The 288,358-nt window shown below is 39.7% G+C and overlaps 1 protein-coding gene across 2 annotated transcripts; it reads left to right on the top strand.

Annotated features, from left to right (window-relative positions):
- The first annotated feature begins 58,602 nt into the window (after nucleotides 1-58,602).
- Nucleotides 58,603-248,663, top strand: LOC132994606 (cadherin-18). Of its 2 annotated transcripts, none has more exons than XM_061065085.1 (12): nucleotides 58,603-58,896; nucleotides 172,202-172,771; nucleotides 191,335-191,629; nucleotides 198,489-198,608; nucleotides 210,360-210,527; nucleotides 211,434-211,621; nucleotides 212,252-212,505; nucleotides 218,438-218,574; nucleotides 223,059-223,180; nucleotides 226,579-226,696; nucleotides 240,843-241,094; nucleotides 247,839-248,663. In XM_061065085.1, exons 2-12 carry the CDS (start codon nucleotides 172,541-172,543, stop codon nucleotides 248,342-248,344), a joined length of 2,391 nt encoding a protein of 796 aa, XP_060921068.1. In that variant the 5' UTR covers nucleotides 58,603-58,896; nucleotides 172,202-172,540; the 3' UTR covers nucleotides 248,345-248,663. The 2 variants fall into 2 exon arrangements, with proteins under 2 accessions (XP_060921068.1, XP_060921067.1); XM_061065084.1 differs by lacking the exon at nucleotides 58,603-58,896 and adding an exon at nucleotides 148,122-148,387.
- Nucleotides 248,664-288,358: the final 39,695 nt, after the last annotated feature.

The raw sequence follows: 288,358 nt of genomic DNA, 5'->3' as shown, positions 1-288,358 counted from the left end.
AAGAGAAAACGAGGAAACTCATTACCCATGTCAGTTTTGTTCACTGATGAGAAGCACACTCCTCTATAACTCAACAAATGCCAGGGGGGGAAGAAGGAATGAGGAAAAGAATATAGTTTCCCTGAAATTGGCCACTTCATTCAGGTGTAAGTGCAGACGTTTACAGTGTAATTGTGTTCTGCATAATGAAACTCTCATTATCACTCCAACAAAAAAAAAAGGACTAAACTAATTCTTGATGCAAACAGTCTGAGTAAAGACACTCAAATGGAAAGGAAAATGTTTATGCAGCTATTGTGGTTTCATTGCAGAGCTATTTTTAAGAATATCAAGCAGGGCCACTGCACACACTTATTGGCCCCAAACGTAGGCATTCTCTTTGGGTTCTAACCAACAGACATTCATTATTTGAACTTTTCTTGAGCCAATAGCTCCAGAGCTGGTAGCGCCCTCTCTAGTCACTGCTCGTGCCCAGTCCATCTCTGACCAAGCATCGCTCCAAACGGCTTTGATTCTAATCCTGATGTGGCCCGTTGAACGCATGCATCAAGCTTGACAGAGTAGATCAACCCAGTAAGGAAGTCAGACAAGGGAATGCATAGCACATCAAGTCAATTTCAAAATAAAACACTTTACTACTCTGCTTGTATAACTGTATTATTGAAGCAATAAGACACTCAAGGTTGCAATGTTGAACTGAAGATCAGCACTCTGCGATTATCTTTGACTGAAATAAAACTGCGTTGATATTCAGTATAACTTTACTCACTCGTGTGTGATATTGCTTGTTTGTTAGTTTACCTTGAGAAAGTTCAAGTGTAAAATGACAAATCCTAAGCCGTTTTCACATATGCACTCCGGAAAATGTCTAGATCAATTCAGGAGGACTTCTCCGGAGAAAAGGCATATGCACTTTGATAAATTAAGTAGGAAAATCGAAGCCGGAGAAGCACCCATCAAAGTGCAATCTGTTGTAACTGCAGTCATGGTATCGACGCTTGTGAAAAATGTAATAAACATGCCAATATGTGTTTTCATGTTAAACGCTTCAGGGTTTTATGCAACTTGTTTTGTGCGATGTCATCCATGAAAACCGGTGGACCTTGAGCACTTCAATTTGTTTACATTTTATTAGAATTGTAAAATGTTTCTTTTATTGCAGAGGAAAGTGGTGCAGTGCTTGTCTAATGCAGGTCAAGTCTGCTTACTGAGGGCTTTAACAAATGGTGACACTTTGAAGGCAGGTTGGACTTTAACTGGCTATCTCTTGGGCTGCGTTTGTCCATTTTACTTCGTTTTATTTTTAGAGGTTTGCTTTGACATCAATTTTTGCAAGGACAAAATATAGAAACTATGCTTGTATGTGGAAGCATGTTGAGCAATAACTTCCCTGCTCTCATTGTGTCCATTGGATGTTCAGGTCTATTATAAAGCTGGATTTACTTCAACTGTCATATTTTTTCCTCTTAATGCAGACAAGCTTAAACATTTTTATCGTCAGATATGGTGTCATAAATACTTGATGACACAAATTAACACATGACAGTGAATATAGTCAACAACATTTTCTTAATATTTTATGCACCCAAGGGACATTTTCCTCTGCATCATTCTGTTGTAAAAATACCAATTGGATACAAAAACAGTTTTATCCCCTGGGGGGAAAACACAAACCAGCTACAAAGGGCTAAATGAATCTGATTTGATCATTACCAAGTAAACATCAGAATAACAGAATCTCATTGACGTGAAAACTGAGTAGACAAAAATATAAATTCTGTTCTATTCTTATAAAGGACAATAAAATGACTTTTGATTCTCTGTCGTTGATTGTGGACAAACTGTAGTGAAAGAAAACACAAAAAGGGGAAAAAAATAAAAGGTTTAGCAACATGCCTGTATACTTGAAATGCAGAATCTTTAAAATCCACAATCTGAAGAATATACACTCTCTATACACTATACAAGATCTCATATATGCAAAATAATACGCTTTACTACATTTTTCTAACAATATTATGTGTCTCTAGCCTGTCTACAAACCTCCCAGTTATGAGAAAAGTCCATCCCCTCCATCTTTTGCTTGGTGCAAATTTCAGAAAATGGCTGTTTTTGAGATTTTCCCTTCGTGACATCATCAAGGGCAGTAACCCCTCCCCCAGGTCAGTGACACTCCCACAGCATCTGCCTTCTCACCGTAAACAGAAGGGCATGGAGCGAGAAAGCACGAGCTTCAGCCCCTTCCAGAGAGGAGTGAGCTCATTTACATATTTAAAGGTACAGACACAGAAACAGCCTGTTCTGAGCAGGGCTGAAATAGAGGAGATTATAGACATGATCAAATACAGGATCAGAGTGGATTTTTAACAAGAAACTTCACACGCATGTTTTATGGAGCTCTGAGACTTATTTACACTTGTCGAAAAGAAGAATAATATGTGACCTTTAAAGTTGTGGATGATTTTAAGTCCAAAAAAAAGAATTGTAGGGACAGTTTAAAATGAGTTAGGTTGCACTGTAACTCTTCTTCTTTTGACAGGCTGTAAGTAAGGCACATTGCTCTAAGGCATTCTGAACCATAGCTGTAGTTAAACATTTGGGAATTTGTGTCTTATATAGTGTCTTCTTTAAAAAGTCTGCATACCTCTCAGACAAAATAGATTACCTTCTTTCAAATTGACCCATATCGCTGTTCCAGAAATAGTTCATTTGAGCACTTCTTTGTTCAAGGTCTTTCTTATTCATGGCAGACAAAACTACTTCCTTCAAGAGGCATGCTATTCATCAAAGTGTGTTTACAGGTCAACTACATGTGACCTAAAAACACAAAGCCTGGTTGTGCATCAGAAGTGTCTGCTGTGGTCTAAAGGATTGCTCAAAGTGATGTCAATTGAGTCAGCAATTGTAATGGCTGAGGACTAAAAGGCGACAACATAATCTAGATAGAGTACATCTGTCAGACTTTGGGAGCCATCTCCTGAACTCTGCTGAAAGCAAGTCGCTGCAAGGGATGCAGCCGTTACTTCTAGTACAACAAAGCAAAAGCTCAGATTGAAGTTATGGGCAATATCCGAGACCGCTTTCATATTATTGTTATCATTATTATTATTATTATTATTATTATTATTATTATTATTCAAATTAATTCTAACCAGTTTTGTGTCTGCCAGCTATGCTCTGATCGAAACAAGATTTGCCAATATTATTTTAGTATGTTACAGGAGCTCACTAGTAATACTGCCCCACAATGCACTGTGGCTCTACAGATTACCCAGTGGCAGTGCTCGCCAGCCAAAGATGGGACATAAAGGATGAGCGAACCACCAACCCCTTTTAAGGTGACAGTCACTTTTATTTCTCTCTTTGACCTTCATGAGGACCGTTATTAATTGTAGAAAAGCACATTTTCTTTCAAGTGTTTAACAATTGACTAATGCTTGAATGAAGGGAAATTCTGATTAACTACAGGAATGTGTGAATCCTGTCAAGGTTATTTGAAGAGAATGATGCTTTGGACAGTGCTTACTTGAACTAGACCTCAAGGTTAAAGAGGGTAATTAAACAATAACCATTGTAAAATAAGTCACTGTCAAATAAAATACCTCATTCATTAATTCATTCCTTAATTGTTCCATTGATTCTGGAACGCATTCTGGGTTAAGGAAGCATTGTCATTGACAAAGCTGCACATAAGAAAAGCATGCATGTGTGGTTTTCTCAGTTTTTCTTGGCTGGTTGAGCGCCGGGCCAATTCTGAGTCTAGCAAAACTGACAGGAAAAGATAAAACATATCTGATGTTATTTGAACTTGCATTAGACTGGCTGTCTGCCTTCATACAGCGGTGTGTATTGTGTGTGTGTGTGGGCTTTAAATTCTTTATCTCTTCAATTCACAGTTCCTCCTTCTTCCAAACCAACACTGACAGACTGATTGACTTTATAGTCAAGTCTGGCAAACAGGTAAGGAAAGAGTCTGGAGCTGCTTTGATTCCTGAGTTTTACATGTGTTATTAAAAGCTGCAAAGGCAATACTTCTCCCTTAATTTGAACAATAGGAGGATTATAAAGGCCTTCTTTCAAAGGTTCAAATACATTTTATTGTATTACCATTTTTAAAGGTTTTGGAGCTTTTAAAGTCTTTTTTTAGAGACAGGACAGTGGATAGAGCCAGACATCAGAGAGAGAGCAGCCAATTAAATGTAATTGAAAAATAAAAGCAAATGTGAAGTATACAGAGTAAGTTAAAACAGACCTTACAGTCTCTACCAAAGTAAGTGGAAGTGCTATGAGCCAATTTTTCTAACCTAGCAACAGTAAACACCTGTGAAATTAAGAAACTCTGCGCTGCCGGCGCAAAAAATCAAACAAACACACAAACAAACAAAACAGTTGGATTCAAGCCCTTTAGGACCAAAGTGGCTGAAACAATCAACGGTCCACGAGACCCTGGAGGAGTCTGGACCCCTCTAATAACAGCTGAGACTCGTCACTATAGGTCAAATGTCAACCTAGGATTCCTGATCAAGTATAAATTGTCTGGAACAACAAATCAAACTTATTTTGAACCAGTTCCCCCAAGTGTTCAGATATTAAACAGGATATGTGAAATTTAGGAAAGGATTCAATATAAAGATTCATCATCTGGGGACCATGAATGTCTCTTTCTTATCTCTGTAACTTAAGTGCTTGTTCATGATGGAACTTGTGACAAGTTATAAATGTAAAGTAATATGAGAACATTTTTTTGGGGATCTTAAATTCTATAAATAAAAATGGTTATACCTATGGTTTGACTGCCATTTCCATATTTAGCTGGAAGCTCCTAACATAGCTTAAAACAGTCTTTATCAAATTAACAATACTGACAGAAATGGAGAATAAACACAAGAAATGCTTTACAAAATAAGAGTTAACTTATCAGCCAGTTGAAGACCAGGATAAATTTAAACCTCAACAAACATCAAAGATAACTAACTAAAGTTTTGGTACATGACTTTGAATCTGTATCAAAGAACTCTGTGTTTGTTCCCTTTAGCTACAAGTTTGAAAGAGTCCTGAGAGAATAATGACTAATCACCACGTTCTCCCATGGTAATACTCATGCCTTCTGGAGTGTCTCTTTTAGACAAAAATATCCTGTTTTCATGATGAAGTTTTGGGGTGTTTGTGCAACAGCACTACTGCTCCAATAAAGTAAGAGGTAATTATGTGAAATGCTTAGCTGGTTATTAAAGTACTTCATACAAAGGAAACAATTTAATTAAAAGGAAATTGGTTGTGTAGGAGGATTTTATAGGCTAGCTAATCTTCCAAAAAGTACATGATGCCAACATTGTTCCAGCATACTAACTCGTGTTCTGAGCTTCTGCAATCTGTTTACCTGTAATACAAACTAATTCAGCAGAGCTCATTCTGGGAGGATTTGTGCAAGTTTTTTGCAAAACCCTTTTGTTACACAAAAAAAGGCACAATTTACACAAAATTATGATCTGTATTGTTTGATTCTCTCTACTCCAAAGCTTCATGCAAATCATTTCATGTAAGACAACAAGCATTTCCAGTTTTATCTGCGTGGATCCCCCATGCATTCAGCTTTGCCACCTGGGTGCTTTAGGTGAGGATCAGCGCAGGAACACAAGCTTTGTTGGCAGAACTTGAGCTTTGTGCGTCTGTAAGCTTGCGTTTTTAGAGTAAGTGGCAGATTATGCATGAAGCGCCTTGCAGCAAAGCAGTCAGACAAGGTGACCCGAGAGAACAAGGCTGTGTTTGGAAGATATGGAGATCAGTGTGGTCATCCATGACCACCAGTCTCTTACTTTACACACCACGTTTTTTTCCCCTCTTCCAATCGAGCTGCTCTGTTCGAGATAGGCTGTGCTGCATTTGAACAATGCATTCATACAGTTACAACTTTATCTCCATAATTGCAAGATGGCATTTTTTTCATGCACAGATGGGTCGTTTGGCCAATAATCGGAGACAAATTCAAAATTACAATCATGGTTTATATCCCATGGAGAATAAATATTCAAGACTGAGAAGCACATAGGAAATGACCACATGATAGGAAAAAAGTCTGAACTGACAGGGTGTTGAAAAGTGCAAAAGAAAAATGCAGTTCATCCAGTGTCCACTAGAGGCTGGCTGCAGCAGCCCCGGAAGTCACATACACACCCATTCAAAAGTGACTGTTTTTACAGCAGAAATAAACATGTTTAAAGCCTGTTTCAAAAAACAAAATTGGTCTAAATAACCCACATCTTTTTTGAACACACTGTACATGCAGTGCATTTTTTTTTTACAACTCATCCATTTTGGTTTTATGAAGGAAATAAGTTTTGCACTAACTGGGGTGTGACTGATGTGACTGCAGGTGGGGGTGGTGTAGATTTTTGTCAGGAGGCTTAAAACCTGCTTCAGCTCCAAATTAAATTTGTGTGCGTTGAGCTAAGGGCCTTTCATTAAAAAAAAGTTGCAAAAAATGTAGATGGACATTTTGAGAGTGAAACAAATGCACCCTCTATTTTAACAAAATATTTGGATTAAAAAATACAAATAACAGTTTGACAAAATTAGGGTTAATGGATGGTTCAAAGGGAAATGGAATAAGAACAATGTTGTCCCAAAACTACATTTTGAAATATGTTTAATATAAATGTAAGAAGGAGTTCGGAAAAATCATGTGTTTTTGTGGTCGCTGTAAATGTTAGAGGCACCATGTTTCATAAATTTGATCATGTCATGTTTATGCTTTTGGGCAGGTCTGTATATCTCAGCTAACTATTCACAACAGTCAACTGCTGTGCAGCTGAAAATAGTCACGCATTGACTCCAGAGCAATAAACTTTCAACAGTCCTCAACTTTTTTGCCTTTGTTCCGACACCTTTGAGACATCATCTCTTATATTTCTGTTCCCTTAAGATGCCTCCTAAAATCGTGTCAGTACTTTCAAAGCAACTCAGGCTGACGTTGCCCTATTTCAGTGACAAGACAGGCGAGGGAGCGGTATTCTTCTCAAAAACAATGATCCGCAGTGGAGATACTCTAAAATACTCTCTTTTCGTGGGTTGTGAGTGTGTGAGGTAGCGAATTCATTCAAAGTGCTACAAAGCTGAGCCTCAATAAAGTTCCGACTTCAAGAAGGGATCCCCTCATTCAACCGTCTCTTTGAAAGTGAGCCTCTTATCCTGCTCTGACGGAGGCTACTTAAACTGTGATATCACTCAGTCACACTCCGACAAACACTCACACATCCGGATAGAAACTTTGGAGCTATTTGAAAGCCAACAAAGCTGACTTGGCCTACTGTAAAGTCATTTTCTGATGTGTCATCATAGTCCTCTCCTCCTTCACCCGACTCGACCCCAAATCAGTCTTGTCTGAAAAGCACCTTATAGCTGTGAAATTCACCACAAGCCCCCTGCTGACACACTCTTCATGCCGGACACAATTAACAACACTACACTCAGGTTGCTCTCCAAAAAAGAAGTCTAAAAAAGTCATTATTGATGGGGGTGTGAGCCAAGGGCAGCAGGCTCACTGTGACGTCTGCGCAGGCTACAAGGCTTGGTGACCTGAGAAGGTTCTGCTTATGAAACACATGGACTGTAATTTTTCATTTTTTTTCACATTAAGGCAAAATAATGAGATTAAGAGTCAAAATTATAGTAGATAAAAAAATTGAGATTATGAGATAAAAAGCATACATGCTAATATCTGGCCGTTTTTGATACCAGGATGTTCTAAGACTCTCAAACAAGATGCATTACAAATAGGCTGATGACTATTTATCTAATTGTATCAAAGCAGCAATAAAACGTTTCTGTTCACAACGATTTATACCGGCACCAGCACAACCTTCACCACAGATCTTTCAATGTCATCCATCTGTTTAATGTAGAATATCACAAGGCTATGTATCTATGAAATACTTTGAACTGCAGCACAAACTCCCATGATGCTAGCATGTTCTGGTGCAGACCCTTGATGTTGTATATAAATTGCAAGGTATTTAAGAGATGTCCGACCAGTCAGCTTTGCAGGCATACATATATGTAACAGGGATGTGGTATGTCTGACCCGCCATTACTGGCAGAAATAATTAATTATCAGTAACTACAAGCGGAACGGTCTATAAACAATCAAAGGCGAATTCATGTTCTATAACACAGAAATGATTGTATCTGTTTGAAAATGGGAAAACAAACTCAGGATGCAAGCAATAACCACCACATACCTAAATGTAGCTCCAATGGGAATTGGCGGTCTACGCTAGCAAGTTTGCGAGGTTGAGCTGTCATCTGCAATGCTAACATCCTTCCAATTAAAATGCTTCTATTTGACATTAGAATTTTGACCATAATAAATATTCAAGCTACTTGTAAAAAAGGAACAAACAAGTACAGCTGTGGGGGATGGGCTTCTCAGTTAACCTTACTTCACTGAGCTTTTTTATATGGAGGAAATATCAACAGCAACCTCTAAAGCCCCAACTTTCCTTTCAATCCCTGTCCTGGGAGGATGCGAGGAAAAGACAATCTCAGTTAAGCGCCGTGGTTCACCTCAATGGACAAACTGCAGAACTTTATTGCAAACAATGAATAATTAAAATGAAACTTTGTGAGCAGGCATCATTTTATTTTAGTGCCAACATGCAGCGCTGTGGCTAACAAGATTTTGGTAATGGGCCGGTTTCTCCCCCACAGGTCCTGTAAAAGCTGTGTCTTAAGACAGTTTTGGTGGAGCCGGGAAATTGCTTTGCCGTGAGCCTTTATTGCTTGATGAGCTTTGGTATCTTCAAAGGAATGCTGCACCTTAATGTTCTACGTTCCTCTGAAGGATTGTTGCATGTTGCAGGAATGCAAAACTTGTCACTTGCTTTGTGTGCTGCACAAGACCGATTAAGCTATTTTAGTGTCTGAGTAATAAAAAAAAAACTGTATTTGTTTGGAAGTATTTGAGCTCAAAGTGTTGTTTCATGTCAGTTTTTACTGCAAGGGATGTCATATATAACTCTCACATCATAAAGATACTGCAAGCACTGTTGTGTGTGTGTGAGATATTCTGGTGTGTCTGCATGTTGCACCTGTCATTCCTCATTTTCTCCCTCCTTTTCGTGATACTTGAAATGCATTTTGAGATACTCTTTAAACACCATGTGAGGTTTTCTTCTAAAGACTCCTTTTAAAATATTTTTTCCTGATTTGATGTCTTATTGCTCTTCTGAAGAAGACAAATTGTGATGTGAAATATCAAGATTAAGTTTTTCCTGCTCTAAATAGAAATGTATGATGTCTTTTATGTCTTCTTAGGAGCATTTCACAGACCTGAGTAACATGACAAAATAGAAACAATTGGAAAATTACAGCTTCAAATGACTGTCAATTCCATTACCATTATGCAATTATAGCTGCAAAATATTAGGCAAAATAATGAGTTGGGAACTGTTTCTAAGAGCTCCACAAACTAAAAAAAATGGGTTTCTTTCTCTCTTTCAACTCAAGTACTTTCAACAGGAAACCCTCATTCATCAAATATAAAGAAACAGAAAAATGTTCTTAAACGTTTCTTTTGAAATTCAGGCAGCTCCTTGTTTCTAAAACCCTCTGCTTTTCTTTGGGATGTGTGAAATATCTAAGTGTTAGTCTCTGCAGAGCAGTTTTTTGCAAAGCGAACAAAATTAAAATTCGCCTCACTAAGGACAGTAATTATTCACTGAGGGGGTTTCTATGAATACCAGCTGCTACACATGGGGCTTGAATTCAAGTTTATTCAAATAAAAATACCAAAATGAAACCACTATGTGCCCAACCATTTGTGAGATATGCATGAGGACATTTTATTCTAAGCATCAGCAGCAGGCTTAAGGCTTTGTGTGTGATAGCTTTATTTTAATTTATTCAAGCACATTAAAAAGCACATACAGTGTGTTGACAGGAACACATGCATGGATTATTATACACATTATCTCAGCAAATCAGCTGCTTATTACAACTTTCCGTTGATGTTGAAACCATGTCACAAATATATTGATGTCCTTGACCACACTTTGTAGTGTTCCTCCATTAAAATGCATTATGCTAATTGTGTCCTTTTGTATAACACTGCTTTGAGCTCCAACAGAACAGAGAGGAAAATGGTTTCAAGTCTTTAAAGATCAAGAAAACATTTGCTGGATTAGCAAATTCCCTGACATTAGCATTGGAAGCTGGTCTAATCGCCGAACACTTAAAACTTTACAGCATAGTGCAAATATTGATTTTCTTCATTTAAATGAAAATCATTAAAAGTGAAAGACAAATACAGACTTGGACGCGTCCCCAGCACAGAGCTGGTTCCAACAACCTCTTCATCCACATGTCAAGAAGCTTAATTGTCATGCAGACAGAATAGCCTGCACTGGAGCATATGGGTCCGGCAGAATTTTGTGCAGAAGGTGCCAAACACATGGCCACTTAATGAGCCTAACGAACAGTAAATCTCAGAGGATATTCTGAAATCTGAGTGGCACTAAAGCCAGCGTGGTAATACACAAGTGTGTGAATCTGCATGACCAAAGATGGCATAGTGTAAACCTCTCCTACTTCATACATCAGGAAGCATCATCATTTCCATTGCATTGAGCAAAGTCCACAATTTGCAGTTTTTGGGTTATATTTTGGACCGTTTTTTGCATTTTCTTGGAAGGGACAGCTGAAGAGAGACAGATAATATTGGGAGGAGAGAGTGTGGGATAACGTGCAGCAAATAGCTGATGTTAGATTTGAACCCACAGTCATTGTGACAAGAGCTAGCCTCTGTACATGGGAATTGCAACATGGCAGCTAGGCTTTGTTAGTGTCTGGTTGTGTAGCTCTTTTAGTAGGATCTGTTTTCACCATGCCAATTTGCACTATGGCTCGCTGCTGGTACAGTTTATGAGCACTCAGGCAATGATGATAATTGTTCTGTTCAAATTAACAGCCTTGCCCACTTCTGCTGGTCCCTTGTTGTCTTTAATTGGAGAGTGTTTTTAATCAATCAGCATTCCACAAGCTTTATTTACTTAATAGTACATCACCATTTTCTTTAAAAGCATGATGATGACCTGATGTGGGAGAAAAGCTGTCTTAAAGTGGTGCTGTCAGCCCAGTCTGCATAGTATCCCAACACAATTTGAGATGTTATGAGGCCACTTGCAATACACAATGAATGGGGGTGAATTTCCAACAGTGCCAGGCAGTATGTAATGGTGTGGCTGCACTTATGGTCATGGCATACTTGTATTGGTCACACCATTACATACTGTAGGACACAGCTAACATTTTAGAAAAGAAAAAAATTGACCTTTGGTTCTCTTGTATCAAGTTCCCGTGTTTGTTTGACCCATACATTGCACCCAATAAGCTTCCAGGAATGACACTAGATGAGTAGAAAAAAAGGTGTCACATTTTGACCAGTTGGGATTTTCTACAAATCTGCCATTTTTGGATACTTGGGGTTGAGAAAAAACTGGTAGTTTTGTTGTGTCACCCTTCGAAGCGCACTAGCCAACTGATTAAGAAGGAATGGGAAAGTATATTGTTCCTAATTTAACTGGTATGTGAGGGTATTTAGGGCTGAACATATTTAATGCCTGATTGATTTCAGTTTTAAACTGCCTTTTAAGATCCATCAATTTCATGAAAATGAGAAAAAAGGGGACTGATTATTTTTGAAATATGGTTTCCCATACTTTTTAAAATCAGTAATGAGTTGTCAGCATCAAACTTTTGTTTATGTGCTTTTCACTGCAGTACATATTTCATGTGGATATTTTTGTCACAACTAATGAGATCTTACCTGCATTGCCTTATGCGCTGCAGCTCTATGAGCTTCTCTCAATTACATCTCTGAATTATGTGTGTTTGCACATACATACCATAACAGAACACTTGAATATGCATTCTAATGAACCCATATGTTGGTCATCGTAATTAGAGTTTTTTAATTAGAGCTGCAGCATGTTGCAGCAGGGATCCATGAGGTCCAGCAGTAGATTCTAATTAACTCCATAAATCATATTTTCTCTTGGAATGAATCTCCAAATGCTCCTAACTGAGTGTTCTAATAGTAATTAGTAGTCACACATAGCAAGACAGATTTAACTAAATACATAACACATCCTAAAAAAAGGCAAAGATGTAGAGTATATATTTGGAACAAGTAATATTCAATGCTGTAAAGTTGGTTCCATTTATAGTCTCTTGTGCCTCCTTTGTTGTTTTCGGTAAAAGTGGTGGAGACCGCCTTGTTTATATGGGGGAGGTTACATATTCTGATATTTCATATAATTAAAACCTTTTTTCCCCTAAGACACTAAAAGTTTTGTGAAAAACATCATGCCTGCATTGGGAAGGAAGGTAAGTTTTCTTCCTTTCCTACAGTATTAAAATCAGAGGAGAGCACCTACTTGGTTGAGCACATTTGTTTGTCAGTATTCGGAAAATAACTATTTGTCCTTTGTCTCATATGTGTGATGAGGCACTCCTTTTGTTGTATGGACTCGGCCAGGTGATCGTTAACTTTTAGCTGACACACCCACACACAATTGTAAATTCATGTTATCTGTGCATTAGTTTGGCTAATTCTTTTCTAAAGTGTTCCAAGTTGTGAATTATTTTATTTCATTAGCTTTTGGCTATGAAGGGTCTACACACACCACCATTCTGTTAAGTGTTTTAATCCAATGGGCATCATATCACAGTAAAATCATTTTACAATAACACACCTATATAATGAAAAGTGTTGGAGGTAAATACAAAAAATGCTTGGCAGAAATGCCTTGAACCTGTTACATAAAAAACTGCTCAGAAGAGGAAAGAGGAAGTACAACTTGGACTAACATGCATCCATTCAGCATCCACAAACGTGGAAAGAAAAGAGTTATTTCAGGAGAAATGTCGACGCAAATTTTAAACATGTGGACATTAAAGCATTCGATGTCTTATTGGAGCATGTTTCCCAATGTCACGGCAAAACGTCCTTTAACAAATGAGATTTTTGTTCGACTAGACGGGGACATGACTGCACGTGTCCCTCACTTAGACTCTGTAATTCTTAATTTCAAAGAGCAAAACCACCAGAGATCTTTAATAATGAAGGATCTCTCACTATTTCAAAGAAGCATCTCACGGTTCATTTGGCTGAGAAGTGTGTCTGTCAGGAAAGCGGCTCAGTGTCAAAGACTTACATTTTTCATGAACTTTCATTAATTTGATTGAATAATTCATCAATGGCTTTGATGAAAGCGACATCCTTCTTGTTGCTCTTGTGATTGTCAGTTTCTACACTTTGTCTAAACAAGATTACCCAAGTGCATTATGTGACCCATATGTGCTGCATGTGACAAACCAGGTTTCTCATTAAGACTTGTTTGTCCTATTTTATGTTCCTTTATTTTTCATGAAGGCCAATATTTGATTTGTCCATCAAATTTAGAAAGGATTCAATAAATGATGCGGGGCGTAGCAATGAATCGCGTGTAATAATGATTCCATCTGATGTTATGTGTTATTTCTAGCCTGGAGTTCAGTAAAGAAGATCCCTCGGAATAGCTGTGTGCGGAGAAATGAACTTTTCCGGTTAATTTTTCACACTTTCAGTCCTTGAGCTGGTCATTATAATTTCACAGCAACCTCCTGATTGAGTCATAAAGCCTTGCTCTGCATTCATCTGTCCAGGCAGTCTCTTTAAAACATCTAACTTTAAAGTTTTCACCTCATTACTGTCCCCTAATTTTTCTCAGGAATATAGCAACCGTGCGTCCTTCTTTTAAACTTTAGTAAGAAGGCACCAGTGTCCTAGCATTTAGTTTTAGCGCCCCATGTAGAAAGGCCATAGTCCTCAAGCGGGGAGTCTGGGTTCAAAATCCGATCTGTGGTTCTTTTACCGCATGTTTTTTTAGATGATAATATAATTTTAGATTCCCTTCTCCCAATACATTCTGTCATTGGCCATTCTTGACAAATAAAAAAATCTGCTTGTTTTGCAGCATTATGTTGCAGTATGAACATAATTTGCACCTTCATTTATCTGCTGTAACAAGCAAAGAATCCAGATCTGAAGTTTCCCCTGTTTCAGTCAAATTGGCGGGCTGTGAAGTGCAGCAGATTGCATTGGAATAATTGAGAACTTGCTCTGTCCAGTCCAATAAACAAACCAAAGGGGCCATCTCTTTTTTTTCTCCTCAAACTTGCAGCCAATCCAATTGTCGCCTTGTGCTCCACACAGCCCACCTATATTCAGCAGCCCCCTAACTTGATTTTCTCCAGACCCCTTGGAACGAGCCGTTGTTGTGGCAGCGTCAGTTTCCTGCTGCTGTGATAGATGGCTTAGCTGCTGATTGAACTGATTCAGAAGTGTGTTTTTGAAGGGGACAAATGTTTAGGCTTTGACCACTGGAGTAAGTTAAACATTTTTCCAAACCCTTCACTTGGCCTTTCATTTGATATTTTTGAATACAAATTTAGTGCACTGGACTTTTTGTGGTTATAAGATTATGCTCAGGAGAAGTGTTTTATCAGTTAATGTATTTGTCTCTCCTTCTCAGGGCTGGCTCTAGATATTTTGGCGCCCATAGGCAGGATTATGATTTGGTGCCCCTCCTCCACACCACAGCATCTTATCATCAGCTCTTGAGAAAGGTTAAGAAATGATCCTCACTATTGGTAGAATGGGAGTTTGTTTTCTGCAACAAAGTATAATTTTTCATAAATGGCCAGGTAGAATTCGGTAGACACCTGACTATTTGATTTGAGCTCAAAGATATGAGGACATCAATGGATTTTTTTAGAGCGCAGCCTATTATTGTCTCAGAAATGTTTGACATTTGTTTTAGAGTCTTACGAACATATTCCATGCATAAATAGTATTCATAAAAAGAAGAACAAACTTGTTAGCATTTTAGCAGACCTTTTTACAAATAAACCTACGGCAGATGGGCAATTATACAAAGGCTGTGCGCTCAAGTGTGCACAGGGGCCCCAGCAGAGGTCGCTCATGTTGAGCAAAGTATCAGTCTCAGTGGAATTTATCAAAATACATTATAAACGGTATTTAGCTTAGCTTTAGCTTTATCTGCACAAGTGCACAAGTTAACCTATTTTGCTAATTCCCTTAAAAAACTTAAGGGATATATAAAGTGTTTACAACCCTGGATGCTCATACTAATGTGGACAAAGTTTCAGATGAAGTAGACATATGTGAGGCTGCAGAGCGCTCTAAACAACTTTTCCTGCAAATTATACAATAGGCTTCAAGCCTCAATGTCATCTGTTGAGACCTCTTAGACTGGCTCTCTTCTACCAGCACTGGAGAGATGAGCAGCCTTACCCTGGCAGCCTGGCAGCCCTGTAGCGTTCTGCCCCCCAGAAGGCTTCCAGAGAGCTGGCCAATCAGAAGAAAATGGGCACATGGGGAGGGGGGTCTTAAAGTGACAGCAGCTGAAACTAACTGTTTCAGGCAGAGGCTGAAATTTTTTTTTTTTTTTGCTGACGCCAGTGTAAGAAAAATAAGGAGTTTTTTGAGTTGCAAATCATGCAAAGCCCCACCGACAGGTTTCACAGACTGACACCATGAAAGGTGAAAATTAATACAATAATGGATGTCTAAGCGCATTATCGTGAGTGAAGCCATGTTTGCAGGTTTAAAAAGCTGTCTGTTGATAAAAAATATGGACGCTAACTTGCAATTGAATCTGTTGCTAATTTAGGAATGTGAAGGGTGCTAGCTAAGCTTTGCGAACAGAAACAGCCATTGTTTTGATCTTATGTGGGAGGTGAATAAAATGAGATTTACATAGTTGATAAAAGCAGCAATCATCTGCTCAGAGTAAGCTTCATGTTTAATATTCTGATTTAGAAATCCTTTCATTTTGCGACAGCAGGAAGTCCGCAGTCATAAAGCACAAGACAGTCGGCAAAGCACTACTGGAAGCTGTTTTGAAAAAAAAAAAGACTGTTTTTCTGTTATGGTTGAACATGCAGTGACTTTGTAAAAAGTAACTGATCATAAATGTGTGTATCACATTCTGAAAACATTCTCAAACTGGCATTTTACTGCCATTAAACTGTATCACAAACAAACTTCTCCCTTCAACAGTACACCCACTTCAAGCTAGACTGTATTAGCTAATCGTATTACCTGAGTGCATAATGAAAAGAGAGGGTGAGGCTGAGAAATGAAATCCACTTTTAATTATTTCGCTGAATAACGGCTGAATGGAGCTAACGCGCCGTTCTCTTTATCAAACGGAGTGATGCACGGCGCGGAGAGAGGGAGGATCGACTGCAGTCAGTCACAGGCCGACACTCTGCTCGCCGCTCTCCGAGCTGTCTGCTAAATGAAGTACCTGCCTGCTCCAAGGAAAGATGCAGAGACATGCTTCTATTTTAATGGGTCTTTAATTCACAAGCTGCAGCCTTTTCCCATCACCTCCTCTCCCCCTGAAAACTTTCTACATCACACTTTGGCGGTTTCTTTTTTTTCAGTGTTGGATAGAAATGTTTGATATTTAGGAGATTGACCACAATGAGTTATTATTTCTGGAATCTTAAAAAGATGTAATAACAAGCAGTAAAGTTTATTTTGATCAATTCACATGGGTCCCTTTGGTAAAAGGTCTTTTTTAGTTTTGGACCGTGATGATTAAAGTTGAAATTTGTTTGTCGAGAAGACAGAAGTTATAGTGAAAGTGCAGACAGCTTCTACCCATTCCTTCAACTTCTAATGGGGAACAAAAACCTACAAAATGGGTTTTTATGTGTGTCATTGTTGTCAAAATGACCCATAAGAGTTGTTCTTCATGTCAGAGCGACATTTTTGGTCACATTTTGGACATTTTGGAGCACATTTTTCTGCTCTTCCACTGCTATGTTTTATGTTTTTGTTTCAGTACACAATTACTTGATTATGGGCAGGCAAATGTTGTTGTCACTGTTATATGAACCAATGAAGCACAATGGTGAAAGTAGGGGGCTTCTTAGGCCTAACCAGCAAGCTTTACTGCATGTCATCAGTAATCTAAGTTTTAGGCTCAAACCAACCCCAAAACCCCGGCTGCAGTCAACTACCCCTAAAACATAATCATTACACAAACTGTCACCTCTCACACCACAACATTGATCAACATCAACATATTCAACACATACCATACACACTGCTCAACTCCTCAACTCTCTTCTACCTCTTAAGTCCCCCTTACAAAGCACCTTCTCTCCCTCCTATTCTCTCTTTCTCTCTATTGCTTCTTTCACTTCTTTTATCCTTTTTTAGGTATTTCGTATAATTTTGTAATGTCTTTGCTGGTTGTAGTCAGATGTGTGTCTATTGATGTCTTAGTATTTTGCTGTCTTTATTTTTTTTACTGTATTTTGGAGTTGTTGTCCTGACCTTGTCTGTTTGTTTTTTTGTGCCTCATTTGTGATGTATATGTCACCAGTTTGTCACGCTATTGCACCTAATAAAGATAAATAAACACAAATATATAAGTTTTTGCAACATGCAGTAGATAATTCCAGCTGGTTAGTAGTAGAAGTAATAACGCCAATGGTGAATCAATATCAGTATCAATTATATCTTTTTTTAATTCTGACGAACTAAAATTTATCAATTGGTCATAATTATTGAAACAGCTGGACCGTTTCCTATAACCAGTATTTGTTAAAACCTCTCCAAAATCTCTGGATGTATTGAAACCTAACCAGTATACCACTTGATCTCAAGTATAGTAGCAGAGGGGTTGCTATGAGATTCGTAAATGCAAATCCTCTATAGGCAGAAAATGAACATGCCTCCTGTATGCAGAGCCTATATATGGGATATATATATTAATGAGAATTCAGGAGGTCAGTAAAACCCGAACAGTGAACATCAGATCTGAACTTTAAGCACTGCCTACATCCATGTAACACCTTACATCTTAAAATACAATAGCCAGGGCTTTTTAAAATGTGAAAACAGGTTCAATAATTGATTCATGAATCTCTGAAGAGAAACCAGGTGCCCTGTGTTATGACTTAAGGACAATCACATTTAAATAGCAGGATGAAAAGATGTGTGTGAATGATATTTTGGTGCCCAGAAGCAGCCGAATGAATCAGAAACATGCACACAACATCTAAAATGAAGGCTCAGTCATCGCTCATTAAAAAGCACATCAATAGAATGAAGAAGAGAATTGGGGAAGACACTGACCGTGGGCTGAACTTTTACCTTGGCGTGACATCATCTGTGAGCATCCTCACCTGCCTGAAGATGTTTATATCCCTCGGAGCCTCAGGAAACGCTGCTGTTTCTTATTTGTACATGTGGGTGTTTCCCCGAACACATGCTGTTATTCTTGTTATTTCATTATTTTATTTTCTGATTCCCATCCCAGCACACAAAACATCTATTTAATCTCAAGTCGGGCCTGCCCAATTTCTTGTGTAGCAGTTCTTTTAAAACAACATTTATGGACAATATTCCTGCAGCAAATAACATTCCCAATACAAATCCCTATAAACGTAGTTAAGAAGGTTATTTTTATTACCTCGGGCAAATTTGGTTTGAGAAAAAAATCAATTGAGTTCAATGAACAAAGGTGCACATGTTTACTATAATCAATTTATTGGATTTTCTCTTCAGTTGGGGTGTAAGGATGTCTTCTGCAGTTTTTTTTTATTACCGTACAAACATGTAACGGTTAGAAATATTTAAGCGAGCATAGGGCCTCAAATGCAGTCAGTTAATGGCTTTTTCCCCAGAGTCAGAACCAAACACGGAGAAGCAGCGTTCAGTTTCTACGCTCCTTATATCTGGAACAAACTCCCAGAAAACTGCAGGTCTGCTGAAACTCTCAACTCTTTTAAATCGAGGTTGAAGACACACCTGTTTACAGCTGCCTTTAATTAAACAGCTTTAATAAGACTTTAAACTTTTACTCTGCACTGTAATTATTATTATTTTCTTTTAATCTTTTAATTATTTTACTTTTTATTTTAATTTTTTAATTTAAATTAATTTAATTTAAATTATTTTATTTGAACATATTTTCAGAATTTCAGTGATTTTCTTTCTTTCCTCTGTCATGATGCTTTTGATGTCTTGTGTGAAGCACTTTGAATTGCCTTGTTGTTGAAATGTGCTATACAAATAAACTTGCCTTGCCTTATTTCCAAGGAACATACTGTACAGATGTGATGTCATAATTACAATGCTTCTCTTGTCCTCTGACCACTCTAAGTGCCTTAAACTACATCTCAGCACTACTCCTTTTACACAGCCGTACCCAACATACATTCATGACGGAGACTGCAACTCAAAGCGGCATCACTCACAGCTACCCTGTATTATTAATCCAATGCAATACTCTTTGACCTGGACTCAAAACAGATACAGTAGTTATTGTTCTTGTTACTGGAGGCCCTATCATGTGTTGAGTCATATTTATGTTGGTGAAAAAAAACAGTTTGGCTCCTCTGCGTTCTCATTTAAATAAAACTAGTTGTTGATAAAGGCTAAATGATTATTTAAAGGTGTTTTCACACCTGGATTGTTAGGAGAAGTTTTTTTTCTGAAACAGGGAGCGTTTCCCTCTTGGCCCGTTTCATTATGATGAATGTGAACACAGAAATCTCACACTGATGCAGAAGAAAAACAAGCAAGCTGAGATCGCCTATAGAAGAGGCAGGCGTCGCTTCCAACTAAACCCTGGAGCGGTTCCTTTGCAGTGAGAACGAAATCAACCCAGCAACCAGAACAAACACGTAACTGGTTGACTCATCAGTTGTAGTGGCAGTATGAACAGCAGCAGAAGCAGAAGCAGTATTGGTTATACTCAGTTATAGGACATTTCGATTATAGCTGATAATCGGCATAAAAATAGCGTTAAGCAAACGTCTCCATCTAATTCATCAGCAGCGCATCGACATCTTTTTAGTTCAACAACTCATCTAGTTCCCAGAGTTTTGTCAGGCTCATCAAACCAGGGGGAATTTGTGCTTCTCATCCCTAGGACCTCCACTTTGAAGAAGCTGGTCTCGTACCTTTACATATTGCTGTCTGTGTTTTTCTCAGTTGACACTACTAACAGGTGTTACAGACACACAGGCAGGCAAAAAAATAGAAGCCTTGCATATCTGCTGCAGAGGGCACTGGACTGCCGGGGCCAGTGGAAGCACACACATTGAATAAAAGCAGTCATTTCTGAGCAGAAACTTTTTTTTTTTTTTTTTTTTTTAAACTAGTCATGCAATGTAGTCTTTTGACCGAGACAACTTGAGCACTAAAGCTCTCATGGTTGAGGAGGCCAGCTCTGTGCGCCCTGGGATGAACCCTTGACACAGGACACTCTTGATGGGCACGGAGCAGCTCCCTCAGTGACAGACTGCTTCTCCCCACAGTGTGTGAAGGAGCGAAAAACCTCAGGTCCTTCCTTCCTGCCGCTGTCAGACTTTACAAACAACACAGCTCCCCTGTGGACCGTGCACCACTAGTGACATTTCACTTGTGTGCAATACAAGACCTTTCTGCATTCAATTATCGGAATTCAATCTCTGTAGCACATTTACTATTTTATCATCTGTTACCTAACTAATCCTTACTCTTTTTGTCTCTGATGGTGGAAGTGGTAGAGAGGGAGTGGCATATTATCATATTCTCCTGTGTCAGTGCTGTACTATAAACTTGTCTAATTTAACACTATACATTTCCCTACTGTGGGAATTATAAAGGTTATTTTTTCAGAATAAAACACAGTGGACTTAGATATATTTGCATGATCTGAGTGGACACAACTCAGATCTATAAATGTATTATCTTAAGTTGATTTCAATGACATTTTATTAGGAGCTACCTTTTTTTAATAGGAATGAAAAACACTGTCCACGGGCTGTGCATTCTCCTTCTTGGTTTTTTTTCCCACACATTAAGAATCATTACCGCTTTGCCATAACAACTATTGACAGGCGGCTATCCACACACATCACAACACATCTAGCTGAAAATACACAACACACAGCAGTGTATAGGCTTGTGTATGTACTCAGTGACAAGGTCAGCAGCCTTGACTTTCATCATTTGATTAAGAGAACCCTGCTCGTCTCTGCAGTTCAGGCCGCGCTACACGCACTTGACTATACGCAGGGACATGTTTCCTGTGGTCTAAGTGGGACAGATGTTGTTTTGTTGGCTTTCCCCAGGCCGCCTGCACTGTACCGGCTCTGTCCTTGCCCACATGAGACAAGGTGGGAGAGGTCACATCCAGTCCCAGGTGAGACCATCAGTGGCAGGATGCATTTGTGCAATGGAGTGATGAAGCGAGAGGGAAGCAGAAGAAAGGCTGGAGGAATTGAAGACGTACCTGGGAAGGAAGGATGGAGGGGAGAGGAAGGAGGGAGGTAGGGAGGGAGGCAGGCAGGCAGGAGTGGGGGTTGGGGATTGCCTAGGTGACCTCTCCTGTCCCTGTAAAGCTGTAGTTTACTTTTGTAATCCCCCACAGAACAGCTAAGGGGGATAGTCACACTGTGCTCCCCTCAGGGGAATAAAGGTGACAGTGGAAATGCTACATTTTGTGCTCTGTGGGTTAAATGTGAGATTGCTGCTCATATCTGATTCCTGTGACAAGTAGGGGTGGGGAGATTGTCCGACCAATTGGCTTTCATGTTGGAAATGACAGATTTTATTGAAGTAAAAACTCTACAATAAAAGCGTCAAATTCATCCATGTGAGCTAAAAGAAGCATTTAAAGAAGTACAGCGTGCTTAATTCGCATTTATACCAAGGCATACTTGGTAATTGTGTTTCGATTTGTTCACTGTGTCTGTTATTATTCTTCTTTAGCAGGACTTTTAGCGGTGAGGCGGCAGCTAATGAAAATCTCCTCCAGCTTGCCTGTAGCCAATTCTCTGGGCCTGTATTTATGCAGCCGGTTTATTAATGTAAGAGATTATCATCCACATAATTGCATAGAATCAGCATCGCTCTGGACCTGTGTTTCAACCCTGTGTGTGCTTGTTCCTAAATGGCACGGTATCTCCTCCTAAAAGCCCGTTTGAAATTGGAATTCACCTGAGTTCAGCGCCCGCACGCTTTAATCACTGTCATCCTCTAAAATGAACCATAACGAGGTTTAGTTCGCAATCTCTCCTGCACTCATAGGTAGTCATCTATTCTCTGCCCCATTCTTGTTGACCTGGCGAAGGGGATGCGGCAAACAATTTTCGCAGACAACTGCCGGGGGAAGGCAGCGGAGTTCAGCAACATCAAGGTGTTGCGATGAGATATGAGAGAACTCGGCGAGGTTGATATGCTTTAGCAGGGAGAAATAAGAGGAATCTTTGGGAGCAGATCAGATCGGTCTCAAGCTGCATAACCCCGAGAATCAGCTTAAAGAAAAAAAAAAAAAAAAAAAAAAGAGAGAATGTCAGAGCTGGCAACTTGACATCAAAGAAGAATCTCCCCCCTTAGATGTTTTTCTCCTTTTTACCTGAAAGGCCACAAAATGTTCCAGCTGTAGAGAAAGAAAAGAAAGTTCTCTGAAGCTTGCTCAACTATTGCAAAAAAAAAAAAAGAAACAGAATGCACACAGTGAAATTAAAGCTGATCACTCTCCATGAGATTAGATATTGATCCGTCTTCTAAATGACTATGAAGAGATCTCTCTCTAGATGATTAGGTATTTAAACTTCATACCGTGATTTCCTATCCCCCTGTGCCAGCCATGGATTGAAGATTCTGAAATGATTGCAGAGCTTATGGCGTGGAAATGTGCATCAATAATAATAATAAAAAAGACTCATTTTTATTTAATCTCTTTTTAGTTTCGATCATGCATCATGAGCTCTTAAGCAATGTATGTTTAGTTACTGAATTAAAGCCACTGGCAACCCGAGCCATTTAAAAACAATTGAAATGTACTTTCCATGTTATACTTTCACTTTCTTCTCTGTATCTGATTTAAATGACTTATTCATGGTGTATAGACATGATAGTGATTTTCCCGTCACTGTGGGCAGAGCTTAGGCAGTACAAAATATGGACGTAGTCTCAGTGACGTCATCCACTGGAATTTTGAAGCCCCCAGCGGTCTCTACATTGTAAATGCTGATTAGCAACAGGCAAACAGGAGTTCCTGAGGAGGTCCTAATCATGCCTTCATGTACTCCTCAATATGTCGTACATCCCAGCTGTGCAGCTGTAAAGACTACAAACACACATTCAAGTGCACTGGTTGAGAAAAAGCAAGAAACATGGACACTGAAAGTAAGGATGTTTTTTCATGGCTGATAGCTTCTTTGTGTTTCAGCGGCAGAATGAAAAACACAGAATGTGCTTCAGGAATGTAGTTGACATTTTAATTTGTTTACAAGCTTAATTCACACATTTTTGCTTAGCTAGCTAGCTCTCTTGCTAAAATTAGGCTTGTTAGCATACTGTGGGTGTTCCCCTGTTCCAATTGTTGACACTGTTTCTAAGCTTACCGCCAGTTTTCCTGTCCTGAACAACACGGAAACAAAGCAGCTCGGTGTTGGGTCGGGGTTGTTGCTGCTGTATAAATTCAATGATGAAATCGTGAAAGAGACTGTGGATTACAACGCGGTTTAATCGGCCGAGGTCAGACAGTTACAACAGAACACAAATTGTTAACAATCACAAACCGACAAAGTACTGACAAAGTTTCTATGTTCACAGACTTGCTTATATTCTGCTAGAAGGTACATCCTACAAATTATTGGCTACTTTGTTACATCTCTACAAGGCAAGAAAGAAGACATCAGCTTGACTTGTAAATGTTCAGACATATACATTTCCTTCTTAGCAAACCTTTGCTTACAACAGACAGTTGTCTCCAAACCAAATATAACCCTGAAGCTATGAGATGTCTTACATAGATATGGTTGCAGCTTCAACCAAAGAGAAGAGTTACTCTTAGATGGTAGACAGATTTAAATGGGTCATTCACAAAGTTACCAAAATGTATGAATTCATGAAAATTCGTACTATCACTCGGGTATCAATGGAATTTCCCAATTTCCCACTCGTAATTACAGCTTTGGAGGGCAGTTCATGTACTCATGACCCTTAAAATACGGTAATATTTTCGAGGACCATGAAGGCAGCATTAAGCCTCCTGGCAAACAGTTACAACATGCCCTCTTGTCAGCCAGCCAGTGATTAAGCAACACTCTTTGCATTAACATAATTAAAGCAGATGAGTCACCCCCATCCGCACAGTGTGTACCTATCAAGACGCAACCTAATCAGACCATTAACTGTAAACATGTTTATTTCTGCTGGGGGAAAAATAGGCATTTTAACTTTGGTGTTAATTGGACTTACGGGAGCTGCAGTTTTTTGGTGCAAAAACAGGGAGATGTCGATCAAAATGTGGTTGGCCGCACCCACAGAGTCTTGAGAAATATTCTAATAAGTCACATAAGCTCATTTTTGAAGTAGTTTTTTTTTTTTACAGTTACGGTTTATTTTCACATAGACTTTTCTAGATGCTTAATGAGAGTCTGTACTTGAATTTTATATATAAATTGCTTCCATCAGCTACATTTTCAGAAGCTTTAAGCTACAAACCTTCCTCTAGATCCCCCCCTCTGTACTGCAGCTACTTTCCCTGTGACAGAGTCTGATGGAGGAGTTCAGCACTGCACCGTGACCCTGAAGCTCTCTGCTGTTTAAATCTCATTTCTCCAGCCTGAAAGAGAAGGGCTTACTCCGGAGAAAGTAGAAATAAGCGCAGAATACGGTGAGTTACGCAGGCTGAGCACTTCATTGACAGATGCATGGGCACGTGTACATCGTACTGAAGATCTGAAACTCCCAGACTGGATGGCTCTACAGCAGGTTAAGAAGAATACTGATGAGAAACGGTTCAGAGACAAAGGTGTAGAGGAGGTGAGAAGACTTTGTGAAAGAGAAAACACTTCATGACTTCTCCATGGTGACTGATGGATTGACTGACAGACTGGTGAACAAATATTTGTTTTCATGCATTCGTTTGGATCTATGCAAAGAAGCGTCCATATGCTGAATATACCTCCCCTTTAGCTGTTTGCATATAATGAGTCATGAAACATTTTGGCAGGTAATTCTAAGAGACCTAAGGACCATACATTTTTCATATGATTCATATTTCCTGCAGCACATGGTGTCTAAACAAAACAAATTACCCTCCTTCAGAAGGATTTGTCTTTTTTCTTTTACACACCTCAGTTCATAAAAACAAAGTAGACCCTTTAGTCTGGTTTCTTATGTCCCCTGTTTAAAATGGGAAAATTACAAACACAGTACTTCTCTTTTTACATTCATGAAAACAGTTTAATTGGCCAGCGGCGTTACGGTTTGGACTTCATATTACTGACCAGAAATATACCCTTCTATCTATTTTTTTTTTCCAAAGAAGAAATCACAGATCTTAACTCTGCAGCCAGATTTGGCTTTTTAAAATTTTGATTGGTAGAAACAAACTGGAGCCAATTTTCTTCTAGGCACATTTTTTATTCAATAACAACCTTTATTTTAAATTCAGGCACACAAACTTCCCCTTTGTCTGCAGGTTTGTACTTTCCCCTTACACAAACAGTAAATGACAAAAACAATGAAAACATTTTGAATCCAAGAAAAGAGTGAGAGTTTTACCTTTTGATTCATGGTTTGCGGAACGATTCTTTCTAAATAACTGGTTGTAAATAGAGTTTAACAGGAGTAACAGTTCAGCGACAACAAATAAAAGGACATCTCTGGGTTGCTAGATCTCACCAGAATGTGCTGCTAAGAGAGAGGTCTTAAAGAAAGCTCCTTTGTCCTGATTCGTCCATCTGAAATATGCAGATTTAGCCTCACTACAGAAACACGGGTACAATATTAATGTTAGAGACAACTGAGCACAGGAATCATTCCTAAAATGGGTTCACTTTAAACGTTTCTATCGGTTGAAGGGACCAAGAACCTTCTGCTATTGTCCTCTTTGTCACTGTGAGTCATACATATTATAAGTTAATATCATGTATCCATGTGAATTTTGGTTCTATAGGGTTGGTGCTTGTGTTGTTTGTGTCTGTCTCTGTGTTGTATTGTAGTTGATTGGGGGGAGAGCCAAAGAAGGCTTTTCTCAGCTGTCTTTATCCACTTCCACCTCGACTGTGTTGTGTAGTGCATCTTCGTATGGGGTTGATGTTGTCATGAGTAAGGGTATGTTAATCGTTTTTAAAAAATGTAGATATAATTTTTTTACAAAATCAAAAAAGCCGTCATGAAAAATTCCAGGTAAAGTCCAAGCGAAAGATTTGTCTGTTTGCGTTTACAAAGGAGTTTTGTGCAATGGTGAAAGCACTATAAGTCTCTGCTATTGTCCTATAGAAAATTAATGTGACAGTTTCTTTTCAGGTAAGACATAAACAAGGAGTTCTATGGCGCCATGTACGTTGGTTAGACCTCTAACCCCTGTCAAGGTTTATTCAATCTATTACTTTATTTGCCTTAAGGGGCAGAGGAATTGTCCTTCACAGGAGCCTGATCTCATTTCATAGTCACTGTCAATCTTACTCCAAGTACCATGTGTCTCTGCACAGTCTACAAAGTCAGAAGTGTAAATTTGCAGTTCAGTAATAGAAAAAAAAAAACATGTATTTTTTTTAAGCGTTAATCAGCAGTGTGACATCCTGTCTGTTCATTCTGTATTCCCCAAAGTGGCTGAATTATGAAGGACGTGTTTCATTGAGGTGAGTGTAGCCGCTCGAGTGGAGCGACAGGGTTTGGAAATAAACACCCACTGCTGAGTGACTGCCTCCCAATTAACCTGTAACGTTAATGGAAGGAAAAGTCTTGATTTTGACATTATTACAGCTATTTAGGAAAAAAACAACGTGTCACAGAAGTCTACAAATGTCAACACCTCTGGTGGCTGAGGCTTATTTGTTCCTCTTTGCTGTATTTAATTATGTCAAGAAATGTACTGCCTCTACCCACAGATTCATCGCACACCAACCTTGATGAATATCCTCAAGCTATTTTTCTTTCTGTTTTTGTTTGCTTATTTATTGTTGTAAAAAGAAAAAGAACGTGGGGATACGTTGCGTGGATTTTGAAAGGCAGATGATGAAGTGTTCCATGAATAATAATAATTTATACTTCATTAATCGCGCAAGGGGAAATTCAGTTTTGTCTGTTTAATGAACATGAACACACACATAATCATGTCCTAGGCTATCAACACTTGGAGAACAATTTCCTCATAGCTTGTGTAGTATTTTAGACATTTTGATTGTTTGGAAGTGTAATACAGAACTTTTATCAAGATGTATTTATCTGAAGAAAAAAAGAAATACAGTAAAAATAATACAGTGTTTGGTCACTAGAGCGATTATTAAAACAATTGATAATAGGTATTCTCTAACTGGCAGATTCCACAGGATCTGTGTGTGCTGCAGCATTCCGTCCACATCGTGCCCTCTCTAGTCAGTGTTCTTGTTTCCACTGCACACGCTATGGTCCGTCTCTGCTGCATGCAAGAAGCTTCTGCACTCCAAAAAACGAAAATAAAAAGTCTACTTTCAACAAAGCTAGCTGCAAGCACAAGTTTAGCTTAATAGAGCAGATTGAACCGGGCAGGAAGTCAGACAAGGGGATGCACAGAGCATCAGGTCATGTGTCAACAATACAACAAAATATCAAATCAACCTTGGAAAGACGAAGTAACCTGTTGTTTTCATTGTTGTTCTGTCTTATTACTGCGTGAATTTGTAGTTTGCATGTCAGCCTGCGAGTCCGACTTCACATGGCTGTGCTTACGCTTCAGAAATGGACCCATTGGGTTTAGGATGCACCGTCAAGGCGGAGCAAAACCACAGGGGAGATGGAACACTGCACTGCAAGGATTTAACAAAAGAACAGTGTGTTACTTAACAAACTGAGTCTTGGAGTGGAGGGGGAACAGGCTGTAATGTACACCAAGGGCGACTATATTCAAACAGAAAATCAGAGGGAATGAATTTCATTGCTATGGAAATATATGACAAGACATGAGTCATTTAACAGATGTCTGCTTGTCGTGAATAAGCGGTTTTCTCTAAATTTTCATCATCTCAGCATTAAAAAGGAAAATGTGTTCCTGTGGTTCCTGTTGGGTCAATTATTAGCTGACTGTGCAAGGTTATTCTGGAGGAAGGTAAAGGCGATGAGGTGTAGAATATCCATGGCAAGCAGTGGCCCTGACATGGACTTACTCCCTGATATGACCCATGACCCCTGCTGCAAGAAGCTTACCATGGAAGCTCATTCCCCTTAGCTTATCATGATTTAGTTTTGTACCATATACCCTTATAGATATCTGGGATATCCAGAGAAAAAACAGTTTAGAGAGAGAAACCTGAGCCTGGGATATCATATGAAACCCTGAATAGAACTATATCAGATAGCAGTGATGAATAAATATAGACCAGGCACAGTATTCACTTCGGTGCGTTATCTTATACCGTGGACGGGCAGTGCAGAGCATGGATTTGCGGCGTTATTGGGCTGCCTCAGAGGACATCCCAGTCACACAGCAATCTGAGCAGGGATCCCAGGGAATATCCTCCAAGAAGAATGTGGATTTGAAGCAAGGAGCCAGGAGATGAATGTGTGACATTCCAGCTGTATCTGATAGCCCTGATGAATAAATATGGACTGGGTGTTCTACTGTAAAAGTGCAGTTTGCAGAGATGGGGTTTGGTTGTGTACAAACCATAGGGACACTAGTTGTATGCAAAAAAAAATATATATATATTTAAACTAAAAATATGTGCAATTCTCGTAGACATTTTCTTACCTACTATTTACAGTGGCTGTCCATTATATCACAGTATTTTGTATGGCCAAGGCTACCCTAAAGGACACTGAGTTTATGTTTTCTATCTTTTATTTTTGCATATTAAAGGGTTAAGAGAGAGCATTAACAGTGTACATTTACAACCGTTCACATGTTTGGGATTAAATGAGCATATAGTAATGTAGAAATTACTATATGCATATAGAAATGCTCAAATAGACCAATTGATGGCCAAATGATTTGCATATTTTATGACAGTGAGATGCAAAAATGTGGTATGTCCTTAGTGCAGCAGCATTATGCTATTAGTTCAACAGCTTGTACAGGGGCCAATGGCATGCCACAAGGGGGCCAGCACTATTTACCATTAGTCTGTCATAACAGTACTGTCATGTTCCACCACCATGATTCATCTTTTAATTCATAGTATTTAACTGCCGTAACTGTCTATATATTTTTTTTCTTTATTGACAATGAAAGAGCAAAAAAAAAAAAGATGTTAACAAGTGATTATATAAGTTTCTCTCATTTGGTTTCCATGTGTATTCAAAGTATGATTGTTTGGTATCTCCCTGATGACAGTTAAGTAAATTCATAAACATACTAATACTGATGATACCAGCAAGATTGTGGCAAAGCATATCTTGGCTCACAAGGTTAGCCTAGCCACAGTGGCCAGTCAGAATAATCAATAGCAGAGTGTGCAATCCAAATTGCATCAGATAAATCTCCATATAGTTTTGGAAAAAAGGTTTTACTTTTGAACCAGTTTTGACCCTCTTTTCAGTCTTCTTTCTAATGTATTTTCAATGGAAAAATTATCTTTGTGGTAGGTCTTCAATAGGATTGAGACCTGTTAGACCATAGGATAGAAGTGCTTCATCATAGGATAAGGTGATCACTTATCAAAACTATGTATTGATTTGTGCTATAAGGGGACAAGTTGACCGAAACCATGCCATTGCCCCCCATAGCATAACAGAGCCACAAGACATTGTAGCGGTCAAGCGATTAGGCTTCTCCTTTCATTCGTCACTCATGGGTAATTGTTCCTCTTGATTTTAAACCGGGCATTGTCAAGCGAAGAGCCAATTCCTCTCCATTCTTTAAGATGAGAAAAAGTCAGCTGAGGCCTTGTCTGCCCAAAGCATATTGATCAGTTGAAAAGTGATCTTCTGGAACAAAATCAGACCTCAGTCCTTGGTGGAATTCATTGGTCTTGATGTCAATGGGGGAAAAAAAAGAGTTAGGGTTGAAAAATCATCTTTTTAAAGTCTGTAAGTTTGGGGTCATGTTGGGTTTTACAGCATCAGTTAACACAATTTAAGATGGGGCCATCACTGTGTCATCCATTTTTTTATAATAAGGTTTTGAACAGCCTGCAATATGTTCTACTTTCATTTTATGACTTGCTAACTGTACCAATTTAGCAGCATTTAATGGCAATCTACCCACTTCTTTTGAATCACTTCTTTCCAAAATTGCACCTGCAGCCCAGTAGACCAATAAACAGGACTTTCTTTGCTTTTTTACCACACAGCAGGCTTAGTGATAGAGTCTTGCACCATATAATATTTTTCCTAAAGTGTCTGCAGTGCATCTTGCTCACCTCGAGTCTCATTTGGGATTAAGACTTGGAGCGTGATATGAGTTACAGTTGCTGAGCAACAGTTTGTGGAAGATGTCCAGCAACATTTCTACAGAATATATTTTGTTGCATAATCAGCTGTGACTGGCATAAAGACGTATATCCCCACAATAGATCCAGATGACCTGATATGCTCCATGCTAATCATGTTATAGGCTATAGTAAAGAAAAAGAGAAACCTTTTCTCTTGGGAGGGCTGGATGTTGATTAATTTATATTCTCAACATACACAGTCCAATATTAATACATGTTTTCTACAAGTTCTTAAATTAATTTAACAGCACATATTGTGAAAAATCCACTTAAACAGTGTTTTTGAACATTGTGTAACCTGAGTGTCCACCGATCCACAAAATGTGAAATAAACCCATCCAGTCCTTTGTTTGTGGTCTGCATAAGTCTTACAACACAGAGAAAAATGCTCTGTTTCAAATTTGCTCTCCTTGTGATGTCACAGTGGGATTCTGGTAAAAAAAAAAAAAAAAAATCCCCTCCCCTCCCCTGGTATCTCCACCCATGGACTCCACCCCCAGCCTAGAGCGAAACTTTTGCACACGTCCACCATTTTTGTTCTCGCTAGCGAAGGAGTGATGTGTACCAGGAAAACTCAGATGTCTATCTGTTAAACTGCTTGGAAAATCTCAAAGACTCTTTTCATATATAAACAAATACATATTTGCTTCCTCATTGGTTAATCTGAGAAATATTACCTGAAATGTTGCTTAATGAAGAGGCAGGAACACAATTTTACCAACACATAATTTTTTGCAAGTGTATTTCTTAGTGTGGAAGTCAAAAGGTCAGAAAACATTAAAATCATCTCTTACATAAACACAGAGATTTAAACAGAACAGCCATAAAATAAGACAGAGATAATGAACCCTTTCATGCATGAATTATAAAATCATAGAGAATTAATGTTATTTTTCTCTTCTTAGGATGTGCAAAGTGATTCTGTGCAAATTATTTTATTTTTCTAATATTCCTAATTTTGAGGAAGTTACAGACTTAGATATCATGCAATGCTGGAATGCATAACATTGCTTTTAAAATGAGTTAAAAATAAATGATTTAACTTTTAACTTTAATAATCACATTTGTACTCTGTCACATGTGCACTAGGGGTGTAGAGAAACATTTTGAGTTCATTAATTTGAGTTTTGAAGATTTCCTGTCTTATACAGGAGAAGAAAGAAAAGCTTGAATGGATTTAATTACCTCCAGAGTTTCTGTCTGGAGGCTGCCTGAACAGCAGACAGCAAAGCTGCTAACCATGAGACGACGATGACACTGATAATGATACTGCCTGATGTTACGTCGCAGTCTGTTATGAATAATATCTGTAGGGATGTACACTCTTGCTCAGTCACTTTCTCTTTTTCTCTTGTTAGCTTCATCCGTCATCGTTCTCTTCCGTCTCTTAGCCTCAGCCATTGAATCAAACAGTACAGAGACAGGCTAACGTTCCAGAAATGGTTCCAGTGGGGCAGGGCGCAAGCCGTCCGATGGAGCAAAACCGCGGCGCACACGGAGTATGTGGGGATTGGGGGTAACTGGCGTCTTTTTATAAATGAAGACTGGCATGTGAACTGGTGTACCACATGCACTTCTCGTGAGGTCACCATGGCCTACTGCCAAAGACTGCAACTTTTTCTCTCATCAAAAAGTACTTGATGATTGTGAAGTTGGTACATTTTGTTGGTTGCTGATATATTTTTGTGCTATTGGATTTTATCTGGGCATTTAGTTGATCCCTTTTATTTTTTCTATAGGTACATTTTGTCCAAGGACTTCCAACTGAAATCATGGATTTTGAAGTTTGTATTTGCTTTCTTATAACCAAACAACTACTCTTGATTTTCAGATCACACAATGTTTTTCCCCAAGCTGTGCCAAATATGACTCTTCTCAATTGTAAGTTTACCAAATTTAACTGCCAAACAAATTCCACAAAGGAGTTTTCAGTGTGCCAAGCTTAAATAAACCTGTCAGTAGCATCACCTGCGACTGACAAAGTGACTCTTCGGGGCTTCCAGGTATCTGCAGAAAATGTGAATTCCATCACCATCCCCTCCATTCTCTCCTCTCTGCAGTATACCATCACATGGTTAGCCCCATGCAACTGAACTGTCAAATGCTGCAAACACTATTTGTTGCATAATAAAGTGGGAGCAGAATGGATGCTGACATACTGTATACAGATGTTGCATCTGTTCCTGGCAGAGGAAGCTCAGCTCGTGGCCTGTTCTGCTGTGATAAAGGAGATAAAGATACACACTGGCTTCACAAAGACTCACTGTTCTGGCTTGTGCACAAAGATTAACACACACAGCCGCACCAACAGTGCAGCCCGGAATCCAGATTCACACATCTCAACAGTCTCCTCTGCTAGTATGGAGAAATGCAGAAACTTAAATTCATGGGTGTCAACATTTGATGTATTTTTTTGCATCACACTGATGCTGTTGAGCTTTTTTTCTTCTTCTTCCTAGCAGCAAATGTGCACTTTATCCACAACCTCATCAGGCCTGAATGGGTTTCACTTTCGGTAAAAGATGTCATTGCTAAGATGAGAGGGGTGATTTAAAATGTTAATGATGGTTTTGATGGTGGAAAAGAATGAGTGGGACCAAAAGAAGCCAGAGGTCCTTTGTTCTCCAGGGACAACTTGACAGGTTAATGTTTATTTGATGAAGCGGAACGGAAATAGAGGGTAAGAGGCTCTGAAATCGAGCTGGACATTCAGAATGGGTTAGATATGATCCACCCCATTCTGAATAGGACATCCAAATCCACCCTGTTTGTAGTGTTAATAGAATGGAATCAAAAGTGTGCATATTCTCTATTATTTCAAATGATGGAATGCAATATCTTGTCTTGAAAATGTTTGACCCAAAGTAAATAATACAGAGTTGATGCAGACAGTGTGAAAACTTTCCTTTTAGCAACATAAATTAGAAATTAGATAACACACCGTCGATGTTACCTCACGAAGATTCAGCCCTCTGGCTTTACATTTTCAAAAGTAAGAGATCTCAAGGTTTTTTCCTAAAGCTTTTAAACTATAACTTTGCAAAACTCTTTATCAAAACTATCTTTAAAAAAACCTAAGGTCAGGTTGCACAAGTTTAAAACATAATTTTATTCATCAGTTTTGGCTTGAAGAAGTTTAGTTCAACCTAAGAATCACGACTTCAGCGTTATTACTTTGAATCTGAATTTTTTATTACCGTGAAAAAAACAAAGAGTTAATAGTTCAATTTAATTAAACTTTAGGAAACAAAGACATTGACTGATCTACATGTGAATATTACAAAATTGAAGGTCTGCTGATGTTTCGTGCTGCCAACATTAAAGGTAATTTTCCCCAAATACACTTTTTTAAGATTTTGGTTGAAATTGTCTTTAGATCCTGACAGAAATGTATAACTCCTGTGCTCTGGAAAAGGAACAAAGAAAGTCCATCATATGTAGCATTTTTAAGCCTGTAAAAACTTTGACCAATGTCTGCCGTGAGGTACCAATTTGATGAACCAATCACACGCCTCCCTGTCTCCCTGCTTGTTCTCTACCCCATGAATGCACAAGCCCACACTCAAAGCATGAGGTGAAGTCTGCTACTGGACCAATGGCGCTCGTGCATGTAAATGAGGGGGCGTGGCTTTTGAGGGAGCACAGAGGGGAGGGGGTGAGTGCAGACAGTGCACTAAAGGAATGCTACTTTCAAAATCATGCTAGTTTTTGAAAATTACCAACCATGCCTTTAATATCTACATTGGCAATTGTAAATTGTTCTGAGCACATAAATCCCAATTCTCAGTCATCGCCTCTCAACCGAAAGGTCAAGGGTTCAATGCCCAGCTGAGCAACATGTCCTTGGACAAGACACCCAACCCCGCATTGCTCCCGCTGCCTCGGTGGCGGTTCATGAATGGATCAGTGTTGTACTTACTCTCTGAAGTACGTCGCTTTGGATAAAAGCGTCTGCTAAGTGAATTGTAACATTGTAACATCAACCACCATGCCCCCTCCTACCTCACGACTGTCCTTGACCCTCACACTCCTGCACGCAGCCTCCGTTCTTCAAAAGCTACCTCCTATCTCCCCCTGTTAGAACCAAGCACTGAACCTGGCACAGCTAAGGAGAAGGATTGCATTCAACACTGCACTGACCCTTCTACATTCAAAACTCACCTCTTCAAACAAGCTTTTAATGTATGATTGTGATGTGTGTTCTGTTTTCTGTTGCTGTATCTTTATGTTGTTGTCGTTACGATTTGTGTGTAATGTTGCAATGTCTGTCCTTACTGCCAAATTCCTTCTGTCTTTTTAACAAATGTACAGTGTTTTTGAGTTTCTGAAAAGCGCTTATAAATAAAATGTATTATTATTATTATTATTATTATTATTAATAATAATAATAATAAAAGTAAACCTTAATGGCAAATGATTCTTTGGTGAGCTTTTTCCAAACCCCGAACTATGTTTTCACATTAGTATCCAACACAGAAAGAGGCACACTGGTGAGGATACTAAGCAACACAAAAAAAACTACTTGAAATTAGTGCGACCATCCTTCACCTAGGAGACCCAGATTCAAGCACCCATGACAGCATAGTCCCTGCTGGAGTGTCCTTGAGTTGCCCTGGACCAATGGCGTTGAATCGGTGAGAGGAGCGATCAATGAGTTTGGTGCTGTGGGGTCTCATTTCTCTGAGATCAAAATGACCTTTTAGAAAGGTTAATTTCTCCCACGGGACACCACGGTATCAAAGTCACAATGTCACATTTGTAAGGTAAAAGACGCAATTTTGCAACTTTATTGCAGTGATTGAAAACTTCCAGCTTTAAATAAAAGTTTGATTTGACTTCAGGAAAATTTGAATTTTAGCCCCATGTTGTCTTGAAAACCTGTATCATGTGATGTTTTCTTGTTATTTATCCACTCCCTTTAGACTTTCAGGCCATCAATCTTTTTTTTCTTTCGCCATAAGTGTCACAACATCTTCTCAAATTGGTTGCTTTGTCTTGTGCAGGTGAAAATTCTTGATGTGTTTTATTGACAAGAGAAAGCACTACCTGGCTATTTCATTGTCACCCTGTCATTCAACTGGAAAAACATGTTCCCAGTGAAAGTATGACCTGCTGCCGTCTCTGTCACTCACAGTTAGTGTCCACCAGGAGCCACAGAGCTCTTATTGTTATTTTCAAAGGAAGAGATGCACTCTAGCTGGCTCCCTGCAACGCTCACAGACCTCTGAGTAGCACTCATAGAGCCAATATTTTGTATTTCCCCCCACAAAAACAACCCTCAATTCTCTTATACATTGGCTTAGGGCTGCTATCTCGGCTACACAGGCGTATATTGCATTGCACTGACAGTTTGAAGTCAGACATGCACAGATGGTAGGTTCTATTTACAGCTTCTGTGCATTACAGCGGTCCAACTTGGAGAAACCGTGAGGAAAGCGGGAATCCCCTGGAGTTTTCACCTCCCACAAATGCAATCCACTTTTTCCAAAAGCAGTGGTGAGTATTCATGCAGTTGCTTCACTCAGCTGAAACTAAATCCCCACGGGGAAAACCCTGCAACATTCACATTGTTCACAGCAACTCCTGCTTTTTACTTTGCCTACAGATTTTAATTCATCTTTTATTCCCACAGTTAATACCTACTGTAAGGTGCAATCTAAAATTAGATACAATTCATAAAAGACTATCCAAAACAATTAGGAAAGAAACAAGCAAGAAAGTGATATGTTTTCTTTTCACATGCCAGAAAATGTCTTGCCTCCCTAGAAATCTGATTGGCCAACCCAGTGGCTACCCTTGAATCCTAAACAAGGATTGGCTAATAGCCTTAACAGAGGCGGGGCTTATGTGTAAATCAACATATAGGGGCAGTGTTATGACGGGCTTCTAGTAGCTTTCTGTCATTTTGTAGGTACTTTACTCTAAGGACAAACATATCAATCTCAATCAGATGAACCTCAAGTTGGAGATTCTATTTGATTTTGTTCGGTATACATTTTATTGATAGATGTAAATATTTAAAGGTCAAACCCCACACAAACAGATGGGAGAATGAACTCAAGCTTTTTGCAAACTCTACCAATACACTATGCATGATGGGGAAAAAAAACGCACAGACTCTTGCTGCCCTACTGGATTAGTATATGTTACTAGATTGAGACTCAGGTATGTTTGTTCCATTGGTTTGTATGTTTTTTTATTGTGTTTCATAGTGTATCAGCACCAGCACCAATGTGTATTGTAATTGTGGAAAATGTGCCTTAATGTTTGTATCTGAATATTGTACAATAAAGAACCAAAATATGGATTCTGAACAATAAGCTCGTCAAGTAAATTGCTAGCTATGTCTTTATTAAAATGGTTCATATTTTAGTTTCTAGATCTTTGTGCTGATTGTTTCTGTGAGACATCATGTAAGCAATCATTACGATTGAGTTTTGAATTTAAGTTTCTGACTTTGAATGCTGAACTTAAAGTATTTTCCAAAGATTATGTCCTAAGTTTGAATATTTAACATACCCATTGTCCTTGCAATAAAAACAGAAATAAACAGTAAAAAGCTTTTGTGTATCAATAAGAGAGGGGTTGTGCTGCTCACAGCCAAACCTAGTTTTTAGGTATCATAAGAATTTCATTCTTGATAGCAGCATACGTTAAAACATTTAACAACAAATCCTGAGGTCAATTGATGAAACTTAACGCAGAAAAATAAAGTATATCCCTGGTTAAACAGAGTTTGTTGACCCTGTGGACAGCAGAATAACTGAGTGTAGAGTTTGGTAGTAGTAGAGCAGTAGTACAGCTCAGTATTCAGCTGCAGCACAGGAAATGTGCTGGTTTCTTTCCCTGCAGGAATGATTGATTTACATGGCCAGCATTGTATTCAGAGCATGTCTCTCCCAGTAGCCAGATTTATGTTGGTGCAAATACCCGTAGAGGTCAAAAATCTTACAAAAAAAAAACTGAATACTGCAAAGTGAGGTGCAGACAGTCGTTTGGAGAAGTGCAAACATCTCTTCAAACGTAGAACCATTACAGAGCAGAGTAATTATGTCTGCCTGCTAAATGTCTGTGCAGAGATATCTATGTAGTTTTAGCTGCTTGTGAGCCTGCAACTGTGTGCATTTATATTTCAGACACCCGGCTCACTGCTTGGGCCAAAATATGGAATTATTGAGCAGGAAGCTGTTGGTGCCCCTCTTAAAGGGAATGTGCTTGATGAAAAATGTGAAAATATTGGACAGTTTTGAAAGCTAGTGAACCACAACAAGTGTCTGAAGTGTCCTGGCAACAGACACTTTATTAAAAATATCCCAGTGTTTACACTCAACGTCATAACTGATTAACTCTAATACTTTGCAAAGTTAATATTCCAATGGTTAACATCTACAGAGACTACATGTTTTTTGTGCACTGAAACATTTTTTTCAACTACTCTAGCTCAGTTCTTACCAGAGCTGTTTATACTGTAGTACAAAATAATGGTGTAGAGGTCTGGTAGTCACTAACTTTAGAACCTTTGTTGACCTATCTGGAAGCATCAGTCATCTTTGGCATGCACTTTAGTTCCTGTGTCCATTAAGTCTGTTTGTTTTGGGGCTGGCAGTGCTCATTTACAATACTAAACCAATACAATTCAGTGTTTTCAGAGTTCAGCGACCCTAAAAAGGCCTCTGTGTCAGTTGTTTTTTGATGCTGCACTCAAAGCACTCTCAGTTGAAAACAGTTCAACTTATGGAACATCCCAATGCTTGTCACTTTCCCCTAACTGACCAATCCAGATAAAGATGGGGAGGGATTGACATTAGCTTTGTTGACAACAACAATGGAGGATTTAATCCAACTTGATTTTTTTATTTTTTTATTTTTAAGATTTAAGATTTATTTTGGGTCTTTTTTGTGTGTTTATTGGAGGTATAGAACAGTGGATAGAGTCTGAAATCAGGGCGAGAAAGAGAGAGAGAGTGGGGGCTGACATGATGGAAAGGGTGGACCGCTTGGAGGACTACAGCCTTCATACATTGGCTGTGCGCACCAACCACTGCGCCACCAGCACCCCCCAAACTTGACTTTTTGATGGTACAGTTTCCAGGTCTAGAGCTGCTGCTCATGCCAGCACAGGATTCCTTTACATTGTTTTATGTTTTCTTGGTGAAATTTCCTTAAGTATTAATAATAAAACATATTTAGCATGCAGAGCTATTTGAAAAAGACTCAACTGTCACCAATGTGCGAAGCAGAATTTGACTTTCGTAACCTAGCAACAGTTAATGCCATTTAGAAACACTCTGAGGGTTGTTGGCGCAGCATAATTCCATAAGAAAGGGGAAAAATTGTGTATTAAGCACATAGAAGGGGGAAAAAACATGTTAAACTAGTTTAGTGTATTATTTTACATAAAAAATAGCCTGGTGCAAGCTTTAAATATGTTAAAGTCAGTTTGATTTATGTAGAACATCTCAAAATATGCTGATCAAACTGCTCTAGAACAACAGCAGAGTGATTTATGTAGAGTAGAAGCTAGCCAACTTTACTTTTGCACACGGCTAAATTAATTATCCTCTCCTGATTGTACAATAAAGAGAAAATTGAAAGCAGCACCAGAAAAGCGCGGGATGATTCATCACCCCAAATGTCCATTTTCCTAGTCCTGCTAGATATGCATTAGCTTTGGTGCTGCAGGACAAAATCCCCTTAAATGTATTGAAATATCAGGCTGCAGAAACTGTACGGCTAAGCGCAATACTTGCACTGATGTGACAGTTCATTCATATGCCTTATATATTAAACGCTGGCTCTCATTATGCTTTAGATGTATAATAGTGGGAAGCCTGTGTTCTGCTCTTTGATATTAACAAGTACAAGGAAAGCGGAGGTTGACTTAACCTGCTTTTTTTTCAAATTTGGGACCAAATTGCACGCACAGTACTGACTAAACAGAGTTCATGGTTGCTTATTTATATCCTCAGTGCTCTCATACACATCAAACACAAACACGAAAATCTCGGAGGAGCTTGCGATGCATTTATTCCGTTTCTTCTTCTCATCCCTTGTTTTAATACCCATTATTTTTTTTATTCTTTTTTTAAACATTCCAGCCTTTTGTTTCCTCTAAAACACTTCTTGACAAATCTGTTTAAAGTGCTCTGGGAATGGGTTTGACCTAATTTGACTTGACTGCTGGGTATGTAGCTCCGCAGGGCTGCATTTAGCTCGGCAAATTAGAGTGAGACAGTTCATTGAAGGATATTAGGATAGTGCATGAGAATAAACTGGGTTGTGAAATTAAATTCCATATTGAGCTTAAATTGTCTCTCAGCAACAACACCATGTGGAAATTGACGCATTCTGATGAGAAAGATTCAACACGGATACAAAAAAAAAAAATCCAGGAGTAGAGTTTTGAGTTCATTCAGCTGAAGAGCCAGTGTGTTGTGCATGGATGACCTGAGGCTTGTAACACCTGTAAGCAGCTTTTCAAAAAAGAAATGATACTGAGAGGAAGTGAAAAATATAGAGGATGAATTTGGTCTACTTTGTGATAGATTTGTCACACTTGAAGTGGGATCCTTTTCCCTTGAGGCCAAGTTTAAGAAGATACCTCTTTTAAACATGAAGGCTGGACTTTTGTTGGGTTGTAAATGCTGCTCACTTGTACTGAATAAACCGTCTAGTTATGATATATAACCAATATTTTATATCACGGAGGACAGTGAGAAAAGAGGAGCTTTCATCTTTTATAACAGATTTGACATAGAACTGTAGAATCTGTACTTGGGGGTCTGGAGTTTCAACATAAGAAGGGTTCTGGTTTTCATAAGAAGAACATTTGTAGTCCAAGCCCAATTGACCAATTACATATCAGCAGGCTTTGACGAATGCAGACCAAACAGTCAGTGTGGCGGGCAAAAAAATATCCGCCTTAATGACAAACCGGCTCTCATCAACAGTATTCTAACAATGATTTATTTATCTCTGTGAACAGATAACTCCATACAAGTGTTGCTGACAATCCATTAAAGACGAAGCATTTCTTACTGTTCCACAATCTGTTTGACGCCAAAGCCAATCAGCGTTTCGATTCCCTGGAAATAAATCAGAAACGATTGATTCAACAAAGAAACATTTTAAAAGTTGTTTTTTCTCCTCTTGATGACGGATCTCACAAACCTTGACTTTTTAATTCTTACAAATCTGAATCACAATGTTGTTATTTTGGTAAAACTTAATTACTGTTAAATGCAAGGAAATCACAAAACCATTGGTTTATATTCCCGGCCTTATACCGCTGAAGTAAGCCATGTTTAACTTTTTTTCTACTGTCCAGCTGAGACTCAACACTCCGGGAAGTTATGGACAACTAAATGGCGAACAGAATAACAAGTCTTGGCTGGAATTTCGATTCATGCTAACAGGTAGCTTCACCAGAATTACTCAAAAATTCACATCCATTTCCAAAGCCATGTTTCATCTATCTAATGATGATAGATGACTTTTGCAGATGCGATACGAGATTGGAAAAGCTTTGGCTCTTTGTTGGTCCCTTCAGGCTTATCAGTGACTATTTATCACCAGATCTCAGGATCAAACTTGTTTCTTTTGTTATGAAGGATTTAAGGTGTACAACTTTTGGAAATCCTACTCATAGACTTGAATGCACAAAATGTAGGGGTAAGGCTAAGTGGTAGGGGCAATTGGTATATTTGGAACTTAGTCTTGGATTCAGCCATTGACATAAACATCACAACTGAATTGGTATACATACAATAAATATCTATGTAAGTATCACTACTATTGGCACTTTGGTGATTAAGGATTCTGATGCCCCCTGACCTTCCTTGTATTACTACAATGGGGTCATCTGTTTCTTTATAGTATTCACAAAAATACCCACTTCTTTGTGCGGAACAAGAATATCAGGGTATTGTGAAAAAGAGACCAAAAACTTTTTTTAAAGAGGTTAAATCAGCTCATGAGCAGAAATCATTGAGCTTTGATCTCAGAGGATTTAAGAATATATCTAATTCAAGACACCAAACTGTTCCTGTCAGGTGGGCACACCGAGCGTATCTGTGAACAATTATGAGTCCAATTATACATCCCATTCAATTCCATCTTTGTCATCACTAATAAGTCATAAGCAGCTGGCTCACAAAGTCCCATCTAATTTTCTTTTCCTGAAAAGTAGCCCGCTGTGCAGAAAAATTGCTTTTTAAGGTGGATATGGATTCTGCAGTGTGGCTCTAAAAATGTCAGCCCGCGCGAAACCAAAAGCTTATTCCTCTCTTGACACTTTAATGCTGGGCTCAAACAAGACTGCCATAAACCCGCTCTGTGAAATAAAATGAGAAGCAACTGAAATCACAATGTAAACACCAAAGAGTTATACAGCGGATGCAAGTTTCACCACTTACATCCCTCAGGGAAGGAAAAAGGGGAAGGGACGCCCTGCTGTTCCAAGACTGTAAATGTAATATCGGCGAATGAAGAAAGTGTAGCAAAGTCAGAAAGCTGGGACTTTTTGTTCTTGTGACGGTGAAGTGTAGAGTTTAAAGTCAATATCAGCTCTACCCTTACAGCCATAAATGTTATTAAAGAAGACACACAGATCCCATCTGTACTAAAATGACCTTTTTTGGGGGTTGAGGTGTTCATCCTTCACAAAGATAGTTGGTTTATAAAAGGATAAAACCATCTTTACTTCTTTCTATGATAGTGCAACGGGAAAATGAATCTGAATGGTTAACTGACATGGATGAACTTTGTAATTAAATGCATTGGAAGTTGAAATACGATGTAAGCATGAATAGGCAACTCCCTCAAGAAGCACTCCTTTTTATCATTTTTAGATTTAATCGACAACAATCTTTGAAGAAATGCTCTAAAACCAACATCGTTCCCATCATGAAAATAAATGCAGTTATAAACTTTGAAATTAACAAAATATTTGTAGTTCAACCAAGTGGCAACGTCTGGCGTTGAAAAATGAAGCCATTGTGGAAATGCACAAACCTGCAGTTTGTTGAGTGTCCACTTGAGGCTAGCTGCAGATGCACCGAATTACCATACACACCCCATTCAAAAAAGCCAGTTTGAACAGCAGAAATTAACATGTTTAAAGCCTGGTTCACAAAAAAAGCTCTGATTAGCTCAGGTCTAAAGCGACACTGTACAAGGGGGGAATCTTTGGATAATTCATCCATTTTCATTTTATGAAAGATGATGGTTATTCACTACAGGGTAGCTGACCTGATTGACCCACAGGCTCATTGTACAGTTTGTCAGTAGGCTCAAAACCCGCCTCAGCTCCAGCTCTGAGCCTGTCGATAGGTTGACTGAAAGTTAAGTTGAGACAGCATTTCCAGCATGGCGAAAACCATTTGAAGGACTCCAAAGCCCCCTGCACTAACAGATGGATGACATATCTCCTGATTGAAATGCTTGTATGGCTTTCATGGCTCCTAGTTTGCAACATTGCCTTAATATATTGACAGACAAAAGGAATTAAAATGGTGAATGTAAGGGTCTTTTTTTTATTTTTTTATCTTGTTATCTTATACAGTACGTGGTTTGACATCTGTGCTTTGCTAAACAAAAGCTACAATTCAAAAATTCTGAGATATTCTGTGCAGGCCAGTTCTCGACAGAAGTAATTTCAAAACTTGGTATCAAATCAAATTACCACTCCAGTTAGGTTATAAAGTTTTTATGCCCAAGTTTGGAGCTGACTTGGCCTGCAATCAACCATTCCTCGGTTTCTCAACACTGCCAAAAAAAATAATATTGTATCTCATTTATTGAAATTGTTTCTCCAGTGGTCTCCAAATGTTCACTGTTATTGTTGGGTTTGTCACTTCCGAGTTTAAGGAGAAATTAATGCCTTAAATGTTGAAAAGGTAATTAAAACTTGTGTTCAACTTAACTTTTAATTTCCCCTGAGGAACCACTTACAGTAAACAACTATGAAAAAAATAAATGAAAGTATAAAAAGTAGCCCCTTCATAAATCAAATATTGTTTGTCTCATTTCAACCAAGGTACTTCCGATGTATGAGAACTATAATTGCCTGAACAATTAACTGTCATTTCTTTGTGTAGAAAAGTAAAGGCACTTGTTCTCCATTGTGAAACTTCCAAGCCGTAAACACAACAACTAAACTGATTGGAATCAATAAACATATAAGTTAACAAATGGCAGCACTTTCAGAATAAAATAAATAACGAGAAGTGAGCATTAGGGTTAGGGGTTAGGGGGGTTGGGGTTTAAAGGGCACACTGGTTTCATTGTGTATGTTTTCCATATCCAGACCCTGGGCCTCCTTCTCTCACTCTTGAATAGTACGTACATGCTGTATAAAATGATTGTGATTACCTGTGGGAGGAAGTAGACACACTGTGGAATTAACCACCCAGCCGAGCACGCCGGAGAAAAACTGTGAGCCAATAGAGCTCACACTGCACAGGAAAGCGTGGAAGGAGATAATAGATGATACAAGATGATATTAAAATCAAGTATTTGTCACCTTTGTTGAAACTAACCAGTGGATAATCTCTCTCTACACCTTTTGAATACATGATATAATGCTGCATTGAAACTCGTATTCAACAGTTTCACTAAACACTGTAGATAAATGAAAGAGAAGCTCATTACAGTCGTCAGGTTTGGGAAACCAAATCCATGCCTGCTAATTGTTGTGTGCTGGGAGAGTAAAAAAAAAAAAAAGAATGCCATCTTTCAATTTTGGCTGCTCACGTAATGAAATAAAAGCAAACACGGCAGCATGTAAATGAGAAAAACATAATATTCATTATGAAAGTAATTATGGAAATGCAAATCAATCAGCTGCTTCTCACAGATGGGCTTGTTTTGATGAGACTGAAGTATGTCGCGCACACTGCAACAGAGGACTTACAAAATGCTGCATATTATGGTAGAAGAATAAAAATAAGTGTCATTCAGTGACTTGAAGCTTGTGTTGTCCTATGTAACCCCTTTGACCTTATCTTTATCCAACACACAGTATCAGGAAATATAGTCAAGTTTTCTAAATTGTCTTTTCAATCACATACAATTACATAAAGAAATTAATGTGGTTCCTCTGGGACAGTGTTATGCAGTACGCAGTTTGCGCTCCAAATGCAGCTCGCCAAGCTTTATCTAGGCTTGCATGGTAGCTGTGGGACAGTGGTAGAGTCGGTCGTCTCTCAACCGAAAGGTAGACGGTTAGATCCCTATTATTTTAATTTGACATGCTTTATCAATCCCTGAGGGAAATTCTGGTTTAGACTCTGTTATTGAGAGACATGCTTCTCAAACCATGATTCTCGCAAATTATTATTTTTTCAGGAGAAGAAAAAACAATACAATATGCTGAAGCATTAGAGACGAAAACACCTGACAGGAAAAGTAATGATTCATGAGCCTGTGATTCTAACTCTGGGTCCATATGGATCTAAAGGGCCCGCTGGTTTTTATTCCCGCCCTCTAATCAGGGGCTGATTTACACCAGGGGTGCAGGTTGAATATAATTATCTATAATCAGCTACCCTGTAGGATGCAAAATTAGCCAAAAGTACTGCTCATGGTGTGCTCAATTACATTTACAGTTATTGTGCTTCTAGTGGATTATACCAGGTACATTTTTATGAATATTATATCTGATCTATGTTCTGGTTGCAATTACCTTATTTGTGGGCACCATATTGCTTAAAGCAGCAATACAGTTTGCAAATTCTCCACCTTAAATGATAGTTTCAAAATCCACCTGATAGTACAATCACTTTCAACAGGGAGAATTGGGTCTATTCCATTTACGCAGAGCGTCCCTGTCTCCTTTCAACTACACTTTGTAACTGTGGCAGCAGGCGGTCATCATTCTGTTATGAGAAGTGCATACAGCTTTACGGCACTAGTTCACACAGCAGCCTTCAGCTGAAAAGAAGCCAGTTAGTTAGCTTCTCTGTGTTTGTGGGAAGAGTGTTATAAGTGTGTGTGTGTGTGTGTGGGGGGGGGGGAAAGAGGGTGGAAAGAAGGTTTTAACAAAGGGTTGATCAGACTCCACTTTTGTTTGAGGCCAATTTCTTTAGTTCGTCTACTGTCTTTTAGCAGAATTAGTGGGTGGCTGTGGAGCCTGAAAACTCCACTCCACCTTTTAGAACCCCAAAGGCCTTTTTTTTGTTGTTTTATGAAGGTGCAATTTTCTTTTTGTTAGTTTCCCTGTCCGTGACCGCTGTCCTTCAGAAACGTAACAGTTGTGTGACACTTATTCCTGATGTGGTGCTTTCCAATCGGGACAAAAAGAGACCAAAATCACCGGCACCACCCAGATCCAAACGTCAGAACTTTACAGAGCAGCAGAAAAGAAAGCAGTCTTCATCACTGAGGACCCTTCACATCCCCTTCACCACTCATTTCAACTGCTCCCCTCAGTCAGCCGTTTCAGAGTACAATTAGCTAAACATAAAACTTAAAGAAATGATTTAACTCCCACTGCAATACGCATTTTAAACAAGGCTAGATAAACAATATCTTTAACATGCCTTTTTATCTATTTATGGAACTTTTTGTTTGATTACTTTTTGAGAGTCTTAGTGTGAATGTTTGTATGTTTTTACATTACTGAGCCTCAACCAAAGGTCATTTTTCTGTCCCTATGTGATAGATAATAATAAGTGGCAAAAAAATAAGAGGAAAAATGATTCATGAGTCAGAACTGATTAATACGTTGGACAGAATGAGTCATAGTTCATTCACACCCAAACTGTTTCAAGAGTCGTGGGATTAGAGAAATGATCGAAAAGAGCAGTCTTTTAAAAGTTCACAGGCTGATGGAAAACAACGGGATATGAAGTTGAAAAGTAAATGTAAGTAAACTTAGAAGGTAAATAAGTTTGACAGTAAAGAATAGCCTGGACTCATTTTTACTCATTTTACTATCCATTTAAAAAAAAAAAAGATTTATGTTACTTTGGGCCTGTACTTCTTTCAAATAAATCTGTAATACAGGTAATGGCGTTTTCACATTAGGCACGATGCGTACCATGCCCGATCACAATTCCCCTTTTTCGCTCCTGACGTGCAACGGTGCGTGCAGTTGATAAAAAGTCTGATATTTTACATGCCACCAACCAAAACTTGACACATGAATTGGGATGCAAAATAATGCAACAGGAAACAATTTGCTGCATTATTGGGTCCATCCTGTGAAGTGGAAATTAAGCAAATATCTGGGAGTTAATAATCAAATATTGTCGGTTGAAATTTGTTATCTTGCAGGCTCGATAAATCTAAACATTAGTTGGTTAACTTATTAATAATAATTAATTAACTGTTTAATCTATACCACTTGTTTCAATTCATATTAGCCATATTTCTTTAAAAGTATTTTATTCTGGTGTTAATCATGGTACTCTCTTTTGCAAAGCATTGTTAAAGCCATTATTCATTATTTCATAGAGCTGATGTTTGATAAGAATTGAGTTGATATAAATAGGAACACCTGTGTGTAGTCCAGCTGTAACTCAGAGGGGAGATAGGCAGGGTTGGTAGGTCAAACCATTGGTTCCTCCTTTCCATGTGTTGAGAGAGAAAACACATAGCTCTGTACTTATACATGCAAGGCAATAGTTGCAACACTGACCGTTTGAAATAAAGCTTCTTCTTCACGTTTCCGGCTGTTGACAGGTCTAAAGCCCACAGGTACTGTATATGCAAACACAGGAATAAAAGTGTGTTTATTTCCTTTTATTGCTCATTTGGGGAGGTGAAATCATTTGCATGCGTCTTTTTGTTTTGTTTAGCATAACAACTGTGTTTGCATAGAGTGCTTTGATTAGGCCTTTCGGAGTTCTGTAAAGCTTTCATTTTACTTTATGTAAGCTGTCACACACAGCCTGTGTTTTAAAAAAAAAAGCTACAACAAATGACTAATTTTAGTCAGGGTGCACCACATTGACTGTTTGTGGTGAATTGAAATTGCAGGAGTCATATTTGGAAAAAGGACAAATAATTATAGAAACCTTAAAAGCATTTTTGTCGTTTTGCCATGAGCACTTTTGGCATTAAAACAACCTGACTTAATTTCTCCTCTCTCCAGTTGAGATCCCATTTGCTTTTGCGCAGCAGGTCATAGATCAACAACTCCATCAAATACCTTCCACGTACATAGCAGCCATTTTTTTGGGGGGGGGAAATGGACGGTAAAAACTTCTCTCCAAGAGGGGCAGAGAGCAGGTGAGGTTCACGAGCTGCCGGTTGCTCATTCCTGTAGAAACACCGGGGTCACAGGTGAAGCAGGAAATGTCCAACGAGCTCGCCCCTTGCAATCATTAGAGCCAGATGAGTCTCCACAGGCCAATGTGAGGCAGACAGCCGAAGACACAGCCTTTACCCTTCTCTGTGGTGACTAATGGTTCCAACATTGCTCACCATATCTCCAGGGCAGAAGTGTCTCACCCAATTGAAAACGACCTCAGGGTGTGCAGGCTGGAGGGTGCCCATTTCATGTTACCCCACAGTGTTAGTCTACGTGGTGACACACAGTAAATAATACTCACTATGCCGTCATTTAGATCAACTTTATCCTCTTTTCATGCAAGGAACGATTGGTTCCTTGGCTTCATCTCCTGTCTTTATTTGTTCAACCACAGTGGTATTAATTACAACTCTTGACAGCCCTGTTCACTTCTGTAGCTGCAGGTAAAAGAGGTCATTCCCATCCCGACTCCTATCCAAAAGTAGACCACTGAAATGGAGTGAGAGGCGGATGGGAGTAAAGGAAAATGCCAAAATATTCAGGACACTTGTGTGTGCAAATGTAAAGAATGTCTTTGCATTTATGTTGATTTCTTTTGGCTGGACGATTATGAAAAACTTGAGTCGTGTTTTAAAAAAGGAACCTTTGTTAGAGCAGATTTTGTTTGTAAAGCCTGGGAAAAAAAGACACAACACGTTGTTTAAGACTGAACTGTGACAGGAGCCGGCAACTTTGTAATGTTATGATTTGTAAATGGGAACCACTGCAACTGAATCCTTTGGTGTCTTCTAAGCCCATGAGGGTTGGGCACTGACACGAAAATAAATTAATAATCAAAAAAAAAAATGTACACAGCCGAACAAAAACATATTAGTGCTGCATACTAATTGCCCTCATTCTATTTTGACCAGAAACTCACATGTACATATAATAAAGTCCCCATGAAAGTCTGAATCCAGCTTTCCCATTGAATGTCCATTTAGCTGCCAAAAATATCATCTTTCTTTTAAGTAATGCTAATTGCCTTTACAGGCTTCTTGCCCTGGCATTTCTACCCAATCTAACATCATAAAAAACAACTCTCTTATCTTGTGAGGGTGGGGGAGTGAGGAGGAGGTAGAGCGTGCAGCCTAACCCACCAGGGGGTTGAGCTCTAGTCTAAACAGGCTCCTCGCCCTGGCTCGGCCATCCCTGTTCTCCTTTTAACATCTTTCTGCAGACTGTGGGGTGGGGTGCTGGGTTTCTTAACTGTGCACTTATCCTTTGATTGGGCACAGGCAGTTAGTTTTCGAAGATTACCACCCTTGCCTTTAAATGTAAGATCTCATGTCTGCCTAGCGTTGAGCGCCAGCGTCTTTTTTCAATTGTTTGCAGAAGCAGGCGGAAAAAAAAGTGCATTACAGGAGTCTTTTTTTCTGAGCGCTACACCTTTTTTTGTGGGTCCACTCCAAGCACTTTGAGTTGAAAATCTTTCAACTTTTCAGAAAGGTGCGGCTGGAGTCTCCAACGCTCTTTCCCAGCTGTATGTTCTTCCCCTTATTGTTGCTACCTACAGATCTTGACTTGTCACACATCCTCTTTGCTCAATGTCTGCTGGAGTAAAAACTACATCAAATAAAAAGCATACAGTAAAAAGCAACGGAGCAGTGTCAGTCATATAGCGGCTGTTGTCAACAGACTGCCATGGAGACAGGATGGACGTGCAGTGCTTCTCTTCTCAGTGCACAAACGCTTCATGCAAGAACTCCCGAGCTTGCAGCCAGCACTTTTTTTTTGCCCCGAAAAAACGCTTGGTGGACACAGGGCCTAACTTAAGCTGACCTAACGTGGACCTTTCAGACCCTGAGCTCAAAGCTGTGCATGTTTGCTATTTGTAAATGGAAATCACTCTTCGTCTAGAGAGTCTAAATTCAGTTAATATCATATTTCTTTGTAGCCTCCTCTGCAAGAGCCTGTTAGTTGATGTTGTCAGCTGCTGTGTTGATAAGCAACACAACATGTACATCGGTATCTGGGTCAAAGTGTTAAGAACAGAAAGCTTAAATAGAACATACTTCCACCCATTCTGGAAAGTCATTTTTCTTTTTTTACATAAACATGGTGATAAGAGTGAAATACATAGAATGAAAGTTTATTTCAATGCAAATGTCAAGAAATCAATTAACCACAGAGCTTCAAGTTCAGGTGCTACATGCTCTGTTTTCCCTGTTCAAATCTAGCTGTTATCTCAGCAGACTGACAAACGTTTTCACCTGGCAAAGGGGCAAATTCCTGAGGGCACACACTCATATTCCATTTCAGATACACACAAACCACACAAAAGCCACAGTGTTTATAGATGATACAATCCTGGCATGATTGAACTGCAGGTAAGAAGGAGGGGGGGTTTAGAGAACCTCAATTAAGTACGGTTAGCAGTGTGGGATGATTCTGCGGCGTAGAATTGCATTTGCAGTGGAAGGCTAATGTTTTCCACAATGGGTCACAAATGGAGGAGGGGGGGGGGGGGAGGAGGAAAGAGGTGGTGCCCTGATGCCACTGATTGGCCTCAATCATTGAAGGTGATTGGGAGGAAGGATGATGGAGGGCTTGCAGGAGAGAGTACTGCTCCTTCCTCGCTCGTTGTTTCTCTGCCTCGTATAGATTCATTTATTTGTGTCGGGGACGTTCAGCGCACTGAGTGGATGTATGGAAGCAGGCATAGAAAAAGCATTTTGCTTTGCTTTTTGCAGCATTAGCGCAGTGTCAAGAGCTGCCAATACCCCAAGGAAGAATGAAGCTAAACATTTACTGTGCATTGCAACATCAATAACCCCCCTTAAAAAAAGGTGTGCAGCGATTTAGTTATTATGTTTGAACTGTTTTGGTAATGACCGGCTAATTTTGCAGAACAAGGTGGTTGCATGCCTGATGGAGTAGAAGCAGTACACAACAACACAACATGTTGCTAATAGAGCAGATCTGCTGCAGACGGTGACCTTGATATTGTCCATGGAGAGAAACTGGTGGCAAGCAGGATACACAACACACCCAGACACTCTGCGGGCTAATGAGCGAGTACATTGCTCAGCTTTATCTTCTTAATTAATGATGGAGACGTGACTCAGTGAGCTCCTCCTGGATATACACGCGTCAGCTCAGCGGGGATTGTTAACAGTAGCGACTCGCAGGGGATTGGGATTTGGAAACAGAAAAGCAATTATCAGGTGAGGCTGTGAAGAGTAAAAATAAAAAAAGTGTGTTTTTCCCCATTGAAGTGTAAATCCGGGACTTGATTAATTTTTGCTTGTGCTCAAACAGAATTTCCATCGTTGTATTTAGCTCATTGAGCTGCACATATTCCAGTTACAAGACCGGCAGGGCTTGTAAACAAAAGCCACATGGACTCACGAGGATCGTATCTTTTGAAACTATCCAGTTCTTGTTATTGCTTACAGATTATTAAAAGTACTCTTTGGATGACATTCACACAAGTTCAATTGTGAAGAAATAAGATGAATGACTGATCTTTCCGGCTGACCAAAGCTTCCCAGAGTTCTCTTTATGCCCGGGATGCACCCATCAATCTGTTGAGCATTAGTATCAGCCGATACCAGTCCTGCTATAAGTATACAAAGTGTATCTCTTGTGTTGCATTAATCTAATGCCTGCAGGCTATTATATCTAACTGCTGATTCAGAGAAGATATTTTCCTATTAGGCAGAAGCAGGACAGAAACGTAGGCAGTGGGGAGTCCTGTCTCAGGGGAAGCTCAGAGACATGCAGCTTGTAAAAGATGTTCCAGTGACATTCAGGAGGAGGGGGAATGCAAGTAATAATTTATACATGTTCATTTACATAGCTCGTTTGAGAAAACAACAACATTAGAATCAAATCTGCTGGGAGCACCAGTAGCGTAGTGGTAATACGTGTGCCCCATGTAAGAGGGCTGTAGTCCCTCAAGTGGGCCGCCCGGGTTTAAACCCAATTCACGTCTCCTTTCCCGCATGTCATTCCCCAATCACTTGCTCCCAGATTTCCAACTCTATCCATTGTCCTGTCTCTACAGTAAAGGCACAAAAAGCTCAAAAATCAAATCTTAGAGAATCAAATCTGCTAAATTGTCGTTTTAAAAATCGACATCAGTAACGACCCTTACCTCTGCAATCTGTGCAGCTCTACTTTGTACCCGAATAACAGATGAATAATTGGTTCTTTCTCATCATGACTGACTCTCCAGTTCACCTCAAACAAAGACGGATTGAGATATTCTAACTGAACTGTAAATTCAACAAAGAGGTTGTTAATGATGCAGATTCTAAAAAACAGTTGTATCAAATAGGAAAGCGGAGCCGGAATGTCCTCTACATGTTGTGTAGATTAACCATATGTGAAATCAAAGCTAAATTCTCACTGGTTTCGTTTCAGTGACTCCAGCACATATGGCTGAGGGGAGATGCCATGGAGTGAAATAGTTGAGCAGAAGTCGGTTTGATGTTCTACTTCCTTTAGCCTGGAAGTGTTTCTTTGCTCTTGATAGCAGGTACGCTACATTTTAGGTGTCTTAGATTATTAGGCCTTATCAGGTAATTGAAAAAGGACACTGAGTAATAGGGGTAATTGAACATGATCCACAAACACTTACATGGTATGAAGTAAAGTTAAGGCATTTGTGTTCAATATCTGCTGTACAACAAGTCCTTAAACCAAAAGACCAGCTGTTTCTTTCTAGGTTTCTGATTGATGTTATACCCAAGAGAGGAAAGTAAAGTAAACTCTCCTATGTTGCTCTACAAGCAGCAGATCAAAAGCTGTACAGATGCAGACCAGACTTACAGGTATTGACACACATCCTTCTGCTGCAGCGTTTACTCACTTGATAGAAATCAACAACAGGCTCAATGTCTTGAGCTCTAACTGTTCTCTTTGAAAGTCCAAACTCTCTTCTTGTTTGAACTTCCATGATATGGACTGATTCATATCAGCCCGAGATTGTATTTCCTACTGAAGTGTACCATACTAAATATCATACTTCAGACTTAATTTAGTTGGTCTTTGAGCGCGAGTTTAATGGGGAGTCAAGGTAAGAGGGGTCAAAGTTGAGATGATTCCTGACGACTTATGGAAGCATAAAAAGAAACGCTTTGTTAAAGACAACAAAAGTAAGACTTTGTATGTTAGCTTACAATACGTACTAACCCAGTTCAGAATAGAGAACCACATAAACACATCATATTCTAAATACCAAATCAAGTACACTAAACACAGTGCAGCTTGGCGAGTTTGATGGTTTGTGTTCTTTTGTTTGCCTGAGTCAGCCTCGAAGAACAAGAATTTGGATTATAAATAGAAAGAATAGGAAAACATAATGATATGCAAGACACTGGTTCTGCAGGGGAAATAAGTGCTGAATTGCAGGTCTTAATTTTAGATCAGGCACCAAAACAAATGAGACAGAAACTCAGAAAGAACAAAAAAAAAAAAAAAAAAACAAGAGAAAAGAAGAAAGCAAGGAGTCCAAAATTTAACCAAAAGGAGACACTTGAATATCTTTGAATATCTTCTTTTATCTTCAGAGAAAAGCTAAAGGTGAGCATTGCCTCCAAATGTAAGAGCAAAGTCAACAATACTTTTTGTTTATGATTATGTCTCTTGTAGATTTATAACCATGAGAACACACCCAAAAAAAATACAAATCAGCCTACATAGCTTTTCCATGAATAAATAATAGAATAGAATAGAGAGTGGCACAGAAGGACAACAGTGTGAAACAGTGTTAATGTGCATAAAGATACCTGGCCTCCTCTCACATAAAAAAACCCAATTAAAATTATTGAATAATAATCACATTTTATATTATAACTTTGGTGAAATAATTCACAAAACCACAGGCTCTGCTGGGGCTACAGTGTTGGCGCATTTTGTGTTTCCATGGACACATAGTTTTCAGCCAGACTCTCACAAAGCAAATGTCAATCAGCTCACGACCTCTATTGATGACTGTCATGCCTTCAGATATGACTTCATTTTGTTATGAGCAGACGAGAGGGGAAAATCATTCCAAAACAAATCACGAGAATAATTTCAAAACCTAACGATTTCATTACTTTGAATCGATGTAGAAAAGGAAGGCGGAGAGAGTTTGGTGTGTAATTAAAATACTGTCGGGATTTTAAACATTGACGTTTCTTTCTAAATGTGTAAATGTTCACTGAGGGAGTACATTTTCTTAAATTTGTAATTGAGTTATAGTCACTATCAGAAAGATAAAATCCATAACATTAAGCTTGTAAAAGAATAGGCCACTGCCACTTAATGTCTCATTTATCTATTTGAATTACTTAATTAATTAATTTGGTTTATCATGACTTGCTCAGAATTATGTGGCTGGTGTGAGAAACTCATCCTAAGTTCACTGAGTTGTACCAGATGGCACCAAACACGAACAACTAGTGCAAGTGTTTAAAAGTTTTCCTTTTTTTTTATGTACTTTTTGGGCTTTTTATGTCTTTATTGTAGAGATAGGACAGTGGATCGAGTAGGAAGTTGTCATTCATCTGATTCATAGTATAGTAAGCAGGAAGAACGTATCATAAGGGTCAACAACATGTACTGTAAATGCTGTAACAGCATTTGAATATGAAAAGTCAAACCCAAAAGAAACTGTGAAATTAACTGCATTGTCAATATCACTAAGTAACAAGTCAACTAGAAGGAATTATGTGAACGTTTTGCTCAAAACAGCGCTTTAGTGAATCTACTCAGGGCCTCATAAATCCACATGTGAAATAGAAGCAACATTTGCAGTCATGATCCTTTTCAACCAGATGTTGTGTAGTTTAAACCCATTTATCATTCCCAAGTCTTCAAAAAAAGCAGATTTGTCAGTGGCTCAACGTGTCCACATATGACAATGTATTTTCTACTTCTGATGTCTCCATTGGTTACACTGAAACAGAAAATCAAAAGAAACACCTTTTTGCTTGCTTTTACCACATTTCTAAATTAATTTGGTAAATTAACTTAAGTTGATCATTTTTACAACCTGCACGCTGTAATATCAGCCGGTGTATCATCTGCGTTAGTGCTTTGCTTCTTTTGATCCCAAGGTAATTTTCATCTCAAACATAGGTTCCACATTATGCCAATGGGTAGAGAGGGCATCATCGGTGTAAGACTTTTTTTTTTCTTTCTGAAACAACCTCGGGGGTTGTTTTACAAGGCTTGCAAAGCGAGAACACGTGCCTGTGTCAATGTGCATGAGTGTGTATCCCTGCTAGCCGTGCATTATCCATTCCGCTGCTGGATTAATGGGGCAATTGATCAACGGCAGACTTGTGTATCCCAGAGAACGCCTGATCACTCACCTACAGCGGGGCCCCGGCACAGGAGCACCAATCAGCACGGCAACAGCCAGAATGATTTCAGACGCATGGTTGGGTCGTGCGGCAGAGGCACTGGCGCCGACACCTTCCTCCTCCTCCTGCTCTGACAGCCTGACATTGATAGGAGGAAGGAGCTGCAGAGGGTAGCATGGGAGAAGCTGAGGATGGGTTCAACAAGGCAGAAACCTAACGGGGATGGAAACACAGGTGTAAAGCTCAATCACAGAGCCGAGGGCACGCTCCGAGGGAGACAAATGCTCCTCAGTGCCGTCAATGTAATGATGTACACTTGAAGAGGCATCCCAGTTGATTGTATAGATTGAGATAAAGGTAGCACAGTTTTCGTCAATACTAGCATTCTGCTGCATGGACACAAGGAGACAGCGTCCACGTATTGGCATTCGATAACGTACATGTGTCCTACTATTACTTAAAATTGCAGGACTCAATCAGCTCAATTGCCTTTCTTTAGTGGTTAATAACAGAAAACTGATTCTTTTCTATTTTAAGTACATACAGTATGACTCAGAGGTTACCAAAAACAACACCTTGGAGAGACATCAGATAGCATCTACCCAGTTACATTAGAAAAAAAAAACAACATTGGTTATACCATTGGTTATCAAATAATTTATTAACTTTACATTTTTTCTTTTTTTTATGTAACCTACTATGATATCTATTAGCACATTAATTGAACTTTAACTTTCAACATAGCGTTTCAGCACTAAAACACAATTCAAATGGTCACACAATCACGACCATTTGAACTCCCCAGCCATAACTTGTCCATCACCCATCACATATTGTGCTCAAGTATTCTCCAAGATGGAAGAGCTTTAACCCTCACAATGCAGTAGCTATAATACGGTGCCAAGTTTGCTGAAACACTCAATCAATGCAGGAAATGATCACTTGAAGCCGTTTAGCATTTTATTCTACACTGCACAATATAGCTTTCACACAAATGCACAATGGAGGCAGTAGAGCTGTATGATAATGCAATGTGCACTGAAAAGGGAGCAGAGAGGCCGGCTCATGTTGCAAACCACATAACCTTTCGTCTGGGTCGGGTAGCAGTAGAGATGCATTTTATCTGGGATTTGGTGTTGATGGAGTCTAAGTTTACGTTACCTGAATGTAGACGTTTGAGGGTTTTTCTGATTAAATTTTCCCAGGTTTCTTGATGCAGCAGTATGAATCAGATGTGTGTTAGCAAGCAGCAGAGGAAGATAGAACAATAGATTCAAGATGACACCCAAACCAGGAAGTTAAATTTCCCTTTGGAGTTAACAAACAGGCAAAAGCTAGTCAGCAAACACCCTAAAGCAGGAACTTTCAACTGGAACACCCAGAGAATGGTCTCCCAACTGGAGGTTTTTACCCAGCTCTAGAACATTTTAGCCAGTTGTTAGCATTTGTCAGCTAATATTTTGGTCTACCAAAATTGCAGACAGTGGAATTCATTGTTGTAGCTCCAAGAACAACTTTCTAATGTTTCTTATTTTCCTTCATGTTACAATTTTACAGCCAATTGTCAGTTCCCTACTATCTTTAGATTAATCTACAAAGCATGGATTATCATTTGAACCAGGTCTTAGGTTGGGTTGTGCAGGTGTTTTGTGTTATCAGCAGTTTTCAAGCTAACTCAAACAGCTAATTCAAACAGTACTAACCTCTTCCTGGTTCAGAAGCACCAGGTTAAAGCACCTGCTTTAAATGGTGCATACATGTGGTGTTGGACACATCGGGAAAAGCGAGTTTCCAAGTTGTAAATTGCAGCTGAACGCCTGCTCGAGTTGGAACAACAACTCGGAAACTCGGAAACAAATTAGGCGGCCGACTTTCCGACATAATCTTTCATCACATGGGGGGTCAAAATATGTTTTGTTAATGTTAACAAACCTTTTATTAATTCCCACATTGCTCATCAACCTTTTGCTCAAATCAAACTTGTAACAGTTACACTTCCCACATCTTCTTTGTAGCATCAACGTTGTTTATTCGGTGTTCTTACAACATTTCGACTTTCCGAACTGGAAGCACGTGAACACACCGAAGTCGGAAGAACGACTATCCAACTCGGAAACTTGGACCACCCGAGCAGCACATGAATGCAGCAAAAGCTCCAGGAGTCAAGCATGAAGGTTGGGAGGGGTTGGGGGCTGAAACAAAGAGAGATAGTTTTTTTTACGGGAATTTGTATATCTATTAAAAAATATATATTGTTTTTTCATAATTTTTCTGTTTGTGTGCATATATTGTTAATGGATGTGGTTGTGATGCCAAACGAGTGATCCTGTCCACACAAACACCTGCAGTGAAACACAGACGTGAGGGGCTTTTCCTGGTCTGGGTCCTTTGCAGTTTGCATCTGAAATAAAAGTTCATACTGAAGAGGAGTTTTAAAAAATATCCACTCAGCTGCCTTGTATGTAAGAAAGAAAATATATTAACCATACAGCTCCAGCCTAAAGGGCGCTGTTGTGCGGCCTGTCAGGAATTATTAAAGAAGAATAAGTGCCTGCAGAATGGAGGGAAAGATAAGCTCATGCTACATACTCCGGTACAGTAGGTGGCGGTATGCACCTCTTTAAGTCATGGTTGTAACCCGCCATTTAACTAAAAGAACAAGAAGAAGAAAAAGAGGAGGGAAAATAAGGAAGTAATTGATTTTTTTTGTGTACATTTTTTGTGTAAATTTGGTGTTGGTGTCCTAAAGTGTCTGTGTAGGAGACAACTCTATGAAAAACAGTTAAACAATCACAGAACCATTATACAAGCACCTACACCAAGCTTTCAGAAGATATGCTGTAAGGGCTGAAAACAGATTGCACTTGACAAGAAGATAATGCTGAGCCACATGGGAAGACAGGTAAGACTTGTGTGCAGCAATAAATGAGAGATTAACAGAATGGCTTTTAATCCTGCCTCGTATATAAAAAGGGACAAAGTCAAGAGTGTGAGAGAGCCTATCAATAAAACAAGTAAATGAACAAATAGATGAATCAAAAGCTCAAATAAATTACTGTCAAAATGTTTTAGAAAAATGCAATCAAAAGTGGTTAGCCAGAATTGATGAAATGTATAATCTTGGAAACTTTGTTGGAAAGAAAACTGACTTCAGGAGACTGGATGAGTGGAGAATGAAATGTTTAAGAAGGAGGGGTGGCATATGGGAGAGCAGGGGCTGTAAAGAATCCCAGGTATTGATTTCCTGGTTAAACAGAGGACTGTGTGTGTGTGTCTAACCACTTTATGCTCTTACTGTAGCTTACATCGACTCTGTATGTGTGCATTTGAGGTAGGGAGGGGAAGAAAAGAAAAAAGAGAAACAATTTGAGTGGCTCTAACTCTCTTTTGCTGTGTCTCTTCCCATATAGCACAAATCCCCGCCCTATTACATCCCCCATCCCAGCCCTGGCAGATACCTTGTGCTCTGCTCAGCGCACCGACCCAGCCCTTCAGTGGACTGTGCCATTTGATCCATGCAGAAGATGATTCACGCTCTGCGATCTGGGGAATAAGAGCGCCAAAGGAATCCCTCCCTCTCTCTCTCCCTCTTCACATCCATAATTCAGCATTTGCGCCTTTCTCCTCCTCCTCCTCTTCCTCCTCCTGCTCCCCCCCCCCCCTCCTCCTCCTCCTGTCTCCTTCCACCCACTGCTTTTTGCTGCTGCTACTCGCCGCTTGTGTGCACTCCAGCGCGGCATCAACAACCCGGGGTATCAGTCATCTATAAAGCACCCGTCTGGAACTCTACGTCAGGCAGCACAGGTAAGGTGAGAGCAAAACAAAGTGCTACTTTGCCTTCATGGGATGCAGAGTTTGTAGTGTGTGAAATGTATGCCGGCTGCATGCATCTTTAAAAGTCTTGTGGCTGATTCGCTTCCCAACTTACTGCATAATTTACCTTTTTTTTTCTTTTTTTTTTTGCATCTGGATGATTTTTTGAAGGAGACTTGGTGCAACAGTTGCTATGGTAGCTTAGTGAAGCAGCCGACAAAAAAATTAAGAAAATAAAAAAAATTAACTCTGCGGTGATCGTAACACATCAGGGGGTACATTAGAAATTGTTGGAGCGTTGGTCGTTGGCATGCAATAAAGTTTAATGTCCCCATGCGAGTCACTAATCCCCACCATCTCCACCACACACACACACACACACACACACACACACACACACACACACACACACACACACACACACACACTCACCCACTCCGCAGGGCTGCTCTCCCTTTACTCACTCATACAGAGGAATCAGGAGAGTTCAGCCACTGGACTCTTGGTGGAGCTCAAAGGAAACTGGACTGAGTTGGTTTGCCAAACAGACACACGCAAACACAGTGAAATCCTACTATGTTATGCTTTCTGATGCATATAGGCGCACCCTGTTGCAGACTGAGACTGCACGCTCTGGTTTTGATCTTTGAGATATATGCTGTGCCTGCATTGTATATGCTTTTGATCAGATATCTGCGTGTGTTTTTTTTTTTGTTGTTGTTAAAAATGCATCATGTTTTTAACCGCACCTTCAAAAGCTACTTAGTCATTCTTTTTGTTCTCTTCTGGTACGTCATTGCTCTTTTGTTGCAGAATGCATTAAGTCATTCGTGGAAAGCATTTGTTACCTGTGTCTGTCAATTCAAATGGAATGGGCTACTTTGTGTTTCTGATTTTCCTGTGTTTCATTGCAAAAATATGTTTGGTTGAAGCTGATTTCAGACAAAAAAATACTTAAAGAAGTGTGAGATTTAAAAAAAAAAGGCTGTGAAGGGTTCCAGCTGTGAAATGACTAGAGTTTATCTAAAGAGCATTTGTTAGGAAGTATGAATCTGTTTTTCAAGCTTAAACTGTACGGAAAACTCGGTCAATGTGTCAGTCTCTTTCTCTCATGTGCACACAGAGGACCTTTGCCAGGGACTGTTAAGTTTAAACGGGATACAAGATACTTTCTCTTTCCTTTATTATGAAGGCAATCTCTGTTTATGTGTCTGTCTCTTTTTCATGCAGAGTATGATATGCTAGACTTTCAAATGGAAATTCAAATGGGAAGCTAAGTTTCTCTCTTTCTGCAAGTCCAACAGAGTAGCAGCAGATGGCTGATCAATATGAGTCTGGTTCAGCTCAACGTTTCTGCCTAGTGAAAAGGAAATTTTTCCTTGTCCCTGGTGCTTGCTTAATGTTGCCAAGTGCTTTGCTCTAAACACAAGATTCACAGTTGGTCGTGTAATTCCCCGGACGTGGTTTCCCGCTGCTCTGAACAAGACGTTCCGAAGACTTTGCGAGACTTGGCCAGAACCTGACTTAAGGTTCTGCCTACTGTACCTTTCACCCTCAATCCCCACACACATACACACACATGCCACAGTCCCAATCACACAGAGTTGCGTTGCTAGCAAAGCCCTTTTCTCGCAGTTTTGGGTGCTCATAACAGGTAAACAAATTTCAACAGCCAATCAAATCAAGCAGGAGGCTTTACCTACGCTTCTTATGACATTTCCCCCTCCCACTCCACAGAGGCTCTCAGTTGTGTTTTCTTTTACTCTTATGTGCTCAGGTGTTATAGGACCGGCCGACCCTAGCACAACCTGTCTCTGTGTGATTGGAGTTCAACACCTCACTGTACCCCCTACAAATCAAATAAGGGTTCATTTTGCCTGCAGTGTGAGCGTAGTCTATGTTTCTCTTATCTTACTATTTGAAATATGTTTGCGTGCAGATGATCTAAAAGTAATATATATATATATTTTTTAACTTAAATTTGACAAAGCTAGGATGGAGTTTGGTATCAAAATGTCAAAATATTTTTAACTTTGCAACCTTCGCGTCAGAAAGTATGAACGCTTTTAAGCTGAATCTTTTATTTTGGGGGGTATTTCCCTTCATCTTTTTCTGTCTCTGTCTTCTTCACATGTACACACAGAGCAATTTGTGGCCTGAGATTGATGGGGGGGGGGGGGGGGGTAAATTGATCTGATGCACTGTGGCATACCTTTACGCTGGTTGGTATGTTGGCTTTTTGTTCCATAATGCAGAGAGAGAGAGAGAGAGCGAGAGAGAGCCGAGAAAAGGAAGTGAGACAAAGGACGTGTAACATCTCAGGGAGACTGGCTGTTGATGTTGAGGCGCACTGGAGCTGAAGTCTGACGCAAGATTGTCAACACAGCTGTATTTCAAAGAGGCTGGTTCAGAGCAGGATACTGTTGTTTTTTTTTGTTTCCAGCTCAAATTGTGTTAAAGGGCTCAAGAGAAAGCCGAGTTCACCTTTCTTTAACGTTAATATATCTAGACTTTTTCTCATGACAGATTTACATATTCATTTCCTAGTTGTATTGGACACTTTTGCCTTCCTGTGTTTACTTTGTCTCACATTGTCACTTCTGGTGTACTGCTTTTTTTGAAAGCTGTGGTTTTCACCCTCGTTGATGAATGATAACAGCAAGACGCAAGTCAGAAAGATGTTGTCTTAGCTTTAGCATCTTCCAAACTAGAACCTTTGGAATGAAGATGGCCATGTTATCATTGGACCCATGGGCGTTCAGCTTTACATTGTAATGTTTGGAATACTTTTGGTGAGTATTTTTCTTTTTTTTTTGGTCGTACCTTATTGGATAACTTTCCCCTGAACAAGCCAGCAATCTTCTTCTGGCAACATTTTTTTGGTGTTAACTTGTCACAGCTAAGCTGCTAAGCTGTCCTTGCAGAGGTGTTTATGTACCAGGCTTCCAAGAAAATCACCTGTCAATCAATCAGTCAGTCAGTCAGTGTGGATGTCTTTTTAGCTCCTGCTTTTCTTGTTCTATCTGTAATGCAATGCCGTTTCTAATGTTGCACCTCGTAGATGCTCTATTTACATGACAGGAGTAGGATTTGCTGTAAGTTTACATCCAGACCATGAATTTAAAAATAGACGTGATCACACATATTCCAGTGTTTTTATCTTAAGCAGTCTGAGCTCTCATGTTTGTGGGATTTAGATTTGTGGATACATAAATTAGCCTTTGATGGGAAGGCAGATAGTTTGTAAAGGAACATTTTATTGATTGATTGATAAGACTATATCGTCAGACATTTGATTGCATCACAGCAGCTCCATTTACAAAATAGAAAAATAAAGACAAGATAAGATACACACATTGGACATACCATTTTAAACCCCAAACAGAGATCAAAAGCCCTTCAACAAACGTTTGATCCAGAATTAAGCTCCTTACACTATTTTAAGGATTGACTGGACTGTTGTCTCAGATGTGTTGGTTATAGATCACATAACCATCCAATCTGTGTTGTGAGTTTGGTCGAGGTCAGACACAAAGCTGTAAGCAAGCCTTGACATTAGGGCTGGGAATCTTTGGATGTCTCACGATTCGATTTGATTTCGATTCTTGGGGACACGACTCGATTGAGAATCTATTTGCGATTCAAAAACATTCTGGATTCATGATTCAAAGTCTATTTTCGATTTAGTAAATACTTCAGGATCTACTCCAGTCATCTGTGAGACTGGCTGAATTTCTTGCTTCACATCCGCTCTATTAACAATAAATGTGGCCACAGCACTAACCAGCCGATACATGGTTGTGGGAATACTCTCATTTTAAATCTGCATTACGTAAATGAGCGAGGGTATGTGTGACGGTAGCATCATCTCCTATATGTCTACATTTAAAATGCAGGGACACACAGGCTCTGTATGCACAGTGGTCACTTCTGAAACCACTGATGGGTGATGCCAGACAAACTTTCATAGTAAATGAGTCATGGAAAATTAGAAAACTGGCAGTTGTTTTGAACAGAAATGTGGCAGCATGGCGAGCCTCAGGAAATGATTGGCATTGCACATCCTGGAATAAGTATAGCCCATGCGCACATCCCAATTGTGACGGTTAAACGATACATTACACGAATCCATCGAATGGTAGTTCAGCCTTTATCTTTCAACAAGCTAGCTTTAGTTTTACTGTAGAGCATGCGGATCAGGGAGGACACAGTCTTTTTTTATAAAAACAAAATGTTCTACTTTCCATGTATCACAGGTTTGAGGACTTGTCACAGGATGTACTGAACACACATGCACATTTGTTCCAAAAAAATATATATTCTGCTCTCCGTAATCAGACACTGACAAATTGGAAAATCTTGACCTTGCACATTTGTATCCAGGCCACAAGTTGTATCAGAAAAAAAATCCATTATGCGAATGATATCAGGAAACACACAGGCTGAGGCGTAATTCATTAATAATACACGTAATGCTGCTCTTGTTTGAATAGGGCCATTAGCAACTGCTGCTCTGCATCTGGGTTTCTCAGTTAACAGGATTTCATTGTTGCACCTTCCATACAGGTGTTGATTAAAAAAGCCTGCAGCGGACACTTGTGATTAACCAGCTGCTACCCGATACTGGAATACAATATTCATAAAGGAGGCAAAGCTGTGTGGTCATATTCATTTGGTTTGTCTTATCGCTCCTCCTTTGATACTTCTTAGTCATAAGATGAAGTAGCTGAATTAGCAAAATGTATATTTTCAGTTTGAAAACATGACACATCTTGAGTCCTTAATGAAATGAAGCAATCCTTCATAGTCAGATTTGTTGTGTTTGGCTGCTGAAGGCCAAATGAATGTTTTTTCTCTTCTCCTTCCAATCCTAAAAGTTGAGCTTTCTTCCCTCTCCTCAGTCCTTGTTCGACAGATTTTCCTTCAGATGGAAAAAAAATAAATAAAGCTGCCAAAAAGTCATTCGTTTGACGTGTCAAACTACATTCAGAAGGAACTCAAGCCTCTATTCTAAACCCCCCGTTGACTTCTGCGTCTCTCACCTTTTTTTTTTGACAAAATGATTTCTATAGGTCTCTTTCAGACAGCATCAGAATAACAAACTGAAACATCAATAAAAACCTCCAAATGCCTCTTTACCTCAGCAGCCTGGTGTCGGTTTATTCACGACCTGAGGGTAAACTGAAAGTTTATCGCTGACTTTCACTCATACAGAGAAACTACTTTATGATGAGAGGTTATTCTAAACCATCGATCCAGTCATCACTCAAGCTATTTTCTTTTATTCCTCAACATTACAATCCAAATTACTTCTATTTATTCAATCTTAAAGTTAAATACTTGTATGTTTTTTTTTTAAACCTGGGCCCTTGAACCTGCCTCAGTAGTTCTCTTCAGCAACTACCATGAGTTGCTGTAACACTTACAAGTAGTAATCCAGAGCAAAAGACCCACTCTGAATATGTCCACTAAGACTCTTTATCACTGATTGTCCTGTTAATATCACAGAAAGTATAGTTAATTGAATATAATGTGCTGAGGTAGGATCAATTTTGATCTAGAAAAATCTGTTAGCCTCACCTCTCTCTTCAAGACCGCCACACTCTGTTGACAAAAGCCTTTATTTAGCTCACAGACCAGAGAGTATAGTCTACTGCTGCCCGTTTAGTGTGTCTTATTGTCAAGTTTGTTTTAGATGTTGTGTTGTGTTGTATCTGAGCTACCCCTTTAAAACACCTGAATCACACAACAATACAAAAACAAACCACTGCTTATGTACACGTCAGTAAATTAAGATGTTTTTAAGTCTTGAAGTTGCTCTCCAGAAGATCCTCGCTTTCATTCTCTTTGGTGCCACTCATGGTGATAGGCTGTGATTGCAGCTGACTTCATTCTTAAAGTGAAAACCGTCAGTAAAAGCTTTTTGGATCTAAATGTATCTTCATCTTTTTTTAAGATTTTGGTTGAAATTGTCTCTAGGTCCTGACAGAAATCAATAACTCATGTGCTCTGAAACAGGAACGAAGAAAATCTGTCATCTGTAGAAGTTGTAAGCATGTAAAAACGTCTGCCATGAGGTACCAATTTGATGAACCAATCATGTCTCCCTGTTCATTCTCGATCAGTTGTGTGCACTAGCCCACACTCAAAGCACTTCACAGATGACAGAGTTTATACTGTGAGTTTGTCGTTGGCTGTTGTGAGTAGTAAAATAGTTGTTTTACTACTCACTCAATGTTTTTTTTTACATGTATTATGATAGAGTATAGTGTTTACTTACGGCTGAATGAGACATGAGACGATGTAGTTTCAACACAATGCAAGCGATGAGCTGAGTTCCGCTTCTGGAGCAACGCTGCCCGCGCATGTAAGTGAAGGGGCGTGGCTTTTGAGGGCACACAGAGGGGAGGGGGGGTGGTTGTCGACGGAGCACTGAGGGAATGCTACTTTCAAAATCATGTTAGTTTACAAAAATTACCCACCCTGCCTTTAAAGATTGGTTGATGGCTTCAATCAGTAGGCAATGGAATCCTCTAGCATTATGTCCACTCATTCTTAAAGCTTTAGTAATGATTTAGAGAACCACATGTAATGGAGAATGTTTGGCAGTGTATAAAAGATTGAACAACGAAACAACAATTGGAAAACTAGTCTGAAAAATGTGTAGTTTGCATCCCTGCATGTTTTCCAACGTTGTGTTTCAGCTTGCTTTAAGAGCAGATTTAAAACAAAAGAAAAGTCTCCTCGAGGTGCAACAGTGGCACCGAATCCTTCGAGTATGTCTGGGGAAGTGCCCTTTAAAAGATTACTTTGATGGTATTTCTTCATCATTAGTCAGCTGGAAGTGAAAGATTAAAAAAAATAAAAAAGGAAAGTGTGAGAGGGGGTGTAACAAAGCGACAACTCTTCCAGGAAAACCTGCTTTTCCTTTGTTAACGCCTCCACCAGATGAGCCTCATGATTCATTCGCCTGTTTGACTATTTAAGGGGTTATAATCGTCTTCTTAGAGGGGAACATCTGCTTATTTGATTCAGTTTTCAAAGAACTTAGTAGGAATTTCTAGAGGTGACTTCTTTATACGTTTTTTTTTTTTTTTTTCTCCAATGAAATTCACCTTGTTTGTTTTTCTGCTGTGTCCCCGACAAATCGACCTTTGATATTTACAGGCTGCAGCCTGTTTGGTCTGATTTCATTGATCACCATTGACTCATTCCCCACGGGACGTCTCTCAGAGTGTGTTTACTTGATCAATGGGTCTAATGGGCAAATACAAATTTCTGCTATCTTTCTCCGGCTCCAGCTGGTCCATACTAATCTCCTCTTGTGGTCTGAATGTGATAAGATATTGCGGCGACGCTAATCGCTCAGGTTCTGGAGGGTAATTCTCTTTTTCTCGCTTTCTTTCTGTCTAGCCACTTCACTTTTTCTGTCTCTGTCCAGCACATTTATTCGTATGAAGATGGGCTCCATTAAGACAAAAATACTTTCAGATTTCACAGAGAGGTAGTCTCTCACAGGAGGTGTGGGGGGGGGATTGATTCAGTCTGGGAGATGTTCTGCATGAACACTTCAGGTGGGAAAATCCCAGTTTAATTCCACCATAGGCTTCAATGCACTGAAGTAAAAAGAGGAGTTGATGCTGTTACAAAACAGCCCTGAGGTGGCACTGTTTTTCCATCATAGATCTCTATAGTGATTCTTCATATCTTCACTTAGCTGTTGAGGGGAAATACAAAGCAAAAGAGAGAGCACTATATCTATATCTACATATATATATATATATACATATATATATATATATATATATATATATACACAGTATATGCACTGGGTTGGGAGAGAGTCTCGAGTGTGCTGACATAGTAGGACTCAAGTATTTAGATCTCAGCCTGTTTATGTCATTAACATTTCACAACAAGCTTTCCAACATGGAGGCACGTGTGTTTATGGATGAGCCCAATCTGTCAAAGATGTGTCAGTGTTTCACTGTCTGAAAGAGACTGCTGCCACAGAGGGGATTCCACTCAAACTCAAACAAGTTTAATCACATGTAAAAAATTAACTCTGGCATCACAGCCTATAATGCAATACTAAAAATAATCCCGTTCATCAGGGATTTGATGAGAGAGAGAAAACAACACACCGTCACACAGACTTTATAAGGTGTGCGTGATGGTTCTGTACTCATTTGATAAGTCCTGTGTTTCTGGAACAGGTCCTGTTTTCAAGTATACCTTTCTAAGTTTAATCTTTTTTCATTAGTTAAACTGGTGACAAAAACTTTTGCTGACAGGTTTTCAAGGGTCATTTTTCAGGAGAGCGAAACAAATTATCCAGGCGAGAGAAAAAACTATTTTTTATACCTCTCAACATTTTTGTAAACTTCTCACAAAAAGCACAAAAAGTAACTTGGAAAATGGTCCTTCAAGAACATTACAAGTAAATAAATTACAAGACAGATTTTTATTGTTCCCAAAACAGAGAAATGTACAGTGTAACAGCAGCAAAGAGCAAGGATGGCCAAAACAAGAAACACACAGGGCACAATTAAATAACAAATAATTTACACCTTAATAATCACCATTACCACTAAAGGAAAAAGGAAACACATAATTTCTTCAGTAAAATGTAGCCTGTTTCAAAACGTAAACCCCCTCCTGTTAAAATAATATAAACCTTCTTTTCTTTTTTTTATGTTACCGATGTAAGAGGCCCAGTAAACTCAACTGATATGCCATTTGTGTCCCAATCAGTATGGCCGTTCCAGGACCTGCACAAAGTGAGCATGTCAGACAAGAAAGCAGAAGGGAGGGAGCTGGCTGGGGCATTTAGCCCCAACAAAAAACTTGTTAACAAACTTCTGTCAGATCCTGAAGGCTGATGGGGGGCCAAGCAGAGGGCACTAACAATGGCCAGGAGGCTAACGCTAAATGTGCTGATCACATGTGCATATTTTCATTTAAATGAGATCCTGGGAGGGCCCGTTCACTGGGCCTTTCAGGGGGCAAGCCACTCCTGCGAGCGAGCCTGCCAACACGAGCAATGTATCCACACAATGCTCATAAAATAACCACTCTTTAAATGGCACATGTGTACACTGTACTTATTTTTACAGTGCATGCCAAAAAAAAGAAAAGGAGAGAAGGCATGTGGTACTTAACCCTGTCCGACAGACATAAAAGCTGTCATGATAGGCCTAGACAGCATATGGTGATTTTACATACACCGCTGACATCTCAAATGCTGCACTGTTGAGATAACGTCTCTGTTTAAATTGCATCCAATTCTAAATTAGCTCCAAATCTAATACTACTTCCATGATTTCTTTTCTCCACATGAGAAAAGCCATTATGCGGTATCAGCACAGTGTGTCAGCAATATTGCCAGCAGTAGCATTGAAGCGATTTGGTATGAGGTCGGGGACTTTTGACAGCGTCTGGACTTGTCAGCTATCAGTCTACACTTTTAAAGATTAAAAGGACCCACAGGGGCATTTTTAGACCTTGTTCTGGCCCCCAAAACATGGCAGAGTACGACAAATAACAAACAGTGGCAGTTACAGCGTGTGTGTGTGTGTGTGTTTGTGTGTGACCTCATTTTAGCTTAATCCGCCCTTCACTGAGCCAGATCCCAAAAGGTGCCGTGCGACTGAGGACATGGAAATTGGAAAGCTGCCTAATTGAAGGTGCAATGCAAAAATCTGCTCATCTCAACGAGTCATCCCCTCTCGTTTTGAAACATGTCTCTCCTTAACACAAGGGGCTGGTGTCACTTGTTTCCAAGGCAATTTAACTTGTGTAAAGAGTTCTTGTGGATCGATTGGAAGCTTGAAACTAAGTGGAGTGGCTTGGTTTTTTTTTGCTTTGATTTCCCTTGTTTCACTATTTTGATGTTCTATTTGAGATTCCTCAAGCATCTTATAAAAGTATAGTAAAGTTTTAGACAACAAAGTAAACATCTACTGTAATGTAAATTAAAACTGCAGATATCTTAAACCATGTCAAAGTAAATGCCACACAGATAACATAATTATATTTTACTTTGGTTATTGTAAATGGACCCGTAATGGCTGGAATGTTCCCAAACATAAGAAATTAATGTACATCTCTCTGCTATAAAATACAAACATCTAATTCTCTCCATCATGTTGTACGTCTCTATAGTTGTTCAATACCATTACATTATGAAAATCACATTTTCACGCTCAGGCTCAGGCTCAGTGAGCTGGACAAACAGGGATACCACACAGCTATTTAAGCAATAATTTATTGAAAACTGAAGCAAAATGTTCTAATAAAAGAATATACAGTCTGTAAATCAGAGGTGATTATGATGGTGAACGTATGTGGTGTTGTGGGGGCAAAGCAAAGACCACAATCCAAAGTTAGTGTTGACAAGAGAGAGAGATAGAGAGACTGAGAATCCAACTTAAATACTGAGGCCCAGGTGCATTACATCAAAAGAAGTGGCTCCGCCCCTTTCTACCTGAAGGCAACCTGAGTGGGGAGAGACACAAGTCAACAGGAGGAGCACAGTCAGGGGTTGTCACACTCTAAACATATATATAATTGTAATAAATGAAAAGAGCAGAGAACCCTGAAATAAAAAAAAAGACATATAACACCCAAAGAATAAACTTTTTCCTTTACCTTTAAGTTCATCCGAAGAGTATTTTAAATGAGACCATTAAAAGAGCCGCTACTGACAGTGTCATGACAGCCTTGATTCTTACAATGCCAATTCATCTTCTCCTTTTTGACAACCACAACTCATGTAATTTCACAGGACCGTTGCCACAAATCAGCCCAAATGGCCTTGAGTAGGTGGCGAGGGTGGTGGTGGTGGTGGTGGGGGGATATTATATTATATATGCATATTCACAGCCCATGTGGAGGTACAGTCTTCAGCCATGACCTATTCTTCCTGGCCAATGGGAAAGAGAAGTGTGCCAGCATGATTAATGGTCATGATTACCTACTCAGAAAATGTGGTTTTCTGGCCCAGCAGCTTCACTTTTATGACTTAAACCCGGGGCAAGATGCTTCATCATGCAGGCAGAGCTGCATGCGGACCTCACAGACACAATGTGTTGTGATGACCAAACATATCACTGTTGAAGTGTTTACCATCAGGTGTTCCGATATGACAGTAAAGCCTCGGGACGATTATTATGTGGAAATCTACGGTGAAGTTAAACAATCGATCAATATTGGCCTCGGCAGTTTGTAGCCAGTGCAAGACTGGTGCTAAATTTACATCCTGCTGTGGGCTTATTGGTTTATAAAAAAGGTAATTATATGAGACAGTAGCAACACCAGGGAATTGTTGCTACCAGGAAGCTGTAGTTCAGATATTTGACCAGAGATATAATATCTAGTCTCAAGAAAACTAAATGATCCTTTAGTATGATTGAAATGCATGTTATTAAATGTTTAAAGTTATTCCATGCATTGTGGAATTTACATATGCATTGTTTCCAAAAAGTAAACATGTCAATAACAATCCAAGTCATAGTCAGATGCTTCTTGGACTGACGATGACTTGGATGCATAACATTACATTAGACTTTTGCTGTGAACAGACATGACTGTAACGTTAGCTAAAGTAGTATAACGTTAACTTTAACATTGAAGCATCTCTGCACACATATTTGTCAGAACTCATTCACCCGTTTCGGTCCAACCAAAACCTTACATCTGCTTTCTGTCCCACAGACACATTTTGAGACTCGTGTTGACCGTGCGTTTGAGGCCATAGCACAGTTCCTTTGGAATTCCGTGCCCATCTCGTTACGCCCTTCTGACTCTGTTTAGTCTTTTAAAAAGCAGCTAAAAACATTTATGTTTAGACCGGCCTAAGGGAAATCATGTCCACCTAGTCTACCTAATTGATCTAATTATTGTTCCCTGACCATAGCAGGATGTTTTAATGTCAAGTACCCTTTTGTTCCTGTTTTTATTAAAGGTATGTTGTTGTTTGTGGAGGTAAAGCACTTTGTGACCTTTGTCTTTGAAAAGTGCTATATCAATAAACTTACAACTCCTGCTACCTAGCAACTGTTTGCCAGCTGCAGCTAAATTGAGCCATAGAGCAAACAGTATATGACAGAAGTGTCTTTCTTTTAGCTCATGCTGCAAACGAACAATAATACATTTACTTCCTACGGTATATTGTCCAAGTTATTGTGCTCATTATTCACCATGTTCATTGTCTCAACAATGTCAGAATTCCTTTTTCTGGAATTAGCTATGTACAGTAACAATCATTTTAGCTTGCACCATTCGCTCTTTTTCTGAGAAATAAAGAAGTTGTCAACAAATTAGCTTTAAATCACTTTCCTAAATACACACACAATCTTGTTGTATTTTCCCAAACCAAATGTTGTGGCAGCTACTTGATGAGACGAGTTGTAAATGATGATGTTATCCAACACATGTAATCAGATTGATACAAACCAATCAGCCAAATCACAGCAAAAATAAATTGTCATCATTACTTGTGTTCATGTAACCTTCATTGCAAAAACATGCTGATGGAGGTTGTTTTCTGTTTCATTTTTTCCCAGTTCCCGCTAGCCCCTCCCTTACATTGCTGTTGATTATAGCTTGTATTGAGCAAACTAACCAGAAAAAGGAAGCACTGAGGTAAAAAGTAATCCCTTTATATCCCCTTCAAAACCTGATGAGAATCTGGAGTGGCTGCTTCATATCATTGAGAAGCTGCTGACCAAATAAACTGGCAGGGCCTCGAGGGTTTAGTCGACGATACCCCAAGATTGATACTATGCATTTACAGGAGCAAACGCCCCGCTGTGTCTGTATGTATTTTGTGAGTGCATGGAGGGATAAAAGCTTGTGCATCTGCAGGGGCTTGTGTGTGTCTCTTTATGCCTTCTTTTGCAGCACTCTTGTGCTAAGAAGCTCCCAGACGACATTCCCTAATCATTAACCTGAAGTTAATTTCTGTCACAAACACTACAGCAGCTCTCATTACAACTCGGCACTTCGCTACCTCCCTTGAATGACTTTATATCTTGCCACTGAGCCTCAAAGGTTATCTCTTCTAAAAGGTTACAGCTCCCTGTGACATTTCCCTTGATGACTTATTTGGCCCTTTTGTTTTTTTGATAAATATCAACTAGCTTGTTGTTGCCACTTGGGATTACTTACTCATTAAGTCATAAGAGAATCGATCTGTTCAAGAGGAAAACAGTCCTGCGGTTACTCGGTGATGTAACATTAGCATGCTTCTAAACAGGTATGCCTTAAACAAAACATGAGGCATCCAACAAGCTGACTTATTTTTTATGAAGTTGTTGACTTCCCTAACCTTCAAGCTGACAGGAACAAGCCCATCTTGTCTAAAAAAAGGGCTATCATATTTTAAATTTAGAAAATGTGCCTGTTCAGAAAGAAGATGTTTGGACGACACATTCTCACTCCCAACCTTTCAAATTCAACTGCTTGTGGCCCTAGGCCTCAAAATATGATGCTTTAGGTGCCACTCTAGCATTAGTTTGGCACATGCAGGACTCTGGTGTGAAATTAGGAGTAATGATTATGCACCAACTAGTTAGATCTCAAATCAAACATTAGAGGTCAGTGTAAAGAAATAAAATTAGATTGGAACCTAAAGCATTATATTTGACAGCTTTAGGCCACTTTCCAAGCTTCTGTATTTAATGGTGAGAACAGGCTGTTTTCAGTGTACTCCAGCTGACATAAACATCAAAGTCACGTTAATTAAAGCCGATAACAGAAGCATCAAGTGAAGGGAAAGTATATCAATTCCTAAGTACTCAAATAATCTCCCATTTTCTTTTTTGGCTGGGGAGCAGAATTTCTTGTGGCACTTACACAATCATCAATCACCCGGATGCTGAAAATATGAGAACGGCTGAGGTCTTTCCAACATCACAGGCTGGGAGTTTTGAAAGTGAGAAATCTCAGTTCCTGGCTCGACTGCAGCTGACTCAACAGTATGATCAACAACCCTATCCAACCCTGCAGATATATCATGGTCATTTCTGTGCTACAGAACCTTAAAATCTTACTTATGGCGGTTTTAACACCTTTAAATATGTCAGAGACCCCCATTACATCAGTCACTTGAAGCCTATGCACATAAAATGTAGTTACAAATTGACCTAGACAAACAGAAATCCTATCTCTAAAAAGCAGAGAGCCACAGCTGGGCTGCATGGATGTCGGCTTCCATTACAGCATTGACTGAAAATGTGGCTGGGCTGTGGTAAGGCCTTATTCAGCAAAGGGTTTTGAGTTGCAATGACCCCTTTAACTTCATTTTCAAAGCTCGGTTTCACAAATTCAATATGATGGTATTTAGCACTCAATGAGATAAAAGTGTTAGACAACACTACCCCAAAGTCCAAGGAACTTTGACTAAATAATTGGTGGGAAAGTAAAATGTTTCTGTACAGTTTAGCGTCTTTGGCTGTTTAGTGTTTACTAGAACCTGATTTAAGAACTTGTTTGGGGCAGTAGAACCATGTCATAGCAATATTTGTACCGGAGAACAGGAAGTGCTCAGTGTCAGAATTTCAGAGGCCAATTTGCACCTCTTGAATTTCGTTTTCAAACTGCAATGTGATGTCAATAATTGGCAAACTACTGTATGTTTCAAATCAACTCATCTCCTGATAGTGCATCCAAAGACTCCAACATTCTTGACAAAAAGGGAAAAGAGTCCTTGACATTTCATTGTCTGTAGTCCACAAAGAGTCTCAGGCTGCAATTTTTCTTTGCAACCACGACAAGTGGAGGCATTTGGTCTGGAAAATTCTGTATAACCTGGCCGTCTGAATTACGCATGTGAGCACAAACAAACCATGGTGAGATGGGAAATATGCCTAATGTGGACATTGTCAATCAAGTTAAGGTCTTCAAAGGACAGTTATTACAACTTCACCACCTTTGTCAGATAAGTCCATTGTCCTTACTTGTTCCCTCATTGGGTCAACATGGCTGTTTTTAGAGGAAAGCATTGATGCCCTTACACGTCATGGTTGAGGTGGGATTCACATGTTTTTCTGCCTAATATGGACATCCTCAAGCCAGCTGATGTCATGCGCCAGATGGTTATTACAACCCGGGTCCTAATCAGAAGCTGTAACACTTCAATGGAACAACATGACCATTAGATTTTGGTCTGGCTTTGAGAGATCAGATAAGTGTCTCTTTTTTCCCTGACTGAGTCAACATTCCCATTTTGAAGAAAAGTGTAGTTTGCAGAAACACATCATGGTCAGAGAAACAAAAACATCTGTGCCTCTGTCTAATTGGAACACTCAAACAAGTGGAAGCCATGCAGCAAAAGGTTATCACAACCCCGGTTCCAATCAGGAACTATAAAGAGAGTTCTATGGTACAGCATGGACCTAACCTTTCTTTGGTCTTTCCATGGTCTCTATTTTTTCTTTCACTGGGACAACATGACCTTTTTTGGAGGGAGTGTGCTTTAAAGACTGCTTGACTTATGTGCTACAAGAGAGAGTTCTTCTGGCACAATTACAATCTAGGTTTTACTCTATTGTCCTATTGAGTGAACAGAAGTTTCATCAGCAGTTTCAAAATCCCACTGTGTCATATACTAAAGCTTTGCCACATTCCAAAGATGCACAGAGTACTCTTTAGTATCTGCATGAGACGCACCAGGCTTTAAACCAAGTGTAATTTAAACTCAACCAATTATAAGACAGACAGAGGGACAGATTTTCATGATGCTGACTGAGAAAGTCTGTTTGAGTTGGCATGAGGGGGACAGTGAATGGTCCAAACAACACAGGAGACTCTCCAAAGGACGTGTGAGTGTGAATATCAAATTAAACACATGCCAAAACACAAGTGTCACCTGCCAAAGACATGTCCTTTACCATAATAAATTATTGATGTTTTGCTTAAAATCTATCCATACAGTGGTTTACCACGTGTAAGATAGGACGGAAACAAACTCTCTTTCGGACCACTAGAACAATAACATTTTGAAATCACTTTTCAGTGATTTGAAATAAAAGTCAGATGTTGCCAACAGAGCATGCATTCAGTGAAATATCCTTTCATTAGATTATTTGCACTTTGCCAAATAACTTTTTCAGACTGAGTTCATCCCAATCCCAATTGGTGTTTTTGCAGAATGACATCCGTCCCACCTACATATACCACTGGCAGGTAGTTTACTCTGACCATCGCTGTTGAGATCAGCACACACTCCTCAAAGAGGGATTCGTCTGCCTCCTTTTGAAATGAATGAACCAGTCATTTCTGTGCAGACTCAGCCATTCCTCTTATGACTGGCAGCTCCTGTGTTGCTGCCAGGAGGCTGACTGCGGAAAGCTCAGCGCCGGCTTTACGTGCTGCAGAGCCACTAGAGCAATGGAGTTTGTTGCCACCATGCATGTGGTGTGTAAAGCCCCACTGGCCATGTTGTAGTCTCACCTCTCTCCATGCCAGAAAGTCATTGTGGCCCTGCTGTTTGTTTTCTATTTCTCACTCCTGCTGGCAAAGCAAAAATAGTCCAATAGTGCCACTCAGCAGAATAGATAAGACTGTTGGTTGTTTCAACTAAAGATTAGAGACAAGGGGGTTTCTGGCTCAAATCCTGAGACTGAGAGAAGCGACTCATGTGCAAGGCACGAGTCCCCAAAGGGCCTCATGTACTTTAAACTGTAGTGCGTAAGTCTTTAGTTTTACTAAAGAGCTTATAAGTACAGTGTGCTGTGTGATTGTGAAGTGAGGCCAAGCTGGAAAACAAGAATGCATACTCAGCAAACCTTCCCCCGATTAATAAATGGTATTTTGTTGGGGTGTTTAATTCTTGAGCTCATGCTGCTCGATGCGGCCGGCGTTCATCTGAGCCAGTTCATCTGAGTTTTTCATGCAGCAGATTAAAACCGCACTGTAAAACAGTGTAAGTCAAATAAAAGCTTTGCCAGGATGTATGTCCCGACAAATCAGAGTTAATTTTGGGCTTTTTGATCATCTTTGTCTCATGCAGAGCTGTATTTGCTTTAAATTAGTCAAGTAAGACATACTTCAGTCTGTATTGTTTATTCCAAATAATAACTACAAAAAGGAATGGACATCCACACGGGAAATGGCTGTGTTGAAAACTAATGAAGTTTAAATAATAACACAATGGGCACTTTATATACTTAAATCGCAGAGTAATTATTTAATTATTTAAGGCTTAAAAAGTAACACCGTATAATCATTATTTAGGCTCTAATGGAAACTGCAACAAGAGAAAACAATATAATTTATTTGGCAGATACAACTGCCGAAAAGACTTGTTTAAATGATCACTCCTTTACATTTGATGTGTAATAATGCATGGGATTATAACACAATCATCACCTTTTATGACCCATGCTCTAATACTGCAGTATGGGCCACACACCATTGACTTCTCTGTGTATATGTATATTTGAACAGGTTGTGATGCTGAGCATGCTGATGTGGAAAAAAAAAAGGTGTACATGTTGCAGGAACCTCTGGTCCATCTGTCCCACAGTGTGCTGGTTTTAAACACACTACATGGAGCGTGAAGTTAGAGTCTGTTGTTATGGCTTCACTGTTATGTCTCTAATCCCATTACAGAGTGTGATCACGTCTGAGGCAGGAAGGTTCATCTCAGGCACCAGGCTGATTATGTGGTATCTATGAACATGTACGTGTTTTACTGCTCCATAAAGAATTTTCAGGAGGCCTTTTTATTTTATGTTATGACATGCTGACAGAAAAAATTACATACTCTAGTGAAGACATTTGACAAGAAATCACTAAAATGTCAGCATGTCAGGAACAAAGACAACCCCCCTTGTTTTTAGTTCATTAGTGTGCCTGAGTAATGAGTAGTCATCCATCCATCCATTTATTTCTATAGCCTCTATCCCTTTCAACTTGGTGTTATACATCCTGGACAGGTTGCATGTCCCTTACAAGGTAATTTATGTCAGAATAAGAACTGTTCTTGACTAAAACACTTAAAAACATATATTTTTTAAAATATGGCTTCTCCACCTTTTCCATGGAACTAAAGAGACCACACAATCTAAGTAAAAAAGACGTTCAATAAGTTGTATAACATTTTCTTGTGCAAAAAAACTCAGTGTGTCAATGAAGTTCATTTTAGAAAATAGCCTGAATCTTAAAATAGTTCCCAGTAGACATTTTAGCTTGCCTAAAATAGGGTGCCAGAGACTGATAGAGACAGTTAGTTATAAATGCAAAACATTGTAAGCTTACATTCACTTTTCAGTAGCATGGCAAAAATCCCCCCTCAACATGATTTTCAATCCCAAACATCACCTTCTGAGTTTCTGAACCTTCTCTGAGTAAAGCAGCTCATTGACGTCATGGCAGATATCACAAAATGCCATCGTTGTTGACTCACTTCCCCAGCCCTCCGAGTGGTGATCCCAAGAAAGTACACTTGAGTTTTTCCAGAGAAATGGAACTACACTTGTCATGGTGGCAGGGATTCTCCTGAGGGAAACTGCTGAGGGGAAGTCAGTGAGGGCATGTTTAACCACTAATGAAACACAGCCTCTCTATATAATGCTAAGACATCCAGCATTCAGGACCAGTCTCCTTGTATGCCTCTGGCACTGAAATATTCAAGCCCTGGCTCTCTCAGTGTCTCCGTCCATGGTGCTGAAACATCCAGGTACAGGCCCTTTATATGTATCTGTCCATGGTGCTGACATGTTACATACTTCGCGTTCTTAGTCTCTGTCCATGGTGCTGAAATGTCAAAACCCAGGCTTTTTGTGTCTCTGTCCATGGTGCTGAAATGTTAAAACCCAGGCTTTTTTATGGGTCTCTGTCCATGGTGCTGACATGTTCAAACCCAGGCTCATTTGTGTGTCTCTGTCCATGGTGCTAAATGTTCAAACCCAGGCTCTTTTTTGTGTCTCTGTCCATGGGGCTGAAATGTTCAAACCAGGCTCTTTTTTGTGTATCTGTCCATGGGGCTGAAATGTTCAAACCCAGGCTCTTTTTTGTGTCTCTGTCCATGGGGCTGAAATGTTCAAACCAGGCTCTTTTTTTGTGTCTCTGGCCATGGTGCTGAAATGTTCAAACCCAGGTTATTTTTTTTTGTCTCTGTCCACGGTGCTGAAATGTTCAAACCCAGGCTCTTTTTTTGTGTCTCTGTACAGGGTGCTGAAATGCACTATATATCTACTGCAGTGACCCAACCTTTAAGTTGGCTTTACAAGTTTGGATCCTTACAAACCTATCTCAACTACAATAATAAAGTTTCCTTTCTAATGTAGCCATTTAGCCACAAGCCATGAATACCATGGTAACACTTGAATACAGCATACACATACTCCACATTCAAACAGTTTGCAAACAATGGTGGAAGAGTAATTTGTGCGCAAAATCTGGTAATATTGCTGTAGCTTGTCAGTCAACATGGTTGTCTTTGCTGGCTTCGCATCCTCTGCTTGTAAACACATGCATGTTATCTAAGAGGGAGAGCGAAATAGCACTGTAGTCCTCAGACAGTGCAGTTACACGCACTGTCAAGACCTTTGGTTAGCACTAAACCAAATTCCAACATGTTGATGCTTTAAAGGCTTTATATGCTTTATATTTTTTGATCCAGCAGATGTCGCCCTTGAGCACCAGCATGAAACCAAAACAACTCGCGCTGCATTGTTGTGTTAGCATGCTAATGCTAGTGATCTTTATTATGCTCGTATCTTCACACTGCATGTAAATTTACCTGAAATGAGCGTGATCTAGAAACACAGTTAAGCAGTGAGTACAGTATGTTATTCTTCTTTTCTCTAGTCCCTCAATTAAACAACTTTAATATGCGAGTTAGCCGCCGTCCCGGCAATGTCAACAAACTGAAAATGTGACTCGGAAAACTCGGAAAACATCACAGACAGTGGGACTCGGGTGTTACACCCATTGTAGACAGTCATTTCTCACAGAGTTATTTTCAGAGGATATACTTGATTTCTATTACATTTAAGTGTGAAAAATCGCATATAAAGCCTTTAAGGCATACATTTATTTGCTGGAATATAGCTTTACCGAAGCTTCTCAGATTGTGGTACAAAACTCTGAATCCTTCCTGCTCTGAAATATTACTTCTGTTCACTTGGGCTATGTGGAGCCTTTGGGATTTAAAGAAATTGTTGAAGCTCACATGCCTCCAGGAAACCAATGGTAGGAACAAAAAATGTGCTTGGCAGCCTGTGCACTTCTTTGAACAATAAATAGCCAGTGTTAGAGCAGGCTTTTCCACAAAGAGTCACTCAAACTACCCATGTATGACAGCAAACCTTGTTGTCTGGGTACGGTGGGGGAACCTGTGTTTGTAGAGTTAAACAATGATGGATTGCAACTTGGACAGGGAAGACTCAATTTTCTTTTAAGGATGAATGAAACAGAGTCTGTGAAACATATTCCTTGTCTATTTCAGGGAATTATTTTGTGAATCATGTATGAATTATACATGTCAGTAGTCCTATATTTGAATGTTTTTGATTAAACTTGTAATTTAAATAGTCCTCAGTTTGGCGTATTGTACAAGTAGTTCAAAATACTTATTTTTCTTTAATGCTTAATCCACTCTTTAATAAAAAAAATGAATCCCTGAAAGAAAGGAAATAAATAAAGCAACGTTCACTTAAAAGCCCTGTAAGTGGTGGTGTTAGAATTGCCTTAATGAAGTAATAAACCACTTGACAGGCACTGTAATACACAACACAAAGCACTGCTTCTTCTTGAATTAATAACTATCTTTGAAAACCATATTTAAAGCGTCTCAATAGCCGTTTTGATTTCCCTACAACTACAAATATTATTACCACTATTAAAAAAAAAAAAAAAAAAACAGGTCCCCTCATGCAAAATAAGAGTGTAGAGTAGTAAAGGCTTTCTGAAAGTACCAATTAACTTTTATGGCTTATTTCCAACTGAAATCTTGACAAAACATTATGTATCAGGGCACTGCTCTAAGAGTGCTGATAACGCGTTTCCTCACTGCAAAACCATACTTCTGAGGTTTAGGGACCTGGGGTTATAAATGAATATGATGACCCATGCTTAAATTATTTGGACACAAAATGGAGTCATTGCCAGTGGCCTGTGTCTTAGATGAATGTCTTTAAGAGGCCTGTGAATGTGAAAGTCAAGGTTACATTAGTTATGATTAACAGCCAGTCTGAGGCACAATGATCTGTCGCCTTTGGCTTTGAGTAGCAGTCTGTTAAATGTTCATTATATAGTACTATATGACTCCTATATGGATAGTATGTCAATTAGGTATTACATTTCACAATGAAGAAAACAACATATTTGATTTTCTAATGTTGGTAAAAGCTGTGTTTCCACTGCAGGAACTATCCACAGGGAGTAGGGACTTGTGGAGGAAATCAGTCCCACTGCAGGGACCAGGACCTAATTAAAGTTCCTGGGACTTTATCTTGGCCCCTATTCTTGGGGTAGTACATTTAAAAGTTCTGGTACTTTTGGGTGGGCCTTTACATACTGAAAACTTTGGATTGGTGAAGTTTAAGTCTTAAGACAAGGAAACTTTTAGTCCCTTGACGAGAGGATAGGACCAAAAGTTCCAGGTACTTTTGTGGATTTGCAGCTTAACACAAGCCATCGAAATGATAGTCCCTTTCTGAAATCATTCATTATCAACCTTTTCTTTGTGCCCAAGGCTCACTGGAACTTGACTTAAGGGACTCAGGATGTACGTGATGTCTACAAGACTGAGGGTCTTTGTCAATTTAAATCATTCTCAGTTCATTGATTGCTCCCTGAAGTCTTTGAGCAGGCTAAATATTTCCCACTTTATTACTCATAAAGCACTGATTGTATTACTCATATCTGGATGGATTGGATTAAGGTTAAGCCCTTTGACTCGATCACTGTTGATTTCCCTCGAGGTCACAGAATGAACATTAATGAATCTCAGTTTTTTACTTAAACCCTCGCTGAGAGGTGCTTTAATTTGACATGCCATGAGCAATAAGTGAGTCAAAAGCCCAGATATCTCAAATGACTAAAGGTGGCAGGTTGTGACCCGAGTCAATGGTTTCTGATTCCATCAAGACATGGGTCCTTAATCAAAAATACTGCCAAAAGAATCACACATCTCTAGAAGTGACTCAGTGTATTATTGCAACACTTGTAAGTGAGCTCCATTGGGTTTGTTACAGTAGACAGTTTTAATAAGGGCAGGATGTGTATAATCAGATTAAATGTATTAAATAATGCAAAGAGGGATCTTTGTGGTGAAACAGAGAAAACGTTCTTAAAACAGAGGTTGTATCTACAGTATGTATTCAAGTGTCCAGATTTTGTCAAGTGACACACAGACACACATCCTGATTTTAAACCTAACATCTACCCAATCCCTCCCACATTGTATTTACTTCTTTAATATTTGGACTGCAGAGAGCACACCCCAAAAAAACAATTTTCCTTTCGAACAAAAGCCTCCCTCAAAGTAAAAAACAAACAAACTTCTACTTCATTAACTTAGTTAGTCAGACTTGAAGGCCGACTTATCCCTCCCCCTCAGTAGCTTCCTACTTATGTACCCACCACACAATCCTTTCATTGTAGGGAAATGTATTCCTCTTACTTACTCCTCTCCGTGATTTGCATTTCCAGGCTTTGCTCCTTCCACGTGTCCTCTAACAAATGAGCATTTGCTTTGCTCTACATATTTGTATCATCCAATATTTATATCTGGCACGAAACTGGTGATTGCTGCAGGGAATTCCCAAGGTCCCCAATAGCCATCATTCATTCATTCATTATAAAGCACATTTCTTTCACACTTGCTTGGAAAGGACGGATGTTTGTTGCATCTTTTTCTCGAGACATACTGGTTTTTGACCCCTTTTAATTCAAATGTTTGCCAGTTTCTTTTTAGAAATAAGGAACTTCAAGCTTAATAGATTCAGTTTGACTGGTTAAAGGCATTGACTTGATTCTTTTAATGTAAAATGAGACTGTAGGAGTCCAGCACATAAATCTCATGGAATAGACAGGGTGATCTGACATTATTCTAAAACATGATGCAACTTGGTTGCAATGAGAGTTAGAATTCAGCATGTCTGACGCAGGGATTAAGTCAGCGCTGCGTTCACCACCAATAGTCACTTCTCCGCTGACCTCTATGCTGCACAGTAAGGTTACATCTTAATTGGACCATTTGCTCTCAAAGACCCAGCAAACCAAAATCTGAACATTTTGCAGATGACATACGTTCCATGATGTAGCCTCTGTACTCAATATTTCTGTGTTAGTGCATCATTCTTTTGACTTCAATTGTCCTTTAGTTCGAAGACTCACTCTGCATCATTGCTCAAAGGGTTGCAATACCCTCCCAACATATATTACTGTCGAATGGCTGATGTCCCAGACGGCCATTCTATTAAAATATCACCATTTTGTCATGATTTTCTCAAGCGCTCTACAACAGTAGAACCATGGGAACACATATGTTCATGCATACATTATATACGTGTGAAGTCATCTGTGATGCATGTTTGTTTGATTGTTGTGAAACAGAAAGGATAAAACATGAGGAGACATTATTCATTCTTCTGCCCAAATGACTTTATCCATATTTAATTCTCCATTCTAAATGAGTCTTTGGGGATTGCAGCTCCATCATTTTGACCTTGAAACAGCTTGAAAGTAAGACACATTAGAAAAAATAAAAATCTATGTCTAGCCAAATGAACAAAACAGATGCATTTTAATAAGATCACAGTGACTTCTGCCTGTCTTCCAACCTGTGTACGCTGTGATATGTGACACCCAAAGTGACCTCAAAGAAAATGAATAAATGGGAGTTGCAATTTTAACTTGTCAGGATGATGTACTGTCTTTCCTACACACTTGCACCTGTGAAACCTCACTGTAGTATGAATAGTCTACATTTTTTTCCACGGTAGTTACTTTTCAATCTGATAACTTCATGAAAAATAATCATTTTACCAAGTTTCGAGGCTGAGAGAGCCGAATTGATTCTTCCTTTTTTTAGGCGGCGCATTTGTTTATCTCAATGGAGTGGGGCCCAGTTGTGGTGACAGCATGTCAATTCCAAGATCAATTGTTGCCTCCTTGCCTCTGGCCTTTGCATTGCATTACCATAGTAATGACTTTTTGACCCTCCTTTTTAAAGTGGAGATCTACATTCCTAGTTGGGGAGACAAATGGCGTACCTGAAAGTCATTTGTGGTGTGCAATGAATTATTCTCCAGCCGACCCTTTTGTTTTTCTCCCATCAAGCATCATAAAGTGATGGTCAGTTAGTGTGAAGGTAGCAGTGTGTAAATGTCTTCCATTAACTGTGCATCCTTAAACAGTGACGTTAGAAGTGCCATCATTGTATAGGGACATAGGGTATAGGGGCTATTTTAAGTACATTACTACAAGGTAGACATGTACTTCATACAATGTGTATTTGTAAAAAAACAACATACAATCTTCTGTTCATGTTAAATTTCAAAGTAGTCTCTGGTACAACAACATTTAGTGTCCATCCTTAATGCACATTTTCACGTAACAGTCTAAATATTCAGAGACCACATATAAATATTGTGTTTTCAGACCTTCATGTCAACAAAAATGTTTAGGTCAAAAATGTTTTATATTACACTAAACACCTAAGAAAGCTTATATATCTTAACTTCCTTTCTCGGCTTTAACAGTAAAGTCTGAAAACTTTAACAAAAATATAGAAATATTCCCAAAATGTTTCAGCTTAAATATTTAATTAACAAACATAGTTTTCTCCTACAGTCAAAATGTTCTTTTGAACCAGTGGTTTTTTGGCACTGACCATGAACCTACTTTTAAAATTCCCAGTTTGCATCTGGCTAATGTCCTATAATTACTCTACTCACTGCTATCGTTTTGAGGCACAGAATATCTACACAATACTTCAAGAAAAGGAAAAAAAAATAGAAAGTTCTTCTTGAGGCACAAAAGCCACATCAGCCATGGATATTTAGGGCAGAAAGTGATTAAATAGAAACTCTCTCTTTCCATAACAATGCCACAGATAAGCTCTTTGTTAAGTGTAAATGTCTGTGACTGCATGAATGAAATACAGGTCACCGCTGAAACGGAACATGCCTGCTCAGCAAGCCTTCCCTGGCTTTACAGAACAGGTGGAATATTCTATACAAGGGATTTTATGTGGATCGAATGCATCACTTAAGAATGCAGGTTATATCTGCAGTATAAGTGTTTCATTTAGTCACAGAGTTTTGCAAACACGCTAATGGCTGTTTTAGATTGAAACCCCTCCACTTCAAACATTTCATGCCATTTAATAACCTATTTTTAAAAAGAATGCTGAAGCTGTGAAAAGCGAGTATTTGAACGGAAATTGAATTCAGCAGGACAAGTTTGTAATGTCTGACCTATCAAGACAAGCACACACTTTGAATCCAAACACCCCAACATGTTTGGATTCATCCACTGAATATAAAGGAACTGGCCTGATCTTGTTGACACTACCTCTTCTACTAACAAGTCTTTCATTTTTGTTAAGTCAAAAAGTAACAAATGAAAACCTTTTGAAAAATGAAATGAAAAAGCTTTTGAACCACGCATTCGCATAGAGAACTGGCAATGTCATGCATGAAGTGGTTCACATACAGCCGGTGTTACAGGAGGATTCCTCTAGAGGAAGCACCACATAAATCAGACTGCGAAAAACACCGAAGTAGAGATTCCAAATGTGCATGGTGTAATGTGTAACAAACATGGCACAGTTGCAGACTTGATCTATTATCTTTTCTTCAAAACTGTCCACCACTGTTCGAGTGGCTCTCTGTTGTCTCCCATGTTGTCACAAACTGTCTCATCAGCATACAACCCAACACTGCTCCTAGAGGTAATATGCATATTGCATCTTGCATGATGTCACTGAGACTCATGTTTTAAACATTCTGTTAATAAAACAAAAGAAAACACATCCATAATAATTGAACTGCCTCAAAAAAAACTAAAATCATAGCTTTAAGATATATTTTACATTTATATTAAAAAAATATTAAAAAACTGCTCTAATGCTTCATTTGAATTGTTGTTAATGCATTCATTTTGTTTGTATTTCAATCACTTTGTGTGCCTCTGTCCTTTTCAGTACTGCAGCTATAGTAGAAGGCAAGGCAGTTGGTAGAGTTTGGACAGTTGAAAAAGTGCTGGCACAGAACAGTGAAAGTGTCCCTAATTAAATAAATAACTATATAAGCACATCGCCTATTCACAGATGGCAGAGAGGCTGCCATGCAAGATGTCCCTTAGGATAGAAACTTGTCTTCCCTGCCAGGCAGATATTTGGCATTTTATAAACCGTCAGCAAGCCTCATTTGCTCTCAAGCCATCCTGCGCTCGCTCGTATTCCGCGGTCACATATCTGTACAGCCCTGGCTGGCTTAAGGTAAGTCGTGCCTTAGCTCGGTGCGAGAAAGCAGCACAAACAGTACTGTGTGCCAGAGGATGTACTCAGAGCGGAAATAACTGTGATCAGAGCCTCAAAAGTAGACATCACAGTGGAGAGTTTGACCATATGTGAAGACTGAACATGTACTTCTTATACACAGCAGTTAAATGAAGATGAGTTCTACAGTGGGGTAAAAGCCAACAACCATTTTGCAGACATAAAGACGACCACATGTTTACACAAGTTGAAAGAGCCGAGAAACACACTTACAAAGCGACCTACTGAATTTTATACTACATAGCGTCCTATGATCATATGCTATTGTTTTCTTATTACATAGCCATTTAAGTTTCTAATTAACTAAACATGTGAGCCAAATCTTTAATGATCCTTTCACAGAAGTGTAACAGCTTAACACTATACTTCACAAAACCCAGTTGACTTTCCTGGCTTAGATAACACCATCAAGTCACACTATCAAAGTTTCAATTTCTTTCTGCTGGTTCCTTTAGCTAGGAAATGCTAATGTTAGCCGATATCTTAAAGCAATTGACTAGACAAGACAGAGCGCTACCGCAGGTCGTTCATACCATCTGCAGTCAGACTGTTCAACACTACTACCACCTGACTCTAATAATGTTCACAATCACAATCAGTAATTCTACACACTGTGTTTAATAAGAACTGTCCTCTGTCTTTCCACAAGTGAAAGTGTTTATAGTATATGCCTAGTATTCTTTTATCTCTATTGTAATTTCTTGCTTTATTTAATTAATCTAAATATGTTTTTTTTTTTTAACTTTTTGCTATTTTTACTAATTATACTACTGTTTTTGAGCTGTTGTAACAAAGAAATTTTGCCCAATGGGGGATCAATAAAGTTTATCTTTATCTTTATCTTTAGACAGTGGCTGATGATCTAGTTTAAGCTGTTATCTCACAGCAGCCTTTGGTCCTTGAAATATGGCCTGGTTTCCTGATTTTCACCGTTCATTGCCTTTACAGTTGCTGATCACTAACAGCTACTACTACAATACACTTTTGTACACATGACTCCTGAAAAACAATGACACGACATTGTCCATTGTAGCATGACATCAGAGGAGCATCCCCACTGGTCTCAATATATGGAGAGATTTGTCCTGTATCTTCAACACTTTAACTGATTATCTGTCCATAGTTCTGCTCAATCTGACACTCATATCTGCCTGCCTGTTGTGGAGAGCTAAAAGGAGACCGAAGCTGTATTTTCCAGCTGTCCAAAGATATCACCTTGTGTCACCTTAAACCGGCATGACTGGCTGATTGATTTTCCTCTGTTGAATCGATGCATTCTTATTCATCCAGCCCTGGCAGACGTTGCAGAGCTTTTTTAAGGGACTGTTCACCTCAAAATTGAAATTCTGTCATCAGGTACTCAGACTGGCGTCAGTTTGTAAAGTCTATACGGCCACTAAACACACAGTTACATGCACAATTGACAAAAGCCGATATGTGATCTGAAATGCTCACTCCTTGGCTTGGTGCACAGCCAGTTATTATCAGAGCTATCTTTTGCATTAAAAACAGGGCTTGCACTTTCTTGTTTTGCTCTTGAGATCCAAATTTCACCCCTAATTTCTTATCGTTCCTTTAATTTCACACTGTCAGCACTTGCGTATATGTATAAAGTATTTTCTTTATCAGCTTGTTCAAACTCTCTCTCTGTTTTGCCTGCAGATGGTAATCACTATTGTGAGTTGTTCACTGAGAAATCATTAACTCAAGCAGATTCATTTCTTCTTCTAAATTAACTATTTCCTGTTTCTTTGACTTTTTTAATTTATATTTTGGGTCGTTTTGTCTGTATTGGATAGGACAGCTGAAGAGAGTCAGGAAATAATGGAGGAGAGAATGGGGGATAACGTGCAGCAAAGGGCAGAGGTCATATTTGAACATGGCCACTGTGATGAGGACTACAGTATATCACAGTACATAAGGCGTGCAGCATAACTGCTAGGCAATCAGCGCCTCTCATTGTGTTTAATATGTAATTTTTATGTGACAGTGCAAACTTCCTTGTTGGTAATGGATTTCCTTGTACCTTTTAATAATATATAGTTGTAGCGTTGGTGTGATTTGTAGTCTGTAGCCTTTGTATCCGTGGTGTTTTCGTGAAGGCATACGTTGCATAATGCTTGGCCTAAAGATATTGCTTTTAATAATCTGTTCTGCACATGTTAAATTTACAAATTATCCCTGCACTCATGTTCAGTCTATTTGGCTGTCTACTCGCCGTTATATTGTATAGTTTCTGCTTATAATATGTCTACACTCATGCACTTTAACTTATGTCAATACTGTCCATTTACAACTCTGTTTTTGCACATTTACATTCAATCTTCCATATTTAATCTTCCTATTTAAGACTAGTAATGCTTAGTTAAATCCTGGTTGTTTATATTCACATTCTTATTTTTGATATCTTTTAGTACTTATTTACTTTGTAGTTAATATTATATTGTGTTTAGATTGCTAACATTGTGTTTTTTACTCATTGTGTGTTTGGATAACCTCCTGCTGTAACGCCACAATTTCCCAGTTTGGGATCAATAAAGTAATTCTATTCTATTCTATTCTATTTTACATTCAAAGTTCAGTCGACCTGACTATTTATTTGTCGGGTCATATTTTATGACATGTTGCTTGAAATGTCTGAATGAGAAGTTTCGCTTTGAGAAGCAGGTGCCATGAGTACAGCACGTGTAACGCACTTGTTTCTGGTGCACGCTGGTGCAAATATATTTTTGAGCCCCTCCTCCCTGGCATCAAAAAGACATGCACACTGGTTTGCACAAACACACAGGGATACACACAACCACTACAGACCATTCCACAACAGACGACTTGCATCACCATGCAGAAAAAAACCCATCATGAAACTGTCATCCAAACCAGCTTCTTATCAGCACCATGGACAGCAGCCGGAATGTCACATTTATCCACGCTAATCTCACCTCTCAAACCACCTCAGCCTGCTTTAATTAAACTACCAAACACCCAGCATAGGTTCAGATGGGCAGCTTACACTGCATATTGATGAGAATTAACCAAAATAGCCATGAAGAAAAACATGCCTCTGATACATTTACATGCAGACTTCATCACTTATCATAAATAACACGGTGGCCACATTTGATTACACACACAGTAGGTGCACAATTTCCAACATATGAGTGGTAATAATAATATTGTCATGAATTAAAATTCCAGCCCAGTGTGTGACAAAGAGAAATCTGTACTCACCAATTAGAAGTTCATACTGTAGGCCTTGCGCTCAGCAAAATCTGTATTCCTTAACTAACTGTTCTTACTTTACAGAGTGCTGACAGATCCTCGCTTACCATAAGTATTAATATTAAATCAACTGACATGTTGCTATGGCTCCCCCCACAGTGCATGAGCCCCAATGCATTGCACTGCTTGCATGGTTGGTAGTTACGCCATTGGTCTTGCAGCATCTATAGAGTTAACAAGCTACCCCAATGCAATATTCTAGAATTCCATGTTCCAACTACAGCTTGTTAATCAAAGAGTGAGGTCAGATCTGTAACATCTTTCCATTGCATTTGATGAAGACACTATTCTGCACTTTGTAAGAAGAAATCTATCCTTTGCTCACATTTGGCAGTTCAACGACAACCCAGTTTTTATCTTTCTTTTAGGCTCTCCAAAATCAAATAATACATAAACAAAGCCTTGGTGCAGCTGGAAGCATCAACGCTGTTCATTTCCTATGTGCCAGAGACTTTCTTCCCCTGAAAGACACCAGCAGACAGTGGGTGGTTGGAGAAGTAAATAAAAGCTTTCTGAAAGCTTTAATTTACTCGGGCTGCGTGTTGAACTGTCCTTCCTGACAGTTACAGTGGCCTGAAACAGCCTTGTGTTTGCAAATGCCTTTCTGCATGTGTGCAGCCATGTGTACAATCCACATCAGTAACACTTTGCTTCAAAAGCCGGTGGCAAATTTTAAGATCCTCTATGCTTTACAGTCCTTCTTTTTTGGGGTGATTTTGTTTGGGAGGATTAGGCTCAATGCTCCTTGATAAAAGCTTAGAGTTAAGTCTTTGACCATGAAGCTAGCTGCGGTCAAAGCTAAATGAAGCCCTGGTGGCGGTGTTTCAATTCTCTAATCAAGCGGGTACAGTGCATTTTAATGAGTACACCTTTTCTCATTTTCTAAATCTGACTTTTTCATAGCACCACACACACATCCTCAGGCCGGTGTTTACTGTATCATTACTGTGGGTAAACAATATTCCCCTTTGTTTGCATGAATTACTGACAACTTTCAACACAAAAAGCTGCTAAGAGTGTCACTGTGTTATGGATCGTTTCCAGCTGTGTTTTGATAAATATGTAATACATTCAAATAGCAATAATAGCTCACTTCTAGAGAGTAATTCTCTCTCATTGTAGCCAGCATAATATCATTAATGAATATTATCTATGCCGCGCTGGTATTCAAACAATTACACTGCTGTCTCACTTAGAATTTTTAAACATCATTCAGCTCATTAGGACTCAGCCTTGCACAGGAATAACAAAAAAAAACTCAGGATCCTTTAACTGACATGATTTATATTCCATTATATTAGATACAATTGCCTCTTTTGAGTAGTATAAAGGGCAACAGTTCAATGCAAGGTCTTGCAGAGAGATCTAGTGTAGTAAATGTTAATAGAGGGAAAATAAAATTCTGACTTTTCACGAGAGTGCCAAAGGGAAGACTTTTATGAATTACTGTGTTGTATTGGAACATGTGCTGTACTTATCCATCCTTATATCTGATTCTCTAAAATAGAAGAACTTAGCTTGTTGCCATTCCCACATGGTAAAAAATGGCAGCTTGGCCTGTTGAGACATGCTACCTTGTTGAAAAATGCAGAGGCTATCCGGATCCCCAGTCAAATATTGCTACCAGAACAACATGACTTTATATTTATTGACTCACTCCATATGTGTTATCAGAGCATGGGGAGCACGTGTTGTTATTGAAACTGAACTGAATTAATCGTGATTCCGTTTTATGTGCTGCTGAAAGCAAACAAAGACCATTAGTATCAAGACTGACTTTTTCTATTTCATCACTTGTATTGCTTGAAACTGCTGATGAGGTGATATAATCATTCTACCAAGATTTAGGATTTTCCAGTTGTTAGATTAACAGTTATACATTTAACTGTTTAAATGAGGCAGGATGAGATTTTTCATTTAAAAAAATCCACTATTGCTGCATGTACTTGACAGGATCAACACAATCCTCTTTGTCTAAAGGAGTCTCCAAATCAACACAAACCAAAGGGTCCTCAATACAGCATTAATTAACATTAGCCCTGTACACTAGATAGCCAAAATGACACTAGAGTGTTTCGTAGATCTTCATATTATGAAGCTCAGGGTCACCAAAAAAAAAAAAACCTTTGGTATTTGATGAATCAGGAGTAAGAATGTCTTTGTTACTCTGAGCTGCATTTAAGTAAAGGAACACATTCCAGGAAACCTTTTACTTAAAACCTCGTTCAACAAGTTTAACCTGCTTTTGACCTCCTTTATTGAAAACACGTTTTACTTCACATGTCCATTATTTGATTGTTGTATTTCAAGGCCAAAAATTCAATTCAAAGTCGTACTGAGAAATTAAACATGTAGGTGTAATCAATTTAAAAATTTGATGAAGTAGAAATGGGAAAGCATATTTTTCTGTCTACACACTGCTGTGTTAGAGCTAAATATGAGCCCTAAAAATGTACCAATTAAGCCTTATAACTATCTATACATAATGAATAAATCTAATTCAATATTTAAACATAAGCTAACTTTTGTTCCAGAACAATACACGCTTAATAATGACAGAAAAGTTGTAAAAACTCAATTCAAACAATATCAGCACTGAATCATTTTAATGTAGTGTTGCGTAGATCACTTCATTTCAGTCATAAGACATTGAAATATACTTGAGATTAACCAGACCTACTCCCACCAAAACATTACTATTTAGTAGTAAATTAGTTTCAAATGAAAATAGTCCATAAAGGGAAGCCCTCTCGTATATAACTGCAGTCTCTTGATGTCTCCTCACTCTATCTGATGAGTGTTGATATTCATTCCTAGAATGTAATAATGAATATAATGCAATGTGGTTAGTTTTCACTCTCTATGACTCATGCATCACTTAAACATTAGAGACATGAAAAAAAAAAACATGGTATATGATTTCCTGCACTCTGAAGCAGAAACATTACTTTGTTATTTCACAGTGTTCCTATGTATTTTTATTTTTATTCACATTTAGTGTTCTCCCGCAACTCTAGCGGAGGAGCAGTTTGCAGATCATCATCACACTCCTGGCTGACAAGAAATGAAAACAAATAATGAAAAACAAAGAAAGGATAATATTGCATTTTGTGAAGAGAAAAACAAATGTGCTGCTTCACGAGTCTGAAGAGTTAAGTCTTTTATGTTTGGAGAAAGATTCCTTTCAGCTGCTATAAAAACATTGTCTTTTACCTTTCACTTCCTTGCTTTGTCTTCTCTGTTATGAGTATTTCCAGACAGTAGACATTTCACATAAAACAGATTTTTCCTTTTATCTGGGACAAAGTAGGACAGCACTGAGTAGTCCTCATTCAGCAACCATTTATCTCACTGCCTGAATTCACATATTGAATCCACTTTCAATCTTTTTTTGTGTTTCAGCTTTAATCAGGCTGAAAAATGAATCCAACATTATGAATAATCATTTCAAATACTTAAATAAATATATATATATATCTAAAACACAATGAGTGGGAAATAAAAATGTGTGAACACAACTAATGACAGTAGCCCAAAATGTGGACTTCAAAACCCAGAATAAGTGTTTGATATAAGGAAAGCCTGAAGTATTGTACCCGTCTTTAGTCAGCCGTAAAGATTAGATAATTTTCCCAATCAAACGTGTTTCTCTGCTTGAGGGATTATTTAATTCCACTTTAATGCATCTGGTTGGGAGACAGCAGCCTCTTTAGTGTGCGACTTCACAGGTTGATCTCCATGGCCACCTTATTTTGAACAAACCCAGAGCATTGGTCTCAGAGCATTGTGCAGCCTTGGTGTACTGAATCCACCACCACCACACCCCCCCCCCCCCCCCCCCCCCCCCCCTTTCTTGAGGGAACTATAGAGTGTGATTGTGCGTCACCCCGTGGTGGCACACACATTAGGGAACTCCCACTGCGAGTTCCAATGCCATTGATTTTCACCTGTGTGCAAACCTCGGCTTCTAATAGGCAATCTCAGCTGCCATAAGGACAAGAACATCATATTAACAGAATGATTCATGCTCTTTGGACTGCTTCACACAAAGTGTTTTACACTCAGTGCAAGTTTGAGATACGACCCTGCACTTGTAAACATTCAACTCTCAAAATTGGGAGTGGTGATCTGTCAGTGGGGTCCACGGTTAAGAAATACAGGAATACCATATAGACTAACAGCTTAATCCCCCTGACCAAATTTATCTTTGAATACTAACTATCCCTGTTTCAAAAAAAAGAGGGAATTGTTCCTTTTAAGATGCATCAAAAATGGACTCTATTTATGGTTACGTGCATGGTTAGAGTCGACTTTGCGCAGAGATAGAGCGTGCATTTTCAAAAATTAAACCTACAGAGGGAGAAAAATCAATAATATACATTATCCACATAGTGAGTAATTGAAGAAATAGAAATCCCATGGACTCATAAGGAGGGGGGAGGGGAAGCACAAGTGTGGACATAAGCATATTCATCTGTGTGAGAAATGATTCTGTTTGTTGGTTTAATCCACTTGGGACCCTCTTAACTGTTGGTTTGTGTTGAGTGACATTCACTCCATCTGCAGGTTTCTCTATTTCCCATTGGCTGCAAATGAGAACGAAAAATCCGAAGCGTAGTTGGACCCACATGTAAAGAAGTGAGCCTGATCTCTATGTGTATGACATATGGGATTGTGCATACATTTACACATCATCTCCTGTGGGAGTAGATGACAAAGTGCTTCAGTAGGGGAATATTCAATGATTCAATGTACGGTACATTTATAGAACATTTGACTCATATCTGAAGGAAAAAACATCACACATGATTGTACTGAGTTGTAATGCATCTGTTCATTCATAAAAATTATAGTAGAACTCAAATCCCAACCATTCATGGATTTGCCAAACCAGTGTAAATAGCTGCTCGTAAAAATTTATGAAGGCATTATATGCAGCATTTAAAACATTAATATGGCATAGTAGATAACAAATACATCCTAGCTTAATATATCTGAGAATATGGTTCTAAAATGAGACAAATACTGCATTGAAAGACGCATAGTATACCTTTAAGACTTGCTAGATAACATCCATCCATCCCTTATCTATCCTGATAATAAATCATTTATTATAAGTATAAAGTCCTGTTTCCACCAAACCTATCCTGAACCTACAGTACAAGAGGGGTCTCAAGATATCAAAATATTGTTGTTGTCTCAATTTCCAATGTTGTGATGAAGATGTGATTCAAAATCAGTACATGAAAAGCTGCTGATGCTTGTCATTACTGGTGTGACGCTTAACAGTAAGCATGAGGGAAATTCAATTCCACATTTCTTCTTGTGCAGTATATATGCAGAATGCTTTCGAATACCGAGGATGTGTCAACAAACTAAACAAAACAAAATATTAGCTCAGCCACAGATCTTTAAGAGAATGTTTGATGAGCCCTCTGTCTTGCTCCCATTCTGCCTGTCTGCATGCCTGTGTCTCAGGGCGCATTCACACTGCCATATGGCCCAGCACGGTATGGGAGAGGCCTGAGATACCTCTTGTAGCCTCCATAGCGTCATAATAGAACAAATGCGTGGATTAACGTGATTATGAGGCATGCTTAGTTTACAACACAGGCGGACTCACAAAAGAAAAAGAAAAAAGGAGTATGTGTCCGCACACCGGAGAACATACAGAACATGACAGCTACTTAACTGACTTCGGGGCTTGTTATGAGTCACTTTTGTCAGATGAAGCCATCACACTCAGGGATTTCTCGATAATGAAGGCTGTCCACATTTCGTGCCGGTGTTTGTGCTTGTGCATGAACTGTACCATGCCAAAGCACACCACTTCAAAGTGTGCCTAGCCAACGAAGTGTGCCGTGCTTGAGCACAGATCGGAGCGCTCGCACTAGTCAAAGCAAGTGGACTTTGAGGGTGAAGCGTGCTTGGGCACGTTAACGTTTGCCTAGTGTGAGAGCGCCCTCTGTCTTGTTATGTTCCTTCCAGGTGATTGGAGTTGGCATGTGGGGGGAGCTGGTTGGGTTGTCAGCTGATACCTACTCACCTAAGTAGGGCCTTCTGAGAGGCATATAGGCCTGATTGATTGAGACTGTCTTTCTCTCTCAGCTGGGCCTGCTGCAACCACCTCAGCCTTTCCTTCGTTTGGTTTGCTGCACTCATCACAAACATTCATTTTCACTCACACAGACAGGTCTGACATGACTGCCTCTTCAGACATTTCACAGTTATTTAATATATTTGATTATTTCAGTCTCTCTCTTCGTTACCAGCCCTGAGCAAGGTGGTAACAACGAAATTGCAAGAACTCAACAAAACCTTTTTTTTTTCAGCACCACAAGCCCCAACCCTCAGAGTTCCTGTGTTTTTCTAAGTTCTAACCTGAAGCAGGACAGTTTGAGGGACTAAAATAATACAACCAGGCCCTATTATAGATCTTGGCACCTGAAATAAAAGGTTCCTAGTCCTTGTAAAGAAAAAAGTGATTGTATCATGTTGACATGATCACATCAATTAGTTTTCTGTCTGACTAAATTTCATATTCCCATACACAAATTTAATTATTCTATAGATAAAGATTTGCATATAAGCTGTAATATTATATACATAAAACATGTGGACACCATGTTAAAGGCTTTATATGTGATTTTTCACACTTCAATATAATAGAAATCAAGTATATCCTCTGAAAATAACTCTGTGAGTCATGACTGTCTACAATGGGTGTAACACCCGAGTCCCACTGTCTGTGATGTTTTTTCCGAGTCATATTTTCAGTTTGTTTACATCGTTGGGACGGCCGGCTGACTCCTCCCCTCACGTATAAAAGTTGTTTAATTGAGGGACTAGAGAAAAGAAGAATAACATACTGTACTCACTGCTTAACTGTGTTTCTAGATCACGCTCATTTCAGGTAAATTTACATGCAGTGTGAAGATACGAGCATGATAAAGATCGCTAGCATTAGCATGCTAACACAACAATGCAGCGCGAGTTGTTTTGGTTTCATGCTGGTGCTCAAGGGCGACATCTGCTGGATCAAAAAATCTCATATAAAGCCTTAAAGATGGATTTGTACTTTTGGACGTTTGGATGTTTGGTACATAACAAGATGTGTCAAAAAACATCTGTCCTTGAGAGACATTGCCATTTTCTTTGGCATAACCAGTAGTAAAACTGGGATCTTAGCATAGGTGGCAATAACCTTGGCTCGGCAAACGTGCAAAAATAATTTAATTTAATTTACACCACTCACTGGCAGTCGAGAAACCCTTCAGCAATTTTACACCAAAAGATGCCGATGTGATATTAGAGACATTTGACCTGAATAAAAAGTGTCCACTTTCTAATAGCTCAAACTCAACAAGGTGCCGCACAAACAACGATAAGTCAGGTCCCTGTCAGGAACTTTCCCTGTAGGTCTCACCTTTCCCTGTGATGGATGTATCAGCTGAGTTATGATCTGTCAGAGCCGAGAATTTTTGATTTTTCCTCAGCTGCATCAGGTCATGCCCTACTGTCAGCGTCTGTGTGAAATATTGATGGCAATTATCTGCTGTTGCTGGTGGCCACGCTGAGATCTTAGGTGTCTGGGTGATTGGGGTGACAACTTGTTACATCACGCACTGCAGTCTATGTTAAAGTGTTAATATGCCTATGGTGACTAATTGTTTCCTGCCACAATGCCTTTGCTGTGGTGCTTTTGAACTGCACTCCCCAGAGAATCACTTGTCAATTAAGAGCCGTGTGGGTGGTTCTGTTTTGTACTTTCCTTCCTTCTTTCTCTGGATGAAGTCTAAGATCTGTGGGCGGCGGAATTGTTCTCGTTCTGTATTCAGCCTAAGTAAATATACCTTCTAGGGCTAAATATACTAAGACTTCCTTTCTCATACCCAGCTAATACTTGGTGTTTAGAAATAGTGTGTTTGGATCAGAAATGAGTTTTGTTTGGGCTGGTATAAAAGGAGTTCAAGTTCATTTATTGAGCCAGAATTAGAAATATTATTATTAATAATATTATTGAGTGAAACACACACACAAACATGATCCTGGTGGTACGGTGCCTTGCTCAAGGGCAGAACAGTGAACAGGAAGGGAACTGGCTACTCTGGAGCTACCAGACCAATTTCCAGATTTGGTCTGCACCAGGACTTGAACCGGCAACCCTTCGCTTCCCAACCCAAGTCCCTACAGACTGAGCTACTGCCGCCCATGTTGAAAAACAGCTGATGGAATTGTTGTTTATTGCTAAGATTGGTTAACATTACTTTTGACTTCCATTGACTGAATAACTGATATCTAAGTTAATGGAGCTAAATGTTTGGATTATTGTGCCCACGTCAGATTTGTCAAAACCGTGTAAAAATCACCACAATCAGTGTCATACAATTGAGTTTTTTTTAATGCAGCCACACATTGAACTGCCAGACATGAACTGATAAAACTCCTTTACCAGGAGGGTCACATGCTAAGAATAGGCACACTAATGCTGCGTCTCTTGACTGTCCTGCCTCATCCTGTGCCTTTAACCAACAACCATTAGAGCAAATTCCACAAACCAAACATGCAAACACACACACATACAGGCTGGAGGTCAAAACAAAGTAGTAACGCCGGAGGAAAAGATTAGAATGACAAAGGAGAATGGTACTGAGTCGGCAGGGCTGTGGGGAGGAGGACAGCTGAGATGGAGATGCTAAATAATAGCTCTCTTGTGGATAAAATATAACCTCTGCTGAAACTGGGGAAAGCTGTGTTGGAAGAGAGTAGCCATAACATTTACAAGGCAGTCTGGAGAAGGAAAAAAAACATGGTGCATAGAAACAAATGGCATGGCAGTATGTGTATAAAGAGCATCATTTAATAAGGTTGTAGTCAATCACATTTCCTGTCAACATATTCCATTTACCTAAACCATAAAATTCTAGATCACTGTTTTGCGTAAACAGTTTGAGTTCACTCATAATGAGAAGCACAGTCAACATGGATGGATATCAGGCAGCGTACCTTTTTCATAAAGGAGTTTCTATATTCATGCCAGCAATTATTTTGTCAGAGCGGGAGTCACGTATTTATTTAAGAGGGATTCATCATTTTCGATTGAAGCTGTGAATGTGCAGGTTTAACACTCCGGGCTGAGAGGATCCAGCGCCTTTCATCATCATAAGCCCCCATATTGCACCTTGTACTTAGGGAACATAAATGAATTGGTGCCCACACAAAAAAAAGCAGGACTATTTTTATGACTAACTGGGGATCTCGTAACATTTACAGCAAGGCAAAAGTAAACTACAAGGGCCCTCAGTGCATTGAAGCCCTTTTATATTCAATTAATGGACACCCTCCACCTATTGCTGACGACAGGTTAAAAGAAGGTCAGGCCTCTATTTTACGCATGTCCAATATGAGTAATAAGGATATTAATCCTCTCACGTGACCCCCGAAGTAATGGTGTTCAGTTGCTCTGCTTTCAAATGAGAAGAGGTGTTGTGCTATGAACCGGGAGTCTTCTGCTGATAGCAGGGAGGGAAAGTCAAAGGACTAAAAAGGAACGATAAGACGACGACAGGGTGCTGCATTTTGGAGAACTGAAGCCAAAGCAACGGGGATAAATCATCCAATTTTTACCTTCCAAGTGTAAAAGTGGCATCTTTGTTTTAAAATATGACTCTTAAGGTGCCCTTTAGCATACTTCTGGACCCTATCCTTTCCCAAAGTGTTTGAATGTGGTATTCAGGTGAGGATTGTACGTCTGGAGCACTGGGACATTACGTCTGGAGCACTGGGACATTTCCCAGTGGCCTCAGGGTCTATTTAGCCTGCCATGAGCAATCGATGTGAACTGCAGGAATGAGTGAACAGACCTCTCTGAATGCAGGCATCAACATACTCAAGTGTAGCTCCAGGGGGTTTGTTTTACTGTGCTCAGCAAGTTGCCGTAGTGTCCTGGCCGCGGCCTACAAAAAAAGGACGTCATAGCATCCTTTGGGAAACATATAGCAACCGTCCACCTGCTGCTTCTCAACTGAATATCGACAACATTATCACAAAGTAAAATGTTCCCTGCCAGTGCCAATCTGATGCTTGAAGGTTACCCTGATTGACGTATTTTTAAGCCTTGAAGCTTCTGTATTTGACAAGTTGGGAGTGGGAAGATGATTATAATAATGCTGGTACAAGGAAAAACAAAACAATTGTCATGTGATTGAATATATTTTCCATGAAATTGGACAGTTTTCAACAACAGATGAAGTTTTCCCAGTTGCGGTAGGAAAGGCAAATGTTAAATGTTAAAACTTTCTCCGGAGCACTTCTATTCCCTGCTGGCTTAAAGGTTGAGATCAGAGAACGAGGCAGTGAGTGGACAGAGAGAGGAGATTGTTTTGTCAACTTTTGTTCCCAAGGTCAAGAATAAACTGTCGAACTCAATCATGCTTATGATTAGATTCTAGAAACTCTCAGAACATAGGGCTTTTTTTCCAAGGGTAAACTGGGAAAATATTCAGTTACTTATTACCACAGCTGTGGCTGTTTTAATGTATGTTGTTACCGTGGTACTTGGTACTTGAAATTCTTGAAATTCTGCTTCTTTATTTGACCATAAGCACTATAATTACAGTAAAGCAGGAGTTGGCAATGGAACAAGTTGTTCTAAAGCTTGCTCTTACAATGAGTCACATCCATGGCTAACAAATGTGGCTAACAAATGTGAATGTAATTCTAAGATTTACAAAATCGAGTGGATATTGGTAGATCTATCAGAATAGAAAGTTACACAAATAGCTATGAATAAAACCTTTTTTTTAGCTTGTGGTCTAACTTCCCACCACATCTTACTGAAAACTGTAAAGAAGATTTTAAGTTAACATGCCCGCCAAAAGACAAGCCCGACTGTTAACACAACATCCATAACATTTAGACTTTTTATCATTTGCTTGTGTCTCTTCCTATGGGAATTTTGGTAACCACAGTCGATGCCGGGATCAGCAACTCTCAAATTCTCCCACTCCAGTCTTGACATAGATGTCAGCAGCGAAGCAACATGATTACCAAATGACCTAACACACGGCCTCCCATAATTGGCTGCATTAGCCACCAAGGCACCGACCCTTGACATGGCCATGTGGACGTCTTGTGAGGGGAGGGGAGATGGGGGTCCTCTGGGTTTTCTACAAGCTCTGACCAGCAGACGAATTAATAATATTGTAATCAAGCGTCAAAGGCGTGTGACATTATGCATGCACAGTGGGAGCCCCATCCCCCTATCACGGCTGAGCAGCATGTCAGCTCCTCCCTCAGTGGCGCTCTGTGGTGGGAATGGGAGCCACTGCCTGTCAGGATGCAACAACAAGGTCAAGTGCCGTTTAGTGGCGCGGCGTTCCTCGAATGCCAGTATAGCAGATCCCTCTGCCCGGACTGCTGACCTTGTCTTGTTTAATGAAATGTAGTGACCATGCGTAACTTTGCAGCCTGTTAAACAGCCTGTGGGCTCGCCTGCATGGGAGCAATACCGACTGTGATTCCTGCCCACCGGTCTGTGAGACTGAACTGTATCATCGCATGAATAATGTCTATGAATTATAGGACTGGCTGATTGGTGAGATTTGAAATGTGGCATTGATAATAGATAGTGAAATATTACCTAAATGTGAGTGATGCTTGTGGGTGAGAAGGGGCAATTTCCATTCTTCTGCTGCGGTAACCGGCTTAATCAGATATGCTGACGGTGTTAAAGGCCACCAAAACATTGCTGCTTGCGCTTGCATAATAACACAGATAAGGGTCTGATAATAACATAATAACCCACTGAATTCTCCCATCCTCTTGCCCTCGCTCACTCGTCTTCCTCTCTCTCACATTGCATCAACTCTCCTTACACCCCTCCACACTTACAACTTAACTGCTGCTGAAAATGAGTCACCTTTTGGCCTCTTTGAAAATGAGCTGTTCGAGAGGCAATAGCACCGAGAATAGTCATGTGTGTTGACCTGATGCTGTTTTAGACAGAAGGAAGCAATCTATGACGCAATAATACCATCATCACTGCCAATTAATCCGCTCCTTATTCGGTCAGATTGCACCTCTGTAGACTGATGCTGATTCTTGACTTTGGTTGGTTCTCAGTCACAATGGCTACAAACAGTTGATGCGAATCCTATGTTAGCTTTCCTCATCCCTTTTTTTTTTTTTTACAGAAGCCATTATCATTATGTGATTTCACACCTTTAACATCCATATATCTCAGGATCCATTGCACAGTTTTTCCCCCATCACCATCCAGTCGAAATGCACATTTACAGTGTCTATCCTTGGTTGGAGTGCAGGTAACACATACTGTTGAACCACCACTTGCCAGAAACAACATATTACATTTTGACCTTTAGAGGCATTGTACAGCCATTTATCTCCAGGAGATTTTTCCAGCAGAGATAAGTTGACCAGTTATAGCAGATAAAAATGTAATATAATGTTGGTTATCAAATCTTTTCTGTATCTCTACGGTTAGAGCAATGTAAATTACCAGTCAAATTCCTTGTATGTGTATGCATACCTGGACAAAAAAGGAGATTCAGAAAATTATTCTCGAATTTTAAAATACAATCTCAGAAATTGTGGTACACCAAAAACAAGTGAGTACATGATAATGTATAAGAAAAGAAGTAGGGTTGTGCTAGCAGTTGGGTTGAATGCGCCATGTGTCTGACTCTTCGTCTCCTCTGTCATACGTAGGCTCTCTTCTCCTATCACTGGAAGGCAGCCCTCCCCTGGCAGCCCTGCAGTGTTCTGCCACATGGAAGATTTCCAGAGAGCTGGCCAATAAGATGAAGAAAGGGGGAAATAAAGCAGCTGAAATGAACCGTTTTAAGGCAGAGGCTGAAATGGGGGTTCTAACAGACGCCAGTAAAAAGACAAATAAAGAGTTTGTTGAGCTGCAAATCATCTATAGGTTTCACAGACTGACAGCATGAATGTTGAAAATGTGTATAATATGGGATCTTTGAAAAAAAAGGGAGCAAGAGAAAAAGTTGAGTTTATTTGAGGTTCACAGTAACAAATGGGAAACCATTCACAAAGTCATTACAGACATGTAACCGCTTGCTTGCGTAGGGTCACAAACTTCAGGACAAAAAAGTCAAAGATAGGAGTTACTACATAAATAATAAGGATAACGGGACATAACAATTCAAGAGATAAAAATAGAAGTAAAGTCTCCATAGTGAAGGATGAGTCATCAACATTTATTTTATTTTGTCCCATGTGCCATTGATAATAAATACTAAGCATTCTCCATCACGGCTGGAACAGATACTGTTGCCCAGGTTACAAAGAGAGCAAGAAATATTGGCAAATGTTCCCATAAAAGCATGATTTATTTCATATTTAATAGGTATAGATTTGCCTTTAGGGTGACATTTTGTATCATTTTGCCAAAATGAAGGTATCTTTTTTTCTTGATATTATTTGTGCTGTCATTTATTTGCTTAGTTCAAGGGCTTAATTGATACATTTTGGAAGAGCGATATCTGCCCCATATGTCCCAAGGCTTCTGTCCATCAGAGGCTTCACCTTCAGGTCAGCTGAGGTTGAGGACTAATGGTCAGATGTCCCTGGACTCCGGCCCTTTTTGGCCTCATAAGTAATTCACCCTTTAATGTTGCCTGTTGGCATGATGGAAGCAAAGGGGATACAATTACCAAAACATGCATTGGAAACCTATTTTTCCTGGACTTGAGGAAGCTGGTGAAAACAAGTCTGCCTTTTGTAGAAAAAGCTGAAATAAAGAGGGAAACATTGAATATTTTCAGATTTCTTGGCAACGATCCATTTGAACAGAATACAAAATGTCAGCGATCAGCAGCTCCAGGCCTCAACTCCATCATGACCTGGAGCAACAATATTAACAGTCAATTATCAGATAAATCAGTTCCCGGAGCTGAATGGCAAACCGCATGCCTCTGCTGCAGCATGCTGTCACCTCCCGTTCCAGAGATGTGACTATTCCCACGACATGTGCCTCATCTCATTCCAACATTAGCCTTGAAAAGGAGTAAAAAAAAAAAATAGTCTGAATGTAATGTAATTTAGCCTAGCATGTCAGTCTCCTTGACTGCTGCATCCATCATTGTCAACAAAGGCTACATCAGAGCAGGCCTCAAGGTTTCGCCAAAGGATGCTTGAATTGTGAATGTCTCACTCAGGTGTCTGAAATCATCGCGGTGAGGAAGAGACGAGACTGAGTGAAAGTGGCAGGGAACACCATGCCCTGCTTATTTTGAACAAGGGAACATCTTTTTGACTGGGGACGGCAATGATACAGAGTTATAAAATACCCAAAGATAGAAAAGTTTGGATTAACTGCAGACATCACGGGAGAGTGTGAATTTAATGCAGGTTATAAAGTGAGCTAGAATATTCCCTTCTCCTGCACTCAGTGAACAGGTTAACAGAAAAATAAAGGTCTGTGTGTGTGCTTTGTTTACTGTTGACATTTAAGCTAGGTAATGGCTAAGCGGCCTGGTATTCAGAGGGAGGTGATTTTATCATATTTCATTAGCGCGGCTCATTAGGATCAGATAAAGAGCCTGGTCGGGGAAATTTCAGAGGGAGAATTCTGGCTGCTGTGTGATGTCTGCGACTGCACACTCCGACCTCCAACTTCAAGTAGAAAACCAACTGGAAAAAAAAAAAAAGATAAGAGAATATCAGAGAACTTGTATCTACCTTTCATCTTGTGGAGGTTAGCTCATTCACCAAATAGTCAATCAGGGCATGCTGAAGCCAGCACATTAGTCATTAAGCAGATCCAAGCATGTTGTGTGTGTTATCTCCTAAAATGAATGACATTACTAATGTCCAATAGATTGTGTATAATTTGTGTAATATTAAACGTATATAACTGGTCGTTTTTTCCACATTAACTCCGTCTGTAGGGACTTGGGTGGGGAACCGGAGGGTCGCCGGTTCAAGTCCCGATGCGGACCATAATATGGAAGTTGGTCTGGACAGGTGTCAGGGCACTTCACGAGTACTGCAGAGGTGCCCTTGAGCAAGGCATCGAACCCCCAACCCACTCTGACATCTCTCCACTAATGCATGTCCACAGGTCCTGTATGGGCTTGTGTTTGTTCCGGGCCTATGTGTGTGAGAAGAGAATGTCTCTCAATAACAAGAAGAGTGTAAAACCAGAATTTCCCCTCTGGGATTATTAAAATATAATCAAAAGTTCAAAATTAAAATTAAAATATTTAGTGGTGACCCCCAATACTCGACAAATCAATAATTCCAAGCTCATAAAAAAAACAGACACAAAGAGTTACAAGAAAGAAGAAAACAAATATTTATCAGAAACAGCAATTAGCAAAGTAGTGGTATCACTGGTGTGGGTTTCTTATGTGACCAAATTTCACAATCCTTGCATCTCTAATTAGAACTCCAAAAACACTTGGTGGCAAAAATGATTTGATCAGTCTTAGCATGACACTGATCTGTCCTTGCTTTCCTCTGCTGGTAGAACAGTTTTTTTGGCCATAGTTTCTGACATTTGGCTTTGTTTAATTATTGACTGTAAACAAGCAATTAGCCATGAATTATATCTAACTAATTAACTTTTTTATACTTTCTTCTTCCCTCGTCCACCCATCACTGTGATTGTCCTCCCACAAAGCTAATCTGGGTCATCCCACTGAAGAATGCTAATGTGCACTGTGCCGCTTCATCAATCTCGACAACTTCAGTCTTATACTGGTTCCACCTTGAACCGGTACCTTGGCCCACTGTGAGACAGAGGGGCAGATTAATGCCACTCCTTTGAAATCTCAGTCACCGCAGCAGCAGCACCAGGAAAATAAATAAATCTTGAGTTTGCCATCTGTCACCGCGTTGACTAATATCCAGGTCGGGAATCCAGCCTTGATTTTTTTACCCAAATCGAAGGGAAGGACGAGAGACGATAGAGAGAGAGAGAGATCAGTGAAGGCTGATATTATCCCTGTGCTACAAGCAATGTTTTAGTTGCCGAGGCCAATGTCAACATATTTGATGAGATGAGGTTGCTGCCAGGTTTCAAAGAAATTTCATTTGCATGCTTTTGCTGCCAGAAAAAAGTCAAACAAAACACTGCAGGGAGGGTGGCAATTCAAGTCGACACCATCTCCTCTATAGACAAGTGTAATTAACACTTGAGCAAGATGTGTTTCAAAGTCTAATCTCCATGTGTGTACTGAGCTAATATATAGCATTTGTTACATTACAATCACACATGCATTCATATGAAATCAATCAGCTCCAGGCAAAGGCATTTTTTCCAGGAAAGTGCGATCCTCAGAGACCAAAGGATATTATTAGATTCCCCATTCCTATATTTGGCAATACATGTGCATTGACGATTCAAATAATGTGCTCTGACCGGTGTGCTACGTGACTTATTTTATTGCTGTATATTAATTACCATCATGCTATGTGTGTGTAGCATCTCAATAACAGAGTGTAAAAAATTAAATGTTCCACTTGCGGGATCAATAAAGTATATCTTCTTCATCTTCTTCCTCTATATGTAGGCTAATAAAAATAGTGATTGGCTGTAATGAGGTTGTTAAATATTAAACTTGTTTTTATCTGCCTGCCTTATTTGCTAAGTGTATGTTTATCCTGTACATTCCTGTGGGTTGTGAAGTGCATGTGGAACAAGGCACCTGGTTATTCTGCACTTTAAATCCAGTTGATTGATGGTGATTGAGTAAGAAAGTGTTTTAAAAAAAAAAAAAAAAAAATCCTGCATATGTTGACTCGGCCTGCCAGGTGTCTATTTTATAAACATGATGGAATGCAAATTGAGGTAGTCACAAATAATCAACCGCAGCAAGGAGGCATCAGAGAGTTATGTAAGGAAGGTGCTTCTTGCCTCCATATGTTTCAGGAGCTTTTAAATGTGAGCAGAATCTGTGTCCAGCTGCTTGTTTTGGTTACTTCCATGATGCTTGATGAGATCGTACTTGCAGAGGGAGAGAGAGAGAGAGTCTTTCTTTCACTGCTGTGGGATGCACATTACAGACCAGTGGAAAGCCAGGCGCTGACAGTTTTATGGCTCCACGTGAAGGTTCCCCTGCATACCAAGGCGTACTGAGGTTTTATTTTCCTCATCGAAAATCAGGAAGGCTGTGATGCCAAACAGATGTCTCAGATGTGCACAACGTTTGCCTGCAAAATTCTCGGAAACATCTGTGTTGCTTTTGGACTAGGATCTAACAAATCCACAAACATCTCACCCAGAGAGTGAGCGTGAGCTTTAACTTTACACATCTCTTTGTTTGCGTGCAGTTGTTTTATCATGAATAATAAAATCCACACGGGTACATTAGCGCTTCGTATGTGATAATGAGTGCGCCGCATACACAAGTTTGCCTCCTGATATGCATCGGCATTTGCACTGTAATGTCTCGTGCGTCTCCTCGTTTTCACACAGTCGGGTTGTTTTGTGGAGTATTATGTTGCATGTGATGCGGCTATTTACGCAAACACATCCACACGTATTACCTCGGCGAGGAGCAACGCTCTTAATTATTGAAGAGGGAGCATTGATTTCATGAATTAGCAAATAAAGGCAAGGCGTTAAACGTAACAGGGGTGTAGTGTTCTGTGCTCATTTAGAGGAGAAACTAGCTGTATAAATAGTCACAACACCACGTCTGTGTGGTGCAGCTTTCCAGTAAGCTGTGTTATCAGGTTTGGAGGTTTTTTTACAGGTAATTAAAGTCCTCACAAAAGCTCCCAGTGTTGCACTATTGAAATGAAAACTCCTTGTTTTTCTTTGCTTATTTTAGGAAAATCAATGTAGCGTTTCTTGTTTCTTGAGATTCTGCAAGATTGCCCTCCATCAGAAAGCCATCAGAACAATTTTAGGTCCAGGAGTAAAATTGAGCTCTTGGAGCCATGTGCCTGCATCAGACACGATTTAAAGTAACCCTGCCCACACATTCAGTCTGGTTTTTCATATAGATACATATCAGAATTTGTCTGTGGGAGTTTGTAATTCTTTAATAATCCATGCTGTACTCCATGTGCCGCCATAGAGGGTCCTCCCACAGAAAACATGTTGCAAACTTAACACGAGCACATTAAGCAGAAAGAAGCTCGTAAATACCCGACAACATGTCAGCGCGCGCGCTTAAGCCATGAAAACTCCAGCTCTTGTAGATTTACACAACATTAGCAAGCACACTGTGAAGGTCTCAGGAATTAAACAAGTGATTAAAGAGAGTTCAGTAATCCAAAATTTCACACGTGAGTATTTCTGAAGTGTCGTCTCAAAGTAGCCTCAGGGACCAGATGGGGAAAGCCATTTTAAGGCGGTGGAGAGAAAGAAAATAAGCTCGCAGCACTCCCAGTTTACTTTAATTTAATTTTGCGTGTCGCGTGAATTGCCTTTGGTGCCGTAGTTGAGTTTGTTAATGGAAACAGAGGACGTTTTCGACCAGTGTTGGCTTCAAATCAAATGTAGAAAATGATTATAAAAGTGCCATAGCAGGGTTTTTTTTTTTTTTTAAAGGGCGAAGCTATTCTAATCATTAATAATAATGGGAGATAGACCTGAGTGTGAAATTCACATTAGTGTCAAAGATTGGGAAAAACTAATTTCATGAAAGTAGTGCACATGGTGAAGAAAGAGGCCAGCCAGATGTTTTGTATCTTTACATTTCATTAAGACATGACTAATGTCATCTTTATCTATCTGACTAAAGTATGATGACACTTATATCCATATATTTATGAGTGGCTACAAATGGTTGAATTATCATTTTTTGGACAAGACCAAAATACTCATGCTAGTCTGGTCTGCTGCTCTGATCCGTCTCTAGAAATAGTCAATGCCCTGATCCAGTGACGCCGAATGACTTGCTCTTTATGTTGTACTTCATGGGATCCATCACTCCTAATGTGGGGTTTTCATGATGTGCAATGTGTTTGTTTTGAGTGCATTTCTTTCTGCGTTAATCGATGCTCCTATCTCTAGTGTTCAAGAGGAGCAAATGCACATTTGCAACTTATCACACATGAAACAACATTTCTCCATGGCAAAACTAAAGAATTCTACTGATTAAATAATGGATAATAATATCAAAAAGTTATAGTTTGCAAGCGTCACATTCTGCAATAATTTCCTCCACAGCTGTCAAAGATGTGCTGGAGTTTAAAATGTCTCATGTATTGACCCTTGGTAGGAGAACTTTGGTGTTGAAGAAGTAAGCTGTTTGAAAATAAGGGGACAGAGGGGACAACAAAGGACAAGTTAGCAATCAACAGCTAAGTTGCAATAAACCATATGCCCATAATGGGAAATCTTGCCTCCGATTTCAGCAGACGTTATACCACAGGTACGCCGGATTTCTACCCTCTGGCATCATACTTATAAGGCTGTTTGAATTGACGTTAACAGATGGCAGCATGACTTATCTATTCCACTTAATTTATCTATTTACCAGGGTTAGACAATGGAAAGTCACTTTGGCTGTTAAATGAATCCACTTTGAATTTTAAAAGGAGCATGTGGACATTTGCAATTAATGGTATGTCTGTGCTTGTAGCCACCGTGTAAGGTACCATTTCACATATTCAGAAAAAAAAACAAAAAAAACATATTAATCTTGTCTGCCATGCGGGATGAGGTATTTCTGTACCGATTTCCACCTGCACCTGTGATGGCCTGCTGAGTCAAAGCCTTCCCCACGACACCATTCATCATCCTCCGGTGTGAAGGTTAAGGACCTGCTTACCTGACTACCGCGTATCATTGATGGTCGTGCGGCGCGGTGAGACTGTGTGAGAATGCGTGTCACACTTCGGCTGCACACCGCCAGTCCAGTCGGCGTAGTGTGAAAACATTTACAGTTTAAGGGCCAGCTGGAGCCTGGCTCTACAGTGCTGGCTTCATTTCCTCCTCATTCTGAATGGAACAGGAGGACATGTTGTCGGTTTCGAGAACGAGCGAGCGAGTTTCTCAGATGGCGAGCAAATGCAATTTGTCTTTGTCGAATATGATATTTATGGATGACTATCTACATTGTGTTTTACAAGTGACCAGATTGGGTTTTGCATGTTCCAAAGTATATGTTGCTGTTGTCACTGTAACGATGCAATTGTGCAGATACATTAAGTGTTCGACAACCTGCTCTGCCTGGGGGGAAGAAAGGTAAAAGAGAATACTATAGCTGCTGTTTAATGAGTTTTTCATGACACCGTTCTTTAATTTTACAAGTGAGAAAATAATCATGAAGACCACATGATTGTCCGCAGGTATCAGTTCTCTATCAAGTGAATTTGTTTTGATCAGTGTTAACTATAGATACAGTTGTACAGGCAGCATATAAGGTACCTATATTGGCTTAAAAGGCAAGCCCCCCTGCAACTGATTTAGATAAGTAGAAACAGGCTGCAAGTAAAAAATAAAAAACACCCAAAGCCAAAACGGTCAGTCCTCCTGTCTTCGTTTACAACTGAGTCCATAGGATGCTGTTTTCTCAGGACTCCTTTACCTGTGGGGATGATCTGCTCAGGTTAAACGAGTTCATTTCAAGATTGTTCATGTTTAAAATGTTTATTGTCATGTGCACAGTAGGAAACATGTTTCCGTGCACAATGAAATTCTTTCTTTGCTGTCCACAATGAATGACAACAATAAAATATTAAAATTAAACATTGCCAAATAAAAAAAAAAAATAATATATACAAATATCCAAAGTATACAAAAAAATAAGGCAATTTGAAGGCAGTAGAGTGCAAATAGAAAATTTAAACTGTGCAAAAGATGAGTGAAATGAAACACACAGGAGAAATTAGTTGTGTGTGTGTTTGGGGGGGGGGGGGGGGAGGTATGTCTATACTCCACTTGATTAACGTGTATGGCTCCATAATGTGATGTATACAGTTTGTCTTATTGTTATTTCATGGCTTCGTTCCGCTCATTACAAATGTAGTGTGATGATTTCAAAAGTTTCCATCAACGTTTTCCTTTTTCTAAATATATATATATATAATGCCCGTTAAGAACATTATCTGGTAATAAATAATAAAAGTCTTCTGCCAAGTTAAAGTCGTAACTCTAATCATGACCCAGTATCGTCCAGCTTATGAGTTTGGCGCTAGTTTCCTTCATGATCTAGCCTTGACATTGAGCCAGCTTTGTGACTCTGAAAACTCTGACTTTAGGCTCAACAGGTCCAGCCCACCCTCTAATCTTCCTTCATGGCACATCCCCTCTGGTTTCCCTTTGCCCTCTGGGGTCTAAAGCTATTCAACCGACGCCTTGAGCCCTCATGTCCTAATAAAATGATATGCAGACTTTCTCAGTTTCAATTGTTTTCTGAGTTTGTGTGCAAATGACATCATTGATAATTTGTAAAGTGCTTGCTGTTAATGTATTTGTTTTTGGCTTACTAGAGCAGGTTTTTTTTTTCTCATTTCCGGAACATTTCTGTCATTAGGATGTTTGTTCTTTTTTTCTGAATTATCAGCCCATTTGTGTTAATGTTGATCTTATGGGCCATTTTAGCGCGTTTGCCATCGTCAGCGATCATAGGTACCTCGAGGTAAAACTAATGCGATCTGGGTTTGCAATGATTTTAAGAATGAACATCTCACACATAAATCTTTCAGAAAGTTGATCAATCTTGGTATTTTTCTAAAGTTGCATTGAAGGTATTAGTTGACTTCTTAGAGTTTAGAACATTGTCCACATATATTAGATCAATAAAAAAGGCACATTAATGAGCTGGGAGTTTAAAAACTCAAGATCCCTGCATTGTTTTAATCTTTAAAATTCCCCTCCGTCTCAACATCTGAATATAGAATCATTGTACATGAAACATCTGAAGCAGAACATCTGAGGCATCTATCCTGATGTATGAAGTCGTGTCAGTTATCCGTTTGAGCTTAGCACGTCTGTGATGAATAAAGTGTCAAATGCTGGGAAATACAGCGGAAGAAAAATCCAACTTTTTAGTTCAAGAACAGCATACTTCAAATGGGTTCTCTTAGGTCGCTAAGCAACAACAAGGGCCATAACCATCACTTCCCACATACAACCTATTAGCACTGCCGGCAAAAAAGTGGCACCCCGTAGACACAGCTGTTCCAGGAGTGGCTAGTATAGGTCAAGGCCATATTTAGCAGTGCAATTAATATGGATCCTCTAAACTGTGTGAACGCGAAGCGGCTGAAGGAGAGGAGAGAGAGGAGGAGGAGGAGGGCGATAGATAGTTTTCATGCTTTGCTGTGTGCTCTGTATTATCCTCTTCATCATCATGCTTTTCATTCAGCGCCACATTACCATGGCACACACCCTACAGGCTGTCTGATTTCTCAAAGGGCCTTTTGCATATTGAATCAAATCAAGTGAAACAGAGCCAGAGCAACCCTAATGGGAAATGTTGCTCCTCCCGACAGGCAGAAAGGCGCTGTCATCATTTTAGCACACCACCGCAGTCTTTCTGTATGACCGCAAATTTCATTCAATCACTCTTTTCCAAATTGACTAAACATGCAGACAAATGTTCCTGCTGATTTGAATATAAAAGCAAGGGAAATTGATTATGAAACGGTATTCACAGCAGCCTTTTTTCTTTCTTTTTTTTCACAACCAGGGCGTTTGAGTTATCAGTATCCTTCAGATTCTTTGTGATCTTCTTTAGATGTTGTTGCCGCAATGGGGTGCAAATAATAAGAGGGAGGAGTGAATATGAAGGCCAAACTGGGACAAACACAGGCTTTGTTCTACTTACTGAACTTTTGTTACCTAACTATGGGCCATTTCAAAAACAAACCATCGAATACTTGCCAAGCATCAGATGAACCCCATACTCTGGAATACTGTTTGTGATTTCCTACATTTCTCAAAATGGCTTGTGAATCAGTGGATGGCAGTATTTTTTACCACCTGACATCTTAGAACAAATATCTACATGTGAATGATCCATAGAGTAGGACACAGTTTTTGGTGTCAGCAAAGGAACTTGTTGTTTGTGTCGATTTTGGCAACCCATATGGACCAAGCAGTTCCTCTAATCTCTTTGCTGATTCCACCCCGTACGCGTGTAAGTCTTATCATCCTGCTCCCTTTTAACAGCCAAACATTACTAACTAATTGAGAATAATTCTGCACATGGAAAATGTAAAACAAAGGTGTTTTCAACTGCATGCATTTAATCTTCGTCTGACATGCAGCAGCGGTTTCAGACATTAAAAATATGCTGATTTGCCGATGGTTCTGATTGCTTGCATTGCTCATAAAGAGGCGTACTATCAGTTTGTTTAGCTAAAACCTCTCATAGTTGCTTTTAACAGATATCTGCATTAAAAGTGCAGATAACAGTCTGGTCATATTCTGTCTCACCAAACCATTTTCATGTCTCGAGTTGCTGGTCGTACTCCATGAACTGTATAAAACATGGGCGTAGTCTCAATGACGTCACCCATTGGTTTCTAAACTGCACTTTTGAAGCCCAACAATGGCGGTGGCCTTACTGGAAATGCTGTCTTGAACTTACTTTCAGTCAGCCAAGTAACAGACAAAGAGGTGCAACTGAGGCGGGCCTTAAGCCTCATGGCTAACAGCTCTAACGTTCCTACCTGTCAGTCAGAACAGCTATGCCACTTATTATGCATATATCTTATCCTTCATAGAATTAACAAAATAACTCATTGCAACAACAAAAAAATGCACACAAAAAGTGTCAGCCAATAAAGACACAAGTTAATCAGACCAGATACATTTTGAACCAACATGTTTATTTCTGCTGAAAAAATTGGCATTTTAGGATGGGTGTGTGTGTGTGACTCCTGTGTGCAGACAGCTTGAAGTGGACACTTGAGGAACTCTAGTTTTTTCTGCATTTGGCTTAATTTTTCAAGCCTGGGAGGTTGTCGCTTGATTGTATTGTTAATGACTTCACCCCTGGAAGCTAGATCTCTGTAAAGTGATTACCAAAGTGATCAAAGATGAATAACTCCCTTTGCTCTTATTGGCTTATAATGCTCTGATTGGCTGGTACTGGTCGCCTCACAGTATGCCCGTAGGGTTTGCTAGCAACAAGGTTGTTTTGACCCAGGGCTACAGAAGACTGCTATTTGTGTCCAATGTAAAAGTCCATGTTTGTATAACTCAAAATAATAACCATTTAACATTTGCCTACCAAGTGGTGCCTCAACCTAACCAAACCCGTTCCATGTCAAGTAAACGTGTACAAATTTGCCAAAACTACTCGTGTAGGTTTTGGAAATAATAACTCAATAAGGAGTCAATGTTTGCAGTTGTTTCACGCAGGTAATTGTCAGCAGTCATCTGGTTGATAGACATGTATTTGACCTATTGGCTTTCCTAGCCATTACAACTATGCTGGACAGGACCTGGCAGATGTCTATTGGGAGGGAAAATCACCAGAGCCCGTTTGACTGACATGCATCCAGCTCTTGCAAGAAGAAGTGTTTTATTGTTCTCAAAAGTTGTATAGAGAGTTTTAGCACAAATACAAAAAACATATTGATGTGAAGATATTGTCTTATTCATTCAGTATGTGAGAGCTCTTAAGATAAGCTTGGGCTTATTGTAAGAGAGGATGTATAGGTCATGACTATCTTGTAGCAAAGCCCAAGTTATAGCGACTGAATAGAAATGAGTGAAATATGAAAGAAACAGTCGCCTTCATGTTGTTTTTTTTCTCTCTTGCTCTTATAGAACCCAATCAATACTAATGCTGTTTTTTTCCTGACAGAAAGGCATACGGCAACTGTGACCATCATTGTTTGTCTTGCCTCAAATTTATCATGCAATTAATCTAGTAACTGAATTATTTTGTGGGTAGAATAATAATATTACATTTTAAAAAGGCGAGAGGGCTGATAATTCTGCAGTACCAAGCGCTGCAAAACACAATCAATATGAATGAGCCATTTCAGGTTGCTGTGAGTGTTAAAATAATTATCATCTCATCCAGCGATAAAACCTTATCACTATTTAAAGATCTCAAAATTAAAGTATAAATAAATGATCCTCTCAAATGTTCGCTGCTTTGCCTTTGTTACTTTGGAACAGAAATAACTAGACTCTGCTTCTTTTTGAATGCAAATTCAACATGCTTCTTAAAGGAAAGCCTTTCAGTTTTAAACCGGCCATGGTTCAGTTTTAATATTTATGATGAAAATGGATGCAATCATCTTTTTGAACCAATAATAAGAGCAATCACAAGGCAGGTATTTTGTTCAGTCCCAGAAGGTGGCAAAGTCATCGAGTAATTAACTTTTGTTGACAATAGTCGTCTATTTTCAGCTGTGGGAGTTACTTGCAGGGATGTTGAGCATCACTATAGGGAGTTTAGTTCCCTACCAATATAACAGTAGGTAGCACTGTAGCTTTTGCTCCATTATTAGGCTTTGCATTCATAGCTTTGGTTCTGACTCACACAGCTCTGACATATTGGGCTGCACTGTTTAGGTACAGCACTTAGATAATAATACGCCTAATGCGCAGGTGCTGTATGCAGGGTCGATCAGATGTCAATCAAAAGGAGGCAGCTGTCAATCAAAAGATCTTGTGCTGTGCCCACGCAATCTCGGGAAATGGCCTAAAAGCGAAACCTTCCGTTATTTGAACTTGGTTTTCTGATGGTTTTGAAGGTTTGTTTTCACTCAGATTTGAGTGGGCATTGAATGAACCTCTCCACCTTAAAATAGTTTCAAGTATTTTTAGTATTTGAACCAGATTTCATTAGTGTTTAAGTTGTCGTTGTTGCACTTTCAGTATGCCTGACATGGCTGCAAATGTATTTCACAAAGAAGAATGCACAGTAAAACATTTTCATGTGTTCGGGAAAACTGAACTCATCCTCACTGCAAGCACAGAATCAGAATCAGATTTATTGGCCAGCTTTGCTTACACCCACAAGGAATTTAACTTCGGGGAACTGTGCCCTCATATGTACAGATACAACATTAAATATCAACAATAAACATAATAAGAAAAGGCTAGATATGAAACAGTGCAGTGGTGCATAGTGCAAAAGATGCTGAAGTAACATTATAAGTAAAATGCAGTTATGTGACAGACACAGTGTGTATAGGTGCGTCATTGCAGCTTTAATTCACACCAAAAAGCTTTATGCAAATCTACAATCGTAGCTGTATTTGTGGTGAGAGTTGGATGTCAGTCTGAGCACATCTTTCTGAAGTTTTATTCTCTTTATCAGCTTGAAGTGACTTCTGTCTCTTTCTGAATTCACATTCTTGAGGGAGGGAATTAAAAGTTTTCTCTCTCTATGTCCTCTCTTTAACTCACTGGCCGTAGTTTATCCCCCTCCTCTCCCCTGCCCCCTGCTGTGTTCTTAAACATGGGCATCTGTGTCTCTGCAGCAGGGCTGCTGGATGGGCTCAGGCCGCAGCGGTGGCGGTCACAGCAAAGCTGCATGCTCCATGTCAATAAGACCTCAGCTCGGTTTCGAGGCCCCAGGCGGTCAGAGCGTGAGGCTCATCAGACCACGCTCGGGCCAGAGAAACCTCAGCAGCTCATGCAAATGTGCCCTGGTTTGGATTCCCTCTGCAGGCATGTGGTTTCTGATGAGTCTCAATTCTCAGTGCAGCAGGGTGGTCCTGCAAAATTAAATTATAACGTGCTGAAATGACGGTCGAAGAGGCGATGTAAGAGAGAGAGGGAGACTGTTGTTTTTAGACTGAAATCAGAGAGACAGAGGGCCTGTTTTCCTTGCAGACCTTCCTATGGTGCACACACCAGCTCAGAAAGGAGCAAATCGATGCAGAGCAACTCAGCGACTCCTATTACCCTAACAGGAGAATGATGATGGGGATCATCTGCTGTGCCATACAACCCCAGCTAGGGTCGCGCTCGCAGGCCACTTTGGTCACTCATTTTCTCATTTTTCACTCAGGATCTCATGAGCTCCGGATTGCTACGGAAGCTGCGTAATTCTACCTCGGCAGTACGATGGAGACAACTGTGGCCTGTGCTGTTATGCGAACAGAAGCTGCTTTCTTGTTGGCCTGTTTGTTTTAGTTACTGTGCATTATCATTAAACGGGCGTGGAGAAGTTTGTTTAAGCCAAATTTGATCCAAACATGTCCTTTCTAGCAGTGAAGTTTCATGTAAGTCCATCATTTTAGGTGACAGATACACATGTATAAGATGCTAATCCAGCACTCCTAAAGGCTGAAGATATTGCAGCATATTCTGCACATTTTGAAAATGAAAAATCTGTTTTTAAGAAGAGATTCAAGAAATTCTCAACAACAAAAAAAGCTGCAATGATTTATCTGCTTACAGAATTCTCAAAATGGAGGAAGTCCAGAATATAAATCACACAGGTAAAAAGCTATCTCTTTGGGGGGGTCTCTCAGAGTTAATAAAGGCTACTGTCTTCCAGCGTGATGCCTTCCATTGCATTAGGCAAAGTCTACAACGTGAAGTTTCTGTGCAGCTGTGCAGCTCTTTAAGTACCATCTGTTTTCTCCTTGTGGAGTTTGCAAGCCTGCTACCTGCACAGAAGCTGAGTCTTAAATCAATGGTAACATTGATATTTGTGAAGACAGACCAATTTGCCTAGAGTTGCGCTGCCAGCCTCCAATGATAACTTGTTGAGGAGTCCTTTAAATCAAACCAACACTCCACAAGTTTTTTTTTTACTCAACTGTATACTGGGGTTTTCTTTAAATGCATGATAATGACCTAATGAGGGAGTAAAGCTGTTATAAAGTGTCGCTGCAAGTCTGGTCGGCATCATTATCCCAGCACGGAGGCGCTTACAATTGTCTGTGAATTCTTTTTGTTATCGTGTCAGGTCGCATGCAGTGGGTGATAGTGCCAGCTGAACTTTTGGTCGTGACAGTGCATGTCTCAGTATTTTATACTGGTTTAGTGGTTTCACTGGTATTTAGATTCAGCCTACTTTTTAAATAGTGAAAAAAAGGTAAGGTGGACCAGGTATTCAAAGGGCGTCGGTCTTGTAACCGTAAGTTACTTTCGGCTCTGAGAAATAGTGATGACTATTGTTATGAATTGCTGAAAAAACAGTTAAATGGTGATAACAGTGAACTACATTTTCTGATTGCACGGACAGAAACATAAAAAAAGAGAGTGTGCTACCAAACTCAAGACGCCATCAAAAGTCCTTATGTAAAGAATTCATCAGAACTTACATTCATACGTGCTCCTTTTATCATTCAAGTGTTGGTTTTCATGATGGATTATAGAGAGGCCAAACAATCTAAAAGTACATCTCTTGTTCTTTTTCAGAACACAAGACAGTACACCAAACACTCAGATTTCTTAAGCCTAACTCGGATAACAATTGGAGGCTCGCCCAGCTAAAAGATAAAGTGACTCTGATATAAGCCTTCACACTGAGTAAAACCAAGAAAAATAGGACTGCAGTTCAAATGTCTGAAAATTTCCTTTTCAGTACTTTATAAAGCCTCTTGTTCAGAGCCTTCTTCAACTTTCAAAGTAAGAGACTTTAGAGTCCCTTTGACGCAAAAGTAAGACAGTGCTCGAGTGAGCGTAACAATGAAGCCATTAGCGAGATTGGAGCCTCCTTTTAGTGTGGAGCAAACCAAGTGGAGGCCTCTTGATGTAACAAACTGTAAACACAGCAGCTTGTGGCGTCTGTGTTGTGGCATGAGATGACATCTATCAGTAGGAGATGAATTAATAGGGCAATCCCACAGCACAACTGCTCTCATTTAGAGCCGTCCTACTGGGTTCATAGCATGCGCCGCTGCAGCACAAATAACCCCAGCCCTCCCCCCCAAAAAACCTCTCTCTCACACACACACACATATGTATATATACACACACACATATAAGCAAACAGTAATTTTCAGAGTGCGAGCTCTGTCGTAGGTCCTGGGGCTAAGAAGCTTTCTGATTTACTTTTGGTAATCCCAGCTGTAAGTCCCCTTCTGACTGTCAGTGTGCACTGCTGATGCTAAATAAGAGAACAGAGCAGTAAAAATGTAATTACTCTAAATCTTTGTTTCGTTTGGAGGTAATTAGCAATGTTACTTTGCAACCTCAGGAAGATTTGTGTTTACGCCACCCATCCAGAATGAAGTCACATTTACTGTACATTAAAGAGCTTAACAGTGCCTGCTAACTATTACCAATTAAATCTGAACAGCAATGTTGTGCTTGCAATTTAAACGCCACTATTGCAGCAATAACAGAGCAATATTATAACTGTAAATCTTTTTTTTTTAAAAACATATTGTTTTAGCCCTTAGATATGTTGACTTTGTGTCTGCATTTTAAACCTGCAATAGAAATGAGCATGCAAGTATTGTTCATTCATTGCAGTATCATCAACAGCTTTATATCCCTGGTTTGCAGCATTGGACTGTACCGGCCTACTTTCACCTCTGGTTCCATTCAGATATATGATTGGGATGTCCATTTTCAGAGAGTCAAATGAAAAATATTTGTTCCATAATGACAATAGTTAGATATCTACTGTCTCAGAGGAGATGGATGCTACTAGGTTAAGTGCTATTTTGAAGAAGAGTGCACTCTGTATCTTACTGACAAGTAACCCTGAAGGAGACTTTCCACAATTGCATGTCGGAAATCATGCTTCTACGGTTACAATAAACATAATACTCTATAGAGCTATAGTCTGCACAGTATAAAGAAGGAAAAAAATCACTTTCATTAACTTAAACTGAAGTCCATAGATCAGTGGTGATAAGTGGTAAGTGTTAAAGAGGGGGAAGCCGTCTTTGCAGCTGCAAGATTGAAGTGTCATCTGCGGCAATGCGGAAAAAAAGAAATGAAAGATTATTAACTACAGATTTTCCTGCGTATGTAAAAGTAAATTAGATCATGGAGTACAGAAAAATGCAAGGAACAGATATTCCTCATGTCGAACATCATATGCAATGAGCACATATGTAGTGCACCAGGATGTGAACACAAGCAAGGAAGGTTGTTGAACAGTCTGCCCAAAGCTGCACAGTGGAGCTTAATAATGAACGTTATTTCAAAGACCAGATGCTCAGCTCGTAATCCATCCTCTAATTTGATTAGCAAATTGTCAATACAAAGTCGGGCTCTTTAGGGAGGCTAGATCAAGTTGCATTTAGGTCTAATTTAGCTGTCTGCAGTGGGGGCATCAGGTAACTCAAATAACGCCAGCTTGTTCACCATTTTTCCCTCTAAAATCAAGCATATGTCACTATGTGGGGTTCTTGTCATGGACATATTAGGAGAGAGATGCCATTGCCTCTGTGTTCAGCATGCAGCCCCATGCTGTGATTGAACTGGGATTACCAAGAATGCTTGTGACAGGGGACTGTCCCCACGATCAATTTAAATGCCACTGAGAGGAAGAAACATTGCAATTACGGCCGACGCCGCTTTGAGATGTTGGTTCCACAGTTAATTCTTAGCCAATTATTCCAAATTGACTTTGCTCTGGTTTGATTGTCAGCTACACAGCTTGCATTGGATCTTCATCAACGGTAATTGCACTTCAAAGAGGGGTACAGGAGTCAAGGATCCGCCATAACAGCTCATGACACGTGAAGTTGGCATGTGTCCTAATAACATGGATGCAGGATGAGGAGGCTAAAAATGTGCTCCTACTTCCACCAGAAGGTAGCAACAGAGTAAAACTGAGAGAAAATCTGACATATCCGACAGGCTTTAAGGGGTTACAGTTGTCTGAAGAGGCCAACCTTTGGGAAAATCACAAAACGCTACAACACTTGGACATCAGAAGCATCCGAATTAAAGTAACAAGCTCTGCAAAACAGACATTGGCTGGCTGTATCCGAGAGCTTTATGACTCCATTTTTGCAGTTTAAAGGGATGACATTGGGGCTTTTTTGCTTGTCAGGAAAACAAACAGTTTCCAAGTTTGTTGTGTCCATAGCTGCACATAAACCAGGTATGAGTGGAGAAGGCTAAATTGGAAATAGATAGAGCCTATGGTATTTATCTGTTCAGATTCATGACCTGCCATCATTGGATCACTTTTCAGGGTGAAGGTGTTGTCAGATTGACTGGACCAGGGTTCCTTAATTTACACATCTTAACGTGTTCTGTATTGCAGCAACCAATAATCCGAATGTGTTGTAAATCCCAAAGGTTTCTTTGTGCATTCACGGTTCTCCAGGGACATAACAGTTCAACAATATTCATGATGTAAAACATGGTCGTCATGGTTTCATTGACGTCACCCATTTGTTTCTGAAGAGGTGTTTGAAGTCGAACAATGGCAGTCAGCAAATTATAAATGCTGTTTCTATCTGGCTTTCCATCAGTCTAGAAACAGTCAAAGAGGTGGAGCCTTACGCCTCCTGGCAAAAAGCTACAAAACTCCCACCTTTCACTCAACTCAGCCATGCCCAAATGTATGAATAACCTTTAGCCTCCTTAAGATCAAAACAGAAGAGTAAAATCTATTTAAGAAAAGAACCAAAGAGACCATCACTTGTTTTGTCATCAACACTGCACCACACTTTACATCCCTCTATGTTATGTTAAACACATGGGTTATGTTACTAAGAGTAAGATTAGCTTGTTGAATGAAGTAAACAATGCATTGTATTGTTTCAAATGTTTACTGAACGCCATCTCCTGCATTTGAGTCCTATTTTTGTCAAGCCCATCACTTACACCAACCAGCAACCACCACAGACTTTCAGGTTCTTTCTAACCCGTCAATTCCCCCACATGAAACTAATTAGCAGGGGACAGTATCCAAATAATATACACCTATACCTATACCATCACATTTGGTATGGAATGTGCTGATTTGAGGACGATGAATAGAAAAAATGGGCGTTGCGCAAATTTGAGAGGTGGCAAAGTTATAGCACAGAGTGTGACCCTTATCTTTACAGAGAAAATAATTTAGTATTAACTTCCCTATTGATTCATCACCTCCTGTGTCAGCTGTGCTTACACCAGTTCAAAAAGTGATTAGTTTAGCTGGTGCCAATATTTGAGACTGTGCAGGAGTTCACAGAGGGGGCAATTTATTTTTGCAGAGAATCTATAGCAAAGGTTTTCCATATTGGATTGTGTGGATATTGATTTGAAAAAAATCTTTACTCCATCTACCTAGCAGGCCGGAAAAGACTGTTAATGTAGGAAATAACTTTGTTGAGGTTGACAGCCCAGATCACTAATGAGCATTTGGCTCGGTTCGGATTCAGGCGCCTCCCTCTTTTAGATTTAAACAATCACAGATATCAAATGCATGATGTTGTTTGCGTTTGTCACTTCTGCTGATGAGGGGGAGGGAGGAGGGGGGGGCAGGAAAACAACAGAATCTGTTCGTGCTGAAGTCTGCTAACAACCAATTAGTCATTAAGCTTAAGCACAATTCAGACGGACAAAACGTGAGCTCACAGTCCTTCATGACAGGAGGTATTAAAAGAGCTGTCTAACTTCTAAGGCTCTCCCTGTTCACGCCAAAGTAACCCATAACAAGACTCTCATCAGAGGAACGAGCTCATAATCACTGGTGTACACAGTCTAACTGGCATTGCTGTCGTTTCCCTGAACAACAGGTTATCTTTCATGCACGACCTCTATCAGAGAGTCTCTGCTTCTGTTTCTATTTCAGAGTGAATGTGACATGACTTATACTCGGTCATCATCTCCGTGCGAGGATTACATGCCATGGCTGTCATACCAAATTGCAGCTTTGAAGAGAGAAAAGAAACATGAGCAATGCTTAGGCGATGGAGAAGAATTTACTCAGTTGAACTCACTCCTGTGGGAGAACAAGCTTTTGTGCAATTTAAGAAGATGTTGCAAAAACAGCTGGATGTATTTACTGAGCTGTCTGCTGTCTGCTGTATGACCTGAAGCCCTAAAAACTAGAGACAAAATATAGATGCAGGCTAAAGGATTAGGTTTGGTTATTCGGCAACATTTGGAAAAAGCTTCTTTTTTTTCTGCAGTGTGACCACAAAACAAAGTGACTTTTAAGGTAGATTGTTTTTATATTGAATTATATTAGTTTCCGCCAGCCTCAACAGAACACACTGTATCAACTCATTTGTCTCTTAACCATGCCTTCACCTCTCCTTAAACAACACCTGACAGCTGTTTATTTGTGCCTGAGCGAAGAAGCAGCAGCAGTGAATGAAGCCTTAGTAATACTTTAGCTTGCTCCTGTAAAGCATGCACCACCCACAAAGAGCATTGCAGAGATGCAGAATGAATGGAGGATGACGATTATGACACTGATCATTGTTGTTACTTTTACTCACATCCAAATGGTAAGAAGGCTTCCAGGGAAGCAGAATGGTGAGCGTGAAATCCCTTGGAGAGTGATTCAACGCAGCGCTATAATTGCAAGGCCAAACACAGGGGCCTTTTCAGGGGTAACCTTGGTGTAATGTGCAGTAATTTTACAGCCTCCCTCTCCGTGACATCCTGGCTCAAAGTTCCTACTTTCATTAAAAATGCTGCCATTTTCATCACAACAGATGCCCCTGCACTCAGCATATGTGCAAGGTCATAAATCCAGATTACCTACTTCTTGTGTCGCTTCTTGAGCCATCTGGTGTGATTTAAGCAGTGGGCGACACTTTTTTTTTCAACACCAGCCCCTCCCCGGCCGGAGAAAAGGATGGCAACGGCTCAGGGATAACTTGGCGACCAATTCAGTAAATTAAAAAAGAGCAAAACACTATTAGTCACTTGATGTGGTCCCTTGACTTTTGTTTTTATTATTTTGTGGCGTGTGTGTTGTGAATTTCAAGAAACAAAATGCTCAAAGGCCATTCCAAAGTAGTCTTCAAATTATATTCTGTTGGAGAAAACGTGTTTTGGTTAGTTTGGTGCTTTCAGTGTGTTTTCGGAAATGTGGTGTTCTGCTGTGCTATGTGTATTATAGTTTTACATGCATTTTATTTTTACTATTAATTTAATAGTAACGTTGTTTATATAACAATAATGCATCAGTTTAAAACAAAGATTGTATATAACGTGGACGTATTGACACTGACATCACCCATGGGTTTCTGAAGAAGCATTATGAAGTCAAATGATGGCCGTCGCCATCTTGGAAATGCCATCGCAACCTAACTTTCCATCAATCTTAAAAACATTTCACAAACACGTTTCTGTGCAACTTAATATATCAAAACCGAAGACTACCCCCCCAATAAAAATAAAACGGAATGAGCTATTAAAGCCAAAACTGTTATTTGAATGAATGTGTCCTAACTGCTGTAACTGAAGGTTTGCTAATTTGTGATTTGTGACTAAGTTCCAAAAGGGGTGTTGTGCATCTAATTAAGTTTAATTAGGCTAAAATCACAAAGTCTTGGTGAAGCAGGGAATCATTCCCCACCTATCTCATTTTATGCTGACAAGCTTTGTGAATCTTAAAGAGCTTTTGGGGTCAGGTTTGACTCACTGGCAAATCAAAACTTATGAGAGAAGTAAAAAGCTCAAATCTCGGCTCTCCTCAGTGAGAAATGGACTAAATAAATGAGATGTTCTTTTGGCAAAGGTTGGTGTTTTGACATTTGATCTGACATTTGAGACTTTTTTGATTCCCTTTCATGATTTGACAGGTTCGTCACTTATCCTCTCATGACTCACCAACTTCTAGCATGAGGCCTGTAGTCCGTCCAGATTAAGGAGAGACAGAAGATCACACAACATTTTGTGTCGTGCCAGCATAACAGAACCGTTTGATACGTAGCCATTGTTTTTCCTTTTGATTTCACTGGCTCTATATCAGACCAATTGAACAGAAGCCAGGGGGGTACATTTTAATACAGGCACGACAGCAACCTTTTAGTGACCTTGCCTTTCAAATAATATCCTTCAAGAATGTTATAATTGAACACAATTTCTGAAGACAAGAGCTGAAATATACATTTTTGTTGTTTCGAATCACATGGTTTAAAATCTCTGAGGATGCAATGTAAGAGCATGAATTACAGATAAAAGATGAATTTAAAATCGAAACTACCTCTTGTTTCAAAAGTAGACCCTATGCAGGAGCTCCTTAAACATGCATGATTAACAGCCTGAAGGGGGCAACATCACTGATTGGTTAAATAAGCTCAGACTTGACCATATCATAACCATGCCTGCTTTATTTCTTACCTCAGTAAACATTTATTTTAAGTTGATGTTCCCAAAGCATGTTTTATATCTTTCTCAATACAACATGATGACATTTTTACGATGTTGCTACCTGTGGTTGTCGAGCAATGGCAGCCAACCAGGATAGAGATGTAAGCAATCTTGTTGTCCAAAAATGCCACTTCTGGTACCCAAAAATGTAGATACCAGCAGCCATTATGCAAAACGTAATGGTCAAAAAGTGGGAATTGCACACAACGCATTGACGTCATGTTCCCTGCATGCACTTCTTTTACAGTAGTCTGTAGTCCAGACTTGGTGTTTTCAAAGTGCGAGCACTGCAGCTCTCCTGGGTGTACTTTCAGGTGCTTCACATCGTGACACTGTGTCCTTGTTACATAACATACTTGCTGAGTGCAGCTTTAATTTTAGACACTGAGTTTAGTATAAACTCAGTTTAGTATAAACTCAGACATGGCAGCCAGTAGAGACAGGGCCTGTGCCAGGAGGTCTTCCGTATCTGCCAGGGACCATTGAGGGTATGGCACTTCTTCAATGCAGCACACCGGGAGAGCTACTGACACCTTAGTAACCCAGGGCCCTGTGATGGAGCATTTCGCCTCGCCAGGTGGACGTGCTCATTGTCCGGCTGCCTTATCTCTTCAGGGCCATTCCTCCTGAAGATCACTGGGACTGACAGAGCAGAAGCGTAGGCATTCCTACAGAAATTTCTGGAGCAGGCAAAGCCCCCTTGGGGAAAGTGTTGGCGATGCAAGCGGGGAAAATCTAAGGCTGTCTGGAGTATCCTAAACACTCTTTCTGAGATTCAAAACCTCGCTTTTTAATTACCATCTCTGGGATGTATTAACGATGCTCCACAGATAAGGATGGTAAATGGAGGCTCTCAGCAAGACTCATTCTCTCTTGCTGCTGTTACGGCTATAATGTATAGAGGTAGAGGAGCAATCTAAAGCACCCTTGGGACTGGATCGATGAGACGGCCCGTTTGTGTCCTAATGCATTACGTTTGACAAGTGATTCCATATCTCAGGATGGATTGTTATTGTGCTACTGATGCAGGACTGTAGTCTGATGTGATGGGAAAATACCTACCGTTATGGAAGGAAAAAAAAAGTCTTAAATATGTTCTGACAGAGTGGCACCTTCCACGATAGATTTCAATATTTAATATGGTCTGTCGATGATGATCCTTCAATATTAGACTGAACATAGACATCCATCCTCAAGATAAATGACTGTGTGGCACGTACTATCACTACCCCTACCCCGGAAACCTTTTCTTCTCGTAAAGTCAAACAAATATGATTTTGAGGCATAATGTCACCCTTGTCATACATAATGTAAAAACCTTTTTTTAAATAAAGAAAAACTAAGTATTCTTTTTCGACAGTTTGACAAATTCAAAATGTATTGCCCATGGTTGTTGAGTTGCTCCAGCTTTAATGAGACAGCAAAACAAATGTAAAAACTAAATCAAATGACTCAAGACAAACTCCAATTACACTAGGTTTTACATTGGACCACATGTATAAGATTTCATTGGCCTTTAAAACATTGTTCTAGTATACATTAAATGAGACAGTAGCTATGTATATAACAACATAAAGAACCCATTAACAATCGGCTTTTCGCAATTACCTGCCTGAACATTACCGTGATGCATGTTGATTTATTTATTAACTTATTGATTGGACAGGTGGTAGGAGCTGGCCAATAACCAGCAGATCAGAATTTCCACGGCCCCTATGCTCATTAAAGCCTTCAAGCACACTGGAAAATGCAAGTGCAAATCTGCACTGGTTAAGAAGGAGATGTCAGAAATGTTCAAACATGAGGCGTGAGTTGGTCCATACCAACGAGACGTGCGAAGAGTAATGGAGGGATAATTTAGTTATTAACGTAAAGCTGTGGAATGCATGCTCTTTTACACTCTGCATTTCTACATAACAAGCCTGCTGCTGCCGTTCATGTGGGATTTTTACTATCATTGCTTCTGGCAGGAACACTGGACTCCGAAGTCAACACTATCCGCTTCTGTGCAAGGCATGAGACTTTTATTGCATATTACACAGCTTAATGAGGTAAGAGATTAAGATGTTGCCCTCACATTGCAGAGGCTTTATTAGCACATTGGATTCAGAATGACTCTGCTCGGAGGCTACCTTTCCCGGCTTTGTTTGGGGGCGAGAGTGATGGAGTGTTTGATGATTATTCCATAAAATCTCTAATTTGGATGTAATTTCTAGCCATGGACTTCACAGTTAGTGAACAGGGACTTCATATGGCCCTGTTGGTCGGCCAGACAGTTTTCATTTGATTTAAGTCAAAGGGTATTGCGTGATGTAATCATACCATGATGATGTGCTTTTGCTTTGAAAAGAATCTGGATTTAACATTCCTGTTAAAGCCCTTGAGAAAATGTTCCCGAATTAAAACCCACCTTTGTGGTCAAATAGACTGCAATAACCATCTAATGTACATCTGCAACTATTGTTGTGTATGGTCTATCATACAGAACAGTATGTTTAATTTAGATTCTTTTTAAATTATGCTTTAAATGTTTTACTGTAGATAAGACTGGCTGCGACACAAAACAGGGAGGTTAAAAACCAAACTGTAAGAGGATACGAGGATAACTTGATTTTTTTTCTCCAATACTTTATAAAAAAAAGAGCATATTTTAATTCTATAATTGTCTTCATATTTTACGTTTTCCCAGATTATTCTCAGTAAATGATGAAAATTTGTCTAACTCTGTAACATTCACATCCGTCTGAATGTTGATTAAGGAACACTGTCCCTTTTTAAAAGACTTAAAAAATCCACTTTCGCCACCAAATTTAGGGACTTTGTTTTCATTGGATGCATTGACTAAAATCTATTTATCTCACCTACAAAGGTTTTATTAATTTCAGAATAAATAGAGATCAGGGAGGTACAGGGGTCACATTGAACTTTAATACTGCAACAAAAAAAAAGTAATTATTTGCGCTTCTAGATTGAAAAAGTACACATGTAGAGCTCAGAGGATTTGTGGGTGAGCACTGTGAGAGCACATTTTCCCAAAGCTTTGGCTGAAGGCTGAAGAAATGGATTTACTTCAGCTTCTATATTAACCTTGGAGGGGACGGCCTCTGCCCCCTCAGGTCATAATGCTGCGCAGTATCTGCCGTGCATCACATCGCTGCAGGGCTGCTATGGGTGGGTTGTATTGATTGGGTGGGGTGTAAAGGCAACTGGCATGGGAGTTAACAACCAAGATACTGTAATTCTCCAATCTTGATCTGGACTCTCAGATGTGTAGTGTAGAGAGCCCCACATTTTACGGTGGGATCTCTCGAGGTCCGCATTCCGTGGAGTAGATGGTGGGGGGGGGGGGGAGCGTGCCACTTCCTGCACACCCTCCAGTAAGAAGTGGACCCCTTGATCTTTCCAACAGTGCGAAGAGTGACCTCATGGTTTTATTGGAATCAGTGTTTAAAGGGGAGCAGCTCTGTGGGGAAAGAGCAGCAGGAGCAACGTTTGACCTCATAAGCTCCCGCATTGATTACATGTTATTAAATGTTTACAGCCCTTGTGAGTCAAGCACTTATGTTGGGATTTATGGAATTCCCAAAGGCTGGACTGTAAATGTAAAGGTTTGGAGTGGAGAATGCAATACGTACAATTTCTGTTTGCTTTAGGTTCAGGTGGCTTGAAGAACCTTGTGGTTTAAGACAAAAAGGTTAAATGCTATTTCGGTTGATTTGGCTAAGCAAGTATACACATAATTTATATACTGGGAGAAAACAGCAAAAACAATTGTTCCCTGAAGTTTCTCTTTCAAACATATCCTTGTTAGCATGTAAATTATCACAAATTTGCTATTAATGCATTACTGAAAAAATACAAGTTGCACAACAATCACATGATATAACATAACTCAAAGCAAGGACTAAATAGTTACTAATGCCCTGAAGACACTCAACATGTTTCCAACTCGTTAAAAATGGCAGCTTTGGCGGAGGCCCATTTTGGTCCTCCAAGCTGGCAGCCCGGGTTCAAGTCCGGCTTGTTGCTCCTTTCCTATATGTCATACCCCACTCTCTCTCCCTCTCTCTTGGTTTCCTATACTCTATCTGCTGTCCCATCGAAAGCAAAAAGCCCAAAAAATTATATTTAAAAAATGGCAGCTTGGTCTGTTAGCTTTTAGCAACAAACTATGCCTATCCAGCTAATGCTTCAGCTTGCAAGCACAGGGCTCAGTGGTCAAGTTAGCTGTTATAAATGCGCAACTTCCAATTCAACTTTAAAATAAAACATTGTGTTACTTTTAGAAATGCAACGTTCAACTTTGATAACAACAGTTGTGATAGGTAAAGGGTCATAGATTTGTTTTATTATAGGTCACACAAAAAAACTTCTTGACTAATCCAACAGTCCTGACACTCCACCCATGCACACGTTGCTTTTGATCTTTATTCTAAATCTCTTGACTTTGACGATATACCAAAAGAGTAAGCTAGAGGGCAGTGTCCAGAAGAAGGGGTACAACTCTGTGTTATTTGTCAGAGTTAGGCTTTTTGCCTGTCTGCTGGTTTTTGATATCTTGGCTGGTGTTGGTGTAAATCCTTTCTTGTCTCATAACTTATCAGTGGTAAAACCCCTAATTACTCCTAGTTACTGATGGGATTGCTATGGTAATTCTCACATTATTCCAGCCCTCATTAAGCACATTAGTCCAGACATTAACATGCATGGTATCCTTATTATAACATTATATATGAACAGAGCACTTTTGTTCACATGACCTAACTTTAATGTTCAAATTGCTTGAGCCCAAATCTACCAGTGGACCGACCAGCTTGGCAGGTGTCAGTGGATTGACTTACAAACACTGCTTGCTTCAGTCGGGTGAGAAGCTTATCCCATCGGATCCTCGCTGCCATTCTACAGCACGCCGGCTGGAGTCCATATTTAGCAGCAGACGCTGACACGCTTGACCTCTGTCAATGAGACACAAGGTGGATTACCTGGTTATACACTCCTGATTCTCTAATCCCAGATCTGTCCTGCAAATTATAGCACTCAGGAAATCAACCACATGCAAGGCTTAGAAGTGACACGCCTTAAATCCCACCCTCTCCTTGGCACCTCCCACCCAACTGTTAATTTGTTTTTCCTTGAACTGCACTGAAACTTGTAAGTAGCTGCATGAGCCACTGGTTTTAAAATATTCATTGAGCTATTTCCAGCTTCCCCAAACATTGCTCTCATTAGATAATGATTTTCCCGCAAGCATGGTAAGGAGGAGGGTTGTTTACTTGGTTTTATCAGAATGAAAACACCAAGAACATGTAATTGTATGTCTCGGGTACACTTTGTGTAATGGTCAGAACTATTCCTGTACAGTATAGGAACTGTTAAAATATATATATATATAAAATATATTTGAGATTTTCAGAAATTATTTGACAAAGTGTATGATTGCAAATGTATCACTGTACATTAGAGCAGTGTGATGCAGCAATCAGACTTGACATTTGTGTCTCTTGGAGATTTGTGTCTTGAGCAGATCACTGTATCATAGAGCCATTAATTCATGCAGAGACTTGGCAGAGATACTCATTAGAATCCAAGAAATCGTTGTCTTTCATTGAATTGCAGTTCTTACAAAGGTCATCAAAAGATGTTACCATGAGCTCTATTGTCACAGGATCAGTTTTACCTGGGATCTCTGGCAATTTGGGGAAATTATTGAAGTCATACACCCCAGCTGTTTAATCATTTGGAATCCTGTTGACTGAATCATTGATTCTCATCAGTCAGACATCAGTCACAGCCTTTTCTCTCACTACAAGGACATCCGTTTAAACACAGTCCCCTCCTCACTGATCCCTGCACACTCCTAGCGTGCTGCTGCTCGGCTAATCCAGGAAGCTACTCCAAGTCACAGCTAAGGTGCTTGCCAAACAACTGGCTCTGCTTATATGTGAGGCATGTTCGATGCATTTAGATTGATCTTCTGTGTAATGAGAGTCTCTTCCCCCCCCCCCCTCGAGGAACGCATGCTGTGTGGGAGACAAGAACCTGAGACAGGACCCGCATACAGATCAAGAATCCTGAAACATTTGTGAACAGCCTCACTTCTCAGTGGGAGAGCATCATGTTACTGCAAGATTATGGAGCTTTATACTCTCCAAGGGAGAGACAATGTTTTTGTGCCAAAGCAGCCATGACTGAAGGAGAGAAGGGTTCTTTGTCTAGTTGAAGTTACATTGTGGATTTAAACCATTCCTGAGCTTCACAGTGTGCTTTCCTTTTTCTTGTGTACAAAATTCTGCTCAAAATGCAAAACTGAGATTTTCCAATTTAGTCAAGAGGTTCAAATCTATCTAGTCAGTTATGAGTAAAATTGTTGATGATTAACACAGGAGTCGACAGATGTATATAGATCGATCATCTAACCGGTTGAGTTTGTTTTGCGACACATTTCATTTCACTATCATAAACATCTTAGTTAGAATATAATTGGGTAGGACTTTTATTCATTACTGACAAAATCCATGGCTCACTAATAAAAAGGGGGGTCGTTATACGCACATTACTTAGGTGCATGGCCGTGCAAACACAGCAGACTTAGGAAGAAGAATATAGGACCCACAATTGCGAAAATGCCACAAAAACTTTTAATTCATCAGAACGTTTCGACCAGAGGTCTTCTTCAGGTGATCATTTTTGAACAAAGGAGGGAAGCCACACCTAAATATATAGATTTCAACACCAATAGGCTGATAGGCCGGTGTACACACTGAATCCATGGGTCAGACAGCATACAATGCCAGAAATTACACATTACACATTATTCACATAATTCACATCATCTTTTGAGCTTTAAGCACTTTGTAGGAGTGCTGTAGTACTCAAGACCGGTCTCGACACTTATTAAAGGTCTCAGTCTCTTCTTGGAGTGGATGTTTAAGACATTGTGAGTGACACAGGTGTCTCCACAATAACTCCTCTTTATGCGAATGAAATCATAAACAGTGTTGATTTCTTTTTTTTTTTTTTTTTTTTTTTTACATTTTGCTTCTGGCTCTTTTTTTCTGCTCGTCTCATCTGCAGACAATCCCTCTTCTGTTATGTTGCTGTCGAAAAAAGACACTTGTCACTTTAAGTCGTATCAAACTCTCTTGACTCAGCATAATTAGAGAAGCTCTTCAATCCACCAGAAAAATGTACCGCGTATCCATGCAGGCGCTGTCTTTGAACCACCCGTGATTAACAATCTGAGAGGGTTTAAGGAGAGATTGAAAACAATCCTCAGGCCCGTGGACTCCGTATAAGTTTGTTGCTGTGTCTGGGACATGAACTGAAATAGGGACTGACTGGGACTTCAGTGGTGAAGAAGCATTATTCTAATTGGTCCCTTGAATGTTGCAATCTCCTCGTACCCCTGCAATGCTCCGAAATGATTGCAACTCAACTGTCCTTAAGTATTACCTTCATTTTTTTTTAATGGTACCCAACACCCACTAAAAGCTTCAGAGTGCTTATCTATCAAGGGATGTCCTTTTCAAAAGCACCCTCTTTTGTAACAAATAATAGAAAGCACTATTTTCTGCATTTATCCAAACTTAAAGGTAGGCGGCCATGTTTTATTGGGATTATTAGCTTAATACAGTGTAGTAGGTTTGAATACATGTCATCTTTTTCTAAAAGCGGTTCACTTTTGGTACTTTTTCTTGAGTTAAACAGTGTTTCATGAACGGTAAAAATAAAAAAAGCACTTTAATGTTGGCTGCTCTATAACAGCTAATCCACCAAGCTTATATATCTATCAAGTAGGGTTAAGGGTTACAACATAAGATAGAGCTCAGTAAAGCTGAACCGCAGACCGCCTGTGGCAAACCTCGTCTGCCAGAGAGTGAAACCTTTTGACCCATGACTTTCCTCAAAGTCTACCCGTAAATATAACTGAAGCTTTTTCTCACAGAGGTCCCTGAAAATCTTTCTCTCTCCCTTCTGAAAGTCTTAAAGACATTGGAGGACATTTTTTGTGTTTTTGGCAAAGCCTTGTACGCCAAAGTCTTCCAGGATATGGAATATACTTTGAATTGACCCATATAGTACCTAATGCAGAGCATATTGCCTCTTTTTAAAACCAATACAATTAAGAAGATGGCATTTTTTAATCTTCAGGCGAGTGTTGATCACTTGATTAGATTTAAATGGCCTTCATAACTTTGTACAAAGGATGTGTTGAACGGCTCCAACACGCTGTGTAAAAAAAAAAAAGCCCTTTTGTAGCTCACTCAATGGCGGCATTCTGATTTTGTAAAGAAGTGCAGTGTCAGGATGAGAAATAATCGAGCTATAGGTCAGAGCTTTCCTGCACACATACTGTACAGTATTGAGTTTGTGGAGTCTTTTCTTGTGCATGCACTTTCAACAATGTCGATTCACTTAGTCATAGATATCAACTATTATTGGCTGTCCTACAAGGGTCCTGACCCAAACGATGAAATGAATCCATGTTTTCCAGCCTGAACTTCTTCTGCAGCATCCCTCTCAATGCATCACATGTTGACCGTCATCCGCCATGCAGTCTCTCATCCAGCTATTCTTACGGATGATTCAATGCCTTGTGGTCAATGTGCCTGCCCTGATATTAAAGTTCCGACTTAGATTTCATCCTCGGCAGCAGCACTCGGACTCAGTATTGATCCCATCAATGATTCAAAGGGCAAAGTGAGTCAGAGGCAGCCATGAAATGACAATGATAAACAAAACTACTATTAATGTAAGTGTTTAAATATGGGGAGGCGTTTCATTTAGCGATGACAGAATACCTATACAATGTCTCACTTGTTTGAGGGCTTAATTAAATGGATGGTTTGAAGGCTAAGTGAGGTTTTCACAGGCTGTGATTTGCTTGGAAAAGGACTTTATTGCTGTGCTTTTCAGTCATTCCATCATCTGTTAAATAACTGCAGCGCCGTGTCAACAGTTCTCCAGGCAGCTCAAGTTCATTCTGTTTGTTTTTGGAGGGGGAGACTGACCTAAAAAAAACACATCCCACTATATGTTTGAAGAGATGGAGGTGTAAGTCCTTTTATCCTGCTAAATAAGATCGGTCTTTCAGCACTGTCTTTCGCACACTGTTAATTTTTACATTTCGAAAAAATAATACACAAATAATAGAAGAATAGCATGATATCATTTTGAGTTATTATATGTTGTTTTTATATCTACAGACCTGGACTAACTAAAAATATTTGGCACATTTGTGCCTAGTCAATTCACAGCCTCAGCCTTTCCTAAGGCAAACAAATCAAACCTTGGCTGGCCCCAGCTTCTGTAAAGTCAGGATTTGCTGTTTGTCTTTGTTGTTTAATTATAAATAAAGAGTCTGGACTGATGGGTGAATAAGGCACATATTTGAATCTGCCACTTTCTGCCCATGCAGGGAAATTGTGGCCATTTTCAGTTTTCTGCCTTCATATGAACTCAACAAATAATTGATTAACCCACTGAGCATTGCCTCGGTTATTCTATAATGGAAATAATGATTTGTTGCAGCCTTGCATGAATGCAACATTTTATCAGGGTATACTCAAGTGATGTTATTTGTGGTTTAATCTCTGTACAGGAGGTTGGCTGTGCAAACAGTGTCATATGTCCTGAAAATAAGACAAAGAATATCATGACTGAAAACAAGAGAAATGACATACAGGGTCAGAATCAGAATTGGGACTTATTGCCAAGTACATTTACACATACAAGGAATTTGACTTGGTGTATTGGTGCTAAACAATTAACAAGGAAATAATGCAGAACTAGCAACAACTTAAATAATACAGTATAAGAAGATATTACAATATATCAAATGTAATTTAAAAATGTAAAATATAAAAAACACAAAATGTACAAAAGGTGCTATGTAGGAGCTGTGCAGTGGACTATGAGGAAAAATATTAGTGTGTGTAAATACTCACAGAGTGAAAGGGGGTTACAGGGGGTTACAGCCTAGTGCTTATGTTGCATGCCCCATGTACAGCGGCTATAGTCCTCATATAGCTGTGGGTTCGAATCCGACCTTAAACCCATTACTGTTCTCTGTTCCAACAGTTTTGAATATTCAATTTAAAAAATGTGCTCCACCACTAACACAACAGTTGCTGTCTCTGTAGCTAATCCAGTGAAAAACATTCAGTACCAAAAATCCGAGTTCTGTGTGAAACTGTATGAATATGAAATCCAGTCATTTTTGCAGCTTCGCACACACGTTACTGTTCCTCATCTGAAACTTTCCAGGTTTTCATTTATATTGTCAGTGTGTGTCACTTGTTCACACTCACAATGTGAAAGGGGGCTCATTGGGTCATTCCTGATTGGTTGCTGTGTGTCTATAAATGAGACCTGTATGCATGAGAGGACAGAGAACCTTGGGGCGCTGCCAGAGGCGGGAGCACACATGCGGGGGAGAGTTTCCAACATTAACCTTCCAAACATGTATACTCTCTGACATACTGTTGTAATTTGATCGTGTGACTGCAAATGAACCGTTATTCGCTCTTATATAAGCGCGACTGCAAGGAGGCAGGGCGTCCAGCTGCAGGTCTTACAGACACGCTTCTCACAACAGTGCACGTCTAATGGTGTATACCTCAGCGTGTGAAATGCTAAAAAATTCATTCACAGCTATATTTCAGACTTGTCAGACAGAGAGTATAGCTGAAACTGGACTGCTTTTTTGTTCACCAAGAAATCAATAGGTAAGGGTTTGGGATACTCTCTTACAGGAAAAACATTGTGACCTTTCAGTTTGTGTAAAATCAAGTACAACAGCACAGTGGTAATTGCATCTTTTGCACAACATAATTCAAATTCAGCTTGTTTAACATGATGCAAAAGCTCTGAAAGTAATATCAACATCATTTACTTGTATAAAAAGGGGTTGTGGTACCATGATGTGGTCATTTAATGTGAGACTGAATGTAAGACTAACTAGTATTCGGGGGAAAAAAATGTGTGTTTGGTGCAGATCTGTCCCTTAAAGAGTTGATTATTAAGTGGCATCAGTGCAAAGCATAATGGGTAGTGAGTCTATCAAAGTATTTGTATTTTTCCACCTGATGGGGATGGGTTGAACTGGGAACTACAGAATCCATGACCAAAGATGGATGCACAAACAAACAAAAAACAGACAAAACTTAAAGATTAAACCCAAATGCATTTGTTGTGTACGTTCCGATACTGTACTCTGACTCGCCACACCATCAGCCTCCACTCTTTTGGGAAGTCTGCACCAAGTTTTGGGACCTGACTGCAGCAGTTGTTTTTTTTTTATGTTCAGAGGTTGCAGAGGTTGGTCATTGATTTTTGGTGATAATTTCAAACTTGCGGTTGTTGTTCCAGAGCATCAGAAAATGTTCGGGTGAGAGTCCGTTCACAAAAATGGTGAATTGTTGCTTTCATCAGCATTGGGATTGCCCCCTGATCATTTTGAAGCACGCTCTTGTCTAAAACAGTTTAAATCAATCAGCTCCAGATCAGAAGCACAATAAACCTTGTTCCCAGGTATATCCACATATGTTTGGAAAAAAAAACGTTATTTCTCAATCTCAGTGTTTCCCAAATTGGGAACCTGGACCCAAGGGGGAGCCCAGTGTTATGCTGGGAAGGGGGGGTGGGGTGCTCATGATGGATAGGCCGGATCTTTGTAACATAGCAATAAGTAAGGTCTTTTACCTGCTTCTTGTACAGTGTCTCGAGATAACACTTGTTATGAGTTGACGCTATACAAATAAAAATTGATTGATTGATTGGGGGGGCTACAGCAATGCTTGACAAAAGCAATGCACACCGTTTTTTACTGCAAGCAAAGGATGGCACATTTTGTGAGAGGACACTCATAGAGTTTTTTACATGCATATTTCTGTTATCTTAACATGATTCCGCGGAGTGCAGTCATGCAGCAGAAACAGACCCTAATTTGACAAAAAAAATCTTTCCACATGTCCATTTTTTTTTACTAACTCTACACAGTTTGGAGCTTGACAAGGTGTCAAAAAGCTTCCACTAGAAGATGTGAACAGGGAATATCCTTCCAAGAATTTTCGACCGTTGTAACACAGCTCAAAGACACTGTCATCAAGGTTGTCGTGGTATTTCTGAGTGTAGAATTAGAGAATCCTACAGAGAGACCTTTAACCCCTCAGTTAAGCCTCCAGGTATGGATGGGAATGAATGGTCTAGAGCATGACTTATTATTCTGCATTGGAGAGGTTTTCAAGGTCAGTGCGAGGCATCAGTAGTCTCCTCTCCCTTTCCACATCATGTATGGCTCATGTTGGACAATCAACACCTAAGTAAATGCATGATTTCTCTTTGACAAACACCAAAATGATGCATTTTTTATTGGATATTTCATATGGATAGTTATTTAGATCTGTTGACTGTTCAATATTTTTAAGAATAATTTTTCACCAAAAGCCCGACACACCGAGCAGATGGCAAAGAACTAGTGGCATCGAAGGCCAACTGAGGCGTGTCAGGGCCTTAAGACATTTTAGATGCAAAAAATGCTAAATTATTGCCTAAATTATTATTTCTAGAGTAGCTCCACAGTTGTAGCGATGTGCTGGCTTCTCAGTTTTATATCTTTTTGAGCTGAAAATCTTAGAGTGAAACACTGATAGAAAATGTGCAGATGGCACTCTGGACTGGAAACTTGATTGGACATTGTTTGACACTGAATCCTAAAATAAATTCTACGTTCATTGGACTATGTCCCTACTCTAACAAACACCTACATGGTTTTATTCCAACTTTTGAAATGTGTCTATGACTAAGGCCAGCGGTAATGAACCCATCAAGGAGGTTTTCCAGTTGTGGGATGAATAAAGGATTATCTTATTTTATCTTCTGTGAGCAGGACTTCAGTAAAACCCCTTGCCCAAATGTTCATAAAACTTAGTTGAAAGGTGTATCATGGGCCAAGGAAACACCCATTAAACTTTGGACTGGAACCAGGTACCACTTGCAGGGTGCAGATTTTGGAGCAAATCGAAATCCAACTCATCAATAAGATCTAACAGCCATTACAGCAAATGGAAACTACACTGGAAATTTCTACCCTGTGAATACAGTTTCATTCCTCTTTTTTAAACAAATATCAATTTTAACGATTTTGAGTGTAAGCCTATGTTATTTTTTTATGTGTAAAAAGTATGTTAAACATGTCCAATTTAGAAGTACATCAGAAATAAAAGAAGATAAAGTACAACACTTAATTGACACAATTGTTATACATTTGGAATGATATCCTGGTGTACATACCAATTGTAATTTTAGATTGTTTTTTATAAACTGTAGAATTTTTGCCATGGCAGTGGTGTGGTCTCTTCTGGTGTTTTTGTACTCTGACTGATTTGAAAAAACAACAGTTTAATCAAGCTCAAAAGGCATCTAAAGTCACAGAGCTACTTTACAGCAATCACTCGATTATGGAAACGTTTCCCCTCGCTCTGATAAGGAGTTCAAAGTCTCGTCCCACCTCTTTGATTGTACCTCTTGTTTTCATTAGCAGCTGTTCCGTAGTTCAGTTGGGGAGCAGCCGGCCCATTAGGAGTTATAACTCTCCACAGCGTCTCCGCGCTCAAACCATTTCCTGTGTTTAGTCATCACTCAGAGGGACGGAGCCGAGCCACATGGTACCACTCGATACATGAGTTCAAAGAGACATGGTTTTGAAACTCAATGACTCCAGTCTGTCATTGCATTGATTTTTTTGTTTCTTTTTTTTTGGGGGGGGGTGAACGGTTTTTGTTTACTTTCTTATCAGTTCTTCCATTTGTTGTATCTCCAATTTTTTCTCTTTTTCAGCCTCCACTTGTTTGTATGAGATGTAAATAAGGATGTAAATAGGCTGATTGTAAACTTTCCCCTGTGTAAAACAGATTGACACTTGACATTCTCCCCTCCTTCCCGCCCACCCTCCTACCCAGTAGTGTCTGCGTTTGTATTGTAAATCAGATCTTGTGTATTCATAATTAATGAGAGTAGGAATTGTGGGTTGTGGATGTGAAACCCCGGAGATTTCTTAAAGTCAAATATATATTCATCTTCAGTGTTACACATGCATTAGGTTAGAAAAACTAAACTTTAAACTCTGAATTTACTACTGGAAACCTATATTTTCACCTACATATCAATATTCTGATTGATCCCTGCTTTCTTCAAATGTAAACTGTAGAAATACTCACATCATGCACAACCATTGTGCAATAGAGAGAGTGGTCAATTCTTTGAAAGCGCTGCAGATCTTTAGTAAGACGCTGCATGCATTCTAAAGAGGAAACAACGTGTTTTCCAAGTCTGCAACAAAAAAAAACAGCTATTTGTTTGATTCCTGAGCGCCAATTTGTTTTCGCCGGGTAAGTGCTCATGGGAAACGGTACTCACAATATTCTCCACTGAAGAAGGGAAGAGTGTATAGATTTCTAATGCCAGGACATTGCACAACCTTGATGCCCGTCATCCTCATATAAATTAGATGTGTGGCGGGAGGCAAACAGAATCCCAGTCCCACCCTGCTGATATGTGTCTCCCAGCTCTGGCAGAGCCCGCTGCCTCCAACCATTTGTCTGTGTCCACAGCAGTTCCTGCGCACACACCCACCCGAACCAGCAGCTTGAAATGAGATTCAGTCAAGTGCATAATCCCTCAGTTCTGCTTAGCTGTGATTAATTGACCAAATGTCTCTTATATATGGAGGGTCCACAGAATCCACAGAACCGGCTTGCACCATTTCTGAAAACGGAAAAAGAAAACACACACTGGATGTTCTGCACACAGCCCGTCACCAGATAAGCGCTTGCAAACGCGTCCAAAGAACACATTGTAATCTCAGTGTATCATTAAAGACTCTTCAGCAATTAGCCCCCCTGGCAAAATGATTTACTGACCTGTCATTAAAGGGCTGTCAGGGAAATAGACATCATGCAGAGAAATGGCCCTTTGGATCAATACCTGAGTAACCCCTTAAAGCACTGTGCGGCTCGTCGTTATGGGAGAAGCATTTGTGTTTACAGAGTTTCACACTCATGTGTAAGGAAGCTCTCCTGGCCCTCATTAATAAACCATCAGTGAAATCCATGCACTTGGTTCAAGTGTTTTTAGCCTTTTTACCACTCTTTGGTTGCTGCTCTTTTCCCAGATCAGTTTGGAATTTGACAGTATGTTTGCATTAAACAGCTGATTACAATTAAAGAAAAAAACAGGAAAATGATGCATTGTAAATAGTTGTTGGCGATATGATTGGCTACATACATTGTCGTTTTCCACTGTGACACACACGTAAACCTCGTTTGAATGACAAGGTGAAGGCAACTGGACTGCTAGCTTAGCATCAGAGTTCCAATAAACACATGCAAAGTAGTGGGGCGCTGGTGGCACAGTGGTTAGCCTGACGCCCCATGTAAGGAGGCTTTAGTCTACTAAGCGGGCGGCCAGGGTTCAAATCCAGCCTGTGGCTCCCTTCCCACATATCACCCCCCCCCCCCTCCCTCTCCCTGATTTCCAACTCTATCCACTGTCCTATCTCTCCATTAAAGACACAAAAAGCCAAAAATAAATCTTTAAAAAATAAAATAAAATGAAATGCAAAGTATTTACTATTTCATTTGTGATTTCAAGTTAGCGTTATAGATTGGTCAACACCAAACAACCAACACAGAAATGCAATGTGTGACTTGGGGCGCATTCACACCAGGCGACTACGACCAAGCACGTTTGACCTCATAAGTCCAGTTTGTCTGACAAGTGTGAGTGCTCCGTACATTGCTCAGGCATGGTGCACTTCCTTGACCTTGGCACGGTCGGAAGAGGGGGTCTTCATCACGATACAGTTGCTAATGCACGAGGGAATGGGTACACGTGGACATGATGTATAATCGATGCAACCTTCCCTCTCGACAATCATTTTTAATAACTAAAGGGTTCACATTGGTCCCATGCAGAGTTCAAGTGTTTACTTGAAATTTGAGCGGTACTGGGACATGCGTGCCTAGTATTACAACATGATGACGTACTATATGTACAAGAGGTAACTAAGCTCAGGCCTGGTTGGGCGATGTGAGTGCAGGTCAGCGGGGGACCGGGGAGGGGGGGGTAATTGAGCTATGGTGCAATACGGGGAAAATGGGCCTAGTTTGATTGCGCCTTTAGTGGAAGGCTGCAAGGAAAAGTAACAACATCCAATTTAAACCGCTTTTAGCTTAACATTACTTACACGAAAGCTACTTCAAAATGATCTAAATCAGTGGTAGACATCTTGGTTGTTCATGAAAATTCCTGACATTTAACCTTCCACATATTTACTAAACAATTGTGATCGGTTTGCCCTGAGTTAGGCAGGATTAAAATCTATCTAAACTTGAAGGGGGCTAGACAATTTAGCCAGAGCAAATTAAACATCAGATATCAGATGTGCCTGGTTCTCACGGCTACTGGATCCCTCAGAGATTAGAGACTGACGCAACAACAACAAAAAACTGTCAAACTCCGGGACAGTTGCTGGTAGGATACTGTTGGGACTTCCCAGACAGAAAGTACTGTTTCATCAGTCAACGTTAGGCAGAATGTCATCACAACCTTGCTCTTCAAATAAAAGATTTTACACTATTTCCTGAGTCAATGAGGTGTGTCTGAAGGAATGAACAAACGATATTACGCTACAACCCTCAAGTGAAAACTTAAGTGAAAGATTAAAAAGCTTGTGAAATGCCAGGCTAACAACAGTTTGTTCCAACACAATTGAACACACAGAAGTTTGATAACTGACTATATTTGCAGCCCTGTATCACATTAGATTACTGCTTTAGAAAGTTAACTAAATCTGACAAAAAAATCTTGGTTTAGGGTTCAGGAAGGTCGTGGTCTTTAACAGAACATCGGGCATAACCACCAACCACTCAGCTGTAACATCTTTATATTTAACAGCACATCACTTTAACCGTGTCTCACAGGAATGATTTTTTATTATGTTACTATGTTTCAAATGTTGTGGTGAGAAACGTAATCTCTGACTGCTTTATGTCCCATGGCAACACAAATGAATGAAGTGTCCTACAGAGGCTGTAAAGTGCAGGACTTTGACACCAGAGACTGGGGGGTTTGCATCCTGAGAAACAATTTGTGGTTGGGGTTTAAGCAACATAAGCACTTTGGTTAAGGTTAGGGTAAGACTGTGGTTTGTTACACATTAATTAAATGTGTGACTTAATCTAAAAGAGCTGCCAAAATGAACACGGCAAGAAACGTATTTCAAGTCCAGCGTTGGCATTAGCAGCAATGTAAACTTTTAGTGTCAGGAAGTCTGATTCTTTTTCTTTTTATAACACCTGCCTGCAGTTTCAAGAAGAGTTGTTCCTTTTTTTTTTTTTTTTTTTTTAAATATACAGAGCACATCCACGTTGGTGTGTTTTTGAAGCTGGATGCCAACTCTGGATGTGGACCAGGGACACAGTTGTGTTGGCAGAGAGAACTAGGCCTGGATGATAGATGAAGCTGGAGGCAACGCGTTGAGGGGAGCCGCTGATGTCTTCGAGACCCTTGTCTTTTCGCATGTCCACTTCCTTCCGACTCTCATCCCGTCGCTCGCCGCCTCGTCTCTGATGCCTAATCTGTCTCCTCAGCAACCAAGCTCTTTAGTTTATATACACCCCCCCCCCCTCCTTCTTCCTCCTCCTCTCTCTCTCCTGCCTGTGCTCATGACGCATCACCCTCCATTCTCCTCATGTCTCCTCTGTGGCCTAATTGATGGGTGAACACTAACAAGTTGCCCTCCCTCCATCTCTCCAACGTGTCCTGGTCCTGAAGGGCCTCTCTCTCACTCTTTCCCCCTCACTCTCTCTTGCTGCCCATCTCCTCATCTCCCTCCCCCCTTACCCTCCCACCCAACTCGTTCACTGCCCCGTTCATTATTCATTAAGTTTCCCTTTGGATCCAGAGAGAGCCAAAGCACGACTGAATTCATAGGCAGACTTAACAGCTGGCCCAAGGGTACCTGAGTGATGTGAGGGAGAGTGTGTGTGTGTGTGTGAGAGGGAGATGTAGGAGGAGAAAGAGAGATAGAAAGAGAGTGACTGACAGACTGACTGACTGACTAATTGATTGACAGACACAAAAACAGAGACACAAAAAAAGAGGGGAAAGTCAAGGAATAAGAGCACCTTGTCAAACTAAGAGTGCAAAACAGTATCATAGCAGAAATGTGTTACTTGTTCAAAGTTATTTTTATTTTCATACCAAGGAAACGCAAGTGTCATGTACTGTAGCTGACGGGTGGCGTGCACAGACAGTCCTTTCTCACACCCAAGACTTCAAATATGGCAGCTTGGTCAGTGGCCAACATGTCCAAATATGACACTGCTGGTACCTTCTTTAGGCTTATGTTTTCATGCTGTCTGCTAGCGTATTGTTTTATTGTGGCGGGGAGTCAGGTGATTTAGCATGAATAATGCACAAGTTGGAGATAGTTGGGTTGGGGGAGATTGACGGGTGGAACAAAGTCGGCACTCTAATCTAGGAGAGCAGATCTAGTCAGTGTGAAACAAGGAGTTAATGTTGATTTGTTTTTGAAGGGAAGTTCTTTGTAGGTTACATAAAGTAAAAGCCAGTCACGTCATATACATTCCCTTGGTTGCCTAACAAGAAAACATATGCTGATGCTCATTTAATCCATTTTATTCATTAACCTTACTGAGTTAATTTTGTGCAAACACAATCTAAATTGAACCAGTTCACTAAGTCAGCCATGTGGTAGTGATTGTTGCCCATCCAACATTATTCAAATGTGACCACAGACTGTATCTAACATGGAAGTGCTCTCAATAGTATCATTCAATGTTTTCTGAAGTGGTGTTTTAAAGGCAAACAATGGATGTCGCATGATAGGAAATTCTGTCTCGGCCAAACTGTCGATCAATTTAGAAACAGATAATGAGTTGCAGTTAAGGCAGGACTATTATAAAAATGGAATAGTTCTTTTTTTTTTTAAATGACATACTGTACAATGTGTATGAAAAGGAGAAAAAAAACATTTGTTGTTCCAGCCTGTGAAATTATAGAATAGAATAGAATTCCTTTATTGATCCCAAACTGGGAAATTGTGGCGTTACAGCAGCAGGTTATCCAAACACACAATATGAGCAAAAAACACAATCTTAGCAAATTTAAACACAATATAATATTAAATACAAAGTAATTAAGCACTAAAAATATCAAAACTAAGTATGAAAATATATACAACCAGGATTTAACTAAGCATTACTAGTCTTAAATATGGAAGATTAGATGTAAATGTGCAGAAACAGAGTTGTAAATGGACAGTATTGACATAAGTTAAAGTGCGTGAGTGTTGACATATTATCAGCAGAAAATTGTTTGATGCTGCTGTAAACATTGGCATCTTAATATGGGATCTAATGGGGTTTCCTTGGCTTTTAGAGCCAGCCCCAAGTGGACACTTCAGGAACTACAGTTCATTTTTCACGGAGAGTGCAGATTGGAGGTAACAAGTTTGTCAGCCAGTTTTATTTTGACAATCCAAGTTGAATGTTTTTTCATTTTTAACCTCAAAATAATAATCTGTTTGGACATTGATTTTTTTCTAACTTGACCAAAAGAGCCCAGCATGCGCCAAACTCTCACTTGAGTGGTACCTTGAACAAAATATTTTGAAGCGCTGTGAGAGAGAACATGTTTGTAACGAAGGATGGAAGAGGCACAGACTGAGAATTTTTCCATTTGTGTCTGACAAAAGTTTTTTTTTTTGGAGGACTGAAAAAGTGTGTCCCGTATTATAAGTCATCCATCTGAGACGTTATGTAAGAGATACTGACTAAACCTCTGTCCTGATATGCTGTCAGGACACATTAGGTGTGCCTTGTTGCTCATGGTGCATCAAACCATCATGTCATCTATTTTGTTTTTTGTTTACTTGTTGTCAGTCGGGTGTTTACATGTACTGTATTATAGCCTCGAGAGGCGCATTGATCTTTGTAACACTTCTTATACAGATGCACTTTAAGATGTCCTGTTATAGTTTTACTAAGCTCCAGCAAGCATACAAATATGTTTCAAAGTATTGTTTAATATTGCAAAATATTCTCTCTGAACATGAGTTCTTATTCAAATGCTGTACAGAGATGTAGAAGCAGGTGATGATATCCTCATTTATATAAAAATGGATTAAACCTATGTTATATATTTTTTGACGAGAACTTATATTACCTCTAATATTTCTAACAGTTATCAAATCCAGAGAAATCTTTAATTTCATAGTTGTAACGGGTCGAGTCTTTCTTTGCGGCCGACATTACAGAGACGCCATGACAGACACAACATGTTTATCGTTACCAAGGAAACACCAGCTGTCACGTCAATGGCCGATGCATAAGGAAGTAGGAATTGCTACTAATAGCTGCTGTACTAATTCATTCTAAATGTATCAGTACAGTACAATGACTACCTATCAAATGGTTTTCATTATGATGACAGCATTGTTCTAATTTGAGATGGTTAGATTTAATACAACTAATAAAATGTTTTTATCTGTGCTATTAAAAGAAATGGTTGGGTTAGTGATTGTCCATGGTGTGTGTTGTCTGTGCACTCAATCCCCAGTCAGATTATGGCTCAGACACCGAACATCATTGAAAAGCCCCCCTGGGGAACCGACCTTGTGACAGACTGAGGGCGACACCAGATGTGTTAGACACTCGAGAAGGAAAGGGTTTTTCATAGATGCAGACAAGTCTGCAGATCCTGTTGTGTATTTCAGAAGAGCAGAGCAAACACAGTTCAAAACACAAAGTCATTCTTTATTAAAGTCTCAGTGCATCTCTTATGCACCTCGACGCTGTGCCTGACTGCTGATGCACCCTGCTGTCTGTAAGCAGGAGAAACTAAGGTCTACATTTGGGTGGGATGAGTGATAGCAAGGATACTGTAGTGCAACAACAACAGAGGCCAACTTTCTGTTTCAATTTGAACAACACGTTTCAATATGTTTCAATACAGCTTTTGCAAAATAGGGATGAAAAGAAAATATTGGAAACGTATTTATAATGAGTAATTACTAGAAAATGTCTTAATATTAGTTTGACCTTCATGAAGAGATTTTTGGCTCCAAACGTTTCAGAAAAGATTGTGAAGGAGTACATGAATATGTGTTTCCCTTTGTATGAGACTCTCAAAGTCCACAAAAGCAAATCTTTCTTTCTGACTTTTGAAAGATTCTTTTTTTTGGGAAGGGGTGTTTTTTTTTTTTTTCTTAAGCAAGGCAAAAATTGAGCAAATTAAACTTCATAAATGTTCACACTTTCTCTCCTGAATTCCCGCGCTTAGATGTTGACCTCACTCTTCCAACTGTTCTGAACTTACTGGAGTAATTGGCAGCCGTGCTTTGCTGATGGCGCATCAAGATTCTGGGGGATGAAAGTAACACTCAACTCCTCACAACTCAAAAAAAAAAAATTCTTAACCAGAAAAACATGAAAGAAACTTGATGTTGTTCAGAAATATGTTAGATCATTTATGACTGAATGCCTAACCTGTTCCATAAGTACCTTTATGGCTGATATTTGTTTCTCTTATTGAAGCCAAGTCTTTCTCTCTTATTTCCTGTTAATCCTAATGTAAAAATAATCTCCACAGATGTTTCAACCACCTTTAAACTAATTTGTTGATCTTTTTGTTTCACTTTTGTTTGTTTCAATGACTCCTTGTGTTTCAATGAGGAAAATTGATCGTTACACTTTTTAGCTCAGCAAACTAAGAAAAGCAGCATTAGTTGTTAACAGTCATTAAAGTCGACAAGCAATGATGGATCAAGTATTTAGGTTAACTAATCTATTATAAGAGGATGGAGTAGGCTTAAATAGAATTATCAAATTACTTTTGTGTCTGAAAAATGAGCAAGGAAAATATAGTTTTTAAACTTTACATTTCTATCTTAAAGGGCCCATATTCTTCTTTTTCTGGTTTTATATGCTCTTTAGTGTGTTTTACAAGTGTCCTGTGCATGTTTAGGCACATCTATGTGCAAAAATTCAAAGTCTGCGGAAACGCAGCTTCTGCTACGTCCTCCTGTTAGCTGCAGCATTAGCTGCATGTAACGCTCGGTTCTAGCCCCCCTCAAAATAAATTTGACAGTGTGACGTCTTGTCAGTGTGAGATCACTGATCTAAGCCCATTGGCTCGTTGTGGTAAGCCCAGCAGCTCATGTTGCACGCCCGTTAACTTCTGTAGCACGCCCACGATATGCTGTAGTCTGCGGTAGCACAGTAGTGCTAAGGTGCTAATGTTTTTGCTCCCCGGCCCTCGGAGCCAGAGTGGCTGAGCGACTGACCAATCACGGCAGAGCCGACAGGCCGACCAATCAGATCAGACTTGGCACACGTGGGGACTCTGAACGTGGACACTTCAGAGCCTTGGAGAGAGAGTCAGAAGCGAGCCGGTGCATGGAGCGGCAGAACATGAAAACAGACACTTTTTTATAACTTTAGCTGTTGTGAACATACTTTAGTAGGTACATAGATTAAATATACGAACCCCAAAAAGGGCATAATATGACCTCTTTAAGACGTAAAATAGGATGTTTCTGAAATATGGGGCAACATAATTTAACTTGTTAAAACTCCTATTAAGGAGATCCGTGCATGGGTGCTGTAGTTGGTGGAAAAACGGACTGACTACCCAGTGAAATATATAGTTTTAGTTTTACCTTGTGACTCTCAGTAATTACTGTCATGAAGGTCAAATTGGCAGAATAAATGAGCATGCTTAACTCTTTCTTACCTCGAAACAAAAAAACTAAAACATTTTAACCCTGAAAAAAATAATTTAACAAATCTTTTACATGCCGAAAAACAATTCAAAGGCCAAAAAAAAGCATTATATTAAATAGTTTAATTAATTGTTATTAAAACTGCAGCAGAGTTTTTAAGTGTGTAACACAAAGTTGTTGCTAAGTTTCACAGTTTTAGAGTTTTAAGATCTGGTACAATGCTTGTATGAATTGAACGATATCGATACCTGTTTTGATGCCACGGCAACAATAATAGAAGTCCTTGTCACCCAATATTGGGTAATAATGTTTCACGTTCATGTATTTGTGCAATTCAGACAGTGTGCGGGAGTTTCTCTCCAATTTATTGATGGATCCAATCTTTTCTTTAAGGCACCTGTCTTAGGAAACAGGCAGTGGTATCTTTTTAAAGCTTCAATACTTTTTCAAAATGTGTGGTATTGAAAAGGACTGGTCTGATATGTTATCAGGGGCACAGAAATTCCTGGTTACGCCCCTGGATCCATGCAACACATTTCAGAGTATTCACTAAATACCCCCTTATGTTATATGCGTGTTTTGCTCATAAATTTTATCCCATAAACGGACAGGAAGGTCAGGTATTTTGTTGTGTCATTGTGAACTTTGAATGCAGTTATTCACAGCCATCTTTTTCTTCATTTTCAAACAGTTTGAAAGCCTTTAGAGGGAGATTTTTTTGAGAGAGGCTAATGGAAATAGGACAATAACACAGTTTTTCTGGCATGGCGATAAAAGGGTTTCAAACACTTATCTCCAGTTGTGCCAGTAAAATGGAATAAAATCAGTGCAACGTTTACTCTGCAGCGCTCGGTCAGTGTAATTTACCCAGAGTTTGAGTCAGAGACTCTTTTTTTTGTAAAGCTTTCAAAATAAAACTGCAATTTAGACAGAGAGGCCAAATAACTACCTCACTCTGTACTGATACATTTTTTTTTTTTTTTTTAGATATGAGCAGAATTCCAACAAGAATGAATGGGATGATATTTAGATCAGTAATTTAATTTCAGGTTTTTACCTGGTAAACTCCATTTTTTTGTTGCATCAAAATAAATGTATTCTTGTTGAGGCTTTAAATTCTACTGGGACAGTCAGGTGGTGTGTCGAGAGTTGTGTGTGTGTCTGTAAGAAAATGAGATAGGGATAACGTATCGCCTCCTGATCACTATCTTATATAATCACGTGTTAACAGAGGAAGAGAGGAGCAAAGGAGGAGAGGGAGATAATGGAGAGGGAGAGAGAGAGAGAGGTAGGGGGAAGCACGGGGGAGGCCGGTCCGAGATCCAGATAACCAGGGATTGATCTGCAAACCGACCAATCGGGCGCCTTGCTCGGCCTGAGCCGCCGCAGTAGCCAGGCAGGATTGGAGGATGCTTCGGAGGAGAGATGCGCACACAAGCACCGGCTCGGCTTGCTCGTCCCGTCGCCCCGCACACACACACACACACATTCACATATCCACACACACACACATTCACATACACACACGAGAAGGGAAGAGAGAGTATCGGCTCTCCGCTAGTCGTGCAGTCAAGCTCTGCCCGGGAGAGGATGACCGCGGTCGGGGGAGGAAATTGAAGGGAGAGGGAAGGCAGGAATGAGGAACATACTCAAACTCGTGCGTCTTTTTCGCCTTTAATCAGATGACATGTGTGTTCAGAGGAGTGCACGCGGACAGGTAAGACATATAAATAAGTTTGTCCGGCTTTTTTTTTTTATCTGTGTTGTAGTGTAAGTTTTGCGTTTGCACCTGTGCGCGTGACTGTGTGTGGCGCGGGCGTACGTGCCCCCGCCTATACTGTGTTGTGTTTAAAAAAAAAAAAAAAGAAGCTGGCAAATACATGAGTCTAGTGAGTTTGACAGTGTGCGCATTTTAGCAATTGCGCCTCGCGAAATTTGGCACCGTGCAGAAATAGAACAGACGCGAGGAGGGTAGAGAAGTGCAAGAGTGCGCACTTTTCCCTCAAGTCATTTTGCGGCTGTAATGAGTGTGCTCGACTCGCACGCGCCTCTGTCTTGTCCCCCGGGGTGTTGTTGCACACAGCAGCGCCTCGGTGTAGTTATGTATGATAGACAGGCTGCTATGAGAGAGAGTGTGGGAGTTGGAGGCTATCCGATCCCTCTCGATGCGCGTGCCGCACCACTGTAGCCAGACTGGAATTTACGCGCACTGCAGGAAACAGGAGTCCACTCATTGACTGCAGCCTCTCTGTATGTACAAGTCCACAGCTTCCTCTCCCCGCAACAGCCATCTCTCTGTTGCGGGAGGAGAGGGAAAAAAAAAGAAGAAGACGTTTTGACTAGATGCCTCAGTCATCTAAACGCTCAGTGCTTTGACAGTCGTGTGGGTATAAGGTGAAGTGCCAGATGCTAAGCTGTCCATCTTAATGTTGCATTTACTGGCTGCTTATGAGCATTGCAAGAGAATTGTATGGGTGCAAATCTTCAGCATTGCTTTTTTCTTTTTTTCTTTTTCTTTTTGCAAGGTGATCACCTTTTCTGATCTGTTTGCAAATTTAAAAAAAAATGGCATGAGTCATGTGATTCATTAGCATACTGGTGGGCAAACAAGCTGTGCATGATGTTTTTCCACCCTTATAGCTCCACTTTATAGGAAGCTTTTGGCTGCTATGGGCTCTGACATTGATGCAGAGAATATGCAAATGTTATCCTCATGTGTGATCTTGAAAGCTGTGCTAAGGGAGAAGTTTTGATGTCCCCCCCTTTGATTTATGCCTGGGGACATTTCTGTTCCAGTGGTGTACAGCTGTGTTTTTTTTTTTAGCCATGTGGACTGGACTAGGGCTACTGTATATTACAATATATGTTTATAATCATTATCACACCATCTGTCAGTTATCTTTCAGCTTTTTTATGTTTTTAAAAGAAATGTCCACAATGACATCTCAGAATTAATTAATATTCAGTGAATTGTCATATTTCAGCTGCTCAGCGAAGAAAATATTTGAAACTTCTAGTTGATAAATGCCTCAAGTCAGAATTGTTAAGTCCAACTAAAATTTAGCAAATATTGGCATAGAGCACACAAAGTGCATCACCTAGTGTGCATGGATCCGTCTCAGACGACCCAGCAGAACATCCATCTATCATGTCAGTCCTGTCTCTCTGCTAGGGTGAAGGCCTCTCTTGAGGACATGTGAGATTTCAAAGCAGTCCCTCTGTCTGTCTGTCTGTCTGTCATCTCTTCCAATGGTCGAAGCAAAATGAGGCAGCTGACTGAGCTCCAAATGATCCCTAATAGCTGGTGCTCGAATTTGAGATGTACTGAACATAAAATTGCCTAATTTAATCTGGCAAGTGGAACAGTCTGGAATTGCATGACAACATATGAAAATCATAGTCCACCAGCTGCCCTGGCAGTCAAAACCCAAAACACTCAAAACTGGGGCCGCAAGTAATGAGTCTTTTCATTACTCATTTATCTGGTTTTGATAAATACAACATGGTAAAAAAACATGTTTTAGCAGGGGCAAAAACAACGGCCTTGATATTGCTTAGTCAGTCTGGCAGGAAGAGGAATAAAATCAACTGTAGGAACATATTGCAGTTAGCCTTTTTGACTTGATGTATGGCTGGAATTTTACAATACAAAGTAATTGATTAGTTTACTGGATAATCACTTGACACATTTTCCAAGAGCTACATTGAGCCATGTTGACTCAACACCACCAAAAGATCCTGAACCAGACTTTCAGAGACTGATATATCATTTGGACGATATCATCTAGCTGATATCGGCATATCAAGATCTATAAGCAATGACGTATGAGTGCACAATCCACATAAAAAATATAATTCACCATATCCCTAAATGGGGTTATACACACTACAAGATGAATGGACCGAATTTGGGCCTTATTGCCACCTGAGGAAATCCAAAGCAAAGTCCTGATTTACAAGGGCTCTAAAGATTACCGCACCAGATTATCCTGTGATGTGAGGTGTGTTAAGAGTGATCCCATCTGCTCAGGAGGAGCAGATTGAAAGGAATTTCAAATAGTAAGCACTGAATGTTCAATACTTCAGCTGGGAACATTTTGTCATAGAAGGAAACGATAGCCAATTGGGAAGCAAGCTTACCGAAGAAGGAAGCACTCACCTACTCATACAGACCATGTTAATGCTGTCTGCACTAATTCATCCATAGTTTCACTGTTTTCTCTGTGAATTTTCAGTTAAAAGTACCTTTGCCAACACTTCCTTCCTGCCCATTGTCGGCCATGTTTGTTTACTCCAGAGGCGAGTTCGACCGTGAGAAATGTAGCGACATTTCCAAGTTTTGAGAGTCAGGACTCTGGTTGCTCATGAATGAAATGTGTTTGTGTGGTGTTTCTGTTTTGATCACATTGCTGCTCTCTACACACTAAAGGAACAAAATCAATCTATGGTTATGTGTCATCCTATGTGGGGTCTTTAAATTGTCCAATGGGCCAGACATAACTGGTTATTTTGTTCCCCTTAAACTGATACTGGGAATTCTTTTCGCCATCGATCTCTAAAATTGGATGTTTTGACTACCTCTGGCTCCACAGGCTTGTAGACTCTTTCCAGTACAAAACAGATGGATTATCCAACACAGGTCTTCAACTGCCTGAAAACAACCTAACTGCAGGAGTTCTGAAAGGACAAAGGTGGCTTCAGCGCCCTGATTAGACTCTCTCTGTTGATATAATGGTACGCCTGTTTGTCCAGCCTGTGGACATTTCCACATTTGAAAGGGCACTGAGCTAATTACACCATTATTAATCTCACTGAAGACAGCAACTGCAGGAAATGTCTGTGTGTTACTTACAAACAGACTCCAGTGTTTGAACATCACACTCTGTGGGTGATGTAGACGCCATGTTAACTGCATTAAGAGCCACACTGTACAAGCTGATTACTGGAATGCATATTTGACACCAGTTACTAGAAAACCTGCCCTCAAGTGTTGTGTCAACTCGAGTGTGAGCAATTGTGCAATTATCAGTCACAGTGTGCTTGCAGCAGAGCAGACATCTTAAACGATGCGTAATGTTCAACATGGTAGAAACATAAAGTAATGATTAATATGTAATGTCAGCCTCTTTTGGGAAATAGTTATTTTAAAAACTTTTTATTGAGACCTTCAAATCTATGGCTTGGATTGTGAAAACCCTCTTTTGTACTGTTTTTGATCTTATTAGTTTACTAGCTTGGCTGACAAGGCGAACAATGGATGCTGGGGTTCATAATGACATAATTTAAAGGGCTACTTCACAAATTCTGCACATCATAAAGGAGTGCTGTCTAGCCTGCAAGACTGGTGTTGAAAGACCCTTGGGTAGCTTTTAAAACCCTGATTTCCCCATTTGGGTCGTCATCAATTATTTAGGAGGTTGACCCATGCTAGGGAATGACACTGTGTTCATTGGAATAATCAGAACATCGAGTATCAGATTAGGAAAAGCCCTCCCAAATCGGGATGACCCGTTGAAGGGTCTGAGTACATATTTGCAGCACTACAGGGTTCCTGCGGAGCCTTCAAAAATGTAACATTAGATTTTCAAATTCTAAGGTCAAGAAATGTCTTAAAAAACCTGCGAGAGGTCTTACATTTCAAATGGCATTCACTGGGTAATACTTTTACGACTCTACACTGGTTAGTAAGTGTCATATGATTTTTTAATATTCTTTTTTGTGAATTTGCGTGTTCACATGATTATCCATGGAATTTACAGCAGCGTATTACACATTCACAAACCACTTAAGAGAAGGAGAATAAGATGGGGAAATGCACTTTAAAAGTAATATGGCTTCATGATGAAGAATGCAGTGAATAGTTTGCAGGAAGCAAACAATGATTATGAGGCAACTAGAATCAAAGCTGTTGAGTCCTGCATGAAGTCAGAAATCCACCGATGCTACAGTGATTTATTTTAATTAAAAAAAAATAAAAAAAGATTTATTTTACATATTTAAAATACATTTAAAATCATCGTTATTAGACTAGCAGTTCAACGCTGCTCGCTGCCTTCAGTGCGACATATTGCACGGCCTGACTTCATATTTTCTCTCGTCTTAAATAGTGCAAAAGGGAGTTTTTTTTAAACAGGAATGTTCTAGAAAATTAACTTTGTACAGTGAACTGCTGACAGGAATAAAAAACGACGCGAGGGAGGGAAAAAAATCCAACGCTGTCCGTGAAACAAAATCATAATTAACAAGGCAGAAAAAACAACAACAACAGGAAGTGGAATAAACAGAAGCCCTGAACTATTTGAGTGGATACACTTGAAGTTGCAAAAGCTGGGCCATGCACTAAGCATCCTTTTCCTCACCTTTCATTTGAAGTATGTTAAAAGTTTAATTTGCTTGTTGTAGGTAACCTCGATAAGTTCTGAGTAATACAAATCAACACATTGTCTGTCTTAGTGTCTGTTTTCAAATTTTTCCAAGCTCTGAAAAATAGGACCATCTAATGGGAACATGGATGCAGCATAAATGCCAGAGTATCACTGAGTCTGATGCTTGACTTTTTCTCAACAACTCCCTTAATTTCATGGAAGTGGAATACTAAATCGCTGTAGCACCTGTCATTGGGAGCCTGCTGGTGATGCTTCCATAGATCATGCAAAAATCAATCCTTAAAGCAAGAAAAATGCATCAAGAAGTAATGGTCCATGCAGAAATGGTTCACCCCAGGTGGATACTGTGTGATGGCCGCCATTTGTGTTTTCAATCATATCACTAGCAGTCCAGACAGGAAAAAAAGCACGGTGGATTATTGTTCCAACAGCACACTGAAAGGGCCATTCAAAAGATGAATCATGCCTCCCTCCAAACATTAACATGAGTCTCTTCAGAGATGGCAAACAAAAAAGTGGTCATTCACTGTCTCTGTCTGCCAACAGAGACTCCCAGTGCAGACAGCGTTTTTTTTTCTGTTAGTAAGAATTATAGCTTTGATAAGTGTGTACCGGCCCTGACAGCGATGCCATCTTCTTTTAAATCCAGCAAGATAAAATAATCCTCTGCTTCTAATGCTGCTGTGACATGTTATTGTGGGGCTTACGGAGATAAATGGATGAATTTTGTTATTTAGTTTTTTTTTTTTTTATCAGACAAGCTATTCAGATGGGAATGCAGACAAACAATCAAAAGTCACAAGACTCACAAAACTCACTTCTGGTCATAGATTTTATTTAAAGAAATGGTTTAGCCCTCATTTCATCACCCATTGGCTCGGTAACCACCTTCTTGAAGCCATAAATTAGGCTGTTTGCTTTGGACCAGTGTTTACCATATTTGGAGGAAGGTGGATACCTTTTAACCTGTTTCACATGTTGCTGTAGTAGTCACTTGTCAATCAAAGGTAGCCAAGAACACCATGAGGCATTATCAGTTATTCTCTACATGGGACCATATTTCAGAAATTAACCATCCTGCTGTATTTCAAAAGATTAGACACCAATGATTGAGATCAAGAACTCAATAAACTAATGTTTACTGAGGTTAAAAATCAAGTAAGAAGTTGAGTTATTTTCCCATCTGGCTTTAAACAGTTGGCCTTCCTTTTCCAATGAGTGAAGTTGCCTCCTGCTGGTCATTAGAAAGAATGCAGTTTCAAGGCACTTCCTGTATTAACTTCAATTGTGGAACCAGAGTTCATGTTCTACTCTGAAATAAGCACTAAACCTGAAAGAAATAATGTTTTAAGTAGAAATTAATACACTTCAAATGCAGGGTTGGTTTAGGAGAGAAAAGTGCCAACTTATAGGTTGTTTTTTTTTAATACAAAAAACAGATAGAAAAACTCATGACAAAATTAATAGCTATATGAGTTACCTTTCAAAAACAAATGGGACTAAAGTAGACAATAGTTTAACCAATTGCAGAGAGTCAACAGAATTAACATTCAAGTCCAATTGGTTGCCATTGTTTAGGATTTTTTTCTTCCTGTGTGCACCTTTTTATAGATGTTCCACATGACCTGGTGTTGGGTTAAAGCAGTCCAGTAAATATTTTCATTCAATCTGTTTTGAGGGAGGTTCCCACATTGATCCCACTGTGGCAAATCCTGTCTACTAACTGCTGTTGTCTATTATCCAAATATCAATAAAGTGCACTTGTCCCCATCATTTCTGCCCGAGTAAAAATCATCGATGGATCTTCTGGATGTCAAACACTGCAGACTGTATTGTTTTTCATTGAGGACATGGGTCAAATTACATATAAGTATTGAAAGGTTCAATACTCAGCATTATTCTCTGCACCTCTCTATTGTAGTTGCCTGAGATTTGTTTTTGTATTATTTGACTTTATGGCAAAAAAATCAAAAATCAAAGTCCACACTCAGGAGAAAAAATGTAATGCCATTCCACAGTCTCTCTCTCTCTCTCCCCAGTTTCCCACTCTATCCATTGTCCTGTCGCTCCAATAAAGGTATAAAAGCCCAGAAATAAAACTCAAACAGAGAGGGAGTATCTAATTGTCCATAAACTCATCATCCCGGTAGGTGTGGTCAAACGTTCCACATATGTATTATTCATCAAAGGATAAGAGCTTGAAAACAAAGACCAAGACAAAACAGAAATCCCAGTAATTGGCATAATGGTGGAAAATAAATCCGGTATGACTCCATTGCCACAGAGTCAAGGTAGAAATCTTGGTGTATCAAGAGATGAAACTGCATCAAGGCAGTAACTACAAAATAACTTTAAAAAATACAAAAAGCTCAAAATGTTGTGGGGGGAAAAGCTCATGTTTCACCTTCTGAGACCTTAAAGTGAGAACTCTGATCCTTCTGCTTTTTCCAAAACAAAAGATCGAAAACTCAAAACTTAATTTGCACAGCGACCTTATCAACAAGTCTCAACATTTAAGGAAGCCATAGCCTGCATATGATTGACATTTTTGCTTAAGTAATCACAGGTAAACTCATATACAGTGAAATTAAAGATTTCCTCCAATCAGTTGGTTAATCACTGCAGCTCTTCTTTGTCTTTGTCTTGGGTGCATTTGGTTACTCTTAGAAGAAAATAGAATTTCTCTTGAGTCAAACCCGTCACACATGACTCATCTCCACCAACAGGAAGAGGGGACATATCTGGTCCTTTACTCTAAACTTCCCATACGTGGCCTTTGTTGTCATCAAGCATTTCCTTTGGGTTTGATTTAGACTTTCATTTCTCACAGTGGGACATGGAGCAGTCTGCATCACGCTGACATTATTGCACTCTGGAGTTTCTTCAGTATGGGTGAAAGCAACATTAGAATGATTCATCTGCTGCTCTCACTGTCAGTGACGAATGGGCAGCAAAGCATCTCCTTAAAGAACACTCAGCCCTGTGAGAGGAAGAACGAGATTGATCGTGAATGAGCATTTTTATAAGGCTATGGCAATATTATAATGCGCTCTTGTGCTTTTAACCCGAGGAAAACACAATCAACATAAGGCTGTAGTGAACTGGCATACGGTGATGAAACATAAAGCTGCTTTGAAGGACTTTTGTCATTTTCACTGGCTCATAGAGTCTATTCTGGAGTGCTTGTTATTATTGAATTTCTGTTTTTCAAGACTTGAGCATAGTTTTGTTCAACAACACGTCAGGCATGTTAAGGGGACATTTAAATAAAACAATTTTTTTGCTGCTTCCTTTCAGGAGAGTGAACTCAAATGACTTTGAGGCATTTCAAACTTATTTTAATGTCACCATTGGTATTTCTACACATACACCAAATCTCCTGAAATCCACTGGGGGGAGCCCCCTTGGACATGTGAGAACGCAGCAGGAAATATTCAGGAAATTCACAACAAGTGGGAGGTTCTTGATGACGTTTATATCTCTGCGACCAGAGTCCGGTTCGATCTCAGTGCACTTAATGGAACTGCTTCATTGTGTTTCCACTTTGCAATTTTGTTCTTCTGTTCTCTTGCCTTGATACTGTGACTATGTCAAACCATACATAGCAGAAATGGGTCATGGGAGCCAAAATTCTGGGGGGCCAAGTTAGAATGGGGACAAGGGGTTCCTTATCGAAAAATAGTCAGAGGCAAAAAGGGTATTAATTCTCGATCAGTCTTAAAGTCTGAGGAAACCTTGGTTAAATCATGCAAAATTACTCATATCCTAATTGCTAATTTTTCATATTTTTTTTCATCTTATCTCTTTCATAGGTGATATACTTTTCATCACTACTACTGTAGTATTTTAATACTCTAATACTAAGAGATGAGAGAAATCATGTCAGATTTTTAAAAATCTGAGGGGGCTCCATCCCGCCCATGGGCGTGACACCTCTGGTAAATAGTGTCAGACACTGTTGCTTCCTTTACTACTCAGGAAGATGTGAGGGAGCAGCCTGTCATGAACATTTCCAGAGGTATATATGTGAAAAAAGGCTTGTGTCTGACAAGTCTACAAAATCTGTGACTCATTGCTTGATAGAAACATACTTTGCACATGATGACAGAACGTTTTTGGGCTGAGCCAGATTAAGGATAGCATGCTCAATGATTCAAAATCACAAAAAACTAGATGTTTCTTGGCTATGGATTTAAGTGTAGACAATAAAAAATGGAGGAGCTTCAAAGTGTAATGGCGTTGAAAAACACTGGAGATAAGGATTAAGAAAAGCAACTGCAGTGAGATGCAGACGAAAACATTTTCCGTACGCATATTTGTTCTCCCTTTTATGATAGAACCGTCTTAGCAAAACCATAAAAACAGAGCCGTTTGATTGCCAATATGCTGCATGAATAGTTAATGCACTATTAGAAGGGTTTCAGGTTTCACATTTGTGAGTATATTCTCTGAGACTTTTTTTAAATAGCTCTTAAGGATGAACCGCGGCTACGCAATCGCAGCACGTTTCTGCCTGAGATCCTCGGGGCTGCCTCCAAGTATTTTATTTTGTTCTCCGCTCACAAGCGTCCGGGTGGTGAGGCTGTGACTTTTGGGGGGTTTCAGTCTGTGTTTTAGTCACATGCTGAGCACACCCTTTATCATACATACCCCCTCTCTAGACTTACATTCGAAGCTTGAGGCGCTTCACTTACATTTTTATACTCAACGATGTACACTGAATACACATGGAGACACTCTGCATGAGCTTCCAGGAGGTTAACGCAGGATATTGTGTTGATAGAAAAAAAAAAGATAATTCAACCAAAAAATGTTAAATAACATTTTAAATATTGTGCAGAAATTTTATTCCTTTTCTATAGACCTGCATCATGAAAAATCTCTTTTTAAGTTGTTTTTTTAAATACTTTTGTTCATTAACATGACATAGGTTTCATTACTTTAAAACATGTCAAATGTGATGACGTAACAAAAATGTTGTCATCTCATGTCCACTGAAGTGTGTTGAGAATTTTCTTTTGTGTCAAGATGAAACTTCTTAGTTGTTGTTTTCTACGACTACTCATTTAATTAATTGCAACTTTAAATTAACAAACAGTCCGCCAATGTTTGACTGAAAAACACATTAATTAAACTTAACAAGCTCCTATATGATTACCCTCTCCGCTAGCAGAGCACTGCTACTTTTAACAGTATAGCTGCTAAAGGCAGCCGTGCTATATGTCATTTCTGTAAAGGCTGCTGTTTTAAAGAAGAGGAAACAAGTCGATGTTTTGGGGGAAGTTAATTATGGTACCAGATTGGCATGCTTGCCAATAGCTTAAGCAGAATTGCAGGCCATATTGGAGGGCTTTCTAACACTTATTTTGGTGTATTAACAAAGAAGTCATCAACTGTGACCTTAAATGTGCTAATATCTGAATGAACAGGATAATGGTGTTTAACTTTAAGTAAAAAAAAAAAAAAGATGAAAAATATTGCTTCCAGGGATTTATGGACGCTAACTCAAAAGTCTTGTAGCATCCTGATGGAGCAAAAAGGCGAGTCACGCCAGATAGTTGTCGGTGTCACAGGGCAAAGAGGAATCCTGATGTGTGTGGCTGATAGAACATTAGTGTGCTGTTCGCCTGTCAGACCTGCTCACCCCTCTCGTGCAGCTGCCAGGGACGTGGAAATGTGAGAGAGATGTTAATTGGACCATGCCAAAGCTTTATGAGGTTTAGAGTAAGAGAGTAGAGATGGGTGGGTGGGGGCTGTGGGGGTTGGAGATGGACAGAGTGTCCCGAGTGATTCACGGATGTGAGGTGGATGAGAGGCTGAGCCGCGGGGGGCTGTCCACTAGAGTTAGGACAACAGCTGGAATTCTAATGCCGCATGAATACCTCTGAAAAAGGTTGAATTCAGTTAGTGCTGAATTTTGATACACAAGCCAAACAGAATCCAGTTCAGGATGATTGTGTGTGTAAACGTGTGATTAGTGTATTTATATTGAGCAACACTTTCTCACTGTCAACTTGTCACATGAAGCAGCTTGGTCTTTGGACCCAAGCTTCAAAATGTGACTACCTAAGCATGTGCAGGGCTCCCATGTCCAATTAGCAATAATAAATATGCAAAGTCAGGTCAGACTCATCAATAAAACATAAGAAACTGTTTAGACTGTCTAAAAAGAGGGTAATGACCCTGATCAGACTTTTGGGCTGTGTCCAAAATCACACACTAATGTACTGCCTACAGTACAACATACTCGAGAACTTGTACTGCTATCTGACAGTAGGCCGTTTCCAGGTCCCACATATCCAATCTGAGATACGCTGCATAAGCTAGCACCAAGCTAGCTTGACTTCTTGGCCGTTTATGTAATTTAGCGACATATTCAGTATTCATACAACTACTTAGTTATTTGAATATGATTAGATCAAACATAAAAACATACTGAAGTTTGGTAACTTTTATTTGTATGCCACTTGTTTGCTGGCGAGCTTTGCCATTCATTAGTTTGAAGAACTGCAATGCATTCCTCCATCAGTAAGCTAGCACATACGTAGCTTGACTGTTTTGGCTGTATCTAGAACTTAGCAACAACAAACACAAGCTCTGTTCTTATACAGCTACGTAGTTATTTTAATATTATTTGAACAAATAATAAACGCATTACAGTTTGGTGGCCGGCTGGCAATCTTGGCTGTTTGAAGAAATGTAATTCATTGTGGGGCAGTTGAGAATGACAAGTGAGCTCCTGTATCATACTTAAAATTTTTTGCCAATATTGTATACAACTATGAATTCGGAACACACCCTGTAGTCAATTGCCCTGCCATATTTGATGAGCTGGGAGTGTGAATGTTAGAAAAAGCACAGGAATATGATACGTCTGTGGTTCAGTACTTCCTCCCCGTTTAATGCATTTGCAGTTGATTTGAAATAATATGATATTTAGCTCACATCGTACTGCTTTTCAACACTGGATCTACTCCACTGTGACTGATTCTGTTCATGTTCAAGCTGACTGAGCGATGTGTAAGCAGATTTCCAAGAACAGTCTCCAGAACTGTGATTGAACCATTCACTTTGTAGCAACATCAGCCTGCTTCCTCGCCCTGAGGACTGCGCTTGTGAGCTGTGCAGTGCACTGTTTGCCAAACTGTCAAAACTTGTGCCAAAGTGTCAAACGGCTCTGCACGTATTGAAATCAATCCCTCTGCCAGCAGTCTAATTGCAAGCTTGACATCCAACAAATACCAGAACCAGTATTTGCTTTGGTTCCTGTTAGTCTTAAGAATGTCTGCACAAACAAAAAATATTTACAGTGAAATCTATTCACATGTGCAAACAATCTCACACTTCTTTTGCAAATCTCTTCTCAAATAACGACTCCGTCCATAACTAGAGAGTTGCTCATGATGTATAATGTTTGACTTGATGAAGATGCCATTTCCGAAAAAGGATGGGATGTATTGCTTTTGTAGATATGTTATTTGTTTTAAACAATTAATTAAGAAAAAGAATGCTGCAGCAGAAGATTTCATGTTGAGATTCCACGGAAAGTTGTTAGAAATGTATATTTTGCACAGCACTAAGTGGAATAAATGAGAACAAATGGAAATTTTCTCTGCCACCATAAGTGGTCTTTTGTTTCCCCTCTGGCACCACTGCAGAAATGTATTACTGTATACAGTGTACCATGTTTCTTGGCAACCATTTGTGTTTCAGTTTAGTAAAGCCTTTGTGTAAATAGTGCAGCACAAATACACATTGACAACAGAAGGACACCGCCTAGGACTTATATGTGTTCAGTAAAAATAGCAACAATCCAGTGAGTCAAGCTAGAACGATGGTTAAATAGATATGTTTTGGTTACTGTTGGTGGGGGAAGTAAAACACATCCTAATTGGCGAGGAGAATTTTGGTTGGACAAATTAACAGTTGCAGTTTCCTGGAAACCAACTGGATTTAATTGGAATAATGGGACTCAAAGTAAACAGTTAATCACCTACAAAAAGGAAATCACCCATTATTCTTACTGTTGGATCTAAATTTGGACAACGTAAAATTGCCTATGCCTTGTCTGTAAGATCCAAAAATGAAACATTATTTTTTGATCTCCTAAATTATTCTCGCAAAGTTAACTAGATGAAAGAAAATGACTCGGAGGAATTACCAAAACAAGACGGAAAATGAGTCGGAATCGCAGAAAAAAACCCCACTGGTGATGTAGAGAGGGAGGAAATGAAAAGTGAGAGCTTCATAATCTCATTCCATGTGAGAAAGTCGTGATTCAGTTTGCCCAGAAAAGTGCTCTGTGAGTGCGTCTACTTCTTGGTCTCCCATGGTCTGAAGTAGTTTTATCTATAACCAGACTTTTTTTAAAAGGATGTGAAATAAATAAATAAAATGTCAGCGTGACAACATTGATGTCCGCAATGCTCAACACCACATACAGCACGTCCTCCTCACACTTTCCTACGCCTATTCTTCCCCGCCTTCTACATCACCAGCCTATTTCATATTTGGACTATGAGGTGGCATATTTGTCTGTCGCTGCTCCCAACACCTCCCTTCCCCACAAGTCTCTGTGGACACTTGAAAAGCAATGTGGCGAGCGTCTGCGAAAACCCCTCCTAAATTTCTTGCACTTCATCCCCTCATGAGGGAATCTACCTGGCAGCGAGAAAGCAGGCTTATCTGTGTATGAAATGCTAATGTGGATAGCCTCAGCCCTGCTCTGTGGATGAGAGCACAGAGGCGCTCTCCTTGTTGTAAAAACCCTACCTGCTCTGCATGTTTAGCATGTGTGAAACTCTGAAGCCTGCCAGACTCCGGTAGACTCGTCCTGAATTATGACTTTGCAGATATGAAGAGAACCAAGTGCTGGAGGAGATAAGGAAATATTTTCATCCCACATCTACCGTGCTATATTTTTCCTTTTGTTCAGTTTGGCAATGAGTCGTTAAGATTCTAAAAGCACTAGCTCATTGACTAGTCCAATGACAGAATTTTATTGGAACCGATTCAACACTGAAGTCAGTTATCATACTAAATGACTAATCTAAAGGTAAGCAAACACTCAGAAAACACTCCAAATTGAGAACAATTTATTTTAAAATGTCTCTTGGTAAACAATGTAATTTGTTTTGCTGAGTGTGGCTAACGTTAGAAGTGCTAGTAGCACCTCCAGCCTTCGATCTTCCTTGCATGTTAATGTCTACATTCCTGTTCCAAACGTGGTTACACAATGCTTCGGTCCTGCCACGGCCTACATAAATATCTCAATTTTCTAGACTCAACTAGTCAAACCAAGCTGCTCCTGTGAGAAGCTATCCGTTCACTGTGCTTGTTTAAATCAGGGCAGTAGAGCAGGCCCATTAACATGGGCTACAGCCGGTCTAGCTACAACCTCGGCTCGTGGTGAGAACCCAAATATTAAACATTTGCGTAACCTCCAAGTTATTCTGGGGCCGACTAGCGAGGGTGATGACCTGTAACCATTAAGTCGAATTAACGTGCACGTCCCTAGGTATCAAGTCAATAAACTCCAAATTTGTTTCCAATAAAAATACTTTTGCGTCTCCCTAAAGTTGCTATCATGTGGTGTCAATTAGTTTCAGATTGTGAAAACTAACTAGAAGACCCCAGCAAGTTGAAGAGACTGCTCAGAAAGTTTGAAATTTCCCTGCACTCCTTGCTGTAGTAGACAAACTTGACTTCAAGTTACATAAAATCATGATCAGAAGCACAATTTGGGTTGATGGTGTTATGGTATAAGGGTTGTTACTGTTAGTTGCTATCCAAGTTGACTGAACTGGATTCGTTCTGAGCAATTAAATACAGCAGATCTTTTTTTTTTTACAAGTTGAAGCCCAGGAACACGTCAAAGATGAAGGAATGACTTCCAAACTCTGGAAATGTGACCGAGTAGGGAGCATTTGAATGAAGCAGAGGAAAGGTCTTAACTCAGTTGACTTCCATATAAAAGATCAGCAATTGTCTGTGACACAAATAAAACAGGAACAGTATCTTAGAATAGATGGTGCTTCAATTGTGGTCAAATTGTCCATTAAATAGATTTAATGCTCATTGCAATTTGAAGTAGGACTGTGCAATGACATTAGTTCTGAAATGATATGTAAAATTGTAAATACAGGTAGATAAAAAGTATCATATAATGTCCTTCGTAATAGTTTCACAGTAAGTTTTTGTGAAAGTCTTCAGGCCTAATTTGAGAAAAATAGACATTTTATAGGAAAATCCTTATCAGTAAATTGAAGACGTGAAATAAATAGTGATTCAGGTAAATGAAGTATGTCTTTTAAGATTGGAGACTCAGCTCGACAATCATCTTAAAAGTTTTCTGAGTTAAATATCAGTTGGGTTTTGAGGTTCATTGAACAAAAGAGGCTATTATCCGACATCAAAGCGTCTGCCTTACTCCTCTTGTGTTATCTTATCCTCTTACGTGCACTGTGCTGATGGACTGTCGTCTGGATGCTGTGTGGGAGCGGCTGCAGCAAACCTGGGAGAGAGTTGATGATGATGCAAGTTGAAAAACTGTGTGTTTCTTTTTTTTTTTCCCGGCAGTGGCCAGCAGATGGGTGCTGTCTGCTCCATTCTGGCACTCCCGCTGTATGATTAGAGCTCAAGAATCCAGCCATTAAACACACAACAGATGGGACATTTTCCATCTTACGCCCAGCTCTCATTAAACAGCCAAACAACATATAGTGGGGTTGACGAGTGCAGGCATCTTTTTCTTATTTGACACAGAGTGAAAAAAGGGACCAGACAGAGATCCTCCTTCACTGATATAATTAAGGTTGTTTAACTTGGCGTGCGAGATGAAGCCATCGCAGACTTACCCGCTCTCATCTTGCAGACCTCTCCCCCCTCGCCGAGATGTGTGAGGAGTGGTGCGTTTCAGGTTCGGGGTAATCAAAGCTAAGGGTTTCGGACAGATGGTGTTTGGAGGGTAGTGTAGCGGAAGTAAAAAGTGGATGTTGACATTGGGAGACATTGTGGGAGGAGGTGACTGACGCACCATCCAGCCCACATGACTCAGTGGGAGTCATTACTGCAATGAGCCTAATTACCTTCAGGCCTAATCTGTGTTTAAAAACCTGCTGCTTATTGCTTTTAATTACCCACAAGTGTAAGAAAAGACTCAACGGCAAGGTTGGAGCATTTTATCTGTAGTGTTTCTGTATTTGTGCATGCATGAACAGCCTGTTGTCACAACTATGCTGTCAAAAAACAGATGCTTGGTTCGTAGCTAAATGCATCTAACTATGCAGATATGACCATTTGTCCTCTTACTTTTTGTTTAAATGTGATCTTTGAAAGCAGGTATTATGGCATTAAGAGCATGAAAGTCTGCTTTGAGTAGCAATGGGGCTGGATTGATGGATCAGACAACCACTGGACTTTGACTTAGGAGAACAGGGTTAGATTCCTGTGTCAAACGATTGGTCGATATTGGCTTTTAGTTACCCAAAACACATTAATTTGGTGACATTTGTGAGTTATGGTAGGTACATAGATATGTGTGTGTTTTTTTAAGAACAAAACCCTTTCCTGTGTAGTTACTGTGTCATTTTACATTATTGTATTTTTCTATTCAACTGATGTAAATATGTTTGATTTGATTTTAACTTCTATTTTTATTTTTAATAATTATATTCCCGTCCCCTGTTTTCTGGAGCTGCTGTAATGCACAAATTTCCCCCACGGGGGATCAATAAAGTTTATCTTTATCTTTATCTTTATGTCATTTAAAACCTTAGTTATGTTATTTGGTGCTGGTTTAGGTTAGTTGGATGAACAGGCAGAGTCCTCGATGCATTGGTCTCATGTTCGACTCCCAGTCATGATCATTTGATGCACCCCAACTGTCTATTCTGTCCAATAACGGCAAAATGACCCAACAAATCTTTAAGAAAAACAAGCGTAAGTAAATAAAAAATTCTGACTTTTTTGGACCATTTTCCATTATTTGATGGTAAAATCTGTAGAGAGACAGAGACTAGGGGAAAGCAATGTTCATTCCAGAGCTTGCAGGATCGGAGGGTAGGAATCAAATCTGTTTCTTCCAGGGAATCCCAACCAAGATGTTTTGATGTCAAAATATCAATCGGGCAATATGTCTTCGTCATGACTCATGTGATAGAATTTTTGAATCGCTAGTGCCAAACATCAATATCTTAATAAAAAAAAAAGCTCTGAACAGATTTCCCTGACCATTTGGCTGCATTACTACTACATGACTCCTTACAGTGGTGTCTATGACATGAATGAGGAGAACATGACAGTTGGGTAAAGTCACACTTTGGGGAAAGAAGTGAAGGGTTAAATGATGAAGCTTGATGATGAAAGGTGAAACTGACACCAAATATCAGTGAATAAACTAATGAATCCAACCTGTTTAGGGGCATTTTATATTCTCCAGTTAATCAGATATGGTGATGCCTTATTATATGATCGTCTTTCAATACATACAGTATATGTTATCACATAATTGCTTATTGTCAAAGGTACAAAAGTCATACATTTGAAATGTTGTTTTGATTTTTTTTACGAGATTTTGCTTGATTTAATTGAGGAAGTCTTGCATCTGAGCATGGAATGGGCCAAGCTGCCACCAGATTGTTACCTCGATCGTTACTTTTTTTGAGATTTCGAGATCGGGGATGTTTTGGCATGGTGGAGGGAAACATTGCTGCAGGAATTGTTGCTATGTGTCACATTTTTTGAAGCTTCAGGTGTCTGAAGTGAAATTCCTCTTTAGTTCTGTTTTTCCTCGACTGCTAACACAGAGGGCTTCAACTGTCGTCATCCTCCGCAGCACAAGTGTGTTTGACAGCGCAACTTTTTTCTCCTCGGCTTACACCTTCATTTAAAATGTAACTGAGACAGTTGTACTGTCTGTAGCCTGAAAACTAAATTACCCTCAACCCCATCACTTCAGGCAAGAAAAAAATAGAGTTGACTCCGAGGATCTTCAGATCTCAGTTTGACAAGAAGACGACTCTCAGGGAGTGTTATCCTCAGAACCGGGTCATGATTATGACATGATCTTAAGGTTGTTTTTCATGGATTTTTACTTGGGTTACGTAAGGCGATCAAAGGTTTTCTTCTTGCAGGTGTTGGAAAATGTGCTCGAGTTGATTTGTGAAAGGAAATATCAATCATAAGCTTCAGGGAAAGACTCAAAGTCATGTATAATGTTTGTGAATTTCAAATTAAAGAAGGTGTAGAGCGGTTGGAAATGGTTTCATGAAGATGAGTTCAATTAAATTTGGGCTCTGGAAGCCTTAAGGTGAGAGACAGATCATGGAATGTGGGTGGTTGGTCTGAATCTCAAGCCATATTTCTGGCTGAGAGTTTAACACCTGCCTTTAGCAGGAAATAAAAAAAAAAACCTGTGATATTCCAGGAGAGCTTACATCTGTTTAAAGCAAAACTGTTGATGTGGTTGTGTGGACGGGACCTTTGACACATTAGGGGAGAGGAATGCTAACGAGATAAATTGCCAAATTGTGTACCAAGCAAAGCCTGAGTGGAGAAAGGATCACAAACTTTTCTGTAGGAAAACTAACCACTAAAACAATTTGTTCAGCTGTGATTAAGTGTGTTTGTTAAACAGCATTGTGGAAATACTTACAGTCGGCTTGGCTAAAACCCTGAATCGCTGGCACCTCTCTCTCTCTCTCTTTCAACCTATTTGAGGAAACCTCCAGGGTGTCCCACACAGTCAGAGGATCACCCTGCTTGTGAAGCTGATCAGACTAATCTGCCTCCTTTCACAAACAATACGTCGGGTCAAATCAACCAACTGACTCCAGGGGGAAAAAAACACCTTGTTTAGACACAGCTTCAATTCAATCTAATGCATTCTGCAGTTTCAATAAGGTGGTATTCATCTTAATGATGCAAAAATCTTTGAAATATCTAAATTTGGATAAAGCAATCCTGCTAATTTATTCACCATAGCAGCAATAAAAAAAGGCCATATATAGTATAATATTGTCTCTAGTTTACATCATCGTCTCACCCGATCCTTTCTGTTGCCTGTCAATTCCATTCAACCAAAATCCTGCCTTTTCCCTTTTACACTCCGCTCTGTGCAAAACACATATATTTGTAAAGCTGCATGCCATAAGCTATAAAATAATGATGCCAGACAAGATCGTAGAACACATATTGCATCTTTTGCAGAATATATTCCAGGTTCACAGCCCTCCTCCTTCGGCTTCATCAGCAAAAAAAAAAAAAAAAAAAAAAAAAAAAAAAGCAGAGAAGAAGAATGAATTCATGTTGCGGCCTCGGGAACATTTCACAGCAGTGTTACAGAGCATGCTTTCACAAACTCACATTGCTTAGTCACTAATTTTTCTCCGCTGTTGCTGCTGTAACTCCTTGTTAAATTCACCTCAGTAGAGCACCGTCTGAGACTGCAGGAAACAAACGGGCCCGTTAAAAATTGTTCAAAATATTGAGTGTATTTGTTGCCTCCGGGAGAAGTCGAGAGTCTCTTTTGCTGTGGGCGTCTGGACTTCTTTGTTCAGGAGATAGAAACAGTAGTTCAGTGGTGTCTGCTTTGACCCGCCCCAGTCCTCCACTATCTCCTGTTTGACATCCGCAGAAAGCTGATGCTGTGAAATCGAATGCAGTGGCTGAGCTCTCAACAGGAGCCCAAAACATTAGCTATTAGCTGCAGGTGACAGGAGCCTCTTCTCCCTCTTTGCCCGACTGAATTGATGTGCATCTTTGTTACTTTGCCTGTCTCTTATTTCCTTTTATCTTCCTACCTGTTTTTTTTTTTTTTTTAAGTGTTCCACCCACTGCAGTGTCATCAGTGCAGGAACTGTTGGCTGCACTTTCGGCTCAGGTCTTATTCAATTTGTGTTGTTTACATGCCCTGTTGATTCCCTGCGATTGAGTTTTCCTGTTTCCATGAATAAAACAGGAGACAAAGACACAGTTTTTTTGTTTGCCAATGGTGTAGTCACCGCTGGTTAAGCAATCCACCGGGGAAAAAAAAAAAGAACTTTGAACGGGTTCAACGTACGTCGTTGGGATGTCAGGAAGAGGGCATAAAGGAGAGGGGAGGTCATGATGCTGGTACGAGTCACCTACTTATGCGACAACATGGATCTTTTCTCCAAGATGTTACATTATTTAATGCATTAAAAAAAATGTTGTTAAAAGCAAATCTATGTCAACTGAGAAGAACAACTGGGTTTACTGGGAAACGAATGTTCCAGAAGCCATGCAGTGAACGTCTTCTTCAAGTAAACAATTTGACTTGGTCAGGAACTTGAGAACATGAGAAGTTAAATTATGTGTAAATTAGGGCCCAACCATTATGGGTCTTGGGGCCGTTTCTGATATCAATATTGGGGAGAAAAAAAATCCGATACCGACATATTGGCCTATATCTTTCTTAGATCTATGTTCAAGCTGTAGAGGTAGATAGAGAGAGATATACACATTTATTGGGTTGATCCCTCAAATGCAGTTATCAAACACCTGTGGAAAGTATTTACATCACAGTGTTTCCCCTACCATGATATTAGGGGGGCCGCCCGCCCTTTTTTTTTTTTAGATTTATTTTTGGACTTTTTGTGCCTTTATTGTAGAGATAGGATAGTGGATAGAGTCGGAAATAAGGGAAAGAAGTCATTTAAGGATACCTTTCCGATAGAACAGGACAGCTGTCATTAAAAGTAACACTTAAAGTGTTTATGTCGGCGTCAGTCTGCCCGCACCCCCCCCCCCCCCCAAAAGCTGTAAACCTAGGGGAAACACTGCATTATTAGGAAGACAAGATGGCCTCTCAACTGGAAAGTAAAAGTAGCATATGCATGCAAACACAGTAACATTTGACAAACACCCTGCCCACCCTGCCTCGGGAACATGGAACAAAGAAACAACATTCTCCTGAAAAAGGGTGGGAAATCATTTCTATTGATGGAGCCAGCAGATGCTCTGTGTTTGACGGTTACTTTGCTCAGAGTCAGCGTGATAATCAGACAATTAGGAGACTGATTGAACAGAGCCCCGGGTGGTGAAAGTAAAAACCCCCTGGAAAAAGATATTCTTATTCTGACTCACTCAGGTACAATAATTGTCTCTCATACTCTTTAGATTTGGCGGTAAATTAGCTCTGTTGTTGTTAAACCGTGATGTTGTTGAACTGGTGAAAAAAAATGCTCTGAAGAATAAAAACCTGAAAAATCTACTGAGAGGAACTACTCCATCAGTATTCTGTGCCAGCCTGGGTGTCATTCCCTGAGTTAGGAGGAGCAGGATTTGGGGCGTCGCTCTACCTATGCAGATGAGAATCTTCCCCCAGATTACACGTCGAATGTGTGGCTGAGTATTTATCCTCCGCTGCTTTAATCCGAGCTGATGTGGAACAGACTTTGTGTTCCCTTACACTGCCTGGGCTGGCAGTAGGTATTACCCCTAACAACCAGTGCACTTAGTGAACATCAGCAACAACTGCAGTTGAGCTGCGTAATTTGCATGTGGAGATATATGAAACATGAGGATTAGTCAGGGGGTTCTAAGCACATCTTAATCTGTATGTATGTGAAAATATTTATATTTATGAAAAAAAAGAAGGAATTCAGTGGTTATCCTTCAACGTGTTTGACAGTCGTAAGTTGCATTAATGTCTCGTTTCAGCATTTTTCTCTAATGTTGTCAAATGCATTGTGGGAGATATAGAGTGTAGCCGGCTTTGAAGTGTGTCAGCTCCTAGATCCTATTAAGTATCAAATATCTGTGTTTGTCCTCCTGATAATCCTCACCAAGAGTCTGTTCTACTGCAGCACTTTGAGCGTCACACCAACGCCGCTGCTTCAAGTCAAGTCTTTCAGATCGTGGGGTTTATTATAATAACTTTTATTTTCTGAAATATGTTGTTGTTGTTGTTGTTTGAAAGTGTTTGCTCAGATTTCACTGTGTCTGTTTCTATACTTACCCTTTAAGTTATTGTGATGTTTTTTTTTTACAGTTTCAACATTCTGCACACTAAATGATGATCAAATGATCATGGAAATAATCTGTAGAAGAATCTATAACCAAAAAGAATAATTTGCCCGACTGATTTTATTCATGGCCTCGCCCCTCTTCCAATCGAGTCGGGTGTTACACCCATTGTAGACAGTCATGACTCAGAGTTATTTTCAGAGGATATACTTGATTTCTATTATATTTAAGAAGAAGAAAAATCAAATATAAAGCCTTTAAACTAAAAATAAAAATAAAAACTGTAAAGCTTGTCAGCACAATACATGTTCTGATGAAGTTCTGATAAATCCTATAAAGCCTTTAACAAGGTTGTCAAATTCATTTTGATATGTAACAATTAAAAAAAAAATAATAAAATGTTACAATATTTTTTAAGAGATCAGAAAAGTAGCAAAGCTTTTAAAATATGACAGGGCTTCAGTATTTTTAACCATAAGCTTTGGCGAGCAAAAGAGAGACAGAGAGAGATGTTATGGGATCTAAGTGTGTATGAAGGTCCAAGTGGCCATGACAGATAATATAAGGCCAACGCACAACTATACAGATGAAAACTTTTGTTTAAATTTAGGCGAGAAGTTAAAATATTGAAATTATGACTATGTTGTTGATTTTATTTTATTTTTTTAAGATTTAGTTTTGGACTTTTTGTACCTTTATTGGAGAGATAGGACAGTGGATAGAGTTGTAAATCAGGGAGAGAGAGTAGGGAATGACATGCAGGAAAGGAGCCACAGGCGGTGCTGAACCCGGGCCGCCCGCTTGGAGGACTACAGCCTCCATACATGGGGCGCGCACTCTAACCACTGCGCCACCAGCGTCCCGACTATGTTTTTTAATTTATCAAAGAAAGGTTTTTTTTTAAATCTTTTTTTCCAAACATCTTGAGATTTATTTTGAGCCACTTGAGTATCAGAGTCAATATCTGCTGTTACCTGAACAATCTTACCTTTGCAAACCCTTAGGTGGATTCAAGATTAAGAGGACCTTGGGCTGAACAGACGACCTCGTAATGTCAGCAAAAGCTTTTCTTTCTTTTTTTAAATTTTATTTGCAATTTGAGAATTGTTTGTCTTCCACATATCTCACTGTACAAACTCAAACAACTTACAATCATGAGTATCCGTAGTAGTTACACCACACTGAAGGGCATCTCAGAAGAGCAAGGTCAAACGATGCAAAAAGCTTCTATTTGAGGAAAAAACAAAAAAAGGTTTAGATGCACGCAAGGAGGACTGATTTCATGCTCCAGCAGCACTTACATAACATATCTAACTTTAAAAATCCACTCCAAGATTAGAACATTCTCCATAATACCTCCTCAGACACGCTGAGATGCACATGCAGAAGGTAATGCATATTCCAGACACGGCAACGGCAGCTTCACTTGGATGCTCAGTTACATAGAAATCAAACAATGCTCGCAGTCATTTTCATACTCGTTCAATGCATCTTCAATATATACGTCTGATTCAGAGAAACAGTCTCTTTCTGTCTTTTCCATTCCACTGCCCTCTAAATCATCCTCCGCCTTATACGTCTGAGTGGCTTGATGTCTGTCCTTATCATAGTAAACTGTGTCTCTTCCTTCCATTGCTTATTATTCACCGCGCCGAGGCACACACTAAGCCTCGCAGTATGCCCCGGTCGTGTTTAAACAGCCAAATCAAACCTTTCCCTTATATTTTTTTAATAAAGTCAACTCAGGCTTTGAGTCACGGGGGGGGGGGGGGGGGGGGGGGGGGGCTGTTCTCTGGAAAGACGGCTCTGACCTCACAGGGCAGTATCAGTCACCAAGCAGCGCTCTGACCTTATAGGCACGGACGACCTTTTGATAGCCCCGCAACTCCTCGAGTCGAAACATGTTTGGATCATCTTCGCAAAGTGCAGAAATGCCGAGTCCCAGAATGTTTGATGCCTCTTTGTACCTTATCACAGTCGGCCCAGTTTAAAGTGCACGTCCTCCTCATCTGTGAGGGTTTATGAGTTGCAATTTAATTGGAGGGGAATTAGCAGACATTTAGCGTCTAATATCCATCAAATTAATCTCTAACTCTGTGTTTCTCTTTCCCCCTTCTCTCTCTCTCTCTCTCTCTCTCTCTCTCTTTCCCTCACAGGAAATCCAGAATGGCTTCCGGGATTGACCTCCGCTCTTGGTAGAAGAACCCAGAAGTTCACGTCCGTTTGCACATCGTCTCACAGCTTTGGGAATTTCATGATGTAAATTAATCTTGCTCCTTTTTTTTTGCTTTTGGTAAACCTCCGGCTTCGTCGCCATGAACCTTAGAGGATCTACTGGGACCGCTATTTGCTCAGCTTGGATTTAGATTCCGCTTCTGTTTGGACTACTTTACGTGGGTGGGACTTGCAGCGGTGGCTAGTGGTGGCGGCTGTGGCGGTGGGAGGACCTTCCCACCTTGGAACACGGGGATAACCTTACAAACGCTCGCTCCACCATGAGGATATCCACCGCCTCCTGCCTCTGTCCCGTTCTGGTCTGCCTCTGCTTCATCCAGAGGTGTTACGGGGCGAGCCACCACCTCCCCGCCAAAGTGCCCTCCAAGAACCAGACCAGACTGGCCAACGGGGAGACGGAGGTGCACCACCGGCCCAAACGAGGCTGGATCTGGAACCAGTTCTTTGTTTTAGAAGAACACATGGGACCGGACGCACAGTATGTGGGAAAGGTAAGACTTTTTATGAGCCGACTGCTGAAAAAGAAATCTTTTGATCCTAGGGAACTCGCATTTGAACAGCTTACTGAGCAGTTTTGTCTCTTCTTTTGTTTTATTTGAGAAATAGGTTACAGCAGGAGCAAGTTGTTCTATTGAGGTAGATTGCCTCGTCGGCATTATACAGGCTTTTTTTTTTGTCTTCTGATGTGCAAATACAGTCCTAATTTGTGCAGGTCTTTCTATCTTTCATTGCAATGTCTGAATGTATTCCTCTTACGATAATGTCCAAAAAATGTTTTATTCGCTGTAATTAAGGAGTGCCTCATACCATGTCTGCTACCACAGGAAAGCCGACACTGCAGAAAAACCCTGACCACAAAGCTATCTTTTAACAGAAATATTAGAAGTGGTCTCTCAGTTGGAAACAGATACAGATTTAATCTCTTAGTGATAAAACTGTAGCCAGTATAAAAATGGACATAGCCACCGATACAACATCCATTGTTTTTTCTGACTAAAGTGCCTAGTACCTAGCAGAATCCTTGAGTTTTGGCATTTTTGGCCTTTTTTTGGACAAGAGGTCATTGGCTGATTTCTAGTGACAGTTAACATTGTGTTGGATGGGTTTCAATGTGAAGTGGTAGCCAAAGTTGTTTATTTATAAGACTTAAGAGGCTAATAGAACATTTGGAGTGGCATGAAGTGGCCCCTAAATGGCAAGTGCAGAAAACCAATACCAGCTTATAAATGCAAACGTAAAAAATCAAATAGTTAAAGGTTTTGCAATGTAAAAAAAAAATGGACCATGGACTTCTTGGATGGTCTGTAAGTAAAATATAGTGCACAGCAAGCCATATTATCCATCCTGTATTTCGATAGAAAATCTATGAAATGGTACTAACAACAGAAACATGGCCAAGAGGCTGTGTTCAGTAACTGAATTAAATAAGTTGACCGCCAGCAGAAAGCTCGAAGCATCGTCCTGTGACTTAAAGGGAAAAGCAGTTGCTGGGAAGAAAAACTTGTCGTAAAAGTAGACTGTCTATGAAAAGGTGGATAAAAAAAACACCAGTGCAGCATAACCAGAGAAATTAATTCCCATCTGCCCAATACATCACCACCCATAATGCACTGGGCTTTTTGCCTTCCAAAGCCACTCCCAGGCTGTTCCCTGTTTGAAAGACTTGACGGGGAAATTCTCTGCAGCATAACGACTCCACTTCAGTTTTCATCAGTGCACAATTACTGCAGCTGCACCAACAGCTGCCCCCGCCAACCCCCCCCCCCCCCCCCCCCTCCTAAAAAAAAAAAAAAAAGACTGACTCCAACATTACAGTATTAAAATAGTTTCCCTACAGATCCACAGTTACACTGCTTTCTGCCGTGCTCTCCCAACGTGTGTTTTCACCAGCTGATCTCAGACATTATGATTTCATGCGGGCTCCGCCCCTCTGCGACTCTCCGTGAACAAACTCCACCTGGTGGGCTTTAACATGAACATGAACAGGGAGCTAGCCTTGCAGTGAGGGAGTGAAACATTGTTCAGTTACATTATGATATCTAGATTATGATGATATGCCGCTGGTTGAAAGTTGGGCCTTATTAGGGATTGACTTGCTTTTTGGAGCCAGCTTCCAGTGGCCACATGGAGAACTGCAGCTTTTGGCACTTTAATGTTGGCTACATTTTTTTCTGACCTAGAGATTGTTGCTTGTGAGAAACAAACCCCCTGAGTAAAACAAATATTTATACACAAGTGGGTATATATAATGGAAGGGTGCCTCATAGTTGTACAGTTTTATGAATGTAATTTCAGGGTCATTGCAGATCGACTGATGTCCCTCGAAGTAGATAATAGATAGTTGTGAATATTATTCCTGTTTGTGCATAGAGCACGGTGTAGCCTAGTTGTTGGTGGTGACTTTTTCTGTTAGCTCCACAATAAGCCACAGGGAGCTGGTTAAGTCCTCTGCTTGCAGATTGCCTGCCCTTATCTCCTGAAATGTGTTTCTCCGCTGCAGTGATCATTATTCCAGGCACTCAGGCACAGACTAATCCCCTCAACCGCACTCACAGAGACAGAGAATGAGAAAGGCACAACGCTCCTCTGACTGCACATATGTCTGTATTTCAGCAACAGCAGCATTTGAAGGGGAAAAGGGGAAGAAAAAAAGGGGATGACATGCTCGAGAAAGGAGTAAGAGGGGAAACAACAACAACAAAGCAGATATCACGTTCCAACTTAAAGGTCTTTTTTATTGAATAAAAATGCGGCTATAATCACCAGTGCCCTTGCTAAGCTGACAACACAGGAAAGAAAGGTTATTTATTGGTGAAACGTGTTTTTGCTAATATTATTTGACGCATGAGTGAAGCATAAAATCCCACTGTGCCAAACAAAACAAACACCGTGCTCTGAATTTGAGACAATACCGGGGATATTTGTAACAAACTCGAAGTATCATTTTTTCAGAAGTAGCGGCACAGGAAATCTTACATTGAATTTGTTGACTACTTTGAAGTTCATGATTGTTTGGTTGGTTGGCTGGCTGATGTGTTAGCTCTACTTCTACCTTAAGGGTGTTGTTACTCTGTGTGTGTGTGTGTGTGTGTGTGTGTGTGTGTGTGTGTGTGTGTGTGTGTGTGTGTGTGTGTGTGTGTGTGTGTGTGTGTGTGTGTGTGTGTTGGTGTTTGGGTTTGTGTGTGTGTGTGTGTGGCGGGTGCTGCTGATGAGAGCCAAATAAACATAAACAGCTAATCCTGGATGATAATAAAGCACTGGGAAGACACATAAACATTATTAAGGAATCAATTTGACATGCATGTCTAAAGAGATGAGGTCTCCAGATGGTTAGCACAGGAAAAAAAAAAAACATTTAATTATGTGGGTTGGGACTGGTGTGCAGTGTCCTAATGTGGCTAGCAGACAGAATGACCCTTAATTAGAGGAAGACAGGAGGGGACGAGGAGGAGGAGGAGAAGGAGGAGGATTAATGTACTCAGCACGTACTGCTCTGTATTGTTTTTCTCCTTCCTTTTGCTTGATTAAAAACCGTGGACATTAGCAAGCAGCCAATGAACAGTTCCACTGCTGGGAATTGCAAACACTTTCTTTGACGGTAATTGCTATCATCAAAAATGGAAAGTTTTGAAACAGACGTTCCTTGATGAGATGCACACAGATATGGAATATTAATCATCGCACGGCCCACATAATGAATCCCATGTGCTCAAGGAAATCCACAATGTCAAAATGTAAGCATGCCACAAACAAGTTTTATATTTTGGCAGATACACTGCTTCAGTTGAAGCAACCTTTTGGAGGAATTTGGTTTTGTGCTCTTCGGCGCCAACCAGAGGGTCTGTGAGTGCAACTGCACTGTCGTAAAACACACTAAGTCTCGCTACGCCTCCCAGTAGTCAACATGCATGTCCTCTAAACACTCACACACTCTCATACACAGGTTTTGTTATAGAGCAGTGGTTCTCAACTGGTGGGTCTGGACCCAAAAGTGGGTTGCGGGGCCATGTCTAGTGGGTCGCAAATGTGTGCCTGTAAAACATTTATTTTTTTGGCAAAAAGTCTATGAAGTGAAGTGCCAATAGCCTAGCGGGGGCTATAGTCCTTTTCACAGTGACTGTGGGTTCAAATCCGACCTCGGCCCTTTGCTGCATATAATACCCTACTCTCTGTTCCCAGCATTTCCTGTCTCTCTTTATCTGTCCTATCAAATAAAGATATATAGTCCCAAAACATAACTTCAAAAAAAAAAAAAGTCTATGAAGCTCTTTTTTGACATATTATATTCCTTGTTCTGTCAATTTTTTTTTACTATCTTAGGTCTGAACTTCACAATTTCTCATGACATATTAAATCTGATTGGTGGAAAAATATCAGATGTTTGGGTTTCAATTCTTCATAAAGGAGTTGGTGGTGGGTCCTCGGGCTAAAGACCGGTTGAGAACCACTTTTTTAGAGTGTCAAAACATGCGTCCAGTTCTCTTGCAGTGCAAATGCAGCACGCAAGTAGTGGTGTTTCAAAGGCTTTTGTACTGGTAGCATTATATGATAGGGGATAGTTGTCCATTGAGACGCGCTTCCCCTGGAATCTCCAATTAAAGGGCATTTGACTGGGCATACCGATATCCTCTGCTGTCATTTTTGGCTATGGTAGCATTTTTCGACAATGTAACACGTCTCGACATAACACCAGTTAAGACATTGTGAAAATCCAAATAAACTGAATATGTCCAGTATCAATTCAGTCTGGCATCTTCCACTTTTGATTTTGGTTTTCAGTTGACAGTTTTGTCTTGTTTGTATCGGCCAGCGATCTTGGCCAGGTCCTAGGTTATAAACTCAGTGACATTGTTAAATAAAATGAATTTCTAAAGTAGAAGTACTGTATGTTATTGGTTTTGGCAGTTAGACATTTTCTGTGCACATTTTGCCAATACTCTGACATAAAACGACAGCACAGAGTGACTTCTGGGAATAAGTGAAGCGGCCAGTCTGTCAAGAACATATTTAATCCCCCTGAGGTATCCCGTAATCCCCAGTGACACCTTTCTGTGGGGCTGAGGCATTTGGGAAATGGCAGCTTTGTGCATGAGTGAGACGCAAATGCGTAGTTGGGGACGGGGCTTGTCCAGATCCGAGACAGGAGACAACCCTCTATCCCGACGGGAGGTGTGAATGTCCTCATGTCAATCAGCTCAGTGTGCTGCTTTGAAGTATAGTAAGGCAGGTTGCAGACTGGATGGTAATTTTCAGAAGACGATGCAAATCCCTGAATGAGTTTGAACTGCATTGAACTGTCTGCTGCAACTTAGTTGGAGGACGGAGTGCAGCTGTTGGATGAAAAGGAACAAATCCTTGGGTGGAAATCCTTGAATCAAATCATCATTGGGTGGTCCGGCTGCTGCTTAAAATGTCCAAAAAAATTGAGGTTTTTGACAGAATGGGAGCTTCAACCAAAGCAGGGAGGACTACCCCTCTCGGTTATGCTGTGTTCATTTGCAGAGCAAAGTAGGAACCCCCATAGAAAGGTGCCTAAATGTTTTATTCATGCAACTAAAAATGGATTGTGTGGTGACAGAACCAGGCAACTGTCTTGTCATATGTACAGTAATAGCTCAACAGCGTGAGTGCGAGGGGGAGGGGAATAAGGGTTTGTCTTTTTTCTTTTCTTTTTTTAACATAAAATTGCTTTTCGCCCACGCTTTGCAAAGCAGGGAAAAGAGAGTACAGTTTTGGAATCTTTTCAGTGTACAACTAGTGAAGTGTAACATGAAATAACAAGGAACATTTCACAGTCAGTTTTATATTATTACTTCCCTGCAATGGTTGGAAAGAGGAAGTGCCTGAAAGTAACAGAAATAATACTTATTAAACTGAGAATTTTCTGCGAATGAGGCGGAAAATCTGTCTAATTTTTTATACCTTGTGGATGTAGAAAGCATTATATTTTTATTACATTCAGTCCACTTTTAAAAACTGATGAGCTCTCTAAAAAGATGTAATAAAGTAGTTACACCTAGAGCTCAAGTAAAATGTATTTATTTTGAAATTGTATCAAATATAATTCTTTCATATAAGAAACCCCCCTTAATTAAAAAAAAGATTAGAAATTTCCCAATGTTTTCTACATGAAATAACACAGCAATATTGAGCAAATCTGCATTATTAAAAAGTCCCAAAACCTTGTTTCCCAGGTGCTATCAACACATGCATGTTCTAATCTAGCAGCCATATTTGACAAGTGATCACATATTTTTGCACATGGGAAATTTAAGAAATGTTGTCTGACAAGTGACTGAAATTAGCATTCATTTTCTCTCTTTTTTTTTTTTTTCTCAGAAGTTGGGACACCTAAACAAGCTATCAGTGGACCCAGAAGTGACATTAGTGTTCCTTTTGAAGTTAATTACCTGGCCAGCTGATAAATATTGGTCCAATATTAAGTCCAATTTGAGCTTTGTTTTGGTCTCCACCTACTCCTGTGAAAGTTACCCAACTCTTTGGCTCACATGTGCTCAGCTCTTCTCACAAACTAGCTGCTGATTTTAGTGCTGAAAAGGGAGGTATAGTGTGGGATATTCACCAACAACTAAGTTGTGATACTTGTAAAAAAACAAACGATATTGGAACCTGCCTCGATACCACAGCAACAAACGTAGAAGCCCTAGGGTAATGTATTGTTTTTTTGTTGCTAGAAATTTCAAGTGAACTCCTGCACACTGTCTAAATTGCCAACGTATTTGTGCAATCAAGACATTGCACCCTATTTTCTCCCAGCAGCCATTGGTTTTCAAAAAATCACTAATGATCTTATGATACTTTAAACATTGGATTTTAGAGTTTTAAAACATGGTATTGAATAATTTTTCTTATAAAGAGATTGATGAACAGAACCTTAACCACACTTAACCACAAGTTGTGCTCTTTCAAACAAAAGCAATACTCTAATGACCCTAAAACAGCCTTGTGGAGTATAACCGAGAAGTGGACATTTGATTTGGATGATAATTCAACACAGAGTTGAGTTATTTAATCCAATGTTAATGAAACAATATCAGTGAGTGCAGCTTTTGAACAAGGAATGGTGATACAAATTGAGTGCAATCGATATATCCTCAAGGTATACCTTTAGAGTATAGAATGTGTGCACATGTGTGGCAAAGACATATTCATTGATTTTTCTTCACCTTCATTTAGGACAATTCAGATCAACCGCCTTTGTTTGAAAAGGCTCATCGTTATCCGCACAGGGATCGAAATGTAGCTGTATAAACACGTCCTTCATACTGTCACTCTTACACCGAACAAAAGATGATGAAAAAAAAAAAAGTACACTCAGCTGAGTGAAAAACAGTTCAACTTCCATTGATTCAGCAACTGCTGGAAATAACCCTTGACTTCCTACTGTCTGTGCAGGCATGCATAATTTTCTAAAGTGCATTCCCCTGTCCTACAACGTCTAACATATTAGCACCATTTAGACACTTGAGACCAAACCTTTTGCCTTTACTCACTTCCAGAACACAGAGCATAAATATATATGTTTTGTCCAAGCCGATGTGCTGACGGTTTAATTTTTGTCTCTTTCAAATATGAAATTTTAGCTCTAGTTAGAGGCAGAGCCATTAAATAAGTGTCAGAGTTGCTTCCGGGGCCTCTAATAATCTCATTACTGTACATCAAGAAGTCAAAGACCCTGCTGGGAAGACAACGATTCATTCTCTATCTCCCCGCAGATGTCAAAATAGAGGACAACGATGAGGGCGGATCGCAGAGATGTGCATCAGCGGCACGTCCTCAACCCGCCCCTCATCACTGTCTCTTGATGTATGGTCATTAGGCGGGAGCTCCATCATCAGGCTTTACTGTGACTGTTACAAATCAATCGAAGAGAAAGGTGGGGGGGGGGGGGGGGGGCTCGGAGGAGTCGATTGGGAGGGGAGAAAGGCCAAAATGGGGTGATCATCAGACAATCAAGCACGCCGACATAAGAAGTGATTAAGTCCTCTTGCGTGAAGTTAAAGAGGCGAGATTTAATCAAAAACTAACACACCCCCGCTTCTGCTAATTGCAAATATGAAGCAAAGGCACTCATCACCAGCCAGGGAGTGTGTCCTGTTCATGTCTCCTTCTTTTAACCCCCCCCTCCTCCATTTTCTTCCATTACCTTGAACGTCGTTGATGGAATTCGTAATCTGCACCCCCAACTCTGAACCTTCAACTCCAATGTCTGCAAAAGAAAGGCTTACTTCCAACATCAGAGCGACACAGTTGTGGTGGATTTTTTGGAACAAGGCGGGGTTCTTTTGTGTCTTTTATTGCTCTTTAAAGGCTTTATATGCGATTTTTCACACTTAAATATAATATAAATCAAGTATATCCTCTGAAAATAACTCTGTGAGTCATGACTGTCTACAATGGGTGTAACACCCGAGTCCCACTGTCTGTGATGTTTTCAGAGTTTTCAGAGTCCTATCTTCACTTTGTTTACATCGCCTGGACGGCCGGCTGACTCCTCCCCTCACGTTTAAAAGTTGTTTAATTGAGGGACTAGAGAAAAGAAGAATAACATACTGTACTCACTGCTTAACTGTGTTTGCCGGCCGTCACCTAACCGGAAGGTTAGGGGTGCGATCCCCAGCTCCTGCAGCCACATGTCCGATTTCTCCTTGGGCAAGACTAAAGACACCAAGGTTGCTCCTGCGACGGCGTATGAATGTGTAAGAATGGGATTAGTTACTTCTGATGAACATGTAACATAGCAGCATCCGCCATCAGTGTATGAATAGGTAGGTGTGACCTTCGGTGTCAAAGTGCTGTGAGTAGTCTAGAGAAGACTAGAGAAGCGCTATACAAGCTCAAGTCCATTTACCATACATGGTCGTTTTTTTTATCCTGGAGTATTTACGGCCAAGTGTAAACTCTGGTTAGACCTGCTATATGTGTCAGGTGTCTTGAGATAACCTTGGTTGTGATTTGGCACTCATAATTGATGAATTTAAGTGATGTTAATGCTCTTTGTCCTTCTTCAGTGTATTTTTTTTTCTCCTTGCCTACATGTGGTTTGGTTAGCTTGTCACACAAACAGCTCGTAGAAATGTCCTTCAGAGGATTCCTTCCCACTGTTATGCTGTGAGTACATTTCACAGCCTGTACTTTTCACTCGCTACACACACAGATAAACCGGGAAGGTGAGCCTGCAGTACAGCATGTACAGCTATTTGTAGCCTCGTGCATCTATACAAATTTACTCTCCTCGGCTGTAGCCCGTAGGCCCTTTACGCTGTGTCATAAATATGATGTCTCACTGAAAGTTTCACTCGCCGCAAAATGGATTGTAAATCAGCATCACATAAATCAGCTGAAATGTAGCCGGTGTGGTTGTATTTTGACATATTTTATGCCTGGTATCAAGTTTCATATAATAGTCACATGTAGAGATTTATTTCACATCATCTTGTCCCTACACCAGAGAGTTATTGTTCTCGTCCCACACAGATCTTAATGAGTGGACATTATATCAACAAAGCAACGTTCTTTCATTCAAGCAGACAGTAAACAAAGCTAGCTTGGCACATACATTGTGTGGATCTGCACAATGAATACGACCAAGCCATTACAAAAGGGCATGTACCAATAATGCAATCCAACCAGGCACATACATTATCTGGATGTGTACAATGAAAAGGACAAAGGCAGCACTGAGAGAAAAAGGAGTAGGGGAGCAAATGGATGAAGGTCGGACCGTGTATAAACTCTATTAGGAGGGAACTCTATAGAGCGTTTCCTATTAGACTCTGTTACTTGCCATGTGCTCCTTTTAGGGAAAGTTTTTCCAAGATTTCCCATGCTCCATTAAAGTCATTTCCTACACTCTACCTTGCGAGGTAGAGGTTTTTTTTTTGGCTAGGCATTGCCACATCATGTGGACAGTCAGTCAGCTATATTTGCTCTCCAAGAGAAAGAAATTGGCAGGGCTAATATTTGGCATGGCGGTGATGTCTCGAGTAAGACTTGGCTTGCCGTTCTATTTGTCCACAAATGGAGACGCTAAATCTTCTTTTATCTGCCTTTGGTGCATTTTTTTTTTGCTCTTGTTGGGTACACATTATTTCAGAAGTTTTTTTGCAAAAGCTGTTCAGAGAAGAGTTAAGAACTTCTGCTGAAACATTTTTGGTTGTTGTATTTGGTCAATGTCAGATTATTGTTTTGCTCCCGATCTCTATAAGTAAAGGTTTTTAAATGATGCCTGGATATTCCAAGGAATGTGAACCAACATGTTATCTGTTCTCATTACGGTTTATTTCCATGAAAGAATAACCAGGTTTATACATCGTCCAACAGTGGTAGTCGTCATTTTAGAATATCTCTGCTTACTTTATATATATCTATAAACAAGGACAAGAGGTGGAGCTGAGGTGGGCCTTAAGCCTCCTCAAAAACAGCTACAGCATGGCCTTCTGTCTCTCAGCCCAAACTAAAATAACAAAACCCAGCCATCTAGATATGCTTGACTATTAACAGTAAAATAAAAATGGGGTCCTCAAGTTCCTCATCATGCTGGCCATAGGGTGTGTACCCCTGCCTCTCCTACCTGGCTCCTCTAAATACCACCCCTCCTTCTCCCTGTTGCTTTCAGGTGTGCAGCAGGTAGAGGGTGAAACAGTAAGAGAGTAACATCTCAAGTTTACACTTGTGACCCATTCACTTTAAAGTATTACCCAGCATTGGTTCTTAAGTTGAAAGCACTATGTCATGTTTCAGAAACAATATTGTCTGCTTGGGGGATTGCTTTTGTTCTCCAATCTATTCTCTCTTTGTAAATGAATTAGACACCTGACAAGCGATAGGACGGAGCCAAAAGTCTGTTTAGCTGTGAGCACCAATTAGCTCGTAACACAAACAGTTTAAGGCTATACTCTCAAAATGAGCCCGCCGAGCCCAGGCGGTGAAATCACGTAGCTTGTTGACAAAAGAAAGTGAAGAAGAACACACTTTCTCTCAGCTTGCGTCTCTGGGTATATGATGAAATTATGAGCGTGGTTCTCCTCGAGATTGGAGTGTTTTTCGCCGGCGACTTTAGAGCCCCAGACTCTGCTGATCTCTTTAAACTCCTCTGAAATGCATTGCCAGCTGCCAGCCGCCAGCAGCATGCCAGTCATCTATTCCACCGGTCTTTAATAAAGTCGTCCATAGAGACAGAGATATAAACACAATCCCTTGTTTTGATGCCCTGTGGAGGGAAAGGATTCCTCTTCAGTCTTTCGGTGAGGAGATGACAAAACAACAAGGTTACAGAGGTCAGAGTTTCAACCACCGCATGACGTCTCCCTGGAATTCATTGCTCACAAATTTCCATACATTTCTGTTCAGTTTTCATTGCTTTGACAGGACATTTCTGCCCTTTTGCCCCCCCCCCCCCCCCACCCTCTTCTCTTTGGGATTGCCACATACAGGTCTTATTTATGTGAGACTCTTATCAAGCCTGCTCTGTGGTTTAACAAATTGACACAAATTACATTAAGGCGGGCAGCCATGAAATTTTCTGTGTGATCAAAATAAATGAAGTATAAATAAAATATTTCAACCCTGAAGCTGGAAACGCAAGAGCAGCACCCTCTGCAGAGAAATGGAGCCCCTTATTTGAAGTCATGAGTTGGAAATATGCCCCAAGCCTAGTTTGGTACACTCAGCTGTGACTAAGAAAATATGGAATATGGAAATCTGTGAAACTGTCCAAACAGCAGCGAGGGATTCCACAGAAAGTCGTCATCTCCAACTGTCGTTTTTTGGGTATCATGAAACAGTCACAGATGGTTGGTAAATACGAAAGTTGTGTGCAGTTGACTTAAATCCAGAAGGAATACAGTATCAGCATAAGATGTATCAATATTGGTTGTTGCATGTTTTATTTTTTCCCATTATTGAGGCTGCAGCTGATGGAAGTCATTTGAACTAACTTGCCTATTCTCATGAAATGGGTACAGTGAATGTTTTTACCTGCTGGCTCAACGTAATACTGAGATTGTAACATTTGGTCCATCCAAAATAGAGCTCAACAGGGTGGTTCCAGAAGTCAAAATCCCATTCATTTTCCCCATAGCCGGCTTTGACTAGCCCTAATGTCAGAACCATCCAAGGTAGACCACGAGCAACCTGAGTGTGATATCAGCCTTGTTTTAAGAAAAGCATGGTTTATTCGCAGTATCGGGAAAAATAACTACACTACCCATAATCCTAGAGTGCTACAGCAATGTCTGATTGGTGGAGCCCATTGTTACTATGGCAATGTTTGCCTCCCAGCAAAATTCGGCTATCAGCAACTATCATTAGATCTAGAAGTAGATACTATATAGTTTTCTGCCTATGGGGTTTGTTAGCACAATAATAAGTATTTTGTCAATGCCTTTATAGATCCCCTATTCTACTCACTTCCACCTTTTTATGTTTTCCTATAGAGTAGCTTTGCATGCTTTTACTTGCACACTTTTTTCCGATTGGCCAGCTCTCTGTGGAAGCCTTCTAGGGGGCAGAATGCTGCAGGGCTGCCAGGGGAGAGCTGATCTCCAGGGTTTGGAGAAGAGAGCCTATGTAAGAGGTTTGAACGGCCTTTGTAGATGCTTGAAGCTGTCCCGTGTAAAATCTGGGTGTCTTACTAGGGGACTATTGGGTGACTTGCAGAACAAGCCATTTACCACATGATCTGAAACTTTGCCCATGTTTAGTATGGACACCCAGCATTGTAACAGTATTTTTGAGTTATAAAATGAGGCATTGTTCTATTGTAACAATGTAGGACACGTTTAATTGAGAATGTGTTTTTCTTAAGATAGATATCTAGAGACTTGAACATCCTTGATCATAAAAATGAAAAGATCAATACTCATATCAAAGCCTGCGTCCTCATGGCTCTATAACTGTCTCTTCTGATTTGAATATTGAGTATCATGTTGTTTCACTCTCAGCTGGCAAACGCTGCAGTATTTTCACTGATGTTTGCTTAATGGCCCAAAACCTGTTGACACGTTTATCACCCATAGATTTTGGAAGGCAGTAGTCGCCATATGCATCATTGGTTCACACTTTGCAGGGCATGATTTATTGGCTCCTGCAAAGAAAGTCAATGGCTAAATTAACACTTCGACTGGAGGCGTAATTTCATTTATGAGCTCAAGTTGTAGAGGGCTGCTGGACAGAAGTGGATTTATCCTGGTTGTACTTATGGAAGTGGTCAGTTCTTAAGTAATAACTCTGGTTCTCTGCATTTAAATGATCACAATTTGAAGGTGGGATTTCTCGTCATCTATTTTTAAATGTCTTCCCTGCATTAAATATTCAAAGAAGGTGGGCCAAACCGTGTCAACACAGTAATTGGTTTCATCGACTCTTCCATTTGATGTGTAAATATGTTCTGTTTTCTTGCTTTGAAGGTTGGGTTTCATATTAGTACAATCTAGCAACTGATTAACCACCTGATTCAACAAGATCTTTGACTCTCCATCTAATTACAGGCCTGATATTTACCACAGAAAGGACAGCCGGCTCTCATCAGAGTCAGGCCTGCAATCAGCGGCAGCTTTCTAATTACTCATTTATTTGCCGGTTCCAAGTTTTGATTAGACGTGGCCCGAGGACCTGGGTTGTTCAACTTGTTAAACTACTTGCCTGTAAGGGAGAAACAGATCACACAACTCGTAACTGTCAATATGCATCTTTACTGCACAACCATTCATGATGCATCGCGCTTTATTACATCCTCAATTTCTGTATTACTGCATATGCTGTTCAATAAATCTGAACTGTTTCATTTGGAAAGTGCTGATCAGACCACGAAAATCTATTATATTAGATGCTGCATCGTTTCAGTAGAATCAGTGTGACCCACCTCTGTCCATATTTATTACAAAAACAGAACATAACTCCTTGTGTAGGTCAATGTAAGTGTGCTGAAAAGTACATAAATAAGGTTTCCCCCAGTTGCTTTGTGGAAACAACTTTGGACCAATGACAGGACTTGGGAAACGTATTTCACGTGAAGAATTAGCAAACAAATTAGGGATACGTTTGTATATTAGTTGTATATAATTGTGAACATTTGTTAGAATCATTTCTTAACTAATAGAAAGAAAAAATGTGACATAGGGGTAGGGCTATATAAGTTTTACATATTTTTCGGACACTGTTACTTTTGTCTGTTTTTGTCTTTATTATCTAATTTCAAATCTTGTTTCGAAAAATAAAGTCATTCATTAATTCCTTGAATTGAATTTGCTGATGTCTACAGACTGTATTATGGAGGTTTAAGCAACCAATTGTCATCACAAGCTGCTGGCACTGGCAATCCTTTATGACCTATTTTTTATGTTAAAGTCTGAGCCCAACCCATGTAAAAAAATAAAATATAAATAATAAAATGCTGGCCTTTTTTTTGCAATTTGTAGAGCAGATCTGTGTGCCACATATACTGTAAGCACTACTTTACTCCACTTGTGTGAGGTTTAGCAGCACAGTACAGCCAGTTTTAGTCTGAAGATTTAACAAAGGGAGTTAATATTGTTCTAGGAATAATCAAAAATTAACTAAATGCTGCAGCAGCTCTGGTACAAGACATTTTTTTTTCTCCAAACTCTTGATCATAACCATGCTTTGCCTCAGTTCATCCATGTAGAATCATCCACATCTGCACCAGGACGCTCCACAGATGTTGATGACATTTTCTCATCTCCTATCCCTGCACAGGAAATATAAACCTGTCTTATCAAGGGTCAACTACAGCCTGTGACACCACTATGTTTCATCTAAATTGTTATGTGCACCCAAGTCTTTTGCTTCTTCTATTCCAATTTGCACTTTGTTGTTGACTCCAGTGATTGTAAAACCCCTGAGCTTTACTGTAATTAAGGCAACACGAGTTAAATTCATTGACTTTTCCGACTGCCCGTGCATCCTAAAGAGGTATGCAGATTGTCCAGTCATGTCATGTCTCCCGGTAGAGATGTCTGACGGATGTCCAGCAGAGGATTAGCAGCGGTGAGACGGTAATCAATTATGTAACAAACAGACAAGGGATGGATGTGTGCTGCATGGTTTGGTCAGTAATAGGTACGGTGTGTAATGCTCAAGTCTGATGATTGATTGCTTCTAAATTTGGGTTACTGTGAAAGCATATTTCTTTTCTTTTATCTCCGGTCTGCTCTCCTCTCAAACACTGTAGCTGTGGCCTAATTCAGGGACTGCAGTAATCAAAACATTACGACTAAATCAGAACATTTGTTCGGCCTGGTTCTTTTGCAAGCTTTGCAGGAGGAACACCATGTTGTTCCTTACACACATTGGAGTTTAGGTTTGGGGACAAGATAAAAAAAAAAATGAATATGTATGCATTTGTACTTTTGGCATCAGTTCTTATCAATAAGAGGTAACTTAACAGTGGCGGTTCTAGACCACTTTTACTGAGGGGGCCAAACTGGGGCCAATTGTTTTCTCAGAGGGGAACATTAAACCCAGGTGAAAAATAGACAAAGATGATCGCTTCAAATATATATATATATGTATATATATATATATATATACATATATATAGCTCCGGTCTATATATATATATATATATATATATATATATATATATATATATATATTATGCCAAATAATAGCGCACATCTTTAAATACAACAACATTAAATACCATGATTTATATTTGTTTCAGTAACAGTATTTACTACTAGATTGTGAGTCAAATACTGTGTATGTGTTATTAGGGGGGCTCTTCCTTTTGGAGGGGTGGCCACAGGGGGGGACCAAGCTCAGCGTTACAGGGGCACAGGCCCCTGTTGGCCCCTGCCTAGAACTGCCCATGTAACTTAACTGTGAGTTAGGATACATTTGTTATTAGCTTGAAGATTAGCTAACATTTAAACACAGTAGTAGTCGTTTCTGGACCATAAAAGGACCAAGATTTAAATGAACTGGGAGCAGGTAATCAATTTAAATGAGGAAATAATGCCTCGCTGGGGAACGGTCTAATTGCTGGTGATTGAACCTTTGTGTTGTGCAATCTCTGGGTTTTATGTATGGTGATGTTTCGGGTGATAAACTTGGTTTGTGGTTTTCCCATGCATTCGTTGGCATCCTAGACTGTATTTAAAAAAAAGCACTGAGCAAAAGACCCCTCAACAAGCCAGCTGGTTAGGTTAGCGTCACCAGCGAAACATGGCAGCGCCCGTCGCGGGAGTATTCCAGCTTCAAATCGCTACAACGGAAGGAGACTGAGAAGTGCTGTCAATTGTATTATACTGGTTGGCACATTTTTGGCTTAGTTAATATACTTCAGATTGATCTATTCCATTATGTATTGTGGTCTGCTTTTGGGAGTTTTTTATAAATTGAATTTTATAAATTCATTGCAAAACAAGTTTGTTTTTTTAAAGTTGCATAACTATCACAAAGTCGTGTTGGTCATTGATTCACATCGGACCCTTACATTTCGGGTTGTTTCTGAATTATTTTCTTAGCAATAGCATTTGGGAACCATTGCTTAATCAACCACCCCCTGTGCTCTGTGTATTGCCAGGTATTACAATGACCAGTAGCTTTTGTCTTTTGTACAAAGCAGCCTCCATACATGAGACGTTACATCTGCACCTCGTTATCCATCACTCTTGCCTGAAATGAATGTTGACATCTGAACCCTGCGATTATGGAAACTCAGTTATTTGCAAAAGTCCCACTCTTTCCCAAGGCCTCCTTTCAGAAACCTAGAAAGCTATGTCCTTTTCAGAGTATAGTACCACTTATTGTGCTTTGAATTGTCTTACTTTGTTACATAACCTGCACATATTTTAATTTTCGTTTGGAAATGAACAGTCAGGGTGTAGCAGATGCTGCAACGTTGAGTGTTATAACCATGAGTCAGATGACTCATATCCCTTCCTGTTCATTATTCTCAATTTGTGACTACTGTTTCCATGTGTCTGTGTTGGTCATATTTTTTTATTTTTTTCAGATCAGGCCTAGAAATACTTTTGTTTTATTTTTTTATTGTTTTACCCACTGCTCCTGCGGTTCCATCTTGGACTATTTGGACTCTTTTGAACTTCTTTTAGATGTCGAATTTGTCTGCGAACAAATGCTGTTAATTGGCATTCAACAAATAAATGACTCTCCTGAGTGGCATCGCCGTAGTTGTAATTCATCACGTCCCTTTAGATGCCGTTTTCACATTATTTTTAGTCTTTCCCTCGACATAGAAGTTCTTTGCAAAGCTGTTTCTATGACATGCATGCTTACACAGACAATCTAATTATTATCATGTAAGGAAGAGTGCCATGCTATCCCTTTACAAACACACCATGAATTATTTATTATCTCAATGTATGTGTAGCTTACGGCCTCTCTGTGTGTGTTTTGCATCTTGTTCCAGATGAGCCTGTGCTGCGCTTTTTTTCTCAATTCAAAGGTTGATGTGCATCTGCATTTAAGAACAGCTACAGTACAATACCACCAGTATATAAAGTGCTGCCAATGCAAAATGGAAATGTATTATGCTGTTATGTTGGGCTGTTATATTTCCCTGGGGGGGTGACTTAAAAAAAAAAAACGTGAGTTTCTTAACATGTTTTATTCATGTGTGAAAATGAAATTGTTTAAACAACGACGTCACCATTCCACCATTGTAAGGCAATTCAGAGGTATTGGAAGATGTCTTCATAAAGTTTAAAAGTGCGACCCAGCTGAGCAATCGGCATGAAAAGTCTTAATCCTCTTGGTGTCAATTATGGCTGAACAAGTGGCTCATTTTTTTTCTCTTTCATTCCTCTCTCTCTCTCTCTCTCTCTCTCTCTCTCCTGGTGAGAAAGAGGCAGAGCTCCTTCATCTGAGCTGTGTTATAAGGATTTCTCCAAAAACTTTAATCTCCAAAGATGCATTTTCTTTAGTGCAGCTTGGGTACAGCTGAGCCTGAGAGAGAATTATTGAATAATGTAGTGTCTGAGATGGATGTTGGGAGCTTTTTGAAGCTGGAGCAGGCTGAGGACCTCAGTGTAGTGCAGTAATGACGCAAAGGTTACTGCTATATAAAGAGTTTTTTTTTTTTACTTAAGAGGCATTAGCAGAAAGAGTAGTTCTGATGTTTATTTTATTCTTATAAAATCTTCATATAAAGAGCAGGGCTGCACGTATTGTTCATTTTCATCCATTTTGAAATTGTGTTTCATGATTCAGACATCGATTGATTTCTCATGTGCGTAGGCTGTTGTCCTCAGGGTGGGCGGCCAGGGCTAGTGTCTAACGCTCTACTATCTATTGTCCTGTCCCAATGAATGCATTGCAAAGTCTTTTAAAACGGTTAGAAAATGTCCTAAATCTTTAGCTAATATCACCTTCTTTTTTCTTCTTTTTTATCAGTCCAGTACCCCAAAACAATCAACTTAGAGTCACATAAAAAGAAAAATGTTGCAGGTTGTTGCAACTTTACAATGGGGCGAAAATAGTTCAGTCTGTCGGAACTCGGGCTGGTAACCAGAATCTTGGTGTCCAAGTCAAGCTGTGGACCAAAGTATCGAAGTTGGTATGGTTGCTGGAGAGGTGCCAGGTCACTTCCCGAGTACTGCCCTAGTACACTTGAGCAAGGCACCAAACCAACAGCTCTGGTGCACTCCATGTGTAGCATCTCTCCTTTAATGCATGTCCACAGTGTGTAATTTGGGCCTAAGTGTGTTCGAAGTATGTATCTCAATAAGAGTGTAACACCAGAGTATGTAAAATTAAAAAAATTAAAATGTAATGATTTTTGTGTAATACCATAACAAAGCCTTTTTTTAGCACAATATATGATTGGTTGACTGAAATAGTAACCAACCAATTATTTTGAGTTCTAATAATCTTTGTAAAAGAAGTCCCTTTGAATATATTTCTCCTCTACATCATTGCACCGAGGCCAGTGAAAATTTAGCAAAACTTGTTTGAAATCCTGAATCCTGAAAACAACCGTAAGAAGTCATTTTGGCAGTGTACCATTTCCTGCATTCACACAACGTCTGTCTGCTCTCCCTTGCAGCTTCACTCCAACTCAGATAAAGGCGACGGATCCGTCAGATACATCCTGAGCGGGGAAGGAGCCGGGACTATATTTATCATCGACGAAGTGACAGGAGATATTCACGCCGCGAAGAGCCTGGATCGGGAGAGGAAAACGCATTATGTCCTGCATGCACAAGCCTTGGACCGCAACACGGAGGAGGCCCTGGAACCAAAGTCGGAATTCATCATCAAAGTACAAGACATCAATGACAATGCACCCAAATTTCCAGATGGACCCTTTGTAGCGACGGTGCCTGAGATGTCTGAATTGGGTGAGTAATGCTACAATTTCAAATGAACTGTCAAATGATTGCTCTCTGCTGTCCTAAGCAGTAAGCCTTCACCTGAGTGGGTTGAAGCAGAAAAAACTGTCTGGGCTTGAGTTATTTTTGTTTTATTTTGAGCTATTTTTCCTGCATGTAATCCTTTTTTAGCCCTGCGGTGAAGACAAAAAAATGTAATGGTGAGACCTTCAATTCTACATCTTGTGTATGTTTCCAATCAACTCATGACCAAGTAATGCTGGGACACGGTTTACAGGAAGGTGTTAGGATGAACAAACATGATCAAACATGCTATTACCCCATGCTGCATTCTGCTTTGTCCTCTCTGGATAATGTTCTCCAGAATGTTTGATCTTCTGTAAGCCAGCCGAGTCCTCTTTTTCATCTTTGTTTTCTGGTTGCTGTGATGGCTTCCCGAGTGGGCAGGTCTTTATAAAGCACTCAATAATGCCTCCACAGCAATCCCCGCCATCGAGACTGTGGAGTCCTTCACATCATAGAGGAAAGAAAAGCCTCTATCCACCTCCTCAGAGACAACCGCTCTTCATACGCCCAGCATCATGTGGCAAAACATCTATTTTTTATTTCTTTATTGTACAGTTCTGTTTTTAGCCTGGGTGAACAAAAGCCACCCTTTTTCCCAGTCTGGTGTATTCTGCCTCAAAGCACAACAACCCCAAAGTACTGTGCTAAAATATTTCACAGCATCCTTCAAGACATATGCAGGTTGTCCAAAATGTAGCCAAACTGCTGTCAAAGCAATTTTGCTTGGAATTTACTATAAAATAGTGAATATGTGACGCTGACAGTTTGTTGAAAACATTCCATTTAAAGCTGTCTGTCTAAAATAATATTTTCTGTTGCTGCAAAGGAGGTAGGAATACTTATTAGGAAATGTCGTAAAGAGGGAAGGAATGCCTTCATTGGTTTCTTGCGGCAAGAAGATGGAAATGTGCAAGACTGATAAAATATGCAAACCCCGATAGACCTGTAGGCGCCCTCTTTATAAACAGTCAATATCTCCCTGGTTGGATTCATGAATATTCATGAACAGGCATGCCTGACACACATACAACTTCACCAGTCAGTATATTTGTTTTTCAGTTTGATGTGTGAAGTGCATGTCTTAATTCTGAGAGTACTGCCCTGTGAGAGCTAATGAGTTATGCATGATGTTTTCTAGCTTCTTAATCATTTTATTTAAGGTCGTGTTTGAAGGAGACAAAGGTGCCGTTTGTAGCGTAGGACAAAAATATAAAATAACCTGATAAAAGGTTTTTTTTCCCCATGAGTGTCAGTCAGTAGTTGACTAGTCATGCAAGTTCATGATTAAACATTTCAGCCCTATTTCCTCAATATTTGGGGTGTTGTATGATACGTGAATTAAGTCAGAATTTGGTGATTTACAAAACATTAAACCCCCACGTTTAATTGGAAATAGCACAAATGTCAAATGTATGAACTGAGAAATTACAATGTTTTTTTGGAAAGGTGTATGCTACATTTGAATTTGATGCAGACATGTTGCATGTTGATTGGACAGTTGCAACAAAGACTGGAAAAGTTGTGAAATGCCTAAAAAAACACCCAATGGAACAGCTCATGGTTAATAAGGTTAACTAGCAACAGGTTAGTAACATCAATGGGTGTAGAAAGAGCATCGTAGAGAGGCGGAGTCTTTCTAAGGTAAAGATGGGGAGAGGTACTTTCATGTTGACAACTCTTTTGTAATTGGGGAATTTTGAGGGGTATTGTAAATGGCTCGAGTACTTGGGCAGAAAAGAACATTATCAGTAACATAGATGACTGTGCTAAAGTATGGAAAAAAATGCAAAACAATGAGCCTTTTATAAAAGAGTTTTTTACAAGTGCACCGGGAAAGCGAGCTGCCGGTAAATGACAATGCTAACATTAATGATTCTGAATGGTTCAGAAGAACCAACAAGTAGACTGAAAATTGATACAACACAGTATGACATTGTTACTCCCTTTCTTCAGTTCTAGGAACTATATTTCACAGACCTCTGTATTCACTAGGCTGATTCAGTTTGCTCTAGCCTGGCACCAGTTTACTGCAACGTTAGCTAAATAAGTACTGAAGAATGGTCATGAAATATCACTGCAATAAACTTTATATGCACAAGCCTCTCTCCTATATATAGGCATAACAGATGCAGGGACGAAAGAAAAAAAGGTTCTAAGGCTTCCCAACCAATGAAGACTTTGCTGGTCCAAACACTTTTCATTGACTAACATTTGGTTGACGATGAGCAGGCAGCCCTAGAATTGAATCCTACATTAAAAGATTTGAGTTCGACGTATTGGAAACATAACCTTTATCTTTGGACGAGTGCATAGTAGACTCATAAAATATACATTTGCAAACCTAATCTGTGCTTTGAAATCATCGGTTCACTTCTAACTAGACCATTCATTTAAAAGTTTCAGTGTTCACTTGCTAACTTAATCATGGAATGCACAAAAAGAATCAATCACCAGTGATGACCCAAGGAAGGAAATCATCGACTGGGGAAAATAATTAGCCTTTTTTCCCGCCCCCTCTTTTGCTGGTGTCCATTAAAGTAATTCCTCTTCGGTTCTGAGTCTGCTGCGTCAAATCGGCTGTAACAATCAACTGTCCTCACACTCCAGAGCACTAATCCCCCAGCATTTGTCAATACTGGTGCTCCAGAGTGCAGGAAGGGGATTGTCTGCAAATGTGTGGCAGCTAATTGGTTGTGATGTGCTCTTTTTTTTAATCCTAAATTGATTGGCTGGGCGCTTGCCAGGTAGTCCAATGTTGCTACGTCATATCTTCTATTCAATGTATTCATATATTTTAGAGTGCCAGATACAAGAAGTATCAATTTCCTACTATTGTACACATCACCCAGTTGATGTCTCTAAATGGAAGTGCTGGAGATAAGAAGCTCTGCTTTCCAGTCAATCATTTCACTCCTGGTAAAATGACTGTTTAATGCTGGTTTCAAAACCTAAAGGAAGTAGTAGTGGTCTGTGTAGATGAAGAGTTATGATTAAATGACTGCTCTTGGAACTGATGTACGGAAATTGATCCAAATTGCACACATGGGCAAGTGTTGAGTTCTTAATAAACAACCAAATTGAGATTTCAGAGTTCCATTATAAGGACTTATGTTCCTCCCTTTGCCGCTCTCAAATGTTGTTTTCAGTAAATGCATTCATCCATCATAAAACACAGATCAATGTTGTTTTAGCTTGCTCTAACATCTGATGTCTTTTGAGATGTACTTACACATTTTCTTTCTCTTTGAGATTTCAAAGCACTTCCCGTATCTGATGACAGGCCTCTCTGAAAAGCAGCGTATTGAAATTTTTCCTCCATTAAGATGCCATCTTATTTCATCTTACCAAGTATCACCCAACATCTCACAAACTAATTGCGGCTTCAATGCTGTATAGCTCTGGGTTTTTCATGTCACAACCAAATCAAAGTGCAAATGAAAGAAGATTATACAAAATCTTTAACTCAGACTGAGGGAGGATAAGGAGAATCCAATGGTTTTAATACAATTTGTCAGAGTCTATCCTTGGTCTTTTTAAAAGTACATTATGTTTTGCGGTTGGGGAATGAGTCACTTTGGGTCTTTAAAAATAAAGTAGATACAAATTGGAACAATGTTTGTCATGGGGGTAATTAATGGGCATAATGATTTGGTTATGTAGAGCCAAGCAAATTACACAATGTCTTTGCAAGAAACTCAGAACTACATGCCCTGATTTTGAACTATGGCATGCTTGCAATTTATTCAAACTCTTGCAGTGCAAGTATCCTGGAAAGTCAGACCAATATGACCAAGTCATATACACTCGGTGGTCACCTTATAAGGTACATCTGTCCAGTCTTGTGCAATCCAATTCAACAGCTCTGCCGTAAAGTCTACTTTTATGATGCCTATATTGTCCAGACAGTGTCATAAAGGTGTTCATTGAATTATATGTTTTAGCACTGAGGTCATATTAAGTCACTGTGTTGTATTGGACTGCAATATATCAAGAGATTTGTCATGAACTATAATAGAGAGGATAAAAAATAAAACAGACTTCTCAATATGAGATAGTCCAGTGTGGAAAAAAAAACCTTTAACTTGACCTTAGTCATAAAGATATTACACACTGTTATTAAGGGGGCACAGGCTGTATGTACCGATAAATTAGACTCTGTTCTCTGTAATTGTGGCCACCAGGAACATTGCCATTTTAAAAAGTCATCCTGGTACAATGCAAGGCGGAGTACACAACTGAAACCACAAATATACTTCTCTAACCCTGAAACAGTCTTACATTCAGACAATGCAGTGTAGACTTGATTTTGAAGTCATTGTAAATGTTAAATCTTTGAAAATAGTCAATTTACTTCAATTTAGAGAAAAGGGGCTTGATGGTTTCAGGTTAATACCAATATGTAGTAACTCAATTGTATACAATGACTCCAAGATTAGCAAACTTTTTAACATCAGTATCAATGCTTTCAGTCACCAGTTTAGCACCAGCAGGTGTTTAAGCCTCATTCTTCTAATGCTGGCCTTACATCAAATGACTTTTAAGCAATGTTAAAGTCAGAGAAACATTTCCAAGGTTGGAATAAAATAATAAACATTTTTGCTGGATTAGTGGCACACTCCTGTGATTTTGGTCGTTTGGTTTGAGGTGGTCATAAAACTTGATCAGAGCTGCTTTAAGCCTGTCTGGTTTTATCCATATTGTGCTATTCAATGACTTGACAATCGTCAACAACTAATAGGAGCATTCTGGCCAGCACCAAACAGGAAGCTACAAACTAGTAAACGTGGCGGAGACGCAAACATGCAGTTCACCTTCACTGGAAAATGAGGAGAAACTGTCAAGCCCTTCACTTGAAAGGAAACTTGGACCTAAGGACCCAAAAAGACCAGATTCCCAACAGGGGGTTATTTGCAAACTTAGCATAGACTTACTCCAGTGTTGGCTCTTTAATCAGACCTTTTAATGTAGCACTCATCACCTCAATAGTTTGAACTATACAGTACTTGAGCACTTAAGTTGAAGTGCATTGTGAGCAATGGCAAGCCCATTATACATACTTTAAGGAGTGCATAATGAGTGAATTAGCTGTTAGTATAACTGTGTATTGGAGTTAACGTTATACAGAACATTTCCCAGTCATTTTACTGTACAGAAAAATCCATCATACAAGATGACATATATGATTTTCTTTACTTAAGCCATTAATATAGAACAATTCAAGGTTCATCAGTCAGGCTGGGAATCTTTGGGTGTCTCACGATTCGATTTTGATTCTTGGGGTCACGATTCGATTCCAAATCTATTTTCGATTCAACATGATTCTGGATTTCATGGATTTAAAGACAATTTTTGAATTAGTACATACTTCAGGATCTACTCCAGTCATCTGTGAGACTGGCTGAATTTCTTGCTGCTCCATTTGGCATTGTACTGAGTTAAAGAGCTAGCCTTAGCACTTAGCAGGGAGTGACTGATTAGCCAAAAAAAGATTTTTGGAAGTTATGAATCTATTTATAATCTCAGAAGATAAGAATCTTGATTTCTACATGAATCTATCTTTTTTTCCATCCCTATTCATCAGTTGATTTATGTACTTTCTAATAACCTTTCCTAGACAGATGACTCTGAACCAGTTTAGCTTTCAAGAAAATTCCCGGATTTGATTAAGTCAAAAATCATTCCCACTGCAATTTCCTCAGCAATGTCTACATGGATTCAGAGAGACCAAGCATACAGTCGACTACACTGTTCATTATGGTTGACATTTCTCACTGCTCCTTTAGGAATCTCTCCCCCCCCCCCACCACAAAAAAAAAAAAAACACAAGTGGGACACAGTGTACTGAGTTTCACTTGTTTAATTGAGTCAAATTCCCATATGAAACTACAGAGCAAGAAGATTTACAGGCTTTAGGATGTATCATATAGCTCATATGTCCCCTTACACAACCAAGCTAGGATTGCTACATATACTAATGCACAATGTAAGCTAACAATGCAATTAAAATGCGCTCATCATGCAATTATAATGGCTTAATGAAGCCTGTAATGCTGGTTGAGCATCACTCCATGTGTTAAATTGGACCACAATGGCTTTAACGCATCATTTTTTTAGATTACACTGTAAATACTGAGCTGTCCTAAGTGTTTTAAGCTCTTATCTTTGTTGTTGTCATCTTTTGCAAAAAAAATCACTCAGAAACTAACACCAACATTTGTATGCTATTCTCCATTTATCATCCTAAGACTAGGACAATGACTAGAAAAATGTCTAAAAAATGTCTATTTTACATTCATGTGGTATAACTTATGAACTACAGCCAGTGTATTCTGTGCATCTGCACCCATAAAGACTTGATTTCTCATTATCATTTAATACCAAATGTATTTCAGTGCTAGTTATTCTTTTTGACTTATTCAGTGTTTTTGTGAAGACAGATTGCAAGCTAACAACATACTTTTTTTGTTCTTGTGGAGATAAGTTATGTACAGTCGGCAGCATATTATGCAAAATATTGTGTGAGTATTTGCTAAAGCATGCTAAACCACAATGTTGCATCTCTTCTGTTTTAAATTGAGGATGTGTCCAGCATTTAAAGTGTCACTCTCTCTGTAACCTTGCTGCCATATATTAACATCTATTGCACAGTAATTCCCCCGGGGACTCAAAAACACCACAACATGGTTGCTTGGAGATTTCCAACAAACGGCTTTTATTCAACAATATCATGGTATTGACCTTAAAAAAAAAACCTGTCCATGACAGTGTCTGGAAAATAATTTGTACTGTGTTCATTTTTTAGGCACATCTGTGTTGCAAGTCACAGCGACTGACGCCGACGACCCCACATATGGAAACAGCGCCAGGATAGTCTACAGTATTCTACAAGGACAGCCATATTTCTCCGTCGACCCCAAAACAGGTGCAGTATTATTGCATTCTTGGGTAAAATGAATTTTTAGAAAAGCACGCTAAAATCTATTTTCATAAATGGGTGTAATGCTTCATTTCTGTTTCTATTGTTGATCTCCCAAAGTGATATGTACATCATGCTGTGAAGTCTGTGCACAATCCCTGCAGTGAACATTCTGTTCTGTTGCTGCCACACGTCTGACATCGTAAAAGCCAGAAAGCAGCCACAGTAGAGTTATAGACCACTCATACAACTGCTGTATTGTCAAGCACGCAAACCCACTTTTTGTTGGCCATAACTAACTCCTCAAGGGTCAAAGGAGCCATTTGCGGAGATGTGTTCAGAAAGCCATTGTTTCCTACCTTTAGAAAAGGAGGTAAAAAGCCCGGACAGGCAGTGCTCCGTCTTTTCAGTCCATCTATTGTCTGAGAGGCCTCTGCTGGAATCTATTAAATGTTAATAAACCTTTTAAAGTACAAGATATATAACTTTTATATGATGTGAAAATGTGTCCCCGTGAGTGTGCGCATGTTTATTTCTGATCTCTCTTTGTCTCACAAAAGGGTTTGTTCGTGCACGTTTGTGTTTGAAGTTTTACATGCTTGCCTCGGCTGATTCTGCTGCTGCCGGTTAACATGAACAACAATGCGATTGTATGAACTGAATCATTGCTGTCTGGAGCAACTATTGGCCCCTTTGAGACTACAACGCCCATGTAAAACATGAATTCTTTGCTGAATGAGCAACACAAATGAAACGCGGAATATTTTGACTTTACCTTGGGGGGGAAAGGCGGTGGGGGATTGATGGAGCAATTTCACAGCGCTGTGGTGAGGCTGAAGCAATGCCAATGCTTTTGCAAGGAAACTGGGCTTTGTGCACACAAAACCTCATACTCTGGTATATTAGCTCTGTTAGTGTAGTCGAAATCATGCTCTCGATTAAAAAAATAATTATATGATTTTTTCTGTATGCAGTGGGCTTTCGGACACATCAGATGGCTCGTTTTGCCTGAGCTGACTCTGCATCTTGATCGAAGGGCTAGGCAGCTGCTCTTTCAGCACAGCTCTATTCCTCCCTCATGTATTCATTTGCACAAGTCTCTGTTGTTTTTTCTGCCACCAGCAAACCACCCTTCCTCACTTAAATTAGCAGGAGAAACTCCAGTGGTCAGTGGAAAACATGCACATGGCCACGAGAGCCACGCTTGCATGTGATCTTAAATATACTCAGCCCAAGTCTTAAAGTAGTTGTGTTGGCATGCTGCCACATTTGAGCGTCACGCTGGGGAGCTGAAGCTGCTTATGCACATGTCTCACAGTGCATTAGCGTGTTACATCCACAGGTAGCGGATTCCCTACATGTTGGAGACATCACAAAGGGATATACACGCATCATTAGCAGAATTTAAAGAACACACAGTTCCAAACACACACACACACACACGCCAACAAATCCACCTCTGCCCATTTGACCTTGGATCTGCTGGCCGGATCCAACAGTGACAGATTTTTACAAGACCCCATGAGGAAGGAGGAAAGATCATTTAAGGACAGAGGGTAACGATAGCATTTGGCCTGCACATATGGTGCGGAAGGAATCCCCATAGGACTGTCTCGGCTTTGCCCTAAATCCTCAGCAAGAAACAAAGTTAGCAGTTTCACTTGTTCCCCCTCCCTGGCTCAAATGGTTTGATCCTTTCAGTGCCACCAGGAACTGCAGGCCGCTCTGACAGTTTGAAAATTGTATTAATATGGAAAATTAACCACAGGCACAGGACATGTGGCTTATATAACAGGCTGCCTTGGCAAAGCAAGCTGAAACTCTTTACCAAATATACATTTTTGTTATGTCTGTCAGCATACAATAATCAAATGTTGTGCATGTGTGCCTTAGACCCTTTAAAAAAAAAAGAGTATTTGCGGATGTGTACAACTCGAATGTTACCATTCTTATTTCTCTAACATTTAAAGCACTGTGTGCCACAGAGTGTGTGCTTGGCTTCATTCTGCAGTACATCTTAATTAAACTGTTACTGTGTTTATTAAAACTTATAAAGAGGAACATTACCATGATCACCTCTCCAAAATTAATTGCACTGTCATTACACATAATAACTTTAAAAGTGCTTTTTTAATGAGCAAATTACCACTATCACACCTACATTTAGATAAATCTGTTTTGTAAGCTGGCTCCATTAAGAAAATGAAAGCTCTACGCTTACAAGTGCAAAACCCGACATGAAGATCCTGTAGGTCCACGCCATTGTAGCTATGTTTAATGATGGCATCCTGTATGTTTGAGACATCAAATATTATTAACAAAGGTGCAAAATTTAAGTATATTACCTTCACATTTGGAAACTTGATCTATGACTTTGTAGTGCTTACCATTCACAAAGAAACAGGCAGGTGTTTTTTTTTTAATCAAAGCACAGTCATGTTTAATTACACATTATGCATTTCAGTGTCAGATGACAGACATGTTAATAACTAAATATAAAATGTCTGAGTTCATATCACCTAACCCATTAATTAAACATGGAAGAGCATCAAAACATCTGTCACTGCAGTAAATAGGATTCAATCATGGATGTAAATTTGTAATTGGTTCGTCTGCTGGTGCCATGCAGCATGCGTGAAAGAAGGGACAGGAAATTAGGATTCATTTTTAACATCACTGAGGTATAAAAAATGAGCATGCCACCGACATTGTAAAGACGGAAATCTAACTGATACATGTGATAAAGATGGCAGGCTTGAGGGAGAAACTGTGGGTAGCAGAACATCAATGTAGCAGCTTTATTGAACAATAATGGGACAATCCAAAATATTCTGAATTGACCTTCCTCTTGTTCTTTGTCATGAATCTCCAAAATGTGTTTCCCAAGTACACAGAGTACAGATTCAATAATGGCACACTAAATAAAGGCGTAACTGTTCAAATGTCTTTATGTGTGCAAATTAAAAAGATAAATAAAAAAAAGTTGTCCCTGAGATTATTTAAAGTGTCATTACTGTAAATGTAGTTTAGAGGTTGACAAGATTATTCATGTTTTTGCCTAGAGACTCTGAACCTTTTCATTTCAAATGTCCAGTAGGCTAAAGCAACGAAGGCCACGGATTATGTCAAAATGAGTAAGAGTGGGAGGTAAAATCAGAGAAATAACTTGGTGAATAAGTATAAAACCTGCAGACCCATAATTCATTGCAATGTCCTGCACTCCTTGTCTGATACATGTAGTTGCAGTTAAGGACAGTAATTTAAAAGAAAGTGCCGTTTTCTTACTTTTTATGTTTCTTGACATGGGGATGTTTTGTCTAATTTCAAGAAACTTGGCAAGTAACATTTGCTCAATTTCAAATTGAGCTATCAAATAGCTAGCTAGCTGTTAGCTATACTGTCAAACTAAGCTAACAGCCTGCTGGCCATAGCTACTTGACTTTGAGCAAAGTAAATGATTACCGCTGTAAATCCTCAAAATTGTCAAGTTGTTTCATTAAATCATCAACATTTTTGGATTGAACAAAGACGCTGGGTGTTTACAAAGCTTTGCTACAGTCAAGAATTTCAAATAACACCTACAAATCCTGACAAGGTGTACCTTTAAGAAGGACCCTGAGCACCCAACCTGCTGCTTATGTTTTGACTTGTCTGGGGATTTTGGTGAACAGGAGCAGATGCACAAGGACAGCAGAGTATTAAACAAACAGACTGAACCTCTATCTGCTCTCTGAATGTAAATCTCACAGGATAAAAGTTAGAAGTAAAGCCTGGATGTACTTTTTTGATGGATTTACTCTTGGAAAGCTCTGTCACTTTTCGTCAGGGTTATTTGACAATATTAGCTTCGCCAGAGTAGTTATATTTAATAAGTCACATGCTAACTGTGTTAAGAACATTCGCCGCATTGACTTTACTTGATTACATGGTTTGCAAATTCCAAAACTGCAAGCCAGCATTTTCTAGAACAGCTTCCTATATCTCAGCAAAAGTACATCTTAGACGGTAGCTGCATTTATCCTTTTTATAGCCGGGTCGTAACTCCTGTCTTTCCCATCACTACTGTGCATCTGTCACTTACCCGCAGAGACATCAAGGTTGTTCCTCTGGAGTCTCATAGACGAATGCCCCCTCCCCTCCATCCCCACCTCACATCTGTACTCACTCACACACACAGGCAAACCTCACCACACTGCAGAACCCCTAAGTCCCTTTTGCATCCTAAATAGGCTAATATCTCTGCTGATCTGGGATTTGGAAGTGTTCGAGTTTATTGAAGGAGCTGACACAGATCAAGACGTTTTTGGCGGTTCATGGATTAAGTCTTACCTCTGCTTGGATCAAGAAAAGAGCTTTCTATTTGTCAATCACTTGAGTCTTGAGCAGTCCCACCAGATATTCACATTCAGATATGCAAACCAACGAATGACAGAGCATTCTTTGGAGGTAAAAAGAAGTACTTTTATGATTTCTGAGATTTTTTTCACAGCTGCTTTTATTAGTGTTATCTCCCTTTGCTTCAGAAATGTTAAGAGTGCAGACACACAGGGATAACATCGTATTGGAAGGGCCAAAAACCAAGAATCCTGAAGCTGGAGATTGAAGAGTGCTTTAGTAATCTCCTATAATCCTTTTTGTTCACCCAGGAGATTGTCCTCCTTTAGAAGTTTGCAGCCAGACAAAGAGGTGGATAGTGCGATGGTATCAACTTTAATAGACTGGGGAGGTTGAGGAAAAGGCTAACCACCTCACTGTGTCAAATGGGCCCAGGTTCAGGGAAGTCAGCGCTTTCTCAATTATTTTCTAAATTAACTCACGAGCTCCGTAGAGATTTAGCGGAGACTATCTGAGGTATAACAGATCAGAAATGGACAGGGAAAGGAGTTCAGGGGTGCGATCCTCATGTCAAAGTACTGACATACCTCTCAGGTTCTCGGGCATTTCAAAGAATTCCTCTGCTGCCTTTCCTGTATTGTTAAAGAATTTCACTTAAGAAGGAGTGCAGTCCAGCAATTGTAGGTTTGTAATGTAGCTGTGATGCATTAGCTGAAAATGTGTTGCTACACTTTCCTAGCTGGACAAAAATCCCTGATTCTGTTTAGTATTTTCTCTCTGTAGGCTTCTCCTTTGTTTGTTTGAAGGCAAATAATGGACAGAAAATCATCCTCACTTTCTGAACTGTGGAATTACTAAAGCCTGAAAATAAAACCTCACATATTTAATGCATACTTATCATCCCTAAACCCACTGCAGTGAAATATCGCTCAGAGCGATGTGCCTCCACGAGTAAAGGGGTAATAAGAGACTTGAAAGGTCAGATCGTCTGTCTTGGTGTTGTTTTAATGGGGAGTGTGGCCACTTGCCAAGATCTGTGTGTCTCAAGGACCCCAGGTTAAGTAATGCTAAGACTCTGGTTAATAATGAAGGACTTCCAATTGAGTTTGCAGACCTCGCATCATTACAGGAAAAGTGGCTGCAAGCACTTTGATTAGTTTTGGAAACAAGAGCAGCAGATCCATGCTGAGACCTGGCATTTTGAAAAGAACACTTTGGTAGAAAATAAATCGCCTGTGTTCTGCTTCTTGGAAATGGTTTGTTACATATGTATGGTTCATGGAGTTTCTCTATGGGAACCTATTAGAAAATATTAAATGTTAAGGATTCAAAAAGTGCAAAATCTAAACTTCTTGGATCTGGTCTCTGATCAAGAAATGTATGTGATCAATCTATTATATTGTGTTTTTCTTTTGCTTTGTTTGTCAGCTGGACCATCTCCATATTAGTCTGTCCGTCTGCTTTTCATCTGCCAAATTGTCTGTTTGTCCTATGTCGACTATACGATTACACCTAGTCACTCTTGCTTCTCTGCACCAGAATTACTAGTAAATTAAACGCATTACTGATACTTTTACATGTTGGCCCTCATTGACGGTCAATATTATTTAAAATCTGTAATGCAGCTACCCACAATTAGCAGGGGCTCTAGCCATAGACTTGCTATAGTTCCATTTAGTGGGCTTTCTCTCTCCACTCTACTGCCTGGATGTAAACAAGAACAGTAACAGATAGAATCTCTGAACGTGCAGTTTGGCAGTGTTTTTAAGTAGTAAACTGAGATAAGTTTTATGTGTGGGGCGGCAGTAGCTCAGTCTGTAGGGACTTGGGTTGGGAACTGGAGGGTCGCCGGTTCAAGTCCCAGTGCGGACCAAATATGGAAGTTGGTCTGGTAGCTGGAGTGGTGCCAGATCACCTCCTGAGCACTGCCGAGTAGGCTGTGCCGGGTTAAACTTGGCATATCAAGCGGAGTAATGCATAACCAAATTCAGCACAGGCATGTGGACGTTAACCTGCAGGGAGGGCTGAAGGCTGGATATGCTAGCTCTGCTAACGTTAGCCATACTTAGTGAACCAATCATACATTGTTTCCCCAGAGATACTGTGATCCAGTATTTAGCTGAGTTAAATAAATTGTGGTTAATTTAGACTGTTTTCCAAGAGTTTTTTTCTTCTTTAGATTAGTTGGTCAGTCTGAATTTAAATTTCAGTTTATTCGACTTTGAAATTAGTTGCCTAGGAACATCCCTAGTCCTATTATTGTTTTCTAGATATCTTAGTAACACCTAGAGAGAATATCTTCAAATTTTGCTCAATCATTGACTACGATTCAAGGATCAATTATTACCAGTTTGTCAAAAGCCTGAGATCACCGTGATCTCAAAAATAATTTCTATGTTAACTGTTATGAAACAGGTTCTGCTTATAGACACCATCTTTGGGACTATTAAATTCTCTGTGATCTCAAATAAAAATACTGATGCAAACTTTCTTCTTACATTCACCCCAAAACCACAGCATATCCAGCAGGAAGGGCACCAATGATTATGGCTTACTTTCAGTAAGAGACCCAACATAACTCAGTCTGTTAGTGTCTGCTTAAACTTTGAAAGACAGAATTCACCACTTCCTCATAGGTTAGTCAACTTCCATTTTAGTAGTGTCTCACGTTCTGAAATCCAGAACGTATTCCTATATTGAACAATTGAATGGATAAATGAACTGTGAAAAGGCAACAAAAGGAAAACGCTACAGTTTAAAAATATCTTAATATTCGCTTTGATATCCCTCAGAAAAAAAGTTCTCCACCACATTAGTGTCTTTCTGCTTCCTGCTCTACTTAACGCTTGTTCCTCTGAAAGCAGAACTAATACACACAAAATGACACTGTTAGACTCTATCCGAGAAAGTACATGAAACAAAGTGAGCCGATGCAATTTGCTTGAAGGAACTTTACAGAAAAAAGTGGCTAAATCTAGTTTTTCTTTATCCCACAACCTCGAACAAGTGCTGTTTCTTTGTTCCTCCAAAGAGCATTTAAAGGACACACAGCATACTGTGACATCTTGCATTGAAAAACACTTTCTTAACCAGTCGACTGATTCTGTCCTTTTCATGGGAAATGTCTTGAAGCATCAGCCACCAGAAAAAAAATACAATCAATAGGATATAATTTCTACCAAAGTGGCTGCAGAACTCTATTCACATCTCATTCATAGAAATTATTTCACCTTGTCAGGTTTATTTTTGTAGCTGTTAATTGAGATTACAAAATCACCATGTTAGTGCAACTCTTGAATGTATTTTCATCAGAACACTTTCTCCTTGTAAACCTTTGAATACAGACCAAATGGAGGATCCTACTGAGTTGTGTAAATGACTGCAACAATCATTCTTAGCAGAAAGCAAATACTTGATTATTACATGATATATGTTTGAGTCAATTCAGCTATATTACATAAAATGGTGTTAACACTGGAGGGGCAGCAAGGAGTAGCTGCAGTCTGGAATTAGAAGATTGTTGTTGAATAATCCTGGTTAAATGGTTGGGGGGAAAAACAATAGCAAAAGCATGAATAGGAAAATGTACAAAGCATTTTGATTCGACACATTTTAGGAACTTTCTAGGCTACTCCAAGAAATGGCATCACAAAATCAACAATGTGGGCCCTTTATTTTATTCAACTTACTTTCGGTGTTTCAAGATTTTTTTTTTACCTACGTTAAGAATAGTTTTAGATATTTATGTTTTAATTTAATTATCAGAATTAAGGCAAAATTTAGACACCTTATGAATCCTTATGGTTGGTTGACTTGCATTTTTTTAAGAATAGGTTGCAAATACTCTAGTGCTATTAAGTATTTCAGGAGACTTCAAGAACTGACATCACACTAAGCAAAAGCACCAATACAGTCGGACTCATTTCAATACTATGTTCAAATGGTTAACCGCCATCTACTTCTATAAATTCTTTAATTTCTAATTCCAATGATAGTTATTTTTTTTCTAATTAGTCCTCATATATCATATTATTTATAAAGAAATGTCCCTGTCTGTTGTTTCACTGCTGATGAGTTCAGGTTCACAGGCAGTCTACAAGCCCTCAGCCACAACCCAGTGTGACAGATGATGTGTAACCTTAGATCCCCTGGATCTTAATACTGTTGGCTGCCTTGCTCCTTGACCCACTTTTAATGATTATTCTGCCTGAGGCGAGTGGATTAGTTTCTGTCTATAGAGTCTTGGAGAAAGAAAGAGGGAAATGACCTATTGTATAACACTGCTATAGCTAACTCTTCTGTGAAATTAGGGAATCATAAAACTGTATTAATTCACTTTAAACTTATTTTTTTATGGGAAATTCAAGCTGTCAAGATAAGAAATGGGAACTGAGTACTAAATGAACTTTGGACACCGTGACCAGAGCTGACGAGAAAACCCTTGTGTGAGTGGATTAGTGTGTTGTGTAATCCTCCTATTTATAGATGGTTTCCCTGTGTTGACAAATACAATTACAGAAGGTAATGCAGGAGCACTATTTCTAGGCACCTGGTGAGCGTAATTCAAAACTTTGTTTAATGCTCTTTCAAAATATATGACTTGCTAGATGTGAAATGCTTCAACAAGTTTGCCAGCTGGTCTATAAATTTAATTGTCTGTCTTATAGTGGACGGCTGACAACAGCTGCCTTTCTTAATCTTCTGACAACAGAATGGTGCTGTTGTGACAGCACCTGCATAATTTGATAAGGTATATGGCCTTGAAATACTTGGAGTTGTAGTAAAATTATATTTTTTCTGCTGATACTAAGAAAACAGTCTTGTCAGTTTGGCGGCCCCCTTGAAGTCAATGAAGCGATTCACTCAATTCAATTCAACTTGCATTTTGTCAGTCAGATGTCTGCACTTTTATTGATTGGCTATGTAACTTTGCACATATGGATGTTTCAAAACGGTCCTTAATGCTGAGGTCAGATTACATGACCTTTTAGTCTGTTAAAATGGCCACTGTGTCAGATTAGGGGTTCACAGACCCATACATTAGTGACGACCAACATGATGACATTTGAAGGGTTAGGGACTGGGTTAGACAACACCGGTACAGGAGACTGTAATCAAACCAAAAAAAAACGTTTGTTGAGACTTTTCCTGTCTCATAGTTCCATCTGGTAGCACCAACTTCATCATTCTTCTTTCACTTGGCCATTTTGTTAACGCTCGTTAATTTTGGGCATATGGAGCACTATGTGCTTTCATTGGTCAACATCAATGATGTGACAGAACACATCGTAGAAGGCAGAAAAAAAATCAAACATGCTAGACTTTCTGTCGGGTGGTGGTAAACCGAACCAGATGTGGTCTTTGTTGTCATTCACTATGAAACACTACAAGGGATAAAAATAAAAAATGTATCTTTTTATGACTGACGGGTCCCGAAACCCTAGGTCTGCTGAATCGGGCTGTAGTAATGCTTATAATGTGTAGTCTGGCCTTGGCATTAGGGTTCATTGTGGTTGAGTTTGTGTTCACTCCAAATATGTAATTGTTGTAGGTGTTCTGTGCAGCACTATTTAAAGGAAATAAAAGTCAAACCATTGTATGACACAGCCAAATCGAATTTGATAGACAAAATCCAGACTCAGACACAGCCCTACTCATCAGCCATGTTTGGAAAAAGGGGTTATTGCAGTTGTACCCATTAATTCTTAAAGTAGCATGAAATTAAGCAGAAATATCTTATCATAAGCCTGATTTTGTGATTTTGGCTTCTAAACAAAAATGGGCAGAAATAGCAAGATAACTTCAGGAAATAGCCAATTTCCCAGGGATCAGTGGTGTATGAGATGCCTTGATTCATTGCCCAAAACCATCTTGTCAAATGTCACCTCGTGTCGTGATTTCCACTTACAACATGAGGCAACAGCAGCAAAGTCCATTTACCATCACGATCAACACCATCCCATTACCTTCTAGGTCTGGCTGCTTGCAGTCAATCGTTGTGTATTAATGCAGGGTTCACAAGTTCACAAGAACATAAGTTCAATCGTGGCCAGAGGGTCTTGGCCCTGGGGAAAAGCAAGATTTACAATAAACACTGGTGTAACTGGGAGAACATATTAAATCAGGCTCCAGGTTGTGATGTGGTTTCAGGAGGTAAGATGGCGAATTAGCCCTAAGGCAAAGAAACACACAAAAGCCAATATTAACAAACAGACATCTTAAGACTCCACACAGATACAAAGGCACACAAACAGAGAAAAATGTGTGCAGGACATGGAGCTATTACACTCAGTAAATCACCTGGCACCCAGCAACACAGGAAGCAAATACTCTTTTTGGTTTTGTTACTGTTACAATTTACCTGTGCACAGTTTCTCTGCAGCGGGCAGAGGTGCACTCATATTTCACTAAGTTAGCATTGTGAAAGTTCATGGCTATGTTTGCCGTGTTATTGTGGTAATAAATGAGATTGAGTGGGTGCCTCAGAAAGTTGCATTCCGTCCTGATCCAAGGTTGCATAGTCATTCTCAATATAATGAGAAGTGAGGAAAGGCTATAACCTTGAAAATGAGGTACCAGGAGAAACAAAGATGAAAGAAGCACACTTTTATGGCATTGGTCTTTGAAGGGATGTGTGATGCATTGCTTTGAGTATTCCATAACTTAAAGATGTTTATATGGAAAAAAATATTGAGACAGTGACAGCTCATGTTGACAACTCGAACAGTTTTATATTCACTGGCTTCACAATGATTTCTTCTTTGATGATGTCTAGAATCATGCTTTTTATAGCTTTTGTACTGTGATTATTATGAAAACAACACATTTATATGTAATTTACGTCAGTAGTTTCTCTGCAACAGAAACTGATTTATATTTGAAAAAAAAGTCAGTCTAAGAAATACACCCTTGGAAGAAGTTGATTTATCTTCTAGTGTTTTAAATGAACAAAATTGTGTCCAACAAGGGCCCATACTGGGTCCTATATTATTTGCAATATGTATCAAATAACCTTTTTTGAGTTTTTGAATGGATACATAACGTTTTTTGAATTTAAATTAATTTGAATTAAACAAATGTTGCTTATACAAAAAAGTTATTATGCAGATGATATCACTATGCATACTTAAAATGTATTCAAAAAACTCTCACTAGCTGAACCTTCCGTCATGTTGACACTTTATGTTTATAATTCCTTGAACCCATTCTGGCTAATCTCCCTCATCTAGTATCAGCTACTGAGTCAACAGAATGCATGCTTGCTTGACAAATAAATGCAAGTATTGTGCTACTGAACACTGCTTAATTAGTCATTTCTGTTTGTGTAAGTCTGCTGTTCACAATAGGAAATATTCCTAGTAAAATAACTGTTTGATACTATTTTAGCTTGAATTGTTTTGTTTATTTCTTCCGCCAATGCAGGAATCATCAGGACTGCCTTAGCTAACATGGACCGGGAAGCCAGGGAACACTACACCGTTGTTATCCAAGCCAAAGACATGGCAGGCCAGGTCGGAGGCCTCTCTGGCTCCACCACCATCAACATCACTCTGTCAGACATCAACGACAACCCGCCCAAGTTTCCACAAAGTATGTATACAACTTGATCCTATAAATACAGTCCAGACAACAAAACACAGGCTCAAGTTCTCTTAAAATAGATACTTGTTCATGTTTGGTGCAACTCAATTAACCTACATTGCATTACAGCATCGCCTCCATTGGAAAACTCTCAACACTGATACATTGTTGTCTTCATGTGTGTCAGTTAGTTAACTAATCAAAAGGCTAATTCTGCAAATTGGTAATGTTTCCTATGTTAATACTTTACTACTACTACTACTACTACTACCCTAATTGCATAAGCTCAGTATTCTTCATGTTTAATATACAGTATTACTCAGTAGTCAAATACTGCAGACATATTTTTTGGGGCCTTTTTGCCTTTATTGGATAGGACAGCTGAAGAGAGACAGGAAATGTTGGGAGGAGAGAGTGGGAGATGACATACAGCAAAGGGCCAAGGTTGGATTCGAACCCACAGCCGCTGCGACAAATACTACAGCCTCTGTACATGGGGTACGCGACATAACCGCTAGGCTACTGGTGCTCCCGTTTTCTCCATTTTAATGATATACTTAAGTCATGACAAAGTTGTGATTATCTCTCAAAAAGTTCCCAATGACACAAATTGGATGCTAGTATTTCATTTTGTGCTGCAGGGACAAACTCTTTCAAAACCATCAAGCTTTTCTCAATAATCATCTGCCTCAGTGCATTGCTATCAACCTCAGTTTAACATTTAATGTCAGCTGAAGCACTGCAGAGTATTTTTAATGACATTCCCTCAGGAACAATTGGTGGCAGAATCAAACTGCTTAGCCAAGCCCTTTTTTTTAGTAGAGCATTCAGACAATGATGAGGGGCAGATCAGCTTCTGTTTAAAACATGTGTTTAGCTGTTTCTTAACGGGCACACGCCAAATCTCATCCACAGAAAACTACCAGCTGTACGTCCCTGAATCAGCTCAAGTAGGAAAACCGGTAGGGAAGATCAAAGCCAACGATGAGGACCTGGGCGTCAATGCAGACATCAAGTACAGCATCATTAACTCAGAGGGGGCCAACATGTTCTCCATCTCCACGGAGAGGGACACCAGAGAGGGAATCATCAGCCTCAAAAAGGTAAAAGCAAGCTGTCAAGAAATGTGATTGATCAGGGAATCATCACAAAAATATACGAGGAAAAGGCTGTGTTTGTCAGCCTTTTGACTTAATGGGTCACTGATTTTTAACAAGCATTGCTGTAAAGTAGCATTTTGATGAGCAGGTTGTATTCAATATTTTAAAAGCCTACGTGGACACTGATGCATACACAATGCAAAATTGCTTTCTGTAGGGAGTTGTAACAGATGGTGGAAGTAATAATACACTTTAATGGGAAGCAATTCACCAATAAAAGAGGAGTAGAAGAAGAACACTTTGATTTACAAAGTAACAAATACTTTAAAGGTATAGCATGTGACTTTCAGAGTAGATGTCCTGTAGATGTTGCACTTCAGCACCAGTCTTTGACACGGATACAAACATGCATCAATACATTTAGATTTTGTCAGTTTCCCCTCGCTAAGGAGTACATTTTGGTTGTTTTCTGGAGATCTGGATTTATTTATCTCGTTATCTTGGGATTTGCTTTCCTTGTAGACTCTTAAGATGGCTTGCACTTCATGTTTCTAGCCTTCAAAATAAATGAACACAACTTTACCCTATGGGCTTGCTAATCTCTTTTCATCCTTTGGTGCCTTTTGCGGACAGCCTCTGAACTACGAGAGAAAGAAGACCTACACCCTCCACATTGAAGGCGTGAATACACACGTGGATCCTCGTTTTTCCTACCTTGGTTCTTTCAAAGACACTGCCACCCTTAAAATCACAGTCGGGGACGTGGACGAAGCACCTGTCTTTTCCGTTGACCATTACAATCTGGATGTATACGAGAACGCACAGAGTGGCACAGAGGTTGGCGCCGTATTGGCTCGAGATCCGGACAGCAGGAACAGTCCTGTCAGGTAAGACCCACAAACAATCTGCTATAATGATAACCGATATGTTATGCATTATTAGATTATATTTAAGAGATACACTTGTGTGTCATTATTCATCAGACAAGCCCACTGCAGAAGTGAACGGTTGAAGAGGAGGTTGCTAATATTCTGAATATTATTTTGAGGCTTAATGCTTCTTCAAATCTGACCGACAGCCAATGCAACTCTGTCACTTTGTCAACTAATTGGTTGCCAAAAATGCGAGCCGTGGACATTTTTTTAAAAATTAGAAACAAACTAGTCCTGCTTAATTGGTAAAGCATACGTTTGCAATGCAAGACTTTGGGGTTGTGAGGAAATCAATTTGTTATTCTGGCCACTGCGTTTTTAAGAGTTACTTTAATTTTATTCCTTTGATCCTGGTTTGTGTTTTGGCATTTAAATTTTACCAGAAAAAACCTCTCTGAGGTGCTTTAGTTTAGCTCAGTGACGTTTAAGTCGACTAACACGATTATTTCTGCCCTCAAGAAATGTTTGCCTAACTAAAAACTCTAATTCACAAGTCATTTCTTTGCCCTGAATGATTTCACCTTTTAAAGATAGATACTTAAGTTTCAACATTGCAGAGAAAATGAGAAAATTTGACATCTGCAGTGGTTTTTCATGGAGATCTGAGGTTCTCTCTGGACATAGGAACAGATAGCATACTGTGAAATAGAATACAAGGTATGCTGCAATATGTTGAAGAGCCTCTTGTTTGTACCTGATACTGCGAATGCCGTTAATGTTTCACGTCCCGAGCAATATGCATAATGAATCACACATTTTGGCATCATTAGATTGATAGTTTTTTTGTCTGCAAAACCTGTGAAAGTAACCCGCGGCAATGCAACTGCTCAGCCCATTTGTATGCGCTCTAAACACATGCTTGTGTACTGTCGAAAGAAGATTGATATCACCCTCAGGCTGTGGACTAATCCCAGGTTTTCACTCTGCACAGGTGCCTGCTTTCAAAACATTGCACTCAAGCACCTCCACACTGCTTGTTTTAATTTGAATTCCCTATGTAGCCTTGGCATAAATGATGAAGGCCCTGTAAACATGATACTCCCCATGAGATGACGCATTGCTGATATATCAATAAGAAGCAATGTTCTGTTGCTGTTTCGATAGAGGGTCATAGTTTCAAGCTTCGCCATAGGCCTCAGAGCCCAAGGGTTTTTCTTAACAGCATTAAGCAGTGATTTGTCACCATGCTGCTGTCCTCCCCATTTTTGGGTGGTCATCCTATCGTGTTTTTTTTTGTGGATTATGAACAGCTTCAAATGGGAGGAAGACACAGGGTAAAAATGAGTCTTTGATTCATGCCAGAGTCTTAAGACTTTGTGAAAGATTTGTAGTAAACAAGAAGGAAATCTACATATGAAAGACTTGCCTTGCTCTCCTTGTGGGATACCTCCTTCTTGTCCATTCCTACCGCACATCACTTCCAATGTTGAGCATATTGAGAAGAAGCAGCGGGAAGCATTTTGATGACATTCACTTGAACCCAGAAAAAAAGCTAAACATACCATAGCACTGCTCCCTGGGTTTGCATCAGAATGCAGAATGCATCAGGGATCAGTATTTGGCTCTCTTTGATCATCACAAGTCTGCCCATGCGTGCAGTGAAATAAACATGTCATTGAAGTGACATATCAAATGTTGGTTTGAAATTGACATCTAAATAGTCTCACACAGTCTTGATGGCTCATTACCTCTGGTTGCTCTTATGCATTATCATAATCATCAAGAGCAGTTATGCAAACTTCTTAGCCTGATTACTTTAAAGCACCGCAGGGATTCAAGTCGGACCCATCTTCAACAAATTTCTGTTCTCTTTAAGTGTAAAAAGCTGTGATTTAAAAAATAATAATAACAAGGACATTGAAAACTGGCCAGGATGTGTCACCAAGAGAGACACTACAAATCAAGCAAAATATCTATTTAAAGAAGACCGTGTTATCAACAAGCAGCAACCTCTGGTGTTGAAAAAATGAATCCAATGTGGAAGTGAAAAATCCTGCAGTTCCTAAAGTGTCCACTTGAGGCTATCTCCAGCAAGCCTTTGAAGTCACTTACACACCCATTCAAAAATCCCAGTTTGTACAGCAGAAATAAACATCTTTAAAGCTCTGGATCAAAAAACTAAATTGGTATGAATAGCTAATTTCTACGGAAGCGTATTGCTTTCATATAGGGAAAAAAATTCTGCCTGGTTTCTTGTTCTTATGAGATAAAGATTGCGTAATAACGAGTACGCTTCTGTGATTTTCAGTAAATCCCTTACACATAGCCATGCATTTCAGGTGCATGACTTCATGTCCGTGAAGCATACCATCTCTATTGAACTGATTCTAAAGGAATAATGTTATGTTAAGGAGGTCAGAGTTTGCTTTCCGTCTGAACAGCCATAAAGCCTTGAGATGCCTCTGTGAAGTCGACAAGCTCATCAGAATATCATCTTTATTAGTGAAAGACGCTAATATTTCCCATATGCCTTAAACCAAGACGGAAATAAAACACAATCAATTCAATAACCCTTGTCATTGTTGCCTTTTGATCTTCCTCCCACTTCTCCCTGCTTAAACGAAAAATTCATTAACCCTCTGCTATCTTTCAAGTTTTTATGATGTAATCTTTTTCTCGTTAGTCATTTCGTCATTTCCCCAAATCCCCATATTATTGCAATACGCTTTCATACATTTCTTTATCGGTAAATACTGTACGGGGCTGAATTTCTTTTAAACTCCAAAATCACTGGGTAAATACGTTTCAGAATCATGACAAATGTAGCTGTACTCTTTGCTAGTGACTACACATACATCTACATAAAGTCTTTGATCTCGTCTAACAACACCAACAGGTCAAAATCAACTAACGCTCAAACACCAACATTCAAAGGCAAACTATTTGACCTCACTTTAAAGAACAGTGAAGCACAGCCCAGGCTGACAAAGAGGTTCACAGTAAAGCTTAGCCGGGCATGTTGCTTGTTTGATGCACGGGGCTGCGGGTGGTTTTCCGGGGTTGTTGAAAGTGTAGGACCACCAAATAAGACTAATGTGTGTCTTTGTAGAGCTATGATTGCCCCCTTCCCCTAATGAGAGCCGAGCCAAGTCTGAACGTGTAAAGCTCACTCTAACAAGCTGAGTTTTCAGATGTCCTTAAATGACCACTTCACAGACAATGAACCCTTGGTACATGGCAACATCTCCGTACCCATCTTCATGTCAAATTTTAACCAGTGACCCCAAAAAAAGGGTTAGGGCTAACCCTAACCCTAACACTCTCTCGAAGGGTTTGTGTGGCTTGGGCTTTCTTGCATCAAGCACAAAGTTTATGAAGGAAAGGCATACTCTGTGGGCAGAACAAACCACGAGCTGTGGGAGTGTCATCCACCTGGGGGGAGGGGTTACTGCCCTTTGTGATGTCACAAAGGTAGAATCTCCAAACGGCCTAATTGATCACACATTTTCTGAAAAGAGGAGCAGGCAATAGACAGAGAGGATGGACTTTTCTCATTATTGGGGTTTTGTAGACAGTCTAGGGACACATAGTAGTGTTTGAGTAACATAGAAAAGTGTATTTTGCATAATATGTGACTGTTAATCACATTAAGCACTTTTTGGAAATAATCCTAAAACTTCATGTTATGGGAAATACAGATTTTTTGTTTAAACAGTCTTCTTAAAAATGATCCTTATACAATGTAACATCTTTACTTTTGGCTAGTTATCTCTGGAAATAAGAAAATAAGCCCTCACACAATAAAACGCACGACTTGTATCACTGGTAGCAGCAATTAACAGAACTGACGTGTCTTTCAGAGAATTTTTTCCTTGACAAAGTGAACGCTTAGCACCTAAGCACTTGCCTTAAAAGCCTTAATGCTCTCACACGACTGAGCATTTAATAAATCACGACAACATTTCTACTGAGGGTGCTGGGTAAACTTGTAAGCAATCCAACAGTTCATTATGTGACATAAATGCAATCCTGGCATTAATATCCCAACGCCATTCCTATCTCTCACGTCAATTGAAAAAAATTGTCGACTTAGGCTGTATTACTCAGGAGAACGAATGCTGGATTAAAGGTGTAAATAGGTCATTAGGAGATGAATTAGGGAACACATTCAATGCTCATTTTGTGCTTGAACTCATGAGAGGAGCTGATCTTTCTGCTTTGTATTCGACAGACTGCCGTGCTTCTGGGTTGATAACAGCATTGCTGGAAAGCCATTACAACAGTGTAAACATTGCCTGCTTAAAATTTGCCTTTTGTCATTATTTAATATTGAATGTAATTGCTCTCGACTTAGAAATGTGTATTTTTGGAACATTCTGTCAAGACTGAACGTCAATTTGGGAGCAGAGGGGATTCATATGTGTGTGCTTCAAGGTGGGACCAGACCGAAAAACCACAGAGGCATCAAGGTTTCCATGCAAAGGCTTGTATTGGCTCTTAGCATTCTTCATTGGAAAGCATGAGTTTGTCTGTTATCATCGATTTATGACTTTGCTGTCGAGGTTATCCTTTTTTGTTGTGAAGTTAGATGTAAGCAAAAGTGAATAGATGTCTGTTTTTTGGAGCCACAATATAATTGTTGAACTAAAACAAGTGCTGAAGTACATCTAGTTCCTGCAGTGTTCTGCGGCATTTAACTGAGTGCTTATTTGATTAGAAGAGGCTCTCGACAGGTTTTACACAAAGGTCAGTTTACACATAATGAGCAGCAACACTCTAAAGGGAGCCATCTTTGGAAAAATTACCCAGATGATATCATCAGTTATTTCAGGTAATGCTTGGGGAACTGTAACTGTCACGCCTTTAGGAGCTGAACATCTGTCTGTTGCTTGGATTTTGTTAACATGTCTCCTACTTGTCACTTAACCCTTGGGTGTTCAAGGACAGCCTGTGATCTAGCATCTATTGTTGAGCATTGAAGCTAGTGAGCTAGTGCTCTGTTTTTAAAGTGATAGTGGTGGGAATTACGGCTCTTTTTAGTGGTCGGGATCGTTTGGCGTTTCATTTGGTACCATTGGCTTCATTAAATTAGCTAAATTTAGCAATGTGTTGACCTATGATTGATATATATGCATGTATTCATTATCATTTTTATAAACCACATAATTCCAAGAATAACCCTGTTTTCCATGATGTGTAGCATAAAACATGCCATATCACCGAGCACTTGGTGTGCCTGTTGCAGAGCTGTTTGGAGAAAAGATCGTCTCTTTATTCTATTCTGAAGTACATGTAAACTAAAAGGGGGTACAAAAGGAAAATGGCTCTCAAGCGAATATTCTCTTGAAGTGTATTGTACTGTGTAAAGAAATCAGGATGAGATTTTGGTTGTTGATGATAAGCAACAACCTCTTTATGGATGTATAGGACACGATCAGCAAAGATATAAGAGGAGCTTTCTCCACAGGGGGCACCAATATCAACACAAACCAAAAGTTTCTCACAGGAGCTTAAATAGTTATATTGAAGTTTTTTTCAGAAAATGGCAATAGTATTTGAAAAAAAATCTGATTGGAAATGGCCATAACTCCACACATCATGGTTACCTCTTGTGCTGAGGAGTAATGGTTAGCTTCCTTTTTAGCTTTATGTCATAGTGATTCAGTCTGTAAATCATTGTAAAGCAGCTCTAATACACATCTTAGTGGAAACCCTACATAACTTACATTAAATATTAAGATGTTCCAGCTCTGTCAGCCGAGTTAAGATTTTTTGGCATGTAAATCAATAATATTCCTGCTCTTTGGACACCTTCAACTAACTTTCCCGGTAGCCTACAGATTACCAACCCTCTTGATGATATCCTCTATTCCATCACTTATACATCTCTCTCTGTATTCTGTCTTTGAATTTGATTAATTCAATCACAATTTCCTTTTTCCAATAGGTATTTCTTGGACAGCAAAGAGGACGGCGTTCGGTACTTCAGAATCGATGAAAGCAGTGGACTGATACGGACGACACAGCCTCTGGACAGAGAGGACATGTCTTGGCACAACATCACTGTGATGGCCTCGGAGGTTGGTAGGTACCCAGGTTCCTTCCATAAGCTGTGATGATAGTGATGAAAAGTAAATGCAATGCACTTGCCTTCTTTGTGTTTGCTCTGTGAGTGTCCATGAGTGAGGCTTTCTTCTCTCTAGTCTTGACTTACTGACATTGTTCATTCCTCCAATTCTGCAAACACGACTTCTTCATTTTCATCCTGGAAAGGAAAAATAAGTCTGGAAATGTTTCCCAGTTCTACGTCTGCTTAAAGAATATAAAGATATAATTGTGACATCGTATACGGTTTTCTCAACATCATATTGGATAGGAGGCAAATAAGAAGATTTGTTGGCACACATACACGGCGGGTATCAGTCTTTTCACCTTCTGACATTCTTCTATTTTAATAAGCAAGGTAAGATTTCTCCCATTCCGACACCTTCAGGGAGTGTAGTAAACACATGAAATACTATTATGCATTTGTCTGAAAGAGGCACTTAAAAGAGATTGCTCCTTCTCCCCACACTCATATTGTTTAGCCCCGAGCTAATCGGAGGCATTATAAATCGTTATCACAACCGCATTCATATCATCGGTGAGCTTGATGCCACAAAAGCATGATTTAAAGAGTGGAAATTTAAAAAATCAGGGTCGGTGCTATAGTTCTAACCCAGAGGGTTTTTTTTTTTAGATAACAAGACACCTGGAGGGGATCATATAGTCAGAGAGCGGTTCAGGTTCAAATTCATAGCGTGTAAAATTGGAGTGGAAATCAATATCAACAAAAAGATGGTTCCGTAAAAAAAAGGAATGACTACACAGTTTGAATGAGCAGTGCACACTCTGATTTTATCCACAGAATAAAGTCTGCAGCGAGCCGTTTTTTTTATTCAGACGTTCACTTCAACGTCTTGATCAAAGACACTTCAGCAGCAGACAGTTCAGAGTCTCGCTGCGGTCGCACATCCACTGCAGCAGAATCCAAACTTGCCGGCCTTTAACGAGTAGACCACAATTTTTCAAATGTTTTTATTTTAAAGACAGTGACGTAAACGAGGGCTAAGGGGTAAATGGTTTGTTGTCGACAACTGCAAATCCAACCACTTGAATGTTTTTTGTATCTATTTGATGTTCTGCTCTACTGTTTAAATAACAGGCTGATAGTTAAAGGCAGGGTTGGTCATTTTCTCCAGATTCACTTTTTTAAGATTTAGGTTGAAATTGTCTTTAGGTATATTTCCCTCAAAGGGCAACTTCCACCTTCAGCAAAAATCCTTTGATTTGTTTTTTTGTTTGTTTATTCAGATCATTTTATCATTAAATTGGTCAATTGAAAGAAATTACCATAAAATCCAAGATGCATTCTGAATTTTTTTTTCATTTATTTTATTATTTTTTATTTTTGGTGGGGGGGGGGGGGTCTCTCAGAGGGGAAAAAGATCTTTCTGCGTGACAAGTTCCTTTGCATTCTGCGCAGTTCACAACATGCAGTTTCTGTGCAGGTATAAACTGGTATATTGTTTGCACAGGTGTGTAGGATTTTTGGAATTTTGGAAAAAGGAATTAAAAGTGCGTTCACACCGGATTTAACTGTATTTAAAATTTCCATCCCTGATCAGTTGCTAAACATGAGTATTTTGAACCTTTTTCCACTGCTTACAGTCCTTTAACTGCTCAGTCTCATTGAGAAATATCAAAGTCTTTAACAGTATTTAAACACAGACTAATACCTGCTGAGTTAATACTGAAATGAGCAACTGATGTCTGGAGAAAACAAAGCTGAAGGAGGTCATTTGCATATTGATAAGAATGTATTCAAATAAGTTACAGTGTATTTTTCTTATAATTAACTACAAAATCAAATTAGTCCCCAATTGTTTGAATGTCCTTTCCTACATTGAAAATTAATTAAATCAGCGCAGGCCCCCACTAACTTCAAGAACTGCTATCAGGTAACTCCAGTAATTTGTAATCACAATTAGGCAAATCTCTGGCCATCAACAGAAGTGCTGCATGCTAATGTTCCTCTATCTCTTCACCTCTTCTTAGTATGCAAGGGCACACTTACACGCCCAGACAATGTCAAAAAGGCAGAATGATACATTTTGACCACTTTGAATGAGCAAGGACACGGTGTCAGAGACACAAAGCATCCTGCAGGGTCTCTGCCCTTCCGTCTAAAAACCCGCCAGAAGTAGACAGAGCACAGCAAGGAAGTGAAGTAGAGAATGTATGATTACATTTTTTTTGTAATTGAACATCTAAACGCACCCAAACGTGTCTTAAAGTACAGTCAATGTGATGTCAGATCTTCTTAACCAGTGGAGATAAAAAAAAACACCATGCATGGAAAACCCAGAGTAAATAAAAACCAGAAGCATTAATTTAATAGAAAGACTTCTGCATCTGCATGACTATTTTATATTCAAGGAAGCGTTTGCTGAGTTAGCATGCTATTTTTCATTGCTGTCCTGCTCCACACTGAAAAACAAACCTAAACCTAGGAGCTACCCAGTGCAACCAGAACCTGAACTGGAGGGAAATAATGGACATTTTTGCACCACTAATATATTAGGCTGCTTCTTGTAACAGAAGCTGATGTAAAAATACCATTATTTAACATAAATCCATCATCGATTTAGTTATTGCTGTTAAAAAAATGATAAAGTTTAAGGGGATAAGTGCTGTAATGTATGTTGCATGAATTGCATTTAACATTTGGAGCAGTTTAAATCAGCTTTACATTGCCTTACTATGAAACCGTGTGGATGTTGCTTTTACATACTGCAAAAAATATCAATTTCTAATTGAATTGGGTAGTTATAACATCATTTTAAACAACAAAGATAGAAAACTTGAAGTGCATAAGAACTACAATGACTTCAACTTTCATTTCCCCCAAGAGGAAATTTGGTTTTGCAGCCGTGTGATAACAAGAAGCAGCTGGAAAACACCAGCACATAGACTCAGGCATTAGACACAACATGAAAAACAATAACTACATAAATACTTAGGTGCATCAAGTAACAACAGGTAACCAAGAGATATAAAAATGCCCATTAATACATCATTAAACCAAAATAAAACCCATCATCAGTCATCAGGGTCATCATCAGAGTTCAGTAGTAAGATGGCCTAGAGTTCTAAATATTATATTTGCCTTTGGTAATCTGTTCCTCCAGCCTGAGGGCAGAAGCTCAAACTCAAACAAACAGAGGATGTGGAGCACACCATAAGATGTCTCGAACCTTAGCTGCAGCTCTACTGCTAAAGGTGAGAGACAGATCAGGTCATTTAATTGCCTAATGGCAACTGTAATGACTTGTTGCAACCTGTTCTTGTCTCCTATTGAGGGATTACTAAACCAGGTGTTAAAACCAAAAAAGGGGATAAAGCCAAAGAGGTGATAAAGCCAAGAATGTTAATATATATCATTTATTAGTTAGAATGCAACACCAGACATTTTTGCTGAACTAGCATGCTACATGCTTCTTTTATTTTTTTAAAAAAGGTTTTATCTTTGGACTTTTTGCCTTCATCGGATACACACTTAAACCTGTACCGCAGCCTCTGTACAAGGGGCACGTGCACACTAACCACTAGCCCACCGGCATCCCAGCATGCTATGTCCACAACAGAAACACAGCTATTTAAAGCCAGTCTTCTTTTGTTGTGGACAGAGTTGGACCACTGGTTGAGGGTTAAATGTCTGCTCAAAGCCAATTAGATAAGATAACTTGAAATGAGGGAAAACCATGGGAAACATTTGCCACTTTAATGGCCTTAAAGGTTTATGTTCTGGGTTTAAAAAGTCTGTAATTGTACACATTTGTACAGTTTGTATAATAGTCTGAATTGTTTTTGCTCAGTGTGTTGTTATTGCATACAGCCCTCATAAGTGCTAAAAATATAAAATATAAATTGCATTAGTCTAATTTGACTTCTAGGGCCACTTTAGCTCCATTGTGCTGCACTCTTGGCACTTTAACACTGTATGGATTCAAAATGCATCCACTGCAATACATTATGAAATCTTAATTAGATCGGGTTCATTATAATTTAAGTGTTAAATCATGTATTTAAAGCCATCTTCATGTATCTCAGCAGCATAGGCTGCCATTTTGTTGCCATTAGGATCCGATATTAAAATGAGTGGATGGAAGCCATATGCTCTGCATGCTTCACCAGTTGCTCATGCAGTGGAGGGGCAAATAAGGCATCACAACCAAGCACACCAACTGGGATGACAAAATGCTGCACCAAGATGATCAGATGTGCTTTATTACACTAAATTGCCTTCCTGAGCATCACATCCCTCAGTGTTTTCGTTGTGGCACAGACTGAGAAAAGGAGCACAGAGTGTCTCAGTTTAGCCTTACAGTGATGATGCTCTACTTTCTTACTAAGGCTGACTTTGACTTTCATCTTCTGTATCACATGCTTTTTCTTTTCCCTCTCTCTCTCTCTCTCTCTCTCTCTCTCTCTCTCTCTCTATCTCTCTCTCTCTCTCTCTGCTACAGACAACCCAGGTCTTTTCAGTCAAGTTCCTGTTACCGTCCATGTGTTTGACATGAACGACAACCCGCCAGAAATAGCCACAGATGAGGAAGTCATTGTGTGTGAGAGCTCAAGGCCGGGTCAGGTGAGACATGAGTAGTCACCTAGAAAATGTGCAACAGCTATCTCTGTCTTTATCTGTTTTTTTTCCCCCTCCTCTAATCCATCATCACTGCAGACACACCACATGAGGGAAGAGTGGAAAGTTGTGCATTTACCTCACTTATGTGCCGGATTCTGCCCTGAACTATTGTTTCCCTCAGCAGTTTTGGGTCGCTTACAGTGAGCTGAGCCGTGTAAGAGACTGGGAAGGCATTGGCTGGAGCTGCCTTATCACCCCCTCATTCAAAAACGAGTATCTTAGCAGCAAACCATGACAGCTCCAAATCGAAGCTCATTCCAGTTTGCTCTCAGTCGTCTTTGATTCATTCGAAATTAAGAGGGTTTTTGAGATATAGGGCAATCAGCAGCACGGAAATGGCTGAAAGGATGGTGGAGTAAAGAATTGGAAGACGCAACTAAATACATTTTTCTTTTTTAATCGTTTCAAGCGAGAAAAGTTTGAATTAAAGTTTGCATTACATTTGAATAACAGTTGCTTTATAGCCTCGGGTTTCTTGGCCCGGGGGATTAAGTGGGGGAGAATAATGATGTGTTAAAATGAGACAGCTACACATCATCATTCAGAGGATAACACGTGTGATAGAACAAGCTTTAAATTAACATTTTACAGTCTGTATGCATTTTAATTGTTATGCTATGGACGTGGAAGATTTTTCTGATTGGTTAGCTGGTGTCCATTACAACTGAAGGTCAAGCTGCTAAAGGATTATTAAACTGCAGGTCTTTATTTCGGCTTTTCATTAGTGGAAATGTTATGCCTAAAAATTATAATCACTCCAAAAACGAGTGGATATGTTTGAATTGAACTTCTCTTTCCATTGGTTAGCTGCCTTTGTCACAGAAAAAAGAAATAGCTCTGGTAAAATTAGCTACTTTTTAATTAGATGAATTGTAACCTTGTATTTTCTCAATTGGACTAAATTTGGCTGTTCAAAATGAATTTACAACTATCCATTGCTCTCATGTACAGCCAGTGAGAAACAGGTTTCATACTGCACTAGCTGTTGTAATGACATTGAAGGATTAAAGCAACAACTACTTACTTTAAATTCAGGTCGCCATTTTAAAAAAATATAAAAAAAATAATTGAAACAGGGTTTTTAGAAAGCTTGTGAGCTAAAGTAGGCAGCGTCTCAGCTAGCAGCTCGTAACGTTACAAAAGAAAGTTTGACAACGACTTTCGGAGTAAAACTGCTTTATTATGCGATCAGGTTATGCTTACCTGTTTTAGGTTCCTCTCAGTTAGTTTTAGAGAGGAGTTGTCCTGGTTAAAAAATGTATACAAAAGGACACCAAAGAAATAATGACCCAAAACAAGCTGAAAACATCTGTCAGATATGCTAGGAGCAGCTCAGCTAGCAGCCCCTGACATCACCAAAGAGAGTTTGAAACTGACTTTTTGAGTAAACCTACTTTATTGTGTGATTTTACTGGTTTTAGTTTCCTCTAATGTTGTTTTACAGAGGGGAAGTCTTTGTAAATTCCCATTGACAACTGAATTAATGATGGCCTAATGGTATGGATAGATTCTCAAGGAACTAGGTCACATATTTCATGGTCATCAGCAGCTACTGACTGCACCTGTGACGTTCTCCCTCAGGGAGGCTATATAGTGAGGTTGAAGTTTCCCTGCTCAGTTGGTTGTGTGTATCCAGAGAGTCAACTCCATCAGTTGGCTTTTTAATGATAATCTTAGTTGTGGGTGTTTCGCAAACACATCTTTCTTTCAGCCCTTTGTAACGCCTACCATTACCCCTCTGTTCATTGACTCTCACTTTACTTTTGGTTTGGCTCAAATGTATGTTTGTCTATCATTTTGACAGAATCAGTGGGTTATGTTCTCCTACTCCCTTTAAGCAACCCAATGCCCACTTATTTGCTACCGTTTTGTAACAAGTGCAGTGTTTTGTTAGTTCCCCAAGTCGCAACCCCTGTCTTTCAGAGTTTGTTTTCTTGGGGGAACGTAACACTGAAGTGAGCGAAGCAACCTAAAAACAAGCTAGCAGCAGCTCAGCTCACAGGCCCTCATGACTTTGTGTAACTGCTTAAGTAGAAAGTTGGTAAACACAGATTTAAATCGAAAAGTGGTGTTTTAAACTGGTATTCTGAGACTTTCTTTGCAAAAATGAAAGCCTAACATGCTGTTGCTATTGCATTGCTCCCTGTACACTGATGTCGCTAAAAACATAACGCATGAGGGGAATCAGGGAGGATGTGAATCGTCAACTTTGAGCTGCAGCCTTACTATGATTTCTAGTGGTATAATGCCTTAGTCATATCCCCTGAATGTTAAAATGTAATAGACCTTAAATATTATTTTGGGTTTGGTTTTCTGATCTCAAGAGTGTGGTGTCAAAAAAAATATCTTTTAGTGCCAACAGTGGGAGGAGGTCCTGAAAATGATGGTTCAGTGTTTTTGCACCATTGGTAGCCAGAAGGATTCAAGCTCAAAAACCCCATAGATGCGAGCAGAGGCACATCAAACTGTCATTAAAACCAAAAAATGACACAATGGAGAACAACGTTACACCCACTCAGAAATCATCCAAACACTGATGTTTCCTCAGGCAGGCATTTTCAAGCTAACAGCCAATTATATCGCTTCCTCTGGTTTACAAAACATCCCATTGCCCTGATTTTTTAAGGAGTAATCAAGTGGCAGTTAGCTGGTATTTCACGTTGATGGAAAACAAAATCATTACAATTTTAAGTTAGGAACAATTAACACAGGAAGACAGCCCTGCTCTTCTAAGCGCAAATGCTCCCACCAGTGCTGCCCTGTCATCTGTGACACCCACACAAGTGGACTCAAGCACACGGAAAGTAGACTCTTAATACAGCACAGTTAAAGACAGAGGCTCGTGCAAGTGTACCAAGGTGCACAACAACAACAACCTCAAAATCTCACACTAAAGATAAGGAGTACCCTTAGTGACAGGGGATTTCAGATCGCTTTTCTCTACACTCCGACTTTCTGCCCCCACTCTCGCTGTGTCTTTTACCAATTAAGGGTAACAAGACGACAAAAGTGTCAGCGAGGTTGCCCTCAGAGCGCCCCTGTCATTGTTAGATGCCAGCTTTCCCCCTATCGGCACCGGCCTAATGCCCTGAAATCCTCGAGGTCTGCAAGCAGCTACTTTTTCGGGAAGCATACACAGGTAGAGGAGAGAAAATGTTAGAGGACTGGTTGGCTGTATAGGTCAAACAAACTCTTGTCTGTCACCACTTATGACCAACAAAATATTGGATCATCAGGATCCAATCATTCTTGTGCTCTAGCAATTAAGAGTGACGAATGATTGCTAACAGTGCAGCGGTTGCATTAATGTAGTAATGCATTGTCTTCCCTCTGGACAACAGGTGATCCAGACTGTCACGGCGGTGGATAAGGATGACTTTGCCAACGGACAGCGCTTTTCCTTCGCCTTGCCGAGCCAGCTCCCGGTTAATCCCAACTTCACCCTCAAAGACAATGAAGGTAATTACAGTGATCAATATGTTTGTTTGCATTTCTTATGAGTTTTTTGCACTGTGCCTCCCGGGGGGCTGCGCTCCAACCTCATTGCTCACTTTCAAATATCCAATAAGCCGTAGTGATTTCCTCATACCTCGGAGCGCCAGTAGAAATATGCGCTGTGTCAACTGGGTAGACATCTCGACGTCTAAATTCTTCTGAGTCAGGGCTTCGAGAAAACATAAAGGGGTCAGAGAGGTTTTGGATGTTTGCACATTGTGTTGTCAAATGGATTACCCACTCTGCAGCTCACACACCCCCCACCCTCCCTCCCTTCCTGGATGCATCATTTTGTGCCAACAGTGGGTGTTACCAAGGAAACAATTCCAGTCTCAGGTGACTACCTAGCCTTAGGTTTGGTCTGCAATCACAGGGCTTTTAAAAGCTCTCAGCCAGAAGATCTCACAGTTGCCCGCTGAGAGGAGGAGTTCACACCACTCCAGATGAATCTGTGAGCCGGAGAGAAAAAGAGAGAGAGAGAGAGAGAGAGAGTGGGAGATCGGCATGAAAACAGAGAGGAAGGGAGCACCAGAGAGATCAAAGAAATCGATGTGATAATAGGAGATAAGTCTGTTTAGCCCTTGGTCCAGTTGCTTCCCACCACAAGCCTTCCCTTTTGCCGTCTTCAACTACATCAAGATGCAGAGGCAAGTTTGGCAGCCTTCATGTAAGTGGCACTTAGAGACACTTCTCAGCCCCCCCCCACCCCCCCACCCCCCCGTCTCCCCCCTCATGCCCACCTCTTCTCCTAAGATGAAGATGAATCAAACAAAGCAAGCATAGGCTGCAATACTTCTAAAGACAGACATCTCCTGACAGACGGTATAGTTATGATTTCTGAAAAGTGCTAATGCAGTATTAATAGTTATTTGTGCAGTACTTTGTTTCACTTTCACACATATTAATGCAGTAAAAGGTCTGAAGAAGGAAGCAACTGAATGAAAAAAAGTTCCCATGGTTTGTTAAACTTGTGACAACACATGTCACTGATAACATCGGATATTGTACAAGATTGAACGTCGCTGCTTCACTGTCTGTAAATGGCTTTATGCTGCATTCACATGTTTTCAGGCAGACTGCGGACAGCAAACAAGATATCATTTAAGTCGTACAAAGATTACAACTTTCTCCAGTTTTTTTGTCTGCCAAATGTTATGAGTTCTCTCACTCTTGGAAAAAAACAGCTGAGCATTTTGGTCCCAAAAAAAAAAAAAAAAAATTAAATTCAGCAATCCTTTTCGCTTTTCCTGTGCTGTCCAGATAGGGTTTTCCGTCTGTCGTCTAGACTCCTGCTACTCTGAGCCAAAACCCTGCTGCTCATAATGTACTCAGCAGACACTCTCAGTTTATAATTGCAGAGTCTGCTGCCTGACTTTATGTTAATACTTGCTTTTAAGGAAAGTAAAGCAACATTTGAGGTGGTCGGGCGAGATAGGCTTGATGTACATCCAAACATGTAACACTAATAAGACAGACTTGGTGGTAAGCCAGTTTACTGATGCTGATGCTATTCATTAGCAGTTTCTTTATCATTTATTATAAACACACAGCCCTGTTAAGGACTCCTTAACCAGAAAAAAACTAGATCAAGGCTTAAAAACCAAGGACACCAGAAAATATACAACGCCACTCAAAGATGAGTTTTTAACCCCAAGCATTATTGCTTGTTGGCTCCGAGCCAACCTCGCAATGGGCAGTCGCTCTCAACACCTCCCCCTAACACTACCTACTGAAAATGAATCCTAAATAGGGAAAGGAGAACAAAAAAAAGGAGAGCTGAGAGCTCCTCGCCTACTGCCCAGAGAGAGTGTGTGAGTGACAGAGCTGCTCTGCCCCCTGCTTCTCTGAATCACCTGTCCTACATGAGTGAGCCCATCCCCTGGTAGGTCCAACCCTCTTTCCAAGTTTAGAAACGTAAGACGCCACACTGAGAATTTCTCGACTCGGTATTAAATCCGGAGCCAATGTGGCGCTAACTCTTTGAGGCTTTTTATTTTGGCTTCGCTTTCCGACTGTGACTACGTTGTTTTTTTTTCTCTGAAAAGTTGATAAATATATATGCTTATCTTGTCCCTTTCATTGCTCTGGGATGATGCTGAGAATTCACGGAGGTGTTCTTCCACTATTGCCTGCAAAAAAAAAACTCTTGCTGATTTACCATATGTTGTGTTAAGGAGTCACAGTGTGGAGCTAATAGGAGCTAACGGTGAAAAATCACTTGTTAACCAATAACAAGCTGCCCAAATGATGCAGTTTTTTTTTCCCTACTACTGTTGCTCAATGTTCATCTGTCTGTGTAGTAGGATGTCTGCCAGATAATGTGAGTCACATATGATAGTTGTGAGCTGTTAAACATTGAAATTCTGTCCTCCATTGCCATGAAAATAGTGGTGCATAAATGCTTTGTGAGGTAGAAAACTTTGTAAAGTGGCTGATAATATTTTGACCAAATTATTAAAAGACCTTTTGGACCCTGGCAGCGTTTTTTTTGGTCGGGGGTTAAAGCTCTTCAGCTCTTCAGAAGGTCTTTGAGGACGCATAGGTGTCAGGTGAGGGACCACAGTAAGAGCAATTCCAAGCCCTCCATGGATTAGTGTCTTTGGAGAGGTCTGATTGGGAAACCAGGTCACCTACCTGGAGCAAGGCGAGTATGTGATGGTTGGGTTAGGCTGGGACTACGTCAAGTGTGCAAATTACACTCTTGAAATACACAACATTTTCAATCCATACTGCTGCCCTTTTTAAAATAAAATAAAAAAATATGTCCCACTGTAGCTAAAAGATTCTCCTTCAAAGAAGTTGTTAGATTTATTACAACTGAGCCATCTCCAGCAAAAATATTCCCCAAACATTCAGGAAGGAAAATGTTCTCTCTTGAAGGATTGATAACAGTGTTTCTTTAGCTCATGCTGTTTGAGTTATGGTGCCTTTCTGTTTGGCTTTTTTAGCTCGTTCCGCACACCATCCCACAGGATCCTGTTTTTTCTCACACTCAATCTGTGATCTAATCCCACGTGGGCCCGGCTGATTATGTGTCATGACACGGGAGGAACAATTTATTCATGTTTTAATCATTCGACAGAGACGAATTCGAAAGAAAAGGATCGGGAAGTGGTGGGAAACAAACCCCCGCTCTGTAAGGGGGTCCTTGTACTCTCTACTCACAGCTTCCTTTCTCTTATCAAGAAAGCTGTTGAAGATCGTGTTCTGATTTAGAGCAACAAACCGGATGGTTAGTTGACCACATGAAAGCGAGGCAGCAGCCCAGCAAAGCCTACATCTTGTTCTGTTTGACCACAAAGTAACTCCACTAGAGCAGCTAAATGCCTTGATCAAGGGCACCTCTGTAGACAAGGACTGCGGTTCCTGTTTTAAAGACACTGAAAACCAAAACACACAATAGCCTTCTAACATGTAATTTAGGGGCTAATATAAGAGAGAAATCTTCAAACACTTGATCATTAGTTTAAATCAGAATATTGTCATTGAAATGTTTGTAGAATTAGCTTTTATGTGTTTTAAATCTGCCATGTTCTATTTAACTAATTCAACATCCTAATATTTAAAACACAATGCCACAGTGCAGCTGTCAAACTTTTAACACCTAGCTATAGCATCGTCTAAAATTCAAGTAATTTATGACTGAAGATGTTGAGTGTAAGCAACGGTGGACAGTTACTCAAGTAATAATCTTACTCGGCAACTTTCACTGGTATTGATTGGAGTCATAATTTACAAGGAGCTTCTATACTTTGGCTCAAGTAAAGTTGTTGTACTCTGTCCACCACTGAGTTTAAGAGACGGTAGCTTTTAAAGGTCACATATAATACCAAATGCACTTGCCATGGGTTTCTAACACTAATATGTGTCCCTAGTTGTCGACAAATCCCCCAATTATGAGAAAATTCCACCCTCTCCGCGATTTGCCTGCTCCACTTTTCAGAAAATGTGCGTTCAAACAGGCCATTTGGAGAGTTTCCCTTCATGACATCACAAAGGGCAGTAACCCCTCCCCCTGGTGAGTGACACTCCCACAGCTAGGTGTTTGTTCTGCCCTCTGAGTCTGCCTATCCACATGAAACACACAGGGCAGGGTGCAGGGAAACCCAAAGTCACATCGACTTCCAAAGAGGGGCGTGGTCAGACACAGCTCATTTGCATTTAAAGCAACAGAAACAGAAACAGCCTGTTCCGAGCAGGGCTGAAATAGAGGGGCTTATAGGTATGCTAAAATTTAGTATGGGAGAATAAATTGAGCAAGAAACTTAACAGACAGGAGTTCTGAGACTTATTTAAACTGGTTGATAAGGAGCTTACTATGTGATCTTTAAAGTTTAGGGCATGTTGTTGAATACCAGCGGTTCTGGTTGCGGTGCATGCTTGGTAAATCTCACCTAACGTAGCATCTGTGTGCTAACTTCTACGTATAATATGAACAGCAAAGCATTTTCTAACTCACCATTTGGTGACCTATTGAAATGATAAATTCTTTGTATTGATCCATATGGCAGGACTTCTGCTTCCTCCTCTGATTCCGACTCACACGACTCAGACATACTGTTTAGCACTGCTCCAGACTGATTGTCATCTGCTCGACTCCAGACAGAAAAAGCATTTTGACTTGCTTCTTGGAAAGTCAATAAGTTTCATTTCTGCCTCAATTTATGGTGCCTGCCTAGTCAATCTCCCAAATTGCTATAAATTGAAGCCAGATGTTCTGTGGCTGGAAGAACCACCCATCTCTTAAATTACTATCACATATACACAGCTGTATTCAGAAGTACCGTAGAACTTTGTTTAATTGCCCAGGCTTTTATTTGCTTAAATCTATGAAATTGCCTTACTCTAATTGGGACAACTGTCGATACAAGAAAGGCCTTTAACTGTTTTCATGAAAAACTAGTGCACAGCAAAGATGGGTAAGGAGAAGAACCAAAATTGCAAAAGGAAAAAAATGTTGGGGCTTTTAGAGAGTGGAGAATGACATAGGTTGAAAGGAGCCACAGGTTAGATTTGAACCCGGGCCGCCCGCTTCGAGGACCACAGTGACTGTACATGGAGCGCGCCTTAAAGACTCGGCCGCCAGTGCCCCGTAAGATTGCAAATTTAAACCAGAATAAATATTAAACTGTGTGACATTAGTCTCATTTTTGCAACTTGAAATGCATTTAATTGAAACCTGTCTTTATTTTTCAAAACATGAGGAGACAACAGGCTAGTAAAAGGGGCCGAGTCTTACATTGGGATTGGCTTTTATTTTAAGTTGTACGGTATATCAATGCAGTAAATGCAAAAAATTCACATCACAGTATTTTGTATCTAGGTTACCGTTTTAGTTCTCGATTATGATCTCTTCTGATGCTTAAATTGCTTGCTCACTGTCTTATATCATGTACAACAAGTCTACAGCCACCTAGAATGTTCCATATGAGTTCTTGTTTTTTCTCTCAGTTCTTTTTTGAACACCAAAAAAAAAAGTTCTCTGAATTTTAAGCCGCTGCACTCTTGACTTCATGCAGCTTCTGTCATCTCCAGTCGCTTGCAGCCCGCGTTCGCACTCGGAACATAAAAGCAGTGTCAGAGTCATATCGCATCCTACTGCCACTGTGTATTAGAACCTATTTACTGTGAGAGAGAGGAGAGAGACACAATGTACCGTACTGTTGACTCCTGTGTCTGATAATTAAAGTAAGCCCTTCACACTCCGAGCAACTTCTTTCGGTGCTGTTGTAGCAGACCAACAGTTGGTAGCCGCTCAATGCCAGAGCCTAATACACCCTCTGTTATTGTGCAGCTGACGAAAATCCCTCTCAGTCACTCACACGGCTAACTCCATCATGACCTCCTTTCCTCCTCCGTTCCAGCACACTCACAAAAGAATCCTCATGAACTTGGATTTTTGTGCAAAGTTTTTGCATTACAAAAAAAAGGATTTAGTTTGAGTCGCTCTGATATGTATAATGAGTACCTTTTAATTCTAAAAACCAATGATACCTGTAATTGATTCCTCTTCCTCTCTGATTTCAGGTAATTTAACAATCATGACTTTTAAAAGAATCAATTACACCATTTTGGGAGGCCTTGTCTATACTTGCAACCATATCTGATTTGTTGAAAATATATTCTCTAAGTACAACTGGTTCTTTTCTCACAGCTCCAGCTCTGCTTATCAAAGCAAACGTCGATTTGTAGCTTAACAGAGAACATGCAGGCAGTCTTAGATTCAGATCAAGGCCTCTTCCTTGCTGTGGCACTGGGATCTTTGTTTGCGTTGAAGGCCTGTCATGCAGACATGTTGATGAAGCTGAAACGCTGAACGTGCTACAATAAATGCAGGTCAAACCTCCTACGGAGGATCAGGAAACCATTAAAGCTGAGAAACAAGGGGGTGACGCTTCTACTCTGCTGCACCGGGAAAGCACTTTGTGGCAAACCTGTTCTGTTAAAAGCCCCTTAAATACATTCAACTTGACTGTGCCCACTTTAGAATGACTGAGCGCTGAATGCCTCTTTGATCTCCCTCTCTGTCACATTGTGATGACATTTGCTTCTAAAAAGGCAATTAAACAGGGTCTATGATCTCTAAATAACCCACATACTTAAATAGATCAATTGATTTCTGCAGGCATCTTCTTCCAGTGTGCATATAGAAGACCTTATAATATTACAGTTAATCAGCTGCGTTGAAAGGAACGCTGTCAAGCCACTGATATGTGGGACGTTTAATTAGATTTTCTGTCATTCACACTTCACTTGGAGTGGGTGTTACACTCGTACTTTCCAAAACAGGGACTCTCTGCTGAAACAGCATGATGTGTGCAAAAGAGGGCAGACGACTTGTCTCATGCTGGTTTTGTCAAAAATAGCAAAAACAAACAGTGAAAAATGTGTCACATCCTCACATTTGACTAATTGATTTGCTTTCAAATTATTCAGGCAAAGTAACGGGAGGTTTATTGCTCAATAGCGATACAATCAGAGACGTCTGGTATAAACGGGCTAGCAGGGCTAAGACCTCACATTCTTACACAGTAAAGATGAAAAAAATATTTTTCAAATACATTTTATTTTTATTTTGAGGAAACCTTGATTAGCAGCCACACCTAATAGTTAAAGGAAAAACACTCTTCTCAATCTCTTTTTGGGCTTCATTTTATACAGCCCAAGAGCCTTGTAGCATCCTCTTCTATTCACTTTGGTGGTGTAAATGAGTGACAGGTGTCATGGCATGCTGCCTTGATTTGTTGATCATTTGGGCTAAATTGATTAAACCAACAGCAGGGGCGTTTCCAGATGGGGGGCAAGGGGTGGCATGGGCCCCCTTTGAAATCTGATTGGCCACCCCAGTTGCCAATCTGGAGATGCCCCTAGCCCACCAACTTTTGACTAATGACACAAATGCTTTACAGACCATAGAGATGCTAAGAAACCAAATTAGCATCTGTCAACGTAAGAAACCATCTATCTTACTGAACATTGATAGTAGAATAAATCTTTTCTGAAGATCACAATTTTAATTATAATAGCCTGCAAACTGCAATTTTCTTGATGTGTTAGCATCAAGCTAATGAACTAAGATGTATACCCCAGTCCACCAGTGAGTAACTGCTCCCAATGGACAATAATTCACCAGCCACCACTGGACAGCATTTACTATTTTTCCTTTGCCTAGAGTGTATTAATTCTTATTTTCCTTTCAAACCTGATCATTTGAAGCCTTGTCCGTTTCATTTGCAGCCCTTTTGAAGCACTTTGTAACTTGTATTTAGAAAAAGTGCTCCATTTATAAAGGTTATTATTACCTTAAACAAACCAATATTCTTTTTGCATACGATTTCTGTGTGTAAAATAAATCAATTGAACAACATAATAGCAGTACTCTGAAGTCCCCTTTGATTGTAGCTGTAGAAGCGTACAGGTTAACCCATAATTAACTTAAACAGGGAAAGACAATGGAACAGAGATGCCTTACCCTGATGGTGAGAATAAGCTGAAACCAATGCAGTGGGCAGAACATATTGTGTGCTTTTTCACACAAGTAGCCCGATCACTGACTGCTATCTATTGTCACTGCTGGGCATGTTTTGTTACAGTAAGCCTTACTGAGTCAGACTAATCCTCACTGAATACAGGAGCTTCTTTTAAAATAGGGCATTGTCATGTTTGTGTCTTAATATGCATAAAGTCTATTATTTCTACAAAGAATGCTACTAGCCCTTTGAAAAATGCTGATACATTAATCATTAGTAGAACCTGCCCCGTAATAACTCATTGCTGCATAATGTGATGTGTGCCCTGTTGTGTTTGGCACAGAAGTTTGGTATGCGACTGGTTTTGCTTCAGAAAGCCCCTATGAACCAAATAATTACAGTATAATTGGTGTAATGCTGACTAATTACAGGCTATAACTTGGCACATGTGAAGCATACTGTATTGTTTATGCAGTATCAAACCCAGAATGCCTTGTCAGTATGTTGGTGCTTAATGGATGGTTGGGAAATGCAATTATATGAAATGCAACAATATTAAAGTAAACTATAGGTTATGAGTAGAAATAATGATATACTCTGTTCAAGACTAAACATGTAGTTTACACTTTGCACTTTGCAGAAGCATATTGCATTCACATGTGAAAATATCACTCGTACTGGATAACCATCTTGGAAATGTAAGTTATGAGGTGCTTGCATTTCTCAGCACAACATCAGCAGCTCAGTTGAACTCCGTGGGGATCCAGTATTTTCAGCAATTGCCTTACTGTAAGCATGTTGTATCAGTGAAGCAGGTCTTATCGGCACTTATTGGAGTGGGGTTAGCGTCTGAACTGTAAAGATCCAAGATGCCTGTGAAAAGTTGACAAACTAATACCAATGTCATCTATGTAACCTAAAGACACGAGCATCTCCCCATGTTTCAAACCCAAATCAAAATAAAACTGTGTTAACCTGAACAGTTTGTTTTGTCAAGTGGTCGAAATGAGAGCTTTGGTTTGGATTTTGATGGGACACCAGTGTCTTGTTAATTCAGGGGGAAAAAAGCAGCAGATTTGTTTTTTTAAAGGTTTGACTCTATATCGTGCCACGACAATGTATGTTGTAGTCCAAGTGGCAGCTGGAGAAATGTTTCGTGCTGAATCCCATCAGCTGCACCTACACACACCCACCAAAGTTCACAAGGAACCCATCTAAGTGCATGTGTAGGCAAGAGTGTGAAGTCTGTGGAGATGTGGTGGTGTCCCGTGTGTCTATTGTTGGCATATTCATGGTTAGATTGAATCACACCTCATTTGTTCAACAGTTAGACAGCTAAATTATAAAGATATTTGCATTGTTGTATAACTTGAATTAATATGCAATCTGGCTTCTTATATATCACACTTTTTATCAGGTATATTATTTTCAATGCACTTTTTTCACACTTGATTTGCACCTTCCTTCCTTGTATAGTTCTTCATTTGAACTTACTATGCAGTGTTGGAGTTTAGATGGTTTCATTTCTCTTTTGATATTCCTACAATGTGTTCGATTTAGGGGGGCGCGTTAGGGGGATAGTTGACTAGAGCTGCAACAAAAAGTCTTGCCAATTTCTCAAGCAAAATGTTCACAAATCCCTAGGTCCTGGCTCCGTCTATGTCAGATTTGTATGCTTTTTGTTTGTCATTTATGATATCAATGAAGAATCTTTGAGATTTGGTTTGTTGGCTAATCTTTAGAAGCAGGTTAAAGTTGTCTCCTTGAGCCATGAGGACGTTTTCTTTTAGCCTTTTGCAAAGTTTATCTTTTTTTAGAATCTTAACTATGAATGGAATAATACTGAAACAACAAGCATATTAATCAATCATAATCAACCAATTGTTGACTTTAGCTGAGTTTAGAGTCACCAAAGAGATCATAGTCTAGTCCCGCAGGAATTACCATAAAATATCCTAATTTCTTCACGACACTGCACTCCACTTTTTTATTTCATCTGCAGCTGTGAAACATCACTTAACTTCATATCTTGATATGGAGAGACATGAATGCATAAGTGATCCAAAAGTTATGTAAGTGATACTTCACCTCTCATGCTAATGATTTGGAAGAAAAAAAATGAGGCCATATGCCAGTTAGTGGCTCAGACTCTGGCTTAACGAACCCAATGCCGAGGGTGTTTCCACAGAGTTGTTAAGAAATCACTCGTATACATATTAATGCGTTTCTTTATGTGATTGAAAAAATCAGATACTTGGATTAAAAAAAGGAAACCTTATTGCTGGTGATCAGCAAAATAACACATTAAAATGATCCGCATGATTTTAAACGAAGTGTGACATGCTTTTAAAAAGCACATTTTCCATAATTTCTTGGGTGGTCACCTGCCTCTCACATCACGTACCGCCATGTAGCAGAGCTGTCACAGCACACTTAAACTCTGTCTGTGCTCACTCATGCACTCTCTCCTGGTATGTGGCTGCTGCTAGCTGCAGATGGCCCATCTCACTGTGGCGTTAATCAACAAGCGCACAGCTCTCCTCCACCCACCTGCGACAAGAAGCGGTTTAATGTGAAATTAGCATGACATAATTGATGTGCACTTCCTCGTCGCGGTCTGTACAAGGACCTGTGGTGCTGCGGGTCTGTGATTCAAAGTGTACAGGCTGTGAGGGCGAACACGACGTCCACACAGAGCCTGTTTGTCTCAGCCTCTGCCTCCATCCTCTCTGCTATCTCTCTGTGGCTTGCAAACACCCCCCCCCTCCATTTGCCTCCCCCTCTTCTCCTCTCATTTTCCGACTCCCCCTTCTCTCCTCCTTATTTGCATCCCTCACTCTCCACTCTCTCAAACCTCCCCCCCACCCATCTGCTTGCTGATACGGTGATACTGCGAGTCTGACTTAATAAAGCTTGAAGTACGTGTTGTCATTCCAACTGTCGATCATTATAATTATTCATAGATGGAGCTGAGATTGGAGTGGGAGGCGAGGTCTCAGAGCAGCAGCTCGATAGTACAGCATAGCGGAGGTGTTTTTTTCACTGGGAGGAAAGGAAGAGGTTGTCTTGTGCACGATTCAGCATTTTCTTTTTGTACTTAAAATATCTTGTGAATATATACGAGCATGAAATGTGTCATCTGTGAGTTAGTGGTTACTGGTCATGTGAGGCACCGGTTAGTCATACATATACCGGATATACCCAGCTATGTTTTTTGAATGAACAGAGATGACTGAACATGTGCTTCAGCTGTTGATTTTTAAACTGTGATTGATTCCTTATCCCATTGTTCGAAGCAAAAGGTGTAGAGGTTTGTAATAAATCTCACTGCACAATGATAAACACTGTCCAGCATATAAAGACCAATATCAAGGACAGGTGAAAATGTGAACTCTATGTTTCTTTTTTACATAGAAACCTCAAGTATTTAAAAAAAGATACCAACTCAATATCATGCCCGTCTTTTTTTCTCTGACAATACTCTTCTTGCTGTTATTGAAAGTATAAAGGACATTACTTCAGTTGTGTCTGCATTTACAACAAGACGCAGCTAACAGAGCTGTTCTTGTAATAATTCAAATGCATGCTGAAGATTTGGAAAATCTTATGCAGGCTTGGATGCACAGCAGTAAAATGCAATGTAGTCAGCATTAAAATAAAAAGTAGAATTTGTCCAAGGCAATTAATATTGATCAAAGATGAAAGTGGGCCCAGAACTGAACCTTGAGGTACCCCCTTGTAGATGTGTAGTACGTCAGAGGTAACACCTTCTAACTGAACAGCCTGAGTTCTACCAGTGAAGTAGTTTTTCAAACCACTCAACAGTATGGTCTGAGAACCCAGTAGCTCTAAGAAAAACTAATGATATGCTGTGATTAACCGTATCAAAAGCCTTGGAGAAATTAAATTAATAAAAAACCAATGAAAAACCTCATCAGCCCAAAGAGACCTCTTTGAGTTTGTTCTATTGGCAAAACCAACATTCTAAAACCTAAAAACTCATTTATTGTTTGTAATGACAGCTTAATGCAGCAAATCTGCACATTTAGACTGCTGGAAACAGCCAATGTTTTACAACTAGAGTAGAAAAAGCTCTGTCTTTGAATACTTTGTACTCCATAGTACAGAGTAATGTGCTGAGATAACCCCTCTCTCACACAGCCTGCATGTACAAGTCAGCATTGCGTGTAAGACACTTAATGGTAAGGCCTCAGTCCAGCCAAGCTTGGCTGTGTGATGGCCTTCGAGTGGGTCTAAGCTTCTTAGCATGCTCGCCTTTGCAACAAAGTGCTTAACAGCCCTGACAAATTTGAAAAAAAGTTTTGCATGTAATGTTGCAAAATGAATCAACTGCCCAGTGGCAATTTTTGTGTAGATACAATGGTGGATTTAAAGCCTGGGAATGTTGTGCTTGTTTGGATTACAATCTAGCCTTGGCAGCTAACAAACCAACCGTAACAAATGTTAGTGTGAAGCTTTTATGTATGTATGTATTGCTGTCTTGTATTAAAAAATTGTTCCAGGTTGGCTGGTCACAAGAAATTTTGGGGTTTTGACGATTGAAATTTACCTCCCTTTTTTATTCAGACAACTGTAGTTGTTGTAATTTTGCAGGATTCTGTAATTCAGAGACAGTAGCAGTAATGATATACATCTCAGAGGTGGTTCTGGTGTTATATGTTTGTCTTTTAGGCCAAGGAAAGTATTTTATGTCATGGTTATGATGTAGTCTTGATTACCTCTAGTCGTGGTCATGAAGTGGTCTTGATTTGAGTGGTCTTGACTATAACTCCTATGTCCATTAAAGTTTGTTAAGTAATCTCACATTCTCTTCACTTGAAACATCCTTTTTTTCAAGCTTTGAAACCAATCTCTTCTCATAATCTGAACACAAACAAGTATAAGACATTTTGATTTAAGGTACAGATGCACTTGATCTACTGTCAGCTGTTCTCATTTTCTTTATGGCATTGGTTGTTTATTTGGATTAAACTTAAAGAAACTTCCTAGAACTCTGCTGGAACTCATTTTGTGCTGCTGTTGCTAAAGCAGTATAGACAAAAAAAAGTCAAGGGTGAAAGTCAATGCAGCATTGTGACTCTGTTTCGATTGGAATCTGTGGATAACTAGACCATAAAGCCCAACAGAGAGTTAATGGAAGCTCTGTCAGGGTTGCTGACCTTGTCTTTGTCCATGAAGGAGTTCTTAGTTCTTCTAATGATTTCCTTTAGCACATGTATTTAAACATACAGTATATACAATTGTATTCATGGGTTTAGATTTCTACAGTTTTTATATAACCTCCCTCGAGTTTCACGATTCAAAGGTGTCAAAATAAACTTGGCTGAACACTGAAGGCTGCTGCAGTTGGTTGCAGAAATATATAAGGAATTGGCATGTAGCCCGCTGTGTATGCTGTACTGTAGATATCCCATCTTTATGACAAACAAATCAATAAAAGGATGTAAGGAGGAATTCAGAACATCTTTTCATCCTTCTTTTCAAGAGTTTTGGTGTTGACTGGACTTGTGTGGCACAGGCGTTTAGTGTTCATCACTGGGATTGTCTACTTACATATCATTCACTCTAGTAGAAGTCTACCTAAGAAAAAGCTCAAACAATACAAGAAACACAATATACCCTTTTCAATTCACCTTTTTTTCATGTGGATGTGTTGCACCTGTGTTTATATTTGCTTCCACTTCTTTATTGAATTCCTCTCCTGTTTGCTATTGCTCCCTGCAAATGTAGCCTTTTCTATTTCATTTTACCTACCCGATATTTTCCATTAACAGCGTTTCTGCACAGACCAAGGTGAATTGTGCTTTTGCAGTAACTTAAAATAGTAAATGAAAAACATTGAAATGAACTAATTAGCCTTGAAACACGGGGGAAAACTACGTAGATATGTTTTCTCTTTCAGATAGTTTGAAAGAAAAAATCAAATTCACAATGTCAAACATTATGGGTATGTTTCTTTTAGATGACATTTCTTGCCTTTAATTAAACGTCTGTCGTTATTAAAAGATAATTGCAGGCTTAAATAAGGGACTATCATAATTGAGAAGAAAGAGGAAACCATCAATTAGTCTTTTAGCTGAGGGCTCTAATTTTCCTTCATTTCTTTTCTTTCTTTACAGACAACACAGCAAGCATCATCGCCAGACGGCGGCGCTTCAACCACCTGACCCAGGAGCTATACGAGCTGCCCATAGTGGTGTGGGATGGTGGGGAGCCATCGTTGAGCGGCACCAGCACCTTGACCCTGCGGGTGTGCCCATGCCAGCGCCACGGCAAGATTCGGATGTGCCAAGGGGAGGCGTTCCTCTCCTCAGCAGGTCTCAGCACGGGGGCACTGATTGCCATCCTGCTGTGCATCGTCATCCTGCTGGGTAAGCTGGGACAGCCACTGTTGGGACTTGCAGCAGGGGGGCAGCTGCCCGGGGGCCAAATATCCTCAGGGCACGGACAGAGGAGATGAACCATAAAAGTCAGGGAAGGGTGGAAAGGGTTTGACAAGGGCAGGGAGAGGAGAGAGGGATGAATAGACATGTGCAGACACAGGTAGAATTCAGAATGAGGGTAGAAAGAGTGGGAGAGGGCAGGGGTGGTGGAAAAAGAAGGAAAAAAATGTGACGGACGGAAGAAAAGGAGGACACAGGGAAGAAGTAAGAAGAGTAGAAAGGAGTTGGTGAGGACAAAGAGAGCATAGAAGAGGCGAATAGAGTTTGCAGGGTCAGGGTGATTCAGAGAGGAGGTGTGTACAACTGAGAGAACACTGAGAATAAACCTGCAGTGGTTCGGGAGGGAATAATGACTCTGAGAGACTAGCAGCGGTGCTTGATAGTTGTAATTCAGCAAGCTATGGGGGGCATTGTTTATAGCAGGTGCTTAAGACCTGCATAGCAAACAATACCAAATATTATATTACGACAGAAAAACAAGGTTGATTATCACAGATACAGAACTTTATTTTTTCTTCAAATAGCTTTAATGCACATAAATATACAAATAAACATCCCAAATGCTAATCAACAAAAAAAGCACCTGTGGCTCGAGTAAACATCTGACTTAAAAGATATGGTCAAGCTGATTTTTGTTACTGTTATTGGACACAGCAAAACACAACACTACCTAGCAGCTGCCTACAAGCTGTGGTTAATGTTAGCTGGAGGCACAAAGCACATGACACAATGAGTTTCTTTAGCTCACATTGCCAACTTACAATACAAACAGTGCGATTAGTCTGTGAATTGTTTTCACCCGCATTGTCAACCCTCACTTGTTTATCAGTCCATAACTAGCTAACTAGCTTTATCAGCGTTGTGACATCAATTCAGATATTGTTTCTACTGCTTATTTAGAAATGTTAGATTCACTTCAGTCTGTTAATGTTCTCTATAAGATAGGAAGATGTGGGATGATTTCACTAAACCAATTAAATGGCAGAAAAAGGCAGTGAAGATCAATGGTCATAATTAACATTGCTTGAACTATTATCATTTAGTTTAGCCCCTCTTTCATGTTGCCATTGCTGAGAGCAGTGAGGGTTTGTGTTTGGAAAGGCAGCTTGAATCAGAAAATCAGATTACACCTAAATCACATTTGTTCATGATTTGAATTTGCATTCAAATGCGCTCTCTCACTGTGCAACCGAACCTTCCTTCCCCAAAAACACCCCCTGCCTGGCATGTGTTTGACATGGCATGTTGCGAATAGAAGAGCAGAGGACAAGCGTGGAGGAACGTGGTGACAGCCAGCACAGATAGCACTCGCGTTGATTTCATGTGTGACGGATGTGTTCTGCAGCATGAATACCAAACTCCATGTGAAACACAGAGAAAATGAACCATGCTAGCATCCGTGTTAGCAGTTCATTGCTGCACCCAGAAAAGAAACTCTAGTTCAATGTGTGTGCGTGCCTTGTGACTACAGAAATCAGTCTTTGTGATTTCACAACATTATAGAACATGTAGACATTGAGGTGGTTCAGCTAAACTGAACTGATTAAATTTACCAAAGCGAACATTTACTGTTAGCTAAATTCAAAAATTCAAAGTGGGATGGGATGAGATGTCATGGACCAATTTCTACCTCTGCAAACCGAACTGCAGGAGGACATGATTAGACCAAACTGTCTAATAACACAGCTTCACCTTCCCCTCCTCTCTTCAGTGATTGTCTGTGGACATTAGCGCGTGAAGGTTATGCATATTCATACTAGCTGTCTTCCTCCTCGATGCCAAACCCTCTGGCTGAGGCGAACAAAAGGCCATCACCACTGTTTGGAGCAGAAGCTTGAGTGAGAGACACGCACGCTGAATCCCTAATTGTCAGCACAAGGCTACTTAGGACAGAGAGAGGGGGAGAAAGAGACACAGGAATAAGACAGGGGGCTTATCACAACTATTTTTTTGGTCTTGGACCCTTGGTGCATTTTGGGTTCACACTTTCCAGTTACAAGCCAAGCGTCTCACACATTACTCACCTAAGGGACCGAGGTTTGCTAACCTGTTACACTGAGAGTTTTACGGTTTTGTCAGTGGGTCAGTCAGTGGAAATAACAGGTTCAGTCATTTCACTTGCCTGCAGCATTTCTTATTCATTGTCGAATGTCTTCTCTGATAAAAAAAAATGAATGCTAAAATTAGCTATCCTGGGTGTATCGTCAATGCTACAACATCCCCAATTGAATAACCGTCTCTGTTAACGATAAGCATGAAGTCTTAATACTCATTGGGCCTGTTTACACCTGGTAGTAACGTGATCGCTATCTGAATCCATTGAAATTACAGCCCTTTGCATTCTGACCAGGTTATGATAAGAGGTATTATTAACTGTTTCCTGCAAATCAGATCAAAATATGCAAATTAGTTAGGCTAGGCTGGCAGACTTTAGATAGGATGCGTTTCGGGTCAGTGGAAGCAATGGTATAGAGACACACCATTTGTTTTTTAAATCCTTTTTATGATGGAAGACGTGCTAGCTTTTGCTTCTACTTGTAGCATTTACATATTGCTTAAGCTAGCTAAATTCCTTGAATGGATCTGAACATTTTTAAGAACTTATTCATGCTGTGCAAAATTAATATTAACACATGGGTGCTATCCAGACACTATTTCTATTTCAATGTGATCTAGCTGATTCATGGCAGTGGCAAAGTCAGCGCATTATTTTCCTTATAAATAGAATTGGCGTACCCTTTCAATTCTTGGACATCTTTGAACGCGATTTGTTTGTGTCAGATAGTTAAACGTCTGCCAGGTTAATGTCCATGTTATATCTCTGCGCCCGCTAATGAGCCATTTTAATTGGGCCTATGGTAAGGGCTCAACAAGGACTACAGTGTTCCTTTGAGCTGGTTTAGTTAATAATGCCCTTTAGGCATGACTTAAAGAACATAAAAGATTCATAAGGAGATCATTGTTTCAATTATACTAATTACGTTTCAAATGAAATGGTGCAGTACAGTACTAACTGTTTAATTAAGGAATATTATTAAAGACACAACCAGATCGTGCTGTATGTAGACTGAATCCACCAACATTGGTTTATTTGCTGATTGAGAAGCATCCTCATGGAGTAGCTACAAATACATCATATCCCTAAAATCTGCTCGACCTATGTACAAATTTCAAATCTCAAAGTCAGTTCTTATTCCAGCACCACAAGTTAAACGACTAGTAGGCAAACTGGCACAAACACAAAGTGCAAATATGAAGCTATTTAAAAACAGATTTTTCATTTGCCAGTTTAGGTAAAAATTGACATGAAAACCATTGTTAAAAAGATCCATGATAAATGTGTTTAAAAAACACAATACAGCACATTTAGACTCGTAGCTGATTTAAAACATTGTAGTTTTAACTTTGCAGGGTTGTTTCCTTTGTATTTAATTTTGTCTTTCATTCAGTAAATGGTTTTTGCTGTTGCTATAGCCATGTTATTCCAAGTTACCTGAAACAGCATGGTATTCAGATCAAATACATTATTTTACATTATAATATGGTCCTCCAGAATTCCTGCCCAACCTCCCATAACCGGGGTAAATGCAGCATAAATGAGACTTCTGCAACGGCTTCTGCTGCAGTAAACAGATAGCTGTGGTGTGGACTAATGCTCCCTGATGCAGTAAGTAGTACTCTGAGCAACAGTTAGAGCTCAACTGGCCTCGGCTAGGCTTATGAAATGACCTGAATGCACCATTGAGGGAGCATTAATGTAGCAAGTGCATTACAATATGGTGTGTATAGTGGATAGGAATATACTGCAAATACAAGTAGATCATGAACTCTGGAAAGTGAAGTCTGGTTTATGAAATGCTGGTGAATAATGACGGTGCATTAACTGAGTGCCTGGGTTTTTATTATATTCTGGCTGTTTACCTCGAAACTACTTTGAGGTCTTTAAAAGATTGTGGGAGCAGGAATAGGCCAAATATGAAGCAGCTCGAAAATATGCATGGGGGAAGAAAATGAAAAAATTCTTACTGCTGCTTACCGTGATTGACCCAGCTCACCTGCACACTCTCACATCCTTGCATTGTGTAATTGGTTGCTTTAAACAAGTTTGGCGATAAGCACTGTCCCACACAAATTGCATTTTTCACCCTTTGCAACCCCACTTGGGGTGCCAATGCACTAGGTGGAGTGGATTGGAGTGATTTTTTTCTCAGAGATTAATCACATGCAGGTTGCAGGGACATTTCATTTCAAGGAACTACACTGAACAATGAACAATATGCAGATGGATAAATATGTGCAAAATAACTTTCCATAGGGGTCTTATGTAGATATAAGCACATTTTTAGCCGGTAATGAAATAGTTTATTTGATTGCATTCTAAAGTTCGCTAAACATTGCCTAAGCGGTGTTAGTAGCAAATACTTCAATTAAAATCATGACAAATGAAAAGAGAGTAAAGGTTACTTGTCTTGTACAAAAGCTCATTGTAAATGTAGGTGGACGCCCATCATATAACTTAAACCAAAAAGTAATCTTGGGTTTATTCATCCATAATTTACTCACTAGGTTGAAAGTCACAAGTTTGATGGCCAACGACATTCCAAAAAAACAGCACAGCAAAGAAAATTAGAGGTTTTTTTGTATTGTGGCAAAGATTTAGACTGGTTCAACCTTTTGCATACGATATTGTGTTTTACCTCACATCTCTTTTAAATGGGTGTGACCACAAATTCTGTAACATCCAATTTTTTTCCCATATTCACCATTGCAAGGTATCCCCATGGGATTTCACTTATCGTTAAGGTTTACAGTTTAACGATCCATGTTTAGTTTTGGTCCACTTGCTCAATACTACCACAATTAGAATGGGATTATTCTCACCTGCGCAAGTGAATTTAAGAATTAAAAGGCTCCCGTGTTTGACTCCACATCTCAAATTTGGTGACAATACACTTATAGTCTGAGGCTTAAATCTTCCTCTCAAAACTGCTTCATAGTCCGTCTACAGCCTTACTCAGTTACCACAAAAATGTATTGCATGAGTGAACATAATAGATGAGCCAATCTACTGCATCATTGCATCTTGGAAGTTATGCAAGCTGAAACATCTCCCTCCTTATAATCCACAGCCACCCCTTTTTTTTTTTTTTTTTTAATTGTATTTACTTAATTAATTCCTGAGGGTAAATTCTAGTTTACACTTATTGAGAGACTTGCTTCTAACACACATAGGTCCGGAAAACACACATGCACTAACAGGACCTGTGGCCATGCATTAATGGAGATATGTCAGAGTGGGGCTGCTACACAGGGAGGGTGCCAGGGCTCCTCGGTAGTAGTCAGGAAGTGATCTAGCACCTCTCCAGCCACCAGACCAACTTCAGACTGAGCTACTGCCGCCCCCGACCACCTCCCTGTCTCTCCACTGAGTGCTCAACTTTTAGTCAATATAATGACAGCTGATCTTACCCAGTGTGTTGCTGTTTCAATGAATACAGTGTATAAGTTAGACAAAAAACCTTTTCTGTCCATCTAGAAGGGTAGGTTTCATGAGTTTGGTTCCCCTTCTTGTTCTTTGTAATCCTTCCCCTGCTAACATCCAATGGAACTGAACAGAGATGCCCTCTGCAGAAACACTGATCTATCAAGCTCGTCTCTGCTAATGTAGCATAATGAACTCCTAAGAAACAGCACTTCTGTAAAATGTACTTCCTCAGCTAACGCCATTCTACAAAATAGATGTTAGTGTTAACATCCTGCAGAGAGGCCATCATTAACCCATGGAAGTAGAACTCTCATTAGTTGTGGGAACATGTTCCAAGCAGTAGTATACCATCAAACATAACTTGGCTCCGTGACTTCATTAACAGTTAGAAAGGATAATTCACATTATAAGGTACTTATCTGCAGAGACATTTTTTCCAACATATTACCATATTTTCTTAAATGCGGCTCAAACAGCCCATTTTTTTTTATTTCACAGGCCTTACCTAAAACTAGAGGCTGATCCCATGAGACATACTCCCATTTGCTGACACATGTTCTCTTTCTTTTAATGTGATGTATTCTATTTTGGCTGGATGTGAGGTTGAATTCGCTCCACAGATTATGATAATGTGTACATTGTCATCATCTCAACAGCTTGTAGTCAAAGTCTCATCACAGACAATGCTAATGCCGCTGTATTATTGATTTACAACTCCTCATCGCTTGGCCGGTTTCAGTGTCCTGACGGAAAATCGGATAAATATGCACATAAAATCGGCTTGTGTTCATTTGGTTGGCTGTTTACGAAGCACAGCGTGTTTGTCTGTCATGAGCAATGAATTAACAAACGACACAAGCACACTCAGGGATTGGTATTAGCATAAAAAACATGGCGAATGATTGTAACCACATTCAGATGTTCTATTATATGATGTTCTTCTGCTAAGGGGTTTGTCAATTTAATTGTTGAGAAAAGCAATTTTCTCTCTGTCTGACTTTATTTTCTAACTATTAAATGTGTCAGTTTGTCATATGAAGTCATTTTCAAGGATTTAACTTGCTACTTTATTGTCACATTAGGTTTATTATTCCCCTTCCTTTTGGAGGGTTATTATCCTTGGCAATTCTCATTATTATTTTAGTTGTAGCAGTGATGCAAAACAATTGTCTCCCTCTGTCTTGCAGCCATTGTCGTTCTCTTCATCACTCTGAGAAGGAGCAAAAAAGAGCCTCTCATCATCTCCGAAGAGGACATCCGAGAGAATGTCGTCACCTACGATGACGAGGGCGGAGGCGAGGAGGACACCGAGGCCTTCGACATCATCGCCCTTCGAAATCCGGCCGCGGCGGAGGAGCTCAAGTTCCGGCGGGACGTTCGCCCGGAGGCGAGGCACCACTGCGGTCGGTCCCGCAGCCGCAGGAGCCCGACTGTGGAGCTAGATGAGTCGGACGTGCACGAGTTCATCAAGCAGAGACTGGTGGAGGCCGACATGGACAACAGCGTGCCGCCCTACGACTCCCTCCAGACCTACGCCTACGAGGGCCAGGGCTCACCCACAGGGACCATCAGCCCTGTATACTCTCCTGGTACACAATCAGAGCAGGATTATAACTACCTGGACGACTGGGGGCCTGAGTTCCAGAAACTTGCAGAACTCTATGGAGAGGCAGAGTCGGATGTGAAGACCTAGTCTGTGATATCGCCTTTGTTCACACCAAATCTGTTTGAAACCCGTTTTTCAAATTTCCAGTGAACAAAATTACGAAAACAGACGCTTTTAAACTGTTCCAGGTTTTTCAACGTTTACTGTTGAACTCAAAAGACTCCTATTTTTTTTTTCTTTTTCATTTTGTCGCTTTGGGTCATGGGTCGTTCATCTGAAAGTATTACATCAGATTTTAAGACTGAAGAAAATAATGAGAGGAAAAAAGGAAAAAGGATATTTTCCTCAGTGTATATTTTTTATTGCTCAATAAAGTCCTGAAATCCATATGAGTGGATCTGTGAAAGGATGGTTTGTGTCTTCTTCCTCCACGAGTGGATGTATGGTGCAGCGTGCAGCTAAGATTATCATGGTAGGAGGCATTTTCAAAGGTGTTCGTGATTCACCACACAGAGGACGATGCCGAGCCAGACATATGCACAGAAACGACACCTCCACTCAAATGAGCTTACATTATGTTCTCTGTCACGTACTCCACGCTGCAATTATCTCTGAGAAAGTAAGCTGTGCGCGGTAATATATGTACATGTTTACATCAGTCTTTGATTTTGACCAAAGAGAGGCAACGTACTACTCCATGATTTTTAGAAAGCATAACAGTTAGTGGCTAATGTCTAGGTATTTAATTTTTACAGCTTTGCATCCCTTAAACTAGTGGTTCTCAACTTGTCTAGCGACAGGACCCACCACCAACTCCTCCATGAAAAAAAGCAACCCAAATTTTGGATATTTTTTGACCAATCAGATTTATTTACTGAAAGATTGTGCAGTTTGGACCTCAGTTGGTACAAATCATGTGACAGAAGCAAGAAACTGAATAAAAACAACATGTTTAACAAGCGCTTCACAGAAGTTTTTTGCCAGGCACACAGTTGCGACCCACTCAAAATGGCTCTGCGACCCAACTCTTGGTCCAGACCCGCCAGTTGAGAACCACTGCCTTAAACAACACCTCAATGAATTTGTAGAGCCACAGACATCCAAACTGTAATCTGGGTGCCCCCAAGCTCCTCAATTATTTCTCGACTTTTTTAAATTTTGAGATGTGTGATGAGTCAGACCATAGGATCACCACAGGATCAACCATTTTTGTCTTGTGATTTTTGCATTATTTCCTCTTATGGAGATATAAGGTGTTTTCAGACCGCAGGAACATTTTCGTAGCTCTAGGAACTGTTGGAACTTTCCCCCTTTTTTTATTGATTCCGCACTGCAGGAACTATGAACTATTTTAGTTCCTAGAACCCTGCATAGAGACAGAAAAAAAAATCCCCATGGTGTGTAGTCCTCAGGGAACAGGCTTTTAATTTGAAGTCCTGGCAGCGGAGAAGCGACAATAGCAAGAGAGTAAGATATTCATAGATGATAAGTATTCATTATGACCTGCTAATGTAAAAATAATGTCATCAACGCATATTTGAGTGGGTTGGTTTATTGCAAATTACCAATCAGAAGAGTATAGAAAGTGTACTTTGAAGTGTGTTGTCTTAAGAGGAAACATTTCCAACATTTGCTGGTTTCAGAATCTTCAAAGTAAGTATTTTCAGCTTTCTAATTTCATGAATGAAAAGTAGTGATTTTTGAAATGTTGGTTTGAAAAAAGGATCTCAGATAAGTTATATGGAGCAGAATTGTTCATGATCGTACTCACATCTTTAAAGGAGTGAACATCTAATAGTAAAAATAATGGCAAATTATTTGAGTGGAAACTGTATCAATTTTGATCTTTTGGGATATCAGTGTACTATACCTAACAAGCATGTAGCACACATATTGTCTCACTGCTTTGGCTCAATATCAGTTCAATCTTTTACTTCAGCGTTGTGTAAATATAATGTTTTTTGGCAACTTTCGAGCTGAAACAATCTGTGACAACAATAATAATATATTATCGCGTCATACTGCAACATCATGTCCCTGTAGCAATCAGTGGTCCAATAACACATCCAGGGGATAGAGAGTGACATTAGCATTCACGTGGGGTCTTGTCTCTGGCCACCTGGCATTTGCAAGTTCAATATTCACTCTCCTTTTAGCTCTGATTTCCGACCAACTCCTGAGGGAAATATCTGGCTGTTTAGCCGCTAAATGCTCCACTGTGTGCACAACAAGCTAGCTGCTGAGTTTGTCTGTCTGCTGTTCGGTGCTGGAGAGAGAGGTTTGTAGAGCTTTTTCCCCCCCATATAACAAACAGTTTCCTTATATGAGAACAATGAGAGTCAACCAAAACAGGAAACATGCAGGCAAAGCCATAATACTAAAACAATGAGCAGAAAAGCTTTTGTAAAGCTCTGCAGAGCTGTGGGTGAAATATTTACATGCATATGATACTGTCTATACGAAATAGCAGCTACAAAAATGATTGTTTGATTTGTCTAAAAACATCATAAAAACCACTGGAACTTAATATCTGCATTGTTTCATGGCAAGGTGGGCACAGTTAATCAAAAATGTAACTTCATTAACCATTAATCCATTAAGCCTAAAGTCTTAACGAAGTTAAGATGCTAACTTCGTTAGCCGTTAATTAGCTAATGCCGTTAGCAATCATGTCAGTGGATGCAAGTTCTTAAAGAGGCCATAGTGAATTAGAAAACTCAAAATATCACACGTTTCTGTATTGAAAATCTAAAAGTAATTGAATCCTTTTTTTTTAAATATCACCTCAATCTTCACTCTTGCGGTCCCATGAAAGTACCTTCACGTTGTTCAAGAATTTCACAATGAAAAGGGATGGGAATTTTGACTCGTTATTGAATAAGCTCCAAAGTATAGGAGGTGCTATTCAGCAGACTAGATTTGTTCCCCATTCATCTTACCATGTAAGCGCATTGTTCCAATGTTAACAGAAACCCAACTTACCAAAAGTTAAAAGTTTTGTTTTTTCAAATTCAGGTAAAAAAATTACTTTAAAAAACCTAATTTCAATGTTATTAAAGTTTCAATTAACTTTACCATTGGTCTTGGTCAAGCTCCAACATCATTACAAAAATGTTTGAATTATTCTGTGAAGGAAAATTTACTCCATTCTCGCCCTTGGTCTGGCTATAGATTCAGGCAGATGTCAATCAAAAAGGGATTGGCCACGCCCATACACACTAGAACTAACGTAATATCTAAATTCTACAATTCAAAGCTTAATCCAAAGGCAACTGGACTTAGTTGAAGATCTTGAAGACTTTTCACGGGCGGCTGTGGCTCAGTTGGTAGAGTCGTCGCCTCACAACAGGAAGGTTGATGGATCCCCAGCTGGGCAACATGTCCGATGTGTCCTTGGGCAAGACACTTAGGTGTGACATGCAGTGTAAAAGCGCTTTGAGTAGTCGGAAGGCTAGAATAAGTTCAAGTTACCTTTCCATCGTAAAGCTGAAGAACAGAAGAAGCCTTTCTGAGGCTTCAAGATCTTCAACCAAGTCCAGTTACCTTTGGATAAAGCTTTGAATTTACCATGACCTGGATGACTGAGAACCTACATGGAAACCTATATTCTGAAAGTTTATATTCACTCATATTTTTCACGAGTGATTACAGAGACTCTCAACTTTGAAATATTTGCATTTTTATTGTTTCAGGGCCAAATTTTTGCTGCCCAACAAGTTGACCTCTCATTGACACATTTTAATGTTCTTCATGTCTTGGCAGTGCTATGGTAAAGTTTCTATGAGTCACCTTGTCTATGATATTCAGAGTACATCACAATGGCATCTTTATATGACATGAAGTGGAAGGAGCCCCGCCATCCTTTACGTCCATTAGTGCAACAAAGGATCATTTCTCTTTTATTACATAATATGTCGAAGGGAAAAAGAGGGTTGAACTTTAAAGTGGTGTCATTTTCTCAACAGGTAGTTTGTTCCAAATAGGTACCAATTTGCTTTCATTCTGTTCTATCAAGCTGCGTTTAGATGGGAGTTTTGTCTGGTGAGGTCAAAAGCTGTCATGAAAGGACAATCGTCTGGACTAACGAGACTGTGCTGTCCGTGAAAGAACGACAGGAATCGAAAAAAAGTATTGGGGCATGAACGTCAGTATCAGTTTAAAACTTCTCTTTTATATGTTGTGTTTGTACAATCTTCTGTCCTGGTACTCTGCAGTTCAGCATTCTCTAAATCACAAAAGCTGGAGATGGTCTTCAGCAAGACAAAGGGAGAACGATAATGAATATTTTAGATGCTCTTTTGGTACCTCCTGACATCGCGGCTCTTTTCTTTCCATAACAATCCACTGTCTGATTCTTCATCCTCGTTTTCTTCCTCATTATTTTTCCTTTGCTCGCAGAAGGACTGTGCTTTTTTTTCTTTCACATCTGGTTTGAAACAAGGAGACAAGCAGAGGAATTCTTTGGCCCACAGCAAAGGTCATATAAGGTGGAGGATAGAAGTTTTTCAAAAAGGCTGTCAGTACCTGCTTTTTTCTATGTATTTTATTTTCTTGTGGTTCTAGTCGAGGCTTTGTGTATTTTGCATGATTTGTGTTTGATTTCAGATGAATGCCGCCGTATTAAGTCAAATTCCCACATTCTGTCCTCTCTCCTCTCTTTTCATCCGTCCATTTTTTCTTCACGGAATCATTCGCTCTTTTGGTGTGGGAGCCGAGGGAAACATCGCCCACAAAACGGCAACTTTTCTGATGACTCCCGGGCTCCTGTTGTGTCAAGATTTATTTCTGCAGGCTACAAAATATGCTGGTATCTGCCCTGGAGGGATGTGTTTGTAAACAAGTGGAAACTGGAAATGTTGAGGTTGTTTTGGGAAAAAGGGAGGGGGGCGGTGTCTTTGCTCTGGAGGACGTATATAGATGCTTCCCTCGGCAAGGAGAGAGCTCCAAATGGTCGAATTGTTTGTAAGCATGAAAATCAGCCTTTCAATCGTTCCCTAAAAAAAATGTCTTTTTGGGCTTGAGTCAAACACTGGTGTGCAGCTGTTTGGACATTTCTAAGAGAGCCTTTCAAGGGCCAAAAAGCCCATTTGTCCATGGACTCAATGAGAAGAAAAACAAGCATTTAAGTAACACATCTCTTTTCCTTCACACTGCATTGAGAACACTCATTATTCGCCAGTCGGCTAGTTCGATTTTTTTTAAACATAAGAATGAGTTGCTTTGTTCTTCATATTGCTGTCATAAAAAAAAAACAAAAAAAAACAGAATACTGAACGCATGCTTGTTGTAATTTTTGTCTCTCTGAAAAGACAAAAATGTAATTTGGAGGACTTGTAACTTTAGATAAAGAAATCACATTTTAAGATTATTGAATTTAACGTCTTTAATCCAGACATGAAAACAGGAATCAGGAGGAATGTTGTTTTATTGCCTGTTGAGAATAAAGTTGATCTATCCAGAAGATTCTTGTACCCTGCACCTAAACTTACAGTTTTAAACCTTGTTCTGCATTTTTCCTTAGAATGAGCCCCTAAAAACTACAGTATGCCTTCACCTCTTTATTTTAACCTACCTGATGCTGTTGGGCCACGCAGGCTTAGGACAGTCAAACCATGGACTTGGGCCTTTGAGTTATTTACTGAGATCACAAAGAGGCCTAAAAGGACTCTTTATCCCAGAATCCCCTGCGGTACTTCACACCTACGTGTGACGTAAAGGGGGGACCGGAACCTGAGGGAGACCCCACAGGAAGGCGGCCAGGTGACAAAACTCTGAGACTCCCCTCGTTCAATCTCTTTCCACGCGCTGACTTCAAGTGCTCGGAGACACAAGCTCACCTCCTGTTTCCTGCAACAATCTTCCTTTGTTTTAAGTTTTGGCACGCAGGTAATCCGCGGCCGGCAGTGTTCCAAATTCCGAGCTCGGATTGTCCTGTGAACGTATCTCAGTTTCTCGGAGAACGTCAGACTATAACAGATTATCAGAAAGATAACGGTCTTATTCCGTTCTGCAACGAAAGGACATCAACGGACATCTTTCCACTCGACGGAGAACCAACGAAGCCGCTCTTGCCGTAAGGGACCCTCGCCGCCATCAGACGCCTCTACACCAGGACGGACAGAAGATCTGTTTTATCGCCGGACTCCTTTTTCCTTCACCGATCGCGGGCAAAGCGATTCACAAGTGAGGCTTAATTAGGTCTGGGCAGAATTAGCTTTAGAGAGTGTTTTTAACAATTGTTTGATTGAAGCAGAAACTGTAATTTTTATCTTTGTTGGACCGTCGCGTCCTGAGTTTTACCTGTTTAAAACTCTTGTTGCTCCCATTTCGGACCGCTGCGTCCTATATGTGTTCAGCGTAACAGCGTTATAACCGGGTATTACTCTTCTGATCAGAAAGGTCAGTGTAAGCCGTATTAACTTGAATTCGGCCATTGGTTTGTTTCTGTGAATGAAGGGAATTACTCCGAGTTGTGGCGCGGGATTCGGACTGTGATCCGGCCTCTTCAGGCACGCATTTCTCTCCACCTCTACTATCCTTTTTTTCTTCCCCTTACACACACACACACACACACACACACACACACACATAATGTTTGTTGCTTAGATTAGTTTATTATAGTTATTTGTTTGATTAAGTTCATTGATTTTGGATTGATGTTGCTTTGTTTAAATAAATTCTGTTATAATTTAAGAGAGCAGTTGTTTGTGATTACTGGTGTATTTACATTGTGATATAAGCTGGGTGCGAAGGCTTTGTGTACGGATTTCATGCCTTCAATTTATTAAATATAGTTATTAATTATTAATAATATTAGTAATTAAATAACTTATTCGAGACTGATTTGAGTGATATTTTGGTTATATTTCCCTGAGTACAGGGTGGTGCCCCAAAACGAGATTAAACATAGTTTAATGATATTTTATTTATATTATTAATAATTAAAAATAATTATTAAAGAATATAACCAAAGTTGACTTGATACAACCCCAACAATGCTAAAACTGAAAATTCCTTTCTCCTTTTATTTTTTCATGTGCCTTGTCCTCGTATTTTAGCGTACAATCAACACTTATTACCGTTTCACTACAAACCTTTTTTTTTTTTTAAATTGACAAATGTACAGATTTCAGAGTAAGCACCTAATCAGAGAAGTTTGTGGCTTCATGACCTATCTCTCCAGAAATCCCCAACAGTAATTTAGATATTGTAGCTCATAATTTTAAATCCCACCACCACTATACAGGCAGTGATGTCCAAGTCGATAAAGAAGCCCCGGGACAGGAAATCATTTGCTGCTTCTAAATGATTTACTCTCACAATTAGCCAATTTTGCTGTGTGCATTTAAGGTTCCTATTAGGATTAAAGGCAGTGAATCGAATTTGACCCCTACTAGATACTGTGGACTGTGCATAACACTCAGGGGCGTGCCCACACCTTTTTGACTGGGGTGGCCAAACCCGGGCACTGATTTTGGGGAGGGGAGTCAATTTTTTGAGCGTTTGTGTCTGCAAACACACAAATTAATTGCATTTAATTACCCTTCATGTATTCAATTATCATATCTACTTTAACTACCAACATTAAAGTATCTACCTGTGTATATTTCGTACAACTTTATAAAGTAACAAAACTGAGTGTCAACTTTTAAATCTTCTTCACTTCCTCCTAAAGAGTAACAATTCAAAGTCCTTGCAAAAATGTAGATGAACTCCAGCACACCCTAAACTGTCAAAGCAAAACAAAAACCATTAATTGTCAATGTTTTAGTGACCAAACTGCGATTTTTGATGTACTCATTCCTCTCCAATCTCGCAAAATACAGGTACAAAAAAACTATTTTTTCCACAGTATGAAGTTACTACAAAGAAAGAGATGTGCTATCAATGCAATTCCTCTGACCAGGCAAAAGCTAATCATAGTTAGCACCTAGAGTGACCAATCAGATTTCAAAGGGGACCCATGCTACCCTTTGCCGCCCCTCTGGACACGCCCATGTCTACACTGAATGCAGCATATCTGTCCCAGACTGATGACACGAAATCAAGATCATTTCATCACGCTATTGTGCACAGCAAGCTCTTATCGCGTCTAAAGGCGTGCAATTTGTGTAGAAGATAAATCAAGTGGAGAAAATGATTTTTTTCTGGGAAAACAAATCTTGATGCAAAAGCTTGTCAGGCAAGCGTACACTTCCAGAAGAAAAATAGAAGTGGAATGTAAATCAATTTCAAAGCAGTGTAAAGTTCCCCAGCGGGATGCCAAATTGCGCCTCTGTAACGGAAAATGAAAAGTAAGATGAGAATTAGACAGTGTGAGAGTTTTACACGGATTAAACCATCACCACCTGAATAAAGATTTCCTCCTTATGGAGCCACAATCTATCAAAGCTCTCCACATATGTTTCCAAGATAAGGCAAGGGGTAATATCTCCAAAGCCGTGGATTTGTGTTGGGGAAATGGCTCCCGAGCTTTTATCTTTTGTCAGAAGAAGGAGAATGGATTATCTGAGGGAAGACTTCTCATGATGTTTTACTGCCTCCATCACCCTTAACACCCTCGCATCTTTGGGAAGAGCAGCCATGCATCATGCAGAGGACTTTGTTTACAGAGCGTGTTTCAGTACCAGAATGGCTTTTCATTGCACTTTGCATATCAGGTCAAGGATGGGTGTGTTTATGTATCTAACAAGCTGAAAGATAAGATGTGTGTATTGGGGGGAGGTGGGGGGTTTCTACATTTTCATTTTTAGATTTTTCAGATGGTTGAGTAAGCTCAGACCTCAGGGCCAGCAGAGCAAACCGCTCCTACTTTTCATACCGTTTGAGGTCAGAGGCTTCTAAGGCGGTTTGAAGCTCTCACATTGAGTACGATTTAATAGGAGGAGGGCTTTGCATATTATAAATGTTCATGACTCTGGAGTATGTGAAGGTGAATTGGAAATAAAAGATCAAAGAGACAAAATCCTTTCAAATTCAAACTCGCGATCATTAAAGTTGTTTTACCCGAAAGTTGGGGGAAGCTGCGGAGGTTTGTTTGCTGTTTAAAAGTACTTTGTGGAAGTTTGAGTTTTCAACTTTAAGATGCAAAATGAACTATCACTGTCACATCTTTTTCCGCTGATGTTTATGATGGTTGAGAGCTCATAATGGGAAAACCGAATGAATTCAGGCTTTAAAAAAAAGAGGCTATTTGGAAAGTACAGTTACATAATACTGACTGTTTGAGCTTCCAGATGCCTTCACTGCCTTTCAGGGAAAAGGAGAAATAAGGCCATACATTTGCTGATTAGCATTTGTCTCCTCAAGACTTCACCTCTGTGGTACTCTAATACATAATTGCCATTGACATGGGAGAATAAACAATGAGGAATTAAAAAAATTGTGGCTCCAAACAGCACGATCAGTGAGAGTAGGCTGACCTACATAGCCTTGAAAAGTTATGCGGGGGGGGGGGGGGGGGGGGGGGGGGGGAAGAGGACAGGCTGCTGCAGACTTTCTTCACCAGCGTGTGACTAATATAAAGCTACATCATGAAATTGAAACTTCTTCATGAATATGAGCCGGATTCATGTGCAGCTTAATACACATGCAATGAACTGCAAATATTCAGCTGAACATCTTTAAATGTATTTCAGTCAGATCGTTGGACTGAAATAATGGCATGTGATTCTTAAACTGAAATGTAGCGACTTGAAAATGTTAAAATTCAAAGAATTATGGAAACCCTCTGACTGATTTTGTATTTATTAAAGTTTATCTGAGCTTGTACCCCACAACCACAACAATAGCTGTTACTGCCTATGTTTATTATCTCCAACAAGGCAATAATCTGACTTTACAAATGTTGTTTGCTAGTTATGGAATCCAGTCATGGTTTTGTGTGAACACGTTATCTCCAAATCTCCCAAAACGACATTTTGCCTTCTTTTGCCTCCCCACAGATTATCTTTAAAACAACATCTTCTGCATTGGCGATCTGTGTGCATTTGAACTTCCATGTTCAGTCTGAATACAGCTTTGAACTAGCAAGATGTCTTTTTTCATTTTGTAAAAAAAGTAATTAATTTCATAACTGAGGAAGACCTTGCATGTGATACGTACATACATGTATTACTGCTTTAAAACTTTCTGCCTTCCTTTTGTCAACAGCCTGTTTGCTTAGAGACACCACAATGTACCTCCACTGATACACATTGAGTCTTTTAAAACCTTTTCACAACAGTGGTACAAAATGTTCCAAAGGTTCATGTTTCTGCTAAATGAGAGAGATTTCCTAAGACTCCAACTAGGTATCTCACACCATTTGACACTGCCAGCCTGATTCAATGGATAGCTAAACTCAAAGCACTCTAGCTGGGATTGAACCCAGGTCACTGTGCTGGTGGTGGAGTGTTTTTACTCTCCACATCGCTGTTAATATAACATGTTGGATTTGTCATTTTAGAAGGTTCTGACTGCTCTGGTATAAAAGAAGAGAAATATTGAAGTCAAGACACAATGAATCTCTGGTGGAGTCAGATGCAACAGAAATCATTTATTGTCGTCCAGCATGAAAAGCATCCAACAAACCCTGGGCTCTTCTTAGAAAAAGAACTGATTTTATCGCTCTTACACTCCTCTTTTATGTTCGACCTAAGCCCCCACTGGTAGTTCATGATTGGAGAAAAATATTGACTACTCAGCATTTTATCTGTAAAAAGCAATCGTATGCCTCCATGATGTCATCCAGAAGCTGTGACCCAGCCTTTTGGAAACTTCAAATGTGTCTCATCTGTTGAAAGTTCAGATTCAGACTCAGCAAGAAAATCTGGTAAAATTTAATTTTTGCTCCCCATAACAGCCCTCACCCCTTCCGTACCTGGTGAGGTCATTTGGTGGTCAGCGCTTCTTGCCATCTGTGAGTGCAAGTGTGCTCAGCCCCCTCTACACCCACAGACCTCCTGGTGGCTGGTCACTTTTACTGCATCTGAATATTCTAGAGGTCAAAAGTGACCGCCCACTTTTTTTGGCGGCTCTGGTTCCGGAGGTAAATTTCCCCCATTCAAACCCTCCATTGACATTTCAGAAAATACTTTTATCAATATTTTTAATCTTGGAACCAAGCCAACCAGCTTGAATACTGGTGACTACAAAACATTTGATTCAATGCACACACAAATAACGATTGGAAAACAGAGAAAAATGCAGAGGTACAAGACTGCGGATCTCTTTTTTAAGTGAAGAAACTATACATCCCACAATCCATTGAGAATGAGATCCAACAAAAAATGCTCCTTTCTGAACGCATTCTTTCTACATTTACCGTACTTGTGTCTATGTGTGTTGAACTTCTGGGACCTTCAGTGGTGGCGGACGAGAGAGCCGAAGTTCACGGCGGTGTAAACATTGCCATGGTAACAGCTGGCTCCACCAATTGGAGACATCGCTGTGATACTTTATAGGGTTGTGGGTAGCGTAGTTATTTTCCTATCGTTGTGTTCCCAGGTAGTTCGTTGTAAGTCTACCTTGGATGGTTATGACATTATGGCTAATAATCAAATCTGCGGTGAAGAAAGTGATTGTGAGTTTCACTTCCAGAACCACCGCCATTGAGCTCTGTATGAGTGAACTTATTTTCAAAATATGGTTCTCTGCACACTAGCTATACGAGTTATCATGTTTCAGTGACAGGAAATATATGACAGACTTTGAGCTTCTACACTTCTCTGATATCTCCAACAACAAAGCTGTGCGAGTCTGTACCCTCTGTTAGACTCTAAAAAAACATCTGGCTCGGCTTTGATGCAAAGAATAAACCTTTTTTTTTTTCCACACAGCTGTATGCCTCAGGCGGATGATAGGTCACTGCAGCCAAGGCTTTTGGAAAGAAGAGGAAGAGTGTAGAAGTAGAAATACTTAAAGCATTCCGATACCTAAATGTGTCCACAAATGTTGGATTTTCACTGCAGTAATTCATCCCTCTTGTTGAGTTCTCCTGAAAAAGCTCTCCAAAGTTCAAACTGTGATTCATCAACAAAAAGACGGGCACTTTCATTGCTTCGTAGTAAGGATGTGTTGTGCTCTTTAGTACCTCTTCAAGGAGGTATTTTGATGACGGCTCCTCTCCTGTTGAGAATGCCGTTTGTCCACTTATTCTCTTCCAATGCCGTTTTATTGTTTTGAGTGTGATGTGCTTTTTTCGTTTGGCATCACTTTTGGATGCAATTACTGCTGACGCCTGAGACGTTCGGTTCCACTTTGCTTGAATCCTCACAACAAGTGCACCATTTTAGTTCGTACTCCATGTAAGGCATTGAAGATGTTGGGTTATCTTATCAACAGATTTCTTACCAACACGTGTGAATATGAAATCCAGATGCACCAAAATCATGTCAAAGCACAAATAATGTTCTTTATGCACTTCCTCTTCTGTAAGAGTGTGAGACAATGGCGGCTGCATGGAATTTTCAAAGCTCTTCACTAGTAAGGGTGAGGTGATACCTTCCTTATTGGCAACATCCCAGTGAACAAAACTAATGATTCCTGCCGATGCATTACGAACATTAACAATTCATCCAGGTTCCTCCCACTGTTCTACCAGCCGGAAGTCACAACAATTTAAATGATTAAGCGTCAAATAAGCCCCTAAGTACTGCACATGGGGAACCACTAATGTACTAGAACATTTTTTTCCCCAGTGCTCAGCAGGTGGACTCATGCTTTACTGCGACAATTTCAAGTGATTCAAACCAAGTAACTTTGGCCTCATGCGGCCTAGATATCACACCGCCGCACCGTCAGCAGGGAACAACTTTGTCACGGTTTGATCCAGTGTTCATGAGCTTAACTCAATTAAACATCTGGGATGGGAGGTTTTCCACTTGATACCCACAAGTACCGTCGCTTCACACACTCCTTAAAAAAGCAACACCGACGTACTGAATAAATCATGCCTAAAATAATCCACACAGCGGGTAATCTGTGACATCACTCCCAGGTTTTGAAGCCTGGGGTTCAGCCAGGAATTATTCACTTCAAGGGATGAATTACTTATTCGTCCGCAGACGTGATCACATTTTTTCCCCCCCTCTTCCCTCGAATACCTGCTGGGTTCGGTGCTCCTTTGCCCCACATGCAGTCAGATCTACAACTTAATTCACTATGAACTATGTCCCAACTGGGCACATCAGAGCTTCATGAAAGGAAATTAGAGTCGATGACACTGGCTTTCGCAGCATTACATGTTAAATGTAGGTTACTGAAACATGTTAGGAGATTTCGGAGTATTTCGGCTCAGGCAGTATTTTTTTGACACAGATTTATATACAGGACTTTGAATAACAATCCAGCTGGTGTGTTATCATCATTTAAGTTTTTATAGCAAAATCTAATTTGATTAACCTCAGAGCATTCAGCTTATTTGCACCCCCCCCCCGAGATCTTTGGCACACCCTTAAGGGGGCTCGGATCCTATGTAGGGAAACAATTCTCTAGAGATAGAAACGTCTGAATAAATACAATTATTTCAAGAAGTCGATTTTTAACATGTTAACTATAAAATTATGTTAATTATTTGTGCCTGTTAAGGTAAAAGGTTCTATCAGATTATGTTATCAATCAATTTAAATTCATTAATAAAATGTAAACAGATTTACATGCACACAAACATGACTTTTCTGGGAGAATAAAAACAAGACTTGCGAGTCAGAGAATTCATCAAATTAAATCATAGGTAGTTTTCCCAGAACTCTACTTATTCTGGGGATAACAATGTTTGTTATGATTACTAAATTTGAGTCATTTTCTTGAGAACTCGAGAAATCACTTTGTAAAAAAGGGAAAAACCATCGTTGTTATCTGAAGATAATGAGATGAATAAGTTGAAATCTCAAGACTAAAACGAAAATGTACTTATCACAGGAACATGATTAATATAAAATGTATGGATGTATGTCTGCTTAGCGCTTCCATACTTAAAAACGCCACACTCATTGTTTTCCCTCAAGAAACTCACTTTTTAATTCACCCATGCCAAAACATGCTTTTTTTTTGTCTCTCCTCCATATTGATTTTCAAATTGGTCGATGCACAACTTTGGTGCTCTTTGATGCTGAAGTTTGTATCATAAGCTGTATGGGAGAACTTTTTCTGAGTAGAGATCACAGAATCAATCTCAGATTTAACCTGCAGCACATTGATTTAAGTTTGAAAAGAATATTCAGAAGTTCAGACACAACATTTCTCGAGGTCTAATCTACTCTTGATCTAAAAGCCTCTACATTTACATAAGTCTTCTTCGCTACAGGAGGTTCAACTTGTCCTCCAAACATACTCTTCAAAATCAAATCATAACCTATAGATGAGGGAGGTAGGTCTTAGCTGAACACAGTTCATCAGGTTTAGGAAGCAGATTCACAGGGATGCCTTACATATGCGAGGAAACACAAAGGAGATCCTCTTTGTGTGTCACCAACAAATGGGAAGTACCACAAAAGCATGGCAGGAAAAATGGTGCAATGAGAAGGAAGTCCTTCTTGAATTGCAGCCTAGTTGGATTATGTAGAAAAATACAAATTAAAAAAAGAGAAGGTTTGATCGTCAGCCCGTTCATCTCCTCTGAGAGAAGGGAGGATAGCACAGTCTCCCGTGTTCATCATTGACAGGTTTGCTCAGATGCCAGGTGTACTCATTTGTCTTTGAAATAATTGGAAATTAAGAGGATAATGAGGTCTTTAGGGAGACACTGATGAGTGTTTTTTGACATTCAGCTGAATGAGGGATAGAATGTACAAACCTCTTTGATTTGCTTTCAGAAACGACAGAAAAAATCTTGGAGTCTACTAGAAACTGACGCTTTTTGAAAAGGAGGACATGGCAGCATTTCCCATGTGAAGACTTTTATACAATAGCAGATGTTATATGTTGCAGTGTAATGTATTGAAATGGATATGTTCTCCTTGGGCAGCAAAACACAATGATAATAATTAGGGCTGTCAGCATTTATTAGTTAATCACAATTAATTCCAGTCTGAAAGAAATGCATAAAAAAAAAAAAAGTTAATCACTACAACTGGCATGCTATTTTGTCCCTTTAGGGGCACCGTGGATAAGTGTCTCCCTGTAGTCATAGTAATGCAAAAACGGACACTGCTGCATCTTTGAGTGTCTCATTTGACTTAAAAAAATGTCTGCTCAGTTGACGAGTCAAAGTAATATCCATCTCATGACATCAAACATTTCACTCTTGTTACCGTTTCTTTGAGCTCCTCATTTAGTTTTTCAACCTTTAATGAGTTCCTTTTTCCCTGGTTAAGGTAATATTGTAACCTTAGGTCCTTACTTTTTTCCAAAATAAAAGCAGGGTTGAATTTAAACAGCAAGGAAAGTACTCTCAGCTTAATAGGGTACAAAAATTCAAAACAAAAGCTTAACAGTTTTGTTATTTCTAAATGTGAAATAATGGAATTTCAAACAAAAAAATGCAATTAATCAGGATTAACTTTTGAAATTTGACAGCCCTCAGTTTGACCAATAAACTGTCTTTCTTACAAGAAATGAAGGTCGAGTTTTTTCACAGTAAGAAAAATAACTGAACATGAAAAATGAAGCAGGAAGATTAACAAACAAGAAATTATCATATGATGGGAAGTAAAAACCAAATAGGCAATAAAATGTAACGTGTATCGAAAGAAAGTTTTAAAGGTTTTGATAACTTGTTCGCATTATTATTGAAATGAGGACGGATTCATTACTCCAGTTATTTTGCAGAGGTCATTTAAAATCCAGTCTACGCAAAGAAGTGACTTCAACTTGTTTTTTTTTTAAATCATAAATATGCTTTATGGGCTGTGTAATGTTAACAAGAAGTTTCAAAGACATGTAAAGGGAGCAGTTCTTAGAAGAAAAAAGGAGACTGTGCAGCTCTGACTACAAAGACAGAAAGATCCATGTGTGATATTTTGAAAGTATTAAACGGGCTGGATTTCCTTAAATCTTTGTATTAATGTTCAATTAATTTGTGATTTCATTGACAAACACTGAATCCTTGATTTAGGGAATAAACCACAACACCAGAAGTGTCCATGTTGAAACAAAATGACGAATGCACTCTGCTATGCGCCTAATACTCATGATTTTCACCAAATGCAGCATAGATTTGAAACCATGAGCTTTAACATCACTGCAACATAATTAAGATCTGTTCATGTAAGACACTTGTGGAGCAACACGGAGATAAGTGGTTTTCACTAAATGCTGCTCTTACTCCTGTTCCATCCTGCAGCCACTTAACAGTTTATTGCCTTCACCTGGTGCCAATCACTCAGAGCTTAAATGTTTAGCCAGCAGACGCCTGAGCCTTGCAGACTTTCAGTAAGGGTGGAAACACAACACACTCTGGTTTGAGCCACCATCAGCTCCCTTTCACCTTTTTCTTCTGAAGAGTCTTCTATCCTCTTGTGGATAGATGCTATGAGAAAAACAGATATTGCACAAAAGAGAGAACGAAAATATGAGCTGAAAGGGCAGAATGTGTCTGGCAGGTTACTGGGATCACTTACAGATGCATTGAAACTAATCATAATCTGCAACATATTATTGTATGTCTGACATAAAGCTTCATTCAGATTCAACTCCTACACAGATGTACTGTGAGCCGCAGCAGCTGTATTTGGACTGACAGCGTTTATTTCTGCCCACTCGCAGCCAAGTGTGGGAGGTCTTCGCAGTTTGTGGGGCCCTGAGTGCAAAAGGTGTGTTTTTACCTCAGCGCACACATTCCTGCAGATGCAGAACAATCGATTCATATTGGAAAATTACCATGACTACTCTTTAAAATAATTAAATTTCAGTTGAGCATTTTTGTTTAAGATACTCTGAAAAAACATGTAGTATCGCTAATGCATGCTGCCCGAGTGAAAATGTCTTGTTTGAACCATATCCCTATATTTTATTGGTATAAAAATGTTAACATTAATGCACAACTGTGTATTAATTGGCTGTAGTTTGTCAAAGTAATTTATAAATGGATGATGTGTTCAGTTTATGCTTTCAAACCAGGGTAACTTTCATATGACACATAAGATGTTTTTTCCCGCCACTCGTCAAATACAGCTGCTTGGCCACTGTCCTTACACTTCATAAAATAGAGATATTGGCTTTTTAATGTGTGGAAGGCTGTCCCTTTTCAAAAGGCTTCTTCAAACGTCAACAAATGCCGGATTTTACGTTGTGGCCAACAGATCACAAGATACATCGACTGCCATTCAGATCAAAAACATGGTTTGGTTTAAAATAAGTACATACATGGTCACATACCCAACAACCTTGGGTACGCACGTAACTTATGAGGTATTGTACTATGTTGGTTATGTGGTTTAAACTAAAAGCCAACCATGTTACCCAGGGTGTAAGTAACTTGCTTATTTGATCGATCCATTGCTCCCAGCTGCCTGCCTGAAAGGACTGTAGTGCGTTCCTTATGTCACGGACCGAGAAAACTAAGAGGAGGACCCAGATGTAGAATTAACAAAAAAATATTTAATTAAACAAAAACTCACTTCAGAAATCCAATCCGGACAAAACAAGGAGCCACGAGTAAACTGACATACTACAATCGCCACCGACAAACGACATACAATGAACTGACGCAGCTGTGAAGAAACACAGAGACTAAATAGACACAGGGGTAATCAAACACAGGTGGGACTAACGACACAGGTGAAGACAATGAGGGCAATCGTAATGGAGGGAAACACACAAAGGAAGGAATGAACACAAGACAAGAAACACTGAGGACATCTACAAAATACATACATGAAACACTGAAGACACACAGAACTCAAGAATGAACAAAACACACTAGAACATAAAGAAACACTAAACACTGAAAAACAAAACTAAAAAAGACCAAATCATGACACCTTAATGCCAGCTTATTTCTCTGAAGGTTTGCTTCTTTATTTTTCAAATGTCATAAGGTCCCTACACACTTTCCCAGTGTTGATATTACTCTGGTGCACTTTGCCTGCCTGAAATTCAGAGTCACTAAAACATATTTATTCATTTCAACAACATTTGAGTGGGCTGTTTTTATGTACAAACATGGACGAGACATTTTGACTTCTTATAACAGGAAAACATGAGTGGAACTGATCCGATTAATTATTCTCTGTATTAAGTGTAAGCCACGTCATGTAGGCGCTTAAGCTGGAATAGCCAAAATAATGTGCAACACTTACGAATGTGACTAATTACACTGAGCTGTGCCTACGTCATGTCAAAATTGTATTGTTTAAAAAAAATCCAATAACAATTCAGTTTTAATAGCGATGCTCCCTGGCTGCAAGAAATTATTTTGGATCGCTGTGACAATCCAAAAAACACATCCCTGTATATTTTTCACAAATAAAGATATGAGTACCAAGCTCTCAGTGTTTTTATTTCTGCTGTCAAAATGGACATTTTTAACATGGGTGTTCATGGGACGTCCTGGGCTTTTGCAACCAGCCTTAAGTGTTCACCATGGATGGATGTATTACAGAATGGATACAGCATTGGAGGCGGAGCCCCGTTCATGTCAATGAAAGCTGCTCAGTGGCACATGAAGCCAACGAAGTCTGACTTTTGCATGTGAAAGTACCCAGATCTTCCGCGTTACTGGACTAAAATTTCTCCTAATTTGTCTTTAATTTAATTTTACAACTTTAAGGACCTGAGGATTTTACAAAGGGTTACTTAAGTGTTCATATTGGGCAGTTGATGTACCAAATCTGGTGATTTATAGATGTTCCATTGTAGGCTTAAAATACTTTTTGGGCCCAACGGTGTCACGTGATGCTGCAATACCAGGTTTGGCCACCATGTAAAATTGTCTTCAACAACCGGAGCACTTCCTGGGGGCTTGGGGTGTAAACTCAAGACTCTGCATTTTTTTTTCCACTTCTGTATTGGCATTATTTTTCTGCTACTGCTTGTTGGGAATTCCTTGTTGGGGCACATTCCTGGAAGCACCACTGTGATGTTATCCGCAGCCTTGAGAAGTGTAGCAGGAACATACTGAGTGTAAAAACCTGCAGGGAGAAACATACCATAGGTAATGCAAATGACCCGTGTTCATCACTGTTTTCAATCTCATGATTATGTATTATTATGTATAATCATGTGGGGGTCTACTGGTTATCCTATATTGTTCTTGATGTGGAGATAAAAGGACTGGCTGGATAAAGCCTTGAGGGATCTACTTTTGCTGCCGCTGTCCAGGTTTCCTGTGGTGTTTGCATGTGTTGCGTTCAGCACTAAACAGCATGCATTCTCCCTCTCAGTCTTTGAGCTAAGTAGCTTCTCGCTGCTTCCAAAATAAGCAAAAGCCTCACGAGATGAAAAGCCGAACATATACAGAGATTAAGAGGGAACATCAAACAGGTAGGAACAGGGATGGTGATTGTAGTAGAGCTTTGAGAAATTGTTTACAAAACAGATTTGAGGAATCTTCCACAAGGCTTTTTTTCTTCTTTTTGCCTTAGGTATCTGTCATGGGAACTTCAAATGAACAACACTCTTAAATCAACTTCAAGTGTTCGCGTCTCAGAATTCTTTAAGAAAATATATTTTTTAAGAATAATAATGAGAAAAAAAAACAAGCAGAGATGGACAAGGAATTACTAGTTTTCTATTGCCAGGAAATTTCCCAGTGGGGAGCAGTGCAGGATCATTTTCATTATCATGTGTGCTGTGTGAGGAACACAATTGGTTTTTCCACACTCTAACGCTAAGGCTCCTGGGACATGTTTGCAACCCACATGTTTGGATGACATATTGAAATCATACGGCAGAGTTGAATCTTGTCCCAGTTACTCCAGAGCTAATATGTGGAGCTTGCACGGCGGCTGCCTCATAGCACAGTCATGTCCCAGCTGACGAGGCAAATCTCCAAGGGGAGTTTATTTGATATGACGCTCGAGTGGGAAGGAACAAATAAATGAAACTCTGCTACACAACACTTTATCATTCCCATAGTATTCCCCCGGTGGTGGCATTGTTTGCAACCAAAATAAGAACAACCAAAAGTGGACATAAGAATCAACAAGGCTTTTGATGATGAGAGTTGCCAGATTGTCTTTCATATTCTTGCAAAGAAAACTTAAAATTCACAATGTAAAGTTGGCTGATGTGAACTTTTACCTTTTCAGCCTGTGAAAGAAACCTCATGTGCATACTGACAGTTTGTAGGGTGGCTCTACTTTCATTGTTTTTTTTCTCAAGACAAACTTCTCTTTAGAGAGTCATCAAAGTTAATTAAATGACACCTAATTAAACACAATAAAGTTAACAACAAAACAGACAAATACGCACCTAAGTTTTTAATCTTTGGGTGCATTATAAAGAACAAAATAATCCAAGATAAAAGCTCAATATGTTTTGCTTTTATGGGCTTTAAAAAGGACCTGTTATGCTCATCTATATTTTAAAACTCACATAGTGAGTGCCAGATGCTCATACTAAAAGTGGGCAAAGTTTCAGATCATGAGGTAAATATTTGTTGGGATAATCCCAGGATAAATCTGCAGAGTGCAGTAATTTGCTTGTTGTGTAAATCACGCCATAGTTCCCTCGAAAGGTAACCAAGAATTTCACAAGGTGGCTTCAAGCCTCGACCACTAACATAGGCTCTCTTCTCCCAGCACTGAAGAGCAGCCCTCCCCTGGCAGCCCTGCTGCGTTCTGCCCCCCACAAGGCTTCAAATAAGCTGACCAATCAGAAGAAGGTGGGCCGATGGGGAGGGGGGTCTTGAAGAGACAACTGCTGAAACAAACTGTTACAGGAAGAGGCTTTTCGGACACCAGGTAACCATATGGATTCATATGGTAAGGTAATAACATGGTATGTTATTAGTGCTGATTGCATTCCACCTGTTTATTGTTGTCCACACTGACTGTTTGTCCTGTGTACATAATTAACAAACTTAACTTGTATACTTAATACTTGGGAAGTGAGACAGCTCAAGTTGCTGAACTAAGATGATGAGATGTGGTAGAGAGGTTTATAATTGGTTCCGACCTTTGTTAGTGCTTTGGTTAGCCAACATTAACTAAATAATAAAATCCACCTTTCAGAATCGGACAGGAAGTGAAGAACTTGGACTTTCTGTAATTGGAAAATGGTGGGTACAATGAGGTTATGGGTTCAATTCAATGAGAATCCTTTAGGTGTTAGGCAAAAGTAAAAAAAAAAGAAAAATAGAATGCAAATTCTGACGTTAACGAATCCAACACTTATTATGTGTGTGTATGCTTCTAACTCATTTAAACTTCTTTTTAATCGACTCTGAACAACTCAGTTGGTTGGAGTCTTCATAGTTTTCTAAAGCAAGCACAGTAAGGAATGAAAAGAAGCAACAACAAGAAGTGCTGTGACATCCTGGTCTGATACAAATCTACCAGGAAAAGTAAATCCAAATGGTGTTGATATGCTTGGCTGTTTCATGTAATTCATCTGGCTGTCTTTCAGTGGATTTCAGACTGTGTGATTGCTGGAGTGATAAACATCTTCCCTGATCTGATTACTTCATTAGGAAGATAAGCTATTTCCTCTGCTGCATGATACCTCTGCTGCAGGATGAAGGCTTCCCACTCAGAATCCTTCACAATTCCACATGTCTGAGAAACTAATCTCCCGTCAAGCGCCATCAAAAACATGCACCAAGGCAGCGCATTCAGCTCTATTCACAGACCAAAGAGAAAACCCATACAGAATGGATCTGAATATGTGCAAAAAAGCTGAAAAAATAGCATCTAATATGATTGGGCTACATTTCGGCAGCACTTATCGTGAACCTGTTTTTGCATTTCATCAGTACCATTCAGAGGAGAGAAAAAAGGCATCACCAACAGGGAAATGGTGGCTCATAAACCCACCTAAACCCAGTTTCTGGAGAAGTTTATTCACCTTTTGAAGGCTGAAATAAATCTGTAAGGCAAAAATTGTGTTGCATTCACCACAAAAAAGGGAATGGCGCTGATCTGAGCTGCAAACAGATGAAAAAACTATTAAATATTTGTGAGAGAAGGTAAACTAAACAGTTCATTTTCAAGATACTTACATTTTTCAGGAAACATTAACAAGACCCCCTTTTATGATTGCACAATTATATCATGTATGCCATAGAAAATATGTCGGTTTCATTCTTGAACCTGTATTACTAAGGGCCCTTACACAATAAAAATCTAATAGTCTGCAGTTACTGGACTGATCAGATAGCATGACTCTGACTTGAAATAAGGTGTATTGTAGCTTTTTCTGTTTGTACATTGTCCTGTCTGGTCCCAAACTACATAATTTACCCTTGGACAATATATGTAATAGCAATAGCCACTTTGACGTCAGCAATTCATTCAAAGATAACATTTTTAGAGCCTTGAATTTTGCATTTTGGCACGAGCCAAAAGTGACCATATTCAGAAGAGATGGTCGCACTGGAGAGGGGGGAGGGGTTAGCAAACATCAAGTCATCACAGCCTAGCAGTCTATGCTTAAGTCTAATTGATTTGATGGCCAATTACTTAGTTGACCATTGTGTTTGACCATATAATGAAATTCTTTCTGTGGTGGTTTGTTCATTTAAAAGACAAATTAAGCTAAGAGAGACCTAATCTCAGTTAAGCTCTTGAGGAATAGAAGCAATGTGATGTGATGGGTTTGAAATGTAAGGAATTCCATTTTTAGAGGAGTGGAGACTGTTGTGGCAGTAGATAAATGCCCACAGGTAAGGAATAAAGTATGCAAAAATTCCAATTTGCTCTATGTTTGGACATCTGCACATTTCTGGCAACTAGACACTGAAAAAATCTTGAAACATAAAAAAATCTCAAAATCCAACTCACAAAGGCAAATAAATCACCACACCAGTGTGCCTTACACAACAATAAACTGAGCTCTGGTCTTTGTGTGACTAATAGCAGAGAGCTAAATCCATACTATCGATGTTTATTTAATCTCCCACTAGGTTGTTTTTCACTATTATAAGAGGAGACTTGGCTCCACAGCGTTGTTATGTACTGAATACGTGTTTTTTTTTCTATTTCCTCATCTTGTTGTTGACACATCAATGTCTCTGGAATATTGACACACTTCCACTTGGATGAAAACATGAAGAATTGACTCATTTATAACTGCCAACATTCATTAAGTAAGAGCGGTAGCGTTTAATGCCTTGCCATCTGTGCTATATGAATAACATCCACATTCCCAAGCCAAGTGGTGACAGCTCTACTGTATGTATGGTTGGTTGATTGCTTCAAATAATCACATAAATCCAGAAAGAACAAAAGCTGAACTTCTTCAACTAAGACAAAAGATACATTTAGAGGGAGCTTTATATTGGGCTGAAAGGCTGGGTAAACAACACTGTACTCGGCCATTGTACTCTGTGTTTTTTCACAGTGTGTCCTCTTACATTTGTGTTTAATTACAGGATGTTCTTTCTCACATTGTTTCCCCGCAGAGAATATGAAAAGTAGTTGTCTAGGACAGATAATAGCAAATAAAAGTTAAATAGAATAGAAGACATTTTACGACAGGCTCTGGCGAGATGTTGCGTTTGGGAATAATTGGGAAAATGGGAAGGATGTCTGGTCACACTGATCTTGACCATTGACGTTTGACAACAAAGACCTATTCTGTACATAATGTCCTCTTGGACTCATTGAGAAACAGAAGTGTATTGCTTTCACATGGGAAAATCAAATTTGCTGTTTTTCCTGAATTAACAAGAGAATTATCGCTGAATTTGGAGTTGGAGAACCCTGCTTGGTCACGGAGGAAACCCCATAGTCCTGTGTTTTGGACTGGTTTCTTGAATATGTTTCATCCAGTTCAGAGTATAGATAGTTTTTATGAGGTATAAATGAAAGTTAATTTATTAATCTAGTCTCTTGACATGCTTCATTAAGATGTTGCATTTAGGAAAATGGGAAGAATGTCTGGTGACAATTATCTTTACCTTTGACATTTGACCACAGAGACATAATCAGTAATTCCTTGAGTCCAAGTGGACATATGTGCCAAATTTGAAGATATTGCCCCATGGTGTTCATGAGCTAAGTGGTTTATGGTCATAACATGACGTGGGAGTCCTGAAGAATTAACTGAAGACATGTTGTGCTCTCTGCCTCACAGCCAATAAAATTCTTGTATTTTGATTTCCAATATTTCCTAACATGTCTCCTGTCTTTGAGGGGGCTTGTTAACACGGAGAGCACTTGTCTTCAGCGTTATCGTACCACAAAAGAAACAGAAAACCATTAGCTCTTTGTCTAAGTCCATTTAGGTTACACTCAATTAAAACCATTATTAGCTCCCAACTGAGCGGCTCTGCCTCATCTGCTCGGTGTGAATTCCTTCTGTTCTTGCCTTATTATTCCCTTTGGAAGTGATGAAAAGTGTTGTTATATTTCAGTGCACATGGTGGGGGGGCAACAAAAAAAAACAACCATTTGGTTTCATGTTACAAGTTGAAAATCCAAGGTCTGTAATAATGGTCGAACCCCTACATTTTTTATTTATTCTTTAAAATGGTCTCAATATTAGGTAGTTAGTCATTTTAATTTCTGCACCTCCCTTACTACTTCACTGTTACTCTTCTGTTTGGATTACTTTCCCCATTGTTCTGGTTATTTGCAGTTAAAAAAACAGAAAGAAAAAAAAAACTGTTGTAATGCCTTCCAAATATGTTACAGGAGTTATGAGAGTGATGAGGTGCGCGGCAGGTTAGTGTATTTATGAAGGGTGGGCAGAAAGAGAGAGAAAACTGGAGCAAGATGATCATATACAAAAGTAAAGTAGATCATAAAGTAGCATTTATTTAGTGAAAATTAATTTTCTTAAACACATTTCTACACATACTTGCAAACATTTGGTTGGTAAATCGAAATATGTACTTCATCAGCTGCAACAAGAAAGAAATCAAGCCAATTATAGTTTATTTCTGCATTAATTAAAAGAAAATGATTGTTTTAGTATATTTCAGGTCAAAGTTAATTTTGTTAAAAGACAAAAGGGTCCAGCTGCTACTCGTATTATATTTAGTTTCAGGCTAGAATTAATTCCTTTTTATTAACTTGCGTGTGAATCAGAATGAGGTCTAATTACAGTACAAATGAAGGATGTTCCATTAAAATGATATTAAGTTAAGCTCTTATTTTGGAGGGGCACCCTACATCTTGTGTGTCTTGAGAGCTGGGCCGTGGGGCCTCATAAAAAATATAAAAAAAAAAAAAAACGCTTTGGCAAGGAGCAGCTCTGTACTGTATGTGAATAATACTTTTTTTTTTCAACATGTGCATGTGTTTAAGCATAACATTATTGTAAGAATACATTCAGCATGTGGTTGAGGAAACATTACCTCTTCATACCTCGTAATCACTCATCATTATTTCTCCATTACTTCTTTTCAGGGTAGTAGAAAATACACCTGGTGGGCAGAAGTTATGAGTCGTGCTGTATTTTCCTCCTGGGGTACAGACACTAAACCAACTAGTAGACGAGTAAATCTTGAGCTTTTCCTGTGAATGACAGTCCTACAATACATGAAAGCAAGTCTTTAGAAGAAGCCATAATAGTGTTTTATATCCTAAGCTCTGGCATTAAACCCCCTTTACCTGTGAGTGTATTATAGCTGACCCGTACGTTCCATCGTATCTCTTTGAAGCCATCACAGCTCAGTACGGTTCAGAAATATTACCATATCTATAAAGAAAAGGGATTCAATAATGACTACAGAAAGAAATACCTTCACCTCCTTCTGCTGAGTTCAAACACAGTGGCATGGTAGAGGCTTAAAGCTACCGTCTAAAGCAAATGTGTTCAAATACCCACGGGCCCCTCATTGCAGAAAGATTGAAAATACCAGCAGTGACTGCTAGCCAAGCACTTAAATAGAAAAAAAAGGCCTATGGTCACATTCTGTGACATGCAGCATCTTAATGGCGCTGTTATGATGAGGAGTATGGGAGGAGCATAGATCATTTGAGCCCCTTTTGCCCGACTCATCATAACATGATAGATCACCTGCAGCCCAGAGCACTTCAGTGCACTATATGTTGGAAAAATTTCCTGGAAAAACTAGAGATCAGGACACTTTTGCTGGTTCATTGCTGTTTGCATTCATGTTACCACCACCCACCTCGCATGTAAGCTATAAGACAATTACACGGCATGCAGCTTAAATGCACCATATATTTACATAAGTGTCCACTGCAGCTGGCAAGGATGTGCATCAAGTCGCCCACACACTTGCGTGTTTGTACATGGGGATACTGCCTGTAGGTTCTAGTAGAGCATGAAATAGAAACAGAACGCTGACCGACTTATCAAAACATCGCTTAATGGCTTCATTAGTGGGGAAAAAGGAATCCCACAGGGTACTTTTTTGGAGGCCTTGGTTGGAACTTTCTGATCAGAATCTCTTTGAGAATAATGAACTTTGTCTCAACTTCTTTTAAAAATAACTTTCCTGTAGTATAATCAGTGTGAAAATGTGCAAGACTAGATATTTGAACAGTGGAAATGTTCAGCCTAAAGATTTTTTCTTTATGTTGTGTAGGTTCTTACTAAACTAAAGATCCTATGTTCTACTTTTTAAAATACATTCATTGTAATTCTGTTGCAACCTAGTTTCTTCAACACAGACACTAACTACAGTAAGATGCTTTCTTTTAACTTATTTAATGTGTCCACAATGCCAATGATTATTTGCATTGTATTATAAGGTTGTTGTTGTTTTTTAATCAGAAGGCTGTGTTCTGAAGATGTCTTTGTCAGTTTTCACTCACTGTAAACTGACGCTTGATCCAAAGACAACTGGACTTAGTTGATGATTTGAAGATGTTTCACTTTTCTGCCACGTCTACATTCCTCAAACATCGATCTCAGTCTTTTTACATGTTTACAACATCTTCTGTCCAACATACAAAGCGTGTTCAGAGACAAATTTCTGATTTTGACTTCACACTGACTTTCAGATATGTAATTAATTTATCCTAGGCACACTTGATATAAGAAATGAATTATTCAAAAGACATACCACATCCAATAAGGGAAAGTCAATTCCAACGTTACAACCCAAATCAAAAAATGGTTTAAGGCAGACCTGTGATCACTTTTGTGTTTATTGTTGTTCCTACTTGTGTATTGTACAGTTTAACATGTATTTTCAAGATATTAATTTTTGCCTTTGTTGGATGGGACAGCCGAAGAGAGAGAGGAAATGTTGCCAGGAGAGAGTGAGGCATGACATGTAGCAAAGGACCATGGTCGGATTCGAACCCACGCCCACTGCATCGGAGACTATAGCCTACGTGGGGTGTGCGATAATAACCGCTAGGCTATACAGCGCCCCTTCATGTATTTTGTAATTATCCTCGAGAACTAACTCCAGCATACTGCATCCTGTATTTTTTTATCTTCATGTTTACTGCAAGCTTTGTCCTCTGACATTGTCCATAAATCAAATAGTGAAACAATGACGACACACACACTCGCAGCACTGACCACATTATAGAAGAATGGTGGAAAGAAGTGACAGTACAGACTGGCTGAGTTATGTGATCCCAAAATCCTATAATGCTTTTACAACAGCTGTGTTTGCCAGCACTATAATACTGCAGGATGGGACTCCACTCCACTCCATTGTGTGAGAAAAACACACACACACTGGGAAGAACACACGCACATAAGGAAGTAATATTTACATCTGTCAGTGTTTTGAGATTGTTTCTTTACTATCGTTATTTATATCCCGGGGGCAGAGGGCTCTCACACTCCATTATTTCCGACAGGCTGTTCAATTTCTGCCGGACGAGCGGCAGCAGCGATCAGGTGGCCACATTGTATTGTATTTATGTGCGATTGTAGGAACACGATGCCTCATTAGACCTTTAGTGCCCCGGCTCGCCACGGCCCCATCCACACACAATAGCCCATCTTATTATATCTATCTCTCGCCCACCTGACCACTCCTCCGCTGAGAGCCCTGGCAGCCGTAGTCAAGCTGTTCAAGATCATGGGCGACTGGGACCTTTTGTACATTGTAACATCTGCACACTGGCTGCCTGTGACAAGGTCTGGCGCTGTGATCTCCCCCAAAACACCTATGTTTTTTTTTTTTCTTCTTCTGTCTCAGCTGCCTCCCTGAACTCTCTTGCTCTGCCCTCTTTTTTTCTCTCTCTTCCCTCCTTTTACCACCCATAGACCGGCTATATATAACCAATGCTTCACTGACCTCCCTTGAAATTACACAACATTTCTCCCCATTATTATCCCCCCCCCCCCCCCTCCTCCTGACCACCTTTATATATTCCCTCTGGCTTTGCAGGCTCTTATTTTTTTGTCTCTTTCTTTTTCCACCCCAATCTATTCTCGGCCTCTCTGTCTGTTTTACCTCCTATGTCAGCGTGTCTCTCATGTTCTCTTAAGTACTACCTCCGTCTCTCTCTCTCTCTCTCTCTCTCTCACACACACACACACACACACACACACACACACACACGTAACCTCCCCTCCTCGGTCTCCTCTATCACCCTGCCTGCGAAGCTAAAGCTGTCTGGCTCCCCACCTGCACAGTCCTTTGAGAATGCTGACTTACAGTACAGTATTTCCTGCCATGTACTGCAGCATGGGGGATACTTTTGTACAAGAGTGGAAAAGGGCAGTAACAGTGTCACACTTTAAAGCCGACTTTAAAGCCTTAGAAATCAACAATCACATTTTTATTTTATAACAATGGATAGATTCATGACAGTTTCTAATAAATAATAAAAATGATTTTCACTCTAGATATGAAAAAATGTCATCTAAGTCTCTCTAAAATGGGCCTTTACTATGTTCTTATATTTAGTCATAGATATCCGGTCATAGGGAAAGTCACACAGCAGCTCTCGGGATGTTAATGCTTAGTGTCAGCGTTGCCTTCAGGTCTGGTTTCCTTCTTGATTTTATAAAGCTTAAGATGTATCCACATCAATGTGCATTAATTGGGGCGAGACTGAGTCAACAAACAAGATGGACACATTGCATCTTTTTTTTCACAGGCCCACCTCAACTCCAGCTGAAAGTTAGGTTAAGATAGCGTATTTAATATTTCCAACCCGAATGTTGGGCTTCAAAGCCCCTCTTCAAAAACCTTTGGGTGACATCACTGAGACTACATTCATGTTTTGTACAGCCTATGGACTTCAGCTCTTATATAATATGGCACTAGCGATAGCTACAGTGCTACTATTAATAAGCATGGTACTTATTGCTATTCAAACTAATGGTTGCCTCTCAGCTAGCTTGTGTATGCTAACTGCTCACTATAAATTCTACAGTAAAGTCTTTTGTAACTCACGATGCATTGTCATATTAAAATGAACCATTTTCAGAAGTCGGGTGCTTCCTGCTCTAATTCTGACTCAGATGTCTCGAACAAACTGTTTCTAGCTGGACTGAACTGATTGTCACATGCACCATTGATGTGCAGAAGAGTCAGAATCTAGGTTTTCTTACAGATATGGAGGTTTATCTTTTAAGGATGTTTCAACATATTCCTATTTGAGCACAGGCTTTGCTCAACTGTATTCATTTATTCTAGTAAATATTCTTTTTTAAGTTGGAAGCAATTAAAATGAGCAGTAATACTATTACTTAAACATGTGTTTGTCAGTCCTCTCCTAAATACTCTGACACGTTTGCTGTTACAGGATTAACGGCACTATGTCCTATCGACCACCTGCTCGCGACTGGAAAGATGGCACAACAAAATCAACCAAGGTCAGACTTGGTGTTGATTAATGTGTTCTTCATAGGGTTGAACATCTGAGAAAGTAAATTACAGCAAAGAGGACACACCGTGGATCATGTTTAGCTGAAGTTACAGGGGCTGCAGTCACATTCGATGTGACACAGCCCGGCTGACAAAAGCTGCGACCTGGCAGCATGACGCATTACTGAGACTTTGAGCAAAACAAAGAAGAAATAACTCCTGAAAGCTGAGCTGTTTCTCAAGAGTGTTTGTAAGAGAATATGTTTAAGCTGTTGCATGTTAAAAGACTGATATTTTCTCCAGCTCAATATTTTCATTATGAAGAAGATTTTCCTTATTAATCCAGAGAGGGGAAATTCAAATTTTACACTCAAACGGTCTTTGTCAGGTGACGTATTGCTAACGCTGACCGCAATACATTGTCGCTATTTGCGCCATGTTGACGGTAGTAGCTCTTTGTTTACATACGGATCAGAAGTCACGTATGCACACATGTCTTGCTTTGCTTCCTTTTTTTTGGAGAAATGCTTCGCTCGTGTTGTGTGATTAATTGCAGAAATAAGTCACATGACGTGAAAGGTAAAGCACTTGACAACGAGGCACGTTTTTTAAGTTTCCCACCTGGAAAAGGGGCTGTGGACTGCAGGTAGAGGATTTATAGTTCTTATACCATACACAAGGTAATTTGTAATGCCCAGGTACGAGGTCGGAGGCAACAATGCCGGGTCAGTATTCAAACATCTTGCGGCCAGGTCGTAAGGATCAATATCGTTGACTGACGCCAAATTCTCCAAATATGGTATGGTATCTCCTCACAACGCTTTCTTCTTCTCCAGTTTGACGATTAAGTGGGTCGATTGAATACATTTACTGTCCAACGTTATTTGTCTGTCTCTCTCTCTCTCTGTTGTGTTTCGGTTTTGTTGCTACCGCAACCTGCCGCTAATATGGCGCCGACGTGACGTCACCAACTAAAAAATCATGTGTCTGACAAAGACCGATTGTTGAACATGCTACACACACACAGGCTGAAATACACACACAAACAGGGTCCTATGGACATGCACTAATGGAGAGATGACAGAGTGAGCGGGCTGCCCACAGCGAGCGCTCCTGAGCTGGTAGGGAGGGGAGGTTAGGTATCTTGCTCAAGGGCACTTCGGCAGTGCTCAGGAAGTGACCAGCTACCAGACCAAGTTCTAGATTTGGTCCACACCGGGACTTGAACCGGCGACTCTCCTAACCCAAGTCCCTACGGGCTGAGCTACTGCCGCCCCCCTAAAGTGTTCCCTGACGAGGAATCAAACCCAGGCTGTGGCGGTGAGAGGGCCAAATCCATAACCGCCACTAAACCACCAGGGAGAACACTAAACTATTTATAGTCAAGTAATTATCACATGTCAACAGAATTAGAAAGTGTTCTTGACAAAAAAAATATCTGCAATATACAGGCTGCAATGATGTGTCTGTTGTGACGTGCACGTCAGGTCCATTTGAATCAGTTTTATTTATAAAGCCCAATATCACAGATCTGCCTCAAGGGCCTTCCAATCTGTATAGATTGTGACACCCTCTATCCTTACAGCCTTGTTAGGACAAGGACCCTCTGCAAACAAAACAAACAAACAAACGAACATAAAAAAAAACTCAGGGAAAGATTTAACAAAAAATCAGGATAAGCTGAAAAAAAATCATTTTCCTAAAATAGACAGACATGTAATAGATGTTGTTTGTACAGAACAGACCAATATTGGACAGTCATTAAAATTTTCAGTCAACGGCAAATTACTGTCACCGCCAGGCTTTTGGGGCTGACAATTACAGTGTCCTCGGCCTCAATGGCTCTGAGGCGAAAAGCGTGACTAGATTTGTCTTGTAATCTACTTAAAATGTGAAATTACATGTAGATGATATAAAAAAAAAAAATCTGTTGTATTGGTTTTATGTTTGTGCCAGACAAAACTTTAGAGTCCTACCTAAGCCCCTGATCAGGAACTTTAACTGTGCAAATGTAATTGTTGAAGTGAATAATTATGGCATGTTTGTCGCAAACCTGCATTAAAAAAAAGAGAAAAATTTCAAACAATTTGAGACCGCCCATTGTTCTTTGAATTCCAAAAAGCAGTCTTATTCTAGAGAAACAAAAGAATGACAGGGAACTACGTTGTCAGGTTTGTATCTGTTGAGCGTTACTGTGTACTTCAGCGCTGTCCATGGTCCTGATCCTGCAACTTTAAGTGCCAGTGGAGTTAATGCAGGGACACATGCAATGAACATAGTGAAATACAAAGTAGATGCCAGGCATACAGGTTTCTAAATGTGGCTTATTTGCAGCCCCGGTCCCTGGCTCGACTTTTAGGGTTAAAACAGAAGCATTAGACTTAAATAAATACAGAAACAATGTAATATGATATGATTATAGTACAATACAAATAAGGGACTAAAAAGGACACAGTAAAATAAGGATCAAAAGAGGAAGCACAGTCAATGCTCACACACTTGTTTCATTTTCAGCCACTGTTCTACATTCATCTTAAAAACCTTGAGCGCTGTCTTTTTTTTTTTTTTAGATGGTAATGAATTCCACAGTTGTGTTCCTCTTACTGACAAGTATGACTGACCAAATGTGATTCTGCGGTTCTGCTGCCTACTATTGGGCGGCTGTGTTTAATGTGTTTTCAAGGACGCTTTTTTTTCCTGCACTCCTAGCAGCTCCTATATGTCTGGTATTGGAGAGGAGCAAAATGTGCATGTGCAACTTCTGTTAAGAAGAGTCCAATGGAGGCCCGGGATGTACATGTGAGCACCCCAAGACCTTAAAGAGGTCATCAATCAGAAACTTTAGACAGGTAGGACGTTTTTTAAATCTGCATTCTATTGCAGGTTATACATTTTACTCAATAGCATATTGACCTTGCCTTTTTTTAAATTGTACATGTAAAGGCTATGTAGAAGCCTATATATCTGTATCTTCCTCAAATGCACTCTGTGAGTAGTTACACACTCAAAGATTTTTTTTCTCATAGTCCACTGCACAACTCCTACATTGCACCTTTTGTACTTTTTGTGTTTTTTATTTTTACTTTTTATATTTAACATTTTTTAATTATATTTTATATACTGTAATATCTTCTTATACTGTATTATTTAAGTTGTTGCTAGTTCTGCTTTATTTCCTTGTTAATTGTTTAGCACCAATACACCAAGTCAAATTCTTTGTATGTGTAAATGTACTTGGCAATAAGCCCCAATTCTGATTCTGATTCTTTTGATTCTGATAATTAAAACGTATTCAGTGAAGGTCTGTTTATTCTCCTTGGTTGGAGTGTTTGGGAGGCAACTCAGCAGCCACTATTGACCGACCACCCCTGCTTCTAAATAATAATCATGTTGAGTAAGAACTGCCATTCTTGTGACAGTGACAAACATTTCAAGTTCAGATTGTCAGCTCTGGATTCCGTGACTCTGGGTTATGTGTCATATAGCCTAGATACAGGCAAGTCATATAAGCAGTGACACTGGTGTCAACAGCAGGATGACACTGATATTATAAAGTAGATGTGAGCTTGTTTGGACTTCTCCTGCGACATCATCAACAAAGGCGCACAGAGGGGCAAGGCTTTTCCAGCACAATCCACGTCATTATGCTGTTGATTCTGCATGTACACACTCTCCCGGTTGCCTGTCAGCCCTGTTTCAGCACACTCCATGATTAATGAGTCATTGAGTCTGGGGGGGGAGAGAGAGGGAGGGCATCTCAGCTCATGTCAACAATGCTGACTGTGTGTGCTCGCACTCGTAGCACTCCATCATGTGCTGCTCACTATAAGCCTGTCCGAGTTGGCTCCCCAGTCCTGACATCACCGACTCGTCTGCAGTGGATGTCCCAGCCAATTATGCCGACTTGGAGGGGGGTTGCTAAAAAAGAAAAAAAACACACCACTTCCCCCATGCGAGGTCCCAAATTAATACAATCAAGCACAGATAGTGTGAAGAGAAAAGTCTATCCATCTCACTTTCTTCACTCTGGTAATTGTAGGCGGGCTGGCTGGTAATGGCCTCTCTGCCACGCGGAGAGCAGTCAAATATTAATGAATGCCGCCATTTGCATGCGCAAGTAGCTTTTTGAGGGTCTATCAAAGCAAATTGCTTTATCTGGATGGAACGTGACCCCAGCAATGACTGGCTTCTGTAAATAAGCCATTATCCATCTGAGGTGTAATTACATTGTTAATGTCAGTACGCTGTGCTGACCCTGTCTAGACTTTTACATGAGCTCAACTGACAACATGAGCACACCTGAAAATGTAGATCGGCTGGAGGATGGAGAGGCTGCAGCGCTGACTGACTGACTGTGTATACGGCTTGGTATTGATGGACAGGTGATGGTAATCCGTCTGTTATGAAGTCAAGATTGAGAGGTAAAGAAAAGTCTGAGTATGGAGGCCTTGGCAATATGAGCTTCAGTGGAAAAACACTCCAATACTAATTTCCAATCCAACACAGAAGTGTCATTTTAATAAATAGTAGTCTCATAATGGACGTTATTATGGATGATAACATACATTATTTTTAATGTCATATTTTCCTCCAACAAAGAGGGCCGCTTACTTTTCAGCAAGGCAAATCAGATGTTTCCATTATTATCAAGTGTGTTTACACTTACAAAACAAACATTTCCATTAGCCTCTTAAATCTGTTTGTTTGGTAAATTTATGGCAAGTGTTTTTCAAAGTGGGGGTCCCCGGAGCGTCGCTATAGGGGGGGCGTTTCGGGGGGGAGGGAAAAGAGGTCGATTTTACAGTGGAACGTACAACTATAACGATATGTTTCATGCCTTTCAAACCAAGGGTTCTTCACTTCATGTGCATACAACACAGAAAAATCACTCAGCAGGCATGGTATACCTTTGGTTTTGAATTTCACTAGCAAGGACCACGCCACAACCAAATACGTTTAAGATATTTAATGATAGATTGTATGAATGTGCGACAAAGAAAATAGTTGGTTGGATGAGGGGGAGGAAAGGAGGTTGATTGGATGAGGGGGAGGAAAGGAGGTTGATTGGATGAGGGGGAGGGAAGGAGGTTGATTGGATGAGGGGGAGGAAAGGAGGTTGATTGGATGAGAGGAAGGGAAGGAGGTTGGTTGGATGAGAGGAAGGGAAGCGTTGTGGAGTGGGATGGCTCAGTATAAGTAGGCTTGTCAGGTGATTGGAGGTGTGGCTTGGGCGTAGTCCTGCTCTCAAACCTAAGTTAATATACATTAACTCCATTTGTTGTGTAATATGCAGTTTTGTAGCCTATAATGGAGTTACTCTTTTTTTGCATTTGACTCTACCATGTATGTTGTTTGTCATTGATGTTGTTTGCTTCTGTGCACAATAAATAAGATATCTCATCCACATGTGTTTCTGTGTGAGAAACAAAGGCAGGCATAGAGGGATGTTTACATTGATTGTGCTCAAATTATCGCCATGCAAGGATCCATAGCAACCGAGCCTCCTAAATGCACACAGAAGGGGATCAAATACATGCAGTGAAAACCTGTAGGTGTGTGATGGAACCTGATCTACAGCTTCACTGTTTTTGTTCAGGAGAGAAGAAACGGCTGTGTTTGTGTTCAGACGGATGGGGATTACACATCATTTTGGTGCAATTCACTTTTTGTGCTTTTTTTGAACACCGACGTATTTTGCAGAAAAGAGTCGGGAGCAACTTTGACAAAATCCTTCATTTGGGCTTTGAGATGAAAAGTATCGCATTTAGTTTAAATCACCTCTTTTTCTGTGTTCTTTGTCTCGCTGCAGAAGGAGAAAAGATGAAGAAGAATGAGGATGAGTAGGAGGAGGAGGATTGGAAGAAAAGACAACAGCCTGCAAGTTCTAGAACACAATGCAAACAGTGCTCAGCTGAATCTTTTCATTGGCATTGTATGAAACATATCCACTTCAGAGAGCTCTAGAGAGAATATTCTACCCAATCACATGCAGTATCAATACTAACCGCCTCCTAAGATATCAAATACTGCAGCTTGGTCATAAACACTATGCTTCAAAATGTGACTTTCATGGTACCATTCCAGTGTTACTTCTGCATCTGAGGTCAAGCAATTCTGAGGAAATGTCTGAAAAGACTTTCTAAATAAAGCTATCCATTTTGCATCAATAAACAAGCTAAATTGTTTGGACTATCAAAATAAAAGCTTGCTCGGATTGATTCAGAAATGTTTTTTTCAGTTTGCGTTAACTGATACATGGTAAACAATGTAAGAATGTATCAGCTTGGTGAAGTTTTGGTAGAAAAAGAAGCTAGTTGTGTTAAACCTAACCCCGACTTTTATGTCAAGTTCAGGCTTGTGTTTGGGTTTTTAACATATTTAGCGCCCCAAAATGTTTTTATTTTTGAACACTAAGTATGTTAGTTAGGAAACACTTAAAGCTCCTGTGCCTAATTTCTGGTTTGTTTTTTAGTATAGTGCCCCCTGTTGACCAAGTGGTACCTCTTAACTCTATGATGATCTCGTCCTGAAGCTGCTTCAGTAATGTTTTTGTTCTCCTCCTGCTTTATTTTTTACTTGCTGGGAATTTTTGAGGTGGGAAATTTAAACAAAGGCTGTTTCTGCTGTGTGCTGTTACTCACTTTCGACCGACAAATAAAGTTAAACGTTATCATGTAGGAGTAGTCAATCTTTATGCTGATGGTAATGTTCGCTTGGGAGGGGATGTTATGGGAGCTTTGAAAATATTGGGTTAAACTGGCATAGTAAATAAAGCAATAATGGGTTAAATGACCAATCAATAATGGAGGTTTTGACCATCTTATTTAGCATGATTGTTACTTATTGGATCAAAACAGTCCTTCTGTTGTGCAGATTTCCATTATTGTATGCACAGTAAAAATTGACCTAGTATTGCATCTTATCCAGGTTGGGGTTCAAGTCCAACACTCCTGACTTCAATGGCAAATATACTCTCATTCTTATTCAACATCACCTGGCTTCAACTACACAGAAAGAGAAACACCAAACTAGAGGACAGTATATAGAAGTCCTGGAAATATCAGTTGCATCTGAAGAGGTGTGAGTGAGAGAGGATGATGGTGTGTTACTCTTCTCCCAAATCACAGTAAGTCCCGGATTTCCTTTAACATCACAGAACGATGTATAGGTTTAAGAAATACCAAAAAGGATGGAAGTTCTTTTTTTGAAACATCATATCAAAAACCGCAATTTAATTTCCACTTTCAAGTCACGCCTTACAAGCAAATGTTATCCCCTTCTTTATCCAGCATTATCCAGCATTATCCAGCATTATCCATTAAGACGATTTGCAGACGTACGCCCTGTTTCATACAACTTAACAGCTCAGAGTGTTACTGCACATCCAGATGCTCTTACAGATCCTATTAACGGGGCCTGTAGCTTCACAACAACAAAAATCCTTGCTGGATTAACCTGAGTGAAACCTGACTAAGTGTGGAGGGGAGCAGCGCGCCGCAGTGTCCTCGTGTTTACATGTGTTAGCAGGCGCGGGGAATGACTGGGTGACTCGTCACATTATCAGGTTAGTGTCAAAGTGAGGCAACACAGCGGGCGGAGAGAAGCCCTTCCGCACCATGTCGATGGTGTGGTAATCAGTGTGCTATCACACAGTCTGCGTGTTTAGAGGTGTCATCGCTAATTAGATGTTTCCCGGCTCCACTTGTTGGTCTATTCTGACTGTCACTGCTGTGAATGGTAAATACAGCAATCATACTGCAAACACTGTGGATGTCTGTTGGTTTTTATGGTGGCACAAAAAGGATTTTCTCTTTCATATATTGGCATCGGTGTGTATTAGTTTGTGTTTACACATGCAAGTGGGAATTAGAGCGAGAGAGAATTAATAATTGCCTTTTGGTTGAGTGCTGCTCTTTACTCTGCAGGCTATGTAATTGGATTGCTGTATGATAGAAATTGTTACCTATAATGCACCCTGTCCCTTTTTGTACAATTTTGACATGCTATTCAGTGATGGTCTTGGGTCTTTTTTGCTGTTTCTAGAGGTTATTTTTCCAAATGTAAAATTAGCCAGTAGCTGTGAAACTCTCTACATGTGAAGGTGGAAAGAAACATCAATGTAAAGACCACCAAAAAAATTCCAAATCCACAATAGACTTATTTCAATCAGGAGAGACTTACGTAAGAGTTAACAATTATTTAATGAACGGTTTAGGAAAAGATAAGTGTGCAATGTGTTTTTTTTTTATGGTGTTTGTACTCGAGCCCTGCATATGAGACGACTGATATAGCCATACATCTGACGTCAACGTCCGTCTGTGGGAGTTTTGAAGTGAAAATTTGTTCTGATGCAACATGCACAGGGTGAGCACTGAAAGTCGTTCTTGACAATAATCGCAGAGTTCTGAGCACATCAATCGAGAGCTTCGGTCGCGTGTCATGGGAGATTCAGTTGTATAGTTTAACAGACATTCCATCTAGACCAGGGGTCATCCCCTGCATTTATAAAAGGGCCAGCTTTTTTATTCTTGACAGACACTGTGGGGGCCGGACTTTAAAAATATGCTTGACAGAAGCCTGACAGCTGTCAAGCCCGATATGAAGAAGTTAGTGTCACCTAATGCAAGTATTTCAGCCTTGGGGTTGTATTGTTTTTTTCACTATTGTTTAATCACCCGAGGTCATTTATCTTCTGGGGGCCGGATGGGAGGATTGGGGGGCCGGATGTGGCCTGCAGGCCTCGAGTTAATGATCATTTACCTAGGCATTTTTACAATGGTACAGTATACGCTCGCCCAAAGATAATCTTAACAACGGTATAGGTAGCTTTAAGATTGTCTATTTTCAACTGTGGGAGTTCAGTGTATGGCCTTTCAGGATTGTATATTAGCGATCCATCATTCAGCATTTCCATCGTAGCTTTGGAACAAAAAGGGTAATCTCAGTGAGCACGTGCATGCTAACTGCTAACAATGATATGGAGAGCGAAGCATTTTAAAATGTTGTGATTTATGATGTGTCAGCCTCGTCTGCCTTCTCTAGCTCTGATTCAGACATCTCAAAAATACTGTTCAGGACTACAATATGATGATTGGATAGAAAGCCGTTGTAATTGTTGAGGCATCATTACATTGAAAGAAATTTCCACAAAAATGACTCTCCAGAGAGGTGTGTTTACCCACAATACAACGCTGTTTTGGAATAATGATGTGATTATTGGAGTTTTTTTTTTTTTGTGCTCACAATGAAAAAAGCTCTTAGACATACTCTTCAGAAAGAACACACAACAGCATCCAGGCCATTCATCACTCATCCAGTCTCATTGACTCGTCGCTGAAATTAACATGATACTCTCGCACGTAAACATCTGTGTTCATTGTGCAGGAGTTGCTCCGCGAACGTGTTGACGAGCGAGAGGCAAAACAATGCGTCTGCATGAAAGAGCACAAAAGACAAAATGGCTTACAAGGAGCTGAGAACAGAGATTATGGGTCACAATTGAGAATCCTAGCAGGCAATTAAAGAACACGCGTATGCAAAGCGTGCCTCCTGATGTTGTCTGTGGGAAATGAAAATGTGAGGGGAGAGCACGCACACACTGCCTTTTGTGTTATAAACAAAGTGATAATGCCCTGGATGTGCTTCACCTGCATTTAATGTCTGCACAGGCAGCCAGATATGCTAATGTGACACGTATGTGAGGAGTGTGAACAATTGCTCAGCCAAGCCCTGATCCCTTGAGGAGAGCGTGCTTCCGAGTGCTATTCGACTTCCTGGGTTGTTGTGGGGTTTTTTTTGTTTGTTTTTTTTCTGCAGCCAGGGTGCAGCGAGCCTTCTGAAGAAGTGGGTAATTAAATGCAAAAATGGGATTAGCTGAGTGCACCATGTTCCCTGTATTCATGTGATTCCGACAACAAGATACGGGGCCGGCTAAAGCCAGGGATAAAGAGAACGGCTGTGTAGCAATGCAGCATAGATTACATAAGATTAGGACACACACATTTTTTTGCAAATAATTACCGCCCACTTCTTCTTTTTCTTTGATAGATTACTTGAGGTTTTTGTGATTGTACACAAGTGTGTCTTCAGATGTTATTGTGTGTAAGACAATTGCAATACTGGTCATACAGCTTTATGCATATTCTGCACTAACACAGCTGGAGCTTGGCTGAGTTGTTAACCTAGATCGACAAAAACAAAGGACACAGCACATTCCACCCCTTTTTTCTTCTTCTTCTTTCTGTTACATTCAGCCTCAAATAACCTTCATATTTCTGCAGATGAGGACAATTGTTATTTCGAATTAGCATGAAATTCCTTTA

Source organism: Labrus mixtus, chromosome 19 (genome assembly GCF_963584025.1).
Source record: "Labrus mixtus chromosome 19, fLabMix1.1, whole genome shotgun sequence".
NCBI classification, from domain to species: Eukaryota; Metazoa; Chordata; class Actinopteri; order Labriformes; family Labridae; genus Labrus; species Labrus mixtus.
Note: the sequence above shows the minus strand (reverse complement) of the source record. Positions and strands in the feature narration are given on the sequence as shown.

What these genes read in the sequence shown, in the direction of transcription:
- LOC132994606 (XM_061065085.1), top strand. Translation starts at nt 172,541, where the DNA reads ATGAGGATATCCACCGCCTCCTGCCTCTGTCCCGTTCTGGTCTGCCTC. An exon ending in TGTGATGGCCTCGGAGGTTG is followed by an intron (nt 218,575 to 223,058) that starts GTAGGTACCCAG and finishes TCTCTGCTACAG; the next exon opens with ACAACCCAGGTCTTTTCAGT. An exon ending in CACCCTCAAAGACAATGAAG is followed by an intron (nt 226,697 to 240,842) that starts GTAATTACAGTG and finishes CTTTCTTTACAG; the next exon opens with ACAACACAGCAAGCATCATC.